The sequence below is a fragment of the Aulonocara stuartgranti genome (assembly GCF_965226115.1).
Source record: "Aulonocara stuartgranti genome assembly, chromosome: 22".
In the NCBI taxonomy this organism is placed as follows: domain Eukaryota; kingdom Metazoa; phylum Chordata; class Actinopteri; order Cichliformes; family Cichlidae; genus Aulonocara; species Aulonocara stuartgranti.
In genome coordinates, this window is record NC_138957.1 from 9,933,520 (window position 1) to 10,221,877 (window position 288,358).

A 288,358-nucleotide genomic window follows, 5' to 3' on the forward strand; every position below is an offset into this window, starting at 1 on the left:
AATTATATGTATATATGGCTGCTCCAGTCTGCATGCCGAATACCCGTGGGTAAGATACTGACCCCAAGTTGCTCTCTGATGCATCCATCCGAGTGTGAACGTGAGAATGTTAGACAGCACGTCAGCACAGAAAAAAAGTTGCTTGTGTGAGTGAGGCATCGTGAATAAAATGCAATATAAGAGCCAGTCCAATTATTTTACCTTACAAGATGAAAGAGTTGATTTTTAAACATTTTTTAGCTCAAGCACACAGACGCTTATTTTTGCACCGGCTGCAAACAACAAACAAATATGAGCATTGACTGAATCATTTATTTAAAGAATTCTCTACCTTTTCATCACAGTGTGAATTCCCGGTTCATTAATCAGTATGTGGTCACACATATAGTCGATATTTATGTGTCATTTACTACAAGTATAATGGGGTAGAATAAAGCTAACTTTAAAACATTTTATTATTAAAAAACCTTGCATGTAATTGGCTACACCTGCCCTTATTCACCGTTACCTCAGAATTAAGATTTTAACTATTTAGTGACTCTGTTGTAACAGTTAAAGCTAAAATCTAACGTGCCATCTTCTTCTGTTTCCTATCAGATTGATAGGATTTGTCCTCTATTCAAAAACTACCTAACACTCTTAACGCCTTTGATAGCGCTCCTGATGTTTCAGGAAGACACTGCCCTCTTGTGGCTGAAAATGAAACATCTTATTCAACCTTTGCATGATGTCGCTGCATTTCACTAGCTGGGACCACATCCTCATTTTAGGTTCATTTTAGAGAAGTGAATGAATTGAAAGAGGGGGTGAGGGTGGGGTACGAAGCAAAACGAACGGCTTGTAGCGCTTGGGGTTCCGAGATGTGGTTCCGCCCCTTAAATTCAGATAAATTAGCTCCAATAATTCATGCACTGGAACTGCAGCGTTACGTTTGGCTTTTCCAAGCTCACGAGCTTCTGCAAGCTCGTGAGCGTCCAAAATCTACACAGCAGGAGGAGGAAAAGGCTTCCTGGCTTTATGATTGCACTTCTTCAGACTGATGGTTCAGAACTCAATTACATTTTAAATCCATTTATTAAAAAAAAAAAATCCAGACACATCTTTAAATATGGAAACAACATGCAAAGGAAGAACACTGCTGTTACATTTATCAAACTCTTGGATTTAAACATGAATCTATGCACTTCAGACATGCACGTCAGCACAAGCATGTCCAGCAGAGAGATGAAGGGGGAGTTGGTTGGTGCCTGATGTCAGCTCTGGTGTCATTTACATGAACCGTGAATCTAAAACCTCTGACAACAGAAAGCCTCAGCTGAATTTGGCTTTAGAGAAATCCATCTCTGGGTGCTGAGCCATGAACCTGCAGAGACAGAAGGTGTCAGAGTCAGAAACAAAGGGAAGGTGAGAAGGCGAGGTGCAGTCAGCCTGTGAAGTCAGTGAATGGGAGATTCGTTCATTTATGGATCGTGACAGTTGGTTAAACTTTCTGGGAAGGAACAGAGCACGTTACATCTGTTTTCTCACATTTCTATGAAGTGAAATTATTCTAAAAACCTTCTGTATTCCAGGCTGGTCAGAGGAAAAGCCTTTGTTTTCTGCTGCAAAGCGAATGTTTATTTTAATTCTGCTAAGAATGAAAAGCTGTACGCTTCGTCTGAGATGACACCTTCACACAACATGTTTGATTGGACAGACACAATTTGACCTTTGTGTCACTAAAGAAACTCTGAGACCAATTACCTCCACAGCGCTCCCTATGGTAGTATTGTTTAACCTTTATAAAATTAAACAAGATCCTCAGAGGCAGCTTTAACAAGCTAGAAGAGGAAGTGGGCTCCAGCAGACAGCAGAGGAGCGAAAGGGGTCATTCCCAACAAACAGTAATAAGCTGCACATGAACCACTGACTCATACAGTCATTGAAACATCAGTCTGAAGTTTGTTTGTTTCCCCCCCACTCAGGAAAATTCCTACATATAATTTTTATAAGAGGAAAATTAGCAGTACACAATCTATTTCTTTTAAGTTAATTTTAAACAGAGTAACAGGAAATTGTGTCATGTTAATTGTTACCATCCACTGTTTGCCTAAAACAAAGTTTCCATTTATTAAACCGATTGCTGTGAAATTTAAAGCTTCATATATCATTATTATTTGTGTACAAAAACAAAACTGGGTTCATGCACTCATAAATCAATGAGCTCTTTGTGGTTAATCATCATGACACAATGACAAAAATCAACACAACTGAATTCATTTTATATTCAAAATGAGCCGAAATGTGTGACAGAGCACATAAAGATCAAGCCTGGGGGCCATATTTCCATAGACAAGTATCGCCCTCTGGTGGCCATTAGAAAGATTGCAGGTTTAAGGCTTAATTTTTAAGATCCAGAAGCTAAGTCTATCTTTTATAGTGTCTGCGGCTTAAGTTTTGTTTTTCCTCTAAATACAGCAAGTGCAACTTCATGGATTGTCTCTCTCACCAGCAGAAGTAAGGCTGTGCCATTTTTTTGTGTTGGAGAGTGGAGGTGGATAAAGCTCCAAGTGCATGTTAACTTCCCTAATGTACGGATTCAAACGTGATAGACTCTTCATCTTTACCATACCACACATGGACCTGCAGCCTACTGGGATACATACTGTTTAAATATTACTGCCTCAAGAAAGACACCGTGTTACTTCAGCTCTCCATTTGTAACATTGTTTCTAGGCAATTTCACTGACTATACTTACTTATATTTTATTGCTAATTTCCAAAGTATACTACAAACTTTTTTACTCAGTGGTATCAGTTCATTTCACTACACTATCAAAACATGCCTGCAGGAGAAACATCTTTGCAATTTCACATGAAGGCAACCGATTCTTTTCCCATCTTTTTTCCAATTTTTTCGCCATCTTTAAAATGTGATTAACTTAGTTTCATGATATTTCATTTTTTATCATCTCTCCTGCAGCTTTGTTTGGATTCTTCTTTAATTTTAAAAACTGGTGCCCATTTTACCCACAGTGTGGTCAAAGTAGACGGCTCCATTATTCAGGTGTTTATTAGCGTCTACTGTAGCCTTCAGACACAAAATCTGCACCAACACTGAAACCTACTTTTTAAGAATATCTTGTTTCTTCTGCTCTTCAGATGTAGGTAGGCCCATTGATTTTTGCCTTTGGTCGTACATCATCTTCTCCACCATACCACGCGTCTCTCCATCCAGATCTGACAGCTGTTCAACAGGAAGCGCGCACAGTGAGGAAGGAGCAGAAAGATCCACACGTGTCAGTAATCTTTTAGTTCCTTCTACAATAAACAGTTCGTGTGAATGTTTACCTTTGAGTTCTCAGGACAGACTTTCTTGGTGTTAATTTCAGGATCTGTAGTGACGATCTTGCTCCACCACTCCATTTTGTTAATCTGAAATCAAAATACGATTTGACGCACTCTCTCTCTCTCTCTCTCCAGTTGACTGAGTAATTCCACAGTGTGCCACACATCTACATGTCTTCTTACCTTTTCCAAGTGGACAGTAACCACCTTGCCATCATCGATGAGCCAGGAGCTCTCCTCTACCTTCACCTCGTTGTAGAGCTGGCCATCAATAACTGGAGGATGTCCTTTCAGGCCCACCTTGATGGAGCGCCGCTGGATGTCCACCACCACATCTTTGCCCTTAATGCGGAAGTTCACGCTAAAGGGCACTGCCACCTGTGGGAGGAGTTTAATTATTAATATTTTAATTATACACGCGCACATGTGTTCTTATAAGCTTATAAAACTCTCGTCTGCACAGAAAAAAAAGAAAAGAAATTCCACTGCTCTCCAATAAAACCTTTTTCCACTCAAAACTGTCAGGCTCAACTTGAATTTTAGGCTTTTCCAATAAGTGGTAGTACCTGGTAACAAGCACTTTTTTTAGTACCTAATGAGCTGGAGTGATCTCGGTAGATCTGATAATGTGATTTCAACAGATTGCATGCCACTGATTGGCTAGTCAGTGGTACCGCACGATCACTTATGACAGTGTCGCCTTATGAAAATTAAAACTGCCCTTGAAACCCAGCAAAGAGGAATATGGCCACACAAGAAACAACACCGTGCTGTCTGAGTCACGCACCGAGCAGGAAGTATAAGATTACGTCGACGCCCTCCATTTCTGCGCTTGTGTCGCGTACAAATAATGCCCCAGAACTTTCTCGCATGTTGCTATAACAACCCCAAACACATTAGGTGGTACTCAAATGTAATGGCAATGTTAAAAGATATTTAAGACAACTTCCAGCACTTTTATTTATCCAGTATTCTGTATGCATTCTGACTCTTTCCACAACACTCTTGGCATATCTGAATAAAGCTGGAAGGAATAATAATGTAGAATTCACATAAGTGTCATGATCTTCCCCTTCTGCAAAGGCCGATGAAAAACAAATACAAATGTGTTCTGGCGCATGCTGTTTAAGGAAACACATCGCCTGAAAGAAAGAGGCGCAGGGCAATGCACAGGAAACATTAAGAGGGTTTTAATATGCATCGTATTGTGCTATCCAACTGGCAAACTCAGGCAAAGGTGACATTCGTGAGCTGTAATAACAACATTATGATGGAGCTGTTACGTATGGTGAGAATACAACTGAAAGCTGAGAGATGCTCAAAGAACCATTCAGATGTTCAGTAAACACAAGCTGAGAAGAGGTGAAGTCCAGCATGATGCTGAAACCGGAAAGAACTCACATCGACTTCAGACAGGGACTGCGTCCACTTGTAGTTGGGCAGGTCAGCTCCATTTCCTGAATTAGGCTTCAGTTTATCTTTGTCCTTCTCATCCTCTTCTCCTTCAGAGTCAGACTGAAGGAAAAGAAAATGAACATGAATAAGAGTTAATTAAACAAAACATTAAGCGCACCCCATTTTACTGCTCAGTCAACACTAAGTAATGAAGTACATGTCAAACTCCTCACTCACGCCTTTCTCTTTCTCGGCTTTGTCAGATGACATCTCTGCTGCTGCTGCTGTATTCTCTTCTTCCTTCTTTTTCTAGCATAAAAAATCCGGACATAAATTAACAGACATAACAGTTCAGAGTGTAATTGAGCGTTTCAGAGACACACTGATGACAGAAAATTTTGAAATCAGCATTTCACCTTGTCAAGCTCAGTCTGAAGCTTCTCTGCTTCCTCGTCTGTCAGCTCCTGGATTCTTGGACCGTCGTCATTCTTCTTTTTCTTCTCCTCCTCTGCAAGCTTGGCCGCTCTTTCAGCTTTCTCTCTCTTTTCTTTCTCTTGTTTCATCTGCTTCTCTTTCTGGGCCTTCAGCGCTAGCTTGCTGTGGTGAGCAAAGGCATCCTTGACGAGCTGAAGAACATAAGGGATTTCATTTAAAACTGAGGGACGGGTGGAGTTGTGTGTTTATCACTGAACTCTTGAATGTGACACGAGGTATAGATCGAACAGCAATGCTCACCTTCTCTGCTGCACCTGAATCTCCACCAGTGAAGAAATCAGTTTTGCGGCGGAGGAAGCTGAAAAATGTGTTTACTAACTGTTGATAGAAAATAGGTCAAGAATAAGTTACAAAATCCATATAACAGATTACAGCTTTGGACTTTATGTCTGAAATAAATTACTGCTTGGATGGGAGAGCCTTCCTTTTCTGTGCTGGGTGTCACTCATCCGGGACACAACGTCACGTTACTACAGTAAGAAAATTACTTGTAACGAACATTACTTTTAACAGTTTCTATCAGGACCATGGAGCATCTAATAGACATGCTCAAACAGAACTAAGTTCATTTTTTGCTAAGTTGTGCTGTCTCCTTAGTCACATGTATGCCAAATTCACCAGAACACTCCGCAGGCAGTAGCTAAGATAGCCCACGAAAGCCATGATTATTAATAACAAAATCATTTTCTAAACTTTGCAAAACAGTTTAAAACATTATTCTTTGTTCGTGTTTGTGACTGCTCATAGGCATGGTGTACATACTAGCTTACAGGCTAACCACGTTAGCGTTAGTACAATAGCTTTAGCATGTTAGCACGGCGATGCACTGCTTTACCTCTTGCACCCCTCCTTCGTGTTGCTGCGCCATAACAAGCAACATGCCGTCATATTTTTCTTCATCTTCACCCATGCTGACTGACTGAGAAACGGAATCAGGACCGGCGCAAAAATCAAGCAAAGCAAGTTCTGTTAGAAAGAAAGCAAAGCTGTTCTGTGAGAGTCACGCTGAACACTTCCTGGAAACAACCCCCTTCTTGCTCTTGTTTCGACCAATTGGAGCAATACACTGTTACTGATAGCTAAAACACCCAATAAATGGAAGGCGCTGTTTTAGGGCGGGACTCGGGCTTATTTGAAGAATAAGAATATTCTAGAGAAGAGAACGGAGCCATGATTGAAACTTTAAATTTATGCAGTTGAATGCTAATCGTCATGTTCATTCAACATATTGGATTAAAAATAATAATAAAATCTAGCCTGCTGCCGTGTTATAGCGGATAGATAGAAATAATAGGTGCAATTTGCTGGAAAATGGAGGTTTAAGCAGGTACTTGTTCTTCTTTTTTTAAAAACAATCACAGACATAAACAAGTATGAAATATCCCATAAAAAGCAAGATGAAAATATAAAAAGTTAAATTTCTAACCTTAGTTGTTAAGACAAAGTTACACTGTGATTTTGGTTATGCAACCTGTTCTATGATAAAGAACCACCTCATCACTAACATTCCATAAACGCTATTATTTTTCTGGACAGTGTAGTTAATAATCCAGCCATCCATACACCCATTTACTTTCTTCCACTTATTCTTGGCTGGGTCATGAGGGCAAAAGCCTGAGCAGAGAAGCCCAGATTTCCCTCTCCGGGGCCACCCCCTCCACCTTATCCAGGGGCATTCCCAGGCGAGCTGAAAAAATAATCTCTCTAGGGTGTCTTGGGTCTACTGGGGCCTGCTCCTGGTAGGATATGCTTGCCTGTAACACTACCCAGGCACCCTTGGCACACTGGAGTATCAGCTCTACTGTGAAGCCTGCTTGAATAACCAAACTCCTTATCCTATCTCTAAGGAAGAAGTCAGACAACTTTTTAAGAAAGCTTACTTGTGTCACTTGTATCTGCGATCTCATTCTTTCTGTCACTACCCAAAGCTTGTAATCTTAGGTAAGAGTAGGGATGTAGATCCCCTGTTAATCAACAGCTTTGCCTGTTGCCTTATCACAACAGATCAGTTTACATCACTGCACCTGCACTACTCATCTTACTCATGAAAAAGATCCTGATATACTTAAACCCCTCCACTTGGGGCAGAATCTTGTCCCTCACCTGGAGTGGGCACTCCACCCTTTTCCAGCTGAGGAGAATGGCAAACTTGCCCCCAGTGATGGATCAATCATCCCGCTCGACTTTACTTCCTCTACAGAAAATGTGTAAATGGTATTAAGGAGGTCCTTAATACCTATATCAGTTGAAGTCGGCACCACTCCACTTGCATTATTCACATGTGAGCAGAGTAATGATTTCCCCTCCTGAATGTTTGTCAGAATCACTTCACCGCAGACTGAAAGTCTTTTTCCATGGCCTCACTGAACTCCTTCCACACGGCGTCAAGGTGTGGTTAGCTCACTAATGCGTTGACGCCGTGCAGCCCCACGCATGGGCCGATCTGCGTTAATCGCTAACGGAGATTTGCCACGTTAATGCGGTTATGATGTTAACGTCATTTTAACGAGATTAATGCTGACAGCACTAGTGTAGACACAGCAGTGGTTTCCAATAGTGGTTCATCTCTTAAATGCCTTTTTCTATGCTAGAATGATTCATAGGTTAGCCTTAAGTAACTTAACAAAAACAAAACAAACAAACAAAGAAACAAAAAAAACCCACTGAATGAAACAATGAAAAACTAGAACTATAGCTCAGGACCACTTTAAAAGTTTGCAGCAAAGGCTGGCATAGCAAAAACAGCATCAGTAGTGCTAAGATAGGTCAATATAATATAATATAATATAATATAATATAATATAATATAATATATTTATAGGCTCATGTGATTATTGGTTGAATAATTTTATGAATTCCCCTCTTGTATATTCAGTAGCTTTTCAATACATATAGAAGAACATAGCACATAGCCGACAGTGCATACTGTCATTTTGTCTTGTTTCAGTGTTTTCCATAGGTTTTCTTTTTTCTGTAGGTAAGCACCATACAGCACACCTCATCTTCAAAGTATAGTAGGTAGCTAAAAAGTGGTGCATAGACTACATAACGGTGTCTTGGCAGCGATAATTTCGCCTTAATGGAGACATAAGTCCAGACATACTTGACAGCTAATGAGGTTGATCCCCGGTTGTTTGCTTCATATTGCTAGGTGACTGTGATCTCAAGAGCAATCCATTATTTGAAGACAACAGAGGAGGAAATGTTACAGATGGGGGAGTAGGACCACAGCACATTAGATTCAAAATATAGAGTGTGCCTATTCCCGTTAATCATAGCTTTTAGCATAGTCAGATGTCACATTTAATGTTAAATGCACATATCCTATTAGACACTATTTGTTTTGTTTTCTGTCTTTTCACTACCTAAGCAATTACCTGGTTGCCAAGAAGGGGGCTCTTGGCAACCATGTGTACTCACCTTCCCCTAGCTGTGCTTACATCACTCCTTCCTTTCGTAAGTTAGCTGTGTTTTCCTGTCAATTTCTTGTATGAAATTGTTATTATTTTTAGTTTCTCTCTACTTTGATTTTCTTGTGTCTGATATCTGTTAGATCTGTTTTATGTTGCTCCCTTTTGGATTTATTTGATATGATTAGTGAACATCTGTGCATGATCTTAGGGCTTAAAGATACAGTGTGTAAAATACCACTGCTAGATGTCAGTAGGTTGCAGATTGCAGTCAAGTGAATTTTAACTTCTTACCCTTCGCAATGTAAGTGCATAATCCTTGCTACAGTGTAGGGGAAACAACTGCTGTTCATCTGTGGTCAGCGTAGGCTGTCTGTCTGCTGTTTACCTCAGCTGTCAGTATGCTGACTGTCCACACCTATTTATTGTGGTGGAGGCTGTAAAACATTCTGAAAGGAATCTAAAAGGAGTTGATGAGTCAGTGAAGCTCATTTCTGTCTGATGACAGCGATACAAGCAATGTTACTTTTGCTGCTATTCACTGGCGTTACTGAGACTTTCTCTGAAGTGGATATAACATTAATGTACACTTAATGAATAAACTCTCATAATATGTGTAAATGTTATCAAACTGTTAACTTGAGGGAAAGTGTGATTTTTAGGACACTCGAGCCTAACATTAGGTGGCATAGTGTTAGCTTATAACCAGCTGTGGTTATTGTTTAGACAACCTTTTTATTAGCTGTCTGGAGATGGGAGTGTCACATGCCTAAATGAGTTGGCAAGAAGTTTTATTACCTGCGCCAATATCAGGATAATGCATGTTTTCATGTGCTGGTGCCCTGACTTTAGTTCTGGAGATGAGGCTTGAGGTAAGGATTAAGAGGATGAGGTTGAAATGAGGAAGGAAAGAGAGCAGTGGTGGAGAAGGAAAAAGACCTAAAGAGAAAGAGATGATGAAAATATACACGCACAAATGTTAAAGGGTCATACGGAGTTTTAAAGCGTTATTTGTGATCTTTAGATTACAAGTAACTTATGGCATAGTACTCATGTGGCTGGTGTCTAGTTACATAAAACGCGATTAGATGGAAATGCTAAGTCTCATCCACGGTTTTTATGAGGGTGGTGAACAATTTGTTGGAAGACATAATTATACACTAATCATTGTATATTTATGAGTACAACATTTTTTTTTCTACGAAATAAGCAAATCTTGTAAGCAATACAAAAATGTTACATTTATTAAGAGAGCTGCTTTTTGTCCACAAAGACTGTTCCTGAATGTAGTGTTCATCCAAGTGTCACGAAAATCACAAAAAATAAACCCATTATTACTGTCAATGGCTGCTTATGTCAATATTATACTTAAACAAATAAACAACAAATGTGAAAACACATGATCTTATTCTTAGCTAGGATTATGCAGGAACTCCAGCAGAAAAAGAAAGAGAGGAAATACTGTCAAAAATAATGCACGCTCTGACTCCCTCATGTGGCCATACTCTCAGTGACAAACAAAACGTCTGTTTTTGTTCCACTTCATAATCTTTATTGGTTTAAAAAAAGCCACATCTGATATCAGAGATTAGTTCCTGATACAACATATTTCTGCTGAAAAAAAAGAAAAACAAAGAGAAACACCTAAACATTCGATCTGCTACAGCTATAATGTGTCATTAGCAACAAAATGCAAAAGACTTCACCAAACAATTCAACCCTTTCAGTAAAGTAAGAAGTATAGTTCGATAGATATAGTCAGCAATTCATTACTTCTTTTAAATTTTGGTCTTCGTGGTCCAAACCAGAACAAGTTTCCCATCATTCCGTTCTAACCATGCTGGGGTTGGGCACTACAAAAACCTCAAGTATTCTGGAAGATTTTACAGAAAGATTACAAAAAAACTTTATTCTTTACACATGTAAGTAAAACAGATCGTGGGTGACGCATTGCAGAATACGTGAACTAGTTTACCATTTGTATTACGTTACTACAGTTATGTTCCTTAACAACTGTAACCATAAACTGATAATGCTAAAGGGCAAAAAAAAAAAATGGATTGAGTGACTCAGCTGGGAAAATCCCCGTCAGGACCCGAGGGTAAATACAGCAAGTACATTTGTTGTCATGAAAACACACCTTCACTTCATGAGTCAGCTTGAGATAAACATCGCTAATAAGTTACAGCGCACGATACAACCTACAGTGTCGCTGCAGATCACGCTGGCTCACATAATATTTGAGAATTGAAAGCAAACGGTAAAACAGTCACAATCAAAATGTATCCAGCACACAGTTAAGATACGAGCTTAAGAGTTATCAGCTTTGTATGAACTTCATGTTTTGAAACAAATAATAAACTGATTTGAAAAAACACATTCCATGTTGTCTGAATATTAACTAATGATATGAAATATTTAAAAAAACAACACCTGAAGGCTTTTTTTGCAGCCTTCAACTTGTATTTCCAATTGGACGTAACGAAACACAATACAATTACAATGAAAACTCTACTTTTCCTCTACATAGAAAGTATGCAGTGACACCAACCAGGTGCTTCACTTAGAAAATTATTCAAATTCCGGAAACTATCAGAACTTTATGTAGACTCATTAACTAAATATTTGCGACACAGCCACAAAACTGAAAGCAAACACATACTCATCAAATCAACAATAATGAAGGCATTTGAAATGTGCAAAACAACAGAAACAACACCAACGACAAACTTTAAATCTAAGAGTAAAATCAGAGCAAGCTCTTAGGATCCTAACTCCTTCAAGGACGAGGGGACGGTTATACAACATGTATGATACAACACCTAAGAGCTGCTGATGACGTCTGCCTGCAGGACAAGCTCCCCATTAAGCAATCCTTCAAACACAAACATAACATTTATGAACCAGAAATATCTACACACAGAGCCCTGAGTTCACTGAAGTCCTTCAGACAATGTGAAATTTCACATTTTCCTTTTGCCACAGCAAAGCCACGGTCTCTGCAAACAGCTTGGCTCAGCCAGGCACTCGTGTGCAAGTAGGGTCTCCTTTCGAGGTCCCGTATGTCACCTTTTGGACACAGTTTGACAAATAAAAAAAATGTGGTGAGTGAATCATGTTCTCACATAGGTGCGGATCAGCGGGACACCTGAAGAATTTGTCTCTGTGTGTGAAGTGGAGTATGATGTCGGGGAACTAGAAGTGTGACCTGCAAGAACACAGAAAGAAAAGCTATCATGAGCATGAACATGCAAACGTGGCAGACTCATTTTGCTTCCTTGCATATCATACAGACAATACACATAATGTTTGTGTGGCAGTAAGAGTAAAGTCACCAAAGCTGATACTTTCAATACCGATCCAAGCAAACAACAGTACTTGTTTTTTGACACACAAGAGTAAAGTTCGCTGTGTGGTTTCCTGTTGTTTGTTTTGCTTCACATACAAATGGAAGAGGATGCACTTAAACCAGTGTACGGGTTATGCAAAACACAAACCTGACTATGTTTCATACTGTTCCACTCATCTACAGGCAGCACTCACACTGCAGGGAAGGACACAATCAAATAACAACACTGGCAACCACCAGTGCTACCCTTCAGCTTCCTAGTAGACATACCAGTTTCAAAATGCTACGTCACCTTGTTTGTGAGTTATTGCATTCGCAAGGTTTTCAGAAAATTGGACCTCCGACCTTGAGCTCAAGGTTGCTGAGATTCAAACTCATCCAAGATTTTTAATAGATGCACCTATTGTATCAATTTGAAGGTCCTACATCGCTTGTTTTCAGGTTATTGCATTCACGAACGTAGGTGTCCACGCCACCTGCTCACCCAGAGCGGTGCCTTTCACAGGTTAAAGACCACTTGCTGTTAAAGGTCTTAATAACTGCTTAGTTTTGTAGATTGTTGTTAGTTCCTTTTCTCATTTCTCAGATCAGGTGTGAATCACCATCTACTTAGAAACATGAGTTCTTGGTGTCAAAAGGCCTGTGTTCACTTTATGGCTATAGAAATCTCTAAAATTTCACAGAAGTCATATTTTCAATAAACTACTCTGCTACTGTTGGTGTAGTGGTGTAAGCTTTCTACACAGGAGTGGAAATATATGTATGTGAATGTTTCAATATCTCAGCAAGTGCTACTACTGCTTAGTTCCACATGTGACGGTGTCGGACCCTTCCATGGTTCTGTCATCTGTACATTGTAACGCACTTTTGTTAAAATTTTGTTGAAATTTTTAGATGGATGGTCCTTTAAAAATTTCGACCGTGGTTCAGGGGGTTGGGAAGCTCATCTTGTAACCGGAAGGTTGCCGGTTCGATCCCCAGCTCTGTCTGTCCTGGTCGTTGTGTTCTTGGGCAAGACACTTCACCTACTGCCTACTGGTGGTGGCCAGAGGGGCCGATGGCGCGATATGGCAGGCGTGCTTCTGTCAGTCTGCCCCAGGGCAGCTGTGGCTACAACCACCAGTGTGTGAATGTGAGAGTGAATGAAAAGCGCTATATAAATGCAATCCATTATTATTATTAAATGTGAACCTCTTCCAAATGTTCTTGAACTGTGTTTCTTACCTACTTAATACTTGTATGTATATTTTTTTATATAAAAGATGAAAATTGCTTGCTATTGTTATACAGATAAGCATAACTTCATGATATGTTTTGTAGTTTTGCTTCCGGCTCAAACAACCAAGATATGATTGAAGTGCAAACTTTCAGTTTTAATTCAAAAGGTTTAACAGAAGTGCTGAATTAACAGTTCAGAATTTACAGCTATTTTTATAGGACCTCATTTTTAGAAGCATGAAAATAACTGCAATTGACTAACAGTCAGTTTCATCCTCATGTGAAGCCTGTTTTCTTGTTGTTTCATGATCAATCACACAGATAAAAGACTGGATCTTTTTCACTGGATCTGTCAATATGACATCCAAAGAGCTTCGGAAGACCACAGAATATATGTGATTTCAGAACAAGTAACCAAGTCAAAAACACTCAAGGTCTTACAAACGAGAGATGTCTTCATGAATGGAAATGCAGATAATTTACAATAAGGTGCAAACCACTGGTTACATTCAAGAACAGAAGTGCTAATTAGACATTAAAAACCTAATAAAAATTAAAAAAAGGACAGACGAAACCAAGATTAACTTGCACCAGAATGATGAGGAAAGTATTAAAAAGGAGAGAATCGACTCATGATCTAGTGATCCAAGGTATACCACATTATCTAACATTGTGGAGGCAACATTTTGCCATTGCCATGAATGGCTGCCAGTGGAACCAGAGTTTATTGATGATGTGAGTACTGATAGAAGTAGCAGGACGAATTCTTAATTGTACAGGGCTATGCTCTCTGCGCAGATTCAAATTCTGCAAAACATACACATACTCTGTGTTGCTTAATAAACTTTATTTAAATGTTTCAGATGAAGCCAGCTAAAAGATCTAAAAAAACAAAAACAAAACAACACATCATGCCACGATCTGAAGTTACTTTAAGAACAGATAAGAAACACAGTCATGGACATTTATCATCTATCAGTCTGGAAAGGGTGACAAAGGCCTTTTTAAGACTTTGATACTCCAAGTTCCACAAAAGGAGAAAAATTGCAAAAGTGGTGATCCTTCCCAGGAGTGGCCAGCCAATCAAAATTACTCCAAGATTGCACCGATGACTCACAAAAGAAAAAAGTTTAAAAAACTGAAAGTCAGTGTTCATGATTCCACAATATAAAAAAGAGAAAGGACATCAAGTTTTGGTCTGCAGACTGAAAAGAACACAAAGGCTTGTTTCACATTTACTAAAAAAAATATCCCGATGATCCCTAAGACCACCACCAGGCCCTGGCTAGGTGGTGGAATCGAACTCAGGCCCTTCTTGCTGTGAGGCAACAGTGCTAATAACCGTGCTACACCTTTTAAACCAAAATCTGTTAAAACCAGCGCCGCTCAACAAAAAGTAGACCATGACTACAGAAGAGCTGTACAACATATCATGATCAGACCCTTATTTAAAGTCAAAATATATTTTTGTGCAATTTTTCCAACATTACTATTATTAAGAATTAATTTGTAAAACACAATGGAGGCTCTGTCATGGTATGGGACTGCATTTAAGCCTGTGGTGCTAAGAATTTTATCAAAATTGTAGGAATTATGAACACTTAAAAGTACCTAAGATACCGCCATGTAAAACCATCTGAAAATCATCTAACAGGTCATGACTTTATTTTTTTTTTTAGCACACCAACAATCACAAACCCACTGCTAATGCAGTAAAAGCATTAATGGAGTCACTGTCAGTCATGGATTGGCCTCCTCAGAATTCAACATTATTAAAGCAGCGTGAGATCAAGTTGATAAGAAAAAATTGAATAACAGGCAGCAAACATCCAAATATGAGCTTTGGAATGTTTTTCAAGAATCCTGTAGATTAAAAATGACAAGAACAGAGTTTAGGCTGTTTTAAAGAATAAAGACAGTCATTCCAAACTTGTTAGAAGGGTACACTCTGCTTTTGCTTTCCATAGGGTATTTGCATTTACCCATGTTTCAATAAATCGCTGCACCTATTTTCCTCAAAAATATAAAGAAATATGAGAAAAGCTAAAGCAGTGCTACACAGTACTGCAGTTCAGATTTTAATTATTTTTAACTGTGTTTTAATTGTTTTTAAATATTCTTTTGTAAGTATAAGTGACATGATGCATCATAAACCGCTTTTCGGGGCATTCATACGGTAATTTAAATCCCATACATCAAACAGGAACTTTTGGCTGTAACGAACCAAGTTGGTTGAAATGTTTGTTGTGAGTTTACCATGATTATAAGTTAGTTATTTGTTATCAGTTATTAGCTAGTTATTTGAATTAAAGGAAATTAAGGGAATCACAATCACAATCTGCTGCAAATCTCATTCCACCTAATCAATGTACAGCACAAAGCTACTGTATTATGTGCAATTTTATCTTCTTTGTAAGAAAAAAACAAGACTATTAAAATACTGAAATAAGTTCAGTCCAGAACCACTTTTGCCATTTATCTCCATTCACTCCAATCAGTTCATAGTGGATAGTCTGAGCCAATAGCGTGAACCCCTTGTTGGTAAACTGTGGTCATTTTGGGCAAAAGATTATTAGAACTCTTTAGGATCCATATTATTTTATGTTCTCATCACACTCATTGCTGATGCCAGCAAATTTGCCACTCTGGCTAGAGCTACAAAAAACAAACAAGCATAGGTGGAGTAATGTTTATCAATGGCAGCCATCTGGAAATGTTTCCAACAGCCCAGCACCAAACACAAACAGTTCCACAATATGTAGTACAGCGGCTATATTTTCAAGGATACAAATATGCAATAAGCTCACTCTCAAAGATGGAAAGAATGGTAAGAAAGAGAAGACAGGAGAGGAATATAAGGGAACATTTTCAAAGTGCTCAGTGACATCTAATAAATCTGAAATGTAATGTTTAGGTACGGTTCTGAAGTATGCTGGAGTTTTAAAATTAGATATTGGATCAAACATGATGTATAGCTGTAGCATACATTTTTATTATAAGGCTGGATGAAAATATAGACCGTTCAGTGCAGTTCAGTGCAGGCTAAAGTAGCTAGTTTGCAGTGTTGTGGTAAAGTTTACAGTAATGCATGTTGTACTGGTGCAGGGCAAGCTATGGTTTTGATGGTCAATGTTACACCAAGCCAAGTGAAACTGTGCTTATCTCTTTAAGCTTATCTGTGCGATTATGTTACTGAATTCAGTTAACACTACAGAGAGCAATAAAGCTTAGAGCTTACAGCACAGCTCAGGTGATCACAGCCTGTATGCAAAAAGAACAAATCTACTGTAGCTTACAAAACAAATTTTTACACGTCTTCTTTCTAGTGAATTCCCCCCATGCTTCATTTTTACACTGTACCCCGCACGTAGAATCTCACATTAACCCATGAATAAAGCAATTAGTACAACTTTGATACAATTTAGGATGTTTTATTTAGATATTGACTATGTGCACGTTAGCATATGCTACTTCCGGTGTAGAAACTCCTGTGGGGAGCTTTGTTTCCGGTGTCTTATTCGCGCCTGGTTTACGGTCCAAAACAAGTTAAGCAAATGAATGAATCAAGCGGCGATTTACATTTCTATAGATGTCTTGGGCATTTACCCAATATATCTGTAAATGATGTTCATCGACTTGTCGATATTTTTTCCCCGCGGCTCAGGGCAAAAGAGAAAATGGATTCAAATGTTATATTTCTCAGCTGTCCCTCGTTTATCGCGGGTGTTATGTTCTAAAAATAACCAGCGATAGGTGAAATCAAGTAGCCAATTTTATTTTTTGACGGTGCAAAACGTTTCGTGGACATCCAGTACTGCACTTCAGAGTCACACTGCTAGCGATCGATGCAGTGATTCTGTACTGTACAGGAGAGACGTCACGGAGGAGATCGTCTGCAGCGATCAGGACGCAGGACACAATGCGACGTAAAAAAAATAAGCATGCAAACTTGCACTAAAAAATCTGCGAAACAGCGAGGTGAAAGGTGAACCGCGTTACAGCGAGGGACCACTGTAATTTTTAAGGTAAGTCACAACATACCCTTCGTACATACTAATGTATAGAAACCCTTACCAGCAATCATTCATTTTTTGTGTGGCTTTTTTCACAGTTTGTTAACATGCTGTGTAGGTGTGTACTTGACTAGCTGATATCGACATAACGGGAAACATCTGGTTTGACTATTGTTCACCTGTAGTTTGAATGCTGAACATTTGCCTGTTTACATCATAATAACTGTCACTATACAAAGATGTGCTTCTGAATGTGGACGATGTGTCTTCTGCTGCAGTGATGCAGTTCTGCTTGTGTTGAGTGATGTAAACAACTGATCGATCTAAATGCTTTAAACGTCAAAATTGATCATTAGATTTTTTATGATACAACAGCGGTGAGTGTTCCCACCTTCTCCTCTTTGTAACTTAACGCGATCTTTCCGTTTTTGAGTTTTGGACATGATTTTGGAGTATATCTTCGCAGTAGCGATTGACCGCAAAGTAAAGCTACCGGAAATGTACAACCCCACATCCGGTCTCAAAGCAGGAAGTGAGCATTTTCTCGTGCACAGGGTCAATTGTAATTCCCACTGATTCCCTTTTATTTGATTTGTGATAACAAACTTAATTACATATGAATTAGGTCGTGAAAAAAAGAGAATGAAAGGAAACAAAGGTGTGAGAAAATGTCAATCTTAGTTTTGCCAATTGCTAAATGCTTTTAGAAAAAAAAACCCCAAAAAACAACGTATTCCTTAGTCTTCGTAAATATTTAACTTAGTGCTAACCTATTTCTAAACAAATCTTTTCTATTGCCTGAACTCAGTTATCAGTTAATGACAAAAACACATAATTGTGAAAGACAGATCATGAAAAACATTGATTAGTCAAAAATCACAAATGTTAGCTTTCTTTTTTTTGGTTATCTAAATAATCCAACCACACTGCCAGTGTAATTTATGTTTGGTAGCTTGTAGTTTGATATGATTTGTTTTTAAATTTACTTCAGTCATAAAGTGCACAGATGAACTGTTAGTGTGAAGCAGTGGTTCTCAAACCTGTTCTGGCATGTCCTGCTTCAAAACATTCATGCCCCAATAACATTTTTTTATGAATCATTAACAATAAAAACGGTTCAAAATGAATTGTAAAATCACTTAAATACTGACCTAATTTCACTTCATACTGTTTACCTAGCTGTCAGTGCCCCACCTGCAGGGGCTCCACGCTCACTGAAATTGAGTGAAGCAACTCAATAGAAATGACGCAACTGCTCCAAAAGCTACTTTTTGACTGGTGCAAAACAGCAGATGTCTGTTCCTGACTTACTGAGAGATGAAACTGCACAGCTGCTCACACATATGTGACAAAGTGTGACTGTAACATTCACTGATGCACATTATTTTTTTAATCCATAAAGGCTCTAAAACAGAAAAGTTACAGAAAGTATAAATGTAAAGAAAACTTGAATGGTTGAATTGAATCCTGTGCCCCTCCCACATCCCACTTCTAGTATATAGTAAGTAGTACATAGAAGAGCCTTAGCAGGCCTCATCTATGTAACCTCATGGTGACTGAAGCATCTATAATCAGTCTTGAAAATGAATAAACCACTCTGAATGTTATGTAACACCATGACTGCAATGTCTGTCAGCAGAGTGGCAGATTTTACTTGCAGTTTCTATTTACTGGCACTGAATGGCTTATATCGTCTATTGTACAGTGAAGCTAGTCTAATAAATTGACTTTATCAGAATAGCTCGTTTAGGACAGACTTTCAACAAAGCAGAATAGTGCAGATTTCTTACCTCCATTGTTCCTCCAAATCTCCCTGGCACACTGATCAGAGGAGGTCAAATCTGATATTTGGATATTGGGATTTGATTTGTAGTCATCTTAGATAAACAGAGAAAAATGAGATTGTTACTTGATGGCACTGAAGCATTTCCTAGATGCCGGCAGGAACACAGATATTTCTGTAGTAAAGGAGTCGGTCAGGACTTACTGTTGTTGCTCAATGAAAAGGACTCGCTCTCCCTCATCGTCTCGTTTCCGCTGTCCGACAGTGTCCTCTCATTCCTGGAGATGTGCGGCCTCTTCTTCGTACTCTTCCGAGTGCTAATGCGGATGATTCCACGCACTAGCCGACACTCGGCCTCCTGCTCATCCATTTTATGTTCCTCAGCCAGTGAGTTGATGAGCTGGTTGATGGCCTTGCTCTTTTTCAGGAACACCGAGTCTGAGGTGCACCGGGCCAGTTCTTCAATCTGATATTCAGAGTAGAGCTCCAGCAGCTTCTTAGTAATCAGGGAGTCCACATTCTCCTCCCCATCCTCCCAGTCATCAATCCTTATAGACTCATGCAGGGACTGGTGGCTTGGCAGTGTCTGAACACCAGGAGGTGGCACGTATGGCAAAGTGGAAAGATTGGTTTTAGCACCTAAATACTCTATTGGGCTGTCCACTTTGACTCCAGCAATGTGGATATTGTTTAGATAAATGTTATCAGCTGTGTAGAGATGATGGTGTCACATGTTTAATCAGCTGACAATAAGTTTTTGCTGTGCCAATATCAGGATATTGCATGTTTTCATGTGCCAGAGCCCTGACTTTCAGTTCTGGAGATGAGGCTTGAGGTAAGGATTAAGAGGATAAGGTAGAAAAGAGAGCAGTGGTGTAGAGGAGAAAGATTTAAAGAGAAAGAGACGACGAAAATATACATGCACAAATGTTAAAGGGTCATACAGAGTTGTAAAGTGATATTTATGATCTTTAAATGAAAAGTAACTTATGGCATAGTACTTGTGTGGCTGGTGTTTAATTACATAAACGTAATTAGATGGAAAGGCAAAGTCCATCTCCTCCACTGATTTGAAGATGGCAGTGAACCAGTCAGCTTTCACAAACTGGAGGCCATTCCTATATATTTCTAAATCATCAATTTGTTGGAAGACATAATTATACACTAATCATTGTATATTTATGAGTACAACATTTTTTTTTTACAAAATAACCTAACCTTGTAAGCAAGGGCGTAGATTTGGTTTTGGCATTGGTGGGGACGGATGATTCAACCACCAAACCCTGCCCTGTTTCTTTTTTTTTCCTTTTTGTTTTTGCAGGAGAAACATACTGGCCTACATATGCTATTCTACATGCTTTAAAACCATTTAAAACTACAATTCATAATTTTATATGTGAATTATATAATGTTAAATTACTTAAGTATTTTAGGCTTTAGTTTACTTCAGCCATATTCCATATGAATCAGGTATCATACAAAAATAAAAATAGATTCATGACAATAAAAGAATATGACTTTAAGGACTTAACAACATTACTTCAGTTACACTAACATCTCTGATACATTAGCACTAAGGAAACACTGAATGACCTGGTGGTTTTTGTCCATAAAACTACTCACAGCCAGTCAGGCTCGTGAACCCACTTGTCAGTGTGCACACCCAAAGCAGAAGCCCAGACAAACGGCAAAACAGTACGGCTGTCCCAAGTGTATTGAAAGCGGGGCTACTTCATGCACTCATTGTTTTATCTGTGGGGAGACAGGTCACAGGGCAGTGGGATGTCTCAAATGAAGCCAACCCAGAAGCTCTAGTTGGCCTCCTGCTGATACACACACTCCCAGAACCAGTGGACAGCCAGACCCAAAATCACGAGGTATGTGCTCAGAAGAGTTTGCTCATGTCAGAAGTAGTTGGGCAACCCTTCCAACGAAAAATGCAGACACAGGGGCAAGTGAGAGAGTGGCACAGCTTGTGGGAAAAAAATGTAAAATCAAGTGTTACATTCATAGCTTTGCAGTGGAATGTTTATTGGACACGGGTGCACAAGTGAGTCTCATTGATCGCCAGTGGGCAAAAACCTACCTCTCTGACAACAAACTCCGGCCACTGACAGAACTTATTGGAGATAAGGCTCTTAGTGTGCTTGGTGTTAATGGCCAGCCATTACCCTACGACGGCTGGGTGGGCGTGATGGTGAGTCTCCCAGAGAATAGTGACCCAAACTTGACTGTACAAGTCCCCTTTTTAGTAAGCAGTGTGCCCATAGACTGCCCCCTGATTGGTTTCAATGTAATTGAACAGCTGATACTGGGGCCAAATGCTAGTACAAACCTCATACCCACCATTGTGAGCCTCCTGCGCAGCGCAATGAACCTCCAGGATGACACAGCGACGGCACTGGTCAACTTCATCCAGACCAAGCTTACCAGTGATAACGTGGTCAGCCAGAGTGTCCTGAAAGTGGGCCTGTATGATGTAGTAATTCCAGCTGGTGAAGTTAAAAAAAAAATAAAAATAAATAAAAATAAATAAATCCTGTAAAATAGTCAGATGTCTATTTGTAACGGGTGTATTAAAAAATAATTTATATTTCACCAAAGATCCATCCTGCAGTGTTATCTCGCTTTGTCAGTATTGGTTATGTATATGTGTTTATTTATATATGTTTATTTTCTGTATTTATATTTTGGGAGCTTTTATTTTGTTTGTGTGACCTTTGACTTCCCATGAAGTCACTTCCTGTAGCTGCGCGCTATTTTCCTCAGTCGCCTAGAGGCCCCGCTGAGGAGAGGTGAGCGTACGCTAGTGTTCTCAGTTACAGAGCAAATAAACACAGTTAAAGTAACTAAAAGTAATTCAAACACTGCTCGTTCCCTTTGTGCATTTTGTCTCATAGTTCTGTTAGATATTTTAGTGTGAATTATTGTTTCTCTGTCGAGTACAGCACTTTATTGTAACATGCTAGTTAGCATGTCTCAGATGAGAGCATAGGAGCATGCACGTGGCTTCTCATGTGGTCCGCTATCCTTCTCTCTCCCTTGAAGGTGTTCATGCAGAAGTCCAGTAAAGTGAAGTTGCTGTACTGTTTTGTTTTTATTTTAAACAGGTATGTGAGCTCCCTCTTTTATTTTTGTGTCATGTGAACTGGTTATATCTTCTGTTTGTTTGTGATTCATGTTCACTGTTTCAACTTACTGTAAATATGTAAAATTGCCACTGGTAAATGAAGTCTCCCTAAAGTATAATTTTGTTGATGAGGTAATTGTCACTATATGTTCACGATGTAGTGCATTTTTGTTTGTTATATATGAATATAAATACATTTTAGCAGTATTATTTGGTAATTGGATTTGTTGTAATGTTGCACCTCAGTCGCCTAGAGGCCCCGCTGAGGAGAGGTGTCCATGCAGAAGTCCAGTAAAGTGAAGTTGCTGTACTGTTTTGTTTTTATTTTAAACAGTTCTGGGAGAATAAATCCACCCAGCTGGCAAAGTGAGAGCTGACTCCTCTGGTCATTCGCACAACACAACGCAGAGAACTAACGGCAATAAGAGTTTAAGGCCAGACCGGCTACATATTCATATTAATGTACAGAATTCACCTGCTTGCTGCTACTACTGCACATTCACCCAGTGTATATACTATATATATATATATAATGTTCCTCCTCTACACCCCCCCCCCCCCCCCCCAATTTTTGCACATGTCGAGGAGCGTGTCAGGCTACATTTCACTGTGTGTTATACTTGTATAACTATGCATGTGACAAATAAAGAACCTTGAACCTTGAAACCTTGAAGTATGTTAAGTGTAAAGTCTCCTCTACAGTTGACAGGTCCAACCCTCTTGTGCTCTTTGAGCCAACTGAGAGCAACCCACAACTGCAACAGCTTGATGTTGGCAACAGCCTCCTCACAGTTTGTGATGCCAGAGTCCCATATGTCAAAGTACCTATTGGCAACCACACTAAGCATGATGTGACCCTCACCGGCAGAGCAGCCCTTGGAACTATTGAACCAATAGCAGGAGTCGTACAAACTGACTTACCAAACCTCGGTGAGCCCAAAGTGACTCAAGATGTCGACTCTGATGTATCTCAAATACCCCAGCAGTGCGGTGAAGATCAAGCAACACAGGAATGGGATCCACCTGTTGATGTTAGCCACCTGACTGAAGACCAACAAACTGTTGCCAAGAAAATGTTAAGGGAAGAGTCAGGGGCTTTTGCACGTGATGAGAATGACATGGGGTGCATTCCCAGCTTGGAAATGACGATAACACTCAAAGACACAACCCCAATTCAGAAATCGTACACCTCAATTCCAAAACCCCTCTATAAGGAGGTTAAAGAGTATATTGAGGACCTCTTAGCAAGAGGATGGATTGTAAAGTCTAGATCCCCTTACTCTGTGCCAATAGTTTGCGTGCGGAAAAAGGATGGCTCCCTAAGGCTCTGTATCGACTACCGTCTCCTGAACCAGCGCACAGTACCTGATCGCCACCCATTACCAAGAATCCAGGACCTCATTGACACCTTAGGAGGTTACAACTGGTTCTCCATTTTGGACCAGGGAAAAGCCTATCACCAGGGCTTTATAGCAGAAGGATCACGTCATCTGACTGCATTCATCACCCCCTGGGGCCTTTATGAATGGGTGCGAATTCCCTTCGGTCTTACCAACGCACCTGCTGCATTCCAACGCAGTATGGAAGAAATGCTGGCTCCCCTTCGGCTACGCCAAGACTTTTGAGGAACATGTGGAAGGGCTGAGGAAAGTCTTGAGAGCCCTGCAGAACTACGGAGTCAAACTCCGGCCGACAAAATGTGACCTATTTAAAAGAGAAGTGAGGTATGTTGGGTTTTTAGTGTCAGCTGAAGGAGTATGCATTGATCCAAAAGATCTCGAGGCAGTGTACGCCCTGAAAAAGGAGACACCTGCCACAGTGGGAGATGTGAGGAGGATTGCTGGGTTCCTGAGTTACTATCGCTCATATATCCAGGATTTCTCAAGAATAGCAAAACCCATCTATGAGCTTTTGCAACCCAAGAAAACCAAAGAGGAGCATCTTCTGGGGAAGGTTACAGGACATAAGGGGAAAGGTGCACAGTTACCATCCAAAACACCAGTTGAGTGGGCAGAGAAGCACCAGGGTGCCCTGTGTAAGTTGATTGATATGTTGGTAAACCCCCCTGTACTTCCCTACCCGGATTTTGAGCTTCCCTTCGTCATTCATACAGACAGATGCGTCTGTCTGTATGAAGATGTCTCTACCAACATCAGAATGGGAAGCTAAGAGTCCCGAACACTGACACCGGCTGAAAAGAATTACAGACTCCACTCGGGCAAGCTTGAGTTTCTCGCCCTCAAGTGGGCTGTCTGCGAGAAGTTCAGGGATTACTTGTTCTATGCCCCGTATTTTACTATCTACACAGACAACAATCCCTTAACTTATGTCATGAGTACCGCCAAGTTGAATGCGGTTGGGTTCAGATGGGTGGGAGAGCTATCAGATTTCAGGTTTGATATAAGGTACAGACCTGGCAAAGTAAATGTTGACGCAGACACCCTGTCGAGGAGTCCCCTTGACATTGACAGATACGTCATTGAATGTACAAAAGAGCTCTCCAAAGAAGCTGTTGCCGCTACTTGGGAGGGATGTGGGGCAGGCAAGCATGGAGATGTCGCATGGATCGCTGCTCTGGCTTTAGCGCAAGGTGACCAGCTTGAACCAGTAATCCAAGAAATGGTCACGCCCATCAATTTGGATGAACTACAAAGGGCTCAAAGAGCAGATCCTGCGATAGGTGAGATCATGAAAATGAAAGACTCAGATCAAAAGCTGACAGATGACATGAGAGAGAATGTGAGAGGTCCTGCAAGGAAAATGATGCATGAGTGGACAAAGCTGAGCTTAGAAGACGGAGTTCTGTATCATAAGACTGCAGAAAAGCGCCAACTAGTCTTACCAGCTAGCTTCAAATCCCTGGTCCTGAAACATCTGCATGATGACATGGGGCATGTCGGGGTAGAAAGAGTTCTCAGCCTGGCGAGGCAACGGTTCTACTGGCCATACATGAGGCGAGACATCGAAGCCTATGTCACCCGGCAGTGTCCGTGCATTAAACAGAAGAAACCGGTGACACATGTCCGAGCTCCCATGTCCAGCATTACCACAAGCTCACCACTGGAATTGGTTTCAGTCGATTACCTCCACTTAGAGCCAAGCAGGGGCAGATATCAGTATATCCTAGTTGTGGTAGACCACTTTACTAGGTATGCCCAGGCCTATCCAACCCGCAACAAGAGTGGCAAAACTGCAGCTGAAAGGATTTTCAGTGATTATATCCCCAGATTTGGCTACCCTTTAAGGCTGCACCATGATCAGGGGCGGGAGTTCGAGAACGAGCTCTTCCGGACTCTGCAACAATTGAGCAATGTGGGGCACTCTCGAACAACTCCGTACCACCCTCAGGGCAACCCAGCTGAACGCTTTAATCGTATCATCTTGCAGATGCTGAGGACCCTGAGTGAAGAAAAAAAAGAAAGATGGAGAGAATATCTCCCACAGATGGTTCATGCGTACAATTGCACGCGCCATGAAGCAACGGGTTACTCACCATTCTTTCTACTTTTTGGTCGACATCCACGAATGCCAGTAGACCTCCTGTTCAAGTTGGTTACTGATGGAGAGCCACAAACTGCAAGAGGTTATGCTGAGAAATGGAAAGAACGAATGACTGAGGCTTACAGGATTGCATCTGGAAACAGCCAAAAGTCAAGTGATCGTGGAAAGAAACACTATGACCGGCACTTGAAAGGAGTGGTACTCCAACCTGGAGACAGAGTACTAGTGCGGAACCTGACTGAGAGGGGTGGTCCTGGCAAGTTAAGGTCCTACTGGGAGAACACCATTTATGTGGTGAAGGAACAGATCAATGACAGCCCAGTGTACAGAGTGACCTCAGAGGCAAAGGGGAAGAAAGTGCGTGTTCTGCATCGCAATCTATTGCATCTTGTCAATGAGCTTCCTGTGGACTTGCCTGCTGTAAATAAGGGGGACGGGCCATCCACTGTCAAGAAAAAGAAACCAAAACCAGCTCAAGGAGAGACAGAGTTTCAACCCCACTCTGACACAAGCTCCGATGAGGATGAGAGTTCAATGTATTATGAGTTGAGGTATGATTTGAGGAGTGGGAACAAAGAGGATGCTCTACATACCTGTAACCATACTGTTGGACCCTCAAGAGGAACAGCTGAGTTCAGCAGAGTGGTCAACTGTGGAGCACCTCAACCAACAGAAGCAACAGATGAATTGAGGGAACCAGGAATGGAACAGGATGGTGGACACCAAAGCACTGAATTTGACAACGACATGGAAGAGGAGGAACATGAGAGGGTACGGGAATCAGTAGTCACTGAAGTGCCTTTCACAGTCGACGAAGGAGAAGTTGGACTGCCTCTTTCAGAAAGGGCACAGTATACACCTAACGGGACCCCGCCGACTAATGAATCAGTTCTAAGAAGGTCTACTAGAGAACGACGGCCTGTTACACATTTCACATATGACACCCTTGGCCAGCCCTCTCTCCGGGTGCATCCATCAGTCAGTTGTGCTGAAGTGCACGAGTCACCAAACACAACACACTACACCATGCCACCATATCCCCTGTTACCTTACTTCCCCCTAGTGCCATATCACATTCCAACATCTCACTGTGCGCACCCAGGCACCTTCCCTCTATATTATAACTGTCCAATCTATACATGTTAGTACACAAGGAATGTGGGTATGTGGGAAGGGGATGTGATTTGAGCTGTTTGAATAATGAGTGTAATGAGTTTTAAAGGGTAAGAGGTTAAATGTCAGGAACCATTTTCTTTTTGTTGGGGAGTGTGTGACACCCACAAGTGTATGGTCACAATTGTAATTTTTTTGTGAATTGTTTTTGATGTAAAAGACCTGATTTTATGGTGGTATTGCACTTTTCATTTAGAGTTATGGACAATGTAATTGCGTGGCATTGCCACAAGGGGGAGATAGTGGTGAGTGCGATAGGCCGTTGCAACGCGTCTCTGCCTCAGACGAGGAAGAGCCTGCAGACTGAACGCAACTGATGTCTCCTGTCTCTGCTTTTCTGTTAAAAAAACAGGTTAGTAGTTCAAGTTTGCTCACTGCGATGTACATATAAAGGCAAGAAACCTTTTTTCTGTCTTAGTTTAAAGACTGCGAATGTTGTGAGAGAGTGTGTTTTCACTGATGGAGAGAAAGCTAACTATACCGCCATTTGTAATGGCAGCCGCCATTTCACTTGTAGTCTAAATAGGCAGCTGGTCTTATTACCTGTTTTATTTTGTGACAAACGCAGCTGTTAAGACACTTCTTTTATCCTGACATTATTGGAAGTTACAGTTGATTAGGACCTACCCAGTTCTTATGTGTCAAATGCAGTGTTGGGTAAGTTACTTTAAAATAGTAACTTAGTTACATTACTAGTTACTTCTCTCAAAAGTAACTCAGTTACTCATTACTTTCAAAGTAACTAGTTACTAGGGAAAGTAACTTTGGTTTTACTCAGAATTCTCTTGTTAATGTGCTGCTTCCATAACTTTGCCAGTCTTCTAACTTGCTTACTTGCCACAAGTGCACTGTGCCACCTACCAATAGACAGGAAAAGATAATGTGCATATTTCCACGAGAGAAATCCCACGCCTGGACCGTCATTGACTGCTGCCATGATTCTAGCCTACGTCACAGCGTCATGTGCGCCTTTTACATCCAACACAAAAACTGCAGTCGTGGTGCTTTCGATTGTACTCAGAACTCGGAAATTCTGCCTTCTGATTAGGAAGATGTTGGTAACACCAGACTGCAGATGAGCTGCGTACAGGGCTGGACTGGGACAGAAAATTGGCCCGGACATTTTGACTAGAGACCAGCCCACCATTATAGGAAAAATCATAAAGCCTTTGAATGAAAACAAACGCTGTTGTGACAGTGATGTTCACTGTTTTGATGGTATATATGCATCAATCTATCAATCGTTTGTTGTAAGATTCAGATAATTATTTTTTAAAAGCTAGACATTTTAAATGAGAATAAGATAGAAAAGTATTTCTTTGTGCCCCCCTCTCCCTGTTAATGCCCTACCTGGCCCCCCTGGCAAAACTTTGCTAGATCCGCACCTGCACAGTTACTAGCTGTCAGCTACTTAGAAAAGGATCCTGGTGTTATTTGTCTCTCAGAAACAGTTCATAACTTCCCTTCAACTCATTCATGTCACCTAAAAGGTAAACCTGTTTCTCCATCACCTGTTCAGCTCTGATGATTCAGTAAGGACATCTCCTGGTTTCATCTTCATGTTTCCCTCTCACCAGATAACCAAACCGACATCATGACCAGCAGCTTTACAGCTGTGGCTCCAGCAAACATCAGCTGATACTAGAAATTAATATTAAATAAATTCTAACAACAGCTGATCAAGCTTAAACGTGCTGCTGTTGTTTAGCACGACATCTGCTGGTTTCCTCTTTCGGCGCAAAGTGGGCGATAAACAAACAAGAGAGCCGATCAGCTGATCATTGATCAGTTTTCTTGATTGAAGTAGAAACGGGAGAGGGAGGGGGGAGAATGAGAGAAGAAGAGGCAGCTGTGCAGCAAAGACACAGAATAACTCCAGCTTTGTGCCTTTTTCATTGTAGCTGAATTCCGGGACAAACTGTTCCTTTTCACCTCAATAAGAAACGCGTAATATTTTCTCTGAATACCAGACGGGACGGTTGGCAACTCTAATAACTTATGAACAAAATAAAGTTCAACATCATTAACTTCATAGCACCCACCCAGCTGTATAGAAACTCCGTCATGCTAGCTAGCACGCAGTACGGAAAAAGTCAGCATAACGAAAATAAACTCCACCTAAACTTGGTTTATATCTGACCCAGATAGACTGCAGGTCATAACTTCTTACCTGAAGTTCAGTTCACACTTGGACCGGCGGCCGCCTCGGGTCTCTTTTCCTTCTGCGTCCCCTTTCTCCAGCCCGAGAACGTGTTGCTTTCTCTCATCCACCTGCTGGCCTCCACCACTTGCTAATGTTACTGAATCTGTGGAAGCTCCGCGATAGCCGCCACACAAAGTAACGAGTAACGACCCTATCTAAATCCCAGTAACGACTAACGCGTTCCTGATTTTGGCATAATAACTAGTTACCGTGCTCGTTACCACAATAATAACGTAGTTACTGTAACGCGTTACTTAATAACGCGTTAGTCCCAACACTGGTCAAATGTAAATAGTCTGATGTATACTGTTTGTGGATGATTGTGAACTGTTTGTGAGCAATGGAAGAATATTTTTGTTTATTGGTTACAAATGTAATATATTGTTTGAATCTGTTAAAGTATAAGAAAAGTATAAAGGCGACATAAGTGGGTTAATTGCAGAGTTAGTGGTGCTGCACAGAAATGTTTTTGATGCTGAACAGCAGCAGAATTGGTTACAGATTTATTGTAAATAAGGACACTCATACAATGATTATTTTGTAAGTTTATTCTTGTGAGAGTGCAAGGTAACCAAAAGGGTTTGAGCTATGGACCTAATTGAATGTTTGTGTTGTTAAAAGAGAAATGTGTGTGTCTAAATGAAAAGAAAAGGACGTTGTTAAACTCTGTTAATAAACCAGACGAGGAAGAGCCTGCAGACCGAACGCAACTGATGTCTCCTGTCTCTGCTTTTCTGTTAAAAAAACAGTTTAAAAACAGACCCCATCGAAGGCCTGTAACAGAAACAATTTGTGTTGTTAATCCTGAATGATTCGTGGTGACAACATCATAAGAAGAAGGTCATTTTACTCCACACACACAAACACACATAGTTTGACCATAAAAATTCCCAGAATAATTAGTATTTGAGATTGCTGAAACAACATCACTAAAGAAAAATATCCTTGCATGTCACTTTGCTTTCATTTGAAAATCTAAAGTTTTTTTTTTATGTAAAACATAAAAACAACAAAAACTTTAGATGTTAGAGATGTCCTGATGAAATTTGTGAATATCTAGATCAATGGTGTTTCCATGTGAGAGTCTATAGGGCATAGACTGAGGCGGGGTTTTAGAAATACATGATGGTAACATGAGACATGTTACCTTTGAGAACACTAACATCTAGATTAAGGTGTGAGAAGTAAATGCACCACAGAAGCTGAAAAGGAGTTCCTTGTCTCTAGATTAGTTGAAATAAATTGAAAATAAACTGATTTGAACAGGTTTGATGCATTATACAAAAAAAAAGGTTCATGAAATAGTTCACGTGATCTAAGCAAGAGTCACTCAGAATCTCAAATGTTAAAGTACACGTACTGATTGTACTTTTACTACATGAGCTAATGTAGATGCTCTAAAAGCACGCTGACTGAAAAAAAAGCACACACTTGGAGAAGATGTGCTGTAACTTCTCATACTGTGAAGTTTTCTGACAGAAGTGAATTGAAAACTTGTGCTGTACAGCTTACTAAGGGGTCCTGTGATGGGCCATGTGCAATTACACAAAAGAACAAGTAGAATTTCACCATAATACTGACTGGAGAAAAGCCAGTTTGGTATTGTAATTGAGATTACAACTGTAATCAGTAAAATCAGTGCTGTGATAGTTAGTTTAAGATCACAACCTGATTTAAAACACAGTCTAACATCAACATTCTTGCCCCTGAAAATAGGTCAGGATGGCTGAAAAATGTACTTTAAAAATGAGATTTTCTTTTTGTTTCATTGGAACAGTAAAGTACCATAACAAAGAAATGAGTACACCTTTGTAGATATCACTGATATGGAGTTTTTCATGTTTTACATAAAGACTTAGAGCTGCTAGTTTCCTAGTGGCATTTTCTCATTTAAACCATGGTGACTTAAAAGTTTAGCAGCAAGACACTTGTTTCCTTTGTTCCATCAAACATTTCTTTCAGAGATCTGTGTTTATCAGAGCAATATGTGACTCGTTTTTTATTGAATCACCAGGAAGTACACAAATACAAGATTAAATATTTTATTTATTTATCAAAGATACATAATTACACATTGATACAATGAACAAGGTGTTTATAAAAATTACACATGGTGTAAGAAAAACATTATAACATACAAATAAGTGTTTTATGATAATCTGACATACTTTAAAAGCATAAGAATAAAAGTTAAAAAAAAAACATGTTCTTTGATGATCACATTACATGTATCATATTTTTAAAGCATAACAGTTTTAGAGGACTTAAACACGATCATTTTTTCCACATTGCTTGTATGCCTCTTGCAAAACTATGTACTTTTCACCATAAGGCACAATAACTCACGATTATCTAAGACCAGCCATGAACATGGACAGTCGCTTCATTACAACCATTTGTCCCCGCTGCTGCCCTCAGATCCAGATGCAGTCTTCTGTACTGGGGGGTAAAATGGCTCTTTTGGTGGTTCATAAAAAATATCTCAAAAAGCGATGTTCATGAGGGGACCAGAAACACTGGGTTGCAGAGCAGTTGGTAAGGACTTGTATATTTCTGGAGAGTCTGCAAAAAGCTGTCTTCCTCGTGCTCCTGATTGGATATGTGGAGCCCGGCTCTGATATCTCACTGGTGGCAGTTAAAGATATGCATGCCTTGGAGGTGGAGTTGGTCTCGGGCGCAATCTTTCAAACGAGCCTCATGGCATTTCAGGCAAACTCAGGCTAGAAACAACATCTGGTCACTCGCGGTCAAAATCCACGCAGAGCTGATCTAGCGTAGAGAGCAGATGCTGTCTATCGCGTGTGGAGAGACGGATGTTCTTGCCTGTGGATCGCTCAAGCACTGGTGGAGAAGAATTCGGCGAACTCGAAAAAATAAAGGTGTCCAAGTCTGAGATATCTAGAAAGTTTGATAAAAATGAAAAAGAGGGTAAATGTTTTGTTTTTCCTGTACAATTAGCTGTTAAGAGGGAGAACAAGAATAAACCAAACCTACCAATTCGATCGAGAGAACCAAAAAGAGACGAGTTGAGCACGCTTATCTCAGAGTCTGAAAAGAAATAACAACGAGTATTTACAAACGGGAAAAACAGTAAAATATAAACATTATATGAACAAGAGTGAGAAAAATGAGGTACCTGATGAGGACATGATCGCTGCTATAGTTCAGTGTACAGACGCACTTTTTAGCTCTGAGTGTTAGAGGCGAGCTTATATATATTTTTAAAAAGTGTATTCCAAGTGTTACAGAGCCTATTTGCATGGCTTTTCAGAATCAGAATCAGAATCAGATCAGAATCAGAATGGGTTTATTGCCAGATGTTGAGGTTTACAACATTAGGAAATTGCTGCGGTGCTTCAGTGCAGACAATAAGAATTAAAGTGCTATGTAGAAAGAAAGATATGTGCATGAGATATACATGAGATATATACATGAGAATAAGAATTATGAGTGCTACGTAGAAAGATATATACATGAGTGCAGGTGGTGATCAGTGCCAAACATGAAATGATGCAGTGACACAGCGTAGGGTCATGGTGGGGACAATCATGTGGTTATTGTTCATGTGTCCAACAGCAGAGGGGAAGAAACTGTTCTTATGGCGAGAGGTTCTGGTGCGAATGGACCGGAGCCTCCTGCCTGAGGGGAGCAGGTCAAACAGACTGTGTCCAGGGTGAGAAGGGTCAGCTGAGATCCGGGCTGCACGCCGCAGTGTCCTGGAGGTGTACAGGTCCTGCAGAGATGGGAGTCTGCAGCCAATCACCTTCTCAGCAGAGCGCACAACACGCTGCAGTCTCTGTTTGTCCCTGATAGTGGCTCCAGCGTACCACACGGTGATGGAGGAGGTGAGGATGGACTCGATGATTGCAGTGTAGAATTGCATCATCGTCCGTGTTGGCAGGGTGAATTTCTTCAGCTGCCTCAGGAAGTACATCCTCTGCTGGGCTTTCTTGATGACGGAGGTGATGGTGGGCTCCCACTTCAGGTCCTGGGTGATGGTGGTACCCAGGAAGCGGAATGAGTCCACAGAGGTGATGGGGGTGTCAGTCAGGATGATGGGGGGGAGTGGGGCTGTGTGCTTCCTGAAGTCCACAATAATCTCCACTGTCTTCTGGGCATTCAGCACCAGGTTGTTGTGGCTGCACCAAGACACCAGACGTTCAACCTCCCTCCTGTAGGCAGACTCGTCCCCGTCCGAGATGAGCCCAATGACGGTGGTGTCATCTGCGAACTTGATTAGCTTGACAGACTGGTGGGTGGAGGTGCAGCAGTTGGTGTACAGGGAGAAGAGCAGAGGAGAAAGAACACAGCCCTGAGGGGAGCCGGTGCTGATGGTCCGGGAGTCCGAGACATTCTTTCCCAGCCTCACGTGCTGCTTCCTGTCCGTCAGGAAGTCAGTGATCCACCGGCAGATGGGATCAGGCACATTCATCTGGGAAAGCTTGCCTCGGAGATGGTCTGGAAGGGTGGTGTTGAAGGCAGAGCTGAAGTCCACAAACAGGATCCTGGCGTAGGTTCCTGGGGAGTCCAGATGCTGCAGGATGAAGTGTAGGGCCATGTTGATGGCGTCGTCTACAGACCTGTTGGCTCTATATGCAAACTGCAGGGGGTCCAGGAGGGGGGCCGTGAGGGTCTTGAGATGGGAGAGAACTAGGCGCTCAAATGACTTCATGACCACAGATGTCAGAGCCACGGGTCTGTAGTCATTTAGTCCAGTGATCCTAGGTTTCTTGGGGACAGGGATTATGGTAGAGGACTTGAAGCAGGCAGGCACATGACATGCCTGCAGTGAGGAGTTGAAGATGCCAGAAAACACTGGGGCCAGCTCGTTTGCACAGTGTCTGAGGGTGGCAGGAGACACACCGTCTGGGCCGGGAGCTTTCCGAGCATTCAGACTCATAAACTGCTTCCTCACATCTGCTTCATGAATATGAAGAGTTGTGGTCGGAGGAGGTGGTGTGAAATCCTCTTTTGTGTGGGGTGAGGGGGCGGGTGTTGCAGGTGAGCAGTTTGAAGGTGGTGATGGCTCTATGGAGGGGGGAGAGGTGGGGGAATGAGTGTCCAAAGTGCCTCTATTGTTGGGGTCGTTGGAGGTGTGAAGGCTGCCTGATGGCTCGTCAAAACGACAGTAGAAGTCGTTTAGGGTGTTGGCTAAGAGCAAGTCATCAGTGGAGTGGGGGGTTTTAGGCTTGTAGTTTGTGATATTCCTAAAACCTTTCCACACAGAGGCCGAGTCATTCTCTGAGATCTGCTGCTGCATCTTCTCAGAGTGCTGATGTTTAGCAATGTCCACTTCTTTAGTGAACCTGTACTTGGCCTCTCTGTAGCAGTCCCTGTCTCCGCTTCTGAACGCCTTACTCTTTTCCAGCCACAGCTTTTTGAGTTTAGGAGTAAACCAGGGTTTGTCATTGTTATAACTCACCCTGGTGCGTGATGGCACAATGCTGTCCTCACAGAAGTGGATATAGGAGGTGACAGTGTCCGTAAACTCGTCCAAGCTGTTAGAAGCAGCCTTCATTGTGTCCCAGTCTGTGGTCTCCAAACACGTGCGAAGCTCCTCCACAGCCTCGTTGCTCCACAGTTTTTTGGTCCTCACGACAGGTTTGGAGAGCTTCAGCCTCTGTCTGTACGTGGGGATCAGGTGGATCATGACGTGGTCAGAAAGTCCGAGTGAAGCGCGCGGCACCGCGCGATAGGCCCCGCTGATCGTGCTGTAGCAGTGGTCCAATGTCCTCTCCTCTCTGGTCGGGCATTTAATATACTGCTTGTATTTCGGAAGCTCATGGCTCAGATTGGCTTTGTTAAAGTCCCCAAGAGCAATGATGAGAGAGTCCGGGTATGTCCGCTCCATGTGGAGAATCTTTTGAAGATGAAAAAGCTTTTTTGACAAAATGGTAAAAAGGAAAATGCGAAAATGTAGTTAGAGGGGGAAGATTAACACTTACCGAAATGATATGCGGATAAGGAAAGAGACGCGGAGCGGCGCCAGTTGTTGATATGGCTGAAGGCAGAGGTCTTCTGGGAGCTCGACGGCAGTCTTAACCTCAGCGGGAGATCATAAAAATCGGACAAATTGTGCTCTGGAAGCGGTTGCGGGTCGGTGCGATTAAGAGCGAGGTAGAACTTAGACTCTGCGTAGAATTTTAGAGGTAGCTAGTAAGAGGGATGGTTTTGAAGAAAAAAGACTAAGGATTTTTCCCCTGTTTTTGAATATAAGGTTTTGGGAATAGAGGGGTACCTAACAAGTTATTCTAGTGTTATGGAGAAAACGCAGAGGATTTTTTAAAGGAGTTTTGCCTTTTGCTCGGTGGAGGATCGGTGGGCGGGAGCCGCGGGGCGCTGAATTTGAGAAAAAAGACTAAGGATTTTTTCAGGATTTGCCCTGTTATCGAATATAAGGTTTTGGGAATAGAGGGGGTACCTAACAAGTTATTCTAGGGTTTTGGAGAAAACGCGGAGGGTTTTTTAAGGAGTTTTCCCTGCTTAAGGAGAGTTAGGGGATCGCGAGAGTTTTTTTTCTGACTATGAGTTTTATTCTAAATCTACAAATGCATATAAATCGAAATAAAGTTTTGCCCCAAGGCATGCAGCCTGTATTTCCGGCCATACTGAACAAAAGCACAAGTTTAACTAAACAATTTTAATATGGTTTAACAGATTTTTAAACACATAAGCACGGAGCCCGAGAGAGCACGGTCCGGAGACACACAGCCTCGGGCGCACGCGCACACACACTGACCCGCCACTGACCAGTTTTTTGAGCATTAAAAGTAAAAACTTTTTAATGGTTTAAAAAAAATAAAAGAATGCTATTTGATATATAATAAACTTTCTAAATAATCAATTAGTTGTATTTGGGGGGGGGGGGGAAGCAATGAGCTATGAACTAGCATATTTTTTGATGAATATCATATTTTTATGAATATCATATTTTTATTACTTCCTTTATTACTTCCTGAGCTCATGAATAATTTATTGGGGGCCATAAATCACTCGGTTTGACATAAAGGGTATAATATCACTCTCTCTCCCGGCCTTCGCGGTCTACGTGGGCCACGTTCTCCAAAGACCGAGAAGGCCAGAAGTGCGAGGCTTGTGAAATGGGACGGTCTAGCCTTCAGATTTGCCTCACCAACTCTTCCCGCCCTTACCACTTCCCCCGATTGGTGAAATGGATTCGGACAACGTTCTCACTTGTCTCATCTTTGTCCTAATTGAAGAGCCACAACAAATCACTTGTCACAGACAAGTGATTTGTCAAATTTGACAAAGTGATTTGTCAAATTTGACAAATCACTTGACAAATCACTTGTCACAGACAAGTGATTTGTCATGTTTTCCCATTCATATATTTGACGTGTGTATTTGTTTACTAGCTTAACCCTTTAAAGCCGGTCGGAGAGGGCACGCTCTGTTTTGCGTAACTATTTTTTAATCCCTGTAGAACCAGAACCACGTGAGCTAGCCTAATAATGTTTTTTTGCATATGCCATCAGCTTGCCCTAGGTCACGGTTTCCTTCCACATATAGCTTAGCAAATATTGCAGAAAAAGCACTTGCAGCAACAAAAACATAATATTCCAGAAACACGCTTTGCCGATCCGATCAGCTGTTCGTAACACTTCCTACTTTGGAATAGATATCAGCGCGACCTATCGTATGTCCGCCATTACCTGCCCAAAACAGGAAGTGATGTCATTTTCGCGGAAATTTAGTTTTTTGGGGTTTTTTTTTTTTTACCATCAGGGCCTTGTAAGCCTATACTGGTGTTTTTAAAAGTTATGTTTGACTTCATGCTTTTCTGTATCGTTTCTGGGATGCTTAGAACTCAAATTGCACTGCTGGAAATAGTTTATTTTGATGCATATGCTGTTTGTTTGTTTTTTGGCAAATTTGCATTATATTATTTATTTTAGTTTTTCATGCAGTATATAAAATTGGTGTATTTCAAAAATAAAACTATGAAGACACACATAATAAATTTCCTGTGGTGGGGAACTATTTTGTGCAACTTTTTTGTATTTACAGTTTTGAGGGATAAGCCTCTTAAATTTATCTAACTAGAAATATATGTTAAAATAAACAAAAACGGTTTTCAATTTTTTTGTAATTTATTACACTTTTTTGCAATTTGTGTAATCACTATGCACTTAATGCATATATATTATTAAAATCTGGGCTACAATGGTTGTATTGATGTATAGCACCTTGAAATGCTCCCAAAAATGGCACTACAACATGTAAAAATATAATATAAGCTCTGGTGGACTTGGTTCTATGGTAGGTCTTAAAGGGTTAAACCCTGATATTTATCACTGTAGATGTGATTTTACTATAAGAGTATTTGCTCTTTTATACCTTAGAGTGTACCAGTACATTTTAGGACATTTTACTCAAGTGCAATAATCAAAATAATGTTTTCACACATAAAATGATTTCTGTAAAGAACAACAACAGCAAATTCATAATAATGACAAGAATAAAAATTTCTGTTATTTCCATATTTTCCTTCACCAGACCAGACTACTGTACTGCAGGATTAACCTGAGTGTCCCAGTCCTGGACCATTTTCTTTTAATATTGTGGACAATAGGCCTGACTTTTGCCTGAGCAGGGAGTGCTGCTGAATCTACTTAACCAGGATCGGAGACATGGTTGGGGTGCCACAATTGAGGTCCTTGTGTTTCTTTTCTGGCTGACAAGTGGAGCATCCTACAGAGTTTCTCCAAAAGTTGATTCTGTTCATCTGGACGTAGCGTTTTGTGGGAGAAAAGTTTCGTCACTCATCCAAGTAACTTCTTCCGTCTCAGCTGACTGCAGGTTTCCCCAATCTTATAAACAGTACATTTGCATAATGACTGAAACCTACGGTGGCCCTGAGAGGCCAAACGGACTGCAACTTCAGAAAACACTTGCAAAAAGAAAAATGCTGCAAAAAGGAAAACGCTGCAAAAAGAAAGACGCTGCACTGCAACTTCAAGAAAACGCTGCACTGCAAAAAGAAAAATGCTACAAAAAGAAAGACGCTGCACTGCAACTTCAAGAAAAACGCTGCACTGCAAAAAGAAAAACGCTACAAAAAGAAAAAGGCTGCAAAAAGAAAAGCGCTGCAAAAGCACACAAAGAACAACAGAAATAGGAAAAAAGACAACGGAAATGTTCCTGGGGAGACAATAACCCGATGGACCAGTTGCACGAACCAAAACATGCTAACCAGTGCGCTAGGACTGAGACACACTTCAAAGAAGTGGAGGAGAGGTAAATGTGTTGTAATCTCATGATTCTAATAATACTACAGATAAATAGGTGGTATTCAGAATACAGTTTTTTTGTTTAAATAAATAGATTACACATCATTATTTTCCTATTTCGTATGTTAGGCTATGTCCTCTCTATTTTTTGTTAATTCCACTCTGGTGGAAACCCAAACAAAACAAGCATTAAGAGGCTCTAATGCCTGTGTCTCAGTTTCGCGGCCCATGCCACCTCTACTTGCGGCAGTATAATGACATGACAAAATATTTTCAATAATTATTGTTCAAAAAATTATTTAATATGAAGGCAATAGGCAGAGTATTACAGGCATAGCGATAAAGGATGTGCCCTCATGTAGTCCGTGCTGCAGGGAGAATGGACTGCCATACACGTTAAGTTTCTGTGAGCCAGGGAGTGAGGAAAAGGAAAGTGGAAAAGTATGAGTTCTCACCTAGCAGAAAAGGGAGATGGAAGCATGTAAATATAATAATAACCACTGCAGCCAAAAACAGTGCCTGACGAGTCCAGATGTAAGTACACTGTTTAGACTCGACTGTACACTGTGTTTGTGTTTTCCTGTGAAACAATAAGTTCGGTTGGAGCAGCCTTTCAACGCCTCTCTCTGTCTCTCGCTAGCAAAGTTGACCAAAACTGTAAAGCTAGTTCCAGGTGCGAGCCAGACACTGAACCCCACGTATTAGCCAAAGGTCCCTTTACAACAGTTCGGAGCTGCGGATATATATATATATATATATATATATATATATATATATATATATATATATATTTGACTGTTTTGTAAAATAAATTGCTAAAATCATACAACTCATGTTTTTCAGGTTAAGATGTATTGTCCATTCTGTGGATTCCAGTTTGAGAACTTGCTTCCACAGAACAAGAACACTCAAGAGGTATTTTTTTCTGAACTTCCTGCTATTGTAACTCGTTCTATACGGAAAAAAGTTAAAAGGGCAAGATTTGTTCAGGTGTTTGTAATTTACAGATAGTGTCATAAATGAAGAAAAAAAAGGAAAACTATAGACATCAGGTGTCATGTGACTAATAAATCTGCATTTCTGAAAGCAAAGACATTTTTCTGCTGGATGTAACTGTGGGGAAGAGGTAGATTTTTTTTGTGCATTATGTTCATATGTTTTTTGAATAATGACTTTTTCATGTTTGCTTTTGAATTATAAACAACGATAGACCAATAAAGAGTCTCTCTGTCTTTCACCCTTTTTTCCTGTTCAGCCAAGACAGTTGTTCAGCAGTTCTTCAAGTACCGTGAAGGTAAAGAGGCAGAAAGGAGGATGTTCTCAAAATCCAAAAAGAAATCAAAGAAAACAGTGAAGGTATAAATACAAAGTTTTTTAAATGTTAATCTGTTGTCTGACAACACTTTTCTAATATGTGACCACTTTTTTTTCCTAAAATGTAATCTAGATTTCTGTTGGGATCATGAACAAAAAGAGGACTGGCATGAGACCCATAAGAGGGAAATCACTACCATTACATGTTGACCCAAGCTGGTCATCTGAGAGGCTGTTGGGTGCTGCCATTAAAAAATTGAAAGCTTTCAACCAAGATATGAAAGATGTAGAATACATCCTGCTCTACTCTGATGGCTCTCAAATAAAAAATATTCCAGGAACTGACACACCCTTTATGATTGAACTCTACAAAGAGGCCGTTGGCAAGCCTTACCAAAGAATTACACTATTTGTCTGCACACTTGAGGACTTTTTGTCAGAATGTGAGTTAAATAGAATTGCCCTTAATTCTTTTTTATACTCATATTGTTAAAGAATCTTGTGATTACTGTGTTGAAGATTTTAACCAAAGTATTTCATACGTTCCCACAGATGTTAGTGTTTCAGAAGTTGAGGAGGATGATGAAGTTGTCGTTAGGGTACCACCCGTTACGTCACCCCTCTCTGACACAGTGGTATGTAAATCTCAAGGATTCATTAGTTCGAGATGTTAGTGCTCTCAGTTCCGGCAAAATGCATTCAATGTCTGGATATAAGACTAATATCATTCTATCGTTGTGTATATATAGTGGTAAGAATCTGAGCAGCCATAATCAACGAGTTTGGTGTTTGATGATTTTATCTGACAGCTTTGGTCAAGTCCAGGAAACAGTACACCAGAGCCTATACGTCGGTAAGTTGGCTACCTTCTAGCACATTGAGCTGGCCTCTGTGGCAGGTATATAAACATCTAATGTTCTTAACACTTTAATGTAAGCATTTGATGGCCGCAAAAGCATGTTATGTTTTATAACATTTTCTTTTTATCATTGGATCTATATTTTATAGGTCAACTTCAATATCCCAAACATCTGATGTGCAAGTACATAATACTCTTTTGTATAACAATGTTGCATATTTAATTGTTAAGTTTCATTTGCATGCCATTACATCTGCAGTTGTTATGGTATTGTGTTGTGTTTGTGTTTATGCTGAAGGTTCGGTGTGGTACAGAATCTCAAATGGCATCCACATCAGGAGAACATACTACTAGTTACAAGTTAGTCTTAAGTTATAAAATTACATGATTTCCCCTAGGGATCAATGAAGTATTATGATTCAGATTGTGATTCTAAAATTTAAAAAATATGAAATGATATATCTTGTAAATAATTATAAAGTAATAAGCTCAGTGAAACCGTTTTTTGTTGTTGTTGTTGTTGTTGTTTTTTAATTATAGAGGTCTCTATCTAATCCATAACTTGAGCAAATTCAGTCACGGTGAAGTACTTCAGACCCAACCCAGCCAAATGTAGAGCCAGAATTACTATTACATAAAATATATTTTAATCTTCTGTTTTTACTCTCCTTTGACAGTATCTATACCAATATCTATGCACCTGTCGTTATTGACAGCAGTTCTTCAGATGCTGAGGGAGAGGAGTTGCAAAAGGAAAACTGGTAACTTTCATATCTCGAATAAGTACAATAAACCCATAGTGTGTGACTTGCAGTTAACCTATTTATCAAATATTTTTTTACTAAAAATAGTGCTGGGTACTGCTGCTATTTTTGATCCTAACCTTTTACAGGAGCAAACATAGCTTAACTTTTCCTGTGAAGTTATTCTGCTGATGATTGTATTCAGAAAAAAAAGATTCTTAAAATTATTTGGTTGCTGATGATTGTTCTTCAGATTACTATTTTGCTTTTTAAAATAAATTAACAGAAAAAGGCCAATTGATAAAGCAAGAAAAATTACTTAAAAGATATTAAACAAAAAAAAAACCATAAAGTGTAAATAGTGTAAATATTTAGTTGCTTTTCACTGACTCATTGCACAGTGATGAACCTGATGGATTGACGGCTGCAGATGTCATCTCAAATCTGGCTCTGAAGATCAACAAAACCTCCTGTAGCAGATTCAACATTAACCGAGCCAATGTCTGGGATGGTGCCTACCGAGGCGTCAGAAGGTCTTCATATAGTCCCAACTCTGGCATGATGGTGAAATTCTCTGATGACATGGGGCTGGCTGAAGAGGCAATAGACACAGGTGGGCCTACTTGAGAATTTCTCACCCTTTTGATGGAAGCCATAAGAACGAGAAGAATATTCGAAGGAAAAGACTATGCCAAATATCTCACACTTCATAGTAAAGGTATCTATTTTTTTCACATTTTTTTCCATGGTCAAAATTACTTTATTATAATGAATTGTCTTTATCTTTAGCTGCAGATGAAAATGAATATTTCTACGTTGGAAGAATGATTGCAGTTTCCATTGTCCATGGTGGTCCAGGGCCATGTTGTTTATCTCCAAACTTCTTTATGTACCTTGTTGGAAAAGACAAGACATTCGAGGCACCAATTGATGATATACCAGATGAAGAAATCAAGAAGGCTCTACTAGAGGTAAATTTGTGATGTTATGATTATGATAAACGCCAATAAATGCAAATTTTTAGTTTTAGTTATCCACTTAACATAATCTTGGTGTTGGGGGAAAACTCTGTAAAAAACCCAGGAGAAATAAAGACACAATGAGACAAAGTTACTTTCTTTATCAAACGTGTACACGGGTGAGCTGCTAAGAACAACTCACACCATGCACAGTGGCTTGGTAATTTTTATAGGCACAGAGCACAGAGACAGTGAGAACAGGATAACAAATAATAAACAGATAAAATAAAACAACTCCATATATGGTGCTAGTCTCGTCAGCAGAGAGCTGGGGAAGATAAAACAATCTAAAACAATATGTCCCAGAAACAAGATGTGTTTGCTGGGAAAGTCTAAAAAGATAATTCTAAACTAATCTAACCATAGGCAGAGGGCAGACAAAAGGCATCTTTGTACATTTAAAAGAAGGTAAAGAAACATAGAATCATTTTTCCTGTAACATTCCCTCCTGTTTTAACTTATTTTAAATGTATACAACAATTGTCTGTGAAGGTTATTTATTAAGTATCTTAAGCAATTTTTTAATTTTCAAAATGTCAGCATAGCAGAAATGGAAGTCATCTGGTCTAAAGAATAAAACAAAAGAAAATAATAAAAAGAAAAACATAGTAAGCGAAAATCATAGTAAATGAAATAACAAGTGGAATAAACAAGAAAAAATAATAAAAATAAAACTACAAAAAATAAAAGATAAAAACCTTATATTTTAAAACGAAAACTACAAAAAATAAAAGGATGAAAACTAAAATGAAAACTTTGTATTTAAAAATGATGAAAACCTAATATGTAAAATGAGAACTTCAAAAAATACAAGGATGAAAACCTTATATTTAAAATGATGCAAACCTTAAATTGAAAACTTTATATGAAAAATGATGAAAACTTCATATTTAAAATGAAAACTTCAAAAAATAAAAGGATGAAAACCTGCATAACCTACTAATGTTTTAATCAGTGCGTGATCACTTGACAAGTCATTTTTAATCACCACGTCATTCATTAGCAGTTATTACAAGTTCTCCTCTAACAGAATTGCAACGGGATGTTGTTCTTCTTGAGGCACGGCAACATAAGCAGTCATTGTAGTTGTTATCATCTTTGAAATCATTACTCTTAGGCATGGCAACACACACAACACTAATATGAGCAGTGCTATCATGATGAGACCTAGAAGGAAAAATGGCTTTGCTACAGCAGCCAGCCATGAACCGCTGAACAGCCAGTCCAGCCAGCCTTGTGCTGTAGCTGCTCCAGGTGTGTGGTCAGTGACATATTTTTGCAGAGCGGTCAAATTCTGCAAAGCTTCATAAATGTCTCCTCCAGTTTCGTATCCATCAGGGATAAAAGTGCAATATGTTTCCCCGATCAGCTTGCAAACTCCTCCTTGTGATGCTGTTAGCAGGTCTAGTGTCAGTCTGTTCTGCAGCACCATCGTTCTGATGGCCTGCTGTTCTCCTGCTAAGGCCGTTCCCAGGGCCTTAGTTAAGTTGATGTGTCGTAGCAGAGCATATCGGTTGATTTCCACATGATCCCGCACCTCGGCAACTCCAATGCCGGGGATCAAGCTCTGTAAGAATTTCACTCCTCCTCAGATGCGAAACTCTGGTTCCTTTACTGCTTGGTGCCGTCCGTGCACATCCTGTCTGGTAATGAGTCTTTGTTTGTAGTATCATTCGGTAGCTGTAGTTGGAGCGACAGTTGAGGCTCATCAGTGTCGCGTTACTGGCACAGGTTTCGTTGAGTGAACAGTCCATACACTTCCTCTCGTTCCTCGGTGGGCAGAAAGTGTATATGTTGTTGCATAGCAGTCAGTTTTATTATTCAAGTAAGCTGTAGTGTTCATAAACTGCCACCAGAAATTAGTGGCATAGCCATGGGGAAACTTGGTGTACTTTCCTTTGTCATACAGTGTCTGCCTTTTCTTCATATAGCGTGACTTATTGTCCCTCACGGAAGCAAAGATGAGGAGCCCGGCCATGGTCAGGGCCGCTGCAGTTGTTAAGAGCCACCACCTCATGATGACGAGACACACCCTCCTGTCGCGAGTAGACCCCCCGGCCAGGAAAGCTGACCCCTCCACCGGGCGAGATCACAACAAGTGGGCAAGCCTGCCGTCAGCTGTGTTTAGATGGCTTCACTTACTGGCTCTGATGGATGCAAGATGGTCGTTCCGCTATTTTGCAAGCTCCAGTTTTTCCTTTGGAGCACTTTGATCAGAACCCAGTCACCGGGCTGTGATCTGCAAGACACTTGATAGACATCATTACATTCTTCGTCATTTACAATCATCTCTTTATTTTCCTACAACTTAGACATACATTTTGCTACTGAAATTGTATCTGCCTTTTTCACTGGGTAGATTTCTGGCCACTTTGAGAATACATCTATAACCACTAGGGTGTATTTTTACCCTTGGCATTCATTTAGCTCAATAAAGTCCATATGGATTGTGTGGTCTCAGGTTTCCCTGAGCATTATATTTTTGACACGTCATGCACGTTCTGACAAATTGTTTTGCTGAGGTTTCAAAATTTACAGTGTAGAATTTACAGTGTAGAAATGAGAGTTGACAATACTGGTCAGTCCCCCCGTTGACAAATGCGTACAGCCATGAGTCACTAATGCCGCCATTTTGTGGAGGAATTTTGGCAACACTGGCTTGCCATAACACATCATTAAGTCGTTTGTCAGAACTGCACCGTGTTTTAGCCATTTTGCCTGCTCTGCTGTGCTTGCTGCTTTTGTTCATTTTTCAACACATCCAGTGGAATCTGATGTGTGTTTACTGCCATCAATGTGATGTTTGTCTTTTGTGCCGCCTATTTTGCTGCTCTGTCGGCAAAGTTGTTGCCTGTAGTAATGAAAGAGTCAGTAGGCGTTGTAAGAGGTTGGCATGCCGAACCGGTTTTCCAGTTGGTGTAATCATTCCTCTGTTATGCCAAATTTTTGCAAAATGATGCACAGCAGAGAAAACATACTGGCTGTCTGTATGTATGTTTATTAGTTTGTCTTTGTGTATTTAGCTTTCGCGTATCACAGCTATCAGCTCAGCGCTCTGTGCAGAATATGAAGAAGAAAGTGGTTTTGCTTCTATTATTTTACTATCTGTGGTTACTGCGTAACCTACACAATTTAGGCCTGTGCTGTAAGGTCAAATGCTGTTCTCCTAGCTTCCACACTTGCTGATCATAAGGTGGATCTGGGCCTGGGGTTTGTTTAAATCTCAGAATGTTGTGATACTCGGTCGGTTTCTGGAAAGTGGATGCGGCGGGTGTCATTTAGCATGCACTCAGGTGTAATACCAGAAAAGAATGGCATGACTGCTATCTTAAGTTATGCATTTAATAAAGCACCTGCGGCCACTTGCTGTATGTACTAGTTCTAAAGGGGCAGTTAATTGTTGTACAGTTGTGTGGCCTGAAGCTGACTTTACAACTAATTTGTCCTTTGAAAACTGTAAGTTTAAGTGGCTGCCTCAAAACTGTTTTGCATTATTTCTCTGTGGCCTACTCCTACAATCTCGTGTGAAGTGACTTTCCTCTCCATGGTTCTAGCAGGCGTTGTCTCTATGTTATCTGCTGTTTCTGCGTGGCTGTCTGCAGCCTTGGTGTTTGTGACTTTGCTCGCCTCTCTGTTCCTGATAGCCACCTGCGAATTAGTGTTTTAGTCTGTTGTCAACACGTCAGCCTTATTTTTAAGTTACAGAATGCTTCTTCTTTTTTTCTTGGTTTGGGAGAATAGATGCAACACTACATTTCCACTTAAGGCATTTTTAGATAATTTCTAGTTCTTCAAACAATTCATGGATCTCACACATTTCAAACTTTCAAGTTAGGGTTGTTTCCCATTTATACATATATATATATATATATATTTAACTTTGCATTGCTCACAGCTCATAGCTCACAGCTCTAAACCTAGGCATTTTTCAATCATATGCCTAATCACTATGTGTCACTGTGATTCTCAAGTATTGTCACAAGTTCGTTTAAATTCGTTTCCAAAACCAACAAAATAATCAAACAAAAACAAAAAACATAAACGTGTCAGGACACAAAAGAAAAAAGAAAAATGCTGCCACCCGAACAAGGCAGAAGTCTGCATATGTTGGCTTTTAATAGCATGCAGCTTGTAACATGGTAGACTAATGTGCTGTGTTAATTCAGCTCCATATTATTGTGTGAAGTTGCACTGGGTTGGGAGTGGTTTTGTGGTTGTCACATTTTTGGTGAGCCAATGGCTGGAATGGGGTTGGACTAATTAGAGGCAGGTGTACTTGATTGCACTGATACACTGGTCTACATATAGCCCACACTACAAACACTGCTGTGTTGTTTTGTCTCTCTGTGCAGTCCAGGGCCTATTATATGCCACAGCCTAAAGGCAGCAGAGTTCCAGAGGCTTGAGTGACCACTGACTATATGCTTGCAGGGTGGTGGGTCTCCAAGTACAACTTCTAACCCTGTTAAAGGCAACATGTGGAGTGCAACTTGGCCGTGTGGCATAGCTGGCTCTGGCCTTGGGACTGTGTATTTTTATACAATTCATAAGTGGGACACTGGACTGTTTTATCTTTTATCTCTTGATATATTTTTCGTCAATAAATTATCTTTTAGAATGTTATTGACTGTCATCTTTTTGCCCACGACTGAGACGGTTGGTCAGACCTAGAGTCTTTCTTTGGGTGTGTTACAGCAGCTTCTGCTCTAAAAGAAACAAAAAAGAAAAAGAAAAGAAAATGTGGAACATGCTCATCAGCTTAGCAGTGTCTACATATTTAATTCAGCTTCTCAATCCTGTAGTTGTAGCTGTTGTCTACAGGGTTTTGCTTATTGGTTGTTATTATAGGTGTGCTCTATATCTCAGCAATGTGTCATTCTAGGATGATAAGTTTCAAGCTGGTCAAGTGCCTCTATGCACTTCATTAGTTTAGTTATTCTCTGTATTGTCTTCATCTCACATGTCATTACACTGAGTTTCAGCAAACCTTAAGCTTGATGCAGACTACTGCTTAACAATTATCCACCTCACATCATAACCGACTAAGGTGCCTCTTCATATTAATATTATGTCATTGTTAATATTATCCTCTTTGTCTTATATAACAGCAATAGCATATTATAATATTTTATCAGTGTGTACCACTATACTACTACTGAGCCAATTTGATAGTTAGGATCATCTTATTCAGCAAACAGATAATTTAGAATTCATCCAATCTGCGGTCACATTTGTTCTCTCTGTTGCATGGCGGACCAGGCAGTTCTATTATATTATTTATATTTTATTTTGTATCCATCAAGGGCTTCAGATGACCTGCAGAATCATCCTTTTCCCAGGGTGGAGACAGTTACCTTTTCACACACTGTCCTTGGCTGAACAATGACACAGCCTTAATATACCTTATTTATTTTATTAAAATATTTTCGTGTGAATTATTTGCTTTATATTCATTTTATACATGCTGGGCATGGTCATCATGCCAACTGTGTTTCATTGTTAATATCACTTTACAGGTTGTTATCCTTGCTATTATTAATTTCAAATACTCTAAAGATAATTTCTACTGTAACTTTCCCTTTGTTCATCTTTATTTCGTACTTTTTATATTTATATCTACTCAGTGGTGTCACGGTCCTGGGTCTCCTGACCCAGCGTTTTTAGTTCTTTGTGATTTTCGTATTATTGTACTTGTGTGTGATTTATTCCATGGCTTCTAGTTTTGATCCCTTGCCCTTCATGTCTCCCTGTGTGCCCCTCTGTGTATCTGTGAGCCCTCGTCTCTCCTTATGTTTTATTCCATGCTTCCCCTGCCCATCATGTCTAAGTTCTCCCCGTGCTCTCTCTTCCCCCTGTGTGCCCTCTATGTATTTATGAGCCCTCGTCCCCTTTCGTGTTTATTCCGTGTCTCCCCTGCCTGTTACGTTGGTGTTCTACTCGTGCTCTCTCTCCTCCTGTCTGAACCTCTGTGCTCCTTGTTTCACCTCTCCCGTCAGTGTTCAGTTCACCCCGCCCTGTCTCGTTATGGTTATCAGTGTCACCTGTGTTCCCCGTGTGTTCCCACTCCCCTCGTTAACCCTCTGTGTATTTCTGTCTGCGTCTCCCTCTGTTCAGCGTGACGTCGTCCCTCATGCTGTGTGTGATTCCCCCGTGTTTCCTGGTGAGCCTTATGTTAGTTTTTCCCCAGTCTAGTTTTGTATCGCCTATCATCTTCTGTTACGCAATAAAGCTGCCTTTTGAGTTTATTCCCTCGTGCCTGTGAGTCCTGCATTTTGGGTCCTACTCCTGCCTGCCGCACAGCGTTCCATGACAGTACGACGTCACCAGTAATGGATCCAGCGGACTCACCGTGGAAGCGCAGCTCCCGTTTTGACGGGACTCGGCTAGTGCTTGGAGGGCCTCCGTGCTGCCGCTCCTCACTAGCTGCTTACCCTTCGGTCCACTCACCTGCTTCCTCTCCGCGGACGCCCAGGTCTCGCAGAAAACGCTCCAGCCGGTCCCGGGAGGATTACTACGAGCCTGCAAGCAATCAGCTCACGCCTGCACAAGCCTTTTACAAGATGTTAGGGATTATTATCGTGCCGCCTGACTCACCCAGCATTTCCACATCACAGCAGGAGCAGCCACAGCAGAGTCCTCCCTCGTCACATTCCGCCAGCGCCGCTCCCTCTTCAACAGGGAGGCAGCGAACACGCAGCCAGCACTCACAGCTCCAGCAGGAGCCTGGGATTCAGCTCAAACAACCGCCTAGGGTGAGTGACAGAGTCTCCCTTCATTCGCCTTTTTTGTCAAGGGATAGACAGACTGTTTCCCCCAAAGCTGCGAACGCCAGCTACATGAACACTACAGCTCGTGTTTCTCCGGTTCGGGAAAATAAGAGTTTTCGTTTTAAGAATGACTATTTTCCCATTGGTTCAGAAGACTGTGCGCCTGATGTTTTTTCAGATCCAGGAGTTAAGACTGTTCCGTCTGGATCTGTTTATTCTGGAGCTATGTTTATTCAGTCAGCTGCCCGTCCGCTTTCAGCTCAGTCCCCTGCTCAGCAGCCGTCTGTAGCTCAGTCTCCAGTGTCACCTGCTCAGCAGCCGTCTGTAGCTCAGTCTCCAGTGTCACCTGCTCAGCAGCCACCTGTAGCTCAGTGTCCTGTGTTTCCTGCTCAGAAGCCGCCTGTAGCCCAGACACCAACTCCACCACCATTTTCGCCTCAAGCTCAGGTAGCCGCCCGGCCCGAAGCTCAGGTAGCCGCCCGGCCCGAAGCTCAGGTAGCCGCCCGGCCCGAAGCTCTGTTAGCCGCCCGGCCCGAAGCTCTGTTAGCCGCCCGGCCCGAAGCTCTGTTAGCCGCCCGGCCCGAAGCTCAGTCGCCACCTCCACCACATTCAGCCTCGCTTCCCATAGCACTGTCACATCCACAGCCTGACTTACTACAAACCTTATTTCAATCCTTAGCCCAGTCAATAGCTCAGTTGGTAGAGGAATCATCGGCCTTATCGACAGCTCAGTTAGCTCCCTCGCAGCCCTTCATAGCTCAGTTAGCTCCCTCGCAGCCACCCTCAGTGCAGTCTCCAGTGCAGTCTCCAGTGCAGTCTCCCACTCAACCACCAGCACCACAACCATCACTACCTCTAGTTCATTCCCCTGTGAAGTCATTAACTCCACCACCTACTCCACTCTCACCACCACCGTTACTACAGACATCAGTTCAGTCCCCTGTGCAGTCATTTACTTCTCCACCGTTAGCAGCTCAGGTCCCCGTGTGTCCAGCAGCTCAGGTCCCCGTGTGTCCAGCAGCTCAGGTCCCCGTGTGTCCAGCAGCTCAGGTCCCCGTGTGTCCAGCAGCTCAGTCCCCGATAGCAATACGGTCTTCTGTTCGGCTTAACATTCAGCCAGGGGTCCCAAACCTCTCTGGCTCTACATTAGCTCCTGCTGGAAGCTCGGATGAGCTCATCCAGGACTCCGTGGCTCCCACGCCGCCATCTACCTCGTCCGCTGGGGGTTCCAGTGAGCCCGGCCAGCACCTCCTCGTCTCCGCTGGAGGGTCCGAGGGGCCCGTTCAGCCTCCTGTCTCCGCTGGAGGGTCCGAGGGGCCCGTTCAGCCTCCTGTCTCCGCTGGAGGGTCCGAGGGGCCCGTTCAGCCTCACGCCGCATCAGCTGGAGGGCCCGAGGAGCCTGTCCAGCCGCCATCTGCGACCTCGCCCGGCCCGGCCTCAGCCTCTGCAACCTCGCCTGGCCCGGCCTCCTCAGAGTCTTCGTCTGCTGCAGCCTCCTCAGAGTCTTCGTCTGCTGCAGCCTCAGCCTGTGCTTCGCCTGGTCCCGTCTCGACTGGTCCTGTGCCCACCGGGCCTCGGCCGGTACGCCTGACACTGGAGAGCCGCCGCCGCTGCCTTCCGCGCGGCCGGCCCCCTGAACTGCACCGTCATCGCCTGAGTGGCCGCCGTCGCCTTCCGCACGGCCGGCCCCCGGACCGCCTTCGCCTGGGTGGCCGCCGTCGCCTTCCGCACGGTCGGCCCCCGGACCAGCGCTGTCATCGTCGCCGCCGCCTCCCGCGCGGTCGGCCTCCTGAACTGCTCCGTCGTCTCCTTCGTCGCCGCCGTTGCCTTGCGCACGGCCGGCCTCCTGAACTGTTTCCGCGTCGCCGCCGTTGCCTTGCGCACGGCCGGCCTCCTGAACTGTTTCCGCGTCGCCGCCGTTGCCTTGCGCACGGCCGGCCTCCTGAACTGTTTCCGCGTCGCCGCCGTTGCCTTGCGCACGGCCGGCCTCCTGAACTGCTCTGTGTTTGAGTTATTTTCTTGGGCTCCGGTGTTTGCTGTGCTCTTTGTTTTCTGTTCCGAGCCCTCCGTCCTGGGCCCCCGCCGCCCGCCCTGGGTTGTTTTCTGTTTGGTTTTGTTTTTCTGTGTTTGGGCTGTCTGGAGCCAGCCCTTGAGGGGGGGGTACTGTCACGGTCCTGGGTCTCCTGACCCAGCGTTTTTAGTTCTTTGTGATTTTCGTATTATTGTACTTGTGTGTGATTTATTCCATGGCTTCTAGTTTTGATCCCTTGCCCTTCATGTCTCCCTGTGTGCCCCTCTGTGTATCTGTGAGCCCTCGTCTCTCCTTATGTTTTATTCCATGCTTCCCCTGCCCATCATGTCTAAGTTCTCCCCGTGCTCTCTCTTCCCCCTGTGTGCCCTCTATGTATTTATGAGCCCTCGTCCCCTTTCGTGTTTATTCCGTGTCTCCCCTGCCTGTTACGTTGGTGTTCTACTCGTGCTCTCTCTCCTCCTGTCTGAACCTCTGTGCTCCTTGTTTCACCTCTCCCGTCAGTGTTCAGTTCACCCCGCCCTGTCTCGTTATGGTTATCAGTGTCACCTGTGTTCCCCGTGTGTTCCCACTCCCCTCGTTAACCCTCTGTGTATTTCTGTCTGCGTCTCCCTCTGTTCAGCGTGACGTCGTCCCTCATGCTGTGTGTGATTCCCCCGTGTTTCCTGGTGAGCCTTATGTTAGTTTTTCCCCAGTCTAGTTTTGTATCGCCTATCATCTTCTGTTACGCAATAAAGCTGCCTTTTGAGTTTATTCCCTCGTGCCTGTGAGTCCTGCATTTTGGGTCCTACTCCTGCCTGCCGCACAGCGTTCCATGACAGTACGACGTCACCAGTAATGGATCCAGCGGACTCACCGTGGAAGCGCAGCTCCCGTTTTGACGGGACTCGGCTAGTGCTTGGAGGGCCTCCGTGCTGCCGCTCCTCACTAGCTGCTTACCCTTCGGTCCACTCACCTGCTTCCTCTCCGCGGACGCCCAGGTCTCGCAGAAAACGCTCCAGCCGGTCCCGGGAGGATTACTACGAGCCTGCAAGCAATCAGCTCACGCCTGCACAAGCCTTTTACAAGATGTTAGGGATTATTATCGTGCCGCCTGACTCACCCAGCATTTCCACATCACAGCAGGAGCAGCCACAGCAGAGTCCTCCCTCGTCACATTCCGCCAGCGCCGCTCCCTCTTCAACAGGGAGGCAGCGAACACGCAGCCAGCACTCACAGCTCCAGCAGGAGCCTGGGATTCAGCTCAAACAACCGCCTAGGGTGAGTGACAGAGTCTCCCTTCATTCGCCTTTTTTGTCAAGGGATAGACAGACTGTTTCCCCCAAAGCTGCGAACGCCAGCTACATGAACACTACAGCTCGTGTTTCTCCGGTTCGGGAAAATAAGAGTTTTCGTTTTAAGAATGACTATTTTCCCATTGGTTCAGAAGACTGTGCGCCTGATGTTTTTTCAGATCCAGGAGTTAAGACTGTTCCGTCTGGATCTGTTTATTCTGGAGCTATGTTTATTCAGTCAGCTGCCCGTCCGCTTTCAGCTCAGTCCCCTGCTCAGCAGCCGTCTGTAGCTCAGTCTCCAGTGTCACCTGCTCAGCAGCCGTCTGTAGCTCAGTCTCCAGTGTCACCTGCTCAGCAGCCACCTGTAGCTCAGTGTCCTGTGTTTCCTGCTCAGAAGCCGCCTGTAGCCCAGACACCAACTCCACCACCATTTTCGCCTCAAGCTCAGGTAGCCGCCCGGCCCGAAGCTCAGGTAGCCGCCCGGCCCGAAGCTCAGGTAGCCGCCCGGCCCGAAGCTCTGTTAGCCGCCCGGCCCGAAGCTCTGTTAGCCGCCCGGCCCGAAGCTCTGTTAGCCGCCCGGCCCGAAGCTCAGTCGCCACCTCCACCACATTCAGCCTCGCTTCCCATAGCACTGTCACATCCACAGCCTGACTTACTACAAACCTTATTTCAATCCTTAGCCCAGTCAATAGCTCAGTTGGTAGAGGAATCATCGGCCTTATCGACAGCTCAGTTAGCTCCCTCGCAGCCCTTCATAGCTCAGTTAGCTCCCTCGCAGCCACCCTCAGTGCAGTCTCCAGTGCAGTCTCCAGTGCAGTCTCCAGTGCAGTCTCCCACTCAACCACCAGCACCACAACCATCACTACCTCTAGTTCATTCCCCTGTGAAGTCATTAACTCCACCACCTACTCCACTCTCACCACCACCGTTACTACAGACATCAGTTCAGTCCCCTGTGCAGTCATTTACTTCTCCACCGTTAGCAGCTCAGGTCCCCGTGTGTCCAGCAGCTCAGGTCCCCGTGTGTCCAGCAGCTCAGGTCCCCGTGTGTCCAGCAGCTCAGGTCCCCGTGTGTCCAGCAGCTCAGTCCCCGATAGCAATACGGTCTTCTGTTCGGCTTAACATTCAGCCAGGGGTCCCAAACCTCTCTGGCTCTACATTAGCTCCTGCTGGAAGCTCGGATGAGCTCATCCAGGACTCCGTGGCTCCCACGCCGCCATCTACCTCGTCCGCTGGGGGTTCCAGTGAGCCCGGCCAGCACCTCCTCGTCTCCGCTGGAGGGTCCGAGGGGCCCGTTCAGCCTCCTGTCTCCGCTGGAGGGTCCGAGGGGCCCGTTCAGCCTCCTGTCTCCGCTGGAGGGTCCGAGGGGCCCGTTCAGCCTCACGCCGCATCAGCTGGAGGGCCCGAGGAGCCTGTCCAGCCGCCATCTGCGACCTCGCCCGGCCCGGCCTCAGCCTCTGCAACCTCGCCTGGCCCGGCCTCCTCAGAGTCTTCGTCTGCTGCAGCCTCAGCCTGTGCTTCGCCTGGTCCCGTCTCGACTGGTCCTGTGCCCACCGGGCCTCGGCCGGTACGCCTGACACTGGAGAGCCGCCGCCGCTGCCTTCCGCGCGGCCGGCCCCCTGAACTGCACCGTCATCGCCTGAGTGGCCGCCGTCGCCTTCCGCACGGCCGGCCCCCGGACCGCCTTCGCCTGGGTGGCCGCCGTCGCCTTCCGCACGGTCGGCCCCCGGACCAGCGCTGTCATCGTCGCCGCCGCCTCCCGCGCGGTCGGCCTCCTGAACTGCTCCGTCGTCTCCTTCGTCGCCGCCGTTGCCTTGCGCACGGCCGGCCTCCTGAACTGTTTCCGCGTCGCCGCCGTTGCCTTGCGCACGGCCGGCCTCCTGAACTGTTTCCGCGTCGCCGCCGTTGCCTTGCGCACGGCCGGCCTCCTGAACTGTTTCCGCGTCGCCGCCGTTGCCTTGCGCACGGCCGGCCTCCTGAACTGCTCTGTGTTTGAGTTATTTTCTTGGGCTCCGGTGTTTGCTGTGCTCTTTGTTTTCTGTTCCGAGCCCTCCGTCCTGGGCCCCCGCCGCCCGCCCTGGGTTGTTTTCTGTTTGGTTTTGTTTTTCTGTGTTTGGGCTGTCTGGAGCCAGCCCTTGAGGGGGGGGTACTGTCACGGTCCTGGGTCTCCTGACCCAGCGTTTTTAGTTCTTTGTGATTTTCGTATTATTGTACTTGTGTGTGATTTATTCCATGGCTTCTAGTTTTGATCCCTTGCCCTTCATGTCTCCCTGTGTGCCCCTCTGTGTATCTGTGAGCCCTCGTCTCTCCTTATGTTTTATTCCATGCTTCCCCTGCCCATCATGTCTAAGTTCTCCCCGTGCTCTCTCTTCCCCCTGTGTGCCCTCTATGTATTTATGAGCCCTCGTCCCCTTTCGTGTTTATTCCGTGTCTCCCCTGCCTGTTACGTTGGTGTTCTACTCGTGCTCTCTCTCCTCCTGTCTGAACCTCTGTGCTCCTTGTTTCACCTCTCCCGTCAGTGTTCAGTTCACCCCGCCCTGTCTCGTTATGGTTATCAGTGTCACCTGTGTTCCCCGTGTGTTCCCACTCCCCTCGTTAACCCTCTGTGTATTTCTGTCTGCGTCTCCCTCTGTTCAGCGTGACGTCGTCCCTCATGCTGTGTGTGATTCCCCCGTGTTTCCTGGTGAGCCTTATGTTAGTTTTTCCCCAGTCTAGTTTTGTATCGCCTATCATCTTCTGTTACGCAATAAAGCTGCCTTTTGAGTTTATTCCCTCGTGCCTGTGAGTCCTGCATTTTGGGTCCTACTCCTGCCTGCCGCACAGCGTTCCATGACAAGTGGGGTCTGTTTTCAACCCTTTTAAACTACTACAAAACTACTGTGATCTCTAGTTTTCACTTAATAAGGGATTATTATGTTCTTCCTGATATGGGTGTTGCTGCAGATGCGGCTGCAGGAGTGAGTGATGGTTTACTAAAAGGATTGTGGGAACTGCACAGTGTCTCGTCTTCTGGTTTTACTAAACTGGCAGTTGGATTCTGTTCTTCTGACTGTTTATATTTTGTTTTCTTAAATCTCTCTCTGTTTTTGTCCGGCGTCTGGACTTTTCTTTTCTCACCACTGCTCGTCAGCAGGAATGAGTTTTAATTTCACTTGCTTGATTACCCATCTTATTTATGTATTTACTTATTTTTGTTTATTAAGTAATATATATACACGATACAGCTGCTATCACCTTCGCTGGTATTAGAGACGAGAGTGGTTGCTCACACGCCCTTCTACTTTCGGACTATTTCCAAAAGCGGTGTGAACTTTACGAGACGGAACTCGACCGTTCTCTCAACTCACCAGCACGTCAGTGAATAGCAGTAAAAGAAAAACACAGTAGGAGCAGCTCAGTCTCTTATTGGACCGTGAAAATTCAGCTTGCTCCGTTAATTAAAACAATACACACACACACATTCACATTCACACCTATTCGCGCGATCGGAACCCTTATCATAAGGGGAGCTGCCAGTCTTTCTGTAGACGAGCTACTTATTCCCTAGACCCTGTCTAGACCCAGCTGGGGGAGCTACCCAGAGCTCCAAACCTAACCCACAGAAGTGGGGAGCTTCCAGTCGACGAGCTCCAAGCTACCAGCCGACGAGCTACTTTAAACCCACAGAGGTGGGGAGCTTCCAGTCGCGACGAGCTACTTTCGCTATTTTAAATTCCCTGAATTTAAAATACGCTTTTACGCAAGATTGTGTCAGTGTGTCTGTATCTACCTGGTCAGTGTCGCCGGGTCTGGTCCACCTCGATCGGGCCCCACCACCGTGGGTCGCTTTCTAAGACGTTGGCCAAGACCCGAATTTAACGCTCTTGGTCTTTTTCCACACACCTGGTGTGTGGGCTGTCGACAGGCGAACAACGTGGACTGGTCACGGAGATGGGACACGATGGAGATGATCCGGCTGTCGAAGGACCAAGAAATGTTGGGGGAAAACTCTGTAAAAAACCCAGGAGAAATAAAGACACAATGAGACAAAGTTACTTTCTTTATCAAACGTGTACACGGGTGAGCTGCTAAGAACAACTCACACCATGCACAGTGGCTTGGTAATTTTTATAGGCACAGAGCACAGAGACAGTGAGAACAGGATAACAAATAATAAACAGATAAAATAAAACAACTCCATATATGGTGCTAGTCTCGTCAGCAGAGAGCTGGGGAAGATAAAACAATCTAAAACAATATGTCCCAGAAACAAGATGTGTTTGCTGGGAAAGTCTAAAAAGATAATTCTAAACGAATCTAACCATAGGCAGAGGGCAGACAAAAGGCATCTTTGTACATTTAAAAGAAGGTAAAGAAACATAGAATCATTTTTCCTGTAACACTTGGTAACTAACTGATGCCTGAAATGATTACGGATTGTGTAATCCAAGACTGTGTTACATCGCACATTAATAGACAGCATGCGAAGGATGTCACTTGTGTATGTGTGTGTAATATATATTTTTCTCTTTAGATAAAGAATGCAACATCTCTAAGTGAGCTCCGAGTAATCTCAGAAAAACACTCAAGCATGCTCCAGACAGCAGGATGCTGTCGATTCATGAGGACACTGGAGGATAAGAAGAAGGTAGTAGCGGATTACATTCAGTGGTACTTCATCTACCGAAACCATCTTTCCATCCAAAGGTATAGAATTCAGACTATTATGTGCCCATTTTACAAAATCTTTTCAGAAGAATAAATGGTTACTTTTTTTATTCCTGTGAAATTTAAAGGACGGAAAAAACATATTCTAAATGCAAGACCTTTTTCAGGAGGACTTTTTTTTTGTAGCAGGATGAGTGTCTTAGCTAGATAAGAATGTTGGTTACTTTCTTAACACAGTAGTTTCCGATGTGAAGTTTTGCTTTCTTGCACAAATAACATTAAACATTTTATTAAAAATTAGACTGTTTTCTAGTTTCAGAAAGGGTCTAGCAACACTGGATTTTCTAAACGCCCTGGAACAGCACCCTTCACTCTTCTTCTCATTCATGTGCTACACTGAGACCAGGCTGACAGCTGATCTTCTTGAGAACATCTTCCATGTGCAATTTGGTCCACCTGGCAGCTCTAGGCGTCAAGAGGAGACAAGAGTACTAAGCTACTGGCAAGACTATCTGCTTTCTGTAGAAGGAATTAAATTTGGTTGAAAATGTTGAAATGAGTACATTTATGTCAGCAAAGTGTAATGGCCCCCTTTTCCTGTTTATTATCATTAGAAATAACTTTTATTCTCTTTACATTTTCAGAGAGAAATGGAAGTCTGTCTCTTGAAGACATCCTTATGTTTGCAACTGGACTGAGAGAAATTCCTCCTGCAGCAATTCAACCAAAGCCACAACTTCTTTTCCAGACCACTTCACGCTTCCCTGTAGCAGATGTCTGTGCAAATACTATCAAAATCCCAGTGTTAAACAGTTATGAGGACTTCCAAGAAGCCATGGATTATGGCATCCAGAACTCTCCTGGGTTTGGGCTTCCCTAAGGTCCAAGTCCTTTTGCTTTTAAGCCACATTTATGGTTTTAGCAAACATTTGAAGTTTGTGATTTTAAAATCTGAAAATTTTGTTTCTAATAATTTCTGTAAATCACATAAAGTTTAATGCATCGCAGAAAGTTCAATCAGGTTTTTGAATTTCAAAAGCATAGTATCATAGTGGGACAGTTGAACAAGTTAGACATATTTCACTGTGTTAACAAATTGCCAATGTAACAAAATAAAACATTTCTGAAGTATTCTAATGTACTGAGACATGCTAGTATAATAACACAGGGAAAAAAATCTGATAAATTCAGTTAAAAGGCTTTATTTAATCAAACACTTCTGTGTTTGATTACATTTTTTTGTAAGATATGCAAGTTGTTCTTGGAGTTAGAAAAAGAAAAACCCACATAAATACAGGTCTCGCTGAATGCTTTTGTAAACCTTTGTTTGTAAAACAGATCTCCAAATTAATCAACGTGTTTGTTACAACACCTAACTAAAAGGAACAAGTTATTTTGTACAGTATGGTCTTTTGATTTCTTCAGGTAGAAAGCGTACACACTGAAAAGTTGACGGTAGTGAAACTATTTATATAAAAACTATGGTACTATTTTTTCAATACTCATTAAAGTTGGTTTGTGACAATTAGTGTCAGTGGTAATTGTACTCACATCTAGCAGATGATTTTACATTGACTTCTAAAGTCCAGTCATATTTTTGAGTGTTATATAATTTTCAACTGCAGTAGTCCAGTTGACTGGTCGAGGGAGCTCACTGTCTTTCCAAGTTTGTGAAATGAACCTGGAGATTGTCGTCCCCACATAGACTGTACTGAGCAGGTAGAATGTCATCAAACTGGTGCAGGATTTCTTGAGGCACTTGGAATCCACACTCTCTTCCACCATACCTTAGGTCAGTCAGAAAAATGAACAAATTCAGTCACTTCTCCAGGTACTATCTTTCAAGGTTACAGCAAAAGCGCAAAGTCAATCTTATAATTAAAAGTCAGTTCTGGAAATTGTGATTTTAAAGAATCTTAATTATGCCTATATCTACATTTGTCATTTTTAGCCAAGATGTGATCCAAAGTTAAAATATGATTGTCTAACATTTTTTTTTTGTTTTTTGGAAAAAAATATAAAAATAAAACGTAAGTGCATGAAGTCAGAGAACAGAACTAATGGCAAAACACAAGTGGCAGCTTTAATTTCTATTCAGCAAAAAGGTGAAAACAACAAAACACACTATTCAATTGCTAAAGTGTGTGTAATACCTGCTGTGAGTAACAGTTAGGGCAAATTGTTAAACCTAAATGACATACTGATTACTTTTTTTTTTTTTTTTTTTTTTTCTAAATGACATCAGAAACAGCAGTATGCGACATTACGTGATGGCAGAGCTTCAGTTCATCCTTTGTCATTTTTTTTTTTTTTTTTTTTAAATAAATAGGACAGGGGGAATGAATGAGAGAAAGAGGGGGAGAGAAAGAAAGAAAACCAAAGGGGAGAAGAGACGGTGAGAAGGGGGGGAAGAGAGAGAAAAAAAAAAAGAACTCCTGGGTCACCTGTATGGAGAAAAAAAACAAAAAACAAAAAACAAAAAAACAGAGGAGACAGCAAACAACAAAGAGCAACATAATAAAAGCACCATCACAATAAACTAGCTAGTCATAGATATCAATATTTACTAAATAATAAACGATATTGTGCAGCACGCAAGATAGACAGCGCACAGTGTGCTTTGAGGCAGCAGCCAAGAAAGCTTTAGTCCGCGTCTGTGAATACCCATGTGTGCATACCTGTGTGGATCAGCATGCTTGCATTCCAAAGGTTTCTCCATGTAATGATCTGCTAGGGAGTGTGGGGGGGCCACAGCCCCGTCCTCCAGGGTGTGAAGTGGGTATGGAGGAGATCAAAACTCCAGACATCCAGAGGCCCCCAGAACACAAGAGACCATGGAAGACCAACAGAGGGGCAGCCGCGCCACTGTTCCAGTAAGAGCTGAGGAGAGTCCCAGATGAGGGCTCGCCCAGCAGCCGCGGAGCAGAAGTCAGGGGGAGTTGCAGTGACGCGCCCGTGAGCTCCGCCGGCCCCCAGCTGTGCCTGAGTGACCGAGCCCCAGGCCGAGAGGCCGGGGGCACCCCACCTCCAAAGGGGCCCGAGCGAGCCCCAGGCCCCAGGCCCCGACAAGCGGCCGCCAAGGAGTGAGCCGGTGTGTACCCGGACGCCCACCCCCAGACACAAAGAACCACCAACACACCGACACCTGAGGGAGTCCGCCACCGGCAGGGGAAGTGGTGGTGGGTGGAGATAGGCCTCCAAACCTTGGAGGGCCTGAGATGTCCCCAGAGAGGTGGCGTCTGATACCCAACCTGACATATAGACACAGACATACAGGCACACACAGACACAAACATCCATTCCCACCCTCATGCTCTCATATGCACTCACTCCACACTCAACCAACGTGGAGACAGACATAAAGAGACGCTGTACACACAATCACACTCCCCAAGCGTACTCTACAAACCGGGTCTAGGTACCCTTGCCCCTGGAGGGGGGAACTGCACCCAGACCCAGGTGGTGTTACCCTTTTCCCTGCGGTGGGGAGATACTGATTACTTAACTCAAGTGGTTAGGTCAAGAAAGAAAAGAGTGCACATAAGGGATGGACTGTTCCTGAACCATTTTATGAATGAACAAAAGCTGGACAGGTATCCTGCACATACAATACACTATACTGAGGAAGAAAAATTTTAGTAAAACTATGAAATAAAATCCATGGACTAAATACATACCTATGAGGCGGGTGATACATGGCTTCTGGTTTACCAGATGGACAACAAGATTGGCTCACAGGTCGGATGGTGTGAGTGTTCCAGAGATCTCTGTACTCGTCAAGCTCTTTTTGCAAGACATTGAGGAAGACATATCGTAGAAGGCATTTATGTTCATGACTGCCGTTGAAAAGATGCCTCTCCCTCAGGTCACTGAAGAGTTCAATCCAGAACTGAGTTCTAATGGTGGAATGACAAGGCATATAAAATTTAATAACACAAGTAATTCAATGTAATTGTCCTCTTTAAAAAAAAAGTCGTAATCTTAAGAATATTGAAATGTGCGCAATTTCGTTCAAAGAAAAGCTTATTCACATGTTTTGAAGTGTTTCATCAATGCACTGCAGGAAAAAAAAAGCAACTTCACACAAATAACAAAATTTAACAAAATGATTAATCCTTCTGTTATTCCTGCATTTGGCGGTTGAACTTAAGAAAAGTTGTAATATACAGATCTGTCCATATAAATGTACTATTTTGTTTCTACATGAACACTGAAGCTGTTATCACTTGTTAGATACCACACAGAAATCCAAAAACTAGTGAAAACATCAGTATTTTTTTTTTGGCACACAAAGTCGAAGAAATGTCTGAAACGAATGACCTCTTCTAACAAATTTCTGTCATGTTGGATCAATGTTCTTATATTACTCATATTACAGTTCTCAAATTTGAAAAATCCTTTGGTCTTTTATTTATATGACTCCCTACAGGTAAACTATTTGATCTAGATGTTAGTTTGGTACTACGTAGGCACACAAATTTGAATAAATTTTACTCAATTTTAAATACATCAATCTTTACTGATGCCATTGCCTCTAGGATTTATAAAAATTTATTAAAATGTTGAATGTCAGTTTGTTTGTTGTTTTTTATAGTTCCTTTTTAGGACTTTTGTGGAATGTCTGAGTAGGATTTTCTTTTTGAGTGTGTTGTTTTAATACAAACAAATGTCACTGGTATACCAAACCATTTATTATATTTTTTGAAGCAGTTGTGCATCACATGAGAAAAATGTGTAGGTGACTATGTTTTTCTTTGTTTGTTTGTGACTGTAATTTAATATTTGAGTATAAAGCCCCACCCACAAAAAAAAAAGGTATATCGCTGACCACGAAACACCTTCAGAACCATTCAATTTTAGTTTCAGAATATATTTTAAAAGCCATGTACCTTTGCTTTCTGAACGAAGACCACCAACTTTCAATCCGTTGATTTGTAGTTGAGGTACCATACATATGACTGTGGGCTCCTGCAAGTTCATCTCCATGGTCTGATCTTAAAGCACAGTGAATGGCTGCCATTGTGCCATTTTCTGTGCCACAGTCTGTACGAAGGCATGCTGGAAGTTGACCAAACCGTGACAAGCACTCCATATAATATTTTGCAATGATACCTGGGTCATTATTTGAGCTGCCACAGCTGAGCCACATAACTTTCCTTGAAAATCCATCGACACATGCACTAATAGCAACACCAAAGGGCTTCAGCTTATCATAACCATCCAAATTCAAATTCAAATTCAAATTTTATTTGTCACGTACACAGTCATACACAGTACGATATGTAGTGAAATGCTTGGACAACTGCTCGTGACCTAAAGAAAACAAAAAAGGAAAAGGCTATGAATAAGATAGGAAATAAATATGAAAAATTAAAAAGGGTAAATTTAACTAGGAAGGAATAAAATATAAATTAAGGTTAAAAATGAAATAACTGTACAACACAAATTAGAATGAAGGGTAAATTTAACTGGGAAAGAATAAGATAAAATATATAAATTAAAGTTGAAAATAAAATAACTGTACAACAAAATACACAATATAGAACTATATAAGAATGTATGAAGAAATATAACTAAATAAATACACAATAACAGCAGCTGTACAAGTATTAACTGGAAATGAAGAATATAATGTCCAGTGTTGTGCAATCCACATTATGTCTTGTGCAGTGCAAATATGCTTAACGTGATTTAAGTGATGAAGTGAAAACAAAGTCCAGAAAGTCCAGTGTGTGTGTAAGAACCATATGTGTGGGTCAGTACTGTGTGGTGGTGTGATTGAGAGACCGTATCGCCTGCGGGAAGAAGCTCCTCCTCAGTCTCTCTGTGTTGGTCTTCAGGGAGCGGAATCGCTTTCCTGACCTCAGCAGAGAGAACAGTCTGTTGTTGGGATGGCTGAGGTCCTTCACGATCTTCCTGGCCTTGGTCCAGCACCGCCTGCTGTAGATTGAGTGCAGGTCAGGGAGCTCGGAGCGGATGGTGTGGTCAGCTGACCGCACAACCCTCTGTAGAGCTCGTCTGTCCTGCATGGTGCTGTTCCCGAACCAGGTTAAGATGTTTCCCGCCAGGATGCTTTCTATGGTGCACGAGTAAAAGTTCCTGAGCACCTTGGAGGGTAGTTGGAAGTCTCTCAAGCGTCTGAGGTGGTAGAGACGCTGTCGGGCCTTTTTCACCACGGTGTTGATGTGACAGGACCATGACAGGTCCTGCGTGATGTGAACTCCGAGGTATTTGAAGCTGTCCGCTCTCTCCACTGGGCACTCGTTGATGACAGGGGTCTGGTAGTTCCTCTCCTGCTTAGTGCTGAAGTCCACTATCAGCTCCTTTGTCTTACTGACGTTTAGAAGGAGGTTGTTCCTCTTGCACCAGTTCTCCAGATTCCTAGTCTCCTTCAGGTAGGCTGTCTCGTTGTTATCAGAGATCAGGCCCACCACGACGGTGTCGTCAGCAAACTTGATGATGGTGGTGGAGCTGGTAGTGGCCACACAGTCATATGTGTACAGAGAGTACAGCAGGGGGCTCAGAACACACCCCTGGGGGGCTCCAGTGCTGAGAGTGGTGGAGGCTGAGACATGTCCGCCCATCCTTACTGCCTGTGGTCTGCCAGTTAGGAAGTTGGAGATCCACTGACACATAGATGAGCTGAGTCCCAGATGCTCCAGCTTGGTGGTGAGTGTGGAGGGAATTATGGTGTTAAATGCAGAGCTGTAGTCTATGAAGAGCATTTTAACATAATTCCCCCTTCTAGTGTCCAAGTGAGTGAGTGATGTGTGGAGGAGATGAGAGATGGCATCGTCTGTGGAACGATTTGGACGGTAAGCGAACTGTAGTGGGTCCAGTGTGTCTGGTAGTGAAGAAATGATGAAGTCTCTGACCAGGCGTTCAAAGCACTTCATCACTACTGAGGTGAGGGCTACAGGGCGATAGTCATTGAGAGAAGCAGGGTGGGGTTTCTTCGGGACAGGAACAATGATGGACTCTTTGAAGCATGTGGGGATCACCGACTGAGATAAAGAGATGTTGAATATCTCAGTGAACACAGGAGCTAGCTGGTATGCGCAGTCTCTTAGGATACGACCTGGGATGCCGTCTGGTCCTGCTGCTTTCCTGGTGTTCACTCTTTTGAAGGCTCTCCTTACTTCATGCTCGGAGATGACGAGCACGTTTCTGGTGCTGGCTGTACCTTCCTGTCTGCAGCCGTTAGCGCCGCTAGCACTAGCATTGTTGGAGTCCTTAGCTGCAGCCTCGAAGCGAGCATAGAAAGTGTTCAGCTCGTCTGCCAGAGTCACGGCCGCATTCGTCATACCGGTTGTTGGTGCTTTATAGTCCATTATTGTCCTTAGTCCCCGCCACAGGCTCCTAGAGTCACTCTGTTGGAGTTGTGACTCTAGTTTCCTCCCGTAGCGCTGCTTCGCCTCTTTCACCGCCCTCCGCACGTTATATGATGCAGCTTTGTACGGGTCCATGTTCCCCGTCGTGAGTCCCGTGTTGTAGGCAGCGGTGCGGGATCTCAGAGCGTCGCGGATGGTTTTATCCACCCACGGCTTCTGGTTGGGAAACGTTGTGATAGTCTTTGTCTCCACGGTATCATCCGCTAGTTTCCCGATGAATCCCACAACCGCTTCCGTAAACACGTTGACATCATCATCGGAGCTGTTTCTGAACATGCCCCAGTCTGCGTCATCAAGTGCGTCCTGTAACGCGGCCACCGATTGATCCGTCCAGCGCGCGACCTTCCTCTGAACCGGAACTTCCTGTTTCAGCCTTTGTTTGTATTTTGGCATAAGGAAGATGGCGGCGTGATCAGATTTGCCAAACGGAGGGCGGGATTGTGCCTTGTAGCCGTCCTTGACCGTAGTGTAGCAGTGGTCCAGTGTCCTTTCACTTCTGGTGGGGCAGGTGATGTGTTGATAAAAGTTCGGCGCTGCGCGTTTGAGGTTGGCGCTATTAAAGTCCCCCGTCACAATAAGCGCAGCGTCCTGGTGTTGTGTCTGGTGCTGTGTGAGTGCCTCATGCAGCTCGCATAAGGCGGTGACCGTGTCTGCTTGTGGTGGAATATAAACGGCACTTACAATGACCGATGTAAATTCCCACATGCCACACTTGATTTGGTCCTTCTGAAAAATATCCTCTTCGAACAAACCTGCGTTTACAGCGACGCTTAACACCATATGGATCTAGTCTTGAGAGTATGTGCATTACATCATTTCTTTTAACTTTCAGATTATACTTTTGTCGCAGTGTCTGACACATGGATCTGTAACCCAGAAGCTGACCTGAACCTCTCAGTTCTTGTGTAACAGTGGAAATGACAATGTCAGTGGGAGTAAAGTCAGTCCTTCTGGTCATTCCAGCATCTTTTAGCCTCCTCTTTAATGTTCTCAGACTCATACAAATATTATGCTTGTTTTCAAGAAAATCCAGGATCACTTCACATGTATGGCCCTCAGAGAAATACTTATTGATGATGTCTGTGACTGAGACTGGGCCTAAGGTTGAAGAGAAAACATGAAAAGATAATTACGACCGCAGGAATCCACAAATGCACTTAATAAGTGTTTTTTAAAAAAAATACCACATCTGAAACAAGTCTCAATAAACATGACTCAAGTATTTAATCTTCTTGATGTGTGCTTAAATAAAGGCCAGCAAAAACTCAAAGAACATGGACCAGGATTCAGGACTTATCACTCTCTTTAAGACCTCTATGCTGACAACTCAAAATGAGCAAAATTAGAGAAGTTAGAAGAATTTCGTCACTGTGTACATATGCCCTATTAAGTCATAAACTAGTTTTTAAAATTATGCTGTAGAACCGGTGGCAGGCTTAAACCAGAATACAGTTCTTAGTACCTAGCAGTTCATGCCTTTGCGTTTTTGGAATTCTGATTTATCTTGGCATACAGAGTCTTTAACATTACAAAAACCTTAGAATAAGGAAATGAATATAGTACTTTGGAATGGCACATGAATAATAATCCCCCCCCCCCCCCCCCCCCAAAAAAAAAAAGTTTAACACTCACTACTGAAGCTACTGTGGTGTATATAAGTCATTATGAAGCAATTAAAAGGTGAGCAATAAATACTAGAACTTAGGAAAGTGAAGTGCTTACCATTCTCTATAAAAGGTGCTAAAACTTGAATGTTAGTTCCACAGGACCCACAAAAAACTCCAATTTGCCCCACTAGCTGGATTCCACAATATGGACAATACATTGCCTGATGAAGACACAATGCCAAATTAAAACCTGAACAGATTAACTGCAATATTCCTTAATGACTTTGACTTATTAGTATTTGTTCTCGAGTTTAAAAAAGCTTCATTTCTAAGGCTACATTAAACATTATCTTTGTTAGAATTATCTTTGAATGTATATTCCAGATATCTGTAGTATTATTAGAATCATGAGATTACAACACATTTACCTCTCCTCCACTTCTTTGACGTGTGTCCCAGTCCTAGCGCACTGGTTAGCATGTTTTGGTTCGTGCAACTGGTCCGTCGGGTTATTGTCTCCCCAGGAACATTTCCGTTGTCTTTTTTCCTATTTCCGTTGTGCTTTGTGTGCTTTTGCAGCGCTTTTCTTTTTGCAGCCTTTTTCTTTTTGCAGCGCTTTTCTTTTTGCAGCGTTTTTCTTTTTGTAGCGTTTTTCTTTTTGCAGTGCAGCGTTTTTCTTGAAGTTGCAGTGCAGCGTCTTTCTTTTTGCAGCATTTTTCTTTTTGCAGGTGTTTTCTGAAGTTGCAGTCCGTTTGGCCTCTCAGGGCCACCGTAGAAACCAGCCCACTGAAGGAACAATGGGCTGGGAGGTCAGTTCATTAATCTTAATTATGCAAATTCTCATGACCATTGATTAACAGCCACTGACCAAAACCCACTGATCAATGGCCACGAGTACCATTCACAGAGAGTTGGGGAATGCCTGCAATCACAGCATTGTAAGATGGCGAAAGATGTACCCTTAGGCCCCCTCCTCGATTCAGAGATGGTCTTTCCCTTTTCACATAAATGGCCTCCTTGACTCCGCGCTCAAACCAGCGTTCCTTCCTGTCCAAGATGTGTACATCCTCATCCTTGAAAGAGTGTCCACTGGCCTGTAGGTGTAAATAGACTTCAGAGTCCTGGTCTGACGAGGTAGCTCTTCTGTGTTGTGCCATTCGCTTCGCCAAAGGTTGTTTGGTTTCCCCGATGTATAAATTCTGGCAATCCTCCTGGCACTTAACAGCGTACACTATGTTACTCTGTTTGTGTCGGGGGGACCTGATCCTTGGGGCGCAGTGTGTTTTGGGGTTTAAAAGCCACAGAGACCCAGTGTTTAAAAAAATGCGTCTCATCAATAATCCTGTGCCCCCCACTGTTATTTTCTTAGTTTGGAGGATTTAATAAGTCACGCACAAATAAACTGCTGTACACAGTTTGAGAAAATCATGCAAATACAGTTGGAATATTTTAAATGTTTTTATTTTCTGAAATTCTTTTATTTTGTTTAGGCAGTACATACACTGTTTTCCAAACTATTATACAAATTGTGTTTAAGTGTCATAAAGATAAAATGAATTGTTTTTCAGGTAAACCCATGGATGGAATTGTGTCTCAGGACTCTTTGTATCACTGAAATCAATCTCGGACACCTATGATCACTAGTTTGCCAGGTGAGCCATATTAAAGGAAAAACTACTAAAGAAGGATGTTCCACATTATTAAGCAGACCACCATTTTCAAGCAATATAGGAAGGAAAAAGGATCTCTCTGCTGCTGAAAAGCGTGCAATAGTTGAATGCCTTGGACACGTAATGAATATTTAGCCACCCCTAACCAATGCACCATCTCATGCTACAAGGAATATCTTGTATTCTTCTTGTAGGAATACAAGGAATATCTTGTATTCCTTGTACCTGCATCATTGGCTGCTATCAGCATAAAAGGAGAGAAACTCATGGTGTTGCCCCGTTCCTCCCCTGACCACAATCCTATTGAGAACCTTTGAAGCATCCTCAAGGAAAAAACTATGAGGGTGGGAGGCTGTTCACATCGAAACAGCAGCTCTGGGAGGCTATTCTGACATCCTGCAAACACATTCAAGTAGAAACTTTCCAAAAATTTACAAGTTCTATGGATACAAGAATTGTAAAACTGCTATCAAATAAGGGGTCCTATGTTAATATGTAACTTGACCTGTTAAGATTGAAATAGCTTTTGATTTCAGTAAAATTGATCTGCTGCAAATTCAACACATTCAATTCTCTACAACTTATAAAATGTTTTGAAACTCATAATGCAGAACAGTGTATTTTAAGCTTTTTATTTTTGAAAAACATACTGTTTTCATTGGGAGTTTTGTTCAGTAACATTTGAATTATACTCTAATGGTTGATGACTTGAAAATTATGCCGACTGTCATTTGAATCGACTATTTAGGAAAATCAGAGAAAAATATAATTTGCATAATTTGGAACGCGGTGTAGTTTGCAACAGAAAATATAAATGACTGTTATTTACAGAAATTCTATAATTTTGTTTAGGCAGTACATAGTTTGTAACAAAAAATATACCTATGTACATAATAACTGTGTACAGTGACTTTTGTTCACAGAACTCTAATAATTAACTAGTTTTTCCAGTACACCTAACAGCCTGTCCATTCTCTCAGCTCTTTGTTCATACATTTCCCTTTGTAGTCTCATGTTCTCTGTTATTAATTCAAAAAATTCATCATCCCTGTCCTTCTTTCTTTTGTCCGCTCTTGGCTCTCGTTCCCTCTCTTCCTGGGGCGATCGTGACTCAAGAGTCGGCAGTTTGTCTTGTAATCGGAAGGTTGCCGGTTTGAGCCTCGGACAGTCTCGGTCATTGTGTCCTTGGGTAAGACACTTCAACCGCTGTGTAGTGGTGGTCAGAGGGCCTGGTGGCACCAGTGTCTGGCAGCCTCGCCTCTGTCAGTGTGCCCCAGGACATACTACAATGTAGCTTGCCATCACCTGTGTGTTTGTGTGTGTAAAGCACTATACAAATACAGGCCATTTACCAATCCTGAGCTTGGACTTGATTGCCCACTGCTGAACTGTGCTCTGGACTGTCCACGTCTTTTTTTTTAGATTGTCCCATTTTTTTGGCCTGTACATGGGTGATTTTCCCTGCCAGGCCCAGCTTCTCAAGAATTGAACTAAAAGATAATAGAACATGTCAATCACGTAAATCCCTGGACAGCATTCACAGAAAAATTTACTAAATTAGGACGACAAGAGAGAAAAATCACTCTCCCTTATGCCTAACAGATTACTGCTACTGTCTTAATTCAACAACACACAATTACTGACTCTTGATAGCAAACCAGTTCTCATGTTTTTATTATCATACACATGGAAATCAATTTATTGTAGCTCATATGCTCATACACAACTTGTACACACAAAGAAAAAAGAATGTTTACCTAGCCACTAAACTGAACAATGTTTATTTGTTTTTAAAGTTTGCATACAGGATACATACAACGTAATGTAATAAGACTACATTAGTAATTAGCTTTTTTAAAATGTAAAATCTAGGAATACTTTTATACCGCGCCCCAAGAAAAAACAAAACAAAACAAAACAAAGCAAAAAACAAAAACAAAACATTTATAAACTCTTTTACACTTGTAACCTTCAAAAGGATAATTATAAATCATTCTATTCAAAACCAACAATTTTAACCCATTTTTTCCAGCTTTTCTGTATTGACATTTGAAATAACTCTGAAATCACACCTGGTCCTCCCCTCTGAGAAAAAAACAACAACTTTTGGTACATTTTGAGAGTGACCTTGATTTTACTTTCAACATTAACTGCATTAATCTCAAAGCCTATTCATAAATAGGCACCTTTTTGGTGGATGTAAAAAGTATACAACAAAACTGAATACAGCATTTCTCAATGTCACTTGTGATATTATTCTGTTATCATATGTAGCTTGCCATCACCAGTGTGTGAATGTGTGTGTGAATGGGTGGATGACTGGATATGTAAAGCGCTTTGGGGTCCTTAGGGACTAGTAAAGCGCTATATAAATACAGGCCATTTACCATTTACCATATGTTACCTTATATATGTAATCAAAGTAGTTGAAGTATGATACTGCTTGTTGAAAACACGCAGTTCTTTGAATCTTTGGGCTGAAGGAAGGACACTGCTCGGTGTATATATGCTCAATCAGCAATCATTTATTTCGGTACAAATCACAATAAGAGCATTACAACGTCCGGACGGGAGAGATGCCTGCAGAGGTTCGACAGCATGTCTCAAAATGGTGGCAACTTTCACAGACTTTTATAGCTAATCCCAGCCCCCCTCTTTGTCATAAAAGCTGCATCTTCACATGTTTTTCTAATTCTTAGTGAGCCTGGCTCCTGACCTTGCCTCCCTGTCTTTCTGTGTGAAACTAGAAGGGGGGTAAAGAATGTGGTTTTATCTCTTCTGCCCAGACACCTAGTCTCCCTCTTATGGCCTTCTTCACATGATTCAGCAGTAAAACATTCTCAAGAAGACAGTGTCAGACATTCACAGCTGATCAAGGATACAGAGTAATGCACATTTTGTCTAATGAACTACAAATGATTATGTTTCTTTTATTCAAGAGTATAATAGAGACTAAACTACATACATAGCACACCATTAGAACTAAAGGATAATATATGGCCTGCAGTTGTTAAGCTAATTTACTACCTTGACTACTGGTCATAAAATGGCATATGTTTAACTACTTGTCTTTAACAACATGCTGTAGATCATATTATACCATTTAACATAGAGTGTGTGATCAGTATGTAGTTTTAGTTTGCATTATACTTCTGACTTAAAAGAGTGTGAAAATCATTAGATCTATTGGATTGACCTGTATTACTCGACACTGTTGAATGTGTTACACTGTTTCTTGACATTTCATACTGCTGAATCATGAAGAGAATGTTGTGTGCAGAGGACCTTGTGCCGATAATAGAAGAGACAGACCACATTCCATATCCCCACCTTTCAGAAGAGCAGAAAGACAGGGAGCCGAGGTCATAACTTAGGCGCCGTAAGAGAGAAAGAATGTAATGTTTAGGCTTTTACAACTAGGTGGGGGCCACTAGAGACTATAAGAAGCTGAGTAACACGTCACCATTTTGAGACTTGCTGTGACCCTCTGCAGGCAGGTCTCCCCATCATGATGGTTCTAATGCTCATAAGTGTTGAATTGTATGGAAATAAATGATTGTTGATTGAGCATTTATACACAGAGTACTGTCCTTCCTTCAGCCCAAAGATTAAAAGAATTGGGAGATTTCAACACACTAAAATGTTAAATGGTTAGAGATCTTGTCTATTTAATGCAGTTTTATTCATTCTGAAGCCATTTAATAAAATAAAAAAAAATAACAGTGATGTAAGGTTCATATGTAAGAAACAGCTTCGACTAAAGTGCCAGAGAGAGCGAGAGAGACAGAGAAAAAGTATTTGAGATTATATAGAAACAAAGATTAAAATTTTAAAATATTTTTTAAAATAAAGTGTAAGATTATAATTGAATTTCTCAACATAAAAACATAAAAATGTGATCATACAATATTATAATGCTAAAAGTCAGTGCTAGATAAAATAACTGATGTACATAAAAAAAACTCTGGAATTCCTAAACACTGGATTCCTCAATTTGACCAGAGCGGAACTCTTTCACCATTTCCTGCATGTTTTTGTCAGGCTTAAGATCAGTTTTTCTTAGAAGAGTCTTTGGTCCAGCAAGTGGATCCCATCTGAACCTGTAAAAAAGGATTTGGTCACTGAAAATATTCAACATAGCAGCTCTCAAAGGCCTTGATGATTGCCTGCATTTTTCTTTGTCAGGACAATTTTAACCAAACACATTGAGAATATGACAAGCTTTATGGGCCAAATAAAATGAAAAGATCACACTGTAGAATACAGACTTGCAAGTGGAACAGGTAGCTCCTTCTGAAAGTGTTATTCTCACACAAATAGTACATCCAGTATATTAAATAAGTTAAATTAAGATAGGTGTGACAGTTTTGCTATTTCTCATAGGTCTTTCATTGTAAAGCTGGTTTTAGTCCTGCAATGAGCACCTACAGAGCATCCCCTAGCTCATGCAAGTAGATGATTCAATGTTTGTGTCTGTACTTGTGTGTTGGTGTGTCCTCACTGTTTTTACTGAAACTGAGTCAATTGTGGTGCACTTGTAGCTAATAAATATTGAACAAACAATTAGTGAAATGTAGAAAATGGAGTAGACTTCACAGCTGAATAAGTCCTAGCCAGAGTAACGCGTTACTGTAATCCGATTGCTTTTTTCAAGTAACGAGTAAAGTAAGGGATATTTATTGCAAAAAAGGTAATTAGATTACTGCTACTTTCCCGTAAGCACGCTGCGTTACTGCGTTACTAAAGCCGTGATTTTTTTTACGAGAGTGTCTCATGACAATGACGTAAGCGAGTGTGGCGTTCTTGTGCAGATCAACAATGGTTAATATATCGAGTGCGGGAGAGTAGGGCTGCACGATTTTGCATAAAATGAGAATCACAATTTTTTTGCTTAGAATTGAGATCATGATTCTCTCACAATTTTCTTTTCCAATATAAATATGTATTGCACTTATTAACTGCACATCAACTTCGTAACAGTTGAGACTGAACATAAAAACAACAAATGTCTCACATTTTGTCGTTGCCGCAAAATGTTGTACTGCTTGAAATTCCGTCTCCACCGTTGCTCGACGCTGCGTGTATAGAGCAGGTAGTGCAACAATAGAAAAATAGTTGCGGGACGGCACTGTGTAGCGTTTGTCTAGGGTGTTGATCATTTTCCTAAATCCCTCGTTTTGCACAGTGTTGATGGGAGCCATATCTTTGGTCAGGTGATAAGTGATAGCCTCCGTAATGTCTTTGTGCCTGCGGGAGTTTGACGTGTATAGGGAAGCGCTGTATAAGGTTCCCGTTATTGATGTTTGGGTGGTTGACCGGGACAGATTTTCTCCTGTCACTTTCTCGTCATCTCTCACGTGCTCTCCGTTGTTTTTTCCCTGCCAATTTTAGCAGCCAGCTGGTTTCTGTATCACGTGGTATAAGGCTCCGCCCTTGTCATTTGTTGAGCAGGAAGAGTGAGCGCTTGTTTTCATGCAGATTATGTCCCGGATCAAAATGCGGTACAACCGTCATCTTTTTTTTTTTTTAATCGTTGTCATTTGGAAATGAGATCGCGATTTTCTAACAATTAATTGTGCAGCCCTACGGGAGAGCATATGACTGTGCAGCGTTTATAGCGTGGAAGTACTGACCTTACTTTGAGTTTGATTCCGTAAAAAGTGACAAAAACATTACATTACAAAACATTACAACATTTTCTTCCCGCGTGGGAAGAAAACGTATTTTTACAGAAAAAAACCCCTCTAAATTTCCGAGCAAGCGCCGAGCACGCTGCCACGGAATGGGAAATTCACAGAGAAACTTGTGGATTCTTCCACTGACTACTGCGGCTCACCTGCACCAGGGCAAACATCCGCCTGCCCCACTCCTGCTATATAGCTGAAAATAGAGCAACAGGACCGCTGAGTCTTTGATTTTATTTATTTTCTGCTGTGTTTTACTTGCATTTATTTGAAAGAGTGAGTGTAAACACAAAAAACTATTTTATTTTATGAGCTGGAATGTGCAGAAAATAGGTTTAAATGTTAGACAAATATAATTTTTGCTTGATGCATAAAGTTAAAAGATTAAAACTAATAAAACAAGTTTTAAAAAGAGACTTTTCCATTTGATTACATTTTGTATGATGAATTATGCAGGAAAAGTAGAATTGGGCTGAAAGATCTATCACTTTATCACCTACTCAGTTTGTAAATCATGTTTTTAAAAAGTAACTAAGTAACTAATTACTTTTGAAAATAAGTAATCAGTATGGTAACGGTATTACTTTGGGTGAAGTAATCACTGGTTACTTTTTTCAAGTAACTTGACCAACACTAGTCCTAGCATTAGATTATCCGAGTTGAATTCAAGAAACGGGTATATGTCTGCACTGGCAGAATACTAGGTATTTTGTTAGCTGTCTGAGCGGACATGATACAGTTACAATCTATTACATATTGTTTCATAGGCATATTATCCTTGTGATGATCAATATACTTTATTTACACTGGATGCTCTTAGCAAGCAACCTAATCACAGTTTTTAATTGCTATCACAATGTGTAGACCTGAGATGGTGAACATCAGGCTATAGCTGTTAGGTGATGGTTGTGTGCAAACAGGAATAGGACCCAAGATGCAGACTCCGGAGACAAACTTAAACCAAAACAGCTTTAATGCTGAACGCAAACATAACATAACTGGGAAAAACTGAAAATAAACTAACACCGGTGGACTGGCAAAACACACAGCAAAATAAACGGTAGATCACGACACAGACACAGAGAAACACAGGGCTTAAATACACAGAGGGAGCAATCAGGGAATGAGTAACAGGAGGGAAACACAGCTGGGACAAATCAGAACTGACGAGACCAAAGAAGCGTAAACTGAACACACTGAGATAAGACAGAGACCTTCAAAGTAAAACAGGAAACACATAACACAGACTCACATGCAGGCACTACAGAGGGAACAGAGACGTGGGACCAGGGCAGACACAAACACTGACTGGATGTGGGGATACAGCAGACAGGGAAGACAGCAACTATGGAACACAGACAGAAAACCAGAACACTAAAACTCTAACCAACCCCACCCAGAGAACCTAAACTAAGAATGATCCTAAAACCCATAAAGCAAAGCTAGAATATAATGAAATAACAAAATCAAAGAACCAAAAAACACAAAACACTGGGTCAACGACCCAGGGACCCTAACAATAGCATAGATTATGGTGAGTCACTACATCGTTTAACACAGCAGAAGTACAGAGTATAATAATACTCATTTTTCCAAAAGAGCAAATTGACTTGAGATCCCAAACTATTCCTGTATAGTGAAACACAGAGCACTCAGATTTATTGTAATCTTTGTATTTGTATAAAGTAATGTGAGAGGTTTAAATGTACAGATACAGCCACTTAAAATTGCTGCCTCATTCCTGACAGGGCCATGACAGGAATGTCATGGCCCTGGGGGGCGCAGTGCTGATGGAAATTCACTCACTTGCAGCTTTGCTGAATAATGTTTTTTAATGATGTGTCGGTTGCGAACGAAACGGCTCTTAGAGCCGACTCTTTGACGTGAATGACACGAGCTTTATTGGGAACCGTGTTTTTTTTCCCTCTTTTTCTCACCCTCTCTCTCTCTCTCGCATTTTTTTTCCACTTCACTCCGCACGCGAGCCTTGTGCTTTGCGCTGGGCAGAAGGTAGTGGTGGGCGGATCGATCCAAATATCGATAGTATCGATCCCAAGTCGGGATCGGTATCGCATTGATACTAGCCTGGTTAGATCGATTCTTTACTTTTAGTTCTGCTTGTTTGCTATGCTATGCTGTGCTTCCGGCAAAAACGAAACAGCCAGGTTGCTGGACTCGCCACTCCTGTGTCAGCGGAGAGCAGGCACACTTTGCTCCCCCCCCCTCTCTCTTAATGTTTCGGTGTTGAGCTGACACGTCATGTGACTTAGACACTTTGGGGGTTATTAAGTTGTTTACATATTAATTATATTTTTACCAGTTGTTTTTGTTGTTGAGAATTTTAATTGTAATTTTTGTATTATAGTTTATCAACAGTATTTGTTTTAATTTGTTTACTGGTTTGCGTGCACTTAAGATTAAAAAAAAAAGATCGCCACCATGGCAGACCCGATGGCATTTTCATGCTTCGCCGCATCATTTATTCTTACAATAATCACACGGTTGCTATAACAGTACATTCAACGGCTGCAGCTCTCCCGCTGGCAGCCGTACACATCACCACCACCAAACCTGCAGCGGCATCGCAGAACACGCCCTGCCACATACCCCCATCGCCTGCTTCACCCCATCCCGCGAGTAGGCGAGGGAATCGGCCCGGACCATTGGCGCCCCATGCCCCGGCCCAGCAACGGGGAAGTGTCCACTCTGGCGGTCGTCCGCGCCTCCAGCGGAAGCCCGGGAGCTGGCCTGATGGCCACCCGTATGGCAAGCAGCGGTGGCGCAGCAGGAGTGGAAGTGAGCCGGGGCTCAGAGGCAGCTGGGCAGACGGCCGGCACGCAGGACCATGCAGCCTGCATGCCGAAGCGGACAGCATGCCGACCTTCATCTCCAGCTTGGCAGGTCCCGCTGGCGCGCCAGCCTCCGGCTCACCCCGAGCCGCGCGCTGTCCACCCTTACAGTGATCACCCGGTTGCTGTAACAGTAGCCTACATTCAATGGCTGCAGCCCTCCTGCTGCCAGCTGTACACATCAACACCAAAAACAACAAAAGCACAAGCAGCGCACAGGTTTTAAGCCGGTGAGGCATGATTGTAGATGCAGTGAAGGTGAGTCCATCTCATCTGCAGCAGCATCGCAGACCACGGCCCGCCACAATAATAAAGCATTTTTTATTTAATTATAAATAAATTATTTCTTCTAATTATATCCTGGGTTTTAAGTAATTAATAATACAAAAGGAAAAATCACAAAAAACACTTAAGGTCATGAAAATTAATTGCGATTTAGCAATTCAATGAGGCATCCACCTTATTTATTGAAAAGTATTGGTATTGGTATCGGCGATACGTATTTACTTGGTATTGGATCGATACCAAAATATGCAGTATCGCACACCACTAGCAGAAGGGGGAGGGGTGGTAGTTACACTCGCAGTAACACAGAAACAGAGTGGGAGGAAGAGACAGATAAAGAGAGCCAGGGACAACAACGTCACATTAGAAAGGTATAGTAATCATCCACAACTATTTTCAGTTGCGGATGATAAAGGATTCAGAAAGTTTATTCATGCAGGCCCATATGACAGAGAATATGCATCTTCTTTTTGTTTTCATATTTTAATTTATATTTAATTGTGTTGTGTTTTGCAGTGTTTTGTGTTGTTTCACTTTAAATTTGTTTAAAAGGAAAAAGCTGAAAATTTAAATAGTTAAAAGTTGAAATGTGAATAGTTGATTTTTGTATTATATGATTTATTTATTACATTTTATGTGGAGTGAATAAATAAAGTATTTTTATGGTGGCCCCTAGAGACAAAACACGTACAAACTCCAAAACACGTACAAAAGACAACAGAAGTGCTCCAGGATGCTGGGCGCAGTGTTGAGCTTTTGTTACCTAGTGGCTACACAAGCCAGCAAGTACCAACAACCGGATTTGGTGTGTGGTAGTAACAGGTAAATGAACATTTTTTAAATTATTTGAATATATATAAGTGCTTGTGTATAAATACACAACCAATACACATATGCTTTCAATTGTGTAATTTAAGTGATCTAGGTAGCTCTGTTTTGAAGTTCAGTTAATGCCAGAAATGTGTTTTGGAGTTTGTACGTGCTTTGCCTCAAGGGGCCACCGCATATATTTATATATAAACATATATAAATAAAACCACTTTCTTTTTTACATTAGTAATTAGTATTAGTAATTCCACAGCATGTCTTTTATCCTGTCTTCCTTCTCTCACCCCAACCGGTCGCAGCAGATGGCCCCGCCCCTCCCTGAGCCTGGTTCTGCCGGAGGTTTCTTCCTGTTAAAAGGGAGTTTTTCCTTCCCACTGTCGCCAAAGTGCTTGCTCATAGGGGGTCATATGATTGTTGGGTTTTTCTCTGTATCTATGAAGCGCCTTGAGGCAACTTTTGTTGTGATTTGGCGCTATATAAATAAAATTGAATTGAATTAAATTGAATTGAATTAATTCCTTTTGTGCATAATTTTATATTATTGTTAATAATAAATTAATTAAATCAACAAAACAACCTGAAGAGCCGGTTCGGAGCCCAAAGAGCCGGTTCTCTAAAAAGAGCTGGAAATCCCATCACTAATGTTTCTGAACATGAAAGCATGGTTCTGCAATGTTTTTTCTAATTTAGAAATGCACATATCTGATAAATTGCTGTAGTAATTTTAAATCCAACTTTTACATACCTTTAAGAGCAGATTCTATTGCCACACATTAGGTAACTGTTGAAATAGCTCCTCAGCCCACCACAGAAGGCCAACGACTTCCAAACCCTGGCCTAAATGTCCTCTCTGTGCCGGCTGTGATTTTAATACATTCCCGGTATTCCAGGAGTCATTGACAGAAACTATTTACAGAACAGTGTTATAAAAACAATAATTTTCCTTTGTATTCTCCTGAACTTTATGACAAAGTTCAAATGACGGATTTTTGCTTTTCTCATTTTAGTGCTTGTTGGTCAGCTGCCGTGCTTCATTTGCATGCCGTCACCTCTTAATGATGTGAAAAAAGAGCCTCCTACAGACAAGCAGCAATCCCCATCTCTGCCTATCTTTGAAACTATCTTAGTAAATGTCATTGATGTGTTTTGTCCTTCACTAAAATTAATCACAAAGATTTCAGATTTTTAAATTACTGTTAAAACCCCCTTTTTAAAAGTAGGCAGTCAAGAGTATGTTACTAGAACTGTTGTTAATACATCTGTAAACTTTGTAACATCATGCTGAATGTATAACAGAGTGCAACTTAAAAATATGCATTAGTAATTTCTAATTGATGGAACAATCTGACAAGCCAGAAAATGCCTGTTTAGTTTATTTATGTCAGCTCAGTTGAGAAACAGTTTCAGCGCAGCTGCGTTCACAAAAACTAAGATATCAAAGTATTTTTTTATATATATATGGGTAACAAAAACTGAATATCAAGTATAAAAACCTTAAATTTATGGAATTTACATAATCGTATGGATTGCCTTTTTTTTTGGTAGTCTTCTAATGTCCCATTTTCGGGAAGGTTTGTTTGCTCACATTCCCAAAAACACAGCACAGCCCCTATTAAATGCAGCTCAAACAGCTGATAGGTTACACACTCAAGCACATTTAACAAATTAACACTGATCTAATAAACTTTAATTTGGCTTGAAAAACCATTCCCTCTAAAGTACGGGAACGGGACCGAAAATGATATAAAAGGAAGCCAAGAACAGCTTTGAAATACCTTTATAAAGCCTGGACAGCACTTAAGAAAAGAAGAAACTAGGTGAAAGCCTGGCCTCTCTTAGGCAAAATCTAGAGAAATTATGGGTCACTCAAGACTTTTGCATAATACAAGAAAGTTCTATCAGTCTCAGAAATAACCTCCACTGACTTGCAGTGTAAAATGTGTGAATGGTCAAACTGACTGTAAAGTTTTATCCATTTTTTACATTTTCAAAATTTAAAGTTTTTATATTGTAATGGGTGAAGAGGTTTACAATAAAAGCTATCAAAAAATGTGAAATCCAATTCAGTTTTATTTATATAGTGCCAAATCAAAACAGTGACCCCATTGCACTTTATATTATTAGTTAAAGACCCTACAATAATACTGAGAAAATCAAGTTGTTTTTTTATTAAGAATGCGCCATCTCTTGGTGACACTGCAATTAACTGAAGGGGAATTAAGTTAAGTGTTAAATGTTTAAAGTAGCTAGTAGAAAGTAGAGATGGCGCGATACCACTTTTTTATGTCCGATACCGATATCATAAATTTGGATATCGGCCGATGCCAATATGAATCTGATATAGTCTGTTTTTTTAATCAATAAAACTGTTTTTTTTTTAAATATCTTGCTGCATTTTGTATAAGTTCAAACTCAAGTTAAAAAAAAAAACCCAAACAAATACTAAAGCTATTCTGTTATGCAAAAAATACACTGCACCCAAAATATTTCATAGATCAGCAATACTGATCAATCTAATAAACTTAAACCTACTCCATTCTCCATATTCTGGTATTTTAAAGAGTAAGCAACCTAACTAATAGGGTTGCAAACGCCCAGCAAAAAAAAAAAAAAGTGTATACTAGGGTATATTAGACTTACTAGTTACTATATACAGTAATGGACTTCTATACATTTTACATCAGATTAAAACTTTGGGTGTAAGATTCAGATAATTATTTATTAAAAGCTCGACATTTTAAATGATAATAGTAAGGTAAAGTATGTCTGTGTCCCCCCCCTTTTCCCTGTTCTTGCCCTATCGGCCCCCCTGGCCAAACTTTGCTAGATCCGCCCCTGCACAGTTACCAGCCGTCAGCTACGTAGAAAAGGATCCTGGTGTACAAAGTAATATTAAATAAATTCTAACAACAGATTATCAAGGTTAAACATGCTGCTGTTGTTCAGCCGCTGGTTTCCTCTTTCTGGCGTGAAGTGGGCCAAAAACAAACGAGAGACGGACTCGCGACAGAAAAGCCGATCAGCTGATCATTGATCAGTTTCATGATTGAAGTAGCAGCAGGAGAGGGAGGGAGAGAGAGGCAGTCGCTCCATATATCGGTTGTAAAGCTTAACGCTGGAATCCTCTACAAACATTCAGAGATGAACTTACACACTTGCTTTACTTCTCTCTGGGATCACTTTCTCGGAGATGAAATGCCAATTTGGTAGCGAGGCTGCAAATACTCAACCAGACCGCAGACAGGTCTCGCATGTCACAGCCGCTCTATCACGTGATGCATACTGCCCCGATGTGATACGGTTATGAGCCGAGTTACGCCATGTCGCAAGTTTTGTGAGGTGCTTTTTTTGATATTTAATGGATCGGATTACATTTTTTATTTCTCTCCGATATCTGATCCAGTAATTTAGGTCAGTATTGGACCGATACTGATATGTAATATTGGATCGGTCCATCTCTAGTTGAAAGTAGATACACGACAAGGGAAGGAGGAGGGACTCTCAGTTGCTGACTGTCAGCTTACAGTTGAATGTCAGTTGGCTGGCCTCGGGTTGAAAATGTGAGTAACTGCATCTGTACTATGATTTTAAAATGCTTTAAAAATGTAATCCTTTAATTAGTCATTAATCATTATACACATAATAAATATAATAATAAACATACCGTCTCAGGGATTTTTCAATGGCCTTCCGTTCATATACTGTTCCTTTATTTGTTTTCACAGGATCAACAAATAACTTCTTGGTAAGTGGACATCTGAGGTGGGGGGGCACAAACTCTTCCTCAGTTTCAACCAGTTTCTTTCAAAACAGAAACACACAGCAAGTTTGTTAGATTTCTGAAAGCATGTAAAATGTTTACAGAAACTCATGTCCAATCAAGAGATTGACGACAGTTATTCAAATGAAATGGTTCATATTGAACCAAAATTGATTGATAATACTTTATTCATCCTGAGGGAAATTGGGTTAAGGCTGCCAGCCTTGCCAGCGCCATCTTACCGTTCCGACCATACATACATTACACAAAACATCACATGGGGAAGACAGGTCAGAGAGGTATAACAATGGAAAATGCACAACATAAGGAAAGATAAGGAGAACTCCCCCCAGACTGAGCTCCAACAGGGAGATCAGTTTGAGAACAGAATAAAACACCTCAGCACATACAGTGGGGCAAAAAAGTATTTAGTCAGCCACCGATTGTGCAAGTTCCCCCACCTAAAATGATGACAGAGGTCAGTAATTTGCACCAGAGGTACACTTCAACTGTGAGAGACAGAATGTGAAAAAAAAAATCCATGAATCCACATGGTAGGATTTGTAAAGAATTTATTCGTGAATCAGGGTGGAAAATAAGTATTTGGTCAATAACAAAAATACAACTCAATACTTTGTAACATAACCTTTGTTGGCAATAACAGAGGTCAAACGTTTACTATAGGTCTTTACCAGGTTTGCACACACAGTAGCTGGTATTTTGGCCCATTCCTCCATGCAGATCTTCTCGAGAGCAGTGATGTTTTGGGGCTGTCGCCGAGCAACACGGACTTTCAACTCCCGCTACAGATTTTCTATGGGGTTGAGGTCTGGAGACTGGCTAGGCCACTCCAGGACTTTCAAATGCTTCTTACGGAGCCACTCCTTTGTTGCCCGGGTGGTGTGTTTTGGATCATTGCCATGTTGGAAGACCCAGCCGCGTTTCATCTTCAAAGTTCTCACTGATGGAAGGAGGTTTTGGCTCAAAATCTCACGATACATGGCCCCATTCATTCTGTCCTTAACACGGATCAGTCGTCCTGTCCCCTTGGCAGAAAAACAGCCCCATAGCATGATGTTTCCACCCCCATGCTTCACAGTAGGTATGGTGTTCTTGGGATGCAACTCAGTATTCTTCGTCCTCCAAACACGACGAGTTGAGTTTATACCAAAAAGTTCTACTTTGGTTTCATCTGACCACATGACATTCTCCCAATCCTCTGCTGTATCATCCATGTGCTCTCTGGCAAACTTCAGACGGGCCTGGACATGCACTGGCTTCAGCAGCGGAACACGTCTGGCACTGCGGGATTTGATTCCCTGCCGTTGTAGTGTGTTACTGATGGTGACCTTTGTTACTTTGGTCCCAGCTCTCTGCAGGTCATTCACCAGGTCCCCCCGTGTGGTTCTGGGATCTTTGCTCACCGTTCTCATGATCATTTTGACCCCACGGGATGAGATCTTGCGTGGAGCCCCAGATCGTGGGAGATTATCAGTGGTCTTGTATGTCTTCCATTTTCTGATGATTGCTCCCACAGTTGATTTTTTCACACCAAGCTGCTTGCCTATTGTAGATTCACTCTTCCCAGTCTGGTGCAGGTCTACAATACTTTTCCTGGTGTCCTTCGAAAGCTCTTTGGTCTTGGCCATGGCGGAGTTTGGAGTCTGACTGTTTGAGGCTGTGGACAGGTGTCTTTTATACAGATGATGAGTTCAAACAGGTGCCATTCAAACAGGTGCCATTCATACAGGTAACGAGTGGGGGACAGAAAAGCGTCTTACAGAAGACGTTACAGGTCTGTGAGAGCCAGAGATTTTCCATGTTTGAGGTGACCAAATACTTATTTTCCACCCTAATTTACGGATAAATTCTTTACAAATCCTACCATGTGAATTCATGGATTTTTTTTTCACATTCTGTCTCTCACAGTTGAAGTGTACCTCTGGTGCAAATTACTGACCTCTGTCATCATTTTAAGTGGGGGAACTTGCACAATCGGTGGCTGACTAAATACTTTTTTGCCCCACTGTAGCTCAGCACATGAATCAGCATGTGCTATGATTGTGATGACACAACGTAGAAGACATAAGCTTCGAAGGCGTTTGGAGGGGGTGGGAGGGGTGTAGGTCCGTGTCAATGTACATGCATATGTGTGTGTGTTCTGTGTTCAACCGAGAAAAAGTGTCCCTTCACCCGGTTAGGCAAAAGTCAACAATCTTCGATCAACGTGGGTGGCCTTGAATGAGGGGAAAGAGAGTCACAACAAACAGTCTTATTATTTAAAGGAGAGTTTTGTTATTCCCGTCAGCTTTTGCCTTGAGCATCCAGCTGGCGCCACGGGGGCGCATGAGATGAAGATGGTAGTTGTTTTGGTTAGTGCAAACAAACTGCATCCAATTTTACAGTTGGTCTAATGTCCGTCATTGGTCACCAATTCTCTCAATTCCTGTTCTTCTTCTTCAAGATCTTATCCATATTGCGTTCAAAAAACACAGTCTGAGTACTCACAGCCCTGCCCATCGTCTATCACTTTGGCCAGCCTTGTGGGATTTTGAACAGCTGTAGCCGCTTCTTGTTCTTCGATAAGCCAGGTCCAAGCCAGCTCCAATCAGCCAGAACTCTGCTACCGTAGTTCCGAATTGGTAGATGTCGTTCAATGTCCTCCATCGAGAGTGTCACCAGACACACAAGGCAACCGACCATCGAGTATCTGGTAGCAAACGTCTCTGCAGGACAATCGGACTCTCCCAAGCCCAGGAGGGTGTCAATTCCATTAAGGGACCAGTTGATCAAATCCATAATTCTTCTTTAGGATTTTAGAGAACAAGTCTGGGAGACTCTCTTAGTGTCACGGTCTGGCTGGCAGACCGTGGGGAGATGGGGAAATAAGACCCAAACGCGGACTCTTCAGTGCAACAATGTTTATTTACAAGGTGGTGAAGTAAACAACAATAAATCCCCAGTTTCCCAGACTCCCCTGTAGTGTCTTCTTCCCAAAAGTCCCCGTGTAGTGCTCTCTGCTCCAGTGTCCCTGCACTCCCCGTGCTCACTGCTCCTTCTCGTCCCACACTCCTCGTGTAGTCAAACGCAATAATCCAGCGTCGGTGGAAGCTCCATCGCTCATCTAAATAGCTCCCCCGACGAGCCCAGGTGACTTCAGGTGACTTAAGGTCACAGAAATTCAAAGACTTTTAGGCTACGTCCACACGTACCCGGGTATTTTTGAAAACGCAGATTTTTCTATGCGTGTGCACCTTTCGTCCACACGTAAACGGCGTTTTCGGTCACTGAAAACAGAGATTTTTAAAAACTCGGCCAGGGTGGATATTTTTGAAAACTGTTTTTGCATTTACGTGTGGACGAGAAAAACGGAAAAAACGCAGCGTCAAAGGTGTGCGCCACATTATTGTTTCAGTGAAATGAATTTCTACAATACTGTTACTGTTATTTGTACTCTCTGCAGTGTTTAAATGCTTACATATACACACACAGTTACTGTCCCTCCACACATACGACTCGGTTCTGCTTCTGTGCCCCATCCTTGTTTACTATTTCCCACCGAGGCTTCTAGACTTCTGATTGGCCAACATTTCTACACGGTTAGGAATATATCGCCACCTGTTGCTTTGGCATGTTCCTAGCAGCGTTTTCCTTCATTTCTGCATTTACGTGTGGACGGGATTATTTTTTAAAATGAAAACGGAAAATCTCAGTTTTCAAAAATACCCGTGTACGTGTGGACGTAGCCTTAGTATGTGCCCATCTGGTTTCAATTTTAGAGTTCTAGGTGACGTTCCCAATTAAATAAATGTGCAAAGCATGCAGAGATACAGACTGGACAGATTCATTAACAGACTTGTTTAAACAAAAAGCCAGGTACTCTAACCCTAATAACTAGAGCTTCTTACATATTGCCAGATTTCTGCAGAATAACACACCACAAGAACAACATAGGTCATTTACCTTCTCTTTTTCATCCAGTGATTCACCAGCAGTCTCCTCAGTATGTTTTTTGGCCTCTTGTTCATACTTGTCATGACTGGTCAGGAATTCTTCAGCTAGAATGCTATAATTGAAAATTACAGATATTTAATTTAAATACTTCCTTAGCCCACTAAGAATTTTATGTGTTTTTGTAAACATATGTTCTGACAAATGTGTCGCTTATGCTGGGATAGTACACTGCTACAAAGAAAGAAAGAAAGAAAAGAATCAGATTAAGTCACTTGGACTTCAGGGATCAGTCTGTGTAGTTCAGAAGCATATCCATGAAGTTTAACTGACTTTGTGTTATACTGTGATGATGGAGTGTTTTGATGTTTACATGTTTTTATATTTTATTTTGTGAGATCAATTAATTGACTATTGTGTTATCACTCTATAAACCAGGCAATGGCAAGAAACCATAAGTTAGGTGCTGTATTTATGCAGTAAATAATGAATGTAGTGTCTGGGGACCCCACACAAATAGTGGTGAAAACCATTAGAGGTAACCGATGGTGCATATAGTTTTATACATCTAAAGCAGGTAATGGTCTCAGCTTGCTGATAAATATCATCTTTCTCTTGTCAAAAAATTGTAGCCCTGTGATAGCCTGGCAAATTGTCCCAAAGTGAAACCAATTTGTCTATATTTTTGCCTGGTATATGGCTACATATATGGCTCATAAACCCAGACCCTCCATCCTCAATGTTAGTGACAGAGGTCAACCAAAACCGCAAAAAGTTCTATTCAGATCAATTTTTGATACAATGCTTTCTGCCATTATTAGCAGATCTCATCATAATTATTTGGACTTGGAAGTTTAAATTAATTATTAACCTAATGCTGAAAAATTAGAGTGCAATTTCATGAAGATAGCTTTGATTGGCAGCTACAGTCACTGAGAAACTTGTGTATATGGAGCAGTTTGCAGCAGCCCAGGCTTCCTCCAGCTGCAGAGAGCTAACATGTGGTTATGGTCAGCTTTATCTGGAGTATATGTGACTTGTGTGGGACTCCACAGGCTGGGCTCTCGCTGGCAGTGTGCCCCCAACAGCAGTGGGTGCTGCTCTTTTGGTAGTGGGCAGAAGTAGGTCTTTGATAGCTAGCTGGCAGCTTGGGTGTTATATCGCACCTGAGAATGATATCACTCAGTTTGCTTCTTCCAAAAATCAAAATTATCCTGAATTGCCCAAATAGCCTGACAGCAGACATTGGTTCATCCAAATAAACAGTCCTGTCCCTATCCGGGACATTAGAGAGACTCAATGTCCCGGCCACTGCACCACTACTGTTGAAGCCATGCTTCTGCCAAGGGACAGTGCTGCGGAGTGGGATGCACAGAAAGAGTAATTCATGGTGATGCTGACCTCATTACGGAAAGGTGCTTGTGGGCGGTCTGGGGGAGCCAGTGACCCAAACTCCACCGGGTAAATTGCCTGTTATGTCTGGAGCATAATGATTAAGCTCATTGTACATACAGTACCCGTGTGTGCCTGATAAATATTGTTCAGCTAAGATTGAACGAATCTGCAGTATTTGAATGAAAGTTAAGGGTGGAATGAGGCCACCTAGACAGCTCGATAGGAGGTGGGTCGACTAAGCCAGCTTCCTCCGTGCCATCCAGCTCCAAATACTGTCCAAAATAGCTGGTCACATGGTGCAGGGTACACAGTAGTTTGCTCCATGACAAAATTAGAGACAAAATATGGGAACATTTGAGCTGGCACAGGAGAGGGCCAATCCACCTACAGCTTCTCTGCTGAATGATGAAATAAGGAAAAAAGAGACATATCATCCTGTTCAGCTAAAAACTTTAATCTGGAATTTTTTCATACTGTGATTTGCTGATAGTGTTATTTACTATAAAGTATAACAGCATAATATACCACTTTTCTACAGGACTGGATATATTATATTACACAAAGCAAAGGTTGCTATCATCAGGCATTGCTATCATGCTTCAGAAGGCCATCACAACATCTGGCACAGGACAGTTCTGATTAAAGGAAGGAGGTTTCTGCAAATCACTGGACCCAGAAATCAACGAAACTTGGCCTTGATGATCTCCCTCCCCAGGGTGAATGTAGCTGTTCATAATAATAGAGTGACATGCGGTGCGGTTTATGGCTGGTGAGGCACTGAATGAGATTTACAAATATATGAATGCAACAAAGTAGATTCACCATGTGACAGAAGGGCTGGCCCAATTTGTGGCAAAGGTAACTAGTACAGGCATTTGCTGCCTTCCACTCCACTTGCCAGTGTCTGAGGCAGTTACCACTGCCCTGCCACATGCCATGCTGCTGTTATGGCCGTTTGATATTAATTTTATTTTATAAAACAGTCGTCAGTGTTGCATTAGACTCGCTGGCAGTAGCATTTTGTTATGTGATTTCTGCATCAATTTGTTTCTAGCTTGATCTCATTGCATGACAGTGCACAGTTTGCGAGGGATTACAATCCAAGATGAGGCTCAGCTTGCTGCTGCCTAACCATGCGTCTCTTCCAAGTATTTAAACGAAAATGTGAAAATTCTGCGATTTCTAATAAAAAAAAAAAAATCCAAATTGCTTAACTTAAATGGAAAATTAGTTTATACTTTAAGCCATTTATAAATATAACTATTTCTTTTATTTGTTTGTTATATATATTTTTTCCATGATGGCCTGTCCTGACCGGGGGCGGATTTAGAGAATTTTTCTTAGGGTGGTAAGGAAATCAAATGGGATGGTAAAATCAAAGCCTTTAAAAAACAACAACATATGCAGGTGGTTACATATGGTTAAAATAATTCAAATGCAGTAAGTATACACATTTTTTATATGAATATAGTCTATAACTTAATTATTTTCTGTAGCCCACATAATTAAAAATTTTAGTGACATAAAACATGCGAATTTTGATTTTATGTACTTTATAGCCTGTATAATAAATAAATAAATATGTAGCTCAATAATTATACAATCCAGAAAGCTACACAACATGGGGCAGTTCATTTACAAACACAGGTATAACTTAAGTTTCACACTTTCTTTTGTTAGAAAAAAGTTGTTACACGCTTAAATTTACAAAAAATGTCAGAAACCTGCACTGTCATGAAAAAAAATTTAAACCAAAATTTTCTTGTTTTTTTGGGTTAACACTCTGAGTTCCAAAATATAACTGGCTAATTTTGATTCCTTCCTCCCTGATTTTACGTTTGTATTTCACCTTTAAATTGTGTCATTTTATTTTATTTTTACCATGCCTTGCTTTGTATCACTCTTTTCAGCACAACTTCACGTGTCTGAATTTAATTATTTTTTCATTGAGATACTGTATTAACACAACTGATCTGAAATCACACAAAAAACATAAAATCCTAGTAGTAGTTTTTTTTTTACTGTAAAAATCACAGACAGAATTATTTTTATAAATAATTTAAATGCAAATATAAATTTTACATTTTGAATACGTATGCACACATTTTGTAAACATATACAACTATTTATCTAAAAATGCAGGCAATACACCTGGCGTTTTTTAAATTTTGTACAACCATTTAAAAATATTACTGTAACTAAAAAGAGAGAACAATCGGGTGTCACAATAAAATGCCCCACAAATAATTTGTGCCAGTAAAAAAATTGTTTGTCCGCCACAAGACCGAGGTGGCTGTAGCTCAGGTGGCAGAGCAGGTCAGCCACTAATCAGAAGGTCGGTGGTTCGATCCTAGGCTGCACCCTGGCTGCATGCCAAATATCCTTGGGCAAGATACTAACCCCATGTTTGCCTACTGGTGGTGGTCAGAGGGCCCGGTGGTGCCTGTGTCCGGCAGCCTCGCCTCTGTCAGTGCGCCCCAGGGCAGCTGTGGCTACAATGTAGCTTGCCATCGCCAGTGTGTGAATGTGTGTGTGAATGGGTGGATGACTGAATGTAGTGTAAAGCGCTTTGGGGTCCTATGGACTAGAAAAGCGCTATACAAATGCAGGCCATTTACCATTCTCCCTAACAGTAGGTGTATCACTCCTCTTTTCCATAGTGTTTACATTGTGTTTACATTGCAATGTGCCTTTGTGACAGGCATTGGTGCCCTCACTGACACACAACACAAAACAACAATTACACAACAGACTAACTACACAAGACAACGCTACACACTAAGTACACACTCCATGCTAAACATGACAAATCTCCCACATCTCAAAACTCGCTATCATAACTCTCTCTCTCATTGCTCACTCTGTCTCTCTGCCGTCACTACCCCTCTTCCTATAAACAGCCAAATCCCACATGTTGACTTTTTAAAAAAATTGTTCGACATGGTATATTTGTTCACCAATAGGAAAGAGGTGGCTATTTTTCTTTCTTTACTGTTTTTGCACTGTCCTTAGAAAATGATTTTTTTTTAAAACAACAACAACAACAAAAATAGTGACAACAGTATTTAGAAAAAAAAGATGGCTTATATGAATATATATATATTTTTTCTTAACTCTGGATTTAGTGGCCTGTCATTAAAATTTAAAAACCGGTGTATACTTTGAAGCCCGAACTTTCAACACAAGCTGAGACTGAGCGTGGCTGCAGCATGTTGCAGCTTAAAGTCAGCTAAAATGAGTCATGTGATCTGGAGGTGCAGCGTGTCCGTGGACCCCACAGGGTTAATAACACTCATCTTGATTACATTTCCAGAGTGTAACATCCAACCACCTGTGTGAAATCTGAAATTCCCACAGTGTTCAAAATGTGCTCTGGCACAATCATAAGCATTGCTTGCTACTGAAAACAAGAAAAAAAAAGCTGGTCTGCACTATGGGCTGAATCATTTGTTAATGGTGGAGGGGGGTAACACTATGCCTACTATACTATATATTCAGTTATAAAATTTATATTCACTGTTAACCCTGATGCACCCACCAGGGGGAGAGCGGCGGGGTCGGGGGATGCGGGTCCCCCGCAGAGGGAGGGAGGTGGTTGTTGTCGCGAGATCCCCCGAGGGGATGGGAGAGAGAGAGAGAGGGAGGAGGGAATAGGCAGGGGTCGCGAAATCCCCCCAAAGGGATGGGAGACAGAGGAGAAAGAGAGAGAGGTGGTGGGGGTCGAGAGACACCACGGTGAAAGCACAGCGTGTCGCACGGCGAGATGATAAGAGCGTGGATGGCGGGTAGTAATGGGTCGTTCGCGAACGAAATGGCTCTTAGAGCCGACTCTTTGAAGTGAACGACGCGAGCCGGCTCCTTATTGGGAGCCGTGAGGTTTTTTTTTTTTCTTTCTCCCACCCTCTCTCTCGCCCTTTTTTCCGCTAAACTCCGCACGCGCGGCCTGTACTTTGCGCTGGGCAGAGGGGGAAGGGGCGTTAGTTACAAACCCCGAAGCATGTACAAACTCCAAAACACGTAAAAACTCAGAAGCACGTACAAACTCAGAATCACGTACAAAAGACAACAGAAGTGCTCCAGGATGCTAGGGCGCAGTGTTGAGCTTTTGTTACCTAGTGGCTACACAAGCCAAGTATCAACAACCGGATTTGGAGTGTGGTAGTAACAGGTAAATTAACTTTTTTTTTTTTAAATTATTTGAATAAATATGAGTGCTTGTCTATAAATACACAAACAATACACACATGCTTTCAATTGTGTAATTTAAGTGATCTGGGTAGCTCTGTTTTGGAAGTTCAGTTAACGCTAGAAATGTGTTTTGGAGTTTGTACGTGCTTTTTGGAGTTTGTACGTGCTTTGTCTCTAGGGGCCATATAACATATATGTATAAACATATATAAATAAAACCACTTTTTTTTACATTAGTAATTCCTTTTCTGCATAATTTTATATTATTGTTAATGATAAATTAATTAAAGCAACAAAACAACCTGAAGAGCCGGTTCGTAGCCGAAAGAGCCGCCTCTTTTTAGTGAGCCGAGCCGAAAGAGCCGGATCTCTAAAAAGAGCCGGAAATCCCATCAGTAATGGTGGGTACTAAGCGTGTTGGGGTTTTGTTATAGAGGTGGTGTCCGGGCGCGTGCTGTACAACAACAACAACAAGGTGCCAACGAGAAAGAAGAAGACGAAGAATACAATGTCACGCACTAGACCGTGGGAGCCAAAGAGCACTAAGGTCGGTACAGGTGGACCGCTTTCGCCGGCGGTGTCATCGTCGTCCTCCTCCTCCCGCTCACCATCACCGTCACAATCAGCAGCGCGTTTGGTGTACGCAGGGTCGGCTCCGGTGGCTCCGTTGTTGCGACCGGCCACGTTTCGCTATCGAGGGCTAGGGGTCGAGGAAGACCAAGAGCAGCAGCAGCAGGAGAACTCGGAGGAGGATTGGGAGGAAGAGACCGAGGAAGAAGAGCAAGAGGCCGAGGGGGATAACAACTCAACAGCCCGAACGCTGGCAGAGGATGAGCGCTACTCGGAGGATCAGGAAGACGAAAGCGACGAGGCAGCGGACCATGGGTATGTGGCCGCATAAGATCACGGCTACGAAATGTCGTTGCAACTTTGCCACGATGGCGGCTCGCAAGGCGAGTCGAAAGGCTGAGAGGAAGTCAAAGAAGCAGGCGCTAAACCGGGGCGGAAGGCTTCGGAGCTTTGGCAAGAGGATGCCGGCCGTGCTGCAGGTGGCGTTCATGATCTTGGGTGCGATCGCAGGCACGGCGCTGTCGGTGAAACTCGCGATGCAGATGTAGCCGATGATTATGACGAAGAAGAAGACGACGAAGACTATGAAGAAGACGACAAACACTATAAAGACAAAGACTACGGAGAAGAAGAGGAAGAAGAAGACGACGACGACAACGACGACCTCGACCCGCAAGGACAAGGCCCCACCGAAGAGGCCGTGGCGGCGGCGCGAGACGAGGCCTCCTTGTTTATGGCCTACTTTCCGCCAGAGATAGGGGACTCGGTGATCGTCATGACCAACCTGGAAGCGGACAGGCGCAGGCCCGCCATCGATGGATGGAAGCCCATGGGCCGCGTCAAGTTCCGGGCCTACGTGGGGCTGCTCGTGCTCGCTGGCGTGTACAGGTCCCGGAGAGAGGCCTGCGAGAGCCACGGCGGCGGCGGCTACGACAAACTGGCCCCCATCAGAGCCGTGTGGGACGAGTGGTGCGCGAGGTTGCCCGCCATGTACCGACCGAGACCGGAGGTCACCGTCGACGAGAGACTGGTGCCGTTCAGAGGTACGTAGTGTGTGTTGTGTGCGTGCGTGACTGTGAGATGATTAGAGGGGGGAGAGGAACGACGAGAACACTAGCTTTGTTGTATTTTTGTTGGGTTCTGCGTTTGTGCTTTTACATGACTTTATCTTCCACACTTCCACGTCTTCCGAGGAGGAAGCAGAGTCTGGGGATGAGGGGAATGACCCGCCAATTTCCGGGGGCGAGGTCACTGAGGCAGTTAAACAACTCCTTGGTGGCAGAGCCCCTGGTGTTGATGAGGTCCGCCCCGAGTTCCTGAAGGCTCTGGACGTTGTAGGGCTGTCCTGGTTGACACGCCTCTGCAATGTTGCGTGGAGATCAGGGGCAGTACCTGTGGACTGGCAGACCGGGGTGGTGGTCCCCATCTTTAAGAAGGGGGACCGGAGGGTGTGTTCCAACTACAGGGGGATCACACTCCTCAGCCTCCCTGGGAAAGTCTATGCCAGGGTGCTGGAAAGGAGAGTTCATCTGCTAGTCGAACCTCGGATACAGGAGGAACAATGCGGTTTTCGTCCTGGTCGCGGAACACTGGACCAGCTCTTTATCCTCTCCAGGATACTTGAGGGTGCATGGGAGTTTGCCCAACCAGTCTACATGTGTTTTGTGGACTTGGAGAAGGCATTCGACCGTGTCCCTCGGGGTGTCCTGTGGGAGGTGTTGCGGGAGTATGGGGTGTCTGGCCCATTGCTACGGGCCATTCGATCCCTATACAACCGTTGCAAGAGCTTGGTTCGCATTGCCGGCAATAAGTCGGACTCGTTCCCGGTGGGTGATGGGCTCCGCCAGGGCTGCCCTTTGTCTCCGGTTCTGTTCATAATTTTTATGGACAGGATTTCTAGGCGCAGCCAAGTGGCGGAGGGCTTTCGCTTTGGTGGCCACAGAATCTCATCTCTGATTTTTGCAGATGATGTGGTTCTGTTGGCTTCATCGGGTGAGGGCCTCCAGCTCGCACTGGAACGGTTCGCAGCCGAGTGTGAAGCAGCGGGAATGAGGATCAGCACCTCCAAATCTGAGGCCATGGTTCTCAGCCGGAAAAGGGTGGAGTGCCCACTCCGGGTCGGGGATGAGTTCCTGCCCCAAGTGGAGGAGTTCAAGTATCTCGGGGTCTTGTTCGCGAGTGATGGGAGAAGGGAGCCGGAGATCGACAGACGGATTGGGGCTGCGGCTGCAGTAATGCGGACGCTGCACCGGTCCGTCGTGGTGAAGAGGGAGCTGAGTGTAAAAGCGAAGCTCTCAATTTACCGGTCGATCTACATCCCTACCCTCACCTATGGCCACGAGCTGTGGGTAGTGACCGAAAGAACGAGATCGCGGATACAAGCGGCAGAAATGAGCTTCCTCCGAAGGGTGGCTGGCCTCTCCCTTAGAGATAGGGTGAGAAGTTCGGCCATCCGGGAGGGGCTCAGAGTAGAGCAGCTGCTGCTCCACATCGAAAGGAGCCAGCTGAGGTGGTTCGGGCATCTGACAAGGATGCCCCCTGGGCGCCTCCTGGGTGAGGTGTTCCAGGCATGTCCCACCGGGAGGAGGCCCCGGGGCAGACCCACAACATGCTGGAGAGATTATATCTCTCGGCTAGCCTGGGAACGCCTTGGTGTTCCCCCGGATAAGCTGGAGGAGGTGGCTGGGGAGAGGGAGGTCTGGGCCTCTTTGCTTAGGCTGCTGCCCCCGCGACCCGGCCCCGGATAAAGCGGATGAAGATGGATGGATGGATGGACTTCCACGTGCGTTCTCTGTCAAACTCACGTCTTTTCTTCCATTTCTACCCCAATCTCCCCCGCTTTCCCACATCTCTCTCTCTCTCCCTCTCTCTCCTTCGCCATCAGGAAGGTGTCCGTTCAGAGAGTACATGCCCAGCAAACCGGCCAGGTACGGGATCAAGATATGGGTGGCGTGCGACGCGCGTTCCAGCTATGCGTGGAAGATGCAAATCTACACCGGCAAGCCCGACAAGCGCGGCCCTCCTGAAAAGCACCTGGCCACTCGAATGGTCGTGGACCTCACTGAGGGATTGACGCCGGGACGCAACGTCACGTGCGACAACATTTTCACCTCGCGCGAGCTCGCCGACAGGCTCTATCGCAAAATAGGTCACACCGTGCTGGGCACTCTGCGATCAAACAGACCTGAGATCCCCAGAGAGCTGCACGGCAGGGCCGTGGGCTCCGTCGACGCCTGCCGCATCAGCAACAGCAACAGCAGCAGCAGCGGCGGCGGAAAACCGCCCTTGGTGCTGCATTACAACCGCACCAAGGTGTCAATAACATGGACAAGGTCGTGAGCACGTACAGCTGCAGGAGAAAGACCTGCAGGTGGCCCATGGCCCTTTTCCACAACATGGTCGACGTCGCGGCCTACAACGCGTTCGTGCTCTGGAGGGAAATTCACCCCGACTGGATGGCGGGCAAGCTCAACAAGCGAAGGCTCTTCCTCGAGCGACTGTGCAAAGCGCTCGCGCGCCCCATGAGGAGGAGGAGGAGGAGGCCGAGTCGCGGCCCGAGGTACTACCACTGAGGCTGATGATGCCGATGCTTGTACTACTTGTACCGCCGCCGCCTCTAACGCTACGCCACGCCTCCTCTCCGGTCAAGAGGCGAAGGTGCCGTGTGTGTTCCAGGAGCAAAGACGTCAAGACGAAGATCCTGTGCCACGAGTGCACGTGTGCACCAACTACGCCGTCATGTACTGTCCCAACTGCGCCGCTTCACGCACCGCTGCTTCCCAGACGCCACCAACGTCGTAATAACACAAACGCCCCTCGGGGGTCCTAGCGACCCCAATCACCGCCCCCACCCCTCCACCCTATCATCGTCATAACACATATGCCTCGAGGGGGTCACTATGACCCCCCTATCATCGCCATAACACATATGCCCCGAGGGGGTCACTACGACCCCCCCTATTATCGTCATAACATATATGCCCCGAGGGGGTCACCAAGACCCCCCCACCCTATCACCATCATCACCACCACCACCATCATCATCATCATCATCATCATCATCATCATCAACATAATAACACACACGCCCCGAGGGGGTCACCACAACCCACGTCCCGAGAACAGGCGGGCGCACAAGGGTTAATTGTAACTATGCTCAAAGTGTTAATGCTATCTTATTCTAATAAACAACACTGTTCTATGCAAAACTAGGGTGGCACTTGAGGTGGCAAGATCATGTCGGCAAAATTACGTGCGAGGAATTTAATTGCGCCAGGAAATGAAATTATTTGCTTGAATTATGTTTCCCCACCCCTCAGGCAGGAATTATAATATAGAGATCATTCCATTGAGTTGATTTAATGTTATAATTATGGCCAGTGTATGTCCACATACATAGTCAGATGAAGCTTAATCAGCTGCTTGAATTTTCAAATTGTTATTGGCCTTCATCAAAATGATAATCATGAAAGAGTAAACATTTTAGTATTTTTATCCAACAGTGAAAGATCTTATAATACACAGCAAATTCAAAAGTGTTAAATGTTTTGGTGTTAATAGTCTTCTTGCAAAAGTAGAGTTAATTTTACTCTAAGCAGAGTCACATTCTTTTAATGTAACTCTGAGGTGTAAAATGATAGTAGTTAAAATCGAGTGTTAAAAATGAGTGTTTCTCTGTCAAATCTGGAGGTGTTACAATGGAAACAATAATTCTTGACCTCTTAACTCTGAACTCCTACAGGGGCTATGACACCAACAGAGTAAATTCACAGACTCCGCCCCCAGCACGGCTCCAATCGAAGCTGAAGTGAAGCCGTTTCAGAACATTTTGCTCTACATATTTGAGTTGTTTGCCATGCTTGGTAAGTCATTCTTTCAAAGATTGTTTCAATTATTATTATGAGCTTTTACTTCTGTGGCTCTTTGGAGTTGAGACAAAGCTGTGTGAAAGGCATTAGCCATGTTGCTCGGTGATAGCATAACATTCTGTTTTAGCTAGCTGAAAGGTATTGCTTGCGGGCAAATACCACAGCCTTGAAAAAAGCTTGCATGTGAATTTTCAGTCAAACTTTTGGTCAAATACACCTAAAACAATGTCTAGAATGTGAAATGTTGGTATAATGGTGCTACTTGAAGCCTGAAAACGATCGCCCATAAAAAAAAAAAAAAAAAAAATGAGCAAACAGCAGTAGCAGACGTCCTGACTGGGTTCTACGTTAGCATTTAGATCCCTCCAGAGTTTTGTGCACACGGTTTAGGTAAAAATGAAAAAGGTTGAGGTTTTACATTTAGTTCAGTATTACCTGTTGCCTGTGTCCTTGTCTTTTGGGAAAATACTTTACACAAGTAATGGCTCAAAGAGGATTCCTTTTTTTTTACTGTGCTGCAATTGTTTACTGGATTATTTGTGCCATTAATTAGTGTCAACTAATTTTTATTCAATCTCCGCACAGGATATGCTTGTGAAGATGGAATATGGGGGAGAGCAGAAGTGCGTTGAAGTTCCACAAAGGGATGAATGAAGGACATGCATATTGTATTGAAGAAATAAGTGATGAGAATGCTGTTATTTGCATTTACCAGCTCACCTATGTCAGACCTTTTGATAAACAAAATTCTAATGAAAGTGAGAACATGTATACTGTTACATCTTTCAGAAAATGTTTTGAAATTGTGGTGCACAGTTCAGAATAAATGTTTTTCAAAAACCATTGCATCTTTTTAGTAAATGTTTATTTCCAAAAGAAATTTCTAGAAGTTCAGAACAGTAAAATTCCCGCTTTTTAGAATGAATTAGAAGATAACTCTTAAGTAGTTAAACTAAAATACTCTTTGAGAGTTAATATATAAACTCTTAACACTAAGTGTTAAATTATCAACTCCAGACAGATTTGGTGTTTAACACTAAATCAGAGTTAACGTACCAACTCTCCAAAAAGAGTTAAATTAACACTCTCTGGTGTGGACCCATATAGACACTTTAATAGTGTTGAAATCAAATCTGACAGTGTTAATTTGGACATGCTGGATTTGCTGTGTATTAAGTCATCTGCTGCACTAGTTGTAGAACAGGTGTATAAGGGTTGCCATCTTACCTGTCCAGTGGATCTTCTGGCTCAGGGCTGATCAGTAATCCAAACACGGCATCGAGGATTTCTCTCATGGTGATTTGGGCATTGTAGTTCCGGTCAAAAATGTTGTGGCAGATACGCCCTACATTGTTAATGTTGCAATGGTATATCTTTAATCATGTTAAGAAAATAAAAGTACAATTGTACATGTTGTAATATGTGTTATAATACTTTGTAAAGTACGTTTAAAATAGGTGTGTAAAATTCTAAAGTGATAGTGTTAAAACTTTATGTTTGCAAGAAAGCAGTTATAAAAAGTTTTTTAAAACACTATTTTATATTTATTACTATTTATTTAGCAGGATACACGTGTGACAAAGCGAACAGTTGGAGGCTTCACTGGGTAGTCAGGACCAAACTGACAGAACAGCTCAAACACGCCATTCTCATAAGGAGTTTCAGAAGGGCCCTCCATGAGAATCTTCCAGAAAGCTGAAAAGTTTAAAAACACGTTATAGCAGTTTACTACTGTACCAACAGATTTAGTTTTGATTTAGTATTTTTTCAAGTAAAATCATATATTCTATTAGAAATGTATGATTACTGTATTACATTTAGATTGGACCCCCTTTTGCATTTAGAGCTTCCTTAATTCTTCATGGCATACATTCAAAAAGGCGCTGGAAACATTCTCCACAGATCTTGGTCCATTTTAACATGACAGCATTATTCCTCATACCACTGCACCACCCCAAGCAGCTTGAACCATTGATATAAGAATGGATCAGTGCTTTCATGTTGTTTACCCCAACTTTTGATTATAGTTTCTACAAGGTCTTGATATTTTTTAGAAAGAGAAAATTGTCAATATGTAGTGTTGGAGTCGTTATTAAAAAAAGAAAAATCCCAACAGAAATCCTTATCCTAACCAAGATGCACATATGATTTTCCTTTAGTTTACACATGAACAAAAAACAACAACAACACAAAGCAAAGTTAAAAAGCAGCAAAAGAGACTTTGATCGCCATGGAACCGCCAGGTAGAAATGGAAGCTACAACGCTGAAAGCCTAAGTGCTCATAATTTTAGAGTACCTGGGTTGTTGACCCAGTGTTTTCAGTTTTGTACCTTTATGTGTTCTCATCTTGGTTTATTACTGTGAAGGTTTTGGTTTCTGTTTTGCATTTCTATTTTCTCCAGTTGTTCTTGGTGTGTGATTTTGTAGTTGTTAACTTTTGGTTTCCATACTCCCTCTGTTCTGTGTCCAATCGGTGTCTGTGACTCCCCTGGTCTCACATCTCTGTTCCTTCTGTTACTGTTTCTGCTTGTGTGTCTGTGAGTTCATTCCGTGTTTTACTGTGAAGGTCCGTGTCTCATGTTAATGTATTCGGTTTGGCTTCTCTTGTCTTGTTAGCCCTGATTTGTCGAAGCTGTGTTTCCCTCCTGTTTCCCATTCCCTGATTGTGCCCTCTGTGTATAAGCCTTGTGTTATCCTTTGTCTGTGTCGTGATCTACCTTCATTCTGTACTGTGTGTTCTGTTTGCTAGCCTGGTTAGTTTTTTGGGGTATTTTTTCAGTTTAGTTTTAGGTCCGGTTCAGCATTAAAGCTGTCTTTGAGTTCACCTTTTTCGTCTCCAAGAATCTGCACTTTGGGTCCACCATTCCACTCCTGCCTGCACACAGCCTTACTTGACACATAATTGCTTTTGACACCTATTGAAGTTCAGGCTCTGCTGCTGAGCTGGGTTTAGCATGCACTCGTCTTTAACATAAATTTCAGTTTTTCACTAGCTTTATTCTAGCATGCTATCTTGTGCTGAAATCAGCTGACTGTAGTGCGAGCATACAGGATGAAAGATCTATGGTTGTTTAATTTTTAGATTTCGTTATCTGGCCAGCATGCAGATAACTGATGAACCTTTGTAATGCAAGTATTGACACAATTGTAACTGGAAGATGATTACTAAATTTAGTACAACAATGTGTTATTTTACTGCATTACTAAAAACTGTAATTTGATTACAGTAATATGCTACTTTGGAATGTGTTATGATGACAATGAACATATGTTTCGGTATGTGAACAGTCTTGATCATCAGTAACAGAATCAGAATACTCCAAATAAATTACAGAAATGGAAACTGAAATTAAAAATTCCACTTACTGAAGTCACTTTCTGATGGAAAGATCTTAATGTAGGGGTGTGGGTCACAATGCAAGCTCTTCAGTTCCTCCAGTATACGTTTGTCTTTCTCCATGAAACGTCCATTTTTGTCCTCCTGAATCTTCTTTTTAAGAACACTAGAAACGGAAAAAAAAGTCTGACATAACAATACTGAAAAAGTACTTTTTTTTTCATCTGCTACAGTCTGGCATTGCTTCACCCAGTATTTAAACTGTTCTTTTTCCAGGATGTAAAAAGGATGACTATCAAGAAGTAATTCTTAAGGAAAGAGGCAAGGGAGGAAAGAATGTGGTATTATGTGGCAACAGGTTTTCTGGAGTGATCCAAATTTGATAATTTTTGTTTCATATTGTTGTCAACCACTGACATGTGGTCAGGAGAAGCTGGGGAGGCAGAGCCTTACCTGTCATCATGGCAAAAAAAAATATGCAATAAAGAAATAAATGAAATTGGATTGTGCAATCCATCACAAACTGTGCCCTGCCATGCAATCAGAGTGTGTCACTGTATGTCGCCAATCAAATGTTTCAAACACTTTTAATATATAACAGAAAATACCACCAAGCAATGCACCATGCAATACCATCTAAAATGCATAAATTTTTTTTTCAGCATGGCAATGATGTAAAAGTATACATATAGCAAAACACACAATAGAACACTGTCACTGGGTGTGCCCTCCCCAATAGTTATCTGTAATTATTAATTACAGATAATTTATGTACCCTTTATAGCACTATACTATACATACAAAATATAAAAAATTAATGGTGTTAAATGTATGTTAAAAGATGTAAACATCCAAATTAAATGCTAATATTTGCTTTTATTAATATTTTCCTTTCATGAAATTACAGGAATAACAATAAAAGTTTTCAGATTTTTATACAGATTTTAATACTGACAAGTATTTTCCAGCTATTCCTGATAAAGCGTATTCTGTAACTTACTTCTGTGTCACTGTCACTTTACTGCTTATCTGGCTTGGTAAGACAGCCTCTGGAAGTGTATCGTACCCATGAACAGGAAAGTAACTCTTCAAAAGACTCTGAAAAATAAATAAATAGCAACAAATTGTTGCATCTTCAGAGGTCTCTGTTTTAAAGAGGTTTACAATAATGCAGAGCTCATCAGGGAATAATTAATGGACAAACTTCAGTGATGGAATCTGGGTCAGCTTTGGTTTTGCATTTTCTTATCTCCAAAGACAGAACGGTCTCAGTTTCAAAAAGTTTTAAGCCATCCTTGCTTGTCTCTGGTTTGAAGCAGCAGCCACCTTGGAAAACAAACAAACAAAAAAACTCACCAAAATCGAATAACAAACTGTCCAAGCATTATTATGTAGTATAAATATGGTGTAAACAAAACTACATTCTAATGAGATGAACTTTTTCACAAATGTGATCAAGCAAACAATTGACTCTCTATAAAACAGTGCTTATTAATAAAGGTGATATATTCAAAGACACAGAATTGACATTTTGGATTTGGTTTTATAATTTCACAAATTAAATACAACATCATCAAAATGGCTCCATTGTGAATATCCTTAGCATTTCTGCCACTCCTCAGCAATGCTTAGGAATGTTTTGATGCATTCTCAATCATCCAGCTAAATAAATTTCCAAAAGTTGATTCTGTTCATCTGGAAGTAGCATTTTCAGTGGGAGAAACGTTTCGTCACTCATCCAAGTGACTTCTTCAGTCTCAGCTGACTGCAGGTTCCCTCAACCTTATAAACAGTACATTTGCATAATGACTGAAACCAGACTGAAGAAGTCACTTGGATGAGTGACAAAACGTTTCTCCCACTGAAAATGCTACGTCCAGATGAACAGAATCAACTTTTGGAGATTAATTAGGAATCTTTATTGAGATTAAATAAATATGATATTTCAAGGAAAAATATATACCTGTTGCGATGCTGATTCCATGTAGAATATTGTTCTCCACTTTTCCAAGAAGAATCGAATCCACGATGATGCTAGATTTTATTAGGTTGATGGCAGCTTGATCTGGCTTGGTTGAGGATCTGGATGAATAATGATATATGCAGACAAAGAAAATTACACAACCAGAATTTCAGAGAAGTTGGGACGTACTTTAAATCTGAACAAATGAAAACTAAAAGACTTTCAAATCACACAAGTAAATATTTTATTCACAACAGAACATAAATAACATTAAAATAATTTAAACTATGAAATGCTACAGTTTTAGGCACAAAATGAGCTTGTTTGTAATTTGATGCTTGCTACAGGTCTCAAAATATTTTGAACTGGAGCATGTTTACCATGGTGTAGAATCTCTTCTTTTCAAAAGAACTTGAAGACGTCTGGGCATCAAGGTTGTGAGTTTTTAGAGTTTTGGTGTTGGAATTTGGTCCCATTCTTGCCTGATATAGGTTTCCAGTTGCTGAAGAGTTCACTACCATTTTTGGTGTATTTTTCATTTAATAATGTGCCAAATCATTAAACTGGACTGCAGGCAAGCAAATTCAGCACCCAGACTCTTCTCCGACGATGTCATGCTGTTGTAATAGCTGCCTTATGTGGTTTTGCATTATCCTGCTAAAATACATAAGGGCTCTATGTGGCTCTAAACCTTTATATACCTTTCAGCATTCATAGTTCCTTCTAAAACATGCAAGCTTCCCATACTACATGCACTTATGCACTCCCATACCATCAAAGATTCTGCCTTTTGAACTGAATGCTGATAACACGCTGGAACATCTCTCTCCTCTTTAGCACAGACAATGTGGCATTAATGATTACCAGAAAGAATGTTCAATTTGGACTCATTTAACCATAGAAAAGTTTCCCACTTTGAAACAGTCCATTTAAAACGAGTCTTGGTACACAGCACATCTGGATCATCTTGAAATATGGCTTCCTTTTTGCATGATAGGATCCCTCAGTCTTGTCTTGGTCTCGCTGTCTTGGTCTTCCTGTCTCAGATTGACATAGTGGTCGGGAGATATGGAGTCAACCACTGGCGGAGCCTGCGGTCTTTTGGAGTCTAATTTGTTTCATAGTTAGATGCCTGACTGACAACTGTATTAAACAAAAACTACACGTAATGTTCGAAGCACAGAGCGCACAGTCGTAAATTCCCCCTAATTTTGGTATGATCCGAGCTCAGGCACTAGGCGACTGAACACAGCATGTACGCATGTGAGCGAGGAGAGAGAAGCTGTAGCCTGTTGGAGAAGTGCAGCCAGGCAGACAGAGGAGAGCTTAAGTTTGACCAGGTACCAAAGAAAATCCTTCGTACTGTACAAATAATGTAAATATGACGGTGTATCACAAAAGATTGATATCAAACTGATCACTTGACCCATATGACATTACTTGCTCTTCGAGTGAATCAACAAATGGCGAAATGAAAATGGTAAATGGCCTGCATTTGTATAGCGCTTTACTTAGTCCCTAAGGATCTTAAATTTAACAAATATGTTTTTTATATTTATCAATCTAAAAAAAATAAACATTTAGTCTCATTTGATGTTACAATTTAAAAGTGTTTGTGTTTTTATCTGAAGAGTATGTAAATATCTGGTTTCAACTGTATATTTGATGATGTTGGTGTTTGGCTTGATTGTCAGCACAAAGAGGGAGAGTTCCCTCTGAGTGACTCCCATTGAGCGAGAGCCGGCTCCTCACTTAATTTCCTTTCGCTGCTCAGCTCTCACACAGTGGCTCAACTATGCTCCAATCCCTCCATATTGTGGCCAATCACATGCGAGGATATAGGATAATATCATTATGTGAGAAACAGAGAGGGTGAGAGATGCGACAGTCAAGTGGAGCGTGCGTCTGTCCTCTCAGTAAGTGAGTGAGACAGTAGATAGCTGTGAGGAGGGCCGTGCGAGTGCATCGCAAAAACACATAAATATGCCTGTCAGAGTATTTTTGCTTTCTAAGATTTTGTTATTCATATAATAATCAGCTAAGAGTGTTTATATTTCTGTTCTGTACTCAACCAGCTGCATATTTTAATTGCTGGCTCCCTACTTTATAACGGAAACTGCTTGCCTTCACATTATCAGTCTTTGCCTTCACATTGTCACTGTTTGCCTTCACACTAGCAGGAAACCGCCACCCACGAGTAAGAAACAACCTTGTAGAGAACACGAAGTTTTTTGATAAACCACACCTGTTTTCTTGACAAGATAAGGATGATATTTCCTTTTTTGTATGCTTCATGATGTGTATAAATAAAGCCAGACTGCACCAAGGAGGTGTGTGAGTCTCTCCCTGAGTCTCTCACCCGTGCACGTTTAAAACTGCTCTAAGTGTCTGAGTGATATTTCATTGCATCTGAGTACTTTGATAATAGAATATCTTTTACATTTAATTGGTCCTTCGAGCCGGAGTGGACATTGATATTTTTTTTCAATGCTCCAATAGGAGACCTTCGTCAAGTCCTGATGTCGTGAGAAGCCCACGCTGTCGACTCCTCTCCAGGCAGAGGATAAAGTCCAGAGACGTGACTTTCGGGTTCTGGCCAGCGTTCTTATAAGAGGTCCACGACTTCAGGGGTTGATGAAGGAAACCAAAGCAACCACACAATAACTCAGGTGAATATTTAGCACTCACTCACATCTTGCGCAAAACGACTGAGGCAACCTGTGGTCTGTACATTAAATAGTTTCCCGTCAATGTATGACAGATTAATTAAGTAACATTCTCGTCTGAAAAAGGACTGGTAGAGGTTACAGCTCGCCTGAAAGAGGGCTTGGAGCAAGTTTAATGTCAAAATACGACAGGATAGTAACATTCTCGTCTGAAAAAGGACTCGCAGAGGTTACGAAGCAGCTCGCCTGAAAGAGGGCTTGGAGCAATGTAGAAAGACACAGTGTTGCCCAGAATAAAAAACTCATTACGCGTATAATCTGTTGTTTTACTGTTTTGTTGGTGGAGTAAGTTGATTTTACAGCACATTAAGGAGGCTGAACTACTCCACCGAATTGTTTACCGTTGGTTGCTCGAGTTCTGGTGGAACGGGAAAAGGTTGTGTTTCATCACATAAAATTGACACCGCTTTCAAGGCTAGCTTGAAAGTAGAAGGCCGTGTCAATAGCCTCTCCCATTCCTCGTGCCAGAGAAAGCACCACGGGTGTGTATGTGTGTGTGTAAACGCAAATATATTTATAAATAAATAAATAATAATAACAAGAGGAAAAAATAATAATGGGTAATAAATCAACAAAACTCACTGCTGACGAGCAGTGGCTAGAGAAAAAATGTCCAGGCGCCGGACTAATTAGCGCAAATAGATGGAGAAATCCAAAGAAACTAAACTGCCCTGCGTGGGAGGGAAAATGTACTCCCTTTGCAGTGACTGCTTTAAAAGAGACCCTCCAAGCGGAACTAAACAATGAAAAAAGCTTTAAAAAGAAAGCCAAACGTCTCACAGAGTGGCAACATTTTAAAGCCTGGATGGCAGAAAATGATAAACGCACAAAGGTGCGAGAAGAGAAAAAGAAAAAGAAAAATGAACAAAGTAGTGAACTAAAAGATCCACAACACCCAAAACCACCTCCTCCATATGTGCCTGCCCCCGGCCCGTCTAATCAGCCAGTATCAAAAAACCCCTTCACTGACGCGCCAGGCCCATATGATTCAGCAAGACAGGCATTAAATTTAATGACAACAAATCACCATAAGGAAGACATAGGGAAAGACCCGTCAGGTAGGGATATGGGAGGACAGATTGACCCCCCAGGACCGTCAGGTCTGTTTCCAATGATAGCCACGCCCAACCCAAGATATGGCCAACTAACGGGTGGCGATAATAATGAAAGAGACAACAACCCTTTCCTATATGTTTTCAGAGCATGGTCCCAAACTGACAGATTTAACGTCTTAAAGGACGTTCCACTGTTAAATGAAGGTTTTGAGCCATGGAGGGAGGCAGTTGAGTTAATTAGAACACACTGGCACTTGAATGGCCATGAAATGCTCCAGGTAATTCAGGACTTATTAGGTCTAAAAATGGGAACAGTAAAGGGAGACTTCACGGGGTCAGATGACCAGGGTATAGCCCTGCTCCCCACCTCTGAGCCTCTAAGGGCTCAGTTGGCAGGATTATATGAAAGGATTAGAGTCCGTCTAGCCCCAAGAGCAGATTACGGCAAAATAGGCGAGATAAAGCAGAAGGAAGCTGAGACTGCCTCTGACTTCCTCGATCGCCTACGCCCAGTTTTCAGACAACATTCAGGTTTAAATTACCAGGAGGAGCCACAAACACCATTTCAGCAACAGCTAAAAAATGCATTTCTGAACGGCCTCCTCCCAAAAGTGAGGGCCCACGTAGAAAAACACTGGGTCACACAAAATACAGGAAGTCTGCCAGATGCACTGCAATATGCTGAACACGCAGTTAAAATACAGAAGCAAAAAGAAAAAGGAGGCGTCTTTACTGTAGATCCAGCAACAGGATTGGTGGCATTCTCTGGAGAATACAGAAGACATAAACCAGGCCCCTACAAAGGAAAAGGAAAGGCAGGAGGAGGGCGAAAAGGAGAGAGAAGACTGAAAAACACAAGCTGCTACAATTGCGGAAAGGAGGGGCACTTTGCTCGCGAGTGTAGACATAGAAAAAAGGATGACATTGAGGAAGAGGATGAAAGAAATAACAAATGACTAGGAAAAAGCACAGAAGCAGAGAGCAATGAAAACACGGACGTGTATAACATAGAGCAATTGCTTTTGGGCTCTGAACATAAACCAACTGTAATTATATACGTAAATGGGCAGCCAATAACGATGCTCTGCGACACTGGAGCATGTAAAACTGTACTGATTAAAAAACCACCAAAAGTGAAATTCTCTAATGATACTCTGATAGTTAAGTCAGCATCAGGACATGTCAGTACTAAATCACTGACTGAGCCTCTACTCTTATCTCATGAAGACAGCGGCCGCAGCTGTAAAAACCAATGCATATATGACCCATCTTGCCCAGTTAATCTTCTAGGGAGAGATGCGCTAGAGAAACTGGAAATAGGAGTATTGCCAGGACCAGAGGGCATGTATGCAAAGCTAATGTTAAATGAAAAACAAAGTCCAGCAGATTATCAGATTAATGTGTGTCAAGGACTCGGAGAACCTCACTACTACTGGACATTAGACCTGCCCCCACTAGAGCCTTTACAACACATAGCAAATCGATATCTGCCAACTCATTCAACACGACAGGACTACACTCAGTATCACAACACATTGAGGTTCAAACAGAGTCCAGGTCCTAATCCTGTGTATGACCAAGAAGTACACAAGCTAGGACCACAAATGCTGACATTACAGCACCTATATGTCACCCAAAGTGGTAATGCAGTGTGCTCTGTGCTGCAGCCTGAGGCAGTACAACGAGTAAATAGGATGCCAAATCCACATGTGTCAGTAGCACACAATGACAGTACTGAGTGGAAAGATTTAGGCCGCATTCTCACCCAAGTTGAAAGAGACAGATATGAAAAGACTGAGGACACGCATGAAGGATGGCTACAAGGTCGCAGAACGGGATGCATGAGATACACATTAGGGTTGGTGATCACTACCCACCCAGCCACATACATGACTGACAGCACTGATTTGCATGTGCAGGAAGATAGTGAAAACTGACATATACTCTCATTAGAATTACACCCAGAACTACAAGAATTGCCCACAACACTATGGTCCACAGGATCGACAGATGTAGGATTAATTAAAGGAGCAGATCCTGTTGTAGTAAAAACTACTACAACCTACAGGCCAGTCAAAACACAATATCCCTTGACGGCAGAAGCAAAAGCAGGGATCAGGCCAGTAATTGCAGATATGGAAAAAGCAGGCATTTTAGTGAAAACAACTAAAGCAACCTGTAACACTCCAATCTTCCCAGTGAAAAAAGCAAACACAGGAAAATATCGCCTAGTGCATGACCTCAGAGCAATAAACGAAGTAACAGAACAAATCCCACCTGTGGTAGCAAATCCACACACAATCTTAAATCAAGTGACGCAAAAAGAACAATGGTTCTCAGTCATAGATCTGTCAAACGCGTTCTTCTCGGTGCCATTACACCCAGATTCACAAAATCTGTTTGGCTTCACCTTTGATAACGAAAAGTATACCTATACAAGACTGCCACAGGGTTTTCAGAACAGTCCCACCCTGTATGCAGAGGCATTAAAGAAATCTATGTCACTATGCACGCTCCCTACCACAGGGCAATTTCTTCTGTACGTTGATGACATTCTCGTCACGGGAGATACACGAGACAACTGCAGAAAAAACACCATGACTGTGTTGAAACATTTAGCACAGCAGGGCCATAAAGTGTCACAGCACAAGTTACAGCTGTGGAGCCAAGAGGTCACATACCTTGGCCACAAACTCACAGGAGAGGGAAGAACACTGTTAGACAGCAGAAAACTAGCAGTACAGAATGCTCCAAAGCCTCTCACAAAACAACAAATGATGAGTTATTTAGGTCTCTGCAATTTTTGCAGATGCTGGATACCTGAATATGCTCTGCTAGCGCAACCTTTGCAAAACTTAATTTATGGAAAAAATCTAGCACTGAAAGATAAAATAGAATGGACACCAGAAGCAGAAAAAGCATTTAATGATCTAAAACTTGCACTGCAGACGCGCACAGTTTTGGCATTGCCAGACTATGAAAAACCTTTTTACTTGCATGTAGACGGAGGTGCAGGCTACATGAAGGCCGTTCTAACACAAGCCTTTGGGGAAAAGCAACGCCCTCTTGCATTTTATTCGTGTAAGCTAGATTCAGTGGCCTCAGGACTGCCCTCGTGCGTGCAGGCATGCGCAGCTGCAGCAGAGGCAGTTAAGAAATCAGCTGACATCGTCTTAGGACACACATTGATCGTCAAAGTTCCCCACGCTGTAACCTCCATCTTACTGCAGGCGAACTTGTCTTATCTCACACATGCAAGACAGCTCTCATACGTAGGCATCTTGTTATCACAGTCACACATTACAATCGAGAAGTGTGGTCAGCTAAATCCCAGCACACTTCTCCCCACATCAGAAGATGGTGAAAAACACTGCTGTATGGAAAAGCTAGATGAAGAAACAAAACCACGAGCCGATATATATAGCACACCACAGCCAACTTTCACTGACATTTTTGTAGATGGATCAGCTTCTAAAAATAGCTTAGGTCGCAACTGCGTCGGTTATGCAGTAACCACAGTAGACACAGTTCTGGAAGCAAGACCTTTGACTTCCTCTAACTCTGCACAAAGTGCAGAACTTACAGCTGTTGTGAGAGCATGTAAGCTGAATGAAGGAAAAAGCATAAACATACACACAGACAGTCAGTATGTCTTTGCAGCAGTACATCATTTCGCGAAGATTTGGCAGAACAGAGGCATGGTCACTTCTACTGGCAATCCAGTACAGCATGCACACCTTTTAAAAGAACTGCTAGAAGTGATAACACTGCCGAAAAAATTAGCATTGTGCAAATGTGCCGCACACCAAAAAGATAACTCAGAAATTACTAAAGGCAATAACTTTGCAGACCAAGCCGCAAAAAAGGCAGCACAACAACATATACAAACTTTAATATCTGAAACATTAACGTTAATACCACTTGATGTACTTAAAGATGAACAGAAAGCTGCATCCATCACAGAACAGAAAAAATGGTTAAGGTGTGGAGCACAGCTAGAAAATGACCTAATGACCTGTAATGGCAAACCAATACTGCCAAAATCTCTACACAAGACAGCAGCATTAGTGACACATGGCTTAACGCATTTGTCAACGGGTGGAATGATGAATGTCCTCTCTAAACACTTCTACACTCAAAATTTTGAAAATTCAGCAAAGGAATTCATCAGAACATGCATGATTTGCCAAAGACATAATGTACAGGGGAACCTCCGACCAAAAAGAGGTCATTTCCCCACACCACCTCACCCTTTCCATACAATCCACATGGATTTTATTGAACTTAACGAATGCCAAGCATCAAGATATGCTCTAGTAATTATAGATGTATTTTCAAAATGGCCAGAAATCTATCCAGTAAAAAGAGCAGATGCAATATCAGTGGCAAAGTGTTTATGCAATCACTTCATCCCCACATATGGCATTCCCAGTCTGATAAGGTCAGACAATGGAACACATTTTGTTAATGACATCATCAGCAAAGTCTCTGAAGCTCTAGGATTTAGCATCAAACATCACTGTGCATATCACCCACAAAGCGCAGGATTAGTGGAAAGAACTAACGGCACAATAAAACAGAGATTAAGAAAATGCATGGAAGAAACAGTAAGACCATGGCCTGAATGTCTAGGCCTAGTAAAGATGTGGATGAGAATAACACAAGGTTCTCAGAAACTTACACCTTTTGAAATCATCCACGGGAGAGCGTTTCCATTGCCAATTACCAGTGAACCTATTAATAAATCAATAAGGGAAACTACCCTAGCAGAATGGATGACTAAACTGTTTGAAAATAAAGAGATTGTGTTAAACAACCAACTGCCGAGTGATTTCTCTCCAGTGTCTTGCAGGTTACAACCAGGTGATTGGATCCTGATCAAAGTACTCCAGAGAAAGAATTGGAGTTCACCAAGGTGGGAGGGCCCATACCAAGTCCTACTTACCACACCCACCGCCTGCAAAATAGCAGAAAGACCATCTTGGATCCACCAAAGCCACTGTAAAAAAGTGAGCGACAATCCAGACGCTTAGACGCCGGCTCCCCTGGCTTCTAGGTGATCTATTGGTGAAGGGAAGGGCTGATTGGGTATATCCCGCCCTTTTTTACTTCTCGCCAATAGTCTACTCACCAGAAGTCTAGGTGTGCCTGGTCATCATGAAGACACTTGTCCTCCTAGTGGCCAGCATTGCGCTCCTAGTGAGCCTACTAACACTCACCCAGATGAGAGGAAATAAACAACACCACCTGCAAAAAAGATGGACACATGATAATTCGCATCTGCGTGACCTGAACCAAGACCATAACCACCCATGGATGAACAACGCGTGGTATAGATATGTGTATGATAGAACACGCACCGACAACAGCACGGAATGCTATGTATGTTCACATATGCCAACAACAGCCGTACACGCAACAATATATGGAAAGGCACCTGAACTTGACGAAGCGATGTGTGTGTTCAACAAAGCAACAACTGGCAATTGCACACGCAGAGATTTGATGGCAACAGGACTGACCCTAAAAGGTCAAAGCACAAAGAAAGAAGACCTAATTCCATGGTGTAGTGACACAGACGTCAAACGTGTCACGAAACCACTTTCACAACGACGTATCCTAATTGAACAGACAACCCCTTGTGCCTACAATCTGACGAACTGGAACTACACCTGCAACGAAAAACATTGGGTAAACGTCAAAGCCAACAACACAAAAAACAAATCATTCGCCATAGTTTTGCCGCCGGACATACAGCACCCAATGTGTTTCAACTTCTCCGATGGAAACAGGAAACTTGGACGAAACCGCAACTGCACACAGACACTTGACCTGACCCAATCCAAAGGAATACACACCTTCAAAAATGGAACTTTCTGGGTCCAGGGAGCCGCTTGGGCCTGCGGGCCTAAAACCTACTTCATGCTCCCACCGAACTCCACCGGTCTGTGTGCACCAGTACTAATTTCAGACCACACCTTCAAGATCACAGCAGAGACACACACGTCAAGAGCAAAACGTGAAGTTGCTGAAGTCACTGAAGTAATGCCACATGACTCAATCTATGGATCAGATGTGCCCAAGAACTTCAAACTATGGACTGATGGTCAGAAAGTCCTCCACTCCTTGTTCCCTTGGGTAGGAGTTGGGAAAAACATGCTGAGGATCGAGACACTTGACTATTGATTTGGACTGTTCCTAAATGCTTCAATGAAAATCAACAAAGCGCAAAATGAAGAAATCGACGCAATACGCATTGTAGTGATGCAACACAGAGTCGCACTAGACATGATTCTAGCTGAAAAAGGAGGTTTGTGTGTATTGTTTGACACTACATGTTGTACATACATCCCAGACAACATACACTCATAAAACATGACCGACGCTTTGAACACCTTGAGAAAGATTAAAGATGCTGAACAACAAGACTATATCACAAGCACTGATGACTGGTTGACATGGTTACTAGGTGGTTCATGGAAGTCCCTTCTGATTAAAGGACTTGTTGGAATAGCATTTTTGCTTTTACTGTTATGTGTTTTCACAACATGTGTAGTACCCTGTCTGAAGAAAATGGTATCAAACATGGTGACAACTTCTATCAATGCTTATGTGATGACGTCTCAAATGGAAGAAATTTTGAAAGATGATCCATACAGTAATGTTTAGTCTAATTGAACACAGGACTGTTTTATGACGTTCAAACCGAAAATGTTTAGACAAGAGGTTATGAACTGACAAAAATAACAGTACTGTCATGTGAGAAATCTAAACAACAGGAGGGAATGTCAGAGTATTTTTGCTTTCTAAGATTTTGTTATTCATATAATAATCAGCTAAGAGTGTTTATATTTCTGTTCTGTACTCAACCAGCTGCATATTTTAATTGCTGGCTCCCTACTTTATAACGGAAACTGCTTGCCTTCACATTATCAGTCTTTGCCTTCACATTGTCACTGTTTGCCTTCACACTAGCAGGAAACCGCCACCCACGAGTAAGAAACAACCTTGTAGAGAACACGAAGTTTTTTGATAAACCACACCTGTTTTCTTGACAAGATAAGGATGATATTTCCTTTTTTGTATGCTTCATGATGTGTATAAATAAAGCCAGACTGCACCAAGGAGGTGTGTGAGTCTCTCCCTGAGTCTCTCACCCGTGCACGTTTAAAACTGCTCTAAGTGTCTGAGTGATATTTCATTGCATCTGAGTACTTTGATAATAGAATATCTTTTACAATGCCTGACACCCAAAAACAAAGCAGAATCTGGCTGCAGTTTAAAGACTTTTTTGTCTCGGTCTCGTCTCGACTTGGTCTTGTCTTGGTCTCGATACCCTCTGGTCTTGGTATTGTCTTGGTCTCGGTTTAGGTGGTCTTGACTACAAGTCTATTATTGATATATACTTAGTTCTTAGTTGCACTGCAGGGCATGACAATAATTAAAAGCTAAACTTTAGCAATTAGCAATGACTCATGGTCAAAGTAGCCATTCATTTGACCTGAATCCTTGAATCTCTCCCTTCCTAATTATGTCCCTGTATGTATTTTCTTACCATGTTATTTTAATCTTCCTCCTCCACACTTCTCCGCAACTGGTGCTAGCAGCAGCGGCCTCCTGTACTGTGAGGCCTGGTTGCTACTTGTTGCTGGTACTGCTGTTCATTGTGCAGCAGCCCCGAAAGCTAACATGTCAATTCATTAAAAATGGATTCAGCAAAGTTTCTTTTCATTGTTTTCTGTCAGCTTTCCAGGTCCACCTTTTCAGATTACCACCCAGACCTGGCCTGGCCATCTTTACTTCTGAGAGACTCTGCCTCTCTCTAGCTAATCATGTTATATACCTGATATCAGTTAAGTTAACCCTTTCATGCATGAATTATGACAACCTCAATCAGGATTTGTTTTTCTATTTTTATTCTATGTATTTATTCTATGTATTTTTATTCATCTTTAGGCATGAAAAGATGAATAAAAATACTTAAAAATATTATGATTGAGGCTCGTGCATGACAGGGATAGATAACAATAATTACAATGAAACACATCATACATATATAGTAACATTAAACGACCAGTGGGTGGTAGGGTATGGAGTGACACATCAGTGTCAATGTAGTGGTTTATGTGCAAGTATACTATAAACACTGGCACAAATACAAGAAAACAGCCTTTGAATAGCTGTCCACTATATTGACCACTATGTGTGAAAGGGTTAAAGGTAAGGGCTCCTCTGTGGCATCTGACAAAGTGTTAATTTTAAGCTTACATATAATTTCTTTATTTTTTAAATCAGATATTTTATCTATATACAATGTTAAGTTATGCTTGATGTGAAAATTTATTTAACGTGTAAATGTTAAATGGCTAAATCCACAGATGTTACTGTTAACAGATTTTACTTAGAGTAATACACATGGACAAATGGCATTATGATTAAATGTAGTTATCATCAAAAGAAATGATATAACATTAATTAAGTAGTATATCATTCATTTACTTTCATGTCCCTAATGTAGAATGTTTAGCTGATTTAGAGTTTAGAAAATGTGTTATCATAGAATGTAGAACTGTTGTAGAGACACTGATACTGCCCTCAATATAATAAAGGCTGACTGTGTCGTGAACTTAGGAGTAGATTGTAGGAGACCCCTCCCCCACTTGAGCTGTGAAAGTAAAACAGAGAAGAGTTAATGCTGAGTGGAAATTCCCCAGATGGGTTTTATGACCTCTAGGGAGTTACCTACACCCACAGTGTTTTAACTGTCACGCACACACATCCACACGCACACTCACTCATGTGCACTCACACATACACACAGGTATGCGTACACAGTCACACACGAGCACTCATATAGACACGAGGGAACGCGCACATGTAGGCATTCATGTGCTCGTGCACATAGACACAGACAGAGTTTGCAGCACACCATAGGGGTTTTTATGATGGGGTCCCGTCTATAAAACTGTGTTTCACAGACAAAGGGGTGAAGATTTTGGTGAGGGACACCGGCCTCGTCTTCCCTTCTAGAAGTGCATGCTTAAATAAAGATGAATAAAGGTTTTGTGAAATGACTACTGAGTTCCGGTGCCATCTCTGGAAGTTTCGACGAATAAAAGAACCGGGGTAAAACTGATTTCTCAACACTAACCTGATTTATAATCCTTTATAAGCCAAATAGCTTAAGGGGCTTTATGTTGTTTTGCTTATGGACGAAGGCATGAAAGTAAATGCTTAAAATCACAGAACAAATTACTCATTATTTCAATTAACCAGCAACCATAAACTATTGCATTATAGTTAACTTGCATAGTAAAGGAAATTTACCCAACATCGTTTCCATCGGTGAGACACAGAATGCGAAGTCTGCATTCTGGGAACTTTATCTTTACTTTATTCAGCTCATTCATTCCATGTTGCAGCGCCTCATACAGCAATGTCTGTCCAGATGCATTAAGAGTGCGCACATGTTCCTAAAAAAGGACATATTTGGGTGTTTTTTCATGTCACGTAGAAAGAAAAAATATACATTAACCCGAAAATGTAGATTACGGGGCTGAACATAACATTATCACAGTAAATATTTATTTACCTTAAACTTTTCCAGTGTTTCTGTAAATGTGTGAACAGTTTTCACTGTAGAGTCAAATGTGACGAGGCCAATGACATGATGAAAATCATAAGCCATAGTCCTGGATGCAAAATTATCAAAAAGCTCCTTGACAGCATGGATTTTCTCTATTTCCACAGTTCCATAGCATTTCTCAGACATTGATGAACTTGTATCAATCAGTACCTAATAATAAAATATAGCAATGATTTAGCTTAATCTTTTATTTAATCACTCATATTTGTACATACATATGAATCACAAATTCTAAAGTGAGCAATATGTAATATAATGTATCACAAACTGTTCTGTCTCCAGTTTTATTATTTTTTTCCCCATTTGTTTCTTTCTTTTATATCTTAAGACCTTCCTTCCTTTTCTGACCTTTATTTAAACCCTGTCCTGGAACATGCAGTCTTTACAGCTCTTTGTGTAAAATAGATCACTGCAAAATAGATTATAGCATTAGCTCTGTCCAATTACCCATTTTATTCAGTATTATCTTCTTTACAAGATAATGCTTTGAATCTCCAAAACGAGAAGCTTGAGAACTTCATGTCTCACTAAAAGTTTTGTAAAACATTTCTTACATTGCTATTTTCTTTTTTGTTCATAGTATTCTAATTTATCACCTGCATAAATTAGTTCTATCAAAATACATCTGGAAAGTGACAAAAAAGGCATTCTATTCTATTCAATTTTCAAACAAATGAAGTAGTAAAGGATTGAAATTACCAGTACCGCCTCCTTTGGGGATCTTGTTGTGACAAAAGATTGGTCACTCCTATGGTCACCAGTTCTACAGGAAATTTGGGAAATATGAAATTTTTACTATGGAAAAGTCTTGATTTGCTCCTTATTTCTTAAAATTTTGCTACCAATGAGCCAAAAGTTATTGTAATAAGTGGTCTTGAGCAATAGCTTTCTAGTTTTTTGGAAAGTTTTTCTTTGGGTATTGGCTACTTTCCCTCTCATTTAAATCCAGTCCATGTACATGGCCATTTTTGTTTGCTTAGCCACTTAAGGCCGACCTATGACTCATTCAAGTATAAAAAAAGGTACCTAACTCAAGCAATTAACCAGTGTTATCTACACTCAACAAAAATATAAACGCAACACCTTTGTTACTGCTCCCATTCCCCATGGGATGGACGTAGAGACCTAAAATTCATTCCAGATACACAATATAACCATCCCTCCCAAACAGTGGTCACAAATCAGTCCAAATGTGTGGTAGTGGGCACATCTGCTATATTGAGATAATCCATCCCACCTCACAGGTGTGCCACATCAGGATGCTGATCTGACATCATGAATAGTGCACAGGTGTACCTCAGACTGCCCACAACAAAAGGCCACCCTGGAATGTGCAGTTTTGTCTCACAGCAAAATGCCACAGATGCCACAAGCAATGAGGGAGCGTGCAATTGGCATGCTGACAGCAGGAATGTCAACCAGATCTGTTGCCCGTGCATTGAATGTTCATTTCCCCAACCATAAGCTGTCTCCACAGGCGTTTCAGAGAATATGGCAGCACATCCAACCGGCCTCACAACCGCAGACCTCGTGTAACCACACCAGCCCAGGACCTCCACATCCAGCAGGTTCACCTCCAAGATCGTCTGAGACCAGCCACCCAGACAGCTGCTGGAACAATTGGTTTGCACAACCAAACAATTTCTGCACAAACTGTCAGAAACCGTCTCAGGGACGCTCAACTGCATGCCCATCGTCCTCATCGGGGTCTTGACCTGACTCCAGCTCGTCGCCGTAACAGACTTGTGTGGGCAAATGCTCACATTCGATGGCGTCTGGCACGTTGGAGAGGTGTGCGCTTCACGGATGAATCATGGTTCACATTGTTCAGGGCAGATGGCAGCTGAGAATGTCCCAGTTCTTGCATGGCCAGCATACTCACCGGACATGTCACCCATTGAGCATGTTCGGGATGTGCTTGACCGGCGTATACGACAGCGTGTACCAGTTCCCACGAATATCCAACAACCTCGCACAGCCATTGAAGTGGAGTGGACCAACATTCCACAGGCCACAATTGACAATCTGATAGACTCCATGCGACGATGTGTTGCACTGTATGAGGCAAATGGTGGTCACACCAGATACTGACCGGTTCTGGGTCCCCAGACCCCCAATAGCGCAAAAAACTGCACATTCCAGGGTGGCCTTTTGTTGTGGGCAGTCTGAGGTACACCTGTGCACTACTCATGATGTCAGATCAGCATCCTGATGTGGCACACCTGTGAGGTGGGATGGATTATCTCAATATAGCAGATGTGCCCACTACCACACATTTGGACTGATTTGTGACCACTGTTTGGGAGGGATGGTTATATTGTGTATCTGGAATGAATTTTAGGTCTCTACGTCCATCCCATGGGGAATGGGAGCAGTAACAAAGGTGTTGCATTTATATTTTTGTTGAGTGTACATATCTTAGTCTACATATCAAAAAGCCAAGTTCAAATTGTATCTTTAAGGAGCTTTGATATGAATACTATGTTTAAAAAAAAGGGATATAATTCGTTCCCAAGTGTTTAGTTGAATTTACAAAAAAAAAAAACGCCAAACATAACACAGTTTGACAAAAAATATTATTTTCGCACCAACAAGATGATCCCTAACGAGTTATCAGTTGAATACTGTATAGCTTGCACAGCATGCTGAGAATGGAACAAAAGGTAGCTAACGTCCCAAAAAGAATTTTTTGAATGTCCTTTAAGAAGTCTGGAGAACTATTCCTGAAGACTACTTAAAGAAATATGATAATAAGATTATAAAAGCTGTGACAGCAACACAAAATAATATTTTGCATTAAAATATATGTTAAGAAATAAAATACATGAATGAAAAATCTGTACTCACAAAGCTGCCAATATATTCACATCAACTTGTTTGCTTTTGCCAACCAGAAAGTCAAGGACATCAATATTTTCTGGAGTTGCCTTATTTTTATTAAGATAAACACCAAGATTGTCTGCAAATGATAAAAAAAAAAAAAAAGTTGTTGTTTCACACAGAAGAAAAGAAATTCATCTGCAATAGGGTAATTGTATTCAAATTTTCAATCTATGTATTTATGTGAATGAATTCCCTAGGGTTTTAATTTTGTTTATTAAGGTTTTTGTTAATAAAATAGGTAAAAGGGATGGGTTTTATACACCCAATAAGGTATACAGTTCTTCAGCTCTTCAGTTTCAAAGACAAACACTCTTGTATTTCCTTTAAATTTCATTTCCAAACGAGGTGTAACTGTCATGGTTCTCGGGATCTGGAGAGGGTGTGATGTGTTTTTGGCCCTTTCTCAATTCTCAAGTATGCGAGTCCCTACTCGTGTTCTCGGCAATTTCTACATTTGGAACACCAGCCTACGTGATGATGTCACAGGTCCGGAGTTTTTACTGCCATCCCCTCCTAATTTAACTGTGATTAATATGTTATGGAGCTTAACTTTAATCACAGCCAAACCGATTTACTCAGGAACAAATAAAACACTGAAATAAACCAAACATTAACATGTAGAAGTGATCTAAGTGACATATATATCATGTTTAACCTCAGTAGCGAAATCTCTGTTAATTAAAATAATGTATATGTATGCCTGAATAAAAACAAACAGGTGAGATTAGGAACGCTTTTATTTTTATTTTAGTGGACACAGAAATTACAATAGACAGCTGCTGGGGTTTGGAAGAGAACTGAACAAATATTTAAATTATAATCTGATCATTTTGAAGCAGCCTTCAGAATCTCATCATGCTGTTTTTGTTCCCGGTGAAAATGTTTCCTCCTGAATTGAAATATATCTCAGCCAAACTGATTTACCCACGAACAAATAAAACACTGAAATAATCCAAACATTAACATTTCGAAATTATGTAAGAGACTTATATAACATGTTTAACCTGAGTAGCGAAAGACCGCGGGGTGTGTGTGTGTTGAAAACGATGTTTGGGAGTCCATTGTTGTCGACGGCTCTACTTATCCTCGAGCACTTCTTGAGCACAAGAAATGACAACATCACAGAACGCAAGTATGGCGAAGCTCGCGGCTCTCCAACGGGAGATTGAGAGACCAGTGTTGGACTGTTAGAACAGCTTTGAAATTCATATGAGTTGTTCGCACTAAAGTAAAAACCACCATCACTTATGTGGATACCCCTTTGGCGCCAGCTGCGGTCTTAAGGCTGGAGCTGAACAACAACACCCTGATAACGACTGTTGAGTCTGTTCCTTCCCATTCCATGCAAGGCCACCTGGGTTGGCTGGAAGACTGTTTACCAAGCCTGGCAGGGCGAAGGACACTGTCTCAGCTGAATTATGGACATGCACACACATACACTTACACTGATATGCACACACTCATCCCCCTCCCTTTCCAAACGCCTTCGATGCTTGTTTCCTGCCAGGGAACATGGCGGGTCTGTGTGCCGCGCTGGAATGGTAGCGCTGTGCAGGGCGGCTGCTGTGTTCGCTTCGGATTACTCCTCACCCCCCACCCAATCCTGTGGCTTGTCATGACTTTCACAAAGTTGTGCTGTGGACATTTATGTGCTTTTTGTGCAGAGGAGTTTTTTTGTTTCCTGTTCTTATGCTGTCCTACCATGGAAGCACAGCATGAGTAGAGGTCTCTTTTTTCCTCTTGTACTTTCCCACTGTAGTGTATATTTCAGTGTTTTTCTGTAACGCTACCGATCTCCGACTTGTATCCCCATGTAATGTCTGTGTTGTGTGTGTGTAAGGTCGGGTGGGTGGGTGGGTGGGGTGGGGTCCCATTTCACTGCAGGGCAACCTGCATGTGGCGAATAAAGCTTTGATTGATTGATAAATCGAGCATATATTTGAAGCTTACACAGCTACATTCTCGCTTGAAATAACTTTTAGTTTATTTTGTGACCCAGAAAAAGCAATCTTTAAAAGTTTTTAGCCACGCTTCTCCGCCATTGCCGTGTTTTGGTTTTGGACTAAATGCATTCTGGGATATTTAGCTGTACCAAATACACACAAGTCTCCACCGATGCATGCTCGATAAAACAGGTGGAGCAAGAACACATCCAGGAATTTTTCGCGTTCTCAGCTTGATGCGTACTTTGAATTGGAACAGTACTTGGTCTCTGACTGATGACGTATCACGAGTACATGAGAACGCAAGTATGCACAAGTACGCATATCTGCTCGGGCTTCTCATCACAAGTATTATTCCTGGCAGACTATTTAAGAGGGCAGGAGATGTTGCTTGCTCACTGAATTGTCGCACTACCTAATGTCAGTGTAGCCTAGCCTCTTGAGTAACTTTTGTGATTTCCCAGAGTTTCATCCTGACATCGTTTTCCTTTGTGTACAAGCCTCTTGGATTCCCTGCCCGTCTCTCCTGCTGCCTGGATTCCTGTGGATGTGTGGGGGTGAGGATGAGTGTCCTCGTACACTGGGGAGTAAACTGCCATTAAATGAAATAGAAGAAGAAGAGAACATCTGCACATGCGCAGTACGGATCAGGTAGACCCGATCAGGGTGTCCAAATTCATGGGCTGCATCCTTCCGAGGCCGCATTTGTAGACAGATTACATCACAGCGACATGCCGAAGGCTGTCCAAATTCGTGGACTCCTCCGAATGCAGCCGACAAATGCGTCCTCCTTTTTCCCGAATTTGAAGGATGGGTCGGGTGTATCCTTCATGGCCCACCATATCCCAGAATTCATAGGATATGCCCAGCCAAACTCCAGTTTTCAACAATGGCAGCTGCTTCTAAGTTTTAATATTACTCTTATTACTCTTTCTGGGTCACAAAATAAACTTTTAACATATTTTCAGGCGAGAATGTGGGTGTGTAAACTTCAAATATCTGCTCGGTTTATCAAGATATCGCATATTTGCAAAAGTGCTCTGACGCTTTCGGAAACGTCTGTTACCCACCAGCTTGAGAGCTGGCCGGGGCGATAACAGCGAACTCCCGGCACATCGTGCTCCCCTGCGGACTTTCGCTACTCAGGTTAAACATGATATATAACTTAAAAATGTTCTTGTTTTACTTTTTTCAGTGTTTTATTTGTTCGTGAGTAAATTGCTTTGGCTGACATTAAAGTTATAGTTTTCACACAGCTGAATAAACATCAAACAGAAAACTGATTAAACAGAAGTGTGAGATGATTGAGAATTTACGCCAGTGTCCTGTTAGATAGCAAGGAGCAGACGGCTTAGTTTATTAAACTCCACCAAGACAGCGGTGACGCAAAACTGAAGGCTAGATCGTCCAATTTCACAGCCGTTTACTTCCAGCCTACCCGGCCTTCGGAGGACCCGGCCCACGTAGACCGCAAAGGCCGAGTACTCAGGAGGATGAAGCCCATGAATTTAGACACCCCTGATTTGTATGGTCCTGACTTTGCTCATGCACAGTAAGGACCTGGGAGTCCTATTCCGTAACTATCTTTTTTTAAATTTTTGTTTACATTATATTGAAACGTTTCATTACTGCAAACATTTTAAGAGATACTTACTATTGTTAACATCTTAACAGACACTCTGACCTGTAACTATCGTAAAATGCTTGAAGCGGAAGTAGTGGCCTTTCACACATGCGTGGTACGGATCGGGTTTCCGGTACAGATCTGGTAGTGACACAGCCGACAAATGCGTCCTCCTTTTCCCCAAATTTGAAGGATGGGTCGGGTGTATCCTTCGTGGCCCACCATATCCCAGAATTTATAGTGCGGGCCAGCCAATTCCAGTTTTCAACAATGGCAGCCGCTTCTAAGTTTTAATATTAGCCTTATTAATCTTTCTGGGTCACAAAATAAACTTTTAAGAGATTTTCAGGCGAGAATGTAGCTGTGTAAACTTCAAATATCTGCTCGGTTTATCAAGATATCACATATTTGCAAAAGTGCTCCAACATTTTCTGAGATGTCTCTTACCCACCATTTCGTTGGGTTACAAAGGATACACCGACTCGGCCTTCAAATGTGACCTGCAAAGTATTCATCTCACAAATCATTTGCAAGATCTCGCAAAAGTTCAGCTTAATTTTTTTTTCTCCCATGTCCCTTGCCGGGCTCCGTATTGATCTTAGAGAGAATGTGATGATTGTAATATATCCACAAACACAGTGGTTCCCACACTTTTTTGCTGGTCCCCCTTTGTTTTACAAGAAAAATCTTCACCCCCCCCCCCCCCCCCCCCCCCGCGCATATTTTGTTCCATTGCGGTTTATTTCACACCTCAAACATTTAGTAAACAATTAAGCAAATACAAGTAATCTGCAATAAATTACAGGTAGTAATAAAATAAACTACTAACTCTTTTACGCTACATCCACACCTACACGGGTATTTTTGAAAACGCAGCTGTTTCGTCCACACGGAAACGGCGTTTCGGATCACCAAAAACTGAGATTTTTTTAAAAATCACTTTTTGCGTTTACGTGTGGACGAGGACAGAGTTCGTCACGCAAGGTCAAAGGTATGTGCCTTTTTTCACGTCACGCTGTGCGCCACGTTATTGTTTACATTAGATGAATTGCAGAATAGCAGATAGAGACAAAACACTGTTAACCTGACTATCTGCAGTTTTTACACGCTTACACATACAAACGCAGTTAATGTCCCTCCATTTACAAAGGCAGAGGCGTTACGGTGTAATTATTTTACATGTAGTTGTTTTTTTCCTGTGTAATAATATTTAACATTGCTATCAATACATTTTTCAAAAAATGCCTCTCTGTGCAAAATAGGTTTAAAAACATAAACAGCTGTGGGATACTGTTTGTCTGTGATTTGAACCGGGGAACAAATCGTGGCAGGATCAGCCTGATATTATTTGTATCCCACTGTAACTTTACTGTATAAAGTATAGTATGTATAGCTCCAAAATGTCAGGAGTAGTTAGTCATTACAAGAAGTGTTTGTGAACTAAAAATCACGAATGTGGGATACAGTTTGTCCGTGATTTAAACAGCCCAGCGCTGCTCCCGACACAGGGAAAAGCAATTAAGCAGAGGAGACCTACCTCGGCACTTGTGCAGGTGAAGCCAAAGGGAAGATATGCTTCACCATATTTTCTAGTCTTTGGCTTAGAATGAAGTTGGTTTGGAAACATATTCAGCTATGCTTCATCTCCTGCTTTGCGTTTCTGTAGGCGCCCCTGCTACCAATGTCCAAGCGTTTTGTTTCACCCCCCCCTTTTCATCCCGCGCCCCCCCTGCCATGGGGACGGGCCCCACACTCTGGGAAGGTCTGCACAAACACAAGCTGTACGTCAGTGATTGCTGCTCGGTTTGCAGTCCTGAATATCACGGCACAAGCAGGATTCACTGCACTGTTAATGTTAGCTATGTTATATTGCTGACTCAGTTCGGTGGTGTTATGACCCAGGGTCATTATTTGTGGTACGGGGTTGTTATTGTTTGTATTTGTATTCAGTGATGCTTGTTTCCAGGTGGAGGCCGCCCATTGGTGGAGGAAGGAAAGAGGCCAGCTACAAAAGGGGTTGGACTGAGCCGGTGGAGAGACTTTTTTCCTGGTTCCCCGTGAGCTGTGTGACTGGGGACCGTTGTGGTGTGTGACTGCACGGGGCTGCAATATTAATGTTGAAAAAGGGTTGTACCTGGGCTTGGTAGCTGTAGGGGTGGGAAGCCGTTTTCTTTTATTCCCCTCTTTTTTTCCTGTTTCGGGTAGGGAGACAGGTTAGAGAATTGTATTTTGTTTTGGAATCGTGGGAGGTAAGTTAGCTCTGTTTTTCTTTCTAGTGTGTTTTGTTTGTTGTTTTGGCATCGCCCACCCTGAAGCTCGCTACCTGTTCAGTGAATAAATTAACCAACTCTCGTCATTCTGCCGTGGTGTGTTTTTTTTTTGTCGTTATTATGTCTCGGGTTTATCTTTTTGTTGTGTTGCACCCCGGCTTCGGGCCGGTGTGTAACATAAATGGGGGCTCGTCCGTTTGAGGGATTTCGGGTTCGTTTGTGTGTCGTGGGGCTCGTGTGGGTGTGTGGGGTTGTTTTTTGTGTGTTTGGGGGTTGTTGGTATGGGTGGCCGCGGATGGAGTTCGATGTGGACAAGTTTGCCGAGGCGCCTTCCTTGCAGCAGTTGGGTCGGTGTCGGAGGGAGGATTTGTTGCTTATTGCGGGCCGTTTTGATGTGCGGGCGCCGGCGGGGGTAAAGAAGGATGATTTGCGGCAGCTTGTCACGGTGGCTTTGAGCGAGCGGGGTTTGCTGTCGGGCTTGTTGGTGGGACGGGCGGGGCGGTTGTGGAGCCGTTGGCTCCGGTGTCTGTTCCTCCTGTGGCCACCCCCTCTGTGGCTCCTCCGGCTCCGGTGGTGGGGTCGTCGGCGGAGGAGCTCCAGTTGTTGCTCCGCATTAAGGAGGTGGAGTTGAGTAGTCACCGGTTGGAGGTGGAAGCGATGCATCTGAGGGTGAGGGCGTTGGAGTTGGAGCGTGGACCTCCGCCGCATGCCCCTGACTCTACGCCGCCTGCGCCCTCTGTGCTCCCTGCGCCGCCCACGCCTGCGCCCTCTGTGCTCCCTGCACCGCCGGCGCCTGGTCCCGCCCCGGCTCTCCGTCAGGATTTTGATATTGGGAGGCACATTAAATTGGTGCCGCCCTTTTGTGAATCGGAGGTGGAGTCGTTTTTTCCTGCTTTTGAGCGTGTGGCTGCCGCGTTACAGTGGCCGGAGGAGGTCTGGGTTTTACTGTTGCAGTGTCGGCTGGTGGGTAGGGCTCAGGAGGTGTGGGCTAGCCTGTCGGCGTCTGAGAGCTTAGATTATGGTGTGGTTAAGGCTGCTGTATTGCGTGCTTTTGAGTTGGTGCCTGAAGCGTACCGTCAGAAGTTTCGGCAGTGTGTGAGGGGGGGGGATCAGACTTATGTGGAGTTTGCGCGCGAGAAGGGTTTGCTCTTTGATCGGTGGTGCCAGGCTAGTGAGGTTAAGGAGTTTGCACAGCTGAGGGAGTTAGTGTTATTGGAGGATTTCAAAGGGTGTCTGCCAGAGCGGGTGGTTGTTTATTTGAACGAGCAGAAGGTCGTTTCCCTCGCGAAAGCGGCGGTTCTGGCGGATGAGTTTGCTTTGACGCATAAGAGGGGTTTTTCCCCTCCGTTACGTCGGGGTCCTAGAGTTCTGCCGGAGGTGGGGGGGGGGGCGTTCTCCCCCGCTCTCGCGGCGTAGCCCTACGGTGGCCGCTGGGGACCGCCGATGTTTTTTTTGCCATGAGCTCGGTCATCTCGTTGCTTCTTGTCCCGTGCTGAGGGCGAGGGAGGGGGCGCGGGCCAACATTTCGGGGGGGGCCGTGCAGTGTTGCTCCGCGGTAACCCGCCCTAGCTTAATGCCGATTGGCGTCGTTCCGCGGGGGATAGATGAGGTTTTTCGACCGTTTATTTCGTCGGGGTTTTTGTCGTTGTCTGGTGATGCGGGGGACCGGGTTCCGATCACCATCTTGAGGGATACAGGGGCGAAGCATTCGGTGGCGCGGCGTGGAGTCGTGCCTTTCTCTCAGCAGTCGTACTGTGGTTCTGACTTACTGGTGTGGGGTATACAGATGAGTATTCTACGCATGCCTCTCCATACGGTTACTTTGACCTCGTCTTTTGTATCGGGCGCTGTGCGGGTGGGGGTTCGAGATCAGCTGCCGATTGAAGGCATTGATCTTATTTTGGGAAATGACTTGGCCGGGGGAAAAGTGTTTCCGGCTACTCCGGAAGTTATTGAATGTCCTACTTCGGATCGGTTATGCCAATTCCCGTCGGAGCTGGGTGACTCCACGGTTTTTCCGGCATGTGTGGTTACTCGTGCTCAAGCTCGTCGCTTGGGTGGTGAGGTGGACATATCCGACATGTTTCCGGACGGCTCTGAGCCGCATGATAGTTCTGTTCCGGGGGTGGATGGTGGGACGGCGAAGGTTTTTAGTGTGGTGTCGGAGGATTTGCGCCTGGCGGTAAACAGGGAGCAGCTCATTGCGGCCCAACAGGCTGATGATACGTTGTCTGCCTGTCGAGCTGCTGCCTTGCAGCCAGGGGCGGTGCCTGGTTCTGCATCTTATGAAGTTGATCGCGGGGTTCTGTTACGCAATTGGGCTCCGGTGGGTGGGTTGGGGGGTGAGGGGGTCACTCAGGTGGTGGTGCCGACGGAGTACCGACCCCAGGTTTTGAGTCTGGCCCATGAGCATCATCTGTCAGGCCACTTGGGGATTAAAAAAACTTATGACCGAGTGCTTCGTTACTTTTTTTGGCCGGGGCTCAAGTCTGATGTGGCGTGCTATTGTCGGTCCTGTCATGTGTGCCAGGTGTCGGGTAAGCCCAATCAGGTCATTCCACCCGCCCCGTTACATCCAATTCCTGCAATAGGGGAGCCCTTCGAGCATGTTATTGTGGACTGTGTAGGGCCTTTACCGAAAACTAAGGCGGGTTACCAGTACGTACTCACCATAATGTGTGCGGCCACACGGTTTCCAGAAGCTATCCCCCTGCGATCGCTTAGGGCTAAGGCCGTGGTGAAAGCCTTAGTACAGTTCTTTTCTATATTTGGGTTACCGAAGTACATTCAGACCGATCAGGGCTCTAATTTTCTGTCGGGGGTTTTTGCTCAGGTGATGACTGAGTTGTCGGTTAAGCACCGGGTGTCTAGTGCTTATCACCCAGAAACGCAGGGGGCTTTGGAGCGATTCCATCAGACCTTGAAGGCCATGTTACGGAAGTACTGTTTTGAAACTGAGTCCGAATGGGATGTGGGCCTGCCGTTATTGCTATTTGCCATTCGAGAGACCACACAAGAGTCCCTGGGTTTTAGCCCGGCGGCGTTGGTTTTTGGGCATACGGTGCGTGGACCCCTACGTCTGCTCCAGGAGGGGTGGCTCACGCAGCCCGACCAGCCGCGGCCCGTGCATAACGTGCTTGATTACGTAAGTTCGTTTAGGGAGAGGCTGCACGCTGCATGTGAGTTGGCGCGCAGGTCGCTTTCCGGTGCTCAGGAGAAGATGAAAGAGAGGTATGATAGGAAGACCCTCAAGCGCACCTTTTTGCCTGGTGAGCGTGTTTTAGTTCTCTTACCCATTGTGGGTTCATGTTTTCAAGCTCGTTTTAGTGGTCCGTATGAGATCGAGCGCCAAGTTAGTGACACAGATTACCTGATTAAAACCCCGGATAGGCGGAAGAAGTCCCGGGTTTGTCATGTTAATATGCTCAAGAAATATGTGGACCGGAACCAGAGCCAGACTAACTCTGTTTCCCCTGTGGTGACGGTGGGTTCACCCTCCTACCAACCGGAGGTGGATGGGTTGCGTGAACCCCAGGGACCCAGCTCAGGGGCCCGCTTGGAGAATTCAAAGATCTTGGAGAACCTTGAGGCTCATTTGCTTTATTTGGGTGAGCCCCACAGGCAGGATATTTACAATCTGATCTGTGGTCATATTGTGCTCTTTAGTGACAAGCCGACTCAAACCACTATGCTTGAGCATGATATAGATGTTGGCGAACACCGGCCCATTAAGCAGCATGCCTATCGGGTCAATCCCGGAAAGCGGGCAATCATGAGAAAGGAGGTGGAATACCTGTTGGAGAATGGTTTTGCGGTGCCCAGCTTCAGTCCATGGAGCTCTCCTACCCTCTTGGTGCCTAAATCTGATCAAACCCCACGTTTTTGTAATGATTATCGTAAAGTAAATGCCATCACCAAGCCAGACTCCTTTCCGCTCCCCCGTATGGATGACTGTGTTGATAGGGTGGGCTCAGCCAGATTTGTCACCAAGCTAGATCTTTTGAAAGGTTATTGGCAGGTGCCCCTGTCGCAACGGGCGGCGGAGATTTCAGCTTTCGTGACACCAGACCATTTCCTGCAATACACGGTGATGCCGTTTGGGTTGAGAAATGCTCCCGCCACGTTTCAAAGGCTGATGAACATGGTGCTACTGGGGGTTCAGGGATGCGAGGTCTACTTAGATGATATTGTGGTTTACTCGCTGACCTGGCTAGAGCACATGGAGACGCTACGGGAGGTTCTTGTCCGATTGAAGGGTGCCTGTTTGACAGTCAATTTGGCCAAATGCGAGTTTGGCAAAGCTGTGGTTACCTACCTAGGGAAGCAGGTGGGACAGGGGCAGGTACGCCCTCTCATGGCCAAAGTCCAGGCCGTCTTGGATTTCCCTGTACCAACTACGCGGCGTCAGCTTCGCCGTTTTTTGGGAATGTGTGGCTACTATCGAGGGTTCTGCAAAAATTTCGCCACCGTGGTTATTCCTCTGACGGCCCTGACAAGTCCATCGTGCCTGTTTTTGTGGAACTCTGATTGTCAGGATGCCTTTGACTCAGCCAAAGCCCTGTTATGCAGTGCCCCAGTGTTAGGTGCCCCTGACTTCACTCGGGTGTTTAAGTTAGAGGTGGATGCCAGTGCGCATGGTGCGGGTGCTGTACTCCTGCAGGAGGATGACCAGGGTATTGATCACCCCGTGTGTTACTTCTCAAGAAAATTCAATAAACATCAGGTGAATTATAGTACCATCGAGAAGGAAACTTTAGCGTTACTCTTAGCCCTCCAACATTTTGAGGTGTATGTCAGTTCCAGCCCCGCTCCAACCGCTGTGTATACGGACCACAACCCCTTGGTTTTCCTCTCTCGCATGAGGAATAACAATCAGCGTCTCATGCGTTGGTCTTTGCTGCTGCAGGACTTTAATATTGACATCCATCATCTTAGAGGGGCTGATAATATTGTGGCCGATGCCCTATCCCGGGTGGAGACCTAGGTCTAGCATCTCTCTAATGAGATGCTTGATTTTAGGTGGGGGGGTGTTATGACCCAGGGTCATTATTTGTGGTACGGGGTTGTTATTGTTTGTATTTGTATTCAGTGATGCTTGTTTCCAGGTGGAGGCCGCCCATTGGTGGAGGAAGGAAAGAGGCCAGCTACAAAAGGGGTTGGACTGGGCCGGTGGAGAGACTTTTTTCCTGGTTCCCCGTGAGCTGTGTGACTGGGGACCGTTGTGGTGTGTGACTGCACGGGGCTGCAATATTAATGTTGAAAAAGGGTTGTACCTGGGCTTGGTAGCTGTAGGGGTGGGAAGCCGTTTTCTTTTATTCCCCTCTTTTTTTCCTGTTTCGGGTAGGGAGACAGGTTAGAGAATTGTATTTTGTTTTGGAATCGTGGGAGGTAAGTTAGCTCTGTTTTTCTTTCTAGTGTGTTTTGTTTGTTGTTTTGGCATCACCCACCCTGAAGCTCGCTAGTGAATAAATTAACCAACTCTCGTCATTCTGCCGTGGTGTGTTTTTTTTTGTCGTTATTATGTCTCGGGTTTATCTTTTTGTTGTGTTGCACCCCGGCTTCGGGCCGGTGTGTAACAGTGGTGTTGAGCCAAACGGACTTTAACGTGTGTTTGAACGAGCTGACGGTTCACTCGTTAAACTGAACCACCTGGGAACTCTTCTTGTTGAGCACTCGTAATAACACAAACACTAAATCTTCCTTCTCTTGTGCTGTTTTGTAGCAGTGTCTACACCTGAGACTGTCACCTGTCTGTCTGTCCTGCACTCTCTCTCTCTCTCTTTCTTTCTCTCTGATTGTGGAATAAAAGTATGAACATGTGTTTATAAGTTACACTTGTGTTTGAATCCTGCAGCTTATCACACATTTGATTTCCATGTGTGACAACTGCAAGTGTCCAGAGTGAGGACAGACTGAGGGACCCACTGCTGCACATCATCTGTGAGGCTTTGCACCCCTGATGATCCACCAGGACAAACTCAGCAGTGTGTGAGGAAGAGGAGGAGGAAGAGCCAGCAGCAGCTGACAGATGGAGAGAATAGACAGACTGTTCCCTGTTTGTGAAGGACTGCTAGGAAAGTTTAAAATAACTAATTGTCTGTCCTGAATCAGTCTTATTAGGTAATGTTCAAAATATTTTATCATTCCAGTGTTTTCAGTGTGGGAGAAAGTACTCAGGGCCTTCAAGTTACACACTATGAAAGGCAGCAACAAGTTTAATATTCAGAAACCTAAAGTATGTAGCAGCAGCAGAATGGAGCTAAAATAAATGTTTGTTTCAGTTCTATGAAGCTTTGAGTATTTTGGATCAGTAGCATTGCTGTGTTTGTTGCATCATATTGCTGTAATTGTTTATATGCTTTATATATTCTGAGGTAAGTTGATCCATAGTGTTACATCATCATATTTTACAAGGATGTTATGTGTTTGTGTACTTTCTGCAGAAGCTGCTGACCCATTTAGCAGAAGTCAGCTTGTTTAAGGCTCTGATATCTATTCTGTATGACTTAAAGCAGTTATGACATGGTCTGATTTTCTCACCCAATAAAGGAATATTTAATATATCAGTCTACTCTTCATTTTATCAGAAACAGTTATCACAGCCTATAAACTTTCTTTTTACCCATATTTGTAAGGATTCAGACAGATTTAGTAATGCCAACATATTAAAAGAACAGTATTTCTCTCTTATATATAATGCATCTATATATACACTGTCAAAGATACTTGTCTTTGAGTGATGATATAAAGTGATAAATGCAACTTGAATCTTTACTGAATCTCAGTATTTGAAACAGAGTTCAAGCTCACTGTTGTAATAAATCATAAATCATTAATATAATAATAAATATAATATTGGCCATATTATATTTACATTACCAAAGTGTAATGACACTAGTCTCATGGGTGACATTAGCTAATTGTTATTTACTAGGTAACCTTAAAATTACAGTTGGGTACAGAAATGAAGCCCAACAATTATGTTTTTACAGTCCCGTCAGCCTCAGATACTTATCAAAATATCTCATAAAAAACCAAATAAACAAAAAACATATTTTCTCCTTCATTTCTGTCAAACAATTCTGTAAGAAATGTTTCTAGCAGTTAGTGTCATGGTTATTAGGCAACCTGAGCAGCGCGACTGAGGCTAAACCGTCCCATTTCGCAAGCCTCGCACTTCTGCCCTTCTTGCTAATTGGAGTACCCGGCCCACGTAGTCCGCGAAGTGCAGGTGCTCTGAAGTGTGCAGCCCCTGAATTGGGACACAGCTAGGGACTGTGTAAAAGAGGAGTGTGTGTGTGTGTGTGTGTGCCTGCTCTGGACCTTCCCTCACCTTCGGCCCTCCCTCCCCAGAGCCCTGTGTTATCTGTATATATTAGGGGTGCAACGATACTCGTATCGATATTGAACCGTTCGATCCAGTGCTTTCGGTTCGGTACGCATATGTATCGAACAATACAAAATTTTTAATTTATTTTATCAACTTTTCTTCTGACGATGTTGTCTGTGTTGAGCGCTCAGTGGATCTGCTCGACAGTGCAGCCTAGGCGGAGTAGTCGAACGCAGATTCACTGAGCGCAGAGCAAGCTTGCAAGACAGAAGTTAAGCTCTCGTTGCAACATGGCAAATTGAACCTCCCCCACCCTCATTCAGATCTGGCCTTTGGAACTATTTTGGTTTTCATGTGATGTATGACCCTGAAGGTAAGCGCGTCATGGACAAAAGTAAAACAGTATGTTGGATGTGCCACGCAATGCTCAATTACATGGGTGGGAACTAGTGCGTTAGCGCAGTTTGCTCGTTAACGTGTTGGCCGTCCAGCCCCATGCACGGGGCGATCCGCGGTAGCTCGTTAACGGAGATTTGCCGTGTTGTGCCGTTAACTTTCGTTAAATTTCAACGAGATTAACGCTGACAGCACTAGTGGGAACACAACGAATATGACTGCACATTTACTCCGACAGCATCCTAGTGCAAAGACAAGTGGAAGCAGACAAAAACAACAAGCATCCATGCTACAAACTTTACCTGAGTCATTTAGACAGCCGTTAGCACATGATTCTCCTTATGGGGATCTGATATGTTTAATATGCTCTTGAAAATATAGGCCAGAAGAAGCGTATAGTATAGCTTTTATTCTGGAAAGAGCCATTTCTCTGTAATAAACTCTCTTTTCCAAAGATGAGTGATTTCTCGATCAGATAGATTTATTATTTTATCCCTTTGTTGTTTCAGCAACATTAAATTTAAAAACTGTACTTTTGAGTTAAAATATATATTTATAATTTTAATAAATGACAAATTAAAAAGGCATGAACATTTTTTTGTATCGAAAAAATATTGAACCGTGTCACCAAAGTATTGAACCGAACCGAACCGTGAATTTTGTGTATCGTTGCACCCCTAATATATATATCCTCACCTGGTGCCACATTGTAAATAAACCCTTCACCATCTCTCTAAATGTCAGAGTCCTGCGAGTGAGTCCTCTGCCTAACAGATTGTGACAGTAACTGGGTTGATATGTCACCTTTTAAATGTTCCTTTATTAAAAAGTTGGATCATGTGAAAATCGTGTGTTGTACTTAGCTGATTGGTCATTATTTTCCTTTACTAACATGGTTCCAACTCCAGTCCAGCAATATTTACCAACGAAAGTTTATTTACATAGATTTTTGCTTTTTATGCTTTCTTACCCTTGCTAAGGAAAACAAGACATGGTTCTTCATTTCCTAGATTCTTCAAAAGCAGGGGTGGAGTAACTTTGAGTTGAGGGAATGCATCCATTTCCTTTTCCATGTCTCCAATGGTTTTCCCAGTGTTTATCTCAAAACTGAAATTTAATTTGAAAAATTCATCCGCGGTTACTGGGTAACAAACATGGGTATCACTGTGTATTTGTTATTTAACTGTTATTCAGAAATCACTATTAAATTTGTTTAGTATGATTTAACAGTAGTGTAAACCTTGAAATAGAAATGAAGTATCATATTGTGTAAACGGCAAACTTAAAAAAAAGTTATCATACTCACTTAGCAAATATTGTTTGCTATTGTTATATAGAGTGTGTCATTGGTGTAACCACACATGGAATACACAATATGTAGAAATATGTGACAGAGCTTAGAAAAAGTGTCTTAATTTGGGCTCATTTTGGTTCATTTTATAAATATATAATTAAATAATACATACTTCTGACCAGTCACACTGTCATGAGAAATCCAAAGATGATAGGTTCTAAGTGAAGGATGCACACTGAGCAAAATTTTCTCAATGTCAGTGGCTCTCTTAAGTGATGTTTCTTGCAAACTCTTTTCAGTGCAGTTGGGTATCTTCTCTCCACCTTAGAAACAGATCCAAAGAGTAAAATCACTCTCTGACAAGTTAAATCGGCAGCAAGAAAATGTGCTGAACTCTCCAAAGACCTTTATACTGATAACGATATTCACAAATATCTGCAAAATGTGCAACTGTGACATATATTTTCAGAGAAACTGAAAATATATTTTGTTATCAAACTCCATTGCGGTTTATTTCAAACCTCAAACACAGGGGCGTTTTTTAGTCCAAAAATGAATCAAAGCACCCCCAAAGATTTCTTAATTTTTTCTGACAATAGTTGCTGTTTGTCCATGGTTTGTTCCAGCTCGCCTCTCCCCTACTCCGGCTCTAGTGCCCTTTCTACAAGAGTGATGGTGGCTGAGACACAGCAGAGCAGAGTTGTGAGTGCCTGGCTTAAAACAGGACATGTTAGTTGCATTTAACCTTTAGTTATTTTGTCATATGTGAATGTGCTAATATTAAACCCAAGGTACTAACTAGCTAACTGACTGGATGCCCATTTACCTTATAACTCATGTTGTGCATGTGAGTGTACAGAGTTCATGTGGTTTGGTTATTCGCCTTTTGGATGAAAGTACACTAAGACAGGACTTTTTTTTTTATCTTAATAGTATTTTTTTCATATTAATGTAATTTTTTCATCCAATTCAATACAATCTATTTGTGTATGATTGTCACTCCAAAGACGGAGAGAGGAAAGAGGGGAACGTGGGAAAGTACAAGGTCGGGAGGAATCAGGTAAGAAAACAGACAGGGATTAGTGACAGGCAAAACAGTAACTGTTAAACTGACAAAGAAAATAACCAACTAATTGTACTCATACATCTGGAAGTTGTGTTCTCCCTATATTAAAGGTGCTATACAGAATCTGCCAAGCAAACTGGGTTGAAACAATTTTTTGACCCTCTTTAACAACATTCCAACATAACATTATCATTGACTGGAGAGATTAAAATTAATGATACATTTGTATGTGGTTCAGCCACAACTCTTCTAAAACCTCAGCCAGTAATAGGTAGGCCAACTTTTGGACCATCTAGTTGTCTGTATGACTGCTACAGTAGGTGCACCACATTTGCACACTATCAGAAAGTGCCAAACGGTGCCCTGGTGGTGTGAGGAGCTGTAAAGAGAAGCAGAGTGCTCTGTTTGTATTCTAAAAATGTTTTAAGCTTGTTTCAAAGATTCTGTACAGCAGCTTTAAATGTTTTCGCACATACACCTACCTTATCAGTGTACCAAGTACCAAGTACTTGACAGTACCAAGTACCACTATGAAAGTATGAAACTCATAAATCTTACAACACAAAATTCCAATCTGTTACTAAAATGAAAAGTCACATTAAAAAGTAAGAACATTAAGTCAGAATGAGGTTAAAATATATATATATATTTTTTGCAGAGCCCTAGTAGTATCTGCAGTAAAGATCTTTCCGTACATTGTATACATTGTACCATAGGCTAAGTTGCCTCCATTTTATAATTTTTTTTTATTAATATTTTTTTACATTTGTACATTTCAAGGACCTTTCTGTTTTTGGAGTGTATTTTTATGTATCTATTATTTTATACATACACATTAAAAGCGAATCTCTGTCCCAAAAATGCACTGAGTTTACCTTTTACTCACTATGAGCATTAGTGGTGGGCGGGGATCGATAGTATCGATCCCAAGTCGGGATCGGTATCGCATCGATTCTAGCCTGGTTAGATCGATTCTTTACTTTTAGTTCTGCTTGTTTGCTATGCTATGCTGTGCTTTCGGCAAAAACGAAACAGCCAGGTTGCTGGACTCGCCGCTCCTGTGTCAGCGGAGAGCAGGCACACTTTGCTCCCCCCCCCTCTCTCTTATGTTTCGGTGTTGCGCTGACACGTCATGTGACTTAGACACTTTGGGGGTTATTAAGTTGTTTACATATTAATTATATTTTTACCAATTGTTTTTGTTGTTGAGAATTTTAATTGTAATTTTTGTATTATAGTTTATCAACAGTATTTGTTTTAATTTGTTTATTGGTTTGCGTGCACTTAAGATAAAAAAAAAAAAGGATCACCACCATGGCAGACCCGATGGCATTTTCATGTTTCGCCGCATCATTTATTCTTTTTTTTTTTTTTTTTTTGTTGTTCCTAAAAAGATTAGACTACTTTAATAGAAAGACAAAAAACACAACTTCTCTTAAAGATGCAAGCTTAATTTTGTGTCGTTAATATCACTAATCATTACCCTTTTTGGCTCCTACCTCAAAGCACACTGTGTTCTGCTGATCTTATGAGCTGCACAATAATGTTTAACATTTAGTATTTACTGTTATATTCACATAGATCATCATGATGTTGTTTATTCTATTGCTCTAGTCTTCTTCTGCTTGTTTTCTTTTTTTTCTCAACAGGTGATCCAGGAAAAGAAAAAGAGGGGGGGGGGGGGGGGGAACAAAGGCGATGAAGCAGATTTTCATTGTCTTTTCTCTCTATCTCTTTTCTCCTTTTTCTTTCCCTCTCCTGTTAACTTTCTTCTGAACTTTTCTTCTTGTTTTTCTTTCCCGTCCCGGAGTCCAGTCTGGCCTGATTTGCATCCGTGGCACCCAGACTCTGGAATAACCTCCCCGTTCATATTTGCACTGCCGAGTCTATCCAGTCTTTTAATTTACGTCTTAAAACTTATTTTTTTACTTTGGCTTTTGATTCTGTCTAGTTGGCTGTTTTTAGCTTGTTGCGTTGTTACCTATTGTTTGTTGTCCTCTTTTATTCTTTGTTTTAACTGTCTCATGTTTTTATTGACTGTGAAGCACTATGGTCAACACTGTTGTTTTAATATGTGCTATATAAATAAATTTTTGATTGATTTGATTAATTGATTACAATAACTTAGAATAAAAATAACTAATAAAGATCAAATAAACTATGACAATCAAGTGGACCAGTATAGCAAAAGACCCACTTGGGAAAGTAAATCTGTTGGGCATTTTTCTTGGCCTTCAGACAATAATTCTGATTGCTACAGTGCCAGACAGGACACACACACACAAAAAAAAAAGAAAACTGAGATTTTTTTTAAAATCCATTTTTGCATTAACGTGTGGACGAGGAATATAGAGTTCGTCACGCAACGTCAAAGGTATGTGGCTTTTTTTTACGTCACGCTTACATATACACACGCAGTTACTGTCCCTCCATTTAGAAAAGCAGAGGCCTCATGGTATAATTATTTTACGTGTAGTTGTTTTTTTCCTGTGTAATAATATTCAACATTGCTGTTAATACATTTTTCAAAAATGCCTCTCTGTGCAAAAAGGGTTAAAAAAACATAAACAGCTGTGGGATACTGTTTGTCCATGATTTGGACTGGGGGAACAAATTATGGCAGTATCAGCCTGATATTATTTTTTATCCCACTGTAACTTTACTGTATGAAGATCTAACATCTCCAAAATGTTAGGAGTAGTTAGTCATTACAAGAAGTGTTTGCGAACTAAAAATCAAAAATGTGGGATTCTGTTTGTTCGTGATTTGGAGAGCCCAGCGCGTGCTCCTGACGCAGGAAAACTAAGACCTACCTTGGTACTTGTGCAGGTGAAGCCAAAGGGAAAACATGCTTCATCATATTTTCTAGTCTTTGGCTTGGAAGGAGGTTGGTTTGGAAACATATTTTGCGATGCTTCATCTCCTGCTTTGTGTTTGTGTGGGAGCCCCGTGCTAACAGTGTCCAAGCATTCTTTTTTTTTTCTTTTCATACCACGCACACCCTGCAATGGCTCGGCTTGGGAACCTCTGCTATACTACATCTTTGGTGTAACTAACATTTTGACAGTAAAAGCGATCCACAATGGCAGTTTGTTACCTTTTATTTTTTGCAGCACAATAGCTCTTTCCAAGGCATTTTGTATTCCAGGTACTTTGACTGGTTCACAAAAACGGCGGTCTTCTTCATTTCTTAGAGAATATTGTGCATAATTTTCATGTTCTGATGTTTCTTTCTATAAAAAAAAAATACAAAATTGAATTGTATAAAGGACATAGACAATAACACCCTACCTACTGCAGCGGTCCCTTTTTTGCTCTATGGACCGGTTTATGTCCGACAATATTTAAGGTCTTTAAGGTGTCATAGATAAATACAACAAAATAAAAGCAGTACCAGTAATAAAATAATTAGATTTATTTATAACACACGGGAGAAGAAGCAGGGAAACCGAGTTAACAATAAAAATGATTAAAAAAATAACGATAGAAAACGATAAAAACCCTGAAAACCATAAATTTCACACCCGAGCTTAACCTCTCGCGGCCTGGTACCAAGGGACTCATGGACCGGTACCAGTCCATGGCCCAGGGGTTGGGGACCACTGCCCTACTGAATGTCTATCCCTTCTCTGCACATTTTCTACCTAATAATGATTATATTTTATACCCAGGAAAAAGCTAAAATATATTCTGCAACAAAGTGATTTGGGTGAGGGTACATCTTAAAACATCTCTTATAGATGTGACCAACCACCGGTGAATATATGAAGATATTTGTAACCATGGCAATCAATAAAAACAGACGAAGAGGCATCTAGCAAAAAAAAGATCATATAGGTTATAATAAGGGGCAACATGACACAGTCACATGAATTTTTTTTAGTTTCTTTTTTGGTATGTTTTATCGGATTTTATACTATTTAGCAAGTAAAACCAACTGGTTGCTTTTTAGCAGGATAAAAAAACAAACAAACAGACATCCGTTTAAAGAATATTTTGCTCGAACCCAAATGTAAACATGTAAATGTTTTAGTGTGGTGAAATGAAAAATTTTCTGGCTGGCTACCTCTGCTTCTGACATGAGATATGCCCAACAGTGTATTGAATACTCAAAGACATCTTGGTCCTCGATGACCTTTCCCATTTGTTTTGTTCCAAGACCTGGCAAAAGCTCTCTAAAAAGAAAATACAAGCCTTCAACTGCTGCAATCTAAGAAAAAAGAAAATATCAGGTCAAGGAAACTTTCATTCTGTAATGGTCACATGTGAAACAGGTAGTAAAAATTCAGTTATTTTCTTGTGATTGCTATAGTTTACCTTTTGATTCCTGGATATGCCTTCATTCTTATAAAGTAATTGGTACAAACTCTGAGCCAGTGGGTGACAGCTAGTTAGTTTTCGTATGTACCCAATCAGTTTCTTTTGGGAATTAACTGAAAATCTGCTTTGCTGGAAGAAAAAATATTGTTCAAAGATCATTAAAATCTGAGGTTATGCTCTCACAATGGAAAGAGGCTTTAAAATATTAAAAGAATAAAGACACCTCGAAGCTCATTTTTAAATAGAGGTAAATAAACACTATTTTTAATCATATATTATGTATTATTTTTTGATTATTTATAATTATTATTAGCATTATTATCAGGGTAGAGACACCTCATTGTAGTCATATAGGATTCATATTGATATGCTTGTTGTTTGCTTCGTAGGCTTTCAATGCATTTTTTTTTTACATATGTGTCATGATTATACAGAAAATAACATATAGTTAATTTTATCAACAGTAACCCTAACCCACTAAAACAGTCACAAGATGACACAATACTTACAATGACATAGAGAGATGACAGAAGGACACTGATTCCCGTGGTGGTTTGTTGAACTGAGGGCACAACATCATCAATGAAGAAAGCATTGCAAGCTAACTCTTCCTCTGCAAATGTGGACAGTGAGAAGTGCACTATAGACTCCTCTGTGATCCCACAACTTTTCAGTGTGTTGCCAGTGCCAGTTTCACCTCTGAAGATATGGGTAAGACCATGAAATATAATAGTAATGACAAGTAATGAAAATATATGAAATAAAATAACAAATGACAATTAATAAATGAAAATAAAGAAACATTATTAAAAAATTGTGATTTCCAGTGGAACAACAACATTGTGCAAAGACCAGTTTTCCATTTTTACTTCTGTATTCCAATGGCGTGGTGTTATAGGTTATAGGTGTTACCCTATAACGTTATCACATTAACAGAGTTTTTTTTTTACATACCAGAAAGACAGAATTTACAGCTCATTATATTTTTTCAAGTTTTTTATAGTGTGATAAACAATACATACCTTATAAATTTGTTCATTTTTTTAACAGCGCAAATGATTATTCTTATACAAACTTGATGCAGGGATAATTATTTTCTTGTTTGCATAACTCTTTCGCTATGTAGAGAGAAGGACTGAGGAAAATTAATCAGTGTAGAAGCTATGCATTCCTCCAAAAGCTAACAGAATATTGCTTGACACTGACACTATGGGCAGGTTTGATGTTCTGTTGTTGACTTAACCAGGAAAGCACAGTATGTCAGGGTCCTGGGACTGGGCGACCCAGGATCCCTGGGCAGTCATGGACCTGTGTATTATTATGTATTTTTGGTGTCGTTTCCCCTTCTCTGTGCGTGTACATATGTGTGTTTCTCTGTGCTGTGTTAGTCTGTGTCCCACTCATATGTTTAGGCGAGGTATGGGTGTGTATGTCTGTGGGTGTGCCTGGAGGATGGAGCTCGGCCACCTGCAGGCCTGAGGGGTGTGGCCCTGCGGAGGGACTGGCCACACCCGAAGCCACACACCTGCCGCTGATCAGGGCTCGTCGGGGGAGCTACTTAGGAGAGTCTTGGAGCTCCCACCGACGCGGGATCATTGCATGAGACTCCACGTTAGTCACCCTGTCTAGGTTTTGTCTTAAAGTGTATGCCTGCCATTCCTAAGTGTCCTGACAGCTGCCGCTATTGTTTCCCACAGGTGGAGCGTGGAAGGCTTGGGAGAGCAGCGGGGGTGCTGACACGGGAGCAGAGAGCACGAGGGAGACACGACACGGGAGTCTGGGGAATACACTGGGGTTTATTGTTACTTTCCATCACTGTAAATAAACGCACTGTTTATACACAGAGTACCGCGCCTGGGTCCTCCTTTTCCCCACATCCACACGGTCTGCCAGCCAGACCGTGACACAGTAAGGTTCAGAAAGTAGAAAAGAGAAAAAAGACTGAAAAAATAGTGGTCGGGAAGCACATACTACACTCCCATATGGAAAAGATATATATAAATCTCATAAGGTTTGTATCTGTCTTGTGTGAAACTTGTATGAAAAGCATATAAGAGTGAAAACAGATATAAGATCCCTTGAAAAATTATATAATGGAACTTGTATGTTTTGGATACTTACTAAAACAATGTATGAAAGTAATGAGAAAGTGGCCACTTTCATGAGTAAATCATATAAGCCTTATATGATTTACTCATGAAAATAAAAAATAAATTTAAGCCACAATGCAGAAGCAGTGTGTAAAAAAACAAGGTGTATCCTTACTACTTGTGTAGGAATTAAGAGGGTAAGAAGCAGCTGGATACTGATGATCAAATGCATTTAATTAATTTTTCATGATTAAATTTGACCACCTCTATAAAAGTGGATGATTTGGTAGTTTGCAGGTTATAAAGGTATTAAAGAAGGGATTCTATGCAGTGGTGAACATGGCCCCTTAAAGTGTTGCTCATCAAATTCAAAATATTTATCTACAATCCAATAATCCGAAATTTGGATTGTACCATGACTGTAGTCTTTCTTCAAAAACAAGGACATTTCCAAATTAATCCAAACTTTTGAACGATAGTGTAAACTATCATTAAAAGAATTGCTGTCAGTAAATTAAAATATATTCTTACATGTATTGCAAGACATGTGCAGGGATTCCACTTTCAGCTGCAAGCCTGATCTTCAGATTAGCTATAGTGTCAAGTGCCAAGTTTACTTTCACTTCGAAATCTCCCTGTATGAGAAAAATAAAGTGTAACGTCATTATCCTCCTCTCACTGCTCTGCATATAATGAGGGAGAAATCACCATATAGTTGAAAACATGCTTATTTCTTGTCTGTCAGTTACAATGGCTGTACCATTTTCTACAGTTGCTGATCAGCTATCACTTTATTTATACACTGCTCAAAAAATAAAGGTACACTTGGAAAACACACCAGATCTAAATAGGAAAAAAGAATTTTTGTGGATATTTATACTGATACGGACTGGGTAATGTGTTAGGATTGACAGGATGTTACATCATTTGATGAAAAATAAAATGGTCAACCCTACTGGCTGAATTCAAAGACACTTTCAAAATTAAAGCAAAAAAGTTATACTGCAGCCTAGACCATTTTGCTGATATTATATTTAGGCAAACTATGGAACCAACCATGGAAATCAGAGATTTCCACCTCCACCGTTTCTGCCCAGCGTTCCTGTTCCAGCCTGCCTCTGCTTTCCCCTAAAGCTTGTTGGGGTCAACCATCAAGGCATCGCCAATGCCAGGGAAGACAAAGCGGTCGACTGGTGAGACTGAAGGTTGCCTTTTTAGGTCCCAGGAATGATAAATAAATATGTGATGCGATTTTCTCTGAACATTGCCCATTAGTGTTTAACATACTTTTATCTGCATTTTGTTGCCTTGTACTTGTGACATGTGCAATGACAATAAAGTTGTATTCTATTCTATTCTATACTATTCTATTCTATCTCACTGCCATTTTAAATCAACAATCCCAACACGCCGTTATCGCGTTTTTAACGCTAAAGAACAGTTCTCCATTGCTGGAGGTCAGGTTCTTCCCTTGGCGATGGCACCAAGCAGATTGAATCAAACTTTACTAGTAAATGCAAGGCTATTCTTGATGAGATCGTCCCTGTTTAAACCAGCGTGTCCGAAATCAATGATCCTGATCTGATCCGTGGATAAATGAGACGACCCGATCAGCTAGGCAACAGTGCAGGAAAGCTGAACGAAAATGGAAAAAAGACATGCTACAAGTTTCTTTACTGCTGCTGAGAGAAAGTCTATATCAGGGGTAGGCAACCTTTCTGATGGCGAGTGCCATTTAAAATTTCCTCAGAAGTCAGTGTGCCATATGATTGCATTAGCAATAAATTTAATAACGCTCTATACGAACAGTTACACAAAATAAACAAAAAAAGACACTTTTTATCCATAACAAGAACTCCATAACAGCAAATGGACTGTACAACAGAAAATACAACTGCTATTTATGGTCTCTTCACAAGAATTGTAAGAAAAATAAACTAAGCCAATATGGCATGTCTGTTAATACAGAGACACACATGTTAATGTGATCTCTGGTCTCCCACTCAGAGACACAGGTCTCCGAGTGTCCAGCATTCAGACGGCTACCTGAGGACACTCATGTGAGAGAAAATCTGCTCACACAGATATGTAGAGCCAAATACCGTCAATAAGGCCTCTGCAATGTTCTGATGACAGTTAAACTTGTCAGGTAGTGATGTCCAGCAGGTGAACATGCAAACTCCATGAACACGCACAGCTGTGGATTCCAGCTGCTTCGATGTTGCATTAACTGGCATTAATTCAGCCAGTTAATGCGAGACAAATCCAGCTGCTCATTAAAGATTTCTGGTTTGATCAGAAAATAAAACATTGGTCCACACAGCTGAAAGTCCTAAAAATGCATTGTGTCTCAAGTCTACGGATGTATCCGTGTATCTCCGTGGTGCTGATGCTGTGCTGAGCGAAAAGCTCATGAAGCTTTTGAAGTTTCGGAATGTGAAAGCTAACAACGTCCCTCTCACCAGTAGGCTAAGTTATTTTTATCCAATTACAAGTTGAATCTGGTAGTTGGGGTTGTTAGCTAAGATACCGTCATTAATGCGTCTATGCAAGCTGATTTGCGATGTGCACTGCTGGCGCGGCCATTTATTTTTTATTGCACCTTCTCAGATTAATTCACTGTGTGTCGTGCACAGGGCTGGACTGGGACAAAAAAAACAGCCCGGGCATTTTGACTAAAGACCGGCCCACCCGGTATTAAAGCCATATAGCCTTTGAATGAAAACACTTGCTGTTGTGACAGTGATGTACGCTGTCTTGTTGGTATATGTATGATTTCTATACATTTTACATCAGACAAAAACTTTGGTTGTAAGCTTCAGATAATTATTTAATAACAGCCAGACATTTTAAATGAGAATAAGAAAGTATTTCTTTGTGCCCCCCTTTCCCTTTTAATGCCCTACCTGGCCCCCCTGGCAAAACTTTGCTAGACCCGCCCCTGCACAGTTACCAGCTGTCAGCTACTTAGAAAATGATATTGGTGTTATTTGTCTCTCAGAAACAGTTCATAACTTCCCTTCAACTCATTCATGTCACCTAAAAGGTAAACCTGTTTCTCCATCACCTGATGATTCAGTAAGGACATCTCCTGGTTTCATCTTCATGTTTCCTTCTCACCAGATATACAAACCAATATCATGACCAGCAGCTTTTACAGTTGTGGCTCCAGCAAACATCAGCTGATACTAGAAATTAATATTAAATAAATTCTAACAACAGCTGATCAAGCTTAAACGTGCTGCTGTTGTCTAGCGCAACATCCACTGGTTTCCTCTTTCTGGCACAAAGTGGGCGATAAACAAACAAGAGAGAAAAGCTGATCAGCTGACCATTGATCAGTTTCATGATTAAAGTAGCAACAGGAGAGAGGGGAGAGAATGAGAGAAGAAGAGGCAACTGTGCAGCGTAAAGACAGAATAACTCCAGCTTTGTGTCTTTTTTTCATTCTAGTCCAGGACAAACTGCGTTCCTTCTCAGCTCAACATGAAACGCGTAATAATTTCTCTGAATGCGGGACGATTCCGTCTTTTTACGGGACGGTTGGCAACTCTACTAACTAACCTTATGAATAAAATAAAGTTCACTATCAGTAACATCATAGCACCCACCCAGCTGTATAGAAACTCCGTCATGCTAGCTAGTGCGCAGTACGAGTTATTGTAACTGACGTAACTGACTGTAAAATAGTGATGTGTTGGTTGCGAACGAAATGGCTCTTAGAGGTTAGGGTTAGGGTTAGGGCGTCGTTCACGGATCTTTGACGTGAACGACGCCGGCTCCTTATCGCCTCCTTAAAAAAAATTTGAGCACACGTAAAAAAGGTTTGCAGGTGCAAGTGTTGTATTTTGAGGAGAAATTTATTTTAAGCGAAGAAAAGTTGAAATTGAGAACACAATTCATTTCTGCGTGCAAAAAATGTATTTCAGTGTTTGCTATTATCCACACACACAATAGCAGACCCTCTCGCTCAGTTTTTGCATTTGCGCTCGCTCGCAACGGATGCAAAAAAGATCAGATTGGCTGTTCTGGTCTTCAATCAGCTCGAAATGACAAAATGCAATATCCCAGAATCCATTTCGTCCAAAACTCAAATGAGGCAGTGGTGGAGGAACACAGAGTGGCAGAGTTTGAAATATCACTCTTTCTGGGTCTCAAAATGAACTTTTAAGATATTTTCATGCGAGAATGTTGCTGTCCATCCATCCATCCATCTTCATCCGCTTTGTCCGGGGCCGGGTCGCGGGGGCAGCAGCCTAAGCAAAGAGGCCCAGACTTCCCTCTCCCCAGCCACCTCCTCCAGCTTATCCGGGGGAATACCAAGGCGTTCCCAGGCCAGCCGAGAGATATAATCTCTCCAGCGTGTCCTGGGTCTTCCCCGGGGCCTCCTCCCGGTGGGACATGCCTGGAACACCTCACCCAAGAGGCGCCCAGGGGGCATCCTTGTCAGATGCCCGAACCACCTCAGCTGGCTCCTTTCGATGTGGAGCAGCAGCTGCTCTACTCTGAGCCCCTCCCGGATGGCCGAACTTCTCACCCATTCTCTAAGGGTGAGGCCAGCCACCCTTTGGAGGAAGCTCATTTCTGCCGCTTGTAACTGCGATCTCGTTCTTCCGGTCACTACCCACAGCTCGTGGCCATAGGTGAGGGTAGGGACGTAGATCGACCGGTAAATTGAGAGCTTCGCTTTTACACTCAGCTCCCTCTTCACCACGACGGACCGGTGCAGCATCCGCATTACTGCAGCTGCAGCCCCAATCCGTCTGTCGATCTCCGGCTCCCTTCTCCCATCACTCGCGAACAAGACCCCGAGATACTTGAACTCATCCCCGACCCGGAGTGGGCACTCCACCCTTTTCCGGCTGAGAACCATGGCCTCAGATTTGGAGGTGCTGATCCTCATTCCCGCTGCTTCACACTCGGCTGCGAACCGTTCCAATGCGAGCTGGAGGCCCTCACCCGATGAAGCCAACAGAACCACATCATCTGCAAAAATCAGAGATGAGATTCTGAGGCCACCAAAGCGAAAGCCCTCCGCCACTTGGCTGCGCCTAGAAATCCTGTCCATAAAAATTATGAACAGAACCGGAGACAAAGGGCAGCCCTGGCGGAGCCCATCACCCACCGGGAACGAGTCCGACTTATTGCCGGCAATGCGAACCAAGCTCTTGCAACGGTTGTATAGGGATCGAATGTTGCTGTGTAAACTTAAAATACCTGCTCGATTTATCAAGACATCACATATTTGCATAAGTGCTCTAACGTTTTCGGAGCTGCCTGTTACCCACCAGCTGGCCGCCAGTGTTGGGACTAATGCGTTATTAACCCTTTAAGACTTACCATTGAACCAAGTCCGCCAGAGCTTATATTATATTTTAACATGTTGTAGAGCCATTTTTGGGAGCATTTCAAGTTGCTATACATCAATACAACCATTACAGCTTACATAAATTGCAAAAAAGTGCAATAAACTACAAAAAAATTGAAAATCGTTTTTGTTTTTTAACATATATTTCTAGTTAGAGAAATTTAAGAAGCTTATCCCTCAAAACTGTAAATACGAAAAAGTTGCACAAAATAGTTTCCCACCACAGGAAATTTATTTTGAGTGTCTTCATAGTTTTATTTTTGAAATACACCAATTTCTATACACTGCAGGAAAAACAAAAATAAATATTATAGTGCAAATTTGCACAAAAAGCAGCATATGCATCAAAATAAACTATTTCCAGCAGTGCAATATGAGTCCTAAGCATCCCAGAAACGACACAGAAAGTCATAAAGTCAAAGATAACTTTTAAAAACACCACTATAAGCTCATTAGGCCTTGATGGGAAAAAACTACATTTCCGCGAAAATGACGTCACTTCCGGTTTCGGGCAGGTCATGGCGGACATGCGATAGTTCGCGCTGATGGACTAGGAAGTGTTACGAACAGCTGATCGAATCGGCAAAGCCTGTTTCTGGAATATTGTGTTTTTGTTGCTGCAAGTGCTTTTTATGCAGTTTTTGCAAAGCTATATGTGGAAGGAAACTGTGACCTAGGACAACCTGATGGCATAAGATGTAAGTACAACTCCTCCGGTTTCATATGCAAAAAAAATTATTGCGCTAGCTCATGTGGTTGCAGTGCTACCGGGATTTAAAAATAGTTACGCAAAACGGAGCGTGCCTGCTCTGACCGGTTTTAAAGGGTTAAGTAACACGTTACAATAACTACGTTATTATTGTGATAACGAGCACGGTAACTAGTTATTATGCCAAAACCGGGAACGCGTTACTCGTTACTGGGATTTAGATAGGCTCGTTATTCGTTACTTCGTGTGGTGGCTATCGCGGAGCTTCCACAGATTCAATAACATTAGCAAGTGGTGGAAGCCAGCAGGTGGATGAAGGAAAAGGGAGGCAAGAGGAGAGAACCGAAGTGGCCGCTGGTCCGAGAGTGTCAGATGAACTGAACTTCAGGTAAGAAGTTATAACCTGCAGTCCATCTGGGTCAGATATGAACCAAGTTTAGGTGGAGTTTATTTTCGTTATGCTGACTTTTTTGTACTGCGTGCTAGCTAGCATGACGGAGTTTCTATGCAGCTGGGTGGGTGCTATGTTACTGATGTTGAAATTTATTTTGTTCATAAGGTTAATTATTAGAGTTGACAACCGTCCCGTAAAAAACGGAATCGTCTCGTATTTAGAGAAAATATCACGTGTTTCGAATTGAGGTGAAAAGGAACACAGTTTGTGTTTCAGCTACAATGAAAAAGACACAAAGCTGGAGTTATTCTGTGTTTACGCTGCACAGCTGCCTCTTCTTCTCTCATCCTCTCCCCCTCCTGTTTCTACTTCAATCATGAAACTGATCAATGATTAGCTGATCGGCTTTTCTCTCTTGTTTATTTATCGTCCACTTTGCGCCAGAAAGAGGAAACCAGCGGATGTCGCGTTAAACAACAGCAGCACGTTTAAGCTTGATCAGCTGTTGTTAGAATTTATTTAATATTAATTTCTAGTATCAGCTGATGTTGGCTGGAGCCACAGCTGTAAACCTGCTGGTCATGATATCGGTTTGGTTATGTGATGAGAGGGAAACATGAAGATGAAGCCAGGAGATGTCCTTACTGAATCATCAGAGCTGTGATGGAGAAACAGGTTTACCTTTTAGTTAACATGAATGAGTTGAAGGGAAGTTATGAGCTGTTTCTGAGTGACAAATAACACCAGGATCCTTTTCTAAGTAGCTGGCGGCTGGTAACTGTGCAGGGGCGGCTCTAGCAAAGTGTTGCCAGGGGTCCATGTAGGGCATTAAAAGGGAAAGGGGGCACAAGGAAATACTTTCTTATTCTCATTTAAAATGTCTCACTTTTAAAAAAATAATTATCTGAGTCTTGCAACAAACAATTGATAGATTGATACATATATACCATCAGAACAGTGTACATCACTGTCACAACAGTGTTTATTTTCATTCAAAGGCTTTATGATTTTTCCTATAATGGTGGGCCAGTCTCTAGTCAAAATGCCCGGGCCAATTTTCTGTCCCAGTCCAGCTCTGTATGCAGCTCATCTGCAGTCTGGTGTTACCTACATCTTCCTATTCAGAAGGCAGAATTTCCGAGTTCTGAGTACAATTGAAAGCACCACGACTGCAGTTTTTGTGTTGGATGTAAAAAGCAGGCTAGGATAGAATCAGGTGTGGGATTTCTCTCGTGGAAATGTGCAAATTATTTTTTCCTTTCTATTGGTAGGTGGCACAGTGCACTTGTGGCAAGTAAGCAAGCTAGAAGACTGGCAATCTTGCTGGGTATCCAGTTACGGAAGCAAGACATTAACAAGAGAACTCTGAGTAAAACCAAAGTTACTTTCCCTAGTAACTAGTTACTCTGAAAGTAACGAGCAACTTGAAGTAACTGAGTTACTTTTGATAGAAGTAACTAGTAATGTAACTAAGTTACTAATTTAAAGTAACTTACCCAACACTGCTGACCGCATAGCTGGACTGGCCATTGGGCATACCGGACATTTGCCCAGTGGGCCGATGATGATTTTTCATTTTCATGTTTCATGTTTGTTTGTTTTTGTAACGGTATAAACAATGAAAGGTGGTGGATTAGCCAATTGGTAATGATGAACTCTGGGCTGGACCAATTACAATACATCCGTATTGAGGGGAAAAGGAACGCGATTCGTCCCGTACTTTAGCTAGAATGAAAAATACACAAAGCTGGAGTAATTCTGTCTTTGCTGCCTCTTCTCTCCTCATTCTCTCTCCCTCCTTCCCTCTCCTGTTGCTACTTCAATCATGAAACTGATCAATGATCAGCTGATCGTCTCTCTAGTTTATCTCCCACTTTGCGCCAGAAACAGGAAACCAGCGGATGTTGCGCTAAACAACAACAGCAGCACGTTCAAGCCAATGACTGTATAAAAGATGGACGACTTGACACCGCCTCCTCCCATTGTGCAAAAATGAAGCCAAAATATCCCGCTTGTGGAGGCTGCCATCTTGCAAATTTGAGCCAGAGTCTGCGCAGTAGTGACTTGAGGTGGAGCGACTGTGTAACACTCCCGCCCACACACCCGCTGGACGTGACTGCAAACACGCCCCCCTGCACGTTTTACGTAGCCCAGCGGCTCGAGTTTTTTGCTGGTTTACCGCAACTGACGACTCGTTTAAGGTAAATACAACCATGTCACTGTTATAAAAAAGACACAGTTTATCATCTTATAGTTCTAAAAATTGTGACACACACACAGCTTACACACAGCTTATACTCAGACCTGCGTAACAGGAAATGTGATGATATTTTGATTACAGGCTACACACAGGCGGATTGCAAAGCAAACACACTGATAGTTTTGCAACATCTAGCAGAGCAAGGTCACAAAGTCTCACAACACAAGTTACAGTTGTGGAGCAAAGAGGTCACGTACCTCGGACACAAGCTTACAGGAGAAGGCAGAACACTGTTAGACAGCAGAAAACTAGCAGAGCAGAATGCCCCAAAACCACTCACAAAACAACAAATGATGAGTTAGTTAGGTCTCTGCAACTTTTGCAGATGCTGGATATCTGAATATGCTACGTTAGCTGAACCATTGCAAAACTTAGTTTATGGAAAAAATCTAGCACTGACAGATAAAATAGAATGGACACCACAAGCTGGTTTCGTTAACATCTTTGTCAGACGGTTCAGCGTTCAAAAATAGTCTCGGACGAAACTGTGTAGGTTATGCAGTAACCACAGCAGACACCATTTTAGAAACAAAAGCCCTTACTTCCTCTTTTTCAGCACAGAGTGCAGAACTAACGGCTGTCATACGTGCATGCTGCGCAAAGGTCAAGATATATATATTCACACTGACAGTCAATATGCGTTGCACACCAAAAAAGATAATTCAGAAATTACTAAAGGCAATAACTTCGCAGGCCAAGCTGCGAGGAAGGCTGCACAGCAACCAATACGAACTTTAATGTCTGAAACCTCACATCTAATACCACTTGATGTACTTAGAGATGAACAGAAAGCCGCACCTATCGCAGAGCAAAAGAAGTGGTTAAAGTGTGGAGCACGGCTACAAAATGACCTAATGACCTGTAATGGCGAACCAATACTGCCAAAATTGCTACACAAGACAGCATTAGTGACACATAGCTTAACACAAGCATAGACGCCGGTTCCCCCGACTCCTAGGTGTTCTCCTGGTGGAGGAAAGGGCTGTTTGGGTATATCCCGCCCTTTTGTCTTCTCGCCAGTGGTCTACTCACCTGGAGCCCGGGTGTGCCTGGTCATCATGAAGAACCCTGTCCTCATAGTGACTGGCATTGCGCTCCTAGTGAGCCTACTGATACTCACCTGGAGAGACAAGGACCCACAGCACCACCTACAGAAGAAATGGTCATATGACAACTTACACCTAAAGGATATGGATAAAGAGCACAACCACCCCTGACTGAACAATGCCAGGTATCGGTACGTCTACAACCGAGTACATACAGAAGACAACCACACTGGCTGCTACGTCTGTTCTCACCTCCCAACAACAGCAATGCAAGCCACCCTGTATGGAAAATCACCCAGCCTTTCCGAAGCCCTATGTATATTCTACAAAGCCACCAGCGGAACATGTTCCCCGAAGACATCTTCTTCTTCAAGGTTGAGTTAAAAAGACAAGTCACAAAAACCGACCTGCGACGGTGTAATGGAACACTGATCAACTATAAACCTAATGAGGTAGTATTTTGTGCACCAGAGGTCTCAGACTGGAACTACAGCTGTGATGACCGATACTGGGTACACCTGAATGCGACCAATGACAAGGGAAAATCTTTCAACGTCAGGAGGGAACCAGGAATACAACATCCAATGTGTTTCACCTTCGCATATGGCAACAGAAAGCTGGGAATGAACCGAAACTGCTCCCAAACTTTCCGAATGCCGCAGGACAGAAAGGCACAGATAAGCTTCCTGAATGGCACATATTGGGTGCAGGGTACAGCTTGGGCATGTGGCTCAAATACATACTTCACCATCCCACCCAACAGCACCGGACTCTGCGCCCCAATTTTAGTGTCGGACCACACATTCAGAATATTCCATCAGGACCAACCAAGACGCAAGAGGAGCACTGATGACGTGCAACCTCATGATCCAATCTGGGGCAGTGATGTACCAGCGGAGTTCAAGTTGTGGACCACCAGACAGGTCCTGCACTCACTTTTCCCATGGATCGGGAATGGAAAAAACATGCTGAGAATCGAGACTCTTGACTACAGATTTGGACTTTTCCTGAACAGCTCAACAAGGATAAACAAGGCTCAGAATGAGGAAATCGACGCGATCAGAATAGTGGTCATGCAACACAGAGTCACCCTGGACATGATTCTCGCTGAGAGAGGGGGCCTCTGTGTCTTATTCAACACCACTTGCTGCACCTATATTCCAGATAACGTGCATTCCTTGACCATGACCACCGCCCTGGAGAAGTTACGACAACTGAGTAATGCACAGCGACAAGACTATGTCATGAACACAGAGAACTGGCTGACCTGGCTACTGAGCGGCAGCTGGACGACCCTCGTGATCAAAGGACTTGTCTTGATAGGAGTTCTTCTTTTATTGCTTTGCATGTTCTCAACTTGCATTCTACCCTGTATCAGATCAATGATTGGCAAAATGGTACAGGCCACAGTGATCACCTATGTTGGACTGCCACAAGAAGATGAACCGGACGAAGAAGATTTAGTATAGGAACACACACACACTCACACATACTGAATGATGCTACAATTGAAAATGTTATAAGCAAGTGATTGTTAGCTGATAATAAAGTATGATTGAAGTGGTGAAATACGGTAACAACAGGGAGGGATGTTAGGGAGTTTTTATTGTTTTATTTTCTTATGCTTCAAAAGTTATGTTACACATATTTCACCAGACACAGTTTTCTGTAGAAACAGGAAGCTGACCCTGTGACCATCAGACATTTAACTCAAGAGATCAGTACAGAAATACACATCTGCAGAAGTTGACTCGCAGTATATTATTCTTAGAAATTGACTTGCAACACACATACTTTGTGACACACACACACAGCTTACACACAGCTTATACTCAGACCTGCGTAACAGGAAATGTGATTATATTTGCATATTGACGATGTAACCTATAAAAATAAACCAATACTGCAGTTCGTGGTGATTTGCTCTGGGCTTTTCACCCGTGCCGCACGTTGTCAATCTTAAGTGTCTCAGTGTTGTTTACTCACCTGACTGTTTGTTAACTGTAAATCTCTGACACTGTTGTTAATTCGTTTGCTAGATTAGCCGCTAGCATACACACCTGTTACTCTAATAGTCTGTGTTATTGAAGGATTCAGCACTTCTTGTGGTTTTTTTTATCCATTTTAAACAGCGATGAGATCAGCTGCACACTCCACAGAGGCCCAGAGTTACTGCTGTTAATATCAAAAATATATATATATATATAAATATGTCCTTTGAGATTTTAACATTTAAGACTGTGAGTGTAATGGATCTAAAACTGTTTAAATCTCTACAGCCTGGTAACATGGAGACTTTAAAAACAGCAGCAGAAGGTTTCAGTAGTGTAGTCTAATTTGTTCTTTTCATTTAATAATAATCCATATTATGTATAACAGCTACATTCACCCTGGAGAGAAACTAGTGAGGGAGACCATCAGGACCAAGCTGGGTTTCTGGGTCCAGAGGTTTGGAGAAACTTCTTCCCTTTCTTTCATCACAGCTGTCCTGTGCCTGAAGTTCTGTTGACTCACTGAGAGAGGCTTCATTTAAGAAACACCAGGAACACTGAAGCTCATCGCATTGATCAAGCGATGATCTTCACCAGCAGCTCCCTCACAGGGAAATCTTCAGCACTCCTCCGTAGGCCCGCCCCAGGAGATGGATAAACCCAGCATTTCATGAACACTGTGATGGAGACCTTTGGTTTGTGTAATGTTATAAATACTCGGATACTCCCCAGAGGCTCCGGACTTTTACATAAAGATATTATATTCAGTCCTGTAGAAAGTTATATATTTAACCCTGATGCACCCGCCAGGGGGAGAGCGGCGGGGTCGGGGGATGCGGGTCCCCCGCGGAGGGAGGGAGGAGGTTGGGGTCGCGAGATCCCCCGAGGGGATGGGATGGGAGGGCGGGGTCGGGGGATGCGGGTCCCCCGCGGAGGGAGGGAGGAGGTTGGGGTCGCGAGATCCCCCCCGAGGGGATGGGATGGGGATGGGAGGGGATGGGATGGGATGGCGGGCTCGGGGGGGGGGGGGGGGATGCGGGTCCCCCGCCGAGGGAGGGAGGGAGGAGGTTGGGGTCGCGAGATCCCCCCCCCCGAGGGGATGGGATGGGGATGAGATGGGATGGGATTGGAGAGAGAGAGAGAGAGAGAGAGAGAGAGAGAGAGACGTGAGTTTGACAGAGACCACACGTACAAGCGTGGACGATAAAGTCTTGTAAAAAGGTGGTCGAGAAACACCCCGGCGAAAGCACAGCGCGTCGCGCGGCGAGATGATAAGAGCGTGGATGGCGGGTACTAAGCGTGTCGGGGTTACAGGTTACAGAGGTTACAGAGGCAGTGTCCGGGCGCGTGCTGTACAACAGCAACAACAACAACAACAACGGCGACAAGGTGCCAACGAGAAAGAAGAAGACGAAGAAGACAATGTCACGCACTAGACCGTGGGAGCCAAAGAGCACTAAGGTCGGTACAGGCGGATCGCAATCGCCAGCGGTGTCCTCCTCCTCCTCCTCCTCCTCCTCCTCCCGCTCACCATCACCGTCACCATCGCCATCGCATTTGGCGTACGCTGCGTGGTCGGCTCCGGTGGCTCCGTTGTTGCGACCGGCCACGTTTCGCTATCGAGGGCTAGGGGTCGAGGAAGACCAAGAGCAGCGGCGGCAGCAGCAGCAGCAGCTACAGGAGAACTTGGAGGAGGACGAGAGCGAGGAAGAGGAGCAAGAGGCCGAGGGGGACGACAACGACGACCCGACGGCCCGAACGCTCGCAGACGACGAGGAGGAGAGCCACTCGGAGGATCAGGAGGACGAAAACGATGGGGTGGCAGACCATAGGTATTTCGGGGAAGAGGATCGCGGTTACGAAATGGCGTCGCAACTCTGCCAGGATGGCGGCTCGCAAGGCGAGTCGAACCGCCGAGAGGGAGAAGAAGAAGAAGCAGGCGCCGACCCACCGGGGCGGGGGACTCGGGAGATTTGGCAAGAGGACGACGCCGGCCGCGCTGCAGGTGGCGTTCATGATCCTGGGCGCGATCGCGGCCGCGGCGCTGTCGGTGAAACTCGCGACGCGGATGTAGCCGACGATTACGACTATGACGATGACGAAGAAGACAAAGACTATGAAGAAGAAGAAGAAGAAGAAGAAGACGTCCTCGCCGATGATGATGATGATGAAGAAGAAGAAGAAGACAAAGACTATGAAGAAGAAGAAGAAGAAGAAGAAGAAGACGTCCTCGCCAATGATGATGATGATGAAGAAGAAGAAGAAGAAGAAGAAGACGTCCTCGCCGATGATGATGATGATGAAGAAGAAGAAGAAGAAGAAGAAGAAGAAGACGTCCTCGCTGATGATTATAACGATGACGATGAAGAAGACAAAGACTATGAAGAAGAAGAAGAAGAATTAGAATTAGAAGAAGAAGAAGAAGAATTAGAATTAGAAGAAGAAGAAGAAGACGACGACCTCGACCCGCCGGGACGAGGCCCCACCGAAGAGGCCGTGGCGGCGGCGCGAGACGAGGCCTCCGCGTTCATGGCCTACTTCCCGCCGGAGATAGAGGACTCGGTGATCGCCATGACCAACCTGGAAGCGGGCAGGCGCAGGCCCGCCATCGACGGATGGAAGCCCATGGGCCGCGTCGAGTTCCGAGCCTACGTGGGGCTGCTCGTGCTCGCCGGCGTGTACAGGTCCCGGGGAGAGGCCTGCGAGAGCCTGTGGGACGCCGAGAGCGGCAGGTCCGTGTTCAGAGCCACGATGCCGCTCAAGACCTTTCGAGCCTACTCGAGCGCGCTGCGCTTCGACGACAGGGAGACCAGAAGGGCTGGGCGAGGCGAGGCGAGGGCGAGGGCGAGGGCGGCGAGGGCGATAGCTACGACAAACTGGCCCCCATCAGAGCCGTGTGGGACGAGTGGTGCGCGAGGTTGCCCGCCATGTACCGCCCGGGACCGGAGGTCACCGTCGACGGGAGACTGGTGCCGTTCAGAGGTACGTACTACGTGGTGTGTGTGTGTGTGTGTGTGTGTGTGTGTGACTGGGGGAAGAGAGGAGGAATAGGAGCGGGAATGGCAAAAACAGGCTAGCTCGCTCTGTTGTATACTCGTGTTGAGTTCCGCGTTTGTGCTGCTTTCGCATGACTCTTTATGTCTTCCACGCTTGCAAGCAAGCAAGCGCGTTCTCTGTCAAACTCACGTCTCTTCTCCTTGCGTTTCTGCCCCAATCTCCCCCACACTTTCCCACATCTCTCTCTCTCTCTCTCTCTCCATCTCCATCCCCATCTCCATCTCTCTCTCTCTCTCCATCTCCATCCCCATCTCCATCTCTCTCTCTCTCTCTCTCTCCATCCCCATCTCTCTCTCTCTCTTTCTCTCTCTCTCTCTCTCTCTCTCTCCATCCCCATCTCTCTCTCCATCTCCATCTCTCTCTCTCTCTCTCTCTCTCTCTCTCTCTCTCCATCTCCATCCCCATCTCCATCCCCATCTCCATCTCTCTCTCTCTCTCTCTCTCTCTCTCTCTCTCTCCATCCATCAGGACGGTGTCCGTTCAGACAGTACATGCCCAGCAAGCCGGCCAGGTACGGGATCAAGATATGGGTGGCGTGCGACGCGCGTTCCAGCTACGCGTGGAAGATGCAAGTCTACACCGGCAAGCCCGACAAGCGCGGCCCTCCTGAAAAGCACCTGGTCACTCGAGTGGTCGTGGACCTCACCGAGGGACTGACTCCGGGACGCAATGTCACGTGTGACAACTTTTTCACCTCGCGCGAGCTCGCCGACAGGCTCTATCGCGAGAGAGGCCACACCGTGCTGGGCACTCTGCGGTCGAACAGACCCGAGATCCCCAGAGAGCTGTGCTGCGTCAAGGGCAGGGCCGTGGGCTCCGTCGAATCCGTGGTACTCGGCGGCTCCGCGGGACGAGGGGGAGGAAGAGGAGGACAAGAAGGAGGAGGAGGAAGAGGACGAGAAGGAGGAGGACGAGGAGGAGGGCCCGACACGATCATCCTCTCCTACGTGGCCAAGAAGAACAAGAACGTGCTGCTCCTCACCACAGCTCCTCGTTACCACCATCGCTCCGGCCCCGAGCCCCGGCCTAGCCGCCGCATCAGCAACAGCAACAGCATCGGCGGCAGCAGCGGCAGCAACAGAAGCGGCGGCGGCAACAGAAGCAGCGACAGAAGCGGCGCAAAACCGCCCTTGGTGCTGCATTACAACCACACCAAGGGAGGAGTGGACAACCTGGACAAGGTCGTGAGCACGTACAGCTGCAGGAGAAAGACCCGCAGGTGGCCCGTGGCCCTTTTCCACAACATGGTCGACGTGGCGGCCTACAACGCGTTCGTGCTGTGGAGGGAAATTCACCCCGACTGGATGCCGGGCAAGCTCAACAGACGACGGCTCTTCCTCGAGCGACTGGGCAAAGCGCTCGCGCGCCCCATGCTCTAAGCCAGGGCGGCTTTAGCGCGAGGACCGGGAGGAGGAGGAGGAGGACCAGGAGGAGGAGGAGGAGGAGGAGGAGGAGGCAGAGTCGCGGCCCGAGGCGCTACCGCCGAGGCAGCCTCTAACAACGCTACGCCACGCGACTCCTCTCCGGTCAAGAGGAGAAGGTGCCGCGTGTGTCCCAGGAGCAAAGACGTCAAGACCAAGATCCTGTGCCGCGAGTGCCGAGCGCACGTGTGTACAAACTGCGCCGTCACGTACTGTCCCAACTGCGCCGCTTCTTCTTCCCGCGCCGCCGCTCCCCGGACGCCACCGACGCCGTGATAACACAAGCGCCCCAATGGTGGTCCCCTAGCGACCCCCCCCCACCCCAAACCTATCATCATCATCATCACCATCATCATCATCCTGATCATCATCATCATCATCATAACACAATATATGCCCCCCGGGGGGGTCCTAGCGACCCCAAACCTATCTTCATCATCATCATCATCATCATCATCATCATCACACACATATGTCCCGGGGGGTCCTAGCGACCCCAAACCTATCATCATCATCATCATCATCATCATCATCATCATCACATATGCCCCCCGGGGGGTCCTAGTGACCCCAAACCTATCATCATCATCATCATCATCATCATCATCATCATCATCATCATCACATATGCCCCCCGGGGGGGGTCCTAGCGACCCCAAACCTATCATCATCATCATCATCATCATCATCATCACATATGCCCCGAGGGGGTCCTAGCGACCCCCCACCCTAATCATCATAAAACACACATATCCCCCCCCAGGGGGGTTACCAAGACCCCCCCATCGCCACCACCACCATCATCATCATCATCATCATCATCATCAATACCATCCTAATAACAACACACACACACACACACACACACACACACACACACACACACTCATCATCATCATCATCACACACACACACACACACACACACTCATCATCATCATCATCATCATCATCAATACCATCCTAATAACAACACACACACACACACACACACACACACACACACACACACACACACACACACCTCGGGGGGTCACCACGACCCACGCCCCGAGAACAGGCGGGCGCACAAGGGTTAAAATATTTCTTCAACACTAAAGTAATCCAGTGACAGTTTTCTGTATTTCCACTGCTGCACAGCAAACAATATCTGTTGATAATTCAGTAAACTTTATTTTTCACATTGTAAACAAATATGATTTAAAAGAGCATTTTCTGTCTCTGCCACATTGTAGTTTAGTTTAGTAACCTCAAGTGCTCATCAAAGTGACCAACAGAAACCCTGGCCTCCACTGGGTTCCGCCTCCATACTGTCAAAAGTCAAAGTGATTTGTGCAAGCAAAACTGAGTCTACGCGCGGGGAGTTGTTGGATTCATGGGAAGAATTTAATCGCAGTGCCGAAATGAAAATATTTACTCCAATTATGTTTTCTTTTCTCACGCAGGAATTATGATATAAAGATCATGTCATAAACATTCAGAAAAGATGAAAAGAGGAAAAAGGAATCAGTGGCATCCACATGTAAAACCGTTACTGTTTTTGTGTTATCTAATTGTTGTCCCTAATGTTAATTAACACCAAAGCAGCTAAAAGTGATTAACAACCCCTCTGATTAAAAAGTGTTGCCTTTTTTGAGCAGTATATAATTTATCTAACACAATTTCAATTTGTAAAAATGTTGGCTTTACATAAATCAGCATTGCTACATGAAACAATAGGACAAATTGTGAGTTATCTTCTATTTTTCAGTATCACTCATCTTGCTAAACTATTTGAAATACAAACCTTTAACTTAACTCAGCTAGGCAATTAAAGAGAATATGTATACAATAAACTCACCTTGAGCATGATATGACATCGAATGGTATCTGTTTCCTTGGTTTCAATGTCCCTCTGCACAGTATTTGTAGCTATTAAATTCTTGTTTGGTGTAAAAATAGCATAGATTACATCTCCACTTTTAATGTGTCTGTCTTGTAAAGACCCTGTAGGTAAAATTTAAAAAGTTGCCATTTTACTTATTTAGTTTTCTACTTTTTCAAGCAACAATTTCTCCTGCAAGTTTTCATTCTTATTTAAATATGACAATAATGTATGCTATTAAAACAAGAAATCTTGCTTTAACAAATATGTGTAACAACATAAACCATCTTTTGATGGGATCACACCAATGAAAATATGTGTCAGCATGCAGAGAAATTAACAAATTTGTTGCCACCCACTATATTCTTATTCAAACCTTATTTTGATGTTGCAGTGTTGAACACGATAAAAACGCAATGAATTATAATTTTAAAACAACCCTAAAAGCTTGTTAATATCATCTCAGGGATGTATACTAGGAAAAAAAAGTGACTATCAATCTCACAAAAGTCTCATGGACTCCTTGGACTAACAGGCAATATGAATTCTCTTGAAGGAAAATACAGGAAGGAAGTGAAGTCAGTGTGGGCTAAAAATGGATAAATGCACATACAGGCCTCAGTTAAAAGTCATAACACTGGGTTGCCTCAACATGCACTCGTATATTGTATGGGATTTCTTGAATTTTGTGTTCATTCTTGTGAACTCACAAAAAGGATTCATAACAAACACTGGGGAACACTGCACAAATGTAGTTTTAGTTCCTGCCTCTAGTTTGTTGTCTTATACGCAAGATTTGTCAGATTTCTACAATTTTGCCTTTAGTGCTCCCTTTTGGATTTGTGAGCACTGCTAACTGAACATTGTGTATTATTTTAAGCCTTTAGTAAAGATTTTGAATTCAGACTTAGTCCTCTTTTCTAAACTGTCCTATTGTATTCTTTATGTTATACTGCTCTATTATAGTACTGTGTATTTTGAATATACATTTGCTGAAAATTGAAAGAATACCTTCTCATATCCTATTCTAATACTTAACACTGAATGAACTTACATGTGTTAAAGAAAGGATCATCTGTCAAAGGCATTCCATCCACTGTGTAGAGACAGACACCTATGGAGCGATCAACACTTTCAAGGTGACAAATCCTCAACATTAGATCTTCAATTGTGTTTTGTGCTGGATCCATATCTGCAAGTTTAATATGCCAACATTACAGTTTGATATTGCTGTGACTATTAATGAAAGATCAGATTTTTCCCTTACCAAAACTAAGCATCATATTAATTGTAACACACAGAGTTGTAAAATTGGTAAGTATATTTAGAGTCATTAACAGCTTTAGTTTTAACATGTAAAAACCTACCACACAGTCACGCTCTGGGGTGTGTGCTTATGTCAAAATGCAGCATAGCTGCACTATGAAACATTCAGTTCTGTTGCTACGTCTTGTTGCATGCTCAATCATCCAGGTAAGTAAATCTCCAAAAGTTGATTCTGTTCATCTGGACATAGCGTTTTGTGGGAGAAACGTTTCGTCACTCATCCAAGTGACTTCTTCAGTCTCAGCTGACTGCAGGTTTCCCCAATCTTATAAACAGTACATTTGCATAATGACTGAAACCAGCCCACTGAAGGAACAATGGGCTGGGAGGTCAGTTCCTCAATCTTAAGTATGCAAATTCTTGTGCAATTCAATGGTCATGAGAATTTGTAACTTTTGGAGTTTTGTTGCTACTAGTAAACTGCATTATTGTATCTCTCTGTCATACATATATGGTGTGTGTGCGCATATCTATCTATCTATCCATCTATCTATCTATCTATCTATCTATCTATCTATCTATCGATCTATCATATCGATCGATAGATCGATAGATCGATAGATAGATAGATAGGTAGATAGATAGATAGATAGATAGATAGATAGATAGATAGATAGATAGATAGATAGATAGATAGATAGATCTATATATATGCACACTGGGGCTGTAAATATCTTACCTGTGATAGATTTCGATTGAGTTGGACATTTGGGGTATGTGTACAGTATACTGAAGGTCTTCATGGACTTTTGCACTGACCCTGCAGCTGATTGTTCTGGAGCTCTAAATCTTTTGATTTTTTTTGTCATTTCAAGAAAACGATTCTTTTCCACTTGAGTTAATCCTGTTTGGAAATATACATTTATATTAATTTAATATTTTTAAAATTGAAACAAACAGCAATGATGGGTAAATACTAAAGAAAATCACAAATTTTATAAAAATGTTATTCACTTTGGGTTCCAAAAAACCATTATGCAAATAGTTCAGCACTTTAATGGCTCTTTCATTGAAGTGATGAAAGGTGTGAGATCCCCGGGCTTATTGCTATCCAGAAGAGACATAAAGAACTTGACATCTAGCCTCCTCATGATTAGAGTAACACAGAGTACTATAACAAAGAACTGGTTCCAGCAATCTGCTAATGATACATAATTTTAATCATATATAATTACAATGAGATATAAGCCTAATCAATGTGGTGAAAGAGAGCGTATAAAGTTAGGAATATAAGCTGTGCTGAACAGTGTGTGTTCTGCTTAAAACCCAAAATTCAGAAGGATCGTGAGGCCCCGCTTTCGTGGTCTGTATTCATACTGAAAATCAAGATCAAGCGAGCTTTTCCCCTTCTGCTCCACGGGAGGTTTCTGTCCTCCCTGAGCTCACCTTAGGACAGAGAGGGGCCTATTCATTTTCTGGTCACAAAATAATAATGTAGCCATTCTACAAAGAGCAAGGATCCGTAAGAGTAGAGCTGCCTTTAATGGGTGTGGCTGATGTTTTGCCTAGTTCAAGTTTATTCAAGTAGTGTTTCGTCAGAGGAAGTGGGTTAGGCATTCAGACACAACCGGTTAGAGCTAGATCAGTCTGCATCAAACCAGTTTATTGCATGTTAAGGTAACAATCTCTGACCATTAGGGATTTCTTGAAAGGCACTATGAAAATCAAAGTTATTGTTATTATTATCAATAATAATAATAAACAGAGTGACAGACCAGTCCAGTAACTGGTCAATCTATAAAGGCTAGGTTTGATTTGCCATTTAATTTTATGTCATCTTTAGAAATTCAAGAATGTGAAACTACTTCATCTTCAGTGCTCTTACCTAGTTCAGTTAAATTTTCTTCTGTTACACTGTCAAGGAAATCTCTTTCATCTTTCACTCCTAGATCTAGAAACTTTCTGTAGTAACCTTCCAGTCTGTTTCTGGCGAGTAGGTTGTAAATGGCATCCATCTAAAGTTGACAAATGCAACAAAACAAGAATATTTCAAATGTAAATCGCAATTACAATTCACACAGATATATTCTAAAAATATAGTTTTCAGTTAATAGTTTATCTGTAGAAATCTTACCTCGATGCACTCAAGATCAAGTACAAGAACAGCAATGACTTTTGGTTTCTCTTTCCTTCTGGAGTGGAGTAAACAGCTGGGGTGGAGTTTCACAGCTCCACCCATGGGGAACTACTTCATCTTCAGTGCTCTTACCTAGTTCAGTTAAAACCCCATGGGTGGAGCTGTTTACTAGAAAAGAAACTTGCCATCAAATATTGCTTGTTAACACTGGATATGTAAAACAGAAAGAAACTTTGTCAACAGATTTAAGTTTTCACTTAGTTTTAACTGTTATCATTTTAGGGTGACATGTCTCATAAAAAGTACAGGGCTATTTAAGCATCTGTAAGTGCCACTGAAATGGCTTATGGACACACCTAAACAACACACCTCTACTGTCGTGGACCCAGCCCTCTCCGTTGGTTCTGTGGTCTCCCTCTTCTTCTTAAGGCGAGGGTGGACAGCCATTCAGAGCTCAATTTGTGACCTACCTCGTCAGTGAAATCCGTGCTCTTCCTAGTTGAAATTAACTAAGGTCCCTGTTGGCTTCAAGGAGTGATGTGTGTTTCTCCTGTGTACAGGTCCATCCTGCTGTTCTGTTACCTGGTGAATAGTAAGAGAGAGTACACCTGAATAGTGAGAGTGATTTTGTGTGTTGTGTGGATCGGATGTTGTCTTCCTCTCTCCTGATCACTATCAGGATTACCTTTGTTCTGCACATTGTATTATCTTCTGTTATTTGTAATTAAACCTTCAAAATCTTAGATACGAGTCCTGCCTCCAAGTCCCGCTCACCTGCTCCAGACGTGACATCTACAATCTACAACCTGGAATGGAGGTAGCGGCGGAAAAGTTCAAATAATATTTGTTGTATTGAACTTCTTTCCTTATTTGTGCCGATAAATTAACAAAGAAGTTTACACTTTACCTATTTTTCACAATGTATAATAGAATAGCCTTTATTCTATTGTCACTGTATATGTATAACGAGCTGAGGTGGGAATTAAACAAATACAAATTCATTACTGTACTTAACTACAATTTTAGGTTATCAGTACTTTACTTAAGTAGTTTTTTTTCTGACTACAAATAAATGTACTTTCTACTCCTTACATTTTCAAAACAGGCTTGTTGTATTTGGTTTAGTGCATTTGACGGATGTTCTTTATGTGGGCTGGGTCCTTCGAAGGCCGAAAGTTTTTATTATAAGGTTGGATGAAAATATAAATGGCAGCACGGTGGCACGGTGGTTAGCACTGCTGCCGCACAGCAAGAAGGTCCTGAGTTCAATTCCACCATCAGGCCGGGGTCTTTCTGTGTGGAGTTTGCATGTTCTCCCCGTGTCTGCGTGGGTTCCCTCCGGGTACTCCGGCTTCCTCCCACCGTCCAAAGACATGCAGCTTGTGGGGATAGGTTAATTGGATAATCCAAATTGCCACTAGGTGTTGTTAAGGTTCAAAAAATGTTAAGGTTCAAAATTGAGGAGGGAGAGTACAAACCACTCTTGGTCCAGAAGCTCTTTGGTCAAACAATGATTTTAATGAACACACGTGTGGGAAGACACTCTGTACGCAGACAGCCAGTAGTCCTCGACTTAATCAAAGCATGAACAGATATTTTATAGCATCAGGGTTTGATTTACTGACGCCCCTTCATGCGTCACAGATACATTTTATACATAGATCAGATCAACACCAGAATGACTTTTCACCTAGAAGATCATCTTCTATTTTCATGGCTGGTACTTTCCGTTATCTTAAAGTGAATTGTTCCTCTTTCTTGTCGAGACATAACTAATCTCTCCTCTAAATATCCATCCATCCATTCGCTTCCGCTTATCCTTTTTCAGGGTCGCGGGGGGCGCTGGAGCCTATCCCAGCTGTCATAGGGCGAGAGGCGGGGTACACCCTGGACAGGTCGCCAGTCTGTCGCAGGGCCAACATACAGGGACAGACAACCATTCGCACTCACTTTCATTCGCACATTCACACCTAGTGACAATTTGGGTTAACCAATTAACCTATCCCCACTAAGTGCATGTCTTTGGACGGTGGGAGGAAGCCGGAGTACCCGGAGGGAACCCACGCAAACACGGGGAGAACATGCAAACTCCACACAGAAAGACCCCAGCCTGATGTTGGAATTGAACTCAGGACCTTCTTGCTGTGCGGCAACAGTGCTAACCACCGTGCCACCGTGCTGCCTCTCCTCTAAATAAATCTGACTAATGTGTGTGTATGTGTTGACCTCACATGCTCTTTGTGTCACCTCTTAACTGTCTGTGTCTCGTCCTCAAATGCTCTTTCTCAATTCACCTGTTGCACTTCTGAGCTTTCACTAGACCAGAGGCTCACTGAGACTATATGTATGTCTTCTACTAAATAAATGTTTTAACCAAGAACCTCTACTTAAAAGCTTAATATAAAATGATCTGATATATAAGTGTTTTGTAAGCATGTATTGCAATTCCTTCTATGGCTCCAAGTCACTTGCACAATAGATTGTCCGAACATCGCGCCGAACAAAGCTTCTGACCCCCAATTAATTGACCGAGCTCCAACTCTTTAATAAGCACAGATATGCATTGTGTATAAAATAGTCATAACTGCTTAAGGCCTTCTTAAAGCTATCTGTTACATTGTTAAAGCCTCGTCTTAGCCTGCTGCTCAAAATAACTTCCACTTCTGCAAAACTCTCCAAGCCTGTTTCCTGTCAGCCTGTGACTTTTAGCTTTTCTGAAAGACACACACTGTTCAACCCCTGAATGCAATATAAACTCCAGATTATATTATTAATGCAATGGTAATGATGACAATTATTTAACAATAGCAGTAAAATAATTTCCCTGCTCCACAGTGTGAATGTGTGAGTGTGAATGGTTGTCTGTCCCTGTGTGTTGGCCCTGCGACAGACTGGCGACCTGTCCAGGGTGTACCCCGCCTCTCGCCCTATGACAGCTGGGATAGGCTCCAGCACCCCCCGCGACCCTGAAAAGGAGAAGCGGAAGCGAATGGATGGGTGGATGAAAATATAAACAGTTCAGTGCAGGCTAAAGTAGCTAGTTTGCAGTGTTGTGGTAAAGTTTACAGTAATGCATGTTGTACTGGTGCAGTGCAAGCTATGGTTTTGATGGTCAATGTTACACCAAGGCAAGTGAAACTGTGCTTATCTCTTTAAGCTTATCTGTGCGATTATGTTACTGAATTCAGTTAAGACTGAAGCTTACAGCACAGCTCAGGTGATCACAGCCTGTATGCAAAAAACCCCCAAACAAATCTACTGTAGCTCACAAAACAGGTCTTTTTACAGGTCTTCTTTCTAGTGAATGTCCCCCATGCTTCACTGTTACACTGGACCTTAGGGTACCCAACATGTAAAATCTCACATTAACCCATGAATACAGCAATTAGTACAACTTTGATACAATTCAGGATTTGTTATTTAGCTATTTTAATTCCCAGTGATGATTCCCTTTTATTTGATTTCTGATAATAAACTTAGTTATGGATGAATTAGGCCATGAAAAAATAGAAAGTACAAATGTAAAGAAAACGAAAGCTTAAATGATTGAATTGAATCATGTGCTCCTCTCACATATAGTAAGTGGTACATACAGGGAGTGCAGAATTATTAGGCAAATGAGTATTTTGTCCACATCATCCTCTTCATGCATGTTGTCTTACTCCAAGCTGTATAGGCTCGAAAGCCTACTACCAATTAAGCATATTATATTAGGTGATGTGCATCGCTGTAATGAGAAGGGGTGTGGTCTAATGACATCAACACCCTATATCAGGTGTGCATAATTATTAGGCAACGTCCTTTCCTTTGGCAAAATGGGTCAAAAGAAGGACTTGACAGGCTCAGAAAAGTCAAAAATACTGAGATATATTGCAGAGGGATGCAGCAGTCTCAAAATTGCAAAGCTTCTGAAGCGTGATCATCGAACAATCAAGCGTTTCATTCAAAATAGTCAACAGGGTCGCAAGAAGCATGTGGAAAAACCAAGGCGCCAAATAACTGCCCATGAACTGAGAAAAGTCAAGCGTGCAGCTGCCAAGATGCCACTTGCCACCAGTTTGGCCATATTTCAGAGCTGCAACATCACTGGAGTGCCCAAAAGCACAAGGTGTGCAATACTCAGAGACATGGCCAAGGTAAGAAAGGCTGAAAGACGACCACCACTGAACAAGACACACAAGCTGAAACGTCAAGACTGGGCCAAGAAATATCTCTCAAGACTGGTTTTTCTAAGGTTTTATGGACTGATGAAATGAGAGTGAGTCTTGATGGGCCAGATGGATGGGCCCGTGGCTGGATTGGTAAAGGGCAGAGAGCTCCAGTCCGACTCAGACGCCAGCAAGGTGGAGGTGGAGTACTGGTTTGGGCTGGTATCATCAAAGATGAGCTTGTGGGGCCTTTCGGGTTGAGGATGGAGTCAAGCTCAACTCCCAGTCCTACTGCCAGTTCCTGGAAGACACCTTCTTCAAGCAGTGGTACAGGAAGAGTCTGCATCCTTCAAGAAAAACATGATTTTCATGCAGGACAATGCTCCATCACACGCATCCAAGTACTCCACAGCGTGGCTGGCAAGAAAGGGTATAAAAGAAGAAAAACTAATGACATGGCCTCCTTGTTCACCTGATCTGAACCCCATTGAGAACCTGTGGTCCATCATCAAATGTGAGATTTACAAGGAGGGAAAACAGTACACCTCTCTGAACAGTGTCTGGGAGGCTGTGGTTGCTGCTACACGCGATGTTGATGGTGAACAGATCAAAACACTGACAGAATCCATGGATGGCAGGCTTTTAGTGTCCTTGCAAAGAAAGGCGGCTATATTGGTCACTGATTTGTTTTTGTTTTGTTTTTGAATGTCAGAAATGTATATTTGTGAATGTGGAGATGTTATATTGGTTTCACTGGTAAAAATAAATAATTGAAATGGGTATATATTTGTTTTTTGTTAAGTTGCCTAATAATTATGCACAGTAATAGTCACCTGCACACACAGATATCCCCCTAAAATAACTAAAACTAAAAACAAACTAAAAACTACTTCCAGAAACATTCAGCTTTGATATTAATGAGTTTTTTGGGTTCATTGAGAACATGGTTGTTGTTCAATAATAAAATTATTCCTCAAAAATACAACTTGCCTAATAATTCTGCACTCCCTGTAGATGAGGCTGAGCAGGCCTCATCTATGTCACCTCATGGGGACTGAAGCATCTATAATCAGTCTTGATAATGAATAAACCACTCAGAATATTATGTAACCCCATGATAAGATAAGATAAGATAAGATAACCTTTATTAGTCCCACACGTGGGAAATTTGTTTTGTCACAGCAGGAAGTGGACAGTGCAAAAGTTATGAGGCAAAAATTAGAATACAATAAGAATAAATACAGTACACAACTGTACAGAATAGAATAAAATAAAATACTATATACAGTAGAATAAAATAAAATAAATATACAATAAGATAAAAATAGAATACAAATACAAATACTATATACAACTGAGTAAAAATACAACGATGACAGAAGGATTATTGCACTTAGTATTATTGCATATGTATGGATGTGTGTGCTTGATCAGTTAAAGTCTTTATTATGGAGTCTGACAGCAGTGGGGAGGAAAGACCTGCGAAATCTCTCCATATCTTTCAGCAGTGTTGCCAATTTTACTTGCAGTTTCTATTTTCTTGCACTTTTGTTTAAGTAAATCCTCTGACTACTTTGTAACACTGAATTTGTCATGGTCTGAGTGAGCGGCTGGAAATTTTCATCAGTTCCTGAGCATCTTTGGATCTGCCCTTGGGCAGGGCCACCACAGCTTCACACATGTGGAGCTAACTGGGGCAATCAGGCCAAAGGGGATTTAGGCTCTGCGCTGTAATTTTTTCCCTGCCAGTTCGTCACCTACCTGGGCCCTGTTTCAGGAAGCCGGTTTAGAAAACTCAGAGTGAAAAACGATACTCAGGGTTGAGTAACCCCGAACTGTCCAACTCGGAATATTCGGTTTCAGAAAGGCTGATAACAAGTAGTTCAGTCAACGCGGAGTTGCTTTAACCCCAAGTGAAGCGCGCGGACGAGGATACATAAAGCCCTGATCAGTAGAGCACAGATTAAGCGAGTCACCATGGAGACGGAGGGAAAGAAGGCGCGGTCAATGTATTTTACAGCGCTTGAGGCCGAAATTCTGATGGCAGCATATGCCGATAACATGCAAATTCCGCGGAAAAAAGTAACACAGCGACAGCTGCGAAAGAAAGGGAGCATGCATGGCAAAACATAGCCGACAGAGTCAATGCGTGAGTGTTAATATAAACATTGATCGAGGGATTTCCACCCATTTAACACGTTATTTTATCATATGTTATTTTATTTGTTATTTTATACATTTTATTTTGTGATGTGATGTGAGCGCAGGTGCAACCCAACAGGCCCCAAACGTGCCTGGCAGCAAGTAAAAATGAAATATAAAAATATAGTCCAAACAGGTAAGGTGTAATTGTATTATGAGCCATAGTGCTTGGTCTGTTTGTCCCATGTAAATCAATTGCAGTTAGAGGCTACATTAATTTTCTTTCTGTAAGCACTTATTGAAATTATCTGAGCACATTACAAGTACATATTTGCTTACTCTGTATGCTCAAATGTGACCCGTTATAGCCAACAGAAAAAAAAGCGGAGGCCCGAAAAACAGGTGGGGGTCCTCCACCACCACCACTCACAGAGGCTGAGCAGTTGGCCCTCAGCCAAAACAGTGGGCGCCCTGTGGCCGAAGGCATCTCTGCGGGGACATCCTCTGAGTCAATAACCCCGCAAGACACAAGTGCCTACATAGGGGGTAAATTCAAAATAATACATGATGTGCATACATCCTTTCTTCACAGTCACCTTTGCAGTGCTACTCATTCATTTGATAAACTCTTTACCATAATGGATTATTTTGTAGTGAAGTTATTTTCCTACTGATTTTGCCTTCCTCAGCCTTGGTTGTCTTTGAGAGCATAATGACAATGAAGTGTAAGGTGCTTGGTATGTTTGTTAATTGCCATTTGGTCCCTTGTAAGTTATAAGTGACCTGTATAAACCTCATATTCTATCAGTTGATGGTGATGGTGTACTGCATCTGGTGCAGCCTCCTGTTGAGCCAGACCAACATGCAGTTGTGAGTAATACTCCACAGATTATATGAGTTTACAGTAGAATGTTGTTTATTTCTTTACTACAGGAAAATAATGAAGAAACATTGACAGCTGTTACAGAGGAGGAAGCAACAGAGACACTTTATGAGGTTTACATCTTTTAATACTTTGTGTACAGGAAACACAGGTGACCAATAAAGCCAGTTGAACAAAAAATCTGTTTATTCTTCTTTCAACATGTTGAGGTGATGGGTCAAAAGAAATGATTGTGACATATGGTGTCTCTGACTGCTCTTCCATCTTGTATGTCCGTGGGAGGGTCAGGATGTTCATGGTTTGGATCACTGCTGTTTGGTTCAGAAGGACAGTGTTCTCCTCTAATTGTGGCAATGTTGTGAAGAATCACACATGCCACAATAATGTCACATGCCCTTTCTGGGGTGACCCTGAGTCTTTGCAGGCACTGGAACCGGGCCTTAAGCATTCCGATAGTCATTTCAATTCTGGCTCTTGTCCTGCAATTAGCCAGATTATATCGCTGCTGTGGGCCCGGTTCAGGGTCAGAGTAAGGGGTAAGCAAATAGGGTAAACATGGATACCCCCTATCACCAAGCAAGTAGCCAGTGAACTCTCCTAAGACAGAAGGATACACTTCAGTTCAAATGTCCCTGAAGCAATTGGTCTTTATATATTTTAAAGTATTCTCAACTCACCATGTCCAAATTTTGTGCTCAGTGTACATTCACGGAATATTTGTGAGTCATGGACAGAGCCTGGCCACTTGGCTTCCACATTTGAGATAATGTTGGCAGCATCACATATGATCTTTGTGATACCCACTAATGTGTGATCACATTTATGTGAATTAATTTAAGTAATTTCACTTTCAATGTAAGTGATATTTCCATTTGGAAATGCCCTAAATAACTACAGTAATTGTAACAGGAAACTTGGTAACTACCCTGGGATATTTGTAGTGGACGCTTCATTTTTATACCAATAGGTGGCAGTGTGAGACCATGGTTTGGCCTGTTGTTAGCAGCCTGAAGCGCATGCTCCGCGCTGTTTTCTCATAATGGCGGAGTATTCAGGAAACGGCAAGCCACGTCTCCCTGTCTGATCATTTCTTTCCTGTTTACAGGTTCGTATCGTGCCCGAAATAGAATATAATAGCAATCACATCCATTATATAGCATAGACTAACCATTACGGTTGGAAAGTGAAAGCGTACAACATTGTGTAGTACAGTAAATTACACTTTTGTAAGTATTTGTTTACGGCTTTAGCAGCATGCTAAGGTTAGCATGTTAGTTTGGGTCGCACACCTCCTATGCTCTGTGATGTTAGTGATCGGCTCCACCGTTATCCTGTATTGTTTTAGTATCTTGTTTCTGCCATAAAGTGTTTCCGTGAATTCAGTGCACATGTCAAGATGGTGCTGATTATACCATTCTTTCAAGCTATTTGAGATTTATAGATTTGTCTTGTTGGAATTCATTTTGAACCAAGTCTTACAAGAAAATTGGTCATGTTTATAACATTGGAATGTGTTATGGAGAATGTGTGTGTGAGCTATGTTAAGAATAAGTAAATACACAGTTGTAATACTGTAAAAGTAATGAAAGGAGTGCATAATTGTGAATTTGAATAAATAATGGCGGAGTATTCAGGAAACGGCAAGCCACGTCTCCCTGTCTGATCATTTCTTTCCTGTTTACAGGACACATATATAGCTGTCTACAGGTGCTGCCACCCGGTACCTGTAACAGTTTTCTGGGGGCTCGTCCGGGATCAGTCCTGCCTTTGAGGCTGGGAGCTGATCCAGTAATACCGGTACTTTGGGCCAAGAGTGGCAAGAAAACACCGACAAGTCCAGTCTGCTGGTTGTTACCTACACCTGCTGCTGCCTGATGGAGAATAGATGCTACTGATTGTGCAGGAAATGCATTGGCCATGTGTCACAACTAGCGCAATGGACAAGTAGTAAGGAAAAAAAGATAAATAAGGACTGCTTGGTGCTGCTTGGTGCTGCTTGGTGCTCGGACCATCGCCCATCAAGGCAAAAACTGTACGAAAGCTGACATTGTGTGACCCACTGCAAGGGATAGGGAAGCAACCATGGCGGAAGGTGAGAGGAGGAGCTTGGTGTGGGCCATCAAGAAAGACCTTCTCACCCTCTCTGCTGATGAACTGTTCCAGATTGCCAAGTCTCTGGGTCCAGTGCCAGGAGTGGATCAGTCTTGCCTTAAGTCAGGGGATGAAGACAGCTGCTTCGAGTACATCAGTGGTTTCATGTGCAGTAAGGCTTTATTAGAGTCAGAAGATCAGGGCATGTCACACTTATTGTCACTGAAAGATGTTGTTGATGCTGTTACCCAGGGTCATGTTTCTGATTTGCAGATACAGGCTGCCACTGGTAATGATTCATGTGATCTATGTCCAAATGCTCAGCCTCATGATGTCAGTGTTGAAATGAGTCCAACTAATGCAATGTTTTTAGAAGATGGTCATAATAGTGGTACAGAAGTAACTGACAGTGTGACCCAGAATACCAGCTCTACTGCTGTTTCCCAACGTGATATAGAACTACAAAAAATACTCTTCAGTTACGAAGAGCTCTCTAAGAAAATTAAGCAGTACATGCCCACATCAGGTTCTCAACTCACCTCTCAGACACCATCACAGGCTCATTGTAGAAGCACACCACACAATGACAGCTTAGTTGAAACTCAAGCACCCATGAGACATGACAAGGTGGTGTCCCTAAGAGACTTGTCTTACCTCCATCGCAGGGAGTTTAAGATTCACGGGGGCCAGATTGGAGACCAGGGATCAGACATCAGTTATAACAGCATCTGCCGCCAGATTGAAGAGGGTCTCAAAGAACAGTTTAATGATGCCGAAATTGTGAGGGCTGTCATGAGAGTTATCAAACCTGGTAATTTCAAAGACATGCTAATGAACAAGGATGAACTGACAGTAGAGGAGCTTAAAGACTTCCTCCATTCTCACCTTGGTGAGCAAAACAACACAGAACTCTTCCAGGAACTCATGTGCACCAAACAAAGTGACAGTGAGACACCACAACAGTTTCTGTATCGAGTCATAGGTCTCAAACAAAAGATCTTGCTCACCTCGAAGCATACCAACTCAGATGTAAAGTACTCAGCCAGTACAGTTCAGGATGTATTTCTTCATACTGTGTATCAAGGACTGGGCCACAAACATAGTGACATTCGTAGAGAGTTAAAGCCACTCCTTGCAGATGCCAATGTCACAGATGAGACTATCCTTAAACAAATGAAGAAAGTAATGAGTGATGAAAGTGAAAGACAGCGTCGTCTAGGATCAGTCACCCGTCAGAGAAACACCAATGTGCACAGCACACAAGTTGAGATTAACGGTATGCAGTGTCCTGTATTGAAAGAGGAAAATGCAGGAAAAAGACCTAAGGTGGATATGATCCAGCAGCTGTCAGAGAAAGTCGAAAAACTTGCAAGCATTGTTGAACAAATGACACAGTCACTACAAATAACAGCTGAACAGAGCAGCCAGTACAAGAAAATCAAAACCGATCACCACAGAGAAAGAAAGTATGGCTGTGAAAAGTGCATAGAACAAGACCGCCCCGACTGTCCCCACTGTTTTCACTGTGGTGAGGAAGGCCACCGCGCAGTTGGCTGCATGAAGAAAACAATACGTCAGGGAAACGGGAGCCGGTCCCTGTCACGGGACAAACAGTGACCGTGTCCCACTCTCCGTCCCAATCTGACCTATGTAGTACTAGTGAGACTGTTGCTGTAAGTTTGGCAAAGTGTGACGCTGACACCAAACATAATGTAGTGCCAACCCAGAGACAGAATAACCAAGAAAATAAATCTGCTATACTTCTTGGCAGTTCACCCAACAGTAAAAGTGAAAAATTAGCCAAACTAATTGGAAAAAAAGCGCTCACCCAGTGCCATCTAAATGGTTTAGCAGTTAGTGCTTTGTTGGACACGGGAGCTCAAGTGAGCATGATTGACAGAGAGTGGAAAAATAAGTATCTACCAGATACACCTGTAAGGTCACTTGATGAAGTCATTGATAATGAAGAAGAGTTAAAAGTCCGTGCTGTGAATGGTGACACTCTCCCATTTGATGGCTGGGTGCCAATCACAGTTAATTTGAGAGGGAATGAAGACCCTAATTTGTCAATAACTGTGCCTTTTCTTGTAAGCAGTTTTGTTTTGGAGAGACCTCTGCTGGGTTTCAATGTGATGGAGGAACTTGTGCAGGAACAACCAGGACGGTTCATGCCAACTCTCGTCACCCTGCTTTGCAATGCCATGTCAATACCAACAGAAAAGGCAGAGCTCCTGGTAAACCTCATCAAGGCTGATGAAGCCCCTGCACAATGTGGACGCCTGCGGACTGGCAGGTATGACACCCTTATTCCAGCGGGTCAGGTGATTTGGGTTAAGTGTCCAGTCTCACCTGCCATGAACCTGTCCGAATCTGTTTTCCTCTTTGAGCCTGATGATAACAACACACAGTTTGCTGAGTTAGATGTCTGTGAAGGACTGCTTGAAGTGCAAAGCACCAAGAGGCCCTTTGTAGAGGTACCTGTGGGCAACAACACAAAACATAACATCACACTACCAAGGAAAACAGCCCTTGGCAGTATTCATTCTGTTGAGAAGGTGATTACAATGGACTCACTAGGAGAATCTAAGCCCACAGTGACAGCCAATAGTGCCACCTCTACATCTACTCATACCAACTTACCCCTATGGCAGCCTCCTGTCGACATCAGCCATCTTAATGAGGAACAACAGGCAAAAGTTAACAAAATGCTTTGCGAGGAAGCTGGGGCTTTTGCTCGTGACAGTAGTGATATAGGATGCATACCCAGTTTGCAAATGGCAATCAACTTGAAAGATGATATCCCTGTTCAGAAAACCTACTCATCCATCCCTAAGCCACTTTTTAAAGAGGTTAAAGAGTACATACAAGAACTTTTGGTAAAAGGCTGGATAGTAAAGTCTCAGTCCCCGTACGCCGCCCCAGTCGTCTGTGTCAGAAAGAAAGATGGCAGTTTACGCTTATGCATAGACTATCGCCTTCTGAACAAAAAGACTGTTCCTGATCGACACCCACTGCCCAGGATACAGGATCTGATTGATACTCTGGGTGGGTACTCGTGGTTTAGCATCTTAGACCAAGGAAAAGCTTACCACCAGGGTTTTGTAGCTGAGGGCTCTCGCCACCTCACTGCCTTCATAACACCATGGGGTCTTTATGAATGGGTTCGCATCCCATTTGGTCTCACAAATGCCCCAGCTGCTTTTCAGCGGAGCATGGAAGAGATGCTTGGCTCTCTTAGAGATGAATGTTGCATCCCATACCTCGACGATGTACTTTGCTATGCAAAAACATTTGACGACCATGTTGAGACCCTCCGCAAGGTTCTCCAGGCACTCCAAGAACATGGAGTAAAATTGAGGCCGGAGAAATGTGACCTCTTCAAACAAGAAGTCAGATATGTGGGTCGGCTTGTGTCCGCTGAAGGAGTCAGAATAGACCCGGCAGACCTGGAGGCTGTCAAAACCCTGACATCTAAGACACCTCAAACAGTTGGTGATGTGAGGAAGCTGGCAGGCTTTCTAAGCTACTACCGCTCGTATATCCAGGATTTTTCCCGGATAGCTAAACCAATCTATGAACTCCTTCAGACCAAGCCAGGCAAAACTCAGTGTCCAAAATCTGTGAGAAACAGCAAACACTCACAGCTGTCCTCTCGAGAGCACGTTGAGTGGACTCTAAAACACCAGAGAGCGTTAGAACAGTTGGTAACCCTCCTCACCAACCCCCCTGTTCTGACATATCCTGATTTTAGCCTGCCTTTCACATTGCATACAGATGCATCTGACCAGGGCTTAGGAGCTGTCCTGTATCAGCGTCAACATGGGAAATTGAGAGTAATTGGCTATGGATCTAGGACTCTGACACAAGCAGAACGCAATTACCACCTGCATAGTGGAAAATTAGAGTTCCTTGCGTTGAAATGGGCTGTATGTGAAAAATTCCGTGACTACCTGTACTATGCCCCACACTTCACAGTTTATACAGATAACAACCCCCTAACCTATGTAATGAGTACCGCAAAGTTAAACGCAGTGGGACATAGGTGGGTTGGAGAGCTCTCAGATTTCCGGTTCGACATCAGATACAGGCCAGGAAAGTCAAATGTAGACGCAGACACTCTTTCTCGTCTCCCCTTGGATATAGAGAAATATGAAACTGCTTGTACAGAGGGATTTCCAGATGAGGCAGTGAAGGCAGTCTGGGATGGAAGCCAGGTGGCCAGACAGAAAGATGTTGCTTGGGTAGCCATGCTCAATATCTCTTCTCTGGACCCCCATCAGCAGCCTCATATCAACTCGCTGAGCATCAGCCATGATGATCTAGTTAAAGCTCAAAGAGAGGATCCAGCCATTGGCCAAATCCTCAAGCTGAAACTAGATGGAGCAAAACTGACAGATGAAATACGCAAGATGGTAAGAGGAACTGCCCATAAACTCCTCCACGAGTGGGGTAAATTACATCTTGAAAATGACCTCTTGTATAGATGTACCAGTGACAGAAGACAATTAGTGCTTCCTGCCAAGTACAGGACTTTAGCATTAAGACATTTACATGACACGATGGGTCATGTTGGGACAGACCGAGTGCTACATCTCGCAAGGGACAGATTCTATTGGCCCTTTATGGCTAAGGACATTGAAGCCTATGTGACCCAGAAGTGTCCCTGTATCATGTCCAAGAAACCAGTAACACACGTCAGGGCTCCCATGGGTAGTATAAGATCGGACTACCCTTTAGAACTGGTGTGTATTGACTTTTTGCATTTGGAAGCCAGCCGTGGAGGGTATGAGTATATTCTCGTGGTAATTGACCATTTCACTAGATTTGCTCAAGCATACCCCACAAGGAACAAGAGTGGGAAAACAGCTGCTGAACGGATTTTCCAGGATTTCATACCCAGATTTGGATACCCATCCAAACTACATCACGACCAGGGTCGTGAATTTGAGAATGAACTGTTCAGGACACTACAGAAATTATCTGGTGTCGGACATTCTAGAACATCACCTTACCATCCTCAAAGTAACCCTTCAGAACGTCTCAACAGGACAATACTCCAGATGTTGAGAACATTAACCGAAAAGGAAAAAGTACAGTGGAAAGACCACCTCCCACATCTTGTACATGCGTACAACTGTACTCGACATGAGTCCACCGGCTACTCACCATTCTATCTCCTCTATGGACGACACCCGCATCTACCAGTTGATCTGCTGTTTGGATTGAAGGGGGAGAATGAAACATACTCACCTACAGGATATGCCAAGAAATGGGCCGAACGAATGTCGGAAGCTTATCGGATTGCTAGTGAAAATAGCAAGAAGTCTAGTGCAAGAGGCAAAATAACATATGATAAAAAGGCAAAAGGAGTCATGCTTAAGCCAGGAGACAGAGTTCTGGTCAGAAACCTCAGTGAGCGGGGAGGACCTGGCAAGTTGAGATCATATTGGGAGAGGACTATTTATATAGTAAAAGAGCAGCTAGCAGATAGCCCAGTTTACGTAGTCCATCCTGAAGCTGGAGACCCAAAAAGAACCCGAACATTGCATCGCAATCTGCTGTTACTTGTAAATGACTTACCTGTTCAAGTCACTCCCCCCCTGGCAAAGCCTGCGATTGGAAAGACAACACGCAACAGACGAAGGATGGAAAGATCTGCAGATGCACAAAGACAAACAGACATGTGGGATAACTCTGACAGCGGTTCTGAGAGTGATTGCTCGGGGTACTGGCTAAGAGCACCTGTCGAAAGGACCGTGAGAAGGAACCTGGACCATGAGCAACACCCTGCATCTCAGTCATACCAGACCAAAGAACCTATTAGAGTGACAACAAACACAAAAAATGGACATTCACCTGTGCAGACGATGGAAGACATACTGACTATGCCTGAGCATTCACCATCCGTCAGCATTGAACAATTCGAAGAGGAAACTGGGAAAGAATGCTCACACCTGCCATGTTCTCTGAGAGAGGAGATGGAAGAAATGGAAGTGGGTAGTGACAACCTATCTGAACCCAGAGGGTCTGGTGAGGAGTGTGAAACTCATTCGCAGTCTAACGTACAGGTTCAACCACCGGGACATACTTGTACGGACATTAGAAGATCTACCCGTCACAGGAAACCACGACAGTTTCTGACTTATGAATCACTGGGTAAACCCTCAGTGCAGTCACATGCGGCAGTTAATCTAGTTGGGGAACGCACAGCACCACAGTTGCCTGCCACAACCATACCATCATACACTGTATTTCCATACCCACCATTGGCAATTGTGCCGCCCATGTGTATGTCACAGTCACCAATGTACTGCACCCCAATACCATACTCACCATACCAGTATCACGCATCACTGACCCCATCTGCATACACACCACCCCCACTGCTTGTTTCATAACTAGTTCTTGGACTGATAAGAGTTAATAAGAATTTGAGAAGCAAAAGTTCAAAATGTCATGATTTTGTGAATGTTGGGAGCCATTTTATTTTTGTCAGGGAGTGTGTGATACCCACTAATGTGTGATCACATTTATGTGAATTAATTTAAGTAATTTCACTTTCAATGTAAGTGATATTTCCATTTGGAAATGCCCTAAATAACTACAGTAATTGTAACAGGAAACTTGGTAACTACCCTGGGATATTTGTAGTGGACGCTTCATTTTTATACCAATAGGTGGCAGTGTGAGACCATGGTTTGGCCTGTTGTTAGCAGCCTGAAGCGCATGCTCCGCGCTGTTTTCTCATAATGGCGGAGTATTCAGGAAACGGCAAGCCACGTCTCCCTGTCTGATCATTTCTTTCCTGTTTACAGGTTCGTATCGTGCCCGAAATAGAATATAATAGCAATCACATCCATTATATAGCATAGACTAACCATTACGGTTGGAAAGTGAAAGCGTACAACATTGTGTAGTACAGTAAATTACACTTTTGTAAGTATTTGTTTACGGCTTTAGCAGCATGCTAAGGTTAGCATGTTAGTTTGGGTCGCACACCTCCTATGCTCTGTGATGTTAGTGATCGGCTCCACCGTTATCCTGTATTGTTTTAGTATCTTGTTTCTGCCATAAAGTGTTTCCGTGAATTCAGTGCACATGTCAAGATGGTGCTGATTATACCATTCTTTCAAGCTATTTGAGATTTATAGATTTGTCTTGTTGGAATTCATTTTGAACCAAGTCTTACAAGAAAATTGGTCATGTTTATAACATTGGAATGTGTTATGGAGAATGTGTGTGTGAGCTATGTTAAGAATAAGTAAATACACAGTTGTAATACTGTAAAAGTAATGAAAGGAGTGCATAATTGTGAATTTGAATAAATAATGGCGGAGTATTCAGGAAACGGCAAGCCACGTCTCCCTGTCTGATCATTTCTTTCCTGTTTACAGGACACATATATAGCTGTCTACAGGTGCTGCCACCCGGTACCTGTAACATCTTCACAGTGCAGAGAACACAAATTAGCATCCATTACTATGATGAAATAATTTGTTAGTTTGAAATGCTACAGGGAACTATGTACCTGTACATTAATGCTGTGGAAAGACTTCCTGTTCACATAGTCTCCTTCATTTACTGAAGGAGCAATGATTGGAATGTGAGTACCATCTATACAGCCAATCACGCCTGGGAACCCTGAAAATAAATGTAAAATTTAAGTAGTAGTTCAAGTATCACCACATCATAAATTAAGTTTTGGTCATCCTGATACCTGCAATTTTGTGGCATCCCTCTTTGATGAATCTTGTGGGTCTATGACCGGGGAACACCACAGACGAGTACAGGAGACGTTTCAGTGCAACTGTAACATTCCTGACTGCCCGACAGACGGTAGCCTTGGAAACGTGCTCAGCTTCACCAATATTATACAGAAAGCTCCCGTTTGCAAAACACCGAAGTGCAATACAAATAATATGTACAGAACTGAGAGCATGTCCGCGATGTGTCACATGCGTAATATATGGCCTGAGGATGTTATCCAAATAAATTATAGATTGTGCTGAGAAACGGTAACGTTCGCACAGACAATCATCAGGAAATGATAAAATGTCCAAACGCGCTCTGATCACTCTCTCCCGGCGGAGAGCTCTGCGGAGAATTTGGGCTTCACGATCTACTGGCTCTTCAAGGAAGGGACACGCCATGTCTGACACTTCCTACTGTCAGGTTTCCGACAAAGGGGCGGAGACAGTCAGGGTTAGTTGTAGTAAACCTGCTAGGGGGCAGGTTAGCTTCACGGCGTGTGTCGTCATAGTGACTCACTCAGGCTTCAGCTGAACTCGCTTTGTGAAACCGAAAACCCAGAGTTTTCGTTAACTCAGGGTATACTTACTCAGTTTTTCCACTAAACCGGCTTCCTGAAACAGGGCCCTGATGTTGGTAACTGGCTCTTGCGTTCATGTTTCTACTATCAAATAGATTGACTTATGCTGTTTCTTGTGCTCCAGGACTTTCTCCAGCGCTGACTGCTGCTCACCTCTTGGATCTCGGTTCGTACCCGTTCATTGGGAAATATCTCCAGACCTCACCTGCCTGCCCTCCTGCCCGCTTACCACTTTGGATCCAACAGACCCCAGGTCAGCTGTTTCACCTTCTCAAGCTCCGAGGAATTAGATAACTTCACCTCCTGCAAGTAAACTGGAAAGACTGTTATACTCACCCTCTGTAGTAACTTTGATAATCTTGATAATCTTCGCCCTATATCAAATCTCTCCTTTATTTAAAAAATTCTTGAAAAAGTTGTCGCCGCCCAGCTTCATTTACATCTCAATGACCATAATCTCTATTAACAATTTTTATCTGGTTTCCGCCCCAATCATAGCACAGAAACTGCTATGTTAAGGATTACCAATGACCTTCTGATTCTGATCTCCTATCCATCCTCATCCTTCTTGATCTTAGTGCGGCGTTTGATACCATTTCTCACAATATTCTCCTGAACCGGTTAGCTTCCATTGGCATTAGTCATACCCCCCTTGCCTGGTTCACCTCCTATCTCTCAGACCGCACTCAGTTTATCCTATTTAAATCCCATTCTTCAAGTCTCTATCCTGTTTCTGCTGGTGTGCCCCAGGGTTCAGTATTGGGGCCGCTTTTATTCATTATTTATATGCTCCCTCTTGGTCATATATTCCAAAAATATAGTATACATTTTCACTGTTATGCTGATGACACCCAGTTCTACATTTCTTCTAAACCCAATTCATCTCTCCCACCTCCCTCCCTCTCAAACTGTCTTATTGAGATTAGATCCTGGTTCTCCTCCAATTTTCTCAAACCTAACAGTAATAAAACTGAGGTTTTACTTGTTGGTACACTATGTATCTTAACCAAATCCCACAGTTTTTTCATTAACATGGAAAATTCTCCTACCCTTTCCTCCCCTCAGGTTAAGAGTTTGGGTGTCATTCTTGATAATACTCTTTCATTCCAGTCTCACATTAATTACATAACCCGGTCTGCTTACTTCCACTTACGTAATATTAACTGACTCCGTCCCTTCCTTACTCCCCATGCTGCTGCCATCCTTGTCCATAGTCTTATTACATCCCATATTGATTACTGCAATTCCCTCCTATTGGGTCTCCCTAAAAGTGTTATGTGAAGGCTGTGTGCACGCAGGGGTGGTGATATGAAGGACCCAAAATGCAGACTCACGGAAATCAAAGGTGAACTTAAATACAGCTTTAATGCTGAACTCTAAAAAAGTAACAAAACTTTAAACAGACAGAACACACAGCAAAATAAGGGTAGATCGCAACAATGACAAACTGAAACACAGGGCTTAAATACATAGAGGGAGCAATCAGGGAATGGACAACAGGAGGGAAACACAGCTGGGGCAAATCAGAACTGACGAGACAAGGAAGCGCAAACTGAACACACTGAGATAAGATAGAGACCTTCAAAGTAAAACAGGAAACACATAACACAGACTGAACAAAGACACAGACTCACATGCAGGCACTACAACAGAGGGAACAGAGACGTGGGACCAGGGCAGACACAGACACTGACTGGACACGGGGATATAGCGGACAGGGGAGACAGCAACTACGGATTACACAGAGACAAACCATAAGACATGGCTCTAACAAAAACCCAAAGACTAGAAATTATAAATAATATAATAAACTCAAAAACCCTGGGTCAACGACCCAGGCATCCTAACAAAAAGGTCCCTTCATTAACTCCAACTTCTTTAAAATTCTGCAGCTCGGGTCATAACTCGTACTCTGTTAAGTGCTCATATTACCCCAGTTCTTCAGCAGCTTCACTGGTTGCCCATAGAAGCCAGGATAAATTTTAAAATCTTACTTCTTACATACAAGTGCATCCATAAATCTGCTCCTTCATACTTGTGTGACCTGCTCCATATCACTACTGTTTCCCGCCCTCTCAGATCATCATCTGCTATTCATCTTACTGTTCCGTCCTCACGCCTTATTACTATGGGGAACAGAGCTTTCAGTCGCTCTGCTCCTCGGCTCTGGAACTCTCTTCCTCCAGCCATAAGAAATATCGACTCCCTTTCTGTATTTAAGTCACAGCTCAAAACACATCTGTTTAAACTGGCTTATTCGCTCTAGTGCTGATTTTATCTGTTGTCAAGCTCTGTTTTGCAATTTTAACTTATTTTATGACTAATGTTTGTTTTATTAATTTTGTTCTTTGTAAGGTGACCTTGGGTTTCTGAAAGGCGCCCTCAAATAAAATGTATTATTATTATTATTATTATTAGTCCACTTTAACCCAGCTCTAACTCTGCTCTCCTCTCTATTACTTACCTGCCCAGATCCAGTTGTCCTTATGTTCCTGCCACTCGGTTTGTTTCACGGCAACATTTCCACGCCACAGTTAGCCACGTCCCTGTGTATTTACCTTTGTCACGTGTATTCTACATTCACCAATAAATTGTGTTAAAACACTCCCTTGCCTCCGCTCTGGGTTTCTGAGCTTGGGTTCTGTTGAAGTTGCTGGCCTCTGCCCAGCGTAACCAAATGGCTTATTTTGTCTATTTTACAGAGGTGAATTTTAAATGAACTTTAGTATAGCTCCTTTAGGTAAAAAAGTTGAATAGTGCAGATTTCTTAACTCCATTGTTCCTCCAAATCTCCCTGGCACAGGGAGGTCAAATGTGATATTTGGATATTGGGATTTGATTTGTAGTCATCTTAGGTAAACAGAGAAAAATGAGATTGTTACTTGATGGCACTGAAGCATTTCCTAGATGCCGGCAGGAACTCTGATATTTCTGTAGTAAAGGAGTCGGTCAGGACTTACTGTTGTTGCTCAATGAAAAGGACTCGCTCTCCCTCATCGTCTCGTTTCCGCTGTCCGACAGTGTCCTCTCATTCCTGGAGATGTGCGGCCTCTTCTTCGTACTCTTCCGAGTGCTAATGCGGATGATTCCACGCACTAGCCGACACTCGGCCTCCTGCTCATCCATTTTATGTTCCTCAGCCAGTGAGTTGATGAGCTGGTTGATGGCCTTGCTCTTTTTCAGGAACACCGAGTCTGAGGTGCACCGGGCCAGTTCTTCAATCTGATATTCAGAGTAGAGCTCCAGCAGCTTCTTAGTAATCAGGGAGTCCACATTCTCCTCCCCATCCTCCCAGTCATCAATCCTTATAGACTCATGCAGCGACTGGTGGCTCGGCAGTGTCTGAACACCAGGAGGTGGCACGTATGGCAAAGTGGAAAGATTGGTTTTAGCACCTAAATACTCTATTGGGCTGTCCACTTTGACTCCAGCAATGTGGATATTGTTTAGATAAATGTTATCAGCTGTCTAGAGATGATGGTGTCACATGTTTAATCAGCTGACAATAAGTTTTTGCTGTGCCAATATCAGGATACTGCATGTTTTCATGTGCCAGAGCCCTGACTTTCAGTTCTGGAGATGAGGCTTGAGGTAAGGATTAAGAGGATAAGGTAGAAAAGAGAGCAGTGGTGTAGAGGAGAAAGATTTAAAGAGAAAGAGACGACGAAAATATACATGCACAAATGTTAAAGGGTCATACAGAGTTGTAAAGTGATATTTATGATCTTTAAATGAAAAGTAACTTATGGCATAGTACTTGTGTGGCTGGTGTCTAATTACATAAACGTAATTAGATGGAAAGGCAAAGTCCATCTCCTCCACTGATTTGAAGATGGCAGTGAACCAGTCAGCTTTCACAAACTGGAGGCCATTCCTATATATTTCTAAATCATCAATTTGTTGGAAGACATAATTATACACTAATCATTGTATATTTATGAGTACAACATTTTTTTTTTTACAAAATAACCTAACCTTGTAAGCAAGGGCGTAGATTTGGTTTTGGCATTGGTGGGGACGGATGATTCAACCACCAAACCCTGCCCTGTTTCTTTTTTTTTCCTTTTTGTTTTTGCAGGAGAAACATACTGGCCTACATATGCTATTCTACATGCTTTAAAACCATTTAAAACTACAATTCATAATTTTATATGTGAATTATATAATGTTAAATTACTTAAGTATTTTAGGCTTTAGTTTACTTCAGCCATATTCCATATGAATCAGGTATCATACAAAAATAAAAATAGAGTCATGACAATAAAAGAATATGACTTTAAGGACTTAACAACATTACTTCAGTTACACTAACATCTCTTACACATTAGCACTAGGGGAACACTGAATTACCTGGTGGGATTTGTCCATAAACTACTCATCTAAGATTACCACAAAGTAAAAGATCTCTCAGCAAGATTATGCAACATTTTAGGCACTATTGCCCCGATCAAGTCAGTGAGCTGAGATTTTCTGTTCAAATTCAAATTCAAATTCAAATTCAAATTCAAATTTTATTTGTCACGTACACAGTCATACACAGTACGATATGTAGTGAAATGCTTGGACAACTGCTCGTGACCTAAAGAAAACAAAAAAAGGAAAAGGCTATGAATAAGATAGGAAATAAATATGAAAAATTAAAAAGGGTAAATTTAACTAGGAAGGAATAGAATATAAATTAAGGTTAAAAATGAAATAACTGTACAACACAAATTAGAATGAAGGGTAAATTTAACTGGGAAGAATAAGATAAAATATATAAATTAAAGTTGAAAATAAAATAACTGTACAACAAAATACACAATACACAATATAGAACTATATAAGAATGTATGAAGAAATCTAAATCTAAATAAATATATACACAATAACAGCAGCTGTACAAGTATTAACCGGAAATGAAGAATATAGTGACCAGTGTTGTGCAAAAACAAAGTCCAGAAAGTCCAGTGTGTGTGTAAGAACTGTATGTGTGGGTCAGTACTGTGTGGTGGTGTGATTGAGAGACCGTATCGCCTGCGGGAAGAAGCTCCTCCTCAGTCTCTCTGTGTTGGTCTTCGGGGAGCGGAATCGCTTTCCTGACCTCAACAGAGAGAACAGTCTGTTGTTGGGATGGCTGAGGTCCTTCACGATCTTCCTGGCCTTGGTCCAGCACCGCCTGCTGTAGATTGAGTGCAGGTCAGGGAGCTCGGAGCGGATGGTGCGCTCAGCTGACCGCACAACCCTCTGTAGAGCTCGTCTGTCCTGCATGGTGCTGTTCCCGAACCAGGTTAAGATGTTTCCCGCCAGGATGCTCTCTATGGTGCACGAGTAAAAGTTCCTGAGCACCTTGGAGGGCAGTTGGAAGTCTCTCAAGCGTCTGAGGTGGTAGAGACGCTGTCGGGCCTTTTTCACCACGGTGTTGATGTGACAGGACCATGACAGGTCCTGCGTGATGTGAACTCCGAGGTATTTGAAGCTGTCCACTCTCTCCACTGGGCACTCGTTGATGACGGGGGTCTGGTAGTTCCTCTCCTGCTTAGTGCTGAAGTCCACTATCAGCTCCTTTGTCTTACTGACGTTTAGAAGGAGGTTGTTCCTCTGGCACCAGTTCTCCAGATTCCTAATCTCCTTCAGGTAGGCCGTCTCGTTGTTATCAGAGATCAGGCCCACCACGACGGTGTCGTCAGCAAACTTGATGATGGTGGTGGAGCTGGTAGTGGCCACACAGTCATATGTGTACAAAGAGTACAGCAGGGGGCTCAGAACACACCCCTGGGGGGCTCCAGTGCTGAGAGTGGTGGAGGCTGAGACATGTCCGCCCATCCTTACTGCCTGTGGTCTGCCAGTTAGGAAGTTGGAGATCCACTGACACATAGATGAGCTGAGTCCCAGATGCTCCAGCTTGGTGGTGAGTGTGGAGGGAATTATGGTGTTAAATGCAGAGCTGTAGTCTATGAAGAGCATTTTAACATAATTCCCCCTTCTAGTGTCCAAGTGAGTGAGTGATGTGTGGAGGAGATGAGAGATGGCATCGTCTGTGGAACGATTTGGACGGTAAGCGAACTGTAGTGGGTCCAGTGTGTCTGGTAGTGAAGAAATGATGAAGTCTCTGACCAGGCGTTCAAAGCACTTCATCACTACTGAGGTGAGGGCTACAGGGCGATAGTCATTGAGAGAAGCAGGGTGGGGTTTCTTCGGGACAGGAACAATGATGGACTCTTTGAAGCATGTGGGGATCACCGACTGAGATAAAGAGATGTTGAATATCTCAGTGAACACAGGAGCTAGCTGGTATGCGCAGTCTCTTAGGATACGACCTGGGATGCCGTCTGGTCCTGCTGCTTTCCTGGTGTTCACTCTCTTGAAGGCTCTCCTTACTTCATGCTCGGAGATGACGAGCACGTTTCCGGTGCTGGCAGTATCTTCCTGTCTGCAGCCGTTAGCGCCGCAACAGACATGGACTACATGTCCCACACAACAACTCAATGTCCACTATGTGAAGGAGCCAAACACATGCCTGCTCCTCTCGTTAACTGAGATAAACTGCTGACATATTTGTTTTACATCTATACTGTCCAGTCTCTCCTGGTGGACATACAGCAGCATTGTTTAATCTCATTTGAGTCATTGTTGACCTTAGTTATGTTTTTAGTCTTCTGAGAGCACTGAAGCTTCTTTCAGCCTCAGTACATGCGTTTTATCCTCAGATTAAAATTATTATTCTGTGCTTGATGTGCCTCACCTTTGGCCCTGGCTCCTCCCCTCTGACTGCACTAGGACATATTGCCACCTGATAAAATAACACATTGATTCGTGTGCCATATAAAAATTGAGACGTGTCAATTCAGATTCTTTGTCAAACATACACTAATGAATCAATTTACATCAGCAGCCTAACAATTGTCATGATAATAAATACTAGTTAATCTATAGCACCAACTCATCAGTAGGGATGGGTATTGATAAGATTTTCACGATTCCGATTCCATTTTCGATTCTGTTTAACGATTCGATTCTTTATCGATTCTCTTATCGATTCTTTTTTAAAAAGGAGAACGCTAAGGTCGATTAGCTTAGAACTTTGTTTTATATCTTCTCTTTGAACAAGATAGAAATTTAGGAGTAACATGGCCTTACAAACCCAACAGTGAGATCTTAAGAGATCCAGCCTACGGCTCTTCAATGGGGTGTCACAGGTTCCCCAGGAAAAAAATTGTAAATGTAAAATAATAAAATAAATATTCTTCTGTATAAATATTTGTAGCAATAACAAAGTATAACATAAATTATTCTGTAGCAATTACACAAGAATATCCAGAAATGTCCCTGCCTACAATTAAACACATTCACTTACCAAAAGTCGGGGGCATCTGCTGTAGCAAATGGGTGCAAGCCTTTTACCACAAACTGAGTCACTGCTCGGTGACATTCGTCTATCCTGGCCTGAAAGGAGACGCTACCGGTAGACTGCAGCGAGAACTGCCAGCATCTGAGCCAGACTCTGTCTCTCTCATCATGGTCACCTAAATGCACAGTAATGGCAGGTTTTGTAATAAGGCAGATCGCGCTAACATAATATGCACTGTTAGTTGATTATTTACCTGCCGCATTAACGGGAGAGGACGTGCAAATGTTACCGCTGCTGCTGGGTTGAGATTCACGAGTCCGGAGCGGAATTAAAAACACGACATTCATTTAAGGTCATCGCGTGTTTTGTGAGCAAATGCTTTTGCATATTCGCAGTGTTTCCTCCCTTAAATGAAATATCTACTTTGCAAGTACTGCAAGTTGCCCTGTTGTCATCCGTTCTCATAAAGTATAACCAAACTTTTGAGCGTTTGAGCCGCTTTCGCACCGTGTTTCCTGCCAGGTAAATGACGCTCCGCAACGTGGTGACGTCATTCGGGGCGACTGGAATCGATAAGGGAATCGTTTGCAAAAATGGCAAACAATTCCAAGGAATTGAAACAGTGGGAACCGGTTCTCAACAAGAACCGGTTTTCGATACCCATCCCTACTCATCAGTCAGTCACCCGTGACCTTGCCTCTTCACCTCTGTCACCTGATAAATACCAGTGAGACATTCCAAATACATGCAGTCAAACATGTGCTTCAAATACAGTCATGAACCAACAAGTCATCATCCAATTTCACCTGTGATCTTGTGTCACCATTACTCTCTGAGCTTTGTGTTGGTTCTTCTGTCACCTGACAAATAGGACATACATGACAATAAGAATAAAATGTGTAGCTGCTTCAGTGTTTCTGTCACTTTGTGCAGATCTTGACTCATCAGTAATGTTTGTAGGGTGAGTGCATTTTTAAAACAAGTTGTGCAAACTGCACTACAAGGTGGAATATTTGCAAAATCATGACTATTCATGACTATGACCTATGAATACGTCAATGCCATTAGGATGAAATTATTGTGTCACCAACATTTTAATGTTAGACATACAATTTTAACAGCCTCTGTAAACTAATATCCTGGCTTGCTCAAAGCTGCCGTTTTCTCTGACAGTTTCAATCAAAATTAGAAATGCTACTCTGAGACTGAGATAACTAATAGTGCTGCCTGTTGTGCAGTTAGTTTCCAAAACACGTAATTCATGGTTACATACAATTTTAGACTGATGTGGGCCAAAGCCTAGCATAGCCTGTAATGTTATTATGACGGACACATTTTATGAGTGAACTTGACTTTAAGTGACTGACAGGTTTCTTTGAAAAATACTTTCTTATATCCAGGTTCCTCCTTTTTGCTGCCATCCTCCTCTCCTCCTCGCAGCGCAGGCTTGCCGCTGCTAAAACTAAACAGAGCTCCCTGAAAGGCACAGCCAATCACATTGGCCATATTTGTCACATGAAGTAGGACTCCAGTAGAGAACGCAATTTAACTCTTTCTGCACCGCTGGGTGAATGAGATGTTGACAGATCTTTTTTTTTTTTCTATCGGTTTTGTTTTTCTTTACTCGAAGAGATCAAATTATTGGTGGGGACAATTCAATAATCGCTGGATATTAGTGGGAACATGTCCCTTCTGTCCATGCCAAATCTACGCCCTTGCTTGTAAGCAATGCAAAAATGTTCCATTTATTAAGAGAGAGCTTTTTGCCCACAAAGACTGTTCCTGAATGTAGTGTTCATACAAGAGTCACGAAAATCACAAAAAATAAACCCTTATTACTGTCATAAGCTGCTTATGTCAAAATGATACTTAAATAAACAACAAATCTGAAAATACATGATCTTATTCCTACAGGAGCTCCAGCAGAGAAAGAGAGGAAAGAATGTCAAAAATAATGCACGCTCTGACTCCCTCATGTCGCCATAGTCTGTGTGATAAATAAAACATCCCGTTTTTGTTCCACTTCATAATCTTTATTGGTTTAAAAAAAGACATCTGATATCAGAGATTAGTTCCTGGTACAAGATATTTCTGTTGAAAAAAAGAAAAACAAAGAGAAACACCTAAACATTCGATCAGCTACAGCTATAATGTGTCATTAACAACAAAATGTAAAAGGGTTCAATAGACAATTCAACCCTTTCAGTAAAGTAAGAAGCATAGTTCGATAGATATAGTCAGCAATTCATTACTTCACCTAGATGTTGGTCTTGTTGGTTCAAACCAGAACAAGTTTCCCATCATTCCATTCTAGCCATGCTGGGGTTGGGCACTACAAAAACTTCAAGTATTCTGGAAGATTTTACAGAATGATTACAAAAAAACTTTATTCTTTACACATGTAAGTAAAACAGATCGTGGGTGACGCATTGCAGAATACGTGAACTAGTTTACCATTTGTATTAAGTTACTACAGTTATGTTCCTTAACAACTGTAACCATAAACTGATAATGCTAAAGGGCAAAAAAAAAAAAATGGATTGAGTGACTCAGCTGGGAAAATCCCCGTCAGGACCCGAGGGTAAATACAGCAAGTACATTTGTTGTCATGAAAACACACCTTCACTTCATGAGTCAGCTTGAGATAAACATCGCTAATAAGTTACAGCGCACGATACAACCTACAGTGTCGCTGCAGATCACGCTGGCTCACATAATATTTGAGAATTGAAAGCAAACGGTAAAACAGTCACAATCAAAATGTATCCAGCACACAGTTAAGATACGAGCTTAAGAGTTATCAGCTTTGTATGAACTTCATGTTTTGAAACAAATAATAAACTGATTTGAAAAAACACATTCCATGTTGTCTGAATATTAACTAATGATATGAAATATTTAAAAAAACAACACCTGAAGGCTTTTTTTGCAGCCTTCAACTTGTATTTCCAATTGGACGTAACGAAACACAATACAATTACAATGAAAACTCTACTTTTCCTCTACATAGAAAGTATGCAGTGACACCAACCAGGTGCTTCACTTAGAAAATTATTCAAATTCCGGAAACTATCAGAACTTTATGTAGACTCATTAACTAAATATTTGCGACATAGCCACAAAACTGAAAGCAAACACATACTCATCAAATCAACAATAATGAAGGCATTTGAAATGTGCAAAACAACAGAAACAACACCAACGACAAACTTTAAATCTAAGAGTAAAATCAGAGCAAGCTCGTAGGATCCTAACTCCTTCAAGGACGAGGGGACGGTTATACAACATGTATGATACAACACCTAAGAGCTGCTGATGACGTCTGCCTGCAGGACAAGCTCCCCATTAAGCAATCCTTCAAACACAAACATAACATTTATGAACCAGAAATATCTACACACAGAGCCCTGAGTTCACTGAAGTCCTTCAGACAATGTGAAATTTCACATTTTCCTTTTGCCACAGCAAAGCCACGGTCTCTGCAAACAGCTTGGCTCAGCAAGGCACTCGTGTGCAAGTAGGGTCTCCTTTCGACGTCCCGTATGTCACCTTTTGGACACAGTTTGACAAATAAAGAAAAATGTGGTGAGTGAATCATGTTCTCACATAGGTGCGGATCAGCGGGACACCTGAAGAATTTGTCTCTGTGTGTGAAGTCGAGTATGATGTCGGGGAACTAGAAGTGTGACCTGCAAGAACACAGAAAGAAAAGCTATCATGAGCATGAACATGCAAACGTGGCAGACTCATTTTGCTTCCTTGCATATCATACAGACAATACACATAATGTTTGTGTGGCAGTAAGAGTAAAGTCACCAAAGCTGATACTTTCAATACCGATCCAAGCAAACAACAGTACTTGTTTTTTGACACACAAGAGTAAAGTTTGCTGTGTGGTTTCCTGTTGTTTGTTTTGCTTCACATACAAATGGAAGAGGATGCACTTAAACCAGTGTACGGGTTATGCAAAACACAAACCTGACTATGTTTCATACTGTTCCACTCATCTACAGGCAGCACTCACACTGCAGGGAAGGACACAATCAAATAACAACACTGGCAACCACCAGTGCTACCCTTCAGCTTCCTAGTAGACATACCAGTTTCAAAATGCTACGTCACCTTGTTTGTGAGTTATTGCATTCGCAAGGTTTTCAGAAAATTGGACCTCCGACCTTGAGCTCAAGGTTGCTGAGATTCAAACTCATCCAAGATTTTTAATAGATGCACCTATTGTATCAATTTGAAGGTCCTACATCGCTTGTTTTCAGGTTATTGCATTCACGAACGTAGGTGTCCACGCCACCTGCTCACCCAGAGTGGTGCCTTTCACAGGTTAAAGACCACTTGCTGTTAAAGGTCTTAATAACTGCTTAGTTTTGTAGATTGTTGTTAGTTCCTTTTCTCATTTCTCAGATCAGGTGTGAATCACCATCTACTTAGAAACATGAGTTCTTGGTGTCAAAAGGCCTGTGTTCACTTTATGGCTATAGAAATCTCTAAAATTTCACAGAAGTCATATTTTCAATAAACTACTCTGCTACTCTTGGTGTAGTGGTGTAAGCTTTCTACACAGGAGTGGAAATATATGTATGTGAATGTTTCAATATCTCAGCAAGTGCTACTACTGCTTAGTTCCACATGTGACGGTGTCGGACCCTTCCATGGTTCTGTCATCTGTACATTGTAACGCACTTTTGTTAAAATTTTGTTGAAATTTTTAGATGGATGGTCCTTTAAAAATTTCGACCGTGGTTCAGGGGGTTGGGAAGCTCATCTTGTAACCGGAAGGTTGCCGGTTCGATCCCCAGCTCTGTCTGTCCTGGTCGTTGTGTTCTTGGGCAAGACACTTCACCTACTGCCTACTGGTGATGGCCAGAGGGGCCGATGGCGCGATATGGCAGGCGTGCTTCTGTCAGTCTGCCCCAGGGCAGCTGTGGCTACAACCACCAGTGTGTGAATGTGAGAGTGAATGAAAAGCGCTATATAAATGCAATCCATTATTATTATTAAATGTGAACCTCTTCCAAATGTTCTTGAACTGTGTTTCTTACCTACTTAATACTTGTATGTATATTTTTTTATATAAAAGATGAAAATTGCTTGCTATTGTTATACAGATAAGCATAACTTCATGATATGTTTTGTAATTTTGCTTCCGGCTCAAACAACCAAGATATGATTGAAGTGCAAACTTTCAGTTTTAATTCAAAAGGTTTAACAGAAGTGCTGAATTAACAGTTCAGAATTTACAGCTATTTTTATAGGACCTCATTTTTAGAAGCATGAAAATAACTGCAATTGACTAACAGTCAGTTTCATCGTCATGTGAAGCCTGTTTTCTTGTTGTTTCATGATCAATCACACAGATAAAAGACTGGATCTTTTTCACTGGATCTGTCAATATGACATCCAAAGAGCTTCGGAAGACCACAGAATATATGTGATTTCAGAACAAGTAACCAAGTCAAAAACACTCAAGGTCTTACAAACGAGAGATGTCTTCATGAATGGAAATGCAGATAATTTACAATAAGGTGCAAACCACTGGTTACATTCAAGAACAGAAGTGCTAATTAGACATTAAAAACCTAATAAAAATTTAAAAAAGGACAGACGAAACCAAGATTAACTTGCACCAGAATGATGAGGAAAGTATTAAAAAGGAGAGAATCGACTCATGATCTAGTGATCCAAGGTATACCACATTATCTAACATTGTGGAGGCAACATTTTGCCATTGCCATGAATGGCTGCCAGTGGAACCAGAGTTTATTGATGATGTGAGTACTGATAGAAGTAGCAGGACGAATTCTTAATTGTACAGGGCTATGCTCTCTGCGCAGATTCAAATTCTGCAAAACATACACACACTCTGTGTTGCTTAATAAACTTTATTTAAATGTTTCAGATGAAGCCAGCTAAAAGATCTAAAAAAACAAAAACAAAACAACACATCATGCCACGATCTGAAGTTACTTTAAGAACAGATAAGAAACACAGTCATGGACATTTATCATCTATCAGTCTGGAAAGGGTGACAAAGGCCTTTTTAAGACTTTGATACTCCAAGTTCCACAAAAGGAGAAAAATTGCAAAAGTGGTGATCCTTCCCAGGAGTGGCCAGCCAATCAAAATTACTCCAAGATTGCACCGATGACTCACAAAAGAAAAAAGTTAAAAAAACTGAAAGTCAGTGTTCATGATTCCACAATATAAAAAAGAGAAAGGACATCAAGTTTTGGTCTGCAGACTGAAAAGAACACAAAGGCTTGTTTCACATTTACTAAAAAAAATATCCCAATGATCCCTAAGACCACCACCAGGCCCTGGCTAGGTGGTGGAATCGAGCCCTTCTTGCTGTGAGGCAACAGTGCTAATAACCGTGCTACACCTTTTAAACCAAAATCTGTTAAAACCAGCGCCGCTCAACAAAAAGTAGACCATGACTACAGAAGAGCCGTACAACATATCATGATCATACCCATATTTAAAGTCAAAATATATTTTTGTGCAATTTTTCCAACATTACTATTATTAAGAATTAATTTGTAAAACACAATGGAGGCTCTGTCATGGTATGGGACTGCATTTAAACCTGTGGTGCTAAGAATTTTATCAAAAGTGTAGGAATTATGAACACTTAAAAGTATCTAAGATACCGCCATGTAAAACCATCTGAAAATCATCTAACAGGTCATGACTTTATTTTTTTTTTTTAGCACACCAACAATCACAAACCCACTGCTAATGCAGTAAAAGCATTAATGGAGTCACTGTCAGTCATGGATTGGCCTCCTCAGAATTCAACATTATTAAAGCAGCGTGAGATCAAGTTGATAAGAAAAAATTGAATAACCAATAATAATCCAAATATGAGCTTTGGAATGTTTTTCAAGAATCCTGTAGATTAAAAATGACAAGAACAGAGTTTAGGCTGTTTTAAAGAATAAAGACAGTCATTCCAAACTTGTTAGAAGTGTACACTCTGCTTTTGCTTTCCATAGGGTATTTGCATTTACCCATGTTTCAATAAATCGCTGCACCTATTTTCCTCAAAAATATAAAGAAATATGAGAAAAGCTAAAGCAGTGCTACACAGTACTGCAGTTCAGATTTTAATTATTTTTAACTGTGTTTTAATTGTTTTTAAATATTCTTTTGTAAGTATAAGTGACATGATGCATCACAAACTACTTTTCGGGGCATTCATACGGTAATTTAAATCCCATACATCAAACAGGAACTTTTGGCTGTAACGAACCAAGTTGGTTGAAATGTTTGTTGTGAGTTTACCATGATTATAAGTTAGTTATTTGTTATCAGTTATTAGCTAGTTATTTGAATTAAAGGAAATTAAGGGAATCACAATCACAATCTGCTGCAAATCTCATTCCACCTAATCAATGTACAGCACAAAGCTACTGTATTATGTGCAATTTTATCTTCTTTGTAAGAAAAAAACAAGACTATTAAAATACTGAAATAAGTTCAGTCCAGAACCACTTTTGCCATTTATCTCCATTCACTCCAATCAGTTCATAGTGGATAGTCTTAGCCAATAGCGTGAACCCCTTGTTGGTAAACTGTGGTCATTTTGGGCAAAAGATTATTAGAACTCTTTAGGATCCATATTATTTTATGTTCTCATCACACTCATTGCTGATGCCAGCAAATTTGCCACTCTGGCTAGAGCTACAAAAAACAAACAAGCATAGGTGGAGTAATGTTTATCAATGGCAGCCATCTGGAAATGTTTCCAACAGCCCAGCACCAAACACAAACAGTTCCACAATATGTAGTACAGCGGCTATATTTTCAAGGATACAAATATGCAATAAGCTCACTCTCAAAGATGGAAAGAATGGTAAGAAAGAGAAGACAGGAGAGGAATATAAGGGAACATTTTCAAAGTGCTCAGTGACATCTAATAAATCTGAAATGTAATGTTTAGGTACGGTTCTGAAGTATGCTGGAGTTTTAAAATTAGATATTGGATCAAACATGATGTATAGCTGTAGCATACATTTTTATTATAAGGCTCGATGAAAATATAGACCGTTCAGTGCAGTTCAGTGCAGGCTAAAGTAGCTAGTTTGCAGTGTTGTGGTAAAGTTTACAGTAATGCATGTTGTACTGGTGCAGGGCAAGCTATGGTTTTGATGGTCAATGTTACACCAAGCCAAGTGAAACTGTGCTTATCTCTTTAAGCTTATCTGTGCGATTATGTTACTGAATTCAGTTAACACTACAGAGAGCAATAAAGCTTAGAGCTTACAGCACAGCTCAGGTGATCACAGCCTGTATGCAAAAAGAACAAATCTACTGTAGCTTACAAAACAAATTTTTACACGTCTTCTTTCTAGTGAATTCCCCCCATGCTTCATTTTTACACTGTACCCCGCACGTAGAATCTCACATTAACCCATGAATAAAGCAATTAGTACAACTTTGATACAATTTAGGATGTTTTATTTAGCTATTGACTATGTGCACGTTAGCATATGCTACTTCCGGTGCAGAAACTCCTGTGGGGAGCTTTGTTTCCGGTGTCCTATTCGCGCCTGGTTTACGGTCCAAAACAAGTTAAGCAAATGAATGAATCAAGCGGCGATTTACATTTCTATAGATGTCTTGGGCATTTACCCAATATATCTGTAAATGATGTTCATCGACTTGTCGACATTTTTCCCCCGCGCCTCAGAGCAAAAGAGAAAAGGGATTCAAATGTTATATTTCTCAGCTGTCCCTCGTTTATTGCGGGTGTTATGTTCTAAAAATAACCAGCGATAGGTGAAATCAAGTAGCCAATTTTATTTTTTGACGGTGCAAAACGTTTCGTGGACATCCAGTACTGCACTTCAGAGTCACACTGCTAGCGATCGATGCAGTGATTCTGTACTGTACAGGAGAGACGTCACGGAGGAGATCGTCTGCAGCGATCAGGACGCAGGACACAATGCGACGTAAAAAAAATAAGCATGCAAACTTGCACTAAAAAATCTGCGAAACAGCGAGGTGAAAGGTGAACCGCGTTACAGCGAGGGACCACTGTAATTTTTAAGGTAAGTCACAACATACCCTTCGTACATACTAATGTATAGAAACCCTTACCAGCAATCATTCATTTTTTGTGTGGCTTTTTTCACAGTTTGTTAACATGCTGTGTAGGTGTGTACTTGACTAGCTGATATCGACATAACGGGAAACATCTGGTTTGACTATTGTTCACCTGTAGTTTGAATGCTGAACATTTGCCTGTTTACATCATAATAACTGTCACTATACAGAGATGTGCTTCTGAATGTGGACGATGTGTCTTCTGCTGCAGTGATGCAGTTCTGCTTGTGTTGAGTGATGTAAACAACTGATCGATCTAAATGCTTTAAACGTCAAAATTGATCATTAGATTTTTTATGACACAACAGTGGTGAGTGTTCCCACCTTCTCCTCTTTGTAACTTAACGCGATCTTTCCGTTTTTGAGTTTTGGACATGATTTTGGAGTATATCTTCGCAGTAGCGATTGACCGCAAAGTAAAGCTACCGGAAATGTACAACCCCACATCCGGTCTCAAACCAGGAAGTTAGCATTTTCTCGTGCACAGGGTCAATTGTAATTCCCACTGATTCTCCTAAATAATCCAACCACACTGCCAGTGTAATTTATGTTTGGTAGCTTGTAGTTTGATATGATTTGTTTTTAAATTTACTTCAGTCATAAAGTGCACAGATGAACTGTTAGTGTGAAGCAGTGGTTCTCAAACCTGTTCTGGCATGTCCTGCTTCAAAACATTCATGCCCCAATAACATTTTTTTATGAATCATTAACAATAAAAACAGTTCAAAATGAATTGTAAAATCACTTAAATACTGACCTAATTTCACTTCATACTGTTTACCTAGCTGTCAGTGCCCCACCTGCAGGGGCTCCACGCTCACTGAAATTGAGTGAAGCAACTCAATAGAAATGACGCAACTGCTCCAAAAGCTACTTTTTGACTGGTGCAAAACAGCAGATGTCTGTTCCTGACTTACTGAGAGATGAAACTGCACAGCTGCTCACACATATGTGACAAAGTGTGACTGTAACATTCACTGATGCACATTATTTTTTTAATCCATAAAGGCTCTAAAACAGAAAAGTTACAGAAAGTATAAATGTAAAGAAAACTTGAATGGTTGAATTGAATCCTGTGCCCCTCCCACATCCCACTTCTAGTATATAGTAAGTAGTACATAGAAGAGCCTTAGCAGGCCTCATCTATGTAACCTCATGGTGACTGAAGCATCTATAATCAGTCTTGAAAATGAATAAACCACTCTGAATGTTATGTAACACCATGACTGCAATGTCTGTCAGCAGAGTGGCGGATTTTACTTGCAGTTTCTATTTACTGGCACTGAATGGCTTATATCGTCTATTGTACAGTGAAGCTAGTCTAATAAATTGACTTTATCAGAATAGCTCGTTTAGGACAGACTTTCAACAAAGCAGAATAGTGCAGATTTCTTACCTCCATTGTTCCTCCAAATCTCCCTGGCACACTGATCAGAGGAGGTCAAATCTGATATTTGGATATTGGGATTTGATTTGTAGTCATCTTAGATAAACAGAGAAAATGAGATTGTTACTTGATGGCACTGAAGCATTTCCTAGATGCCGGCAGGAACACAGATATTTCTGTAGTAAAGGAGTCGGTCAGGACTTACTGTTGTTGCTCAATGAAAAGGACTCGCTCTCCCTCATCGTCTCGTTTCCGCTGTCCGACAGTGTCCTCTCATTCCTGGAGATGTGCGGCCTCTTCTTCGTACTCTTCCGAGTGCTAATGCGGATGATTCCACGCACTAGCCGACACTCGGCCTCCTGCTCATCCATTTTATGTTCCTCAGCCAGTGAGTTGATGAGCTGGTTGATGGCCTTGCTCTTTTTCAGGAACACCGAGTCTGAGGTGCACCGGGCCAGTTCTTCAATCTGATATTCAGAGTAGAGCTCCAGCAGCTTCTTAGTAATCAGGGAGTCCACATTCTCCTCCCCATCCTCCCAGTCATCAATCCTTATAGACTCATGCAGCGACTGGTGGCTCGGCAGTGTCTGAACACCAGGAGGTGGCACGTATGGCAAAGTGGGAGGATTGGTTTTAGCACCTAAATACTCTATTGTGCTGTCCACTTTGACTCCAGCAATGTGGAGATCCTCCAACCAGGGTTCTTCTGCAGTGTACTCTTCTTTGTTGTCTCTTGAGTTCATAGCTTGGAGACTCAACCTCTCTGGTTCATCTGGTGAACTCTCCTTTGGTGCCAGGCATGGAGCGAGGATGGAGTTCTGGCAGACCCTGTACAGGCCGCAAGTAAGTATGCTACATATAAAAGTCCTACAGCTTCTCGGAGAAGCGCATGGATTGCAGGTTTGGGTTGCAGTGGATGGTTCAGCTGAGCCAGGAATGAAGCCAATGGTCTCATACTGTCTGCCATTAGCATCCTTCAGGTCAGCTTTGTGGACTCCTTTCGGCTCTGGGTTTTGTGCTCTGTCTTCAACTGGGTCCACACAACGTTCTTCATAGGACGACCCCTGGCTGTTGCTCCGGCTGGACCGAAGCCTGTGGCCTGCGCCACGTCCTGAACCATGCGTAAGGCTGCTGGAGGTGCCAGCAGACATGATTGACTGCATCAGAAAATCCAAGAACAAAAATGAGAAAAACATTGAGGTCATCTGAGGTTCAATTAAATGATGAGACAGGGTTGAAATAGTACAGCTAAACAAAACGCTTCTTATAAATCCACATTGTCAAGCAGGAAATAAGTGTGCTCCTAAGCACCTGAGGGCATTTCTCGTCAAAACAATCGTGAAACTAATATCCGCAGGTGGCAGGTAATGCAGCCCAACAGGTTTTATGGAGTATGTGTACACACAGTCAAACACAATTACCCGTTCTTATATCAAATATACTGCATGATGTCATGGAGATCACAAAATACTCATTGAAACTCCAATGAGTACACTTTCTGGTGATTCACACCTATATTCATTTCAGAATTATATAGTTTTATTTCCTTTTACTCATTAAGAACACATAACAATGATGAAGGCTACTCTGTGGATATGGATATGGATCATTAAAATTAATTTAACGACAAGTGTGGCTATTTCGCCAGTCATTAAAACAACCTGAGTAAAGACGAATGAATGCCGAATTTTTTTAAAAAAAGTGTAATTATAAATTATAATTATTTTACATTTGTATTTATTTATTTATTACATGAATCTTATTAGAAAACGACAATGTTGCAATTATTCAGTAGTGTTTGGCAACCTGTGTTGTGACGATATACGCCTGGACATTTATCAACAGTATGACTTAGCTTTTAAAAAAACAAGTCAAACGGGACTATAGTATTGCGGTTTTGTCTTTATCTAATCACAAACTCGATTTGACGGTAACTTTAGGAACATATGAGCTCGAATTTCGTCTCAAATACAAATATTATTTTCACTTTCATGGCGACTTGTCATTGCGGCAGTTTCCTCCATTTGAGGACTTTCTCACCTAACATTACTCACAGTTTACACGGTGCGTCCACCGGCCGTCTCCCGAATTAATGCTAGATTCTCCACTTTATGGTACGCATTTATTTATTGTAATCCATTTCGAACGTTTCGTGTATGAATTTCGGCCCAAAACGCCAGTTTCAACAAAGTTTTCGACCAAATCTGTGTACCTGAGCGTCAAGGTAGAAGAGGCGCACCAGGTAGCTACAGCCAGAGGTTGGTCTTCCGGTTGTAAGTGACTCACAAAATAAAATGTACATCAAATTGCCAATGTAATTTTGTATCGTGCACGATAATAGCGCATCACGGGCGTCTTAACTTTTCTCAGGAAGGCAATGATAAAAAAAAACAACAACAGTTAAAACACAGTTATACCCAGCCTACCATTATAAAAGGTAATTTTTACAGTTTTATTTTTTTAACAGATTTCCGGTGGTTATTGTCCTTATCTGTGAACCAGCGTCAAGTCACCTACACTGGTCATTGAATTACCGGATATTCCACATGAAAGTATACTGATATTTTTTTTTTACATATATTTGAGAGAACAATTTAGTAACAACAGTGCGAGTAAATAAAGTACATCTTTAACCAATATTTTCGTATGACTTTTATTATTATGGTACATAAAATATAATATTGAATGTTGTAGTTTATTTAGAAAGAAAACCAACCGGAAATACTACATTTCTTTGCGTTTACTTTGACAACACGGCTCGTTTTATGGCAACGTAGCTAAACAGCAGGTAGTCACGAATGTGTCAGGACTCCTCCTAGTAGAGCGATATGCATTAAAAATAACAAAGTTTTTGTGTTACATGTCATTTACTCATAAAGGACCGCCGGAGCTTAGCATAAAGGCCGGCAATAATCTATAAGTCGAGGAAGCTAACAAGCTAGCAGTGGTAATAGCACTTTGGATTTACTGTTGTTAAATAACTCCGCAGCTGGATGAGCTTGCTAGGATGAATGGGAAAGCTAAGAAGCTAACGATGGTCATTGTGTTATAGGTTGGATTTGTGCTGTCTTTTTGGAGATAAACTTTTATAAATAATAAATTAGGAGTTATGAGAATAAACAGATATGTAATTTCGAGCACGGGGTCTCGTGGTTATTTACAGCTGGATATCCTCGGTGTGGGATTAGCTTATTTTCTCCTTGGAAAGACGACATTCGCTCCTTTCAGCTACCTCAAAATACACGGGAGTCGGTGATGCTGTCGGTCGCTGGACAAATGCACCGGGTGTCCGAACTAGGACAGAGCGGCCAGACTCCGTTATAAACAATGAAAAACTGCGAGTATCAACAAATAGACCCGCAAGCACTTCCGACGCCCACCCCGACCCCTCAGCCTCATCATGGGAATGACACGGAGAAGAAGAAGGAGCCGAGAAGACCCAGGAGAAAGTGGGAAGTTTTCCCCGGAAAGAATCGCTTCTACTGCGATGGACGGATCATAGTGGCCCGACAGAGTGGGGTCCTTCCCCTTACCCTGGGTCTCATCCTCGTCACAAGTGGTTTATTTTTTATATTTGAGTGAGTTCGTCTTATATTATATGGTTCTGTAATACTGATTGCGAGTTCCGTTCAAAAGTTGTCCACAGATGATACAAAGCTGCTTTTTAAGCGATATTTTAATGAACCGAGCCCTGTCTGGCGCATCAAATCTGTTTTATTTATTTATATTGTTTGTCTGTTTTTTTGTTTTTTCCAAAAGCAAGAGACTCGCTAACATACAGTTGGACTTAGCAGGATGATATTTAATGATGCAGATTGCTCAAAAAAACAAAGCAAAACAAAAAAAAAATACTGACCAAAGCGCATTTTTGACCCTGCACTGTATCGATATTTGTTTTAACCTGTGTGTTGCAATTATGTTTATTTTTAATGTTTTTTTTCTTAATATTTGAAGCTAAGTGCACATTTTTAAGAAGTAGTGCTTAATAATAGAAACAGGATTCTTTCTGCCACAGTAGAGTGAAAATGTGTTCAGTCTTCTGGGAGTTTTATGGCAATTAAAAGAGTTGAATGTTAATTAAAATTAGATCCATCAGTGAGTTAAAGAAAAGAAGAAGGTAGGCTCAGTTATATGTGACAGAACATTGTCTGCATCTTTTCCCAGTGTGCCTTGGTAATTACCCCTGCCTGTGTTTGTTTCTCAGTTGTCCATTCCTGGTCAAACACCTGACCAGCTGCATACCTGTTATTGGAGGAGTCCTCTTTGTGTTTGTGCTCATCACCTTGCTCCAGACCAGCTTCACCGACCCCGGCATCCTGCCCAGAGCAACACCAGATGAGGCTGCAGACATTGAGAAACAGATTGGTAATGTCTAACAGCTGCACTAGTAACTATGAGGTTGTCTGCAAGGCCTTTGAATTTGACGTCCCGAATTGTTTCCTACAGACTGACATTCTGTTGGAAACACTGCTGGATAATAGGAGGAGTGGGGCTATATGCACTTGAGTGTACTGTGCGCTAAACATCAGTCTCTGGGGCTGAAAAGGCTTAAATGCCCAATATCTGCAGTTCCTCAAATAGCCACTGGAGGCAAACTCCAAAAACAAGCCAACCCAATGGTGGCACTGAGAGGTCAAATGGACTGCAACTCAAGAAAAAGCCTGCATATAGAAAAATGCAGTAAAAGCACTCAAAATAAAACACAAGTGTTTCTGAGAAGGTGATAACGTGACAGACTAGCTGTGGCTGTAACGAAAACCAAAACATGCGATTTATACACATGAATCGTGATTAGATAGCAAGATACATTTAAAATTGCCTCTATAGTTCCCCCCCTCATAATAACTCCATGGTGGATGGTTTTTTGTATACAGTGCTTAACAAATGTATTAGACCAGCTGTCATAAAAACAGAAAACACAAATATTTTAGAAATTTGTCAAAAACTTGTTAAAAAAAGTAAAAACATAATATTATTTATTATCCATATTTTTATATCCAAATCAGTGAATCAAACATTAGATTCAACCATTAAAACAATTTTTCTTCTGTTCAGGAATTCAACTAAATAGCTAATTTGGCATCTCAATAAAAAAGAATAAAGGTGGATTAACATTGCAGAAATACAAAAAGGGATTTTGGTAAGCAGCTGTGAGGCATCTGTAGCATAAACCTTACACTGGGTGGTGTAAGGCTTTCTAATTATCAACATACTGGTGGTAGAGACATGACCCTCTTGATTGATATGTCTTCTGATACAGAGAACTGTAGTCGATACATCTCGCCTTCACTACCTTTTGGTGTGTTTTCTGGTTGTTTCATATGATTGTTTGATAAATAATGTGCCTTCTTGTAAAGTACAGCCCGTCTAAGAAGTTTGTGCTTCGGATTGGGTGAGTAATATTTTAGTCTGTGCTGTGCTAGCAGATATAAGTGTGTTTGTTGTACGCGTGCAGTTTATGTAAGTAGCCTGCTAATCAAGCATGCTAGCATTAGTTGGTAACCTAGCACCCTGTTATACAGATTTTGTCAAACAAGAATGATAAGAATTGTTCTTAGTAAATCAGCCATGTTGGTAATGATGGTGCTCACTGACATATATGGAAAAGGAAAAATTAGTCACCAAATATACTTGGTTGGCCTAAAATCTGTGTGCAGGAAATGCTGTCCAGTGTTGTCACATTTTTTCTCTTTTGGGATATTTCTGCACTGTGTTTTGGCTCTAAAGTTTCGTATAGGACGGGGAATCTTACCCATAAACCAGTACTGCTTAAACACAGCTTATTTTATTCCAAGTTATTGAAGAGTCAGTGGCCTTGACTTTGTTTTGATTAAAACACCATTCATAGTTTCAAGAGAATGAAAGCGCTGTTCTGGTGTGGCTAATTATTTATTCTGGAATCACACATGCGCGTACATTTTAATGGCTCAGTCACAATTTAAAATTCTTCAGGTCATTTTAATGATGCGGAAGTCATCAAGACATAAAAGAACATAAGTGGAATTTTCTGTGTAATAAACGTCATGTTGGCACGTTGAAAAGTGTCTGCTGCCTTCTAATTTTGGTCTGAAGTTTTCACTAGATTTTATACAGATTTATTTTCCCCAATCTTTCACACCTCAGACCTGTTCAAAGCTCATCAGTTATGTTCACTCTCAGTTTTATGCCATGCCAATATTATTTTTACTTTCCATATGACTTGCATCGTTATAATGACCTGCATGTCTAAAGCTGGCTTTCTGTGCACTTTGGAAACTCCTACTCATGACCAGAGTTTAGGCAGTGGTGATGTAAGATCCACATGTTATCCAACTGAACTGTACTACAGCTATTTTTGAAATGAAGATTCTGGCGTGACTGTTGAACATTTATTTGGGCCCCAATGCTTCAGGAAAGATTCTGGAAATCTCTCTTGTGTAGCTTCTTAGTTTGAATTAGTGCACGGTTTAGTATGGTATGGAATGGATGACACCGACTATTGTAAAAAAAATAAAGAAAGAAAGAAAAACCCCCCATAAGGAACCATCTGTAAGTTGCGCAAAAAGAATAGCGGGTATTTCTTTTCTTTTTTTTTCTATTATTTTTCTCATGTTGGTCAACCTCTCAGGCACAGTGTCCAAGTTACTGGGAAAGAGTTTTTGCAGGTTAGTCATTTTGTGAAAGATGACACATCATTTTCCATCTGCTGTTACGAGCTGCACACCTGACACCAGATGTCTTTCTGCTCAGGCTATTATTGGGCTATAATCCACCCCTCGCCCTGAGTAAGAGTGGATAAAGGCGCAAGTTGTTACAACCCAGTGAAGTGGTCAGACCTGATTTTACAAGGATGTGAAGTGTGACAGAAAATGATTATAGGTTGAAATTGTGTACATTAAAACAGGATTCATACGTACATTATGCTTCACTGATTGACAGTGGGAGTACCTGACATCTGGGCTGTCTTTGCTAGTGGGATAGTCAAAGCAGTAACAGCCAGCCATTAACAAGGCAAGCTAATTGAGCTTTAATGATCACTTAGCATGAGTCACACTAACTGCCTGTTGCTAATGTTCTCCATTTTGATGCTGAATTACACAAACTTCCTTCATATTTTAATAACATGATGTGATGGATGGATTTGATTAGCTGCCATGGTGCTGGCATTGGAGAACTTTCTCAACTTTTAAGTGCAAGCACTGAAAGCAAAACAAAGGTCCAGATTCACAGTTTAGTTGTGCACTGCATTTAAAGTCAATGAGAGGTGTGGGGATTGAAGTTTGAAATGCAAATGTGTAAATCCCTGTTTTGTGTGCATGGAGACTCTCCAGGCACTCCAGGTTCTTCAAACTGCCCATAGACACAAGAAGTGTTCAGGTTCATTTGTGTTTCAAAATTGGCTGTAGGTTTGAATATGAGTATGAATGTTTGGCTCCATGTTCTAGCCCTGCGACACACTGGCCACCTGTCCAGGGTGCACTCCCCCTTCCCCTGTGGGTTCAAGTCTGTAGCACTGATTGAGGGAAAACTTTTTGAAATGATCTTTTAGAGCAATCTTCAAAAGGTTTTTAATGAGAAGCTCAAAGTACTGACCAGAGATGCGTGCAGCCCTAATGATGTGCACACATTGCTGATAATGTGATGGTATCCATTCACACTTTTATCGTGCTTTAAAGTGGTTTGTGAATGTGACACTTGTAAGTTTGCTGCCATGACTTTGATGGAAGTGGAACCTCGATGCTTACTGCAGCAATAACTGCACACCTACCTTAGATTTAAAGCACAACACTGTGTCCCTATTTTCACTGTTCTTCTCTGTAGACAACACTGGAAACACCAGCTATCGACCTCCGCCTCGCACCAAGGAAGTGCTAATCAATCAGCAGGTGGTGAAGCTCAAGTACTGCTTCACCTGCAAGATGTTCCGCCCTCCGCGCACCTCCCACTGCAGCCTGTGTGACAACTGTGTGGGTGAGCTGTGAACACACAGCGACACTGACATTTACAACCCATAAATAATAAAAAGAGGCTTCACAGAGCTGCAGAGAGCGCACTTTTATATAGCTCAGTGCTCTAGAGTTTTTTTTAACATTCCTAAAATGTGAGTTGATCACTGTCTTTCAGAGAGATTCGACCATCACTGCCCCTGGGTTGGGAACTGTGTAGGGAAACGTAACTACCGGTTTTTCTACACCTTCATCGTGTCGCTCTCCTTCCTGACGGCGTTCATCTTCGGCTGTGTGACCACACACCTAGCACTGAGTATGTGGTTTTGCTCTGATCTGCAGGTGTTTCATGCTTGGGAAGTAGCCGGCTTCAAATAGCACCTGCTTGTTTGTTTTGTTTCATTCGGACTGCCAGGCGCGGTTCACAACAGCAGAGCAGTTTAATGTCTGACAAAAGCCATATACGTGGATCAGCTCGGTCATTTCCCACACAAATTAAATTTTATCATCCTGAAATCCTGCTCACTTTCCTCTTTTTCAGGAGCTCAGGGCGGGAAGGGCCTAGTGTTTGCGCTTCAGGAGAGTCCGGGGAGATATCCTGTACCGAATAAGATTTTTTTACTCAAAAAACACAGTCAGTGACAGAAGTCGGATGAAAATCAGTCAGCTTGCATATGTATATATAACATATACATAGACACCATTGCCATCTGTGATCATTTTTCTTATTTGTACTGTTTTTAACCATGTTTTTCTTCACTTTATATTAGGAAACAAAAATTACTGTAATCCGTAGGGAAGTGCAGACTAAGGCTTTCTGGGCTGATATCAGGTTCTAAATAACAATTTGGCAAATATCCAGTGCTCGAATGGGGATATGTTTTAGTTGATTAGCTGTTGTTATGTCTTATATATTTCTTGGATCGTGCCAGTGAAACAAATTTGGCACAATTTTCAAGCCTTTTGTTTTTTCTTATGTAGCCAGTGTTTTGATAACTTTCCTTTCCTTGACTCAGTCTTTCACTGCAGTGGAGCTGGTGATATGTTTCTTTTCAGTTTGGTCCATTTTGGGCCTCTCAGGCTTCCATACATACCTGGTTGCTTCCAATCTTACCACTAACGAAGACGTGAGTACCCAAAGCTGCTTTTATGACTCAGTTTGTTAGACGACATCATGTTATTTTGTTCATTTTGTGATGCTTGTTAAATCAAAGAAAATATACTCTGTATGTAATTTGTAAATATATTTAATATTAATTTTCTGTTAGTGTGGAAGTATATTTAACATTAGAATACTTTTAATTAACAATAACAATAGTAACAACAACACAAATATTAATACTAATATTTTGTTAGTAGTAAGGGAAATCTTGCAGATACTTTTGTATTCACAAAGTGAACAAACTCTACTTCCAAAATAATGTGTTTGGGGAAAAACATGTCATATGTTTTATATCAGAATCAGATCAGAATCAGAAAGACTTTATTTATCCCCAAGGGGCAATTATATGTGATTTGTTTTTATTTTTTATATTTATATTTTTTTAGATTAAAGGCTCCTGGTCAGGGAAGAGTGGAGAAGATGTTACAAACCCATACAGTCATAAAAACATCTTTATCAACTGTTGCTCGGTGCTTTGTGCGCCCATGCCGCCAAGGTTGGTCCTCTTTATGAATTACTCCTTCCATCATTAAATCTTTAATATCGAGTCCAAGTAACAAAGAGAGATGCTTGTGAGGATCCTTGTATATTAGTTTTAGCTATTTTATTACTAATGGGCTGTTTAAGATGGTGCATATTTCATTTGCAAGCATGCATACTTTATGAAAGAAGCAATCACTGATAATTTTAAATAAGTTTGTATGAGTTGATAAAGAGAGCGCAGTACTAATAAACCTGTAGCAATACATCAGCTGGATTGTGGCTATTTTTGAATTACAGAGCTTCAGTTCATTGTTTAATTGCAATTTAGTTTTATGTGTGTAAGTAGCAGCAGTTTAGTTGTCTCAACCACTTACTATTACAAGATAAAGAGTCTCAGATGGAAAACCAGACAGCCAAGAGAGTAAGTAGTTGGAGATGGCGGGGAGGAAGAATTCCTAATTCTTAATCTGTGATGTGCGTTCTGCATTCATGACAAAGATGACAAGATATTGGTATTAATGGAGGAACATCCTCGCCTCATAACCTGAACATTCGTATCTTTCTGTGCCATTTCAGCTTGATTGACAGACGGGGTTTCCTGCCGGCAGATGAGTCTGCCCAGACTGGCAGTGCTGACATCGAGCTGCCCACCCTGGCCGCTAAAAGCGAGATAAATGTGGTAGGAGCTGCTTTTGCATTGCAGAAATCCCCCTCTCCCGTGCCTGCACCCTGTGACTGCCACCAAAACTCTTTCTGTGCCTGAGAGAAACCTCGTTGCCTGCTGTAGCCCCAACCCAGCATCTGTTTGCTGCCTGTTGTTGACTGTCATGTAAAGGTTTGGTGTATTAACACTCTAGTCAGAGGTTTATCGCACAGTATTATGCCTCTTATTGGAAGTTAAAGGGATAGTTGAACGTTATGGCGCATTTGTTTGGTTTGGTTGGTGGAGTTTAAAAAAATGTTTTTTCTATTATTCTATTTCCTATTCTAGTAAAGAGCTGCAATGTTTTTAGCTCAGTTTTACTTATTAATTTATTATGATTATGAAAAACAGATAGGGTACTAGTTAGGAGTACTTACTTGCCACTCAACACCTGTTTTGGTTTTAAACCGAAAGCTGAAGGACCTAGAAGAACATCAAATGAAGAGAATGTATTTGGGGGCTTTTGAAGCAGTACAATCAAAGTTTGAAGACTGCTTAAACTGGGTTACTTTATACATTTTTAATATTTTATGACATTATTACATATCAACATTATTTTGAAACTGAGTTGTCCTATCTTTAAGAACTCCTTATTAACTAAATATAAAAAAAATTAGAGAAGTCTGTTTATGGTCTGTGTGTTTGAAAGATGAGAGCAGTAGTGGTAGACAAGTATTTTGGATTTTTAAATTGCTAACTGTCATTATTGGTGTTCCTATACTGGTTAGACTCTACAAAGGACAAACTATTCTATTTGTTATATTCTACTAATTCTAATGGTTGCCAAACCATGTTTGTATTGATATATACTGAGGTGTCAAAACTCATCATTAAGGGTAGAGGGGGATGTCATCAAATGCAAGAGTTAAAGGAAGAGTCGGGGGAGGGATATAATATTTTTATAAATGATCGAGGGGGCACAACCACACATGGACAACCATTCACACCTATGGGAAATTTAGAGTTTCCAGTTAACCTATCCCTACTAAGTGCATGTCTTTGGACTGCGGGAGGAAGCCGGAGTACCCGGAGAACACCCACGGAAACACAGGGAGAACATGCAAACTCCACACAGAAAGACCCTGGGCCCGACCTTCTTGCTGTGAGGCAACAGTGCTAACCACTGTGCCACCGTGCTGCTCATATATGATTTATGACTTCGTAGAGTGACCACTAGAGGTATGTTAATTGTCACGAAGTCCCTGCCCTGAGGTCTGCTGCTAGCAGCACTCTTTGAATTGCGCATTACTGAATAATTATTAAGTTGAATTGTCAAAGACGCAGACAATTAAATTAAAAAAAAGAAAAAAACTCATAAAGACCAACAGTAACCAGTCACCCAGTAACACCTCTTAATCTTGTTTGTTTCTTAAAAAAACAAAATGTTAACGTATTGATTTATAATTTTTGTTGAAGGCATATCTTAGAAATATAGATGACAAACATGAAAAAGTAGCTCTAATGTCCAGGTTTAAATAAGAGAACTAATGATGCTTTGGCAGGTGCGTATTTTAATTCAGGAAATAGTCAACTGGGGTCCTGCTGCTGTTGTTTTTTGTTTTTTTTTTTTTTTTTAAACTTGAACTACTTTGTTAAAGTGTAATTTAATATGGTGTCTTTAGCTGTTGTTCAGCCATGTCTACCTCATGGAAATGCACACATAAAATTCTTCTTGTGCTATTTTTAATAGAGAGTACTACTCTCTGTATGCACATTTTTCCTCAGTGTTTACTTCTATGCAGTATTGTGTGCCAGCTCCGGGTGTTTAGAGAGCAGGAGATGTAAGAAGTGTTTCCAGCTCCTCCTCACAGAGCATCTCTCTGTTCTCTCTGACAGCAAGGGATATAAAAAGATACTTGAAGTGTTTTTAAGCCAGTTTTGTTTACAAGACTTGCCCAGAGTTCAGATAGAGTTGCAATCTGAGCCTCAATATATTCACATATCGCGTAGTACAGTGAGAGTCAGTTGAAGCTGGAGTCTTGTGTCTTTGAGTGTGTATAAGCTAGCCTTTTGAAGTCAGTTGAAAAGCTGGTGACGCTGTAAAGAAAGCTATTTCTGTAACAGTGGTTTGTAAATTTGAGTGTGTGCTGTTTGTTTTCTCCTGTCATGTCTGTCTGCATATAAAAGGTTAAAATGCCAAAAGATTTGTGACGAGGGAAGCTCCTCATATCCTTCATCTCTTGCTTCCTGTCATGCCTTTGTTTCATTTTTACGTGTTTTTTTTTTTTTTTTTTACGACGTTTCAGTTTTTAGTATCTGTAATGTATAACATTAAATTTTTGTCCATGCAGTTCATCATGTGTTGTCATTTTTCATTTTGTTTCCATCCATCATCACCGTTTTCCTATCACAGTACAAGGAGACATACTTTTCTATATTTTTCCTACGAGACAAACCCAGAATCAGTCCCTCCCTGTGTGTCTGCTCACCCAGTGCTGACTCACTGTTCTCTGTGTGGTGTGTCTCTGTGCCTGTGTCCCTCCACCAACACTAGGAGGAGAAGTGTCTGGACTTTGCTCTGTCCTGCACTGGCTGATTAGCCGCTGTTAGAGCAAAGAAAAGCGAGCCTTGAGCTTGGTAAGCCTGTATAGAGAAAGGGAGAGTGAGTGCAGACAGCCTGTGGCCGCCGTTGTCTTTGCATGCCCCTTTGCTGGGCTGCTTTACTCCCGCATGGCTTTAACCATTGCCAATGTTAAATGCATTGAAGTGTATAATTGATCCCAGTAAAGGGTGCATAGTTACGGATCAAACAACTCTCTTGTGCTAACCACCAGACTGTTTAAAGACTGACAAAAACAACTGTAGGAAGATGTTCATTCAGAGGTCAGTGAAACATAATGACAGCCATTAAACCAGCTTCTTAAGGAATGAACTGCAGGGCTTTAACAGTGCTTAGAGACTTCCCATGTGTGTATAATTTTTAGGTTTAGGGGTGGAAACAGTGTTGAAATATACCCATATGGTGACAGCACATTTTCTCTACCCTGAATTATACGTAGCGTATAAACTTTGAATACAAACTAGCATATGGAGAAAAAAAAAAGGTTTAGCATTTAAATGAAAAATTTTCCAGAGCTTATGCTGTTAAAATTCATTCATTTGTCAGACTAATTTACATTCAAGGCTAAAGAAGCGAATTCGGGTGAATAGTTGCATTTAAAAAGTGCCCAAAGCAACATTTTATACTAAGAAATGATCAGTTCATGTAAAACGGGTTGCTCATAGTATCAAATATTATCACCAAACTGAACTTCCAGTCAGTTCTGTGCAGTTTACCAGCTCCTTTCAGCTCACTCTTTTGGTTTTACTGGTCTTAGTTTGGCTGAGCTAACTGCTACTTTATATTTTCATTGTGTGTTAAATTGCTTTAGTAATAAAAGGTACTTTTTAAAAGTACATTTGCATGCTTATAAAGATCCCAGCCAATCTCTGTTTAATTCAGTGTTTTTTTTTATTTGGCGTCAGTTTAAAGCAAAGCATCTCAAGGCAGGTATGTTTATAAGGTAAAGGCTGTGTAACGTTACAGAGTGGGATAAAAACATCTGCCAACAAGCAGAAAGAAGTCAGGTTCAGGGTCTGCTGCTGTACTTGTAAACATTTACTGTTTTGAGCTACTGAACCTTTAATCTCAGTTCAGATCAACTTGGATGTGTCAGCTTGAAAATGTAAACTGTTAAATTGCAAAGAACCCACCACACAAATGCACGCTTGATAATGGATGCATTAACAGAGCCAATGCATCCAATCACTTCCTTTTAGCCAGCTTGTCCCAGTGGTCACTCATTGTATTACAGACAAGGGTTTTTCACATAAACCACAATTATAAAAGTTTATAAAGCATTTACTGAAGACCACTGACTGTAAACAATGCTCTGTTTTATCGTTTTGGTCGGGACGTCTTCGTCTGAAGATGGTTTAAAAAGCATAGAAGATGTTTGTTAAACTTCAACATCTCCCAGAAGAATCTTACAGTTTGTGATCTCAGTGTAAAGCCTGACCTGAGTCTGATCCTTTGGGCAAGCGTGCAGGGATAGTGATATGGAGTTCTCTTTAATGGATCCAGCATGACGCGTAAGAAGCATCCACACTGGAAGAGCTAGCAGTGATGATACCGTAAAAGATGGACTTATCTTCCTGATCTGAGAAGTGAAGCCTTTAAGAGGACGTGAAAAACTACACGTAAAAAGGCTAATCTACATCACGGAGCCCTGCTCTCAAAAACTGATATAGATTTAACACTGTCTGTGAGTCTAGTCACGTTTGTTAAATTCTTTACAGCTAACAGCCGGATTTTCCCATTTCAGTGCAGGAAGCCAAATAATGAAAAGCCAATTACTGCGAAAGAGACAGACAGTGAAAGTGGACAGTATATCCTCGGTTTCTTAACGTAAAACTCATTGTTGCAGCCAGGGACAGCACAAAAGTGATCCCCTTAAACCACAGCTGTCAAACTCCAGTCCTCAAGGGCCGGTGTCCTGAAACCTTTCTGAGTACCTGCTGCAACACACCTGAATAACATTAGGTCATTAGCAAGACTGTAGAACTTGACTGCACGATGAGGTGGCAATTCAGCCTTTTGATTCATGTTACAGCAGCATCTTTCAAACACATACACTTATTTAAAATTGCTTGAGTAGGGTTAGGGGTTGCCACCTCAGCATGCACTCAAGTTCTATAGAGTCTTGCTAATGACCTAATGTTATTCAGTTGTGTTGCAGCAGGGACATATTTAAAAGTTTCGGGACACCGGCCCTCAAGGACTGGAGCTTGACACACCTGCCTTAAACTCATTTTTAGTTTTGGTGTTATTTTTCTCTGAGTTATCGATTCTATGGGCTCAGTCACTCATTTTGGGAACTTGTAAATTTTGGTCATAATAAGGGTCAAAAAGCAGGATTATCCAGAGTGCGCTCATTGGCTAAGGACATGTGCTGTTTGAACGTGTTCTCCTCAAGGCTTCATAAAAGAATCTCACAAAACAGTCAGTGATGTCATAGTCACTATGTTCATCTTTTATGATATTTATGACAATAATGTGGGAACCAGAGGTAACAGAATATCAATGACATTCAGCAACTTTAACAGCGACAGGCAAAATAACTGCTGATGACATAAAGTGGCCAGGTTCTGAGTTAGACTTCTTACATTCTACTTGAAAGGTGGAAACGACTACCAGCGAGAGTGAAGGATACGGTTGACTGACATATGATGGAATGCTTTTAATGTTCACTAGTGACCAGTCGTCAGTGATGAAGCCACAGGCACCAAGCAAACTGCTTCTTGTGTGGACGCCCTGTTAAAGTCTGAATATTCTGGCAGCTGCTACTTAAACTTCATCAATCCTTTTTTAGAACCAGCTCTTGCAAACTATCACGCTTTGTTTTAGTGCCATTCTAAAAGTTTGGTGTAATAAATAAACAGGCTTCTTGGGCTAAATCAAATATGAAATGTGACTGGCCAGGTTCAATGTGCATGCCTATGCATGTCTGTGGCATGAAATATTTTGGATATCCTGCTTGAGATCACGTGTGGATCCTGCTTGCACTCCTAGTTGGCCTTTGACTCATGTTATATTTGCTGAAGTAATTTCAGAGACTGATGTGTTCCCTGTTAATATCACTAGCTTGTTTTGTCACTTGTTTTATTACTTTTTTTACTTCCTCTTTCTTGCACTGCCCTTGCAGTGCACACAGGGAACTAAAGGTCTGCTAGAATCGGCTGCGCTTTCTCCGCTCCTGTCCACCTCGTGTCCTCAGGGGAAACCTCAGAATGCTCATTCCTGCCCAGAAACCAGCCCAGCGTTGAACTCTGACCCCACATCGGAGTTCTCTAAAGGCTGCAGGGGTAACCATACGTCCAGCTCCCATGGCGATACTTCTCGTCCACGTCACACCAAAGCTCGCTCAAAGAAATGCAGACGAGAGGCTCTGCATATTCCCAACCCTGCATTTGATGTCCCAGTTTCCCCTACCTCTCCGGACGCTGCCCCTGACTCCAAAGCCAGGAGCCACAAAGGAGGCAGCCTCACCCCGTTGCACTGACTGTCTTGAATGATGTTTTTCACAAGTCAAACACTGTTTGAGGCTTGCATGCTGTAACACAGTCAGATCCAAGTTATATGATTTTTTTTGTTTGGTTATTCCTGTTGGTTCTCTGAAACTCCAGGAGCGTTGAAGATGTTTGGTCACTGAGTAAGACAATCACAGTGGAAATAGGACAGATTTGATGAAGAGGATTCTAGATGCAACATAGCGCTGGTGTAGAGAAAAGTTCTAAGAAGGTTTGTGAGCCGTAGATTCTTGTGTAAAAAAACAAATTTACCAGCATGTCAGATTTCACCAAATTTGTGAAACAGCGGCTTTAATGTATCAGGTGGATGGAAGCTCTGAATTGTGTATATCTATAAAGAGAGGATCCTTGAAGGGAAAATCCACCCAAAAATGTTCACATCTCAAGCTGTACAGGCAGTGATTAATGGAACAAGTCGCAGGACTCGTTGACTAAAGCACTGTCCTCAAAACACTTTCATGTGGAATCACCCGTTTAGCTCACTGGGTTAAGCAGGCAACCCATTTGCCTCAAGACATGTCTTCCCCCTGGTTTTCTCCCAGGCTTCCTGTCTTCTCTTTGCTCTCCTATTGCAATATAATCCATATAATCTGGTACAGAATTTATATGGAGTAAATATTTAGTCACCACAGCCACCACAGGTGGGTAAGGTTTGGCCACCCCTTCTGCCCAGTAAGTGTGAAACGGCAATGTCTGCAAATAAGCCTTTACTGTGCAGTGGTTGAAATATCTAATTTATTCATTTGGATTGTTGTAGGGCTTTAGGGGTATGCCTGCTCTGTTCCACCACCTGTCATTGTCTGTTCTGCTAATTTAAATCTCTGAACTGGATCTCTGGGCTGTGTTTGAGGAGGTGATTCTTTTTGGAACATTTTTAATTAATTAGTAATACTCTTAATAAGCTTTTGTTTCAGTTTTACTATAGGGAAGTTATTCTTCTGTTACTTGACACTTTTAAAAACTTTTTTTTTTTTTTTAAAGTTTTACATAAAAATGCTTGTTATGCATGAGTCCTCATGGCATACCTTTCTATGGCAGTCATGCCTAAATGATTAGGAATGATTTGGTACATCTGGTAAGCAATCATTTGGTACTACAACAATCTGTAAAATGGGGAAACAAGAACTAGAAATAGGTTCTGAGCTCAACCTGCCCACCTCTTTAAAAACTATCTGGCTCTGTGGCTGCTTCCACTGGGTTTCAGTCTAACAGAACCTGAGGGTACCAAATGCAGAGATGGGGATATAACTGAACTATGCACTTGTTTTTTCCCCCCACATCTATAATAATGCAGGCAAAGATTTGGTCCACTGACCTTAGTGACATTGAATATTGGATTAATCATTCAAATCTATATGTAAAACACCTAATTTTTCACTGAAGGTGATGACTTTGTGTTCTAAAATAAGCAAAATGTGAATGTTGTTGTGTGGATTTTTCCGATGACCTTGCACAAACAGCACAGTGGATAAGATGTAAATCAGTTTAGTGGTGTGTACTGTTGTTCAGATCTTCGTGCTGTAAAAAGGAATTGAGTGCAACTGCATGGTCATGACTAAAAGGTGTATTTTATGATGTTTCTTTAAATGCATTCAAACATTGCACCATCTCAACACACCTTTTTGTAGGAAACCAGTGTTGTGTTTCAAAACTGAAACAGCATTACTGATTCCCGCTTGTATTCTTGTCACCATCACACAATGATTTAAAGCTCCTTTTCACATGTCCACCTCCTGCTCACACACCTTGTGTCAGTAATAGCAATACCTTCTGTCTTCTCCTTTCCCTAAAATTGTTTTTCTTTGTGCACTTTGACAAATCTGAGACTTGTGTGAATGGAGGATGTACTGGTTTGTTCTCAGGTGAAAGCTTTAGGTTAGGTATTCAATATGCAAGTTCAATGTGACATGTGTTCACACACATTGTGACCCGATGGCAATAGCTGCACAAGAGTGCAAAGACCCCAACTATCATGTACACACTGTCCGTCTATAGTTCACCTAAAGAGTGTCTGTGCAGCATCTGCTGTGTCAAAAGTCACCCCAACACCCTCAGTGACATCACTAAGTGAATGCGAGTGATGCATTTATTAGGAGAAACATACTGTACTGTATTTGTACCAACTGTAAGGTAAATTAAGCCAATGCTCCTGTCAAAATAAAGGAAAGAAAAATACAACTCACTGAACAATCTGTGTATTTTTTAAGCTGACCACAAGGTGGCACTGGTGGTCCGTGAGCGTGAACTGGAGTCAGTAAATCAGTCAGTGAGCCACTGTTTGGACAATTTGGTGTTTTGTTTCCTCTTAGATGTTTAATAAAACGGAAAATAATCAAAAGATTTTTCTTTTTTCCTCTTTGCAATGGAAAAAAAAGATCACAGTACCACATCTGTGCAATTAGTAAAAAAATAAATATACTGTAGAGAATTTGGTGTAGAAAACATTAAGTCTGATTTTCAGGTTCATGTGGAGCCATGTGCTACATAAAAGTTTATTCAATACAAAGTATGAAACTTTTTTGCATTGAATGAGTAAGTTCTGTTTTTCAGAATCGTGAAACAAGCATCAGAAGCAAACAAGCTTCTTTTATTTAAGTCACAATTCTACAGAAGGAACAGTGCGAATATTTTAAAATATGCTTAAAGGGCCAAAAGTAAAATACTCATTTTCAGTTTATTTATTTTATTGGATTATAACTGATTCCTTGATTTAAGTATTACTTTAATGTGTCAGTTGGAGAGGACTGTAATGATATATCCTATATAATCTTCCTGTTAAAAGGGAGTTTTTCCTTCCTACTGTTGCCAAAGTGCTTGCTCATAGGGGGTCATATGATTGTTGAGTTTTTCTCTGTATGTCTTATTGTAGAGTCTACCTTACAACATAAAGCACCTTGAAGCAACTGTTGTTGTAATTTGGCACTATATAAATAAAACTGAAATGAATTGAATATGCTAATGGATAATTTTCTATACTTATAAATGTCCTAATATCCTGTGATGTGATGCTGTATATTTTAAAATCTGCAAAAAAAGTAAAGAAAAAACTATGCTGTGGAGTACCAAGTAGAATATTTTTCATTTAGTATAGTAGAAGTGGAAAGTAGAATAAGACAAAAAAAATGCACAAGTTATTCTGTTTCACTGCCATTCAATGTCTGGTTTAGTCATATAGCAATAAATCACAAAACAATCACCTCAAAGTGCTTTCTACTGCATGGTAACCCTACAGTATTCTGAAGAAAATCCCAACGATTAAATCAGCACTTTGCAATGTAGTAAGAAAAAACTCCCTTTTAGCAGGAAGAAACCTTCGGCAGTCCTAAGCTTGGGGAGGGGAAGTCATCTGCCACTACCATTTGGTGGGTGAGGAGAAAAGGAGAAACAAAAAGTGAGGATAGGGATCCAGAACAAAACACAGACTACAGTAAGAGAGAGTGAAGACAAAAGTTCAATGATGCACTTAACAGCAGAAAGCTCTGCCTCCCATTCTACTTTTAGGACTACGAGTCAGCCGGTAAGTCAGCCGAAGTGGTCTGTTGGGATAATATAGTACAATGAGAAGGATTTTAAATTTCAATTCTGGATTTAACGGGAAGCCAGCAAAGATAAAGTAATTACAGGGGAAATATGATCTCTCTTTCTAGTCCCCGTTAGTACTCTTGCTGCAGCTTTTTGGATTGACCAAAGATTGACTGAGAAAGCGGCATGAACTAGTTTTTCAGCATCACTCTGTGGCAGGATTAAAGAGATTGAACAGATGCAAGAAAGCAACCCTATATATATTTAATGTGTGTATTGAAGAACATGTTGATTAAAAATGACACCAAGACTCCTCCAGTGTTACTGGAGGCCAAGGTAAGAATCTGGAGAGATACCATGTTTCCAAGATCTTTAAGACATGTCTGTTTATCTAACTGATTTGTGTCATTTGGCTTCATAGATAAAGCTGGGGATCATCTGCATAGTGATGACAATGTATGTTGCATTTTCTAAGTTTAGTGAAGTAGAACTGGTCCCAGCATAGAACCCAGTGAAACTCCTTGACTAACTGTCATGTGTCTAGAAGACTCTCCGTCTTCATGTGCAAATTGGAATTTATGAGCTGGATGCAATTTCAACTATTGCAGTGCATTTCCTTTAATACCTGCAATGTGTTTTGTTTAATGTGTTTGAATTATGCCTGGGATTTAAAGCTCGCTGATTTATTGCTTTCTTTTTATCCAGAGTCGTACACAGTAAGGATGTAAAACTATTAACAAGATCATCTATCTCTGTTGGAGTAAAGTTGGATTGTTGCTCTGGTTCACGTTGTTAATAGACCTCTCTGCACTGAATCTTACTTGTTATTAACCCCTGTCTCTCTTCCACAGCATGTTTTTATCCTGTCTTCCTTCTCTCTCCCCCGCCCCGCCCCTCCCTGAGCCTGGTTCTGCTGGAGGTTTCTTCCTGTCAAAAGGGAGTTTTTCCTTCCCACTGTCGCCAAAGTGTTTGCTCATAGGGGATCATATGATTGGTGGGTTTTTCTCTGTATGTTTTATAGGGTCCACCTTACAATATAAAGTGCCTTGAGGCGACTGTTGTTGTGATATTCTTTGTGAATATCTGTAACAAATAATTTTTTTTTATAGTAGTTCATCTTTTAGGTGGTCTGGGAGCAGATAGTCTCTAGAAGGGTAGGGTTTTGTGTCTAATGGCCATTATTCTGTTTAAATGAATTAGTCTCTATTAAAATTAATTGTTCAGTTTGTGAGTCCATGCTTATTGTAAGTGGTAACTGACTAAGGAAACAAACCTGAGATTAACTAACTAATTAAGAAATCAAGTGAAGACGTAAAGGCATATTAAATTTATATTGCAGTTCTCTAATTTGCTCTCATGTTATGGTGTTATGCAGTGTAAGATTAACACTGTGAGACATTAGTGTTGGGACACCAGGGAAGGCTGGACACACCTCTGAGCAAAACACAATGAAACAATGCTTAAAAGCCAGATTATCCAGTTGTGTCAGAAAAGGACTGGAGTTGAGTCTAGAGACAGAGAGAGAGAGATGAATGCAATTGTTGCTGTGTCTTCCTCTTTGTCACCAGCTTCCTCTGATCAGCCCTGGCTAACCTGTAGTTATATTTTTCTATTATCTTCAGCAGTTAATTGAATAAGCACATTGTAAGGTAAGGTTATATAGGAGATTTTAATCGCTGATCACTAAGACAATGATTAATTATAAAGGAATGCCACACTAATTATAAATGACAGAAAATATTTAATAGAAGAACAGCAGGTTGAAGCTGTGCTATGAAAGGAACCCAATCCAGATTAGTCAAGTGTGACATGCTTGGAGCAGATACCAATTGACCACTTTAGCCAGGGCCATGCTTGCAGGTACCTGATTGTCAGCACCTGGAGTACCAGAAGGTTAATAGGAGGATAAGCTGTTCATGGGCAAAACCCACAAACTCAACTTTGCTGTTCAACCCAAAAATCTATTTTCCTTTCAAATGTGGCACCATTTATGGTGAAATAAACAGCCTTTCTAACTGAATAAGATTTATTGTAAAGAAGCATTAAGTTTATATTATATTCCAGTCACCTTCAGGTCTTTCTCCCTTTGCATCTGGCCATTTAGTATTGCTAGAAATCGCTCACACTGTTGTGCTGATTCATGGTCAAATTAATTTAGATATTATGTCTGAATGAACATACAAAATCTGTAAGCATGGAGAGTTTTTGAAACAGATTATTTCTATTTACCATTTATAGCCCATTTGTATTCCAAGTTATGTTAACACAGAGAGTATAAAAGATGTGACGTCACATAATGAGCTGTCAAGTCCTGTTTTGAAGCCTTAAGATAAGATTTGCGGCGATCACCACCTTGGTTGCTAAAAGCCACATTTGATGAGAAGGAGTGATTCTAACTATGTAACTGCAGGTTATTAGCTAATGACTTTTGACTGACAAGTCAAACAGTGTGTAATTACATACCTCCAAAACCAGTGACTGAGCCCATAACCTTAGCAGGCAAGTATTTATACAGGTCAAAATTAAAAGCTGTTTTTGCAGACTTTTTGGAAACTTGACATGTTTTTGTCAAAAATTTCCAAAGTGCTTTTTAAAACAAAAACAAAAACAAAGGAAAGATGGATATACAAAGTTCTCACAAACATTTCCAAATGTCAAGAACTGGAGTGAGAAGTATCATCAAGAAATTCAAAGAGAGCCAAACAATACACAACAAGCCTGGCAGAGGTAGGAAGCAAACTATTAGAAAGAATGTGGATAGAAACTTAGTTATAGATGTGAACAACTGCTGAGACACAAGATAACGACTGAGCCAAGTTCGTCTCAAAGATGACAATCAAAAGAACCCTGCACAAAATTGGACTATAAGGTTGCAGAACAAGAAAAACCTCTGCAGATGAACCACCTTCAAGCCCACCTGAAGAATGCTAAAGACAACCTGGAGAAAGATTATGCATACTGGAAGCACACCTTTGGGTCAGGTGAGACAGAACTATAGCTCTTTTGTCACAGAGATGCTGCTTATGTTTGAAAGCAGCATCTCTTTCAAACTATAAGCAGTCAGCTGACAGAAAAGTACAAATGGACATGACAGGACTTTCAGAACGATCTAAAAATAAATGAATGAATAACAGCCACATTGAAAAAGGTCATTGGTGCTTTATGAGATGAACAGTACTGAACTGTAAAATCATTGTCCCTGATCTTTGTAAGAGCTCCCAATCACTGTGATTTCAGCTTGAACGAAAATGCTAACAGAAGACTGATTACTGTTTCTGAATTTTGCAGACATGACCAGACAAACACTATCATCTCTTTAAGCCCTAGGCCAGTTTTAAAAATAGACTTTAACCTGAAAAAAAAATCCCCTAAATTCATTCAGTAACAGATGCAAAACTGTGAGGGCCACAATGAGCAATCGTGCCAGGCCAGAGTTCATCTAAGGATATTGTTGATGAAAACTATAAATCGGAAATTCAAGAATTTGATGTACGTTGATTTAATGGAAAAGGTAACTCCTAAATTTAGGAAAGGTAAAAAATCTTTTAAAAAATTCTGGGATCCAAAAGTTCCAGACTCGAATGTTAATGGTAAATAGGCTGGTACTGGTACCACAGGCTGAACAGAGGGGACTGTATTTCACTCTCCAAGGCACGAAACAGTGGAGGTTGGTAGCCTTGAGATACTTCCAAAGGAGAAAAGCTTGTTGTAGAGAATATCCATGTTATGCCCAAACTCCAGCCAAAACAACTGGGTGCTCCAGGTGGAAGGGTTGGATGAGACAACACGCTGAAGGGCAGCTTCCACGTCCTGATTCAGGTGTTCTGTCTGGCCATTGGTCTGAAGTTGGAAACCAGAAGATACACTTATTTGTGCCCCCAAAGCTGTACAGAGCACCTTGCAAGTGAACTGATGGCCCCGATCAAAGACATTGTCACAGGGTATACCATGAAGTTAGAATACATGTTTAACTAGGATTGCTGCAGTCTGGAATGCTGTTGGAAGTTTGGGGACTGACAATAAGTTAGCTGCACTTTAGAAGGCTAGTCAAAATCCAACAGTGATCAAGGCAGTGTGAGCACAGGAAAAAGTGTGAATGAACTAGAGGCTGAGCTAACGATTCAGGGATGCATTTCTCCATAGCCTCTCTTTCAGGATGTCACATCCTGTTAAGGCAACTAGTGGAGAATGATACGAGATAGGAGGTCTATGGCACAGTCGCATGCCTGCCAGGAGGGAAAGCATGGTATTAAAGGAAAACTTCTGTTAAGTCATGATCTTCAGGGACAGTGGTGAAAGCTATAGTAGAGCCCTGTGCGGGCCTATTTTTAAATTCTACTTCTGTCAATCCCAATTCAAGTCCAGCTACCACAGGGTGGTATGACAGGTAAGTGTTCACTGTTCTCAATGCATGCAAGGCAGTAAATGTCTTAAAACCAAAGTAATGAGGCTGTTCTTAAAAAGAAAGTATCTGTGTACAAATGTAAGGAGTAAAAGTAAAAAGTTGGTGAAAACATAAATACTGATGTAAAAGATGAAAATAGTGGACATCAGCTGTTTAATATCTACATGATAATGTCTCTGCACTCCAACTCATAGGTAACCTGTTCGTCCTACATGTGTTCAACTTATGAGGGAAGCAGGGCTCCCCTCTCACGCTGTCCTCTGAAGAATGTCAAGACAAATTAGGTTACCCTCGGATAAAAGAAGCTGCCTTGTTTAATGAGTTCCTCGGAAGAACAAATAAATGTTTATGGAGAATCTCCCCCTCCTGTGTCGTGTATGGCAACATCATGAAAACACTTAACTGTTGCCAAGGAGATCCCATCACTTTTCCTAATGAGTGTGGCCTTTGTGTGTTGCAGGTTAAAACATTTCATCACCCTTTACTATGAATTCACTTCTTGGCTCTGATAACATCTAATCACCCTCTTTGGCTGACTTAATTAACTGTATGCTGTGTGGTCAAATATTTATGCTTGTTTGAGGTATGTCCTTTCTATGTTGTGATCAGTGTTGGGATTGTTATAAAAAAAACAACAACACCCACGCACTTTTCTTTACGACATTACTTAATTATTTCCAGAAAAATGTAATACATACATTACCTTCTCGTTTCTCCGTAAAATGATCTGAAACACACAACAACAATATAAACATATAGGTTGTAGTTACACACAACAACACAAATCCTAATGAGGAAACACATATGATATTTCTCTATTAATATTTAGGTATGAGTATAAATGTGACAGCAAAAAGTAAAGAAGAAAACCAGAACAAAGAGACATCACAGCGATCGGCACGGCGATTCTACCTAAGAAACATGAACAGGAGAACAGGAGAAATCGAGGGTGCAGCCTGACTGCTCATCCGTTTGTAAGCAGTTCAGGGTCTGACTGCTGGGCTGGCGTCAGCATTCGCTCGCTTTTAACACCACTCTGGGTTCTTGGCTAGCTTAACGTTAGCATGTGAAGTTGCGTTAGCAGCATAATGAAGCTTGCACTTTACCATTGCACTCTTGTTCTTTTGTGCAATAAAAATAAAGTAATGTTTAATACACACTGTAGACTGCACCACTATCTGGTACATGAACTGAAAACAGCTGACTGTAATGGAAGTTCAAGTGGAACAGATGAACCGAATCAACAAACAATTCCAAGGAACTGAGCTACTGGGAACTGGTTATCTGCAAGAACCAGTTCTTGATTCCCATCCGTAGCCTCAGAAGAGTAAAATAACTGGTAACTCATATTCACCAAGTTCTCAGAAACACGAGTTTGAGATTTCAGGTTAAGGTTCATCTGTAGGCCTGTATTGAGTCCCATATAGCTACAACCTGTGTCAGGGAAGTCTTGTTTGCATTCATACTGTTGCACTGATGTGTCTACGTTGCAGTGCCATTACGAGTAAAGTTACCCATATGGAAAAGAAATAGAACAAACTTATAAAAGACTTGCATAAGATGTGGCCTACTTCATATAGTGTAGCGGTCCCCAACCTTTTTTCGCGCCATGGACCGGTTTATGCCCGACATTATTTTCACGGACCGGCCTTTAAGGTGTCGCGGATAAATACAACAAAATAAAACTAGTACCGGTACCGAAAAAAAGAAGATTTATTCATAACACACGTGAAAAGACCCAGGAAAACTGAGTTAATGATAAAAACGATAACAAAATAACGCTGAAAACCGATAAAAACCCTGAAAACCATACATTTCACACCTGAGCATCAACTCTCGCGGCCCGGTACCGGTCCGAGGCCCGGGGGTTGAGGACCGCTGATATAGTGAATCATATAAGGCTTATATGATTTACTCATGAAAGTGGCCACTTTCTCATTACTTTCATATATTGTTTTAGTAAGTATCCAAAACATACAAGTCTCATTTATATAAATTTTAAATAAAATAAGTAAGGGATGTTATATCTGTTTTCACTCTTGTATGCTTTTCATACAAGTTTCACACAAAACAGATACAAACTTTATGAGATTTATATATATCTTTTCCATATGGGTAGGCTCATCATTTTGGATTTGGAGGTGATAAATATTGACTTTCCTATAATAAATACAGCACAGAAAGATAACTTTAGAAAACATTAAGTTTGGAACTTCATCTGAGAAATCCACTGTTCATTTAATCCCATTGTAGACTGACTGACTGAATCTCTTATTTAGTGTTTCTTCATTGATTGGCAGACTGACAGCAGGCAAATGGAAACTGTGAACCTTGAGAATACGTGCTAAATAAAAACTCAAAAAAACTTGAAGCATTTGTGACCATGTAGAAGAGAACAAGAGCCATGTGTTTTATTTCTCAATTCGAACTCATGGTTTACTTCCCTCTGAATAACCCCCACCCCCAAACATTTCTCTCTCTCTCAAGTTTCCCCCTCACTGAAACAGAATTACTGTGTCAGGTTTTTTCGTGATGCAATTAGTATAAAGTGTGGGCATTTTTACAGCATGGGTTGGCATTGCCTCACCCACCTCACCACCAACCTTTCAGCTTCTAACACTGTGTGGGGTCCACCAGCGTGAAATCCTGGTGAAAGGGTTGGACTGTGTGTGTGTGTATTTTTTCAGGGAAAGGTTCCTTCTTCTCTGCTGTAAGGTTTCTGCTTATACATACATAGATGCAAACAAATATATGTATATATACAAATTAAATCTGTAGAGAGAAATGTTTAAAGTTAAATTAACATTTTATATAAAAGTGATGCTAGTAATGCAGCAATTATGACAGTGGAGTACCCCTCTATATAATCATCATCATATCATATCAGCTGAGAAAAAAATTAAAGGTATGTTTTTTGCGTGCACAATAATGAAAGAAATCATTCTGCTGAGCTTTTTTTTGAACTCGGAAGGTTGTTGGGATGGTTTCTGCAATGGAAGCTCTAAATGGACCTGAGCTTGGGTCAGGCCTTTCGTGCAAGCTCAGCCAAGAAGCAGAAAATAAGAGCCTTAAAATAGAGAAAGCACTGCAATTCTGTCAATGGGCCGTGTTGTGTAAGTAAAAATAAATCAGTGGGAAAATATAATCAAAGGGCTCACCGCTCTTTATTCATTTTTGACTCCATGCAAGTCAAAATAAAGCAACATTGAGAGTGAATTGTTGGATTTCTCACAGTGTTCACGGTGCTAAACTCACAGCTGACTTGCTGAAAGAAGAGCTTGTTAAAGCCAAGCTAAAAACTGAGAAAAGGTAGGAGGACATAATAATGACCAGTTATTGAAGTGACCAAATTAACACTTACTCTTTATTTAACTTCATTAAAATGGCCAAAGTTGCTAACAAACGTACAATCTAATAGAAATCTAATCTTTCTGTTAGACTGACTCCAGTCTAAAAATGTTACCTTACTTTTAATAAAGTGAGAAAAATCTAAATTAAGGACAACGTCTATGAGTCACTGTTGGCCATCTGCCATGGAAATAGCAGGTTGGAAAGTACACCATGTGTTGTGGTGAAGGTGGCAAATGGACAAAGGCATTGGGCTTTAAATGATTCATTACACGCTGTGAGTCACATTTTAATTTGAGTAAAAGGTTTTGTTGTTTCACCATAACCAAAGCCTCTCCCTAACCCTACCCAACATTGTTTTAGTTGTCTAAGCATAACCCTAACCTCGCCCAAGCTGCAAATTCTGTTGCTTTAGTTGCTCAACTTAACCCCAAGACTGACGTGTTTTACTCAAACTAGCATTGTACTTGCTTGCAGTCATCAAACAGCAAATGTCATGGAGATAAATCTGTTCACATGAATTAGACCTAAGCTTTGAGGAAGATTACAGACTACTCTCATGGTACACATTGGCAAGCACTATCTAACCAGTAAAATGTTACAACTAAATGCAATAGTGTTGGCAAGGTTAAAAATCACTCCACTTTTAAATTAAATTTTGATCTACTGTGGAGCAGTGCATTGTTCTCAGCTGTAACAAAGACATGTACTGAACTCTCTTGCACTGTGATCTCTTACTCTTATGGGAATTTTAGCTATTGCAATATTCTTACCATTAAGCCACACCAGGATCTAAGGATCAAGTTTGTGTACACCTGGAAGTCCTTTTGCAACCAAAGGAATCACGCTTTGTTTGTCTTGACAAAGAATAGAGATTTAAGATAATACACACATAGGCTTCACTTTTCAGGCTAGTCTTTCTTTAGGCAAGGCAAGGCAAGGCAAGTTTATTTGTATAGCACAATTCAACAACAAGGTGATTCAAAGTGCTTTACAGAGACATTAGAAACAAGAACAAATAAAAAGCATGATTTAAAATTGATTAAAACAAGCAAATAAACTAACTAACTAATTAACAAACAAACAAACAAACAAACAAACAAACAAACAAACAAACAAAACAGTATATAAAATCAAAACAGATAAAATCAGAACAGTAGATAAAATCAGTAGTTAAATGTAAGTTTTGAAATTTAAGCTTAAAGTGTGGATTTGGTGCTTTATTCAAATGCAGCTGAGAACAGGTGAGTCTTCAACCTGGATTTAAATAAACTGAGTGTTTCAGCTGATCTGAGGCTTTCTGGGAGTTTGTTCCAGATATAAGGAGCATAAAAGCTGAATGCAGCTTCTCCGTGTCTGGTTCTGACTCTGGGAACTGATAAAAGACTGGATCCAGATGACCTGAGGGATCTGGATGGTTCATACTGGGTCAGGAGGTCATTGATGTATTTTGGTCCTAAACCATTAAGAGCTTTATAGACCAGCATCAGAACTTTAAAGTCTATCCTCTGACGGACAGGCAGCCAGTGTAAGGACCTCAGAGCTGGACTGATGTGGTCCACTTTTTTGGTCTTAGTGAGGACTCGAGCAGCAGAGTTCTGAATGAGCTGTAGTTGTCTGACTGATTTTTTAGGTAGACCTGTAAAGATGCTGTTACAGTAATCAAGCCTACTAAAGATGAATGCATGGACTAGTTTTTCCAGGTCCTGTTGAGACATCAGATCTTTTATCCTTGATATATTCTTGAGGTGATAGTAAGCTGACTTTGTTATTGTCTTAATGTGTTTTTCTAAGTTTAGGTCTGCATCCATCACTACACCCAAATTTCTCGCCTGGTTTGTGGTTTTTAGATGTATAGATTGAAGTTCTCTGGTGACCTGTAATCGTTTTTCTTTGGCGCCAAAGAAACACACAACCTAAAGTTTATGCAATATTCACTTTATTCAAGAACATTAATTTACCCTTCACATATGACATAATATAAAAGAAAGAATTTGCACTCAGAGAACTTTTTTCTAAGCTCCATAAGACGGTCCTCTGAGTTACTGCTCCTTGGGGAGGTCTTTATGACATTATTCTCCACGTTACTGTTCACACAGTTGGGTGCCATGTGTTCTGCCCACAAGAGTGTACCTATGGAGCATAACTATGGAGCCCTAATGATAGAGGACCACCCCTGAAAGATGCTGCTGTGCCATTAAGTCATGTTCCATATTCAAAACAGCATAAAGGTATATTGTTGTAAGGAACATTTAATAAATTCTCTTTCAAATTAAACACTCTTATTACATTTACAGTGTTTCCTTGGCTTATAAAATCTCCAAGGTTGGTTACATTAATTGCTCGTTAAAGTGCACACAGGGGTACATTTTAGTGTCGTTGAAGGAAATAACTGTAGTATGCAATTGTAAAGTTTCATCATTTCCTATTTGGAAAGATAATTCAAAAAAGTTTGTTAAGAATGAGAAACTTCTGATTTTAACTGACCGTCACAATCTAAGTTTTGTAGCTCTGATTTCATCCAGTAACCCTTCAAAATATCTGGATTACCAGTGCAAGACTTCAAAGATCCACAGTTTGTCAATCCTGTGACGTATATGGCTCGCCTGCAAGCCAAGTCCAACATCAAACGAACGGACTCCAATGAATTTATGTGCCTGTAAAAGAGGTTTTTGGGTTGAACGTAAACGGCCTGACATCTGTGTTCAATCTTCACTGTGGCATGTAATGAGGATCACGGTGCCTTTGTTCTCTTCTAGAGGAGAAAGGAAGCCAGGTTGGGGGGCTGAAGCTCAGGTAAGCCTGTATATGTGCCTCAAAGCTAATGGAAAACATTAGTTAAGGGGTGTGGAGAATCGAGGCTTTGCGCCTGAACCGGGGACCTTACCAGAGGCCTTTAAAGCCATGTGGCTAAATCATCAGGACTTGGTTCTGAAGGAAGGTTTGGGCACAGACCACATATAAAAACAACATGTGACTTTCACATATATACTGAAAGTTTGACCTGCTAGCAGCTAAAACTGTAATGTGCTACAAGTTTAAGGTCAGTAGGTCAATCTCAATTAGTACACCTTGTGAACAGGACTGAGCCAAAGTAGGAGCTAACGAAATGTCAAGAGTGTTTATTTTTCCTCACAAAGCTTTTATGAAAAGCCTTCCTTTATGCTCTCACATACATGAGCCCGGTCTAAAAGCCAAATATGAAATGGTCACAGAAAACGCTCTGTACCTTTTCATGGACCGTAGATATTTTACATCTACAGATTTTCTCGAAACAAAGTGGGGATGCCAATAGTTACCATGGTAACTAAGAAAACAGCTCTTAAAAAATTTAAGCATTATATTTTAACTCAAACTTTTATCTTTTTCTAAACTTAATGCAGTAGTTTTAATGCTTAAGTAACATTTTCAGTGTCTTTTAAAAAAAATAATACATATGAGCTGTGAAGTAATTTGCTCCATCATTAACCTCTCCAATCTCTAAATTCAGGTTTGTCACCCTTTAAAAATGGAAAATATTATTATTTTTTTTAATAAATAGCTATGAATCAGAATGTATGAGATACAACAGATACCCAAATACCAATACGCTGTTTCAGATTTCTCCCACCTGCTGATGAGAACTTTTGTTTGCAAGCCACTGATCCCAGCTGGCATTGAGGTGCAAGTCTATCACAGACAGGAAAGAAACCATTCACACTCACATTTACATCTACTGCACGTGTGATTCTGTCAGTTTGAACTGTGCGAGGAAATCAAAACGCACAGTGGGACTATATAAAATCGATGCCACTCAGCATGTTCAATTCAAAAAGCGTCTTGCTGTGAGCTGACAATACTAACCTCTGCACCACTGTGCTGCCTCTAAGCCTCAGTTACAGAAAGCTTGCACATGAAAGCTGAGAGAGCGACTTTCATGTGCAAATCAAAATCAATTCCAAAACGAGTAAAATCTAGTGGGAGAAACCTTTTGACAGATACAACAACTTTTTCGGGGATATATGAGACACACTAAATGTGGAAATTATTGAGTTTTAGGGGGATGGTTTGGGGATTTGGTTACTGGCTGCTGAAAATACCAGCAAAAATGAGAATTTGACATTTGTCAAAGTGTGTTAAGATTCACTGAGGTGTACCCTCAGTTTTTACCACTAACATCCACTGGATCTTAATTTGTCAGATTGCTCTTTTTATTGTGACTTTAGTAGTTTTAGAATCCTTTTCATGTGGTAGCTCTGCTATTTTGTCCAGACCACATATAATTTCATATGCAAGTGCAGTCTTCAATTGCAGCTGCATAAATAAAACTGAGATGCTCTGGATCACCTTTTCACTAAAGGGAAATCGGCACTTGGGTGGCTGTCGGTCAGCGGTTCTATATGCTGACCAACAGCCAGGACTCTGAATTTGCACTGTGTCCTTATAAAAAGAACCACTTATGGCCTATGGCTCCGAGAAACATTGAAAGGCTGTCTTTTTTCAATTGCGGACAGAAGGGACTTAACATAGCAAGACCTTCATATTCATTTAGAAAAGTGCATATATTAAAAATAAAGTAAGAGGATGCTTGGCGTTTTCTTACAAAGAGTTGCTTTTAACTAATACACTGTGAAAGTTGTGGGATTATAATATTATTTTATGCCATGTTAGACCCCTAATTAAAGATTGTGAATTATTAGGTAGTTTTAGTTTGCATTATTCTCCTGAATTAGAAGAAGCTGATAACTATTGCATTTGTTAAACTGATTTGCATTACATTAGACTGCTGATTTATTGTGAATGAATGATATTGTTTTATGATGCATTATACTGCTGAGTTATAAGAAATACTGTTCGCAGAAAGTCATTGCCTTATTTGTCTGATTAGAAGAGAACAGAACATACTGGAGTTTTCTGCCCCATCTCAGCAGGAGCAGATAAACAGGGAGCCAAGGTCGTAGCTTAGGCGCTGTGTGAGAGAAAGAATGTGAATGTGTCCATCTCCCACGCGTGTGATCATTAAAATCATCGTTTGACTTGACCCGGCTGGACCAGTGTTGTTATTTTGGTTTTTCCTCTTGTATCCATCCCAATATTTGAATCCGTAACAAAGTGTATGCATAGTTTTATCTAGAGGCTGACCGATATTTGACTTAAAAAAGATACCAAAATTCAATGATTTCAAAATCACATCATCTGATACATCAGCAATTATGCTTCATATATTTATTTCTTTATTTGTTTACACTCTGCCGAATTCTGCTCAAATCATTAAACATATTTGAAGGTTTCTTCTTCTTTCCGTTTTAGGTTTTGATTTATCGGTCACCATAATTACCAGTACTCTTACGGTAGTTGTTATTAATCTCTGTCTCTCTTCCACAGCATGTCTTTTATCCTGTCTTCCTTCTCTCTCCCCGACCGGTCGCAGCAGATGGCCCCGCCCCTCCCTGAGCCTGGTTCTGTCGGAGGTTTCTTCCTGTTAAAAGGGAGTTTTTCCTTCCCACTGTTGCCAACGTGCTTGCTCACAGGGGGTCATTTGATTGTTGTATTTTTCTCTGTATGTACTGAGCAAATTTGTATGTGAAATATGAACTGGTTCAGCTAACTCTTAACAAACAAAAAATTACTTACTTTTTAAAAGCAATCTGTTTAATATAAGGTCAGGTCAAGTCAGACACAGAAGACAGTGAATGACAAGCTTGTAGTTTTGTGATTTGTTGAATTATCTTCTCTTGTAAGCCAACTGTCTAATAAAGCTTGCTGTCAAGCTCCACGTAATTTTTGTTTTCAAGCTCTTTGGGTTAAATCTATTCAGTTCAATTCAGTTTTATTTATGCAGCGCCAAATCACAACAACAGTCACCTCAAGGTCTTTATATTGTAAGGTAGACCCTATAATAATAGATACAGAGAAAAACCCAACAATCGTATGACCCCCTATGAGCAAGCACTTTGGCAACAGTGGGAAGGAAAAACTCCCTTTTAACAGGAAGAAACCTCTGGCAGAACCAGGCTCAGGGAGGGGCGGGGCCATCTGCTGCGACCGGTTGGGGTGAGAGAAGGAAGACAGGATAAAAGATCAAATCTACCTGTTATAAATATCTACCAATATTTGAATGAAGCACTTTTGACACTATTGTCAAAGCTTCCCCCTATTGGATGAATGACAGCCAGTCTTATACACCTTTGGGAAATTTTCTTCCTCCTACTGTATAAACACTTTCAATAAGAAACTACGCAAAGCTATTTGTGATAGGCTGTATTTAAACAGAATTAGGACAATAAGAAAAACAGGAATTCTGAAATGCAATGCGTTATGTGAGTGCTATCATGCACATTATTATGTACCAAATAAAGCAGCTGCCCTTTCAAGACAGCTCTTGAATTACAATCAGTTATGGTACATGTTAAATGGCCTGTATTTGTATAGCGCTTTACTAGTCCCTAAGGACCCCAAAGTGTTTTACACATCCAGTCATCATCATAATGATCACGTTGCTCCATCTGCCACTATAAAGTTAATCCCATCTGAATAGGGTTTTAATGTGATAGAAAGCCCTAAAAACCAGGATGTAACCACCCCACAGGTGGTTATAATATCAAACTCTAGGTGTTTTGAGTAATTGGGTGAGAATACTGGTGCAAGCCACAAATACTATACTCCTGGAGATGGGACCAGAAGCAGCAGTCTTCCTTCTTCAAAGGCTTTGGCAGGTGTGCCCAGATCAGCCTCCAGCATCAGCTACTGAGCACTGGGGTGAAACTGTAGCTGCAAGAGGCCAAAGTAGACCTCCTGGTTGTTTGATGCTATAGGGAAAATTGGTTTACCTCTAATGGAGCATTCATTAGTTTTTACTGGCATATGGCACCTCATAAAGCATGTTTTGATCTCTACTCATCATGTGGTGTGAAGGGAATTCTCTGCGTTTTGCCCGTTTTCAATTATTCTGGATTTACCTTGGACATTTATACATATTTTAATTGAATAAAATTAAGAGATATTTTAATTAACTTCATACATTTGTGTATGTTTGTGAATCTACAGAATGCTTTAAACCTGCCTGGTGAACAAATAGAACTGGGTCCACTCTCAGACATAGACGTGTGGTACTTTTTTGACCCATCACTTGATAATTTATTTTATTAGATTTTAAGGTGGGATTAGTTAAATTAAAAGAAAAATAATTGTTACATAACGACAGGTTTTTATTCCTTATCTGCCTGTGCCTTGGTAAAGAAGTTAGCTCAGTCATCTCACAGTAATAAGGTTAAAGTTTTCATTGGGCCTTTATTCTCTCTGGTCTTGTCTGAGTGGTAATTCTCTAGATGCTGGTGATGGCGACAAGATTAAAGAAAGCATGTATGTTTAAATTGGGAAGCAAATAAAAACTGATAGCTCAAGGCTCAAGTTTCTACTTTAATGTCATATTTCACATCATAATAAAACTCTAAGTTTATCTGTATAATATAAACTCCATTAGAGCCATAAAAGGATTGGCTAGATTACAAGATAAAAATAACCTTTTCATATGTTTTCAATTATGTTTCAAAAAAACTTTACTTTCTCCTGGAAAAGTAGCAGCGCAACTTTATCCCAAACCTGTGCCACTATTTCAAGAATTTAGCAACATTACATATGATTCAAGTAAATATATAGATCATTTACATGCTGTATGGAAACATCAGAAAAACATCAACCTACAGTTCTGATATGCAACCAAAGCACAACAAAAGAGTTGTGGTGTAAAAACAAACTGAAAGGCACTACACCCTTATTTGTTTAATGGTTAACTCATGACTATTAACATTAGCCACTGTAAGAGCATTAGCAGGTAACCTGCCTTAAGTTGTGAGTGATAAGAGTCTCTTTCCTGAGTGACCTTTTTCAGCCACTCCTTGAAAGGATAACAACAGCATTAAAATTCCTCTGTTTGTATACAGTCTGTCTGAATATAGATTTATTATGTCACAACTTGTTAGAGATGTTTTTTTTTTCTAATCCAGCTTAAGCATGAGCAACTCTTTAGCTGAGATCCCTGGAAATCTGCTTTGTTTGTGACATAATACACTTCCAAAAACCAGATACGTGTTTTATTATCAAAGGTTAACCCTGTGAGGTCTGAGTCATCATTGATGACTATTCTAACCCTTGTTCTGAATCTTTACCCTAACATTTACTTTATTGAAAAAAAGAATACGATTATAGTTTTCAATATGTGTCAGGAATTATTGAATTTAATTCATATTTTTGGGCCCTGATTGTGAAGATATGGGAGAATGATTAAAATTACAAAACTACCAAAACTTAGTAGTTTTGTCTTAGAACTACCAATTAACCTAATCCCACTAAAACCTGATATTTAAATCTATATAGATATATATAGATATATATATTACAAAATTTAAAAAAATGAAACGAAAGGTATGATCACATCAGACTTACAACAAATGATTTCTAAAAGGACTCATGATGTTGCTTTTCTCATGACAAAGATGAGAAAACAACATCAGTACACCTCCAAAAGTTGATTCTGTTCATCTGGACGTAGCGGTTTGTGGGAGAAACGTTTCGTCACTCATCCAAGTGACTTCTTCAGTCTCAGCTGACTGCAGGTTTCCCCAATCTTATAAACAGTACATTTGCATAATGACTGAAACCAGCCCACTGAAGGAACAATGGGCTGGGAGGTCAGTTCCTTAATCGTAATTATGCAAATTCTCATGACCATTGATCAACAACCACTGACCAAAGCCCACTGATCAATGAGTACCATTCACAGAGAGTTGGGGAATGGCTGCAATCACAGCATTGTAAGATGGCGAAAGATGTACCCTTAGGCCCCCTCCTCGATTCAGAGATGGTCTTTCCCTTTTCACGTAAATGGCCTCCTTGACTCCGTGCTCAAACCAGCGTTCCTCCCTGTCCAGGATGTGTACATCCTCATCCTTGAAAGAGTGTCCACTGGCCTGTAGGTGTAAATAGACTGCAGAGTCCTGGCCTGATGAGGAACATCAGTACACCTTAAACAAGACAGGAAGTGGCTTTAATATTCAGGTAAATCGCTACGCATGTTAAATTTTTAACTAAGAATTCCAAACTGCTTTCTCTTACTTTACAGTTCCTTCCACCTACATACAGGACATGGAACAACTTTACACTACACTGTAGTCATTTGTTACATTTTTAAATAATACATTTTTAGCATTGAACAGTTTTTAAAGCAGTAGGTCCAAGAAGCTGTGATTCACAGTGTTTTTAGGACAATTAAAGGCAAAACATGGGGCTGATCTGTGATACTGTGTGATACTGTGAACCAGAGGTGGGACCAAGTCATTGTTTTGCAAGTCTCAAGTAAGTCTCAAGTCTTTATCCTCAAGTCTCAAGTCAAGTCTCAAGTAATGTCAGGCAAGTCAGAGTCGAGTCTCAAGTCACTGGTGTAAAAGTCCGAGTCAAGTCACAAGTCTGAAATTTTGAATTTCAAGTCCTTTCGAGTCTTTAAAAAAAAAAAAAACGAAAAAATAATGTTGCAGTTATGCTAAATGTAAATATTAGACCATGTAATTTTTAAATCTGTGTTTTTCTCAACACATGACAAAATAGTGAACTTAGAAAATATACACAAATTGTGAAATTGCACCTCTTTAAAATGCAGCTCAATTAAACCTAGCTCCAAGAATAATTTTCACCGACAGTTCTGAGATAAGCTGCATGTCATTCTTGGATGCGGTTGTAGGACCGGCTTTAAAATCGCATGACAAAAATATCATACACATTAAAAAAAAAACTGCATCACCAACGTAGCCTGGACAACATTTGCTAGTTAGATGAAGTCAGCTATCTCATCTTAGCATATTTATATGCATATTTATAATTATACGCTTCTTGGAGTGAGTGCATACACTCATGAAGTTTAGTAACTTCAGGTCACTGCAACAAGCCCAGGTACAGTTTACCGACGGATGGGTGCAGGACCTTGAAATGCACCGTGTAGAACGAAAGACCATCGTACGTATCATAAGTTTACCAGTCTCACAAATCGTCGTCATAAATACACATTCCTTAACCGTTTATTAATAGGACCTTTGAGCTCAACGGTAATTAATTAGCAGTGGAAATAATTTCTGGTAGCATCACAGAAATGCAGCAGTGACAATAATATTGTATGTTGTAATCGTACTGTGCAATTAGTGATACAAAACAACTGTTTTACCCTGTGAATAAAAGTATGTGTTTTTGTCAGTGTACCATAATAACAGAAGCGAAACGCAATATTGTGTCAGGACAATTCACTATTTATGCACAATAAATAAAGGAGCATAGCGCGACAATTTCTGTTCAGCGCCAGACTTACTTGTAACCTATATCACCAATTATGTTATGAAAATGACGCATTAACTACAACAGAAGACTTGCCTTTGTGTAAATGCTTGGAGCAGACTAACCTGTGAGCTGGAGGGTTCTGGGACGTTATATTTGGTCTTTGAATGGCTGCAATCCAGGCCATCCGTCGCCTCTTTGTTACTTCGGAAACATGGCTCGAACAATTTCTCTTCAACGACGTAATCCGATAACAACCGATCTCTTTACCCGTCGGCTTCCCGTGGCTGTCATGCGACCGGCTATTGCAGTTAATAATACAACAGCTTCTTGACATTTTTGTGTTTCTTTTTATCGCTGTGTGACTGATTTCAATTGAAAGGCTGTGTGCGCTAGTACCTCTTGCCACGAGTTCCCAGAATCCTTTGCGGTTTTACCCCTGAATGACGTCACATTTTCAATCTCTATATAATATGCATGTTAAATTTTATATTTGGGGTAAAATATCAAGTCTTTTCAAGTAAACCGGTTCAAGTCCAATTCAAGTCCCAAGTCATTGGTGTAAAAGTCCAAGTCAAGTCACAAGTCTTAGAACATTTTTTCAAGTCAAGTCTAAAGTCATAAAATTAATGACTCGAGTCTGACTCGAGTCCAAGTCATGTGACTCGAGTCCACACCTCTGCTGTGAACCACAACAGTGGTAACTGCTTTTGTCACTACATATACTTCACAATGTTTCATGTAATAAAAATAAAACAAGAAAGGAAATTCAACCTTTTATCAATAATGAATAATCATTCTGCTGCTCTTAGGGACCATGAGCAGCATTAGCACACATTTTTAGCACGCTCAACTGAAACAGAAAACATCATGAGTTCAAGGAAACATGTGAAGCAAAATTGATAAGAATACACAGAAATCTGACTGCACTAAGTCTAAGCTTCTTAGTAATATGGTGTTAGAACTAGGCCTTATTCTGGCTGCCATGGTAATGCTTGCCAAGTCCCTTTACTCCATTGGGGACCTTTCTAAGCAAAACTGACTGTTTGACTGGTGCCTAACATTGAGGCACGCAGGCTAACACTAAATGAGATAACAGGGTAAGATAGCAGGGGTAAGTAGATACATAAAAACAAAGGTACCAGTAACAGAAGATATACTTTCTAGTAATCCAAGACCATGACAGACTGCTTTCCAAATTTGTGGCAATACAGAGCAAAAGAAACCCCCAATAATCCCCTGTAATAGCTATATTTAACATGAGGGGAAAACAAGCTAAGGTGCTCTATATTGCATTTACAATATGCTTCGTCTTCTGCACCAGTCAACCTTTTAGGTCTAAGTCATCATTTGTGATGAACATAACCTTATGGGTTGCTAATGGACGCTGAGAGGTTAAACAAAATTATGACCTTTTGGTGTTTAAACACGAGGCTTCTGAGTTTACTATGTGCTGCAAGCCCATGAATTGTGAAAATTATGATCAGATTTAACAGCAAACAGATGAAGGGAAGTGTTTCAATAACTTCAATTCAATTCAGTTTTATTTATATAGTGCCAAATCACAACAACAGTCACCTCAAGGCGAAAGTTTGTTATTGTAAGGTAGACCCTACAGTAACACAGTAACAGAGAAAAACCCAACAATCATATCACCCTCTATGAGCAAGCACTTTAGTGAAAGTGGGAAGGAAAAACTCCCTTTTAACAGGAAGAAACCTCCAGCAGGGCCAGGCTCAGGGAGGGGCGGGGCCATCTGCTGTGACCGGTTGGGGTGTGAAAAGCAAAACAGGATAAAAGACATGCTGTGGAAGAGAGACAGAGATTAATAACAAGTATCAATGTAGAGATTCAATGCAGAGAGGTCTATTAACATATACTGAGTGAGAAAAGGTGACTGGAAAAGAAATACTCAATGCATCATGGGAATCCCCCAGCGTTATGGAGCTAGCACCCAGTGATTCTTTTGTATCGGCTTGTTTTTTCAGTCTCAGAGTTTGCTACTCAGTGTGTACCCACCCTTTTTCCATGAAAAATAGATATGGTTATCATTAAGAGAATCAGTTAAGAATTAAGCCTGTAACCTGAATCATTGATGTCAATGGTGTCAATAAATCCTTATTGGTAAGTCAATAAGGAATTTGTCCTTATTGACTTACCAATGAACATAATTTTTGTTACAGATCATCAAGGTTACACTGTTACAAAGTTTTCTCTAACTATAGTTAGACTAATGTGAGCGTTTCATAGAGTGTAGTTTGTCTTATTTGGCAGCAGCAGTAATAATGGGTGCATTTTTTCATTCCCAGTGAAGTTTTTTTCTCTACCCCAGCAAAAATGTTGATGATGATGACTTTGAACAGACACCAGGGTTGATTGACATTGGTGTAGAAACAACAAGGTATTGTTTTCAAAGGTCAGCCAGCTGTGGACTGGTGGTAGGTGTTGTTGAGTAACACCGATGAAATGATGACCCTTTTGGATTTTAGGTACAAAGCCTTCTTGAGTTTACTATGTGGCTCAGGTCTGGGAATAATGAACATACTGATTAAAGTTGACAGCAATGTGAAACAAGGGAAGTGCTTAAGAAACGGTGTCCTTTTGGTTCACTTGTGTCGACACTGCCTGGCAAGTCTTCTTTTGGCTTTACGAAAATGTCTCGGAGCTTAAAGGATAATGTAAAATGACAGGGAACTAACAGGGGTGCTCATTGTTCATAACAGAGATGAACAATGTACTTTTTTATATAAGAAATGGCCAGGAAACGTCACTTGGTGTTCAAAACAGTTGGTCAAAGAAAAGCTGCTGAGATGCTGGTTTGTTGGTATTAAATGTAGCTTATGTAACTGGGAAATCCACAGCATGTCTTACATAACAGTGTTCATGTCACTAATTCATAGACCACACTGGGTTGGTTGTATTATTCACGATGTAGAAATGTACCCAGTTTACATTCAGTATCTCTTTGTTTGCGTCTGACTGACGAAACCAGTTTCTTTTTTGCTTTGCCACAAGCAAGAATCGACTCATTTTGAAACAATGCAAGAGTGGACAATACACTGTCTGGATGCAGTAATACTTCTGGCATGTTTAAATGCTTATAAAATAATATGATTTAACATGGTAACGAGGATGAGTTTTATTTGGTTTGCTAAATTTTCCCCACATTCACTGAGGAATAAAATGATTTCCTTAATGCCATTTGTAAGCTAAAGGAACTGTTTAGTTTCGCAGTCCTTTTCTGATGTAGGAACAAACCTAAAATCCTTCTTAGATTGTGTAACAAGACAGATTTTGTGTAAGAAATCTCCTATGATGAACAGCAGATGTGTCTATTTTAATGAGATAAGTGCTATTTTTGTCTGCTGCACCAAACACAAAACCATTAAACCAATGTGAGTATCAACCAAAATGCTTAAGTTGTAGGCCAGAAAAGCAAAACAGTGATCTGGGACAAACTATAAAGCTTTGTCCAGTGAAACTCCAGAGTTGGGTGTGAGTTCAGCAGCTGCTTGTCCTATTTGTACCTTTCACTGATCATAATTCCAAATGATGGTCCTGGAAATTCAAATAAGTTAACCGAATTTTTAAAAACGGCAGCTGGCTGCCTTCATTATTTTAAGCTGATAAACAGTCAAAAGTCGTCACAGTCAAACATGTAGATAAATAAAAATGTGTATAAAGTGACATTTCAGTTCATTTTCCAAAGGTTGATTCTGTTCAACGTTTCGTCACTTATCCTTCTTCAGTGAAGAAGAAGTCACTTGGATGAGTGACGAAACGTTTCTCCCACTGAAAATGCTACGTCCAGATGAACAGAATCCACCTTTGGAGATTTACTTACCTGGATGATTGAGAATGCATCAAGACATTTCAGTTCATTCATCTTTCCCATATAAATAAGCTAGAACTGAAGTCAGAACTTTTATATGTTGAGTAAACAAACACCAGTGATTTTTGCCTGGCCAAACACAAAGGCAGAACTTAACATGGCATTCAGAAAGGGATGACGCATGTTAAGGCAGGTAAGACGATGATAAAGACTGGAAAAATGATTGGTCCAGATGACACGATGACAGATGAGAAGAAGTGTACTGATACAGAATTTCAAGAACAAGGTTGATGTGCAGAACTGTTGTAGTGAAGATATGGGAAAGAGGTGATGAAGCTTAATTCCTTAATGCAGAGAAAGCACACTATAGATGTGATGTTGGGTTTGAGAGTGTTGATGGAGAAGTATGGAGAGGGTCAGAGGGAGTTGCACGGTGACTAGAAGTTGAAGCATATGACTGGATGCCAAGACAGTGGTAAGGTGGCTGGTAGGAGATACAGATGGATCCAAAATCAGGGTGGATTTATATCAGGGATCAGCTCAGAAAGAAGGTAGATTACTTTAAATAGGTGGGGTCAGTCATCCAATGAACAGTGGACAAGAGAGGTGAAGAAGAGAGTGTAGGAAGGTTAAAGTGGCTGGAGACGTGACAACCCCTGAATCTTTAATAGATTAATCTATTTATTAAAATATTAAATCAAATCAAATCAATTTATTTATATAGCACTTTTCACAGGATAAAAACCACAAAGTGCTTCACAGTAATATAAAACAGAAATACATAAAATACATAAAATTAAATTATCAACATTAAATTACTTTGAGATTTAATCTGTTAAATAACTTCAATCTCTACCAAATTTTCTATAAATGTCCTGAATTTCCTAAAAATTAGTAGGAAAAATTAGTTAAGATGTTGATCTAAGTCCTTTATTAAGTGGAGTTGGAAGTGTATGTCAAAATCCAGTAAATAGCAGTTAAAAGCTTATTGTTTGAGACAATATGGTGTCAAACAAGATGTGTACAGGTATATTAAGGTTATTAAGTCACCAAAATATATTCAGGGGTAAGAGGCCAGAAATCCAGTCCACACAGTCCTAAATCAAATCCTGTAGTCAGTGGTATTTTCACCATCAATGGGACTGCCCTATAGTTTCCATGCTGACATTACACAAACACACAGGCTGTTAGGTAACCAAGGTACCAAATGCAAATACCAGAAGGCTAGTTGAGCAACATATCTCATCACAGATAAATGCCTGAGAAATGGCTGTGATGTAACCCAGAAGCCCCTGCAGCTGAGCTGAAAGTAGAACACATTATTATAAAATTTTCATACCACAAATATGTTTACCCCCGATAAAACATTTGAATTTGTTATAAATCCTAGCCTAAATGTTTCTGTAATATTATTATAATGAACTTTACGTAAGGATAACTGATTTTTGAAGGATACATTATGATTGACAGGGCAGTGATAATGATATTTGCTACTATAAATGTTAATCAGAGTTGATATCAGGCTAACGAGATAAGCAAATCTGCATTTGTCACATTTTACAAAAGGCTAGTTTGAAATGCCATCATCTAATCAGTCAACACAGTGTTCTGCTGTATTTCTTTGTGGCTTTTTCAAACACACATTCCTTCCTTTCAGGGACGAAAAGTCAGTGCAATTGAAAAACATGGACTACAGACCCTCTATGGTGACCTTTTGTAGAAAAATAACAAGTGTGCCAATTTGGGAAGTCAGAGGCTTTTCTCACTAGCAAATTCCATGGAATGGAGGAATAGTTGCAAATGAATTGCAAGATGACGCTTAAGATGCATGTGTTCTCACAGCACTGAGCTATGGCTTCATATTCTATAGAAACTCACACATATCTTACCCTGTAGTCAAAAGTGACACTCCAGTTAAATTTAATAGCACTACCAATATAATATAAGTTTAGGTTTGTAATACTGAATGGCAAAATATATATTGTTCATCAATAAAATAGCATACGATCAACAATAGTGTCCAAAAATAATGAACTTAGTAAAAACAGCAGCAATCTCGGGTGGTGCCTCTGCATTGGCAAAATGGGGTTCATCCCTTTCTTTGAACCTCAGATTCAGGAGGTTTTTACCTGGTCGTGGATTGCTGGAGCCGCTCATTAGCCTCTCGAAGATTTTTGAGCGTGCGTGGGAGTTTGACCAACCAGTCTACATGTGTTTTGTGGACTTGGAGAAGGGATTTGACAGTGTCCCCCCCTTCCTGTTGGAGATGCGCCAGTATCTGGCTCACTGTCACAAATCATTCTGTCCCTGTATGACCGCAGCCAGACCTTGGTCCACAAAGGCAGCAATACGTTGGACTCCTTCTCCGTTTTTGACTCTGCTGGGCTGCCCTCTGTTAATAATTCTATTCATGAGTTTTTCGACAGAGCCAGTGTCTTGCAGGTTTTAGATCTCACCCTGGGTCAACATACATGAATCAAATGATCAGTTCATTACCAGGCCTCTGAAGAACTTCAAGACATGTTGAGGGGGTAATTTAGCCATTTAAATCAGCTGTGTTGGATCAAGGACGCATCTAAAACCTGCAGGACACTGGCTCTCGAGGCCTAGAGTTTGACACCCCTGGTCTTGGGATTTCATCTATGGCTTTTGTAGATGATGTGGTTTTGTTGCCTTTATCATTTGGTGACCTCCAGCTTCATAATGCTTCATATCTGTATGTGAAGAATTAGGAATGATATTTAGCACCTCCAAGCTTTAGTCTATGGTTTTTTACCAAGAAAATAATGGAGTGTCCACTCTAGGTCAGGGACACTTTATTGCCCCAAGGTAAGGAGTTCAAGTATCTTTGGGTCTTGTTTACGAGGGGGGGGGGGGGGGGGGAGAGGGGAGCTGGAGATTGACAGACTGGGCCTGTATTGGCTTTGATTCAGTACTCTAATGTACTGGTCTGTTGTGGTAAAGAGAGCTGAGTGTAAAAGCAAATGTGTTGATTTAGCAGTCTATCTACCTTCCTAACCTCTCCTATGGTCACGGGTGAAAGAATGAGACTGCAGGTACAATTGGCAGAAATTATTTTTCTCCAAGGTGTGGCTGGCATCTTCCTTAGAGATAGAGCAAGGAGATTAATGATTTTAAAGGTCCTCAGAGTTGAGCTGCTACTCTTTCAAATAGAAAAAATGTGGTTGAGGTGTTCAAGGAATATAAGTAGAATGCCTCTGGGGCATTTGTGGTTGAGGTATTACAGTCATGTCCTACTGGAGTAGACCCATGACACCATGGAGAGATTACATCCCTTGGCTGGTCTGGGAACATATTAATGTTCCTCCAGATGAGCTAAAGGAAGGCGCTAGGGACAGTGAGGTCTGGGCTTCTCTGCTTAGGTTGCTGCTTCAAAAAACAAATGTGTCACTTATTTTCAGTCCAGTCCCTGTAAATCATTAATCTCCTTGCTCTATCTCTAAGGAAGATGCCAGCCACACCTTGGAGAAAAATAATTTCTGCCAATTGTACCATTTTGATGTTCTTTTTAGGTCACTTAACACAGGCCTATTAATCATTCAAGCATAAAAAAAGGCACTTAACTCAAGGGATGACCCAGTGATGAGTACAGTAAGAGATGAGTTACAGGCTCCCCGCTCAAACACACCTGTGCTTCATCAGCTCGCAATCAAGACCCACTATTTATTTTCTTCGTATTATTGTATAGTCTTTATCTTACAATATAAAGTTTTGTGAGGCAACTGTAGTGATTTCGTGCTATGTAAATTGAATTAAATATTTAAGGACCTGCTCTAGCCTTCGCTATTTGCCAGATTGTCTGCTACCTACTACTGATAAATTGGCTGTGTTTCTTTCTTTATGTTTTGCTTCCATGCATTAACCTCGTTGTCTCCCTGTCGTCAGTCCATCCTGACCTTGGCCAATATTCCACTATTAACCTATTAAAGCCAGTGATGTATGTGCCCTTTGATTACTTGCTGCTCAGAACCTTTGTGTTCATTATCAGAATCAGAATCAGAATACTTTAATAGTCCCTAAGGTAATTAAGTGGATTACAGTTGCTCCCAGACAGTAACAGTAACAGACTAAACCAATTAATTAATACAATATATTACAAACGTTACAAACTTAAGAAATAGAACTAATATATACAAATCACTCAATTATAAATATCAAGAACATTACAGAGGTGATATATATATGATTGACATTTAACTCTAACCTGTGAACTTCATTATTCCGTCATTTGTTATTTTACTGTAGAGCGTGTGCAAGAGGGTGTAACTATAGCAGTGTTTACAGTTTACAGGGCTTTCTCCATTGCCACTCCGAGACTCTGGAACAGTCTTCCCTCTTTTATAAAATTCTCTTTGTCTTTGGAAATCTTCAAATCAAAGCTGAAGACCTACCTATTTTCAAAGGCTTTCGGATCTCTCTGACACCACTTTTATTTTGTTTTAGCTATTCTGGTCTTTTATCTCATTTGGATGATGTTTGCATGTGTATACACGTATACACGTATTTTATGTTCACGTATGCTTGTGCTTGTGTGTGCGTGTGCACACTTTTGTATATGTATGTGCATATTTGCATGTACACATATATTTTTACAAACATATATGGATGTCTCACAATGTTTTCTATAATTTTTTCATCTTATCTATTTTAATTATTTCTATTTGATTATATTATCCCTCTGTTAAGCACTTTGGCCGACACTTGATGTGCTATATGAATAAAGATGATTTGACTTGACACTTGTGTTGCAAAACTGTAATAACTGGCAGCTGGCAGCTCAACTCTGCAAGAGTCAAAGATCTACAATATCAGTATGTGCAAGTAAGTGTAACCTACACACACTTTCAGCAAAAATTCGATACTCATATTCCTCCTGTTAGTTTAGGGTAGTAGCCGCAGTTGCTGCTTTTACAGTACTGTAAACTATATTGTAATGTAAATACATACGTAACTTGGAGTGCATATACTGAAAATACTCTGTCTTTCTGTATCACTTGCACTAAATTACTTTATATCTATTTTAGTATTTGAACTGGATTCCCTGGCGCTCTATCTTAAATTGTTTGATGCAGTGTCTAATCAATGGTCTGTGGTAAATATATTTTTACTTGCAGTGTGTATGATCTGAACACATTGTTTGATTTTGACCACACAATAACTGAATTTGAGGTGATGGTTTGATTTTGAAAGAAAAATCTGGCCTTTTGTGAATGTAGTTTTAATTTTGAGATTTGTGTTTAAGATTTTAAGTGAACTGTCATCATAAGCCATTGTTCAAGAAGGGAAAAAAAGAGAAAAGGCTGAGGTGACCCAAATTACACAAGAGTTGGACTGAAAATCAGTAGTAACAGGTCTTATACAGTAATGAATCCAAATTTGAAATATTTGTTTCAACTCTTCAAACCTACGTTCAGAGCAATTTAGGAGAGAAATACAACAGTGTGTACATGATGGAGGCTCTTTCATGGTTCGGGGCTACATTTCAGGCAGTGATATTAAGGATATTGTCAAAATAGATAGAATTATGAACACAGAAAAGTGCTGTGATATTTTGATCAAGCATGCAATACCACAAGCAAGCACATGCAAGTGTCAGATTGGTAGGTGTTTCATTTCACAACATGAAAATGATTCCTAGCTACTGCCAATGCAGTAAAAGCATGCCCAGATATAAAAATACACAATCGAAGACTTCAGTCATGGATTGTCATCCCCAGAGCCCGAACCTCAAAACTTATTGAAGACGAGTATGACTATCTTGATATAAAGTGGAACAAAAGGCGGCAAACATCCAAAAAAGTAGTCAAACCAAATATTGACTTGAAAATAAAGCATGTATGTTTGTGCATTTCAATAAATCTTTGCACCCACTTCCCATTAGAAGGAATAGGGAGTGACTCAAGACGTTTGCACAGCACTATACATCTTTTTCATGAATATCCTGTCAAGTCAACTGGCTTCCACTAGCTTCTGTAACTTAAAGGACATTCTCAGTGAAGACTTCCTTTGTGGTTTCACATCAATACAATACAATACAACTAATACTGGGAAATAACCAACTAAATTTTGAGTTGTTTACATGTACTGCATTTAAAACACAGATTTAGCTATTGTGACGTCACCATTAATGTCACACACAATTGGCTGTTCATTTGAGGCCACTTGAAATAAGCAAAGAAAAAATAAAGAAATACTATTCAAATTAATTATATTATTTCAAACTGCAAATAGTCCATACATTATGTGAATAATGTATGGACCCATAAAAGGCTAGAAAATGAGTTGTACTTTAGGTATCAGCAGCTAGTGTTTAAATATAAATAAATAAATAGGAACTATATTCATGTGTACTGTCAACAATAAAAAAACAACACTTTTTGTAGAGCTGGTGATAACAGTGCAGTGTGTGGTATTTGCTATTGCCGGTTGAGTCAATGCAGACTGACGTACAGTATTTACATTATGCACATGATATGCAAATCATGGCAATATTTTTCCATGTTGTCATTCTGCTCTAAAATGACACTGGGGCTTCCCTGTGTTTTTTCTGTCATGGTAGGAGACACACAAATTGCTCTTAAGAAAATGAAACAACGACAAAGCAAATTAAGGTCACAAATCCCTTTGCGTCATCCCACAGGGGTCAAAAATGAATAATCTCTCTAACACGGGTATGTTGGTCAACCTAAACATCCAGAAATGTGTGACTCTTCATCATGACCTTATGTTGTACATAATGGTATCACCAAAACGAATTAGGTCATTTTCCTTTGAGCGTGGAGTGAAAAATGGTCATGTCCTCCACTGAGCAAAACTCTTTTCACATTTCCTCTAAATCTGAATTCTAATGTAGTGGTTCTAGTTAAAAGCAACACCTTCTTGCAACACCAATTACAGAAAATAAAAACAAAACAGATGACAAGTTTCTGTCCGGGAACAAAGGAGGGCTAGCGAAGGGGCTCTGATCTCTTCTTTGACAAGGATGACTTGGGGGAGCAGTTTAAGATGAAATGCTATTAGCTTAACTTTCAGACAGATTGCCATGAAAATGTGTGCATATACCTGGAATCAATATAGAATACATGTATTAGAAGTTCTGAATGTCAATTTTTCTTTGTTTTCTAGATGTCTGAAAGAAAAGAAAATAGTTTGGGGTAGATGCATGGACCTCCAAAACTTTTGGCTATCATTTAAGAGATCATTGCCGTTGCTATTTAAGGCATAACAATGGCTTTATAACTGTGTAACAATGTTTCTCTAACTTTAACAAAGTAGTTATTTTAACAAAAAATTAATTATCTTTCCTGAGATGCAATTCTGCCATTCTGTCGTTGTATCTAAACCCAACCAAACTTTAATCCCACTGTTTACCATACAGTCGCATGAGGGATAAATGATGCTAGTCTGCTAACAGCGGGATATTCAGAAAATAGTCCTAGAGGAAAAGGCCAGACAAATGTGATGTGAAGCATTTGTTCATCTTTTAACACGGGGTCAAGAAGTTTCACTTTCTTTTCTTTTGAAAATAACTCAGGACTTTGGCTTTAAAGAAGTGTTATGATTGGTAATGTTACTGTTTTTAATTGTTTAAGCTTCACAGTATCAAATCAAAAAGGAAGTCTGTTATTTTTTTTTACAATGAACTTTCAGCTTACTCCATTAAAAACACTGAATTTGAATATGATGATATTATGATTTGTTTCCATACATTTTAGTTGTTATATATTTATTTATTGTTGCAAAATGCATTTGAAGTAAACTTCCTTTGTCTTTTCTCCTTCCTATTAAACAGACCAGTGTGAGATGAGGTACTGTATGCAGTTTGGGTAAAGTCTTGAAGCCTGACGTGAGCAGTTCAAGGTTGTGTTTTTTTTACTTGCACATAGTAATTACTATACTTCCTACAGTCATTGAACATGCCATGTGACGCAAGGGAAGTAGGTGTTCACGGGTCTGTGTGCAAACGGAGTGCAGTCTGTATGCTGAAGCGTTATTAAGGCTCTGGCCAGCCAATGGGGTGGCGCCCGTTAATCCCTGCTCGGTTAAAACCCCGGGCGAGTCCAGAGGAGGCTCTAATGTGCACAGACAGTCAGTGGAGACAGAGAGCGACGCAGGCGCAGGAAGTTTTGTTCTGGGAATGTGCGATGTTCTAAAAGAGTTAACACATTTTGGAGCTTTCTGAAAGTTTTTCCACAAGAACAGACAGAGAGTGAGAGAGGGAGACGCACTGGGAGCTTTTCACACCCACTGTCGCCCTAACATCACCGGCTCTTCCTCGTTTGAGGAGAATTGCTTCAAGTTGTTCTAACAGTGCAACGACACTTTCTCTGGACGTCCCGTTGCCTCCGGTCGTCATGTCCTCCGGTGATGTCTCGGAGCAGAGTCGGCGGGTGAGCGTGCTGTCATGGGATCAGGTTCGGCGTTTGGACTCCATCCTTGGAGAGAGCGTACCGATCCACGGCCGAGGAAACTTCCCCACGCTGTCCGTGCAGCCCCGGCAGATCGTTCAGGTGAGACCCCTCTCACTAGCTCTCTCACTAGCTCTCTCATAGTCGTTTTGCTATCTAATAAAACGCACTGAAGCAGAAGTGACAGAGAAGAGGGAAAAGTACATCTTCTCTTAGTTTCATATATCCCCATATCGCCCTATTCTCAACAAACAGAGAAAAAAAAAGAAAGAAATTAATGAAAAACTGTTATTTTGATTAATTTGACACAAGGTGTGTTACCTTTTTGGGTGAAAGGCAATTTTAATGCTCTGCATATATAAAGATATTCCGCCACTGTTGCTCACAACTGTGTCATATGCCATCTTGGTAATAAAGTTTTTAGTAATTAGAAAATAGCAGTTTACAGTAGTCTGCTGACAGTGGGTGAGTGCAGTATATTTATTTTGCAGTGACTGTGGAGTCAATGAGATTTCACTTGCTCCAAAGGTACACAGTAACATAACTTCTAAACAAGCCCGGCTAATCAAAATCAGGCCTACATATTGAAATATTCTGTTTGCTCCACATTCTGCTGTTTTTCTGCAGTAATTAGGATTTGTGGCAGAACTGATAAAACTTTAAAAGATACTCAATCACTTACAGTCAGACACATTAGTGGAGATGATCTGACACTGTGACTGCAGTTTTCCACTAACTCACTAGTGCTTCTCCTCCGCAAGTCCCTTTTTCACAGTTTCTGTGAGATAATGACCACACCACAGTATATTTACTAGAACTGGAACATGTGGGGATTTGCGTGGGCTGCAGTTTTTCCGGACATTAATAGCCTGTAATCCTGGTTCATGTGTTGCTTGAATGATTAATATTTTCTACAGTGTTCATATGGGGGAGGGAAGACCTTGCGCGTGCACACACACACACACACACACACACACACACACACACACACACACACACACACACACACACATTTCAAAGACCCCTATAATTACCAATGTAATCTCTCCCCTGTGATGCCTTTCTTCCATTACATAGTCCTCTAGTCATAAGGGACCTTAACCATTTTTTCTTACAATGAGCCTGCATTCTTTTTGTGGAACTTTCGGATTAAATTCTTAAGAAAATTTCTTATCCAGAATATTCTTTATCTATTGTGTTTGAGTGCTAAGACGTTGGCATACTCAATACTGCTTAACCCAAAACACCAGTAAAGTTTTTTTTAACTTACTAAAACTATAGACTCTATGTAAAAGATGGATGTAGCAATTGTGACATCACTCATTGATGTCACAATTCTGAAAACATGAAGCTCATCTACAAACAACGTGCCTCCGTCCAGCTAAACTCTGCACTATTCCACTGTCAGTTTTGCAAATCTCTGAATGCAGTTTGCATGAATTTGCGCACATTGTTGACATAGGAACATTGGCTTACAAAATGCAACACGCTAAGTCCCAGTTAATTCAGTTCGATTCAGTTCAATTTTATGTATTTGCAAGCGCTTTGGTGACAGTGGCAAGGTTAAACTCCCTACTAACAGGAAGAAACCTCTGGCAGAACCAGGCTCAGAGAGAGGCAACCATCTTTTGAAACTGGTTGGGGCGAGTGGATGAAGACCGTGATCAATAATAACTAATAGTAGCTTGCCTCCACCAGTGTGTGAATGTGAGAGTGAATGAATAGTGGAATTGTAAAGCGCTTTGGGTGCCTTGAAAAGCGCTATATCAATCCAATCCATTATTATTATTATTATTAATAAATAATACAAAGAGGTGTATAAACACATAGTGAGTGGAAAAGGTGACTAAAGAAGAAACTGTGCAGTTGTGCTTGTTCAGCCTCAATTTGAAGAACAATTCGATCATGTGTCATTGTGTGAAAGAGGCTTCAAGTAACGTATACAGGTGTTTTATAGAGGAAGAGGCAGAGCGAGAGGCGGAGGAGGCAGCGGAAAGCAATTCTAAAAATTCTCTTGTTAGTTCAGTTGACATAAATATGCTTGTGTGTATTGTTTTGTTCCGTGGAAGAAATAAGTTTTGATAAGATGGTTTTGAGTGGTGTGTTTCATTTTACACTAGATGTGTAGTTTGTGTTCTGAGTTTTGAGAAGTGGAGCCACGGTTTCTGGAAATGTGTTTAAGAAAATCTGGGAAAGTACTTAATGTAGCTGTGGGAGGTGGCGTCATAACATCTTTGAACCAACACATAGCTGCTATTGCTGCTGTTAATAAAATAAAAACTAATTGAGCAGATTAGGATTTCAAGTAAGAACAAAATTGTTTAAATGTGTAGTTAAGAAGTCACACACATCCAGCTCAAATCTTTACGAAGCAGTTCAAAAAGTATGGAAGAACCTGGCAAATGCTATGGCAGCTTAGCTGATCTTATCCACTGTGAGTGTGAGGTCTATTGTTTTTTTGGCCAAATGTGAAATGTTAAGATGTCTGCTGGTAGAAGCTATAAAGTGGGCTAACAACTGTTTGATCTGTTACTCGCAGATGAAACAGCTCATTTACAGAAATATATCAATTGAGTGCAACAGTAAATCCCTGAAACCACCTTCTCTGTGGCAGCTGAACCTGTCAGGATTAACCTTTCTGGTGGAAACCATGAAGGCACTGCATCTATAAGTGTAGACTGATTTGAAATTGTGTTCTGTATGACCATGCAGATATCGTGACAAAAATAAAAATGAAGCGACACAATGCTCCCTGTTGAAAGACTTAATGTCTGCAAGTTGATTTTTATACCATGTGGCCATGAATGGAAACCAGTGGCAGTGTGGTTGGAGGGGGAAAAAGTTTTGTGATTTAAGCCACTATCAAATGGTTGACAGTAATGCGGGGTGTTTCACAGTAAATAGGCTGCAACATTCAAAACCACTAGTTTGCCACTTTTTCAACCTTCCCATCAGACAAAGTCATCCCCCTAAGTGATTTTGTAGCCACACTAGTATTTTGTTCTGTCATACTGGGCGAAGTAACTGATGGATCACAGTCCCAAAGGGTCACAGGACAATCTCTTAACAGTGTATTTGTCTAATATCCACATTAAAATAACATCTGTTTGTGGTCTGGTTGTGAGTGAACCCTGGGAGCAGTGAAGGAAAACTTTTGCCATTACTCACACTTCTGTGAACGTTGACAGCTCAAAGCCAGATCCTGTGATATCCCTCTCAGCGGACTAAACCTACACACACCCAGTGTACTACATACCGAGGAGCATCATATCACATGATGAAAAACGCAGATTACGTGACGCATGCATCATTGTTACGTAAATTGTTGAATGGGTTCATATGTGGAGGCAGAGGTATGGGTTCTTATTTTTCATGAAACCTTGAAACATTACTCCACTCTCCAGACAGTAGCGAATGGCCTGGGTTTGAAGCAGAATATGAGGATGGGATTAGTGCCTGTAATAACAGTGGGCTTGAGGGTTGGGCATGACAAAGTGTTACTGTGGTAAATGGAGAGCAGTCGCCTGAGCCGCTGTTGCCCTTGCCAGACTGTAAACCAACTCCTCAGTAGGCTATTGTTGGGACCGAGCAACATGAAGACACCACATGCTCCCAGTTCCCGTAGAGGAGGTAACCTGGGAACATTCATTTCTAGGCTGAATGTTTTTTTTTTAGTGTTGATGGTATCTCTTTGGCTGGGCTTTCCATTCATGAGTTGGAGTTTCTGTCTGCTCATTTTAATTTCAAATTGAAAGTTTGCAAACTAAAACTTCCCATCATTTCTTTTGTGGACAGGGCAATAGCTATATCTGGAACACACAAGGTGTAGATTTTATTTTTACATTTTAAAACCCATACATTAAAAAATGTTTAAGGGTACTCTCTGTCATTACTCAAACTTTATAATAAATTGTTCATCACCCAATGCCTTTTTCTAGGTTGTATTTGTAAATATGATGCATTCTCAATGAATTACCTGGTACAGTAAAGGTTACATCAAACCATCTTGTGGTACAAATTAAAATTTTATAAAGTGAATCTATCTTTTGAAACCTATAGTTCATATACTCTGGTCTGAATCAGCTGTGTTTGTAAACTTGTAGCTTTTTCCTGTAGTTTGGCTTCTTTTGACACGAGAAAACTGCAAGTTAACCAAAATGTGTGAATGCAAACCACAGGAAGAAGTCAGTGAGTTCTGGATTAGCTGATAACATGGTTATGGTTCCATTCATGGCCAACAGGGTTAGTTGCTACAGCTAGTGTACTCTACTGCATCCCAGAAAGTGAACTCAGGTGTATGCTGCTCAGACTTGGTAGCTAGGTTGGATCGAGGTTGGATCAAGTTATCACGTTATCTAAAAAAAAATCAACACTCAGGAGTTCAAAGACCAAAGTTTCTTGGTATTATTGTTTTGGTTTGCTTGATTTTAGAGTTAAAATGCAAATACACAGACTACTTTTAAGTATAACTATATTTAAAGTAGCTAAAAATAATTACAATGCCATAGGCAAGGATAGCTTGTTATAAAATACGGTTGGCAAAAAACAAACAAACTAAGTGTTAAACATAATGAAATTTAAAAAATACAGAGTTGCGGGTGTATAAGTTTTAATTACTAGTTTTTCCACCTCAAGTTTTCATACTGAACAGTTTACTTGCTTACACCTAAACTATTACGATTCTGTTCCAGTGCTGTATCCGAGTCTTTTAATTTGTGATTTTATATGAGATAAGTCAGATGGTTGTGAGGTTAGTAAGACTGGTTTTTACTAATAAATCCACATACACTAGAGTGGTTCTCACCAGTTTAATCTTACATGGCTGGCACAGACATCTAATACAGCAAAAGTCCCCCCAAATTGGTCCCTTGGATATATTCCTATCAAATAAAGTTTGAGTGGACTGAGACATTAAAACTTAAGTGAATCCTTGAAACTGAATCCTTCTTTGAAAACTTTTATCACAAGAGCATCATGTTTCAGCACACAACCCATTCTTGTCTAAGAGCACAGGTGAAATGAGCACCCGTGCATAAGAAATTTGAGGAAGCATTTCAAGTCAGAAGTAAAACCATCATCAGCATCCCCCGCTGTCTGCCAAGCTACTGTACTACTGACTGGCTGGGTTAGTCTTGGAGTGGATTTGAAGGTCAGGGACTCATAACTCCTCATTTGATGTCGCCATTTACTTGGCACAGGGATAATCTGTCTCACTGCCCAGAGCTCTCATTGGCGTCCAGGGGACTATGTGCTGGCAACTGGCTGGGTCATTTCAAACAGCTATAATAAAAACACACTTTGTCCACAGCTTAAATGAAATAGTCAAGGAAACTATTAAGATGCCAGAAGGAAAGTGGAAAGACTGTCGCCAAGGCGTTGTCAACACCAGACAGTCTGGTGTGTTTGCAATTCTTTTTGTAATGTGTTTTTACATCACTGTAAGTGTTAGGCTCTCATCAGGTGCTGGTGAGTCATTTGGGAAATGTACCATCCTGTTTTATGAGTGGTAAAGGATGCATTCTGTGGGGCTAGCACAGCTGTACTTCCCCATACACTACTTTTGGGACTCCCAAACAAACACATTATAGTGTGCTGTTAACTCAAACCAACTGTTTAAGTGTGAGGTCAGTGAAAATACTTTCTGTGGGTTTCCCTTGGATAGGTTAAAAAAATCTCTGCAGTCTTGTCCACTGGACTGAAATCCTGCATAATTTCTCTCTGCAAAAATATTCTCTCTACCTTTTCTCATTAGATTTTGGAGTAATGGGGTTTCTTTAGTTCATTTAATAGCACAATATACTATATATATTTGGCTGCTCTTGAAGTGTTTGCTTGTTGTTTCGTTTAGGTTTAGGTAACAGAAAACTAGAAGTATACTGGATTTGTGGTCAAACTGATTGAATTATTAGAAATATGTTGCTTTTTTTCAGAATCTGTAGTTTAAAAGTTTTTAAGAAACTACCATTCAGTTGTCAGGACATGTAGCATTTCATTGTCTGTGTATTAAGCACAGTGCATGATACTGTATGTTAGATTGCCTTGGTATAATCATTACATATTTAGTGGCTCCATAGTATAGTAGTTTACACATTTAAGTAGTAAGCAAAATATCCCTGGTTTGATTCTGGGAGGAGACACAAATCCTCCAGTGTTGGGTTAGAAAGGACCTCTGGTGTAAAAATCAAGTATCCAAAACTACTGGCTGTGGTAATTGCTTGTGAATGAGGCAGTAACTGAAATTAGCTTTCTTTTTAAATAATTTTATTTAGTTTGTTTAATATAAATAAACAAGTTTATGAAAACACCAATTTGGGGTTTTAGGTGGAGTAGTAACAAGTTTACTCATCCAGTTCTTCTTATGTGATCTATCTCTAGCTAATGTGCTGATTACCAGATGTGGTCATTAAAACAATGGCTTCAGGACACAACTTGACCTAATTCACTTGGAATTAGGTGGAATAAACAACAAAATGCATGTGGAAATATGAGTTTTAGGAATCTTTGAGGATTATTAAATTCACTCTGGGTTGGATTAGACTGTGTGCGTAGCTAGTTAAGGGTTTTAAAGTGTTTTGTCTCTCTGATCGACTAATTTATGGTTCTAGTGAAAACAGTAGCTAGGAATAAAAAACAAAACCAACGACTTTTTGATGTGTCAGAATCATTTTTTTTTTAATTTGTTCCCTGAATGACAAAATATGGGAGAAAAGTTTAATAAAACCAAAAATGACATATTCTGATACATTCTAATATTCTTGTCCAGGGTTAGAGTTCAGCTTAAGGCTTAGAGTAAAATTTTAGCATTCAGTATGTGTGCCCTGTATTTTTTGCAGGTTAAACGTAGCATTATGGTTATACTCTCTTTCAGTATATAGGATTACCTGACTGGATAGGCATTGCTTGTCTCTACGCATTCAGTGAAGAGACATCACACCATTGAACAGTAACATCAGATTCCCATAACATAGTGAGAGCGTTTTAATGAATTGTGAACAGCTGTGCTTTGGATTTCTTCAGACTTGGCCTTGTTAGTTGCCCCCCCCACCCCCTGAGTGTGATTTGAGTGATGTAACAGACAGGAAGCACAAAGATCTTAACTGCCTGTAGTTCTGTAATTTTCCCAAGAACCACAGCAGTACATCTGTACAGTGTGTTCCAATAACATTATAAACACCTTTTTCAATTTGGTCCACATTCATGAGTTTAAAAGTTCAAAGCTCAACAGTTCCTTTTATGAGTCACTTACACCTGTCAAGCACAGACATGCCGCATCTTTTCCACATCTAATCTCTGTGGAGCAGCTTTTTGAGATAAAAAAAAAGCTACAGTCAGCTGCTCCCTGAAGCGTAATTTATGGTGCCACAAATATCTGTCCGCGTACACGGTTCTAGTTGCACAGTGAGCGGAGAAGGGTTTTTAGATGTGCTCCTATTTTGTTCTCCAAAATCCTAACAGTGCGTCGCTGGATGTGCATGACCTATGTGCCTGTTGAAGATACATTAGTTGACAGGTGGGTTGGAATAGGGTTAGGGGTCACAGCGGAGTTCACCAGGAATGGGAAAACCATGAAAAAAAAAGTTGGTTTTACTCGGTTTCAATTCTTGTTACTTGTATATTGTAACTTTGCTTGTGTCTGCAGCTGGCTGATAGACTAACTACACCCCAAGCAAGAGTAGCCCACACACCGGTTGTGGTATATATTTTGTACACTGCCTCCATCACCAAAAAAGCTCTCTATGGGTAGACGGACCGTCCTCAGACTGCCTGAGGACTGTAAATGTGTTACCCCTGCTGAACCATAAATCCCGCTTTATTCACTAGAGGTCACCACGGTGAGTAACTCCACGTATTTGATTTGGCAGATTTTTACACCAGATAAACTTTCTAACACAGCCCCTCAGGGGACTGGTATCTCGTCCTGGGACTGAATCTGGGATCTTTCACTTGTTAAGTGGAATTTATGGTGCAGTGGGGGAAACGCATTCGCAGTCACCTGGCAATCTGGCTTTGGCCCGTCTACTTATAGAGAGCTCTGTTGCCAGAGGGAGGTTTGTGGGTGCTCTTGCTTATGCTGTCGCTGGTCTGTCACTTTATAATGTAAATGGAGGTCATCTCTTTGAGTGAGAGACTACACCAATAAGTAGTCACTTAAGTGCCAGTTGCTCTTTAAAAAAGCTGCAGCGTTTCGTTCACTCCAGAGATGTGTTCTTCATGTAAGCCCTAAACAATAATAAAACATAGCAACTACTTTATTATGCAAGGAAAGATTAAAAAAATATATAATTAAACTTAATCAAACTCAATTACAAATTTATGCTTTATTGTGCGTTCTACTTTCACAATAAACCTAATAAAGTGTTTAGTCTCTCATTTTGTGTCTTTTCTCTGTGTCTTTACTTTCAGGTGGTCAGGGCTCGACTGGAGGAGCATGGCGTGATGGTACGTGATGTTAAGCTGAATGGTTCAGCAGCCAGCCACGTACTTCATGAGGACAACGGCCTTGGCTACAAAGACCTGGACCTGATCTTTGGCTTGAGTTTGACTGATGACAAAACCTTCCGGCTGGTGAAGGACGTGGTGCTGGACTGCCTGGTGGACTTCTTGCCCGAAGGGGTATGCAGAGATCGAATCACAGCCCTTGCCCTAAAGGAGGCATATGTTCAGAAGCTGGTGAAAGTTTGCAACGAGACAGATCGCTGGAGCCTCATCTCACTTTCCAACAACACTGGCAAAAACGTGGAACTGAAGTTTGTGGACACGCTGAGAAGGCAGTTCGAGTTCAGCGTCGACTCCTTCCAGATTACTCTGGACTCATTGCTGCTGTTCGACCGCTGCTCGGAAACAGCCATGTCCGAGACCTTCCACCCTACAGTCCAGGGAGAGAGTATGTATGGAGACTTTGAGGAAGCTCTGGATCACCTCCGCTCCAAGACCATCGCGACCCGCAGTCCAGAAGAGATCCGGGGCGGCGGCCTGCTCAAGTACTGCCACCTGCTGGTGCGTGGTTTCCATCCATCTTCCGCAACTCAGATGAAACAGATGCAGCGCTACATGTGCTCGCGCTTCTTCATCGACTTCCCCGACATAAGCGAGCAGCAGAGAAAGCTGGAGGGATATCTGCAGAACCACTTTGCGGGCATGGAGGACAAGCGCTATGAGTATCTGGTGACTCTGAGACAAGTGGTGGATGAAAGCACTGTGTGTCTGATGGGACACGAGCGCCGGCAAACGCTGGCTCTTATTTCTGCCCTGGCGTTGCGTGTAATGGCCGAACAGAATGCCATCCCCGCTCTGTCCAACATCACCTGCTACTACCAGCCTGCTCCCTATGTCAGAGACGTCAACTTCAGCAATTACTACGTGGCGCAAGTTCAGTCACCCATGGCTACGTGCAGTAACTCTTATCAAACATGGCTGCCTTGCAGCTGAGCAGTGTCTTTTATCACTGCGTGGAAAGTTTATGTTTCTTTTTTGAACCTTTACTTTGATGTAAGCAGAACATTCATTAACCGAAATGTTCACTGTAAGGGGTCAGTGTTGTGTCGAACAGCCTTGGCTGTAGAAGACAATCCATTCTTCTCAGTGTGAAGCTATTTACTGGGTCTGTGAGCTGTACATCTTAAGTTTCTAGCTCTGCTGCCTTCACGGAATAGGTCTTTGTTTTGTTAGATGAACTTGCGTTTCAAAACAGGAAATTATATTTTCAACGTGTGCCTGTGATTTGTTTTGAATTTTTAAAGGATAATTTGGTAGGGAAAGTGAAGATCGGAAGGAAAGGAGGGAGGCAAATGACATGTACTAAGGTTTGGCCAGACAGGAAGGAATCTAACTGCCAACTTATTGCTCAGGGCATTTTCATCTAAAAAACTTTTGTGCCCTAAACATTCAATTTATAGGTCACACAGCTATTAGCAACTACACAAAGTTTAACTTGTTATTGACCCAGCGCATAAAAGAATCTTCTGTCTTGCTGTCTGATCATCTGCATATTTACAGTACAGCCCAATTCACTACCTTATTGTTCTGTTTACATATTTTTCCTGTTGTGTTGAATGATTCTCACTAATGTCATTTTATTAAACGATTTTTTTAAACAAGTGATGATAAGAAAGCCAGTTGCACAAATTTACATATGCTCAAGCATCTAAACCTGCTGCAAGTGGGAAATGTTAGCAAATCGACTGAATTGTGTTAGAAATGCGACAGCTGAAGACATAAAACAAGTTTCAGTAATGTATAGTTATAACAGCGATGGAGCTCTTGAAGCTAGAACATGATGGATGCTGATGCATTGGGATTTTAGGGTGTCATGTGCTTGGTATCCCTGTAACAATGTAGCTTTGTTATTTTGACCCCCAACTTTGTTGTTTTGCCAACTCTTGTATCAAAAATATTCCACTAAGTTATATCAATTAACACTGCTGTAAAAAAAAAAAAGAAATCTAATATGAGCCATTATAATTATACCTTTTTGTTCTGGTATTTCATAACCAATGTGGATGTATATGGAAAAATATGAAGGCTTTATATATGAACGTTTTCAGTTTGTGTCTGATGTAGGCTCGGGTCTTAATGAAATGTAAATACTGGTTACGAAACCAAACTTTTTTTTTTTTGGTCATTTTTTTGTTCTGACTGTGGTTTCAGCTGACCTGACTGGGAGGGAAAAGGACCAAAGACATTCTTTGTGTAGCATGACAAACAAGGACTGTATATGGTTTCAAGTGCCTGAATATGACCTTTGTAGTAGTTGTTATGTATGAACTGTTTTTGAATCTTTTTCATTCAGGTTACTGTAAATTTCTATATCTAGGGTCAGGGTACTTGTTTCATTAAAAAAAATATCAAAAGTTTAACGATGGTGATACTTTGGTCTTTCTTTTCACATTCTTGGAAGAGAAGTAAGATGTGGATGATAAGATGTTGACTCAAATTTGTCTAGAGACGTGCAGAATAAATGCATACTTTATCTCCGGTCGGTGTATCGCACTTTCTCAGTTTCAGTTGCTGCAGATCTCCCTCTGTGTATGTTTTGCGATCTTTCTCAATCACACACAAAACAGCTTGTGTGTTGTCTGTGTTCCATCAGCTACACAAAAACACTTATTTGTTCAAGCTCTGTGCCTCCCTTTTTTTGCCTCCCTGAGCAGAGTTTTCCCATGAGCCTGCACCTGTGCATTAGTCACGTCCCGCCAGCTGTGAATCTGACAAAGGTTTCCCTTTGCCCTATAGTCTCAAAAATGGAGATCTCTGTTACCTTGGATGAGTTGAGCTCTAATAGGTGCTGCTGAGAGCCAGGTGGTAAAATGGAAGTGCCGCCTTTTCAATAATGTCATGATATACTCGATATACTCCTCACCAATAATTCTCTCCTATGATATTTTGTAATTACTTTTGCATAACTGGGGACGACTTCTTGGTATTTACTTGAGCATGAAATGGCAAATAGCTTGACACACCTGCTAAATATTTGTGGGTAAACAAAACATAGTACTTGGTCATTAAGGAAGTGCTGGAACAAATTAGTGAAGTCCTTGGTTATAAGTTCAATTGGAAGAAATGCATCTGTCAGAGTGATTAAAGAGGCGAGGTATAAATGCAGCTAGGGAAACAGCCAGTGAGGACAGCTAATCCTCAGTGGATTAGCTGTCAGAATTTTCTCCAAACTGCTACACAAACAGTCAAGGAAACATGTAGTAGGACTCCAACAGGGAGCTCCATGGGATAAGCATGCGTGAACACGGCAACTGAGACGGAGCTTGCCTTACCTTTAACAGCCCAACGATTTCTGCGTCTGGTGGCCAGACCTCAAGAGACTTTTAGAGAGCTGGGAGGAAGTGTGTAAATGATAATAAACAAACTACAGCAAGTTGTCAAAGTTTAATTTGCTCAAGATTAAGGCTGAACTTGTAGCCCTGTGAGCATGACTCTGTTTATGAAAATGGAGGCCAGTCAGTCTACTGCAGATGGATTGCTTTTAAATTTCATACATAAATTCATATATAAGCACATGCATCAGCGCTATAGAGTTTGATGATCTAAATTTGGCTGCAGGCTGTTGACTTCAAACTTATGAAATTTAATGCTGTTTTGCTTGATTCTTTGGTTGCTTTTGATCTACTTAGTGACAAAGAGATGTCTGATTAGCCATCATTTTAGAATCTCAAACATAGTTTTTACCTGATTATACCAAAACTTTGGCCCAGATGTGAAATTTTGTAAATTTAGGTAAGGGGTATAATAATAATGTATATTTTATTGATCCCCATGGGGAAATTACTCTCTCTGCATTTGACCGATTCACTCAGTGAAGCAGTGGGCAGCTACTAAGCAGGCGTACTGGGGTGCAGGGTGTAGGGACAGTACCTTGCTCAGGGGTACCACTCAGTGGATTTGAACCCCCGCCCTTCCGCTCATGGGGGGACCACTCTACCTACTGAACTATCCCTGCCCCCAAATCTGTATCTGTATTGGTGAAGGTGCAGGCACCAGTCACAAGCTTTCTGTAATAACAACTAGTCCTAACGATTCTTAAACTTTGCCAATAGGTTGCAAACTATTAGTTGGTGTCCTGATGAAAACCATCATTGTAGCATTGTATTAATCAGAAAATATTTAAAGGTATAAAGAAGTTCTAGACAGGTTTACCTACAATGTGAACATGAATATGCTAGCAGTATTGCATATAATTTAGCATGCTAATGTTAGCAATGGAGTCCGGTGCTTTTTAGCCTTGTACGTATTTGCGGATAGCATGATGTTGTCTGAACAAAACACTGTCAGAGATTGTTACGTAGTGACCAAAGCAGCACGAGGTTTTTAGTACGTACCTCTCTGCAGCTAACTTGATGACTGCCAGCAACCTCTGTTAACCACTCGGGTTGCCAACTGTCCCGTTTTAGCTGGGACATCCCAAATAATGAGCAAAATTATTTGTGTCCTTTATTCTGCCTTAAATATCCAGTATATTGACCGTTACCTGCAACGCCACTGACCAAAAAAACAGCACGCTTAAAAATACCAAAGCTGATTTTGGCCGCAGTCGTATCAGACAAGTGCTTCGTGTCCAGTCACGGCCAGTTTCGCACACGTGATATGTGATTGTGATTTGCCGTTTGGTCTCCATAGCATAATAAACTAATAATAATAAACTGGATAACTGATATAACTGTATTTACAGTAATTTATTTGAATATTTTTTATTTTTTGCTAATTTCTTAGAGGAAACGCCCATGTGATTTCTGTCATCATTTACTGTATTTTTCTTTATTGTTTTAGTTGATGTATTGATTAAACTGAATAAGAACATTTTACTGCACTTTTATTATAAGAACATGAATATACAGCACATATTTACACTATGCCCAGCTGGTTGTGCATTGTGCTTCTGGCATGCCAGAGTGTGTCTTATTTGATAATTAAAAACCCTAGTAACCCTAGTAACCACTCATCAATCAGTTGGGGGATACACACTTTTCCCTAGTGATAGGTGGTTACTAGGGGGTCACTGACATTTTAACAAATGGTTTCAGAACGACCGCCAGCAACCACTTGCAACCAGTCAGGAATTAGACATTTTTTCCTCATGGAATTTGGTTCCCAGATGATCACAGACAGCTCACTAGCACTGCATGACTGCGTTAATGCTGTAAGTAAGTTCAAACATGAGTTATGGGACTTAAATGTTGTTAGGATTTTCACTGAGAATAAATGTTACATAAATATCAATCTTATCAAATATGCAGCCTCTGACTGGAGAGCCTAAGTGGCAGGGAAACAAAGCTGAACCGGCAACCTTCCGGTTACAAGACAAACTGCCAACTCTTTGAGCCACGATCGCCCCATCAAGAACATCAAGCAAATTAGCAAGACCCACTGCTTGGTATTTGTTGGTACAAACAGTTAAAATATGCTCCTTTTATTTTCAAATAAAATTCTACAAATGATTAATTTCGTGTGGAATTTTTTTAGATAGCTTTAAAACTCGTAGTTATAAAACATTAAAACAAACCATGGTGGAGTCTTTAAATTAATTTATTCAGAATCAACGGCCAGCAACTTTCTTCAAGAGGAGCAGAAAAATCATGCACCTGAGATTTAAGGCAGTGTAAGCACAGCTGTGTTTTTCCTGGACAAAGACCACAGATAAATATGACACTGTGGAAAGCACTGTGGTTCATAGTGTTCCACAGCGCCCACCAGCTCTAAGCAGCTTGGCCTTCTCAGCTCTGTTTTCTCCGGTCTACGTGGGTGGGCCTCCTGGGATGAACTCTCACCACAGACATTGGAACTTAAAAGGTCTTGTTATCATTTTCTCCTCCCCTCATCTGTCAGTCTTCTGCAGACAGTAATCTCTATCTGACAACTGCAATGTGAATGTTGCTCAGAATGTTTGCCGAATAGATTGCGGAAATGTCTTTTTTAGCGGTGATAGACACCACCTGTGGGTGGATGGGAAGGGTCAAGACAAGCATAATACCAAGAGTGGTCTCCACTGTACAAGACGTCACTGTTATCAAATCTCAGCTCCCTATCTCGACATACTGGCTGTCAGAGGGGATTGTAGAAGAAAAACAAATTTGTCCTCAGTTGAGACGATACATGGGTGGCTGAATCCTCTAAAAGAATGAATGCAGTGAACTTGAAGGAGGAAGTTAAAGGAATATTTATCTTGGGAGGTGGGGTTTAGGGAAAACTAGAGAGGAAGTCGACGAATCCAAAGTGCTTTCCCCGTTTCAATGGTTGCATTGCAAATTAAATTCCAAAAAAGTACAATCACCCACAACTGCAGCATAATAAAACAAATTTAATTCTTTAACTCTGGAATGATTGAACTGGACTCATACTAATTTCAGTCTTTTACAGCTGAAGAATGAAGGAAGTGGTGCTGAAATTTTTCCCATAAAGTGGTTTACTGGACTGGGTGGCATTGCTCCATCCATCATCATGTCGTTAGCAAGCAATTCCCAGGAGCTCACAAGATTTCTATTTGTAGCATCTGTGGATATTCAGAGCGGCTTCACCATGGTGATGTTTGTTTGCTGTCCTGAAATCCAAACAAGTTGCCAATTTCATATAGTGGGCTGTAAAAACTATGCATCTAACTTGGGTTCTTGGTGCACTTTTCGTACCACCGATTGAGTTAAAAACACATTTATTGGGAAATTTCTGTCCAAGAGAGCGTAACTGTTTGACATTTAAGTGACAATATAAAAATCCAGCAATTAAAAAATAATCAAGTCTAGGTGACCCATAAAGGCAAAAAGTACACTTTTAAAAGTTTCACTAGATTTATTAATAGTTAAATCCCCTGTACAGCACTCTTCATTTATCTTCTTAACATGGACAATGTTGCCAGAGACCTATTTAAGACAAGGGTTAGAAAAGCTTTTCATCTGTTTTTGGAATTTCCCCATATGTGAAATGCCCAGTGAACATGATGGTGAGCCTAGTATCTAAAACTTAGCTTGTTTAGCATGTAGCCAAAATTCAAGCCCCTCTGACAGCAGGTAACAGCTTTTAGTGCTGGCAAACTTTCTACAGACTTTGGAAACCTGGATTTGGGTCGTTTATCCCATTCATTCGGGCTGTTTGGTCCCTACACAGATCATATGTTGGGTTTAAGTCTGGCCTTTGCTTGAGCGACTTAACACGATACCTTTTATGAAACCACTCCTTTGTTATGTAACTAGGCTTCTTTTATGTAGACAAAGGTTTATGTATAAAAGGTGCATTCTATACCATGGGACCAAAAATGTGCTCTGGCCTTCTGCAGTAGTAATTATCCTTACAATGTTTGTAATCTGTGGTTCTAGAAGTTAAGAAAAAATGCTAAGTGCACCTCAGTTAATCAATACAAGTATTTATTTCCTTTATGGCAAAATTTTAATTTTCAGCCTACACCCTCTAACTTCCAGAAAAGAGTATACTCCTTTTCAGTTATCTTCAGGCCTTCCAAATTAAACATTTTTAAGTCTGATTTTATTCATATTTCCTATTTAAAATGTCCTTTTCTGATATTAACGATCGATCTATACTCCCATATGATGTCATTAAAACAGAAGCAGATGCCCTAAATCCAACCACAAGCCATCCAGGTAACTTGAAACTTTACAACGCATTTCCTGAGGGCCCCCAGTAAGACATCTGCCAAAGCTGAAGCAGATCAGATGAACCAGTGTTGAGATAAGAGCTGAGCAGATGCAGTTATACGCATAATACAGAGCTTCCTTTTATTTATTAGTAGGAGCATCTTAAATCATTCTGTTTTGTAGAAGCATTTCCATGTTGTCTTCTTCTTACACTATAAACCAGTCCTGTAAAGGAAAAGGACACCCCCACACATCTTCCTCCAAACCAAATGAAAATGAAGTAAAGGTGACTTTACCATTACTTTTACTCCTATGAAACCACACAGTAGTAAAGATAAAATAATATAATAATAGTGCCAAACTCCCCATAAAGACCAGTTTAGTGATGAATCAATCACCAGAGTCAAAGCAAGTCATAATTTTCCTGTAGTCACACACTCTGTAATTCCTTCAGTAGCCAGATTTATTCTTCCAAAATAAGCAGAACACAATTCTCCCCGTGTGAGTGCTCTCCTTTCACCACTTTATTTGTACAAATTAGTGAGTAAGCTATAATTTACAACAACATCACAGACGGTGAGCAGACGCCGCTTTCTTTTTTTTCATGACAAAAAAAGAGCTGGAACACAGAAGGGGCTGAATGCTGAATTCTGTTGAGTCACTCCCAGACTGCAAATAATGAACTGTATTTTTAAGAGAGTCCCAGACCATCCAGGGTGTAGACTATAAACAAAATGAGCCTCCGTGTGAGTGAACGGCACAATTTTGGGAAAGATGTGCCGAATGGAAATGACACGTCTCGGAATGGCGCAGTGTTTTCTTTTAATACGACATGGTTGCTTTCAGCTCACAGGCATTCACAAGAGCGCTCATGTGAAAGTAACAGTGTGATACCAGCATCTGCTTGGACCAAACACCAGCCTGCTTTCATTTGGTTCGGAGAAAGATGGGCGGGGGTGTTCTCTTCCCTTATCCGACCGGTTTCCTGATGGCCACTGTAAACACTGGCTCTCTCAAAGGTCACAGTGTTTGTCACTCTTGGGCCCCCGTGAGGAGCTCTGCTCTCATAAATATTAATGGACACTGTACCGAATGGGGCCTCTGACTGTTAATATGGGGTGTAGAGGATGGGAGGTAGGGCTGTTCCTTTTTAATGCTGCAAGAGTCTCCTCCACTGTGGGGCCACGAGAAAACAGAGGGGAGGGACCTGGGAAAGTCTGGCCCTGATCCTGCATTTGGATCTTCCAAGTTGAAAGTGGCCTGTTTCGATTGCCAGGTGCTCACTTTGGCTCTGAAGATGAAGCCAGTGGTAATACACAGTTTCACTTCAGACTATATCAGCAGTCTGTTTGAATAAACAGTGTCTGTAAATTCTCCCCCAAGTGATTGATTAGCCTCCAGCCGCTGCAACTATTCAGCACACCAAGCTGGGCTAGTACTGTATAATAAGCCTTATTTATCAGTTGGCCTCAGACAGCTTATGTAACTGTTATGTAACAGCATGAGTCCACACAGACAAGGTATACCATGCTTTCCCATTAGGCCTGAGCTATATAGCACACCCAACCTTCAAATAAAGAAAACCTCAGCACATCTGGTTGTCTTTGAATTCAACCGCAACCAAATGATACGCAGACAACTGCCAGGATGGGCAAAAAATAAGCTTTTTTTGGATGAAAAACAACTTGAGTCTGTGAAGTGTGGATAAAAATTAGGTAAACTTTAAAGGAATGATGGTTTGATTCATGATCAAACAAAATAATAATGAAAAAAATTATTTTTGCAGCTTTCTGAATATAAAATATGCTCTCTCTGAAATTCAAAAAGAAACCACCCAAACCGGATGGAATTTGTGAGGTATAAGACGTGTGAATCAATTCGCATAAAATATCAAACATGAGAATATATATTTTTCAGGGATATTGCACATGCCTCCTGCTTGCTAGCACTGGGGGCTCATTTTTCTCTCGACTGGATATCCACACACTCTGTATCCACAGTCATAAAAAGAAGCAATATTTCACCAGCAGTGTTTTTGTTTCCTTATGAAATATGGCTCAGTGAGCAATGGCACCAGGCCTCTGTTCTGACAAGAAGCCAGTGAGGGTTGATGGATGGACTTCAGTTTGACTCATTGCAAGTGAGAGGGAATGACATCTGATCTGATGAGGTGGAAAATGACAGGATTGCTTCTGTTTCCATCAACCTCCAACCTAAGATAAGATAAGATAAGATATCTCTAAGTTATCTCTTATCTTATCTTATCAAATATTGAAGAGTAACTACTTTATTATGACACCAATACAAAATTAACTACTGGATTGTTGCAAGTAATAATTTAAAGGGAGGAAACTGTAAAAGCCAGCAAGCGATCATAAGGTAAACATCCTTTTTTGCAATCAGTTGAACTACAGTTGAAGTAGTAACCATGATATTTCCATATATATAATAATCTGTTTCTTCACTCTCTAAGAATAGATGAACTATGACAACACAAAATTTATACTGACAGTCCATGAAAGTGTTTCCTCTGCTCTGCACATGTGCGTGAGACATTTAGGGCTGAACAGATGAACAGTGCAGACTTTCACTCTATGTAAATGGGAAACAGAATCTTAGTGTTCGTCATACTTTGACAAATGAACTCTGGGAACAGTAACGTCCACCGCTCAAATATTTAAAGTTCTTCCTGTTTTTCACGTTATTCATTTATATGTTCATATTTAAACACAGCCAAAGTTGTAAATGAGATCAGCATATGTGCGGGTCATCCATCCGAGGAAAAAGCTTGCTCATGTGACCTGCTCATACTTCCCATTTATTTGGGAACATTTCGCTCTCTTCACACTGCTCTCAAAGCTCGACTTGAAACAGTTTCTTTTAAAAAGATTCTTGACACTGTGCTGTGTGACTGGGAACATCTGTCCCTAATATGGTCCTCTAAAGTTCCACAACTCTGGCTGTGTGCACAGCAAAGAAGCTCAACCAAACAAGACACCACCTATCCAGTCAGCTATAGCAGGACAACCAGGAAGTACTGTGTGCTGTCCAAGCATTAGCTGCAAAGTGAATTGGGTTGCTGTGCATAGGAATGGATTTGTGAGTCCTGTTTGCAATTGAAAACAGGTTGTTTAAGACTGAGATGCTGCACCGATACCCAAACCAAAGCAAAATCTAACGGATAACAAATCTAACGGATAAACAAAAAAAGCCCAATATATATATGTATATATATATATGTATATATATATATATATATATATATATATATATATATATATATGTACAATAGCAGCTCCTTTCATCTTCAGCCATCCTCTTCCTTCTCCAATCCCCCTCCTCTCCCTTTGCACATTAATCCTCTCTCTCTTTTTCCTTTCTTGCCTTTCTCAGGTTGATCAAATATTTGGTCTTCATGGGGCCTGAGTCTGTTTATTTTTTGGAGTGCATTTTCAGCAGCGGTCTGGCATGTGTGGTGGCTCAACAGTGCCGTCTCAGACATCCCAGTGTTTGGCTTAGCGGCTGGGGACGGAGGGAGAGCTGGTGTCCGAGACTCCGAATGTGTGCCGGCAACGCAGGCTGTTCTCCTTTTGCAGGGCAAACTGGGACCTGCGAGCCTCACACACACTGTGGCCATTCACTCTCCCAGCACACAGGATAGAGTATGGATTGTTGAAGGCCAGTGGCAATGCCAGGAATGCTGAACCCTAGTTCCTCCCTGAGAAAAAAAATGCCATTTGGTTCTCTGTCACTCTCCCTCCCTTTCTCACTCCCTCTGTCTTTGAAAAGTTGCAGCAGTCTGATGAGAGGGATCACTAGTGCATAAGCTGACCTGTTTCCTCTTTCCTACAGATTCCAGCCTGGCCAGTCAGAAAGGGCCTCCCAGCCAAAGGAATTCTAAGGAGAGTCACTGCTTTCCACACTGGTATTTCCTGACCCAGTCTCACATCCCAAGTGGCTCATTCATAGTTATAGCAATGAAAAAACTGAGTACTATATAGAGATGGACACAAAATACTAAATACATCCTTAATCCGAGCTAAACCACGACTTTCCTGCTTGAGGTGAATTCCCATCATTTCTATTTTTAACAACTTTTCATGTAAACTTTTTTGGCATTTTGCATTAGTGAAATATCCAGATGTTTATTGGCTCGCACTTTTGCTCTTAATCATGTCTGTGATGATCCTTCGTAAGTGTGTATTATCATTTTGATTAGCCGCAGTGAATGTAGGATGGGAATGACCTTTTGCGGCTTAAATACTTTCTCCATATGCGGAACCACGATCATCGAGACGTGTGGACACCTCCATCCCTGCAGCTCTAATTTATCCAGTTTCAAACCCCGGAGGTGTGCGTGACTGTGTGTCCGCTCAACAACTCAAGCCACTGTGAGTGTAATAACAGCTGATGGGTCATAGAGGATATGAAGTGTACTCCAAAAGTCATCAGTGGAGGGACAATAAATCGTAACATGTTGAAAAGCTGAAATGGATGAGTACTTATTTATGAAACACAATGGAGACGTTCTGAGGTACAACCGCTATTAGGTATCAGGGATTTTCCTTCACTTGTGGGACTTGGAGAATTTTGATATCCCTTCCAGAGTGGTGAAAGTTAGCCATGGAAGGAAGCCACAGAAGGTTAAAAGAAGATTTCCTTACTATTCAAGAAACGGAGGCATCAAGGGCCCAAGTGGAGAAGTCGGGAGTATCCAGCCCATCGTTAATCAGAATCATTTTACGCCGATAAAAGATTATACCATCCCAGATAGCTTTGGTGAACTCTCAAGGAGCCAAGTATATCTCAGAAGAAAGAGCTTAACCATCCCTTTTTCCAGCCTGTTGTGAAAATCAGTTCTCTGTGTGTCTACACATGCCAGAGGACACCCCCAGGGTGAAATCCCATCCCTTCCTCCCCATGGAGCTCTTGCAATGACTTCTCGGAATATTCTCAGTGAGTTTTAATGAACAGATAATAGCTGTGTCTCTGTGATCTCAGTAAAAGAAGCCTCCATCATCTTCTTCTTCTTTCTTGGTATTTTAGTCAAACCATAATGTGAGAAAAACTTTTCTTTAACTGGAGTCAGAAGGGCAAACTTTTCCCCCAAAGCAAGACAGAATTGGTTAGAATTGTCCAAATGTTTTTCTTGGGAAACAAACAGCAGTGAACATACTAAAGGGGGAAAAATATATCAAAAAATCTCTTTAGGATGTGAAAAAGGTCACCTGGATGACTTACATACTTACTTACTTAAACATTTACATATGCTATGAGAGACAAGAGCCCACTTCTTTCTCTAGTGGTAGAGAAGGAAGATTAGCTTCAGTTCTTTGTGAGTTTCTGCTGTTTAGGTGAAGCTTCTTTTTTACTTATTTCAATATTCTTATCAACTTTGTTTCCAGTTTCCAGTTGATGGTCACAGACAGGGGACTACAGCATCTGTTCTATCCCAGCAACAGTGAATTTCACAGTATGGAGTCTTGCCACGGTGATATAATATGCATGCAGTTTGTTCAGAAACACTGTCATTATATTCAGAAGTGGTAGTTTGCAAAGTTAGATGAGATGTTCCCATAACCAGCAGCGGCAAAGAGGAGAACATTTCTCCTTTGTTTGGTTTTAAGAAGGAACAGATTATCTTTAAAGTCATTGTAGGTAATGTTTTGATAGTGTTGCACAGTTTTTAAAGACATTGTAAGATATACAAATATATGTCAGTAAGTGAGATGGGAGCCTTTTCTTGCCTCACATGGATGTTTAGAAAATATTTCAGAATTAGTGTGATTATGGCCAACTTTGTATTATTCTAGCTAGATTGGTCTATACCTATTCTTTAGTTATGGCTAACCAATAGCCCAAATGAAAGGAAAGGGAGCATAAACACTCTTGACTCAAACCTTTGGTTCACTGCTCCGTTAAACGACCTCCACGCCCTCTGCAATTCATCTTCCTAGCTGTTTAAAGCTTGACCTTCTAGCAGGCTTCCCACATCACAGACCGAGTCCTTTCCCCCCACAGTGACATGAAAGTAACAATTATTTTCTCTTAGCACACTTTAATTACTTGCCGTCTTTTAACCTAAACCTCACCGCACATCCCACCTAAAGGGAAAATCGGGCAGCTACAGAGCAGAAACATCCTCACTTTTTTCAAGTCCAAGAAGACTGGCCAACAACAGATCTCCTCCTGCCTTCAAGAATATTAAAGAAAGTGTCAACTCTTGCACTGTTTCTTATATCGCTGCCGAATTCCAGGAGTTATTTGGTGATGAAGTCTGTTTTACTTTTCTGGTTTCCCCACCGTGCCTCGTTATGTCTTTTTTCTCCTCTGGCGCTTAATATCCTACATTTGTTTTCAAAGATTTGCTCTAAAGCACAGACACTTGTGTTATGTCTGCAATACAGTCGGCTTAGTTGAAGCAGCTGTACATTAGAAATGTAGGTATACAGTTCTTCCTTGAAATCCATGAGAAGACTAAGAGAAAAAGTGGACTTGATCAAATGCATTTAGCACTGTGTGTTGTGTTTTGCGAGGGTCAGTAACAAAATGCTGCTAATGTAGTAACAGAAGTATGAAACATTTGAGGTACGTTCCACTTTCTTGATCTCACATGAATGGTAAATGGCCTGTATTTATATAGCTCTTTACTAGTCCCTAAGGACCCCAAAGCGCTTTACATATCCTGTCATCCACCCATTCACACATACATTCACACACTGGTGATGGCAAGCTACATTGTAGCCACAGCCACCCTGGGGCGCACTGACAGAGGCGAGGCTGCCGGACACTGACGCCACCGGGCCCTCTGACCACCACCAGTAGGCAACGGGTGAAGTGTCTTGCCCAAGGACACAACGACCGAGACTGTCCAAGCCGGGGCTCGAACCAGCAACCTTCCGATTACAAGGCGAACTCCCAACTCTGGAGCCACGATCGCCCGATGAAAAAACAAACAAATACTCAAAACAACTGGTTGACTCTCATTGATTCTGATTGGTAACTTAATAACACATCACCGCTGAATCTTATTAATTAACGTCTCTACTGCAAGGCGACATTTGCTCATCAGAGCCAAGCTAATGTCGTTAAGCAGTGATTATAGTCTGTTGTGGACAGTAACACAGACAGGTTGGTCATTCCAATTATACACCTGAAATGGTGCATGTGTAATGCAAAGTCTCTGCAGATTAGTCCATGTGGTCACAAAGAAGCTCCTCAGAGCCTGTCGCTCACTGTCTGATAATGAAATCTATGTCACTTGGACCCAAGCAGACTTGCAGCCACGGTAACAAATAACACGTTCGTTGGTTAAACATTTTACTGCATATTACTGCAACAACATATTGTGAGTTCATTTCCAAAGTTGCCAAACTAGATAATTAAAGCACCTCTTATAATAGTCATTTTAAAAGTCATTTTATTTATGTCCTGTTAGGGACCTATCTTCACTGATCCCTGACAGGGGCAAATAAAGTTGATACTGCAGCACTGAGGATTCTTCTTTTGTAAATAAACACTTTTATAGAAATATTAGAGAAAACAAAACAGGTCTGTTTCTACTTTATTTTATATATCTACTTTCAGGGTAAAATCAAAGTCCTACATACAAAAGACAAGTAGCAAAAGATGAGCAGTGTTGAAGGAAAAGTGCGGCTTGAGTTTTTGTGAAAATAAAATAAACCAATTCCATAACTGCACAACCTCAGCTAATAAAAATTCAAACAGAATCCAAATAAACCTGAATGAAATGATATGCAAAGTTTCACAACTCTTTACAGTCCTCAGACCTCACAGAGTGCTACATATTTTAGATCCTTGGAAGGAAGTACACTAGAGGGTTAAGTAAGGGAGGTGGTTGGCGCTGCCACTGATTTCCATTGGTTTGGAGGAAAACTGACTTTCTTTTTATAGCACGGTGTCCAGGCGGGGTCACAGAGTATGTGTGGCTCAGAGCATTCACTGTGTGGGAGTGTGGCACTTGTTCAGACAGAACTGAAAGAGACACAGCGAGAGAGAAAAATAGACAGAGCGGTGGTGGTGAGATCCAACAAAGAATAGAAATGCTAATGCATAAGGCATTTTAGTTCAATCTCCCCAGACACCCTCTGTCATTTTGTAAAGGTGTCAGCCACAGAGAGGAGAAGCGCTAATGGGAGTTAAACAAATGGAATGAAACAAATGGACAGAAGGCTGCCAAGCAGTGACAAGCCAAGCCACTCCTCCATCAGAGCCTCAGGAAATATCCCCGTCTCAGTCCCAAATCTTAATTCAGCCAGCTTCTCTGAGAGCTTTTCATGCACAGATGTGCACGTCTACATGCGCATGTGTGCATGTTTGTTATCTTCAGACAAGTCAAACAGAGTGATTTACACTGGAGGAAAGTCTGGTTTGCAGCACTCTGTTTTTTCCCATGCCAATATCAGCAGCATCACAGATGACAGAGCGCTCTGAGGGATAGACGGCTGCTCGGCAAAACGCAAGTTAACACACGAGCTCTTCTGTGTCATACCAGGGATTCCTCTGCTCGGCAGCTGGGTGTTGAAGACCTGAGCACCAGGGAAGCCCTGTCATCCAAGGCAATATAAATATAAATAGAAAAAAAAGGCTCAGTTGGCAACTTTTATACATTAAAAGAGAATAAATGAGAACTTTAATAATAGAGGCCAAGTAATATTTCTACTAAAAAGAAAGACTGGACTTGTAATTTTTTGCTATATATACCAATTCGTGCCCTAAGTCCATAGTTTCATGTCTTGAATCAGAAAATCAACAACACTAGGCACGTCTAGGTACAATAGGTACCTACAACTCAAGCTACATATTGTGCATCAAAGCGCTGGCACTTTTTGTTTTCTCACATCAAACACACCAGTGCTGGCCAAGTCATCTCATTTGGACTGTATGTTTTTTTTTTTTTTTTTTTTAAATGACATCAGAAACAGCAGTATGCGACATTACGTGATGGCAGAGCTTCAGTTCATCCTTTGTCATTTTTTTTTTTTTTTTTTTTAATAAATAGGACAGGGGGAATGAATGAGAGAAAGAGGGGGAGAGAAAGAAAGAAAACCAAAGGGGAGAAGAGACGGTGAGAAGGGGGGGGAAGAGAGAGAGAAAAAAAAAGAACTCCTGGGTCACCTGTATGGAGAAAAAAAAAACAAACAAACAAAAAAAACAAACAGAGGAGACAGCAAACAACAAAGAGCAACATAATAATAGAGAAAACAAAGCACCATCACAATAAACTAGCTAGTCATAGATATCAATATTTACTAAATAATAAACGATATTGTGCAGCACGCAAGATAGACAGCGCACAGTGTGCTTTGAGGTAGCAGCCAAGAAAGCTTTAGTCCGCGTCTGTGAATACCCATGTGTGCATACCTGTGTGGATCAGCATGCTTGCATTCCAAAGGTTCCTTCATGTAATGATCTGCTAGGGAGTGTGGGGGGGCCACAGCCCCGTCCTCCAGGGTGTGAAGCGGGTATGGAGGAGATCAAAACTCCAGACATCCAGAGGCCCCCAGAACACAAGAGACCATGGAAGACCAACAGAGGGGCAGCCGCGCCACTGTCCCAGTAAGAGCTGAGGAGAGTCCCAGATGAGGGCTCGCCCAGCAGCCGCGGAGCAGAAGTCAGGGGGAGTTGCAGTGACGCGCCCGTGAGCTCCGCCGGCCCCCAGCTGTGCCTGAGTGACCGAGCCCCAGGCCGAGAGGCCGGGGGCACCCCACCTCCAAAGGGGCCCGAGCGAGCCCCAGGCCCCAGGCCCCGACAAGCGGCCGCCAAGGAGTGAGCCGGTGTGTACCCGGACGCCCACCCCCAGACACAAAGAACCACCAACACACCGACACCTGAGGGAGTCCGCCACCGGCAGGGGAAGTGGTGGTGGGTGGAGATAGGCCTCCAAACCTTGGAGGGCCTGAGGTGTCCCCAGAGAGGTGGCGTCTGATACCCAACCTGACATATAGACACAGACATACAGGCACACACAGATACAAACATCCATTCCCACCCTCATGCTCTCATATGCACTCACTCCACACTCAACCAACGTGGAGACAGACATAAAGAGACGCTGTACACACAATCACACTCCCCAAGCGTACTCTACAAACCGGGTCTAGGTACCCTTGCCCCTGGAGGGGGGAATTGCACCCAGACCCAGGTGGTGTTACCCTTTTCCCTGCGGTGGGGGGAGGCAGACCGCCCCGACTCCGCAGCAGCAGGGAGGCCCCACACCCCAGACCGCAGTCGGACGGCCAACTCCTCCTACTAGCCCTCCCGCTCCAGCAGGCCGCAGAGAATGGGGGTGGGAGAAGACTCCAAACCTCCCTCCACCCGCTCATTGTAGTGTTGATGCATATGTGTTCTAAGGTGCAATTAAAACCCAGGAGGGCATGGAGCTACCTGCCAAGGAGCAGCAGGTAAGCGCATAGTCCCTCCTGCTAGCCCTCAATGACTAAGTGTATTTAAAATTGAGAGGTGGGCAACGACGTCAGGGGTGAGGTATACACCCTGATGGTGATTTGGACTCCGTGATTGTGCCCACCCCCAAGATCCTATATGTATGTGTAATGAGAGTGTGAATAATGTGAATGTCTAAGTTGTGGGATAAAATTGAGGCAGAGGCAGCCTGGTGACATACCCCCACTCCAAGGCCCTGCATGTGTGGGTGGTTGTGGAGGAGCGGGAAGAGGGAGGCAGCTGGAGATGGGGAGGGAAGGAAGGGAGGGGCAGGTAACCCCTCCCTGGGGCCAGCTCCCCCGCTGACCCCAGTAGGCACTCCCACCCTCCGCGACCCGCCAGGGAAGGGGGGCCCAGGACTGTATGTTTTTTAAAGACGATCTGATCCATATTTATCCAAATCATTCTTTCTTTAAGAAAACATCTTGTTGCATGATAAGCTCAGACACTCAGCTGCTTCTCCAGAACATGCTTTGGGTCGACTAGAGGCTATGTCAGTATATTCTGACATAGCCTCTAGGGGTTTATTTCTTGGAAATGCTGTCAATGAGGTGAGATCCATATAAGTGAATGCATATGGAAACAGGCATTCTTGAGTTGAAATGCCTTTGAACTGGTGACTGACAAAATGCTGTCTGTAAATGCTGCTAAAATACAAGCGTGTTTTATTTTCTTTTTGGCAAAAGAATAAAGATTTTTTCACGTCTAAACTCTGGCTAACTCCTTCGCAAGACTACATGCTGTCAGTCATCAGCCGTGTCCATGCAAAGCACTGACAAAAAAGACATGCCCTGCTTTTTACCCTCCGCAGGCACAGCTGGATCATACAGTACTCTTAGTGGGAAGGCTCGCCTACATTATAGCTTACAGCAATGTCAAAAAGACTTCTTCATTGTCTCTTTCAGTCAGAGTACTACCATGAATCCATCTGCTTTATGGCACTGTGGCTCACAGGACACTGGAAAATATAATGGTGGCCACCAAGAAGATACAGTTGCAAAACAAGGTGTGAGTCCACCTGAGGTTAGCGAGGGAAGAAACAGGATTCCAGCACGCTGCTGCATTAGCACTTAGGGAGGAGAGCTCACATCAGGCCTTTGCAAATTGAGTTTGTTTGTGAATGAGCTATTTAGCTGGAATTTTTAGTGGAATTCAGACATGTTGATACTGGCACATTCCTTGACATTCCATAGAGTACAGGCTACAAATATGGACAAGAGAAATCCAGTTTGAGTGGCATAACCATTCAGTGTTTTACATCTAAATGCCTATGCTCAAAAAGGAAACATCTTATGGTGGCAAGAAAAAAGTTATGTTTCTGTATATGCCACTGAATTTGTCATGCAAGTCCTAAGAGTATATACAAATGACCAAACAAATGAAATAAAAACATACTTTGGCATTTTTTAACGCCAAATCTTATACTGTATATAGTAGTACAGTATATAAGATCTATCTGTACAGTGCCATGAAAAAGTATACCCCCTTCCCATTTTGTTGATTTTTTTGCATATTTGTTACATTTAAAAGCTTTAATTCATTCATTTAATTCATTGAAACAAAATAGTAGGTAATTACAAAAGTGAGTAAATACAAAATGCAGTTTTCAAATAATGATTTCATTAAGGGAAAAAAGCTATCCAACCCAGCTGGCCCTGTGTGAAAACACACAGAATTACCTCCAAGAGCACATGAATGACTCATCCAGGAGGTCACAAAAGATGTAGATCAACTTCAGGCCTTGCTTATCTCAGTTAAGGTCAGTGTTCATGATTCATCAACAGGAAAGAAATTGAGGAAAAATGACATCCAAAGAGTTCCACCGATGAACAAAAAGGACACCGAGTATTTCTCAGAATCATTATTTGACAATTATTTGGCCAAGATTGTGCACACAATGTTTTATATCGGCAATCTATATACAGAAAGAGAGAAGATAAAAAGTAATGAAACTATACACTACACACAAAGAAGCTACAACTAGGCATGAATGTTAGACACAAATAGGCTGAACATGGTGCAACACTGGATGAACCTTAGATATTTATTTCAATAGTGCAAAAAAGTAGTGCATGTGCATATGACCTGGATGATATAACCGTGGTTATTTCACATATATTTTTAGGGTTAGGTGAAATGCCAAGTACACTGACTGAAAAAGTAGGATCTTCTAATATCTGAAACTGGGCACTGTAGCATGCGGCTGAAAACCAAACAAACATAACTCTACCTCTATAGCCACTTTAGGGTTAGGGGTAGAGTTAAGAATAGGTTAACACTCTGAATACCCAGTCATCATTGGTGACAACCCCAACCCTAACCCTAAGCAATCAAAACATGAATTTTCCCAAGCCTTGGCAAAGAAAATTACTATTATAACTGTCATACATCAATGACTATTTAGGTTTTTCCCCCCCAAAAAGCATCAATTTAGTCTTTCTCTATATTTTCTAATATACAGTTAAGGTTAGGATTGTTCATAGTTATCACTTACACCTCAAAGAATTAATATTTACTAGAATTTTTATTAGTAAGCATACTCTAATTGAAATTTCATAACACAAGAACTGCAAGGCCAAAGTGTCTTACAGAAGACTTGACCTGAGAGTTGTTGTTGAACTGCTGAAGCTGGTTTACTACAGGGAGTGCAGAATTATTAGGCAAATGAGTATTTTGTCCACATCATCCTCTTCATGCATGTTGTCTTACTCCAAGCTGTATAGGCTCGAAAGCCTACTACCAATTAAGCATATTAGGTGATGTGCATCTCTGTATTGAGAAGGGGTGTGGTCTAATGACATCAACACCCTATATCAGGTGTGCATAATTATTAGGCAATGTCCTTTCCTTTGGCAAAATGGGTCAAAAGAAGGACTTGACATGCTCAGAAAAGTCAAAAATAGTGAGATATCTTGCAGAGGGATGCAGCAGTCTCAAAATTGCAAAGCTTCTGAAGCGTGATCATCGAACAATCAAGCGTTTCATTCAAAATAGTCAACAGGGTCGCAAGAAGCGTGTGGAAAAACCAAGGCGCAAAATAACTGCCCATGAACTGAGAAAAGTCAAGTGTGCAGCTGCCAAGATGCCACTTGGCACCAGTTTGGCCATATTTCAGAGCTGCAACATCACTGGAGTGCCCAAAAGCACAAGGTGTGCAATACTCAGAGACATGGCCAAGGTAAGAAAGGCTGAAAGACGACCACCACTGAACAAGACACACAAGCTGAAACGTCAAGACTGGGCCAAGAAATATCTCAAGACTGGTTTTTCTAAGGTTTTATGGACTGATGAAATGAGAGTGAGTCTTGATGGGCCAGATGGATGGGCCCGTGGCTGGATTGGTAAAGGGCAGAGAGCTCCAGTCCGACTCAGACGCCAGCAAGGTGGAGGTGGAGTACTGGTTTGGGCTGGTATCATCAAAGATGAGCTTGTGGGGCCTTTTCGGGTTGAGGATGGAGTCAAGCTCAACTCCCAGTCCTACTGCCAGTTTCTGGAAGACACCTTCTTCAAGCAGTGGTACAGGAAGTCTGCATCCTTCAAGAAAAACATGATTTTCATGCAGGACAATGCTCCATCACACGCGTCCAAGTACTCCACAGCGTGGCTGGCAAGAAAGGGTATAAAAGAAGAAAAACTAATGACATGGCCACCTTGTTCACCTGATCTGAACCCCATTGAGAACCTGTGGTCCATCATCAAATGTGAGATTTACAAGGAGGGAAAACAGTACACCTCTCTGAACAGTGTCTGGGAGGCTGTGGTTGCTGCTGCACGCAATGTTGATGGTGAACAGATCAAAACACTGACAGAATCCATGGATGGCAGGCTTTTGAGTGTCCTTGCAAAGAAAGGTGGCTATATTGGTCGCTGATTTGTTTTTGTTTTGTTTTTGAATGTCAGAAATGCATATTTGTGAATGTGGAGATGTTATATTGGTTTCACTGGTAAAAATAAATAATTGAAATGGGTATATATTTGTTTTTTGTTAAGTTGCCTAATAATCATGCACAGTAATAGTCACCTGCACACACAGATATCCCCCTAAAATAGCTAAAACTAAAAACAAACTAAAAACTACTTCCAAAAACATTCAGCTTTGATATTAATGAGTTTTTTGGGTTCATTGAGAACATGGTTGTTGTTCAATAATAAAATTATTCCTCAAAAATAGAACTTACCTAATAATTCTGCACTCCCTGTATGTGTCAAAAATGTAACTCACCCCATAAGAGATATGCTAAAAGTAGAATCCCTCAGTAGAACTGAGAGATTCCATCAAATAGTTGCAGAAATATGGCAGTTCCTTTATCCCAGCTGAATGAAAGACTGAAGTTCCTACCTGCATCCTTGTTGCTAAGCTTCTTGCAATGCTAAAAAATGTTTGTGGTCACTGTGAACAGGACATTATTTGTTTATTCCAGACTACGGAAGTACTTTTAAACAGTATCAGTATATCAGGATTCGTATACTAAATGTCTTTAATGTCAATAAATAAAATAAAATTCTGTGACTACTTCACAAATTGCTGCGGGACTTTGTTGGAAGACAACATTCAAATCTTTTAAATGGAGCATTGTGGAAGAGTCTGCAAACTAAGTGACCCTCCTGTATTTTCTGTTTCCATGCCCTCCTCCCACTGAAAGGAGCTGCTGTGGATGTGGTCTGTTGGAGAAGATCCAAAAAGACAACTCCAATGGAAAGAACAGGTAAGTCATCCATCTGTGAGATTCACCATAGAAATACTTGAAAAGACAATTAGACTGCTTGAACAATGAGATCTTTGTGACTCTGCCGCAGTTTCTTCCTGGCTCTGTTTTGGTCTCCATGTGAAATAACAGCAGACGTCAGAGTGAAGAAGGTATTTCCGTATAGCATCAGAAGGCAGGCTGGCGTAAAAGGAAGGCAGACAGGTGCTGACAGAAAGGCTAAGAATAACACGTCTCAGTGCACTGAAAGACGTATCACAATGAGGGTATTCATCACTTTAATTGACTGAACACACTTCTAAACTGCCTGTGTGAATTATACACATTTTTAAGACTAAAGTTGGATTCAAACTATTCAAAATAGTGAGATAGATGCAAAAACAGGTACACAATCTGCAGAAATTTAGAGAGGAAGTGATGTTAAAAATCCATCTCTTTGCAGGGAATTTGCTTCAGTGTAAAGGAGAAGAAGCTTTGATAACTTTAGACCCTCTTTTAGCTGTTACGTTTCAAAGGATTTCATTTGATCATGGAAGAAAGTACCAGGTATTTATGTAGGTGGATAGCTTAATATTTAAGCATCACCCTTCCCCTTGTATTGCACAAGCTAAAGCTGTATTGCATACCCCCTTGCCCACCCCCTCTGTTGTTAATATAAGCCTAGCTTCCAGTGTGAGGAATCATTAGGAGCTATTGTGGAGGAGAGAATTTTGTCAACATGCACTTTTTTGAGGCCTCCCTGCCAGGCTGACAGCTCTCCTGATTTCCCAGCACTCGCCAGGGGGGAGTTCTTATTACGGCCATGTGGGACATTTTTATTTGAAACACCTCTTTGCCTTCCATGTCCATGGCTGTTAAATCCAGAATCCTACCAGCAGTACTCTAGCTCCCCACTGGGATCAGGGGCTGGAGGGTCAGAGGATTTGTAGCGAAATTGAGGTCTGTAGCCTGGCTATAGAAAACCAGTGAGGGTATACAGCTGAAGATCCAGCACTATATCTGTTTTCTTGCCTCTTCAAAGTGTTCACAGAGCAAGGGGACACAAATAGAACAATATGTAGGAGCAAAGAGGGAGCGAGTGAAAGCAGTAATTGCCCAGTGCCTTTAGGTAATGATGTTTAATAGTCACTTTATCTGAGGTTTAATTTTAAAATGTTGAGTGAGCATGCTCTGCATGCTGTGATGGGCTTTTAAAGTATGCATTAGAAGTATATTTACCCTCATTTTGTACCCCGAAGCTGCGACTGGCTGAATATGAAACAATAAGCATTTGTTCAAACTTTTATTAACTCTACGAGAGCCTTTGGTGATTGTTTTTTTTTCTTTGAGCTTCATAAGCTGCCTTTAGAGTGATAATATCAGATTAATACACCAATCTATATATCGTGGCTGAGACTGCCAAAGGAGCTGAATAGCCTTTTTTTCTAATTAAAAACAAGCCTTCTGCAAATTCCACCCGGTGACCTGGGCACTTGGATTCCCAGCAAGAGCAAAGAGTGTTAGACCATTTTAGCATTACTGCTGGTTATCATTTTGCCTTGCACCCAGGCTTTTGGGAGGCAGTGTTTACGTTGGAAAATAGTTTCTGCCCTGAGTGCTTAACCTAACAAGGAGATCTAAGTTGACTGTTATCAGTCCTTAAAAGAAACATAGATACAGTGAAAAGAAACTATTTTTTTAAAAAATTTTTTACAGAGCTGCTAATCAAACCACAACTGATGTTTAAAATCAAGGAAAATGTGCCAGCGTGTCATTAGTGTTAATGGAGCACACAATTTCAAAAATAGAAATAAGGAACTGAAAGGCCTACTATGGCTGACAAGGTGTGCTTTGTTAATTTAGGATTTAGGATCTCAACTGAAGTAACCGAAGCAGACTGATGCCACTTTTAAATTGTGATAAAAATTCAGCTTTCTATGAAAATATGACTATTTTCACACCACCCAGTTGTTATTCAAGTTATGATCTCTTGAGCTGAATCATCTTGGTGTCTAGGAACAGGGTAGTAAAAAAGAATAAATAATATAAAAAAATGACACTTGAATATACGGAATAGAATAGAATAGAAATATGCTTTTTTATCGCTCCCTGCAAATCAGTTTATAAGTTTTATGTAATGTGATTTTTCTGGATTTTTACTTGATATGCTGACTGTTGGCCCTTTTGCCTTCACTCTGGGGTCCATCTCATCCCAAACCATCTCAACTGGTTTCGGTCAGGTGAGTGTGAAGGCCATCTGGTGCAGCGCTTCATCACATTCTTGGTCAAATACTCCTTACATAGCCTGGAGGTGTGTTTAGGGTCATTTTCCTGTTAAAAAAATAAATAATGATCAGACTAAATGCAAACCGGATGGGATGACATGTCACTGCAGGATGCCGTGTGTATAGCAGTGAGACCAGTTTTCCCGTGCTTCACTCGTGTACGTTAGTTTGAAGAGGAAAAAGAAAAACTTCCTCGGGACTCCGATGTGAAAAGATACAACAAAAGTTTATCCCACAGCTTGCAAATCTTCTTACAGGAGTAATTAGGTTTAACATCTCAACAAAAAAAGCTCTGTTCTCCCCGGTCCAGCGTCTTGCCTACGCCATACTAACCCTTTTTCTCTCTCTCCCCCCTCCTGCACTGCATGCACTCATTTGCATAAATCCGTGATGCCGGGATTTTAACGATAAACCTTCAAGGCAAACATATTCACTGTTTTACTTAACCAAGCCAACACAGCAATAAGATAATCTTAGTTCAATTATAACCATGCATTTACTTGTTAAATGATTAATTACACAAACATGTTGACAACAAATATAAATACTAAAATATATGAACTATATTAACTTGGCTCCCACACCATCACACCTCCTCCTCTGTGCTTTATGGTGGGAACCGTGCATGTAGAGACCATCCATTCATCTTTTCTGCATTACCATTTATGCATCTGTATTATATTATACTCACACATTAAAAGTGAATCTCTGTCCAAAAAATGCACTCAGTTTACTTTTTACTCACTATGAGCATCATTCTTTATTCTCCCCCAGTAATTAAGGTTAGGATATGTATTTTTTTTATTTATTCCAATCCATTCTTCTTTTGCAGCATTTAAATAACCTTTATCAGATTTGATGATTTTGTTACAGAAATTTCAAAAAAGTGTTTTGCTTTTCTTTCACAAATGATTAAATTGTGTTAAAATGTACAAAACAGTGATGATCCTAGAATCACCCCTGCATGAAACTGACATGAAAAAAGAATCCGAACAGAAGCTCTTGCTCTATTTCCTGTGTAAATCTGTTGACACTTCATCACCTCCACGCAGCTGTCTGTTCTATGGCTTGCTGCTGATTCCTAATTCATACTGTAATACTTTAAAAGGACTGCTGTTACCCAGCAACAGCTCGCTCTGGCTCTCAAACCGGTGATTAGTATGACAGGAAGATGGTGCTGGCTAATGGGAGTAGATGCATGAGCGAGCATCACCTGAGGCCAGCCAAGTTAATAATTTCCATTGAGGGCAGTAAGATCTTGTACACAGGTGATGGTTAATATGCCCTCACTTGGGGGCATTTTCACTTTATCAGTGATTTTCCAAACACGTCTTAACTTAGAGGGACTGTTTCTTGGTACAACACACACTTTATTAAATGTCTTTTGCCTTTCGTTGGGGACAAAACGGCTCACAGCAGCAGTTATATCTTGGGTGAACTGACCATCTGTGGTCATCTTCTTCTTTTTTCTTCTTTTTTTTGCCTGTCCCGTTTGGTTCTTTTGCCATCAGAATTGTTGTCTAAAGGCAAAGAAAGATTCCCAATGGATTTACTTTACCAAATGGACCATCCCAGCCTTGGTCTATTTGATTCACCTTTTATTGTTTATTTTATTTTCATTTGCTGGACACGGGACAGACTTGACTGGGTGAAAGAAGGGGAGAAAGAAAGAGGGAAAGAAAAAGAGCAGGCAAGAGGGACTGTGATAAAGGGCAAAAACCAACAAAACAAACAGACAAAAAATACATATATCAATCACCTGGATCACCTGTTGAGAAAGAAAACAGAGAAAACAAGGAAAGAAAAAGAGAGCAATATAATAAACAACATCATCGTGATGATCTATGTGAATATAACAGTAAATACTAAATATTAAACATTATTGTGCAGCACGTAGGATCGACAGCACACAGTGTGCTTTGAGGTAGCAGCCAAAAAGGGTGTAGTTTGTGTTTGTGAGCACCCGTGTGTACACCTGTGAGCATGAGCGCGCTTGTATTTAAAAGGTTCCTTCATGTAATGATCTGCTAGAGCAGGGGTGTCAAACTCAAATACACAGTGGGCCAAAATTCAAAACTGGAACAAAGTCGCGGGCTAACATTAATATTTATTGAAAAATCTTCCTCCAGATATAAGAATGAATCTTTTGTTATGGACTCAAACAAGTTTTGCTGAAAAACTGAATATGGAACAAGCAAAGCCTAATACTAAACAATATATATATTAGCTGTATAATACCAGTAGGCCAGCTCTAATAGTAATTTGGTATGGCTTCGCGGGCCAAATGTAATTAGGCTGCGGGCCAAATTTGGCCCGCGGGCCAGAGTTTGACACCTATGTGCTAGAGGGTGTGGGGAGCCACAGCCCCGTCCTCCAGTGCATGAAGCAGGCATGGAGGAGATCAAGGCTTCAGACATCCAGAGGCCCCAAGAGCAGAGGAGACCAAGGAAGACCAACGGAGGGGCAGCCGCGCCAGTATCCTGGGAAGAGCTGAGGAGAGCCCCAGATGAGGGGTTGCTCAGCAGCCGCGGAGCAGAAGCCAGGGGGGGTTGCAGTGACGTGCCTGTGAGCTCCGCCGGCAGCCAGCTGTGCCAGAGTGACCGAGGCCCAGGCCGAGAGGCCGGGGGCACTCCACCCCCGAAGGAGCCCGAGCGAGGCCCAGGGTCCAGGCCCCGACAAGCAGCCACCAGGAGTGAGTCGGTGTGTACCTGGACGCCCATCCCCGGACACAAAGAACCACCAATGCACCGATGTCTGAGGGCGTCTGCCACTGGTGGGGGGAGATAGGTCTCCATACCATGAAGGGCCTGAGATGTCCCCAGAGAGGTGGCGTCTGATACCCAACCTGACACATAGACACAGACATACAGGCACACACAGATACAAACATTCATTCCCACTCTCATGCTCTCTATGCAATTACTCAGCACTCACCCAACGTGGAGACAGACATAAAGAGACGCTGTACACACAATCACACTCCCCAAGCGTACTCTAAGCCCCGGGTCTAGGTACCCTTGCCCCTGGAAGGGGAAACTGCACCCAGACCCAGGTAGTGTTACCCTTTTCCCTTTGGTGGGGAGAAGCAGACCGCCCCGACTCCGCAGCAGCAGGGAGGCCCCAGATTCCAGACCCCAATTGGACGGCCAGCTCCTCCTCCCAGCCCCCCGCCCCAACAGGCAACAGAGAACGGAGGTGTGTGAAGACTGCAAACCTCCCTCTGCGCGCTCATATGCAGTGTTGATGCATGTGTGTTCTAAGGTGCATTTAAAACCCAGGAGGGCATGGAGCTACCTGCCAGAGAGCAGCAGTATATTTTAGTATTGTAGACACATCCCTTGTGAAGATTCTGTTTGATGTTTGGTAAGCTTCCTGCCCTTTGTATGGCTTCACTGTGTTGTGCATGGTGAACCAATACAGGAATTGAACCATATATTGGGTGTGGGGGAGATTACCATTTTATGACTAAGGATGTTGTTAGAAACAGTTAGAAGTCACGCACACAGAGAGACACACATTCTCACACACACACACACACACACACACACACACACACACACACACACACACACACACACACACACACACTTGGTTCTTGACCAAGGACTTCCCTTGCTAGCAAGTAAAAGATGTTCATCTTGTTTTTGTCGTTAACGAGAAATTTCCCTTATATTGAACTGGCATGTTGCCCCTTAAGAAAACAAGACAGAGCTGTGCCACAGTTACTCATTCAGGTTTACACAGCCATATTATGGATCAACGATTTGAAAGAAAATGTTAGGTTTTTATTTTGTTTTCCTCCTGCGGTGCACTGTCTGCTCTGGATATGTGGATGGGCCTGCGCTTTCCCACAGACTTTTCCCCATTGCACCCAAATTAGGCAGAAACTTTCCATCCCCTTAAACGCCAATGCAACCATCAAAAAGAGGAATGCTCGGAAACAGAGGCGAAAGCTCCAGGAATCACAATCTTCAGGCTAAAGATTCAGGCCTCACCAATTGCCATTTACAGTGTTACAGGCCTGGGAAGCTGGGCAAGAGTGGAAAAATGAAAGGACTTAGGAGTGACGGAATATTTTGTAGAATGTCTGGCCAGACAACCAGTGGGTGGTGAAATATAGCAGCTACCCTGCTATATTATAAGTTACAACAGCCACCAGGCAGCTTTACATTTTAACAAATGGGCTTTTTGGATCTCTGAACAAAGGAGTGACACCCACAAAGAAGGATATGGGAAAGGTTTTGTCCCGAGATGACATATTGACATAAAAGTATCTCTACCTGAAGAGTCATTCTTATTGAAATAATCAAGATCTGTCACTGTTACCAAAGACCCATTCTGTAAATAATGAACATGAAGTGTAGCGGCACTGTTTTCCTTTTAAAGGTAGTTAATGACTAATTTGAAATGTATATAGGATTAGAAGATCTGTTTTTCCTTGTAATTTGGATATAACACATTAAACCCCAAGGCACAAAATCTCACTAAACATAATGTTTTCCTTCACATGTATTAGCACGCTATAGTTATCACTTGCCAAAGATATAGATATATACATGAAAATTTGATGTTTTTTAAGGTTTTTTTTAAAATCTATCTATCTATCTATCTATCTATCTATCTATCTATCTATCTATCTATCTATCTATCTATCTATCTATCTATCTATCTATCTATCTATCTATCTATCTATCTAGCTAAGGTTCGGTGAGAGTTGGATTTGATAGGGAAACATGTACTGATGTAAAGCAAAAGGCCTAGGCTGGAATCAAACCTGATTGGAGGAGATGGACTCACTGTATAAACTCTCTGATTTTATTCTGTTTTTTGTTAGTTCTTATACAGTAATATACAGTAGATATAATATAACAAAGACTGGTGATTAGTGTTTGTGTTAGTCATCAGAAGTATATCTCTGTAATCAGCTTTGCTAAAGTTATTGCAATGAAATGCAAACAGTAGATACAAAGAGAAAGGTGCATGTAGCTCAATTTCTTTTTACCATCTACCTTTTTAAAGCTGGGCCAGGAATGTAACCCAGGCCTCCTTCAAATACTGATTTATTTAAAACACCACAGAGCACTGCATATCTTTCACAGTAAGACAGTAAGCTCTCAGGTCTTAAACAGAGTCTAATGGTCGCAATTGCTCTGGCTTTTCAATAAGTATGATAAATATGCTTTTGGAAATTGAGAAACACAGAATCCATTGTAAGTGGGAGCAAAATGGTTCTCTGCAGCCAGGGTAGGACAAAACAAATGCAGTGAAAAATGGATGCAGCTTCCAACTTAAATGTCAGGAGTAGGGATTAGCAAAAGCCCAAAATACAGCATAGTCAGTACAAAATGACAGAATGGATGGCTTGTAATTCTTTCCCTCACATATTACACGTATCTAACTACATCCTTTTTCCTCTTCTAAAAATTAGGGATGTAAAAGGGTAAAGCTGCTAGGCACCAATATCTGTACATATAAAGTCTACAAAGTTATACATTTATTTCCATCTCACTGAGTGAAGTGTTAAATATTTAAACCCCAAGGAAAAAATAACTTAGCATTTGGTGGAGAAACTCTCGCTAAATTCTTTAGATTTCTTGGCTGACTCTTGTCAACATCTGCTCCCTCCACAGATTTTCTAAACAACCGAGGTCTAGAAACTGGCTATGCTACGCCAAGACCTTAATGTGCTTTTTCTTTAGCATGATATGTTTTGGGTCACTGTCATCCTGGAAGACTTTTCCACGACCCATCTTCAGTTCTGAATTTTACGGTAAATGGCCACGTCTAACTGGCCATTAGCCTGTGGGTCATCTTGCTGCGAGTTTCTACAATTCTCCTGTCTTAAATGCTCTTATGTGTATTAATAGTACATTAGTAGTAGGTCATGGTACAGAACAGATTAGCCTTGTATCCCTGTAACTACATTGCTTCACTAACCCTACCTATATAATCCCTGTTAACGTCATTAGTGGAGTGGGGGTCAGTGCTCAAATTGATTAGTAGATAATGTGCAATGCTTTTGTGAGCTTGTACACATCATATAAAATATAGAAAAAGAAATTGTACACTTGTTCAGTGCTCAAAATTTCCCACTCAGAGTTTTAGTGTAAAAGATAACAAAAAGCAAAACAAAAAAAATCTATAAAGCCTTATTAACAAAAGTAATATAAATGTTAGTTTTTAGTTTCCATTAGGAATTTGCAGTTTCCCAAATGCATTTTTACATTGCGTTTTTAATACTTTTAGTACATAGTACCATGACTTCACAGATGAAAGAAGAGGAAAATAATAATTGCTGAAATAAGCACAAAGCTTATGTAATAGCGAGCACGTCAGGCCAGAACTTGGACAGCATTTAATGGCAGCATGAGGGAATAGCTTGATCTGTTTAAATGTTAAATGATCCTTCACTGTTTTAGCTGTTAACCAAAAAGTACAAGAACCTCATAGTTCATGGCACAGGTTGTCAGTGTGACTTCTAAAATATGCACTTGACTTTAATGCATCACCATTTCCGTTGTTTGTACAATTCCCCATTTGCCTCCATTCAGCAGCCCTTTCATTAAAATTCCTCAGATTTTTTTGACGTGATCTAAACTTGGGAGCGTTTGTTGAGGCAAATAGGAACCCACTCATATGGCTTACATAAGGAGGGTATAGCAGGCCTGATTTTTTAAATGGGGTGCACCACTCTCACCACTTAAAGCTGTTTTATTTCCATATGCGCACTTCATCTCTATATCACATACATCTGTGCATAGAAATTCACTTTGAAGGACTTGCAGGTGGGAAAAAGACAACAGGGTTGATTGTATCATGGCGCCAGAAGGAGGGGCATCAGTGGCAGCTTCATGCTCCGTGTCCATGAAGAGGAAAATAAGTAAGGCTGAGCCACAGACCTGGAGAGGCTATTAAATCTGTCTCCTCTCACAGCTTTAGAGCTCAATTGATGATTTATAACCAGCTCTGGCAGATGATGAGTGCGCTGGTCATGTTGAAATAATATTCACCGTATTTATTGCTCCCTTTCTACCGTCTGCTAACTACTGCAGGGTGATATGAGTGACATACATTAAAGTTTCAGTTCACCTAAATCACAAAAACACATATTTTTCCAAACTTTCTCATAATGGTATGCACTTTTTTGCCAGGTTTTAAGGTATCGGCCACATTGATCTGATGCACCCTGATAATAGAGGTGAATGGAATTCTATTTGACTCAAAGCTTTGGAAACACCAGATGAGTCTTTGAGAAGAAGACAGAGCAGTTATCCTGAGAGCACACTTTCAACACACTTCATTATATTTTCCTAAGAAACTTTTGTTGATATTGGAAAATTCACGAATGTTCTTTAAATATATATTTTTAATCTGCACAAAGTCCTCCTCTCTTGATAAGGGGAAGGCTTCTATCTTGTGTAACCAGGATGGTTTCTGCTGTTCAGTTGTAATAATAGCATAATTCAAGTTGTTCATCATTATGATAAAGTTACCAGTTACAGGGGATGTGTTTAAAAAAAAAAATCCACAAACTTTAGCATAAATGACACAACATTTAACACTCCAATAACATATCAAAGAAACAGTATGGTGCACATTCATCCATTCATTCATTCATCCGAGAAGCCCATCCATCCATCCATCCATCCATCCATCCATCCATCCATCCATCCATCCATCCATCCATCCCTGTTTACTGAAACATATTCCAATTATAGTTATATAATGGACATTGACATAATGCCAATTTCCATTATCGGCTGCCCCCTGCCCTCCTTGTCTGCCTTCTACAACTCCCGTTGTCTTAGTAGGGCCAGAAACATT

The 288,358-nt window shown here is 41.5% G+C and overlaps 8 protein-coding genes and 4 long non-coding RNA genes across 14 annotated transcripts; 7 read left to right on the top strand and 5 right to left on the bottom strand.

The window, feature by feature from the left end:
- Positions 1-1,055: 1,055 nt before the first annotated feature.
- On the bottom strand, positions 1,056-6,276 carry nudc (nudC nuclear distribution protein). The gene is made up of 9 exons (XM_082521387.1): positions 6,053-6,276; positions 5,458-5,535; positions 5,139-5,348; positions 4,960-5,031; positions 4,729-4,842; positions 3,511-3,705; positions 3,331-3,414; positions 3,108-3,226; positions 1,056-1,363 (listed from the first exon to the last, which is right to left on the bottom strand). The coding sequence occupies exons 1-9, from the start codon at positions 6,125-6,127 to the stop codon at positions 1,312-1,314; spliced, it is 999 nt and encodes a 332-aa protein (XP_082377513.1). The 5' UTR covers positions 6,128-6,276; the 3' UTR covers positions 1,056-1,311.
- A 3,345-nt stretch (positions 6,277-9,621) lies between these two features.
- LOC309698205 (keratinocyte differentiation factor 1-like) lies at positions 9,622-21,405 on the bottom strand (the record flags this gene model as incomplete). Its single annotated transcript, XM_082520505.1, has 4 exons — positions 9,622-11,835; positions 18,998-19,084; positions 19,195-19,698; positions 21,333-21,405. The coding sequence occupies 4 exons, from the start codon at positions 21,403-21,405 to the stop codon at positions 11,741-11,743; spliced, it is 759 nt and encodes a 252-aa protein (XP_082376631.1). The 3' UTR covers positions 9,622-11,740.
- A 157-nt stretch (positions 21,406-21,562) lies between these two features.
- LOC309698729 lies at positions 21,563-22,560 on the top strand. The gene is made up of 3 exons (XR_014274163.1): positions 21,563-22,100; positions 22,367-22,392; positions 22,455-22,560. It is a non-coding gene; the product is annotated as an uncharacterized lncRNA (long non-coding RNA).
- Positions 22,561-41,981: 19,421 nt separating this feature from the next.
- On the top strand, positions 41,982-57,422 carry LOC309698730. The gene is made up of 3 exons (XR_014274164.1): positions 41,982-42,135; positions 56,767-56,939; positions 57,214-57,422. It is a non-coding gene; the product is annotated as an uncharacterized lncRNA (long non-coding RNA).
- Positions 47,887-52,945, top strand: LOC309698145 (uncharacterized protein; the record flags this gene model as incomplete). Its single annotated transcript, XM_082520457.1, has 3 exons — positions 47,887-49,397; positions 52,648-52,749; positions 52,934-52,945. Exons 1-3 carry the CDS (start codon positions 48,513-48,515, stop codon positions 52,943-52,945), a joined length of 999 nt encoding a protein of 332 aa, XP_082376583.1. The 5' UTR covers positions 47,887-48,512.
- Positions 57,423-71,434: 14,012 nt separating the features above from the next.
- LOC309698721 (uncharacterized protein) lies at positions 71,435-161,408 on the bottom strand. The gene is made up of 25 exons (XM_082521375.1): positions 161,400-161,408; positions 161,151-161,280; positions 160,005-160,169; positions 159,054-159,191; positions 157,976-158,121; positions 140,422-140,525; positions 138,310-138,499; positions 137,798-137,929; positions 137,547-137,690; positions 136,578-136,713; positions 132,587-132,737; positions 132,091-132,227; positions 117,522-117,633; positions 115,374-115,437; positions 114,621-114,824; positions 114,356-114,501; positions 101,248-101,366; positions 100,489-100,610; positions 100,285-100,382; positions 99,314-99,450; positions 97,517-97,641; positions 97,174-97,319; positions 84,938-85,040; positions 80,879-81,015; positions 71,435-71,668 (listed from the first exon to the last, which is right to left on the bottom strand). Exons 2-25 carry the CDS (start codon positions 161,278-161,280, stop codon positions 71,542-71,544), a joined length of 3,213 nt encoding a protein of 1,070 aa, XP_082377501.1. The 5' UTR covers positions 161,400-161,408; the 3' UTR covers positions 71,435-71,541.
- Positions 95,825-96,789, top strand: LOC309698732. The gene is made up of 2 exons (XR_014274166.1): positions 95,825-95,940; positions 96,532-96,789. It is a non-coding gene; the product is annotated as an uncharacterized lncRNA (long non-coding RNA).
- LOC309698728 lies at positions 103,273-112,205 on the top strand. The gene is made up of 2 exons (XR_014274162.1): positions 103,273-103,916; positions 109,871-112,205. It is a non-coding gene; the product is annotated as an uncharacterized lncRNA (long non-coding RNA).
- A 20,323-nt stretch (positions 161,409-181,731) lies between the features above and the next one.
- LOC309698146 (keratinocyte differentiation factor 1-like) lies at positions 181,732-183,363 on the bottom strand (the record flags this gene model as incomplete). Its single annotated transcript, XM_082520458.1, is given in 4 exon segments — positions 181,732-181,798; positions 181,800-181,845; positions 181,956-182,463; positions 183,346-183,363. Coding segments are annotated over 4 exon segments (639 nt in total).
- A 5,113-nt stretch (positions 183,364-188,476) lies between these two features.
- Positions 188,477-199,115, bottom strand: LOC309699110 (keratinocyte differentiation factor 1-like). 2 transcript variants are annotated; one of them, XM_082521963.1, is made up of 4 exons: positions 199,045-199,115; positions 197,038-197,989; positions 196,842-196,928; positions 188,477-190,014 (listed from the first exon to the last, which is right to left on the bottom strand). In XM_082521963.1, the coding sequence occupies exons 2-4, from the start codon at positions 197,981-197,983 to the stop codon at positions 189,920-189,922; spliced, it is 1,128 nt and encodes a 375-aa protein (XP_082378089.1). In that variant the 5' UTR covers positions 197,984-197,989; positions 199,045-199,115; the 3' UTR covers positions 188,477-189,919. The 2 variants fall into 2 exon arrangements, with proteins under 2 accessions (XP_082378089.1, XP_082378088.1); XM_082521962.1 differs by having other exon boundaries at positions 198,887-199,108.
- A 353-nt stretch (positions 199,116-199,468) lies between these two features.
- zdhhc18b (zDHHC palmitoyltransferase 18b) lies at positions 199,469-215,356 on the top strand. Of its 2 annotated transcripts, none has more exons than XM_082520746.1 (9): positions 199,469-200,410; positions 201,037-201,197; positions 204,633-204,782; positions 204,936-205,073; positions 205,299-205,350; positions 205,782-205,884; positions 206,306-206,415; positions 206,979-207,081; positions 212,790-215,356. In XM_082520746.1, exons 1-9 carry the CDS (start codon positions 200,160-200,162, stop codon positions 213,144-213,146), a joined length of 1,425 nt encoding a protein of 474 aa, XP_082376872.1. In that variant the 5' UTR covers positions 199,469-200,159; the 3' UTR covers positions 213,147-215,356. The 2 variants fall into 2 exon arrangements, 1 of the variants encoding a protein (XP_082376872.1); XR_014274078.1 differs by having other exon boundaries at positions 199,471-200,410; positions 206,979-209,682; positions 212,790-212,848.
- A 31,203-nt stretch (positions 215,357-246,559) lies between these two features.
- tent5bb (terminal nucleotidyltransferase 5Bb) lies at positions 246,560-257,865 on the top strand. The gene is made up of 2 exons (XM_082521739.1): positions 246,560-247,111; positions 255,413-257,865. The coding sequence occupies exons 1-2, from the start codon at positions 246,956-246,958 to the stop codon at positions 256,436-256,438; spliced, it is 1,182 nt and encodes a 393-aa protein (XP_082377865.1). The 5' UTR covers positions 246,560-246,955; the 3' UTR covers positions 256,439-257,865.
- Positions 257,866-288,358: the final 30,493 nt, after the last annotated feature.

What these genes read in the sequence shown, in the direction of transcription:
- nudc (XM_082521387.1), bottom strand. Translation starts at nt 6,127, where the DNA reads ATGGGTGAAGATGAAGAAAAATATGACGGCATGTTGCTTGTTATGGCG. An exon ending in ACGAAGGAGGGGTGCAAGAG is followed by an intron (nt 5,536 to 6,052) that starts GTAAAGCAGTGC and finishes TTCTATCAACAG; the next exon opens with TTAGTAAACACATTTTTCAG. An exon ending in TTACTGTCCACTTGGAAAAG is followed by an intron (nt 3,415 to 3,510) that starts GTAAGAAGACAT and finishes TTTTGATTTCAG; the next exon opens with ATTAACAAAATGGAGTGGTG.
- LOC309698721 (XM_082521375.1), bottom strand. Translation starts at nt 161,280, where the DNA reads ATGGATGCCATTTACAACCTACTCGCCAGAAACAGACTGGAAGGTTAC. An exon ending in TGATCCTTTCTTTAACACAT is followed by an intron (nt 158,122 to 159,053) that starts GTAAGTTCATTC and finishes TTTTACCTACAG; the next exon opens with GGTCTTTACAAGACAGACAC. An exon ending in CCCCAAAGGAGGCGGTACTG is followed by an intron (nt 114,825 to 115,373) that starts GTAATTTCAATC and finishes TTTTATTATTAG; the next exon opens with GTACTGATTGATACAAGTTC.
- LOC309699110 (XM_082521963.1), bottom strand. Translation starts at nt 197,983, where the DNA reads ATGTCTGCTGGCACCTCCAGCAGCCTTACGCATGGTTCAGGACGTGGC. An exon ending in CTTTTCATTGAGCAACAACA is followed by an intron (nt 196,929 to 197,037) that starts GTAAGTCCTGAC and finishes TGTTTATCTAAG; the next exon opens with ATGACTACAAATCAAATCCC. An exon ending in GATTTGGAGGAACAATGGAG is followed by an intron (nt 190,015 to 196,841) that starts GTAAGAAATCTG and finishes GTGTTCTTGCAG; the next exon opens with GTCACACTTCTAGTTCCCCG.
- zdhhc18b (XM_082520746.1), top strand. Translation starts at nt 200,160, where the DNA reads ATGAAAAACTGCGAGTATCAACAAATAGACCCGCAAGCACTTCCGACG. An exon ending in GACCACACACCTAGCACTGA is followed by an intron (nt 205,074 to 205,298) that starts GTATGTGGTTTT and finishes CCTCTTTTTCAG; the next exon opens with GAGCTCAGGGCGGGAAGGGC. An exon ending in ATCTTACCACTAACGAAGAC is followed by an intron (nt 205,885 to 206,305) that starts GTGAGTACCCAA and finishes ATATTTTTTTAG; the next exon opens with ATTAAAGGCTCCTGGTCAGG.
- tent5bb (XM_082521739.1), top strand. Translation starts at nt 246,956, where the DNA reads ATGTCCTCCGGTGATGTCTCGGAGCAGAGTCGGCGGGTGAGCGTGCTG. An exon ending in AGCCCCGGCAGATCGTTCAG is followed by an intron (nt 247,112 to 255,412) that starts GTGAGACCCCTC and finishes CTTTACTTTCAG; the next exon opens with GTGGTCAGGGCTCGACTGGA.